The sequence below is a fragment of the Oncorhynchus keta genome, chromosome 2, assembly GCF_023373465.1.
Source record: "Oncorhynchus keta strain PuntledgeMale-10-30-2019 chromosome 2, Oket_V2, whole genome shotgun sequence".
Taxonomy (NCBI): domain Eukaryota; kingdom Metazoa; phylum Chordata; class Actinopteri; order Salmoniformes; family Salmonidae; genus Oncorhynchus; species Oncorhynchus keta.
Genome location: NC_068422.1, coordinates 38,084,768 through 38,343,219, shown reverse-complemented (window position 1 = coordinate 38,343,219; position 258,452 = coordinate 38,084,768). Strand labels below are relative to the sequence as shown.

Genomic DNA, 258,452 nt, shown 5'->3' with positions numbered 1-258,452 from the left:
GAGAGGGAGTGTTTGTTAGAGAGAGGGAGTGTTTGTTAGAGAGAGGGAGTGTTTGTTAGAGAGAGGGAGTGTTTGTTAGAGAGAGGGAGAGTGTTAGAGGGAGGGGGTGTTGGAGAGAGGGGGGGGGTGTTAGAGAGCGGGAGGGAGTGTGAGAGAGCGGGAGAGAGTGTGATAGAGAGGGAGGGAGTGTGAGAGAGAGGGAAGGAGTGTGAGAGAGAGGGAGGGAGTGTGAGAGAGAGGGAGGGAGTGTGAGAGAGAGGGAGGGCGTTGGAGAGCGAGGGCGTTATAGAGAGAGCGACAGAAAGATGGGGGGAGACAACGCCTTCAGACAGACGCAACAACTCCTTTTGGCTCTACACAACATTGTATCACAATATATAATAACACAGCACCCCACAACACCCTCAGACATCATGCTCTTTGTGAATACATATGCATTATATTCGGACACTGAGGTGTGAAGTGACTGTGTGTGAGTGTACTGAGGTTTTCAATGCTACAGTACAGTTTTTTTCTCTGACTGCGTCCATATTCATGACAGATTGTCTTCAACACATCTGTCTCTACTCACACTAACATCATCCTCACAGCAGAGCTAGGGCCCCTTCAGGCAGCCCTTCTGCAGGGGATTTTGAATGAATCAATCAACAGGCAACTGTTTGAAAAGCCTGACAGAAGCCAGGAAGCTTGTCCTAAAGCGCTCAGGCTCATACGAGGAAGGTTAAGAGAGAAAATGGAAAACACATAGCTGATTTCTCGTTTGCTTTTTGAGTGAGAGCAAATTACTTTCATTTTCATCCTCATACCTTCCGTTATTATCACTAAATGTAGGCTACTAATATCAGAGAGAGGCACTCACCAAGGAGACAGAGACGGTTGAGGAGTCCGTTGATGTTTCATGCTTGGTTGTCAAGGAAACACAGCAGAATGGGGCCTGGTGGCCTTGGATAGAGTGTTTACTATGCACCTCGGACCATATACCATCTGTTGCATTCAATACTCCGAGTGAGGGAAACTGAAAAAGCTTTAATTCAAATGATTTTGTGTCGAGTATTTTGCTTTTGCCTGCAGATCGAAATGTCACTCATGTCAATGGTGCATGGAGAGTGTATAGTATATTTGTAGCTGCAGCAAAACATTTAGAGTTTCTAAAATAAAGTATTTAGTTTCAAATGTGTGGATATTGGTTTCTATTGGTCGGCCTCTTGAATGGGGTGTTTGATGAGCTCGGTGTGTGACCTCCGCACCAGGAGCTGTCCTTAAGCACCACAACCACCAGCCACAACAGAACCCAATAGTGGCTCATAGCTGATTCTTGTTGGATCATAGCTAAAAACTGAACCCTGGTTAGAAATGTTAGTTTTGTTTAATATTTCGATGCATATATATATATATATATATATATATATATATATATATATATATATATATATATATATATATATATATATAATGGTTTGTGTAACTTTTTGCTTAGGTCTCAAAGCTGTCACAAACTTCTAAATATTTCCTAGTGGCTGGATTTGTCGATCAATTGGATTTTAATTCTAATCAATTCAGGACATGAATAGCATTTCAAGCCAAGAGTTGTCCAATTATCTTTAAATGAAGGATTTTTTTCTTCAGTTTTTCATAAAAAATGCCATTCTAGAAATGTAATCCTACCTTTTCAAGGAAACTAAACAGTGGATGCTAATGCTCCTCCTGCACCTGGCAATATTTTCATTGTGTCCCCTAACAACACAGAGTCATCTAATGGCAATTAGTTTGTCTTTAAAAAAAATCGTAGAAATGAAAGTGGCAGCAGATGAACTTGCTGCCAAGCGAACCCTCATTCCACCCTATTGAATTATGGATCTCATCCCTCTGTTCTCTTTTTTTTTGTTTTGTTTCCCCATCCATCACGTCTGTCAGCTTTGCAGTGTAAGACCACGGAGAGGGCTTACTCTGACATGATGAAGTAACATCCAACCATGTCTGAGCTGTTGTCACATTCAAATTCCAGGAATTTACAAAGGGCAGGTCTGCTTCTGCCAAATGTTTACGACATAATAACCTACAGAAACATAGGCATCGGTTGGGTCATTTACTATTACAGCAATAAAACAAACCAATTTGCTATTGAGTTATTAATCTATAACATGTCTTACCAATATCATACCCAATGTCATACCAATAACTTCATGTGAAACCCCCAGATATTCATAACACATTTACATGCAGGATATTAGTGTTATAAACGGCTCAGGTTATGTTGCTCATTGCTGCTTGTGATAGTGGGGAAATAAAATGCCAATCTCTCGACAAGGCACAGCTTGTTGCCAATGATATATCTCCACCTAGTGTTTCGTAAACGCACCACAGCCTTCTATTCTTTACCCCCCCACCACTTGTTGGAGTTGCAGTTCACGTATTCTACCATGCATCTGGGAAGCTAATATTCAGTAAGTGAACACTTCATGCAACATCCATTTGCCCATCAGGGCTGCTGATACACATATATATATATTTTGAAACCATAGGGAGTCATGTTGGAACATTGAATAAACCATTGCACAAAATGAGTTACAGGTGTCTGTTTAGGAATATATATGGCAGTTCCTGAATTTCTAAGAAAAATGGCTGACAACATCCCCTAGTATTTTTTTCCCAACAGTTCATCAATAAAGAATTCACAGTAATACCACCAGGGGACACTGTCAAGCCACACTGTTGCAGGCATTAGGTATTGTTGCTCAATGTCATTTTAACAGCTGTCATTTTCACAACAGTCTTTGTATCTCATATACATCTTGTTATTTTTCAGAAACAAAAAGAATCCAAACAAAGTGAATGATAAACAGGTCTGGTAGATATGTTGGTATCTTGTTATTTTCAGAAATCAAAAGGTTATCTTGTCTAGAATATGCAAATATGTCATGCACTGGCAAGTCCCTGGGTGTGGAACACAATAATAGTTGGGAAGGGTAATGCAAATGAAGCCAAATCAAAGCAAGCATTCCCTTGGCTGGTTCCATTGCACAAGACAGGAATTTGTGACTGATATGGTACCTGTTCTTAATGTGTGGTAAAGCTACTACACTACTACTGTAAATAATCAGAGATCACCTGTGCTAGTATTAAATGGGGAATTCATGTTCTTCTGCTTCCTGTTTTTGCCAGGGTGTTCCAGACAAACAGTTACTGTAGCTTGTCGGCAAAATGAGAAGTTTCATTTCCCATTGGGTGGATTGACAGATTTGTTGGAGGGAAAGATGGATAATATCCGTTGTGGCCGAAGGCTGCTGGGAAGTAGTCTGACACAGACACTGATTAAGCCTCTTGAGATCTAAAGGGATTGTGGGTCTTAGGGTAGAGGAAAAAGAACAAAGGATTGAACAGGCAGCACGAATGGGGCTGGGCTACACATTGGATTGCATGAGATGCCTGTGTGCCATGGGTGTACGATACTGTTATCGAGGTTCCAAACCACTGATCTAGAGTCAGTTTTGCTTTCCTAACATGTCTGTAGAATGGTCATTTATTCTAAATGTGGAGTTTCCATGAGTTACAGTATAGCTTCGTTTAAAGTGTGAAATGGAGGTCTAAATTCGGCCTCTTGAACTTGGGTTTGTGTTTGTCACATGCCCTGATGACATAAAATCACCCCTGCCATCCATCACCTATTCCATGCCAATTTGGAGCGCAAAGGTGAGGCCTCGGGTTCAATATTAATAGTATGACAGCAAATGAAGTGACAGGAGCAGAGATCAATGTTTTTTTCACACACAAATATGCTAAATGTGCAGTTTTATAGGTTAAATGTCACCAGCTAATCAAGGCCCCCGCCATACATTCCCTCATCTTGGATACAACGATGAAAATAGCATCAACATTTTGCTAATATCAGTTGTTCTTGATTCAATATTGTTGGTATGTAAATTTAAAAGTAGGGTCCAGAGAGTGTGACAGATGTGAGCAGAGGGCAGCTTTGCTGTTGATCAATTTGTTTCACATTAAGTGCAATTACTGGAAATTAGGATGGACTATATTTCCATCGTTGCCACTAAAAGCATTTTCAATCAAGAGCTATTCATGTAGACATTGTTTCTACAATATCCATGTCTCTGTCTGTATTATGTCAACAAGGTTCAAGCTTTAATAATTAAGAAAATCACTCAAACTAATTTCAGCATTTAACCCAAGCAGAAACCACATTAGAACAATAGAGACACACAAAGTAGAGTCTGTAATCCGAATGGATATAAGGACAGATTGACTTCCTACTGCAATACTGCCTAATGTGAAAGCAGGGGCGCTAATACTGCCTAATGTGAAACTAAGGGGCTTCCAAAGTAGAAAGTCTGATTGAATTGGTAATGAATTAAAAGTGTATTTTTATGCATGCATAGAATAACATGTCTAGGGGCTGCATGTGTCCTGATTCAATAGTATGCAAATACTGTAGCAAGCTTATTGTTCGGCTATTAATAACATAATACTTATTGCCTGACTTCCCTAGTTACTCTGCCAAGGTCACATTATGGGTTCATGTATATTGAGGTAGCATACTGTATAAATCTACGAAACTGTTGATGTAATGCTATGACGTAAGCATACTGTCATTTTTAGAAGATATACAATTAGGAGAAAAAAATATTTCCTGGTGCAATCAAATGGGTAAAAACTGTAAGGCCATGGAGATGTGGTATAAGGTGCAATTTTTCTGAAAGAGTGTCCTAATAGGAAAAGTAAGCCCCACGGTTCATTTTTGAACATTTTTCGGTTAGTAAGTAGTGGTGGCCATTATCCCCTTTTGTTTTTCTGTCAGGTTATTACACGTATTATTAGAAATCATGTTTTGATGTCACTACATTTCTCAGACCAGAGATCATTGATCTCAGATCATCAATGACTTAAAGTCATACAAGATCGGGAAATACTGAGTACAGCTCAATAATAATGCCCTGGCCTGGTTGAATGCACGCCCTTATAAAACCGTCAGAGGGCAATCAATGTGCTTTCATCCCAAGGTTGGAAAGTGCATTCACACTGCTGAAAGTCCCTCCTAGTAGGTCCCCTTTTCCTAGAAAGCCAAATCATGAACATCACATTTGCAGAAAGAAATCTAAATGTCAGTCTGCCGTGGACAGAGTAGTAATTGGGGCCTTGCACTACTTCATTTTGCATTGCATTTAAACCATGAATCTAAACAGAATCATTGTTTGAAGTATATTTAAATGGAATTTGGATCATTCTTGAAATGAGGTGAGATTTGCATGCCTCTGCGTTGGAACCATTAAACAACACTTTAAAATAACAGTTACACATCACACGTTTTTGTTTATTATTGATAAAATATAACGCAAGTCCGTCATACAGCAAAACTTTTACTTTAATGCATTGTATAAAGTACTAAGGGCAAGAAAATTGGCTTGTCCCAGTAGTGCTGAGTAGAGTTGTAGTGACATGCTTTGGGGATTTAGAGATAGCTATCTATTATTTCAACCTAGTCTCAGAGCATTTTGTGTTATATTGTAAGTAAATCCAAGACACTCCATTTAGTATAATATGTTACATTACGTTTCATATGGTATGGTATCTATTAATTTGTGGATGTCCATCACACATTTAGTATGATATGTTACGAATTACAATTCGTATTATATGTTACAATTTATTTTGCCTTCAGTAACCATCTGTCTTATGTAACCATACCAAACAGAACAGAATTTGAATGTCCAGGATTTACTATGTTTTCTAGTCTGAGACCAAGCTGACTATTTTGAATGCTACATTTTTTTTTAACCAAAAGTATTACATACAGTGCCTTCAGAAAGTATTGATACCCCTTGACTTATTCCACATTTTGTTACAAAATGAATGAATTGAAAATGGATTAAATAGATTTTCCCCCATTCCATCTACACACAATAGCCCATAATGACAGTGAAAACATGTTTTTAGACATTTTTACAAACGTATTGATAATGACAGAAATATCTATTTTGCGTTTGTATTCACACCCCTGAGTCAATACTTTGCAGAAGCACCTTTGGCAGCGATTACAGCTTTGAGTCATCTTGGGTATGTCTGTCAGCTTTGCACATCTGGATTTGGGGATTTTCTCCCATTCTTCCTTGCAGATACTCTCAAGCTCTGTTAGATGGGGAGTGGTGGTGAACAACAAGTCTTTCCACAGATTTTCAATGGGATTCAAGTCTGGGGTTTGGCTGGGCCAATCAAGGATTTTCACACTGTTGTGTTGTTTGCACTCTGAAGGTTCTCAAGGATTTGCCTGTATTTTGCTTCCTCTATCATTTACCAGTCTCCCAGTTCTCGATGCTGAAGAGCATCCAAATAGCATGCTACCACCATGCTTACGATAGAGAAGGTGTTGGTTTTCTCCAGACATAGTGCTTTGCATTCAGACAAATGGTGAATTTTTGGCCTCATCAGACCACAGAATATTTTGCCTTATGCTCTCTGATTCTTTCATGTGCCTTTTTTGCAAACTCCAGGCGTGCTTTCATGTGCCTTTCACAGGAGTGGCTTCCATCTGGCCACTGTCCCATAAAGCCCAGATTTGTAAAGTGCTGTAGAGACTGTTCTCCCTCTGGCAAGTTATCCTATCTCAGCCAAGGAACTCTGTGTTTCTGTCAGAGTGGTCATTTGGATTCTTGGTCACCTCCCTGACCAAGGTCCTTCTTGCCCGGTTGTTCAGTTTGATCGTACGGTGTACTCTAGGCAAAGTCTGGGGAATTTCATATTTTTTCAATTTCCCAAAGGATGGAGAACACACACTCTAGAAATTGTTTTATACCCTTCCCCAGATATATCCCTCATCACAATTCTATCTCGGAGATCCGTGGACTGTTCCTTGACTTCATGTTATAGTTTCTGCACTGACTGCACAGTCAACTGTGGGACCTTTTTATAGACAGGTGTGTTTCTTTCTAAATCATGTCTGAACAATTTCATTGACCACAGGTAGACTCCAATCAAGTTGTAGTGACATCTCAATGATGATCAAAGAAAATTAAATGCACCTGAGCTTAATTTGAAGTGTCATAGCAAATGGGTGTGAATACTTATGTAAATGAGATATTTCTGTTTTCATTGTCAGTACGTTTGCAAAACATTTTTAAAAACACATTAAAAAAAGATTATACATTTGGAATTCAGGCTGTAACACAACAAAATGTGGAAGAAGTCAAGGGGTATGAATACTTTCTGAAGGCTATTAAAATACCTTACACATATAATATGTTTCTTTTGGTTTTATGTAATTGGTGTTAATTAACACCTTGAAATTCACTCATTACAAAGATATACACAGACCTTGAACACAGATTCCCTCCAGTGGCAAACTGTAATCGGGGAGGTGTCTAATAAATGCAATTATTAGCTAATCGCACCCTTTGGTGTTATTTGGTTTCTAAATTAAAACTGTCAATGTTACTTAATTACACTATGTGCAAAATTATGAACCATATCACCTAAGTAAATTATTTTTAAAGGGTTAATAACCTTAGATTTGAGTATCTGTGGTCTCCATTAACGCTCACACTAGTAGAAATCCAGCTGAAAGATGGTGGCAAAAGCTGCACAACGATTTAAGTCAGCAAGTCATTGTTTTAGTCAAAGTATGATATCTATCTATCAATATTGAACAAAAATATGAATGTAACTTGTAAAGTGTTTGTCCCATGTTTCATGAGCTGAAAAAAAACCCTCAAATGTTCTATACGCACTAAAAGCTTATTTCTCTCAAATGTTGTGCACAAATTTGTTTCCATCCCTGTCAGTGAGCATTTCTCCTTTGTAAAGATAATCCATCCACCTGACAGGAGTGGCATATCAAGAAGCTGATTAAACAGTATGATCATTACATAGGTGCATCTTGTTCTGGGGACAATAAAAGGCCACTTTAAAATGTGCAGTTTTGTCACACAACACCATGCCACAGATTCCTCAAGTGTTGAGGGAGCGTGCAATTGGCATGCTGACTGGTAGAATGTCCACCAGAGCTGTTGCCAGAGAATGTAATGTTCATTTCGCTACCGTAAGCCGCCACCAACTTCATTTTCGAGAATTTTGCCTATGGCTGTGCCAGGGGCCATCATATGAAATCCATAGATTTGGGCCTAATGAATTTATTTCAATTGACTGATTTCCTTCTATGAACTGTAACTCAGTAAAATCGTTAAATGTTGCATTTATATTTTTGTTCAGTATATCTGTCTGAATTAGTTTGTCTAATTAGTGTTTATCTGTTTCACTTCTGGAGCTGTCTGCTTGTAGCTTTATACTTTTGTATGTTAATTTGTGCAAAGCCCCACGGCTACGGTGAGTATAGGGTTGCCGGTTGCAACATCAAAGACCAGGGTTTTCATGAGTTGCCCTCCCAATGTCTCCATCCACATATTTACCTCCAGTGGATTACTTTGATCAGCTTGGAAGTCAGAAGAAACTGTGCATGGCTCAGTCTGCAAGCACATTTCACCCGGGAGTCCTTTTCAAATTACTTGCGGTGGAGAATTACTCAATGAAGACACCATTCCGACCATCAACCCAGACTGCAAGACATTAAGTAAAGAGAGCTTCTCAGCTAACTAGTTAGCTGATCAAATGTAAATTCTGAACTTGCTTCTTCTAGTTAGCTTCATCGTTACATGAAATGTTTATGCAAGTAGCTAACCAAATAGTTTGGTGGCTGACTAGCTAGTTAACTGAGATGACTAGCTAGTTGTGATAAATGTATCAAAACATCCAAATGAAGTGAGTTCAGTTCAAGTTAGCTAGCTACTATTTAGTTGAGGGAAAAACTTATCCAGAACTCTCTAGGTTACAATGCAGGCTTGTCATTTATCTGAGCAAGGGTGAGTTTCTGATGCTCAAGTAAGAACTACAGTCGTGCTTGTTAAAACACATCAACCAGAATAATTAGCTCGTTGGCTTGGCTATTCCCTTTGCCTCTCCCCACCTACTCAGATATAATGGTGTTACAGTTGCTACCCACTGGGCACAGACGACAATTCAACGTACAGTGTGTTCAGAAAGTCTTGAGACCCCTTCACCTTTTCCACATTTTGTTACATTACAGCCTCATTCTAAAATTGATTACATTTTTTTCTCATCAATCGACACACAATACCCAATAATGAAAAGCTTCAACAGGCTTTTAGATTTTTTTTGGAAATGTATAAAAAATTAAAAACACACATTTACATAAGTACAGTTCCTTGCAAAAGTATTTTTTTTCCTATTTTGTTTCATTACAACCTGTCATTTTAAATAGATGTTTATTTTGATTTCATGTGATGGACACTTTTTAAAAAAGTGAAATGGAAAAAAATAGGGGAGGAAAGAAACTGAAAAGGGGTACATGCATATGTATTCACCTCTTTGCTATGAAGCCCCTAAATAAGATCTGGCTCAACCAAATACCTTCAGAAGTCACATGGAGGGCCGCCCACCAAAACTCACGGACAAGGCAAGGATGGCATTAATCAGAGGGGCAACAAAGAGACCAAAGATAACCCTGAAGGCACTGCAAAGCTTCACAGTGGAGATTGGAGTATCTGTCCATAGGACCACTTTAAGCCGTACACTCCACAGGGCTGTGCGTTACGGAAGAGTGCCCAGAAAAAAAGCCATTGCTTAAAGAAAAAAATAAGCAAATACATTTGGTGTTTGCCAAAAGGCATGTGGACTCCCCAAACATATGGAAGAAGGTATTCTGGTCAAATGAGACAAAAATTGAGCTTTTCAGCCATCAAGGAAAACGCTATGTCTGGCGCAAACCCACCATCTCTCATCACCCCGAGAACCTCATCCCTACAGTGAAGCATGGTGTCAGCATCATGCTGTGGGTATGTTTCTCATCGGCAAGGACTGGGAAACTGATCAGAATTGAAGGAATGATGGATGGCACTAAATACACGGAAATTCTTGACGAAAACCTGTTCGTCTTCCAGAGATTTGAGACTGGGATTAGGGTTCACCTTCCATCTGAACAATGACACTAAGCATACTGTTAAAGCAACACTCATTTAAATGTCTTGGTCTAGTCAAAGCCCAGACCTCAATCCAATTGAGACTCTGTGGTATGACTTAAAAGATTGCTGTACACAAGTGGAACCCATCCATCTTGAAGGAGCTGGAGTAGTTTTGCCTTGAAGAATGGGCAAAGATCCCAGTGGATAGATAGATGTGCCAAGCTAATAGAGACATATCTCAAGAGACTTGCAGCTTTAATTGCTGCAAAAGTTGGGTCTACAAGGTATTGACTTTGGGGGGGTGAATAGTTATGCACGCTCAATATTTTCTTTTTTTTCTTTTTTTTTCTTGTTTGTTTCACAAATAAAAATGTTTTCCATCTTCTAAGTAGTAGGCATGTTGTGTAAATCAAATGATACAAACCCACCAAAAATCTATTTTAATTCCAGATTGTAAGGCAACAAAATAGGAAAAATGCCAAGGGGGGTGAATACTTTCCCAAGCCACTGTATTCAGACCCTTTACTCAGTACTTTGTTGAAGTACCTTTTGCAGCAATTACAGCCTTGAGTCTTAATGGGTATTATGCTACAAGCTTGACATACCTGTATTTGGGGAGTTTCTCCCATTCTTCTCTGCAGATCCTCTCAAGCCCTGTCTGGTTGGATGGGCAGTCGGTGCACAGCTATTTTCAGGTCTCTCCAGAGATTCGTGATTGGGTTCAAGTCCTGGCTCGGGCTGAGCCACTCAACGACATTCAGAAACTTGTCCCGAAGCCACTCTTGCTTTGTCTTGGCTGTGTGCTTAGGGTCGTTGTCCTGTTGGAAGGTGAACCTTTGCACCAGTCTGGGTTCCTGAGCGCTCTAGAGCAGGTTTTCATCAAGGATCTCTCTCTACTTTGCTCCGTTCATCTTTCCCTCTATCCTGACTAGAGGTCAACCGATTATGATTTTTCAACGCCATACCGATTTATTCGAGGACCCCAAAAAAAAGCCGATACCGATTAATCGTCCATTTTTTTAAAACATTTATTTATTTGGAATAATGACAATTACAACAATACTGAATGAACACTTATTTTAACTTAATATAATATATCAAAATCAATTTAGCCTCAAATAAATAATGAAACATGTTAAATTTGGTTTAAATAATGCAAAAACGGTGTTGGAGAAGAAAGTAAAAATGCAATATGTGCTTTGTAAGAAAGCTAACGTTTCAGTTCCTTGCTCAGAACATGAGAACATACGAAAGCTGGTGGTTCCTTTTAACATGAGTCTTCAATAATCACAGGTAAGAAGTTTTAGGTTGTAGTTATAGGAATTATAAGACTATTTCCCTCTATCATTTGTATTTCATTAACCTTTGACTATCGGATGTTCTTATAGGCACTTTAGTATTGCCAGTGTAACAGTAAGCTTCCGTCCCTCTCCTCGCTCCTCCCTGGGCTCGAACCAGCAACACAACGACAACAGCCACCATCGAAGCAGCAGTACCCATGCAGAGCAAGGGGAACAAACACTAGAAGTCTCAGAGCGAGTGACGTTTGAAACTCTATTAACGCGCGCTAACTAGCTAGCCATTTCACTTCGGTTACACCAGCCTCATCTCGGGAGTTGATAGGCTTGAAGTCATAAACACCGCAATGCTTGATGCACAACGAAGAGCTGCTGGCAAAACGCAAGAAAGGGCTGTTTCAGTGAATGTTTACGCGCCTGCTTCTGCCTACCACCGCTCAGTCAGATACTTAGATACGTGTATGCTTGTATATTCAGTCAGATTATATACAACGCAGGACACACTAGATAATATCTAGTAATATCATCAACCATGTGTAGTTAACTAGTGATTTATGATTGATTGTTTTTTATAAGATAAGTTTAATGCTAGCTAGCAACTTACCGTGGCTTACTGCATTCGCGTAAGCGTGTGCGTTTTACTGAGGTGGGGCTTCCGTCTGGCCACTCTACCATAAAGACTTGATTGGTGGATTGCTGCAGAGATGGTTGTTCTTCTGGAAGGTTCTCCCATCTCCATAGAGGAACTCCGGAGCTCTGTCAGAGTGACCAACAGGTTTTTGGTCACTTCCCTGACCGAGGCCCTTCTCTCCCGATTGCTCAGTTTGGCCAGGTGGCCAGCACTAGAACGAGTCTTGGTGGTTCCAAACATCTTCCATTTAAGATTGATGGAGGACACTGTGTTTTTGTGGCCCTTCAATGCTGCAGAAAGGTTTTGATACCCTACCCCAGATCTGTGCTTTGACACAATCCTGTCTCTGACCTCTATGGACAATTCCTTCAAACTCATAGCTTGGTTTTTGCTCTGACATGCACTGTCAACTGTGGGACCTTATATAGACAGATATGTGCCTTTCCAAATAATGTCCAATCAATTGAATTTACCACAGGTGGACTCCAATCAAGTTGCAGAAACATCTTCAAGATGATCAATGGAAACAGGATGGGGTCTGAATACTTATGTAAATAAGTTATTTCTGTTTTATATTTTTTATGAATTTGCAAAAATGTCTAAACCTGTTCACTTTGTCGTGATGGGGTATTGTGAGTAGATTGAGGGAACATTATAATTGAATCCATTTTATAAAGAGGCTGTAATGTAACAAAATGTGGAAAAAGTCAAGGAGTCTGAATACTTTCCGAATGCACTGTATATTCCACATTGGTTCAACATAATTTTATTGAAAGGAGGTGGATCCATCGTTGATTCAACTAGTGTGTGTCCAGTCGGTTACGACATACTTGACATTCAGATCACCTCAAATACAGGAATACGGTTTAAATTCACAGCTCAATTGAAAAACATTGCCTAGGCAACAATCTCAACACAAATATCTATCTGAGGTAGGGTTCAGTGGAGCTGCGGCTGATTTAGGAGGGTATGAGAGGGACAGGCTGCACTCGGGTATGGAAGGTATTTAATGGCAGACAGTTTGACTGGGATTGCCAATGGGAATGAGATCATTAACTGTATCACTTCTCTAGCCTGCAGTTCACCAGATTATCAAACCTGTAATTTCGCCTGTTTATCATCCCAAAGAGTTGCATGTGGATCGCAAGCCGTGGATGGAGTTTCACCGAGACAATAAAACATCTGTCTTTCTGCATAATTTACAGCCAGCCTGTTCCAGCCAAAACGCCAGTGTGTTTTGCAATAGAGCAACACTGGTATACATATCTGAAACATCTCCTCCTTTCATTCCAGTAAAAAGCCAAGAGTTGACTATTCCAGCGACGACTCCAGCGAAGAGCCCGGATCTCAATTCCATTGAGCACATCTGGAACCTGTTGGATCGGAGGATGAGGGCTAGGGGCATTACCCCCAGAAATGTCCGGGAACTTGCAGGTGCCTTGGTGGAAGACTGGGGTAACATTTCACAGCAAGAACTGGCAAACCTGGTGGAGTCCATACTTAATGCAGTTGGTGGTCACACCAGATACTGACTGTTACTTTTGATTTTGACCTTTGTTCAGGGACAAATTATTAAATGTGTTAGTCACATGTCTGTGGAAGTTGTTCAGTTTGTCTCAGTTGTTGAATCTTATGTTCATACAAATATTTACACATGTTAAGTTTGCTGAAAATAAACGCAGCTGACAGTGAGAGGACGTTTCTTTTTATGCTGAGTTTATGTATATACACAGTGCATTCGGAAAGTATTCAGACCCATTGACTTTTTCCACATTTTGTTATGATACAGCCAGATTCTAAAATGGATGAAATAGAACATTTTCCTCGTCAATCTACAGACAATACCCCATAATCACTGTCACGACTTCCGCCGAGGTTGGCTCTCTTGCCCGTTCAGGCGGTGCTCGGCGGTCGTCGTCACCGTCCTACTAGCCACTACCGATCCCTTTTCGTGTATCTGTTGGTTTTGTCTGATTGTTTTCACCTGTGTGTTGTTTAGTTAATTAGTGTCTGTATATAATGTAGGTTGTCCCGCCCTTGTTTTGTGCGGGATTGTTTATTTTGTCATTCGTTTCGTCTGTCGGTGTTATTGTGTTTATTATTCTCCGGTTAGTCTGTTATCCTGTTTTGGATAATTTCACCCTGTGTGTTTTTGGGTTGACCGTGTTTATTTTGTTCACCGGAGAATAAACTTTATATCGTTATCTGCTCTCTGTGCCTGATTCCACCCACCTTGATTAGATGTGACAGAATCCCGCACCACCCATGGAATCAGCAGGAGCAGCAGCGTCTCCTCTCCCATCGATGGAAGAGAGGGTCCTCCATCATACCAGTGTGCTTCACCGGATTGATTCTGCTATGGACCAAATGATGGAGAGAATGGATCGATGGGAGAGGAGTGGCCTCCCCACCTCATCTCTAGCAACCCCTTCTCCAGCACCTCCTGTTTCTGCGACCACATCTGGCTCTGGGGCTCTTCGGCTGACACTCCCACGGGAGTTTGATGGATCGGCGGCTGGGTGCCAGCGTTTCCTCCTCGGCTAAGGATAATTACCCAGAGTTCACCCGCCGATTCCGAGCTGTTTTTGACCATCCACCCGAGGGTCGAGCGGCGGGTGAACGGCTGTTTCACCTGCGTCAGGAGACGAGGAGCGTACAGGATTTTGCCCTAGAGTTTAGGACTTTGGCAGCAGGAGCAGGATGGAACGACAGGGCCTTGATTGATCGTTTTAGATGTAGACTCAGGGAGGACGTCCGCAGGGAGCTGGCATGTCGGGACACCACATTCACATTGGATGGACTTATCGATCTGGCTATCCGTCTCGACAACCTGCTGGCTGCTCGCGGGCGTTTGGATCAGGTCCTGTTGTTTCCAATCCCCAGCCCCCCTGTTCCTATCCCTATGGAATTAGGAGGTACGGCTTCGAGGGGGACCGGAGGAGGAGTGTCCTCCTGCACCAGTTGTGGTCGACGAGGGCACACGTCCGACCGGTGCTGGAGGAACTCGTCTAGGACTCGGGAGGACAGGCGGAACACTGCTCGATCACCCCAGGTGAGTAAGCACCAAACTCATTCAGAGCTTCCTGTCGGTCATGTGTTTGTATTGATTTCTTTCCCTGGGTTTTACCCCTCTCTACAGCATAAGGCGCTAGTCGATTCAGGCGCAGCTGGGAATTTTATGGATCGTGGGCTTGCGTTAAGGCTAGGGATTCCCTTGGTGTCGTTAGATCGACCTTTCCCCGTACACTCCTTAGATAGCCGACCATTAGGGTCAGGAGTAAGTAGGGATTAGTCTGTTCCTTATAGATTCACCTGCGTTTCCAGTGGTGTTGGGGGTTCCCTGGTTAGCTCAACACAAACCGGTGATTTTCTGGCGACAGGGGGCTCTTAAGGGGTGGTCAGAGGAGTGTTCAGGTAGGTGTATAGGAGTTGTCGTTGGTGCGACTACGGTGGAGAGTCCAGACCAAGTTTCCACCGTGTGCATTCCCTCTGAATATGCCGATTTGGCTATCGCCTTCAGTAAAGGGAAGGCGACCCAATTACCACCTCATTGTCGAGAGGACTGCGCGATAAACCTTCTGGAAAACGCTGCACTTCCTAGGAGTCACGTGTATCCATTGTCCCAGGAGGAGACAGTTGCGATGGAAACATATGTTTCCGAATCGCTGGGACAGGGGTACATTCAGCCCTCCATATCACCTGTCTCCTCAAGCTTCTTTTTTGTGAAGAAGAAGGATGGAGGTCTGCGTCCGTGTATTGATTATAGAGGTCTAAATTCCATCACAGTGGGGTTTAGTTACCCACTACCTCTCATCGCTACGGCAATGGAATCATTTCACGGGGCGCGATTCTCCACAAAACTGGACCTGAGGAGCTCGTATAATCTGGTACGTATCCGGGGAGGGGATGAGTGGAAAACCGCATTTAGTACTACTTCTGGTCATTATGAGTACTGTGTCATGCCATACGGGTTGAAGAACGCTCCAGCCGTTTTCCAATTCTTCGTAGATGAGATTCTCCGAGACCTGCTCGGACAGGGAGTGGTAGTGTACATTGATGACATCTTGATCTACTCTGCCACACGCGCGGAGCATGTGTCTCTGGTGCGTAAGGTGACTACTGGAGCATGACCTGTATTGCAAGGCGGAGAAATGTGAGTTTTTCAAACAGTCCGTTTCCTTCCTGGGGTATCGTATTTCCACCTCCGGGGTGGTGATGGAGGATGATCGCGTTACAGCCGTGCGTAATTGGCCGACTCCGACCACGGTGAAAGAAGTGCAGCGGTTTTTAGGGTTTGCCAATTACTACCGGAGGTTTATCCGGGGTTTTGGTCAGGTGGCTGCTCCCATCACCTCACTGCTGAAGGGAGGACCGGTGCGCTTGAGCTGGTCAGCAGAGGCGGGCAGAGCTTTCAGTCGTCTGAATGAGCTGTTCACCAATGCGCCCGTGTTGGCGCATCCGGACCCCTCTTTAGCGTTCATAGTGGAGGTGGATGCGTCCGAGGCTGGGGTTGGAGCCGTGCTGTCCCAACGCTCGGGCGTGCCATCCAAACTCCGCCCGTGTGCTTTCTTTTCGAGCAAGCTCAGCCCAGCGGAGCGAAACTATGATGTGGGGGACCGGGAGTTGTTAGCTGTAGTCAAGGCTCTGAAGGTGTGGAGACATTGGCTTGAGGGGCTAAATACCCTTTTCTCATCTGGACTGACCATCGTAATCTCGAGTACATCCGGGCAGCTAAGAGACTAAATCCACGTCAGGCTAGATGGGCCATGTTTTTTACTAGGTTCCAGTTTACCCTCACATATCGGCCAGGCTCCCAAAACACCAAAGCTGACGCACTGTCTCGCCTCTATGATACCGAGGAATGGTCAGTAGAGCCAACTCCCATCATTCCACTGTCATGTCTCGTGGCACCGGTGGTATGGGAGGTAGATGCTGAGATAGAGAGGGCCTCACGGTCAGAGCCGGCTCCTCCTAACTGTCCAGTAGGGACCAAGTACGTGCCGAGGGTGGTCCGGGACAAGCTGATTAGGTGGGCTCATACTCTTCCCTCCTCGGGTCATCCTGGTATCAAGAGGACAGTGCAGAGTCTGAGAGGGAGACACTGGTGGCCCACACTGGCTAAAGATGTGAGATTTTATGTCTCCTCCTGCTCAGTGTGTGCTCAGAGCAAGGCTCCTCGGCACCTACCTAGAGGGAAATTACAACCCCTCCCCGTTCCACAACGGCCGTGGACACATTTATCGGTGGATTTTCTTACCGACCTTCCCCCGTCCCAGGGAAGTACTACGATCCTGGTCGTTGTGGATCGGTTTTCTAAGTCCTGTCGTCTTATTCCATTGCCCGGTCTTCCTACGGCCCTGCAGACTGCTGAGGCTTTGTTTACCCATGTCTTCCGGCACTATGGGGTGCCTGAGGACATCATCTCTGATCGGGGTCCCCAATTCACGTCCAGAGTGTGGAGGGCGTTTATGGAGAGACTGGGGGTCTCGGTTAGCTTAACCTCAGGTTTTCACTCCGAGAGTAATGGGCAGGTGGAGCGTGTTAACCAAGATGTGGGCAGTTTTCTGCGGTCCTATTGTCGGGACCGGCCTGGTGAGTGGGCAAGGTATGTTCCATGGGCCGAACTAGCCCAGAACTCCTTAAGCCACTCCTCTACTAACTTGTCTCCTTTTGAGTGTGTGTTAGGTTACCAGCCGGTCCTGGCTCCATGGCATCAGAGTCAGACCGAGGCTCCTGCGGTGGAGGAATGGGTACAGCGCTCCAAGGACACCTGGAAAGCCGTTCAGGACTCATTACGGTTAGCGGGAGAATGGCAGAAGAGGAGCGCTGACCAGCACCGCAGTGAGACCCCGTGTTTGCACCGGGGACAGGGTCTGGCTCTCGACCCGAAACCTGCCCCTCCACCTGCCTTGTCGGAAGCTTGGGCCGCAGTGTGTGGGGCTGTTCAAAGTCCTGAGGAGAATAAACGAGGTGTGTTATAGGTTACAACTTCCTAGGTATTACTGTATTAACCCCTCGTTTCATGTGTCTCTCCTCAGGCCGGTGGTGGCTGGTCCCCTGCAAGATGGTGAGGTGTCTGAGGTCCCTCCGCCCCCCTGGACATCGATGGGCCCCCGGCGTATACAGTTCGAGGCATTCTGGATTCTAGACGCTGTGTGGGGGGCCTACAGTACCTCGTGGACTGGGAGGGGTACGGCCCGGAGGAGAGATGCTGGGTTCCGGTGAGGGACATTTTGGACCCTTCTCTCCTGATAGAATTCCACCGCCTCCACCCGGATCGCCCAGCACCTCGTCCTCCGGGTCGTCCTCGAGGACGGTGGTGGCGCGCTGCGGGAGCCGTGCGTCGGGGGGGGGGTACTGTCACGACTTCCTCCGAGGTTGGCTCTCCTGCCCGTTCAGGCGGTGCTCGGCGGTCGTCGTTACCGTCCTACTAGCCACTACCGATCCCTTTTCGTGTATCTGTTGGTTTTGTCTGATTGTTTTCAACTGTGTGTTGTTTAGTTAATTAGTGTCTGTATATAATGTAGGTTGTCCCGCCCTTGTTTTGTGCGGGATTGTTTGTTTTGTCATTCGTTTTGTCTGCTCTCTGCGCCTGATTCCACCCACCTTGATTAGACGTGACAATCATGAAGTGAAAACAGGTTTTTAGACATGTTTGCAAATTATTACAAATATAAAACAGATACCTTATTTACATAACTGTTCAGACTCTTTGCTCTGAGATGTTGCAGAAACATCTCAAGGATGATCAATGGAAACCGGATGCACCTGAGCTCAATTTCGCGTCTCATAGCAAAGGGTCTGAATACTTATGTAAATAAGGTATTTGTTTTTATTTGTAATACATATTATTTGAAAAAAAATCTAAACCTGTTTTTGCTTTGTCATTATGGGGTATTGTCTGTAGATTGATGAGATTATTTTTTTTAATACATTTTAGAATGAGGCTTAAACGTAACAAAACGTTTAAAACGTGAAGGGGTGTGTCATGCACATTATCAACTGTTTGTAAAAACTTGTCAATATTTGTGAAGAGCAAGTTGCTCAGTTTGAGATGATCCAAAAAGTGTTCAAATAAGAAGACAGTTTTGGACTCCCTGCACTGCAAATTGAAATCTAATGGCAAAATTCTCTGTTTGAACAGCGGCAAGGCTTGCTTGATGAAGGCTGTATTGAGGGAAGTGCTGTACCCACTACTACTGATAGCCGTCAATGATCTGGATCTATCATCTGATAATGCAGCGTTTCCTTAACTTGGTCCTCGGGGTCTCAAGGGGTACATGTTTTGGTTTTTGCTCTAACACTGCACAGATGATTTATATGATCAAAGCTTGATGATTAGTTTGTTTATTGACTGGTGGCAGAGTACCTATCATTCAACTGGAGAGAAGTGCAGGAGAGCCCTGGCACGAATCAAGCTCAGGTCTATTCACTTACAGCCATTTTGCATTCCATCCACTATGCTGCTATACAGGGTACCCTGTATAGTGGTGTAAAGTACTTAAGTAAAAATACTTTAAAGTACTACTTAAGTAGTTTTTTGGGGGTATCTGTACTTTACAACATTTACTTTTACTTCACTACTTTACCTAAGAAAATAATGTACTTTTTACTCCATACATTTTTCCAGACACCCAAAAGTACTTGTTACATGGCGTGCTTAGCAGGACAGGAAAATGTTCCAATTCACGCACTTATCAAGAGAACACATGGTCTTCTCTACTGCCTCCGATCTGGAAGACTCACTAAACACAAATGCATCGTTTGTAAATGATGTTGGAGTGTACCCCCGGCTATCTGTACATTTTAAAAACAAGAAAATGGTGCCATTTGCTTTCTTTGTATAAGGAATTTGAAATTATTTATACTTTTACTTTTGCTACATAAGTATATTTGACCAATTCCATTTACTTTTGATACTTAATTATACTTAAGTATATTAAGAAGAATACTTTTAGACTTTTACTCAAGTAGTATTTTACTGGGTGACTTTCATTTTTACTTGAGTAACTTTCAATTAAGGTATCTGTACTTTTACTCAAGTATGACAATTGGGTAATTTCTTCACCACTGTACACAAGTGAATTAATGTTTTCATTGTCTTATATCCCATGCATTAGCTTGTACAATCTTAGGAATAGAAACAAATGGAAATTCACTGAACAAAAATATAAACGCAACATGTAAAGCATTGGTCCCATGTTTCATGAGCTGAAATAAAAGATCACACAAAAGCTTATTTTTCTAAAGAAGTTTTCACAAATTAGTTTACATCCCTGTTAGTGAGCATAGTGAGTCCATAGGGTGGCACACAATTGGCCCAGCGTCATCTGGGTCAGGGGAGGGTTTAGCCGGGGTAGGCCGTCATTGTAAAATAAGAATATGTTCTTAACTTACTTGCCTAGTTTAATGGTGGCGCAGTGGTCTAGGGCACTGCATCACAGCGCCAGGCTCTGTCGCAGCCGGCCGTGACCGGGAGGTCCGTGGGGCGATGCACAATTCGCCTAGCGTCGTCCGGGTTAGGGAGGGTTTTGCTAGTAGGGATATCCTTGTCTCATCACGCACTGGCAACTCCTGTGGCGGACCGGGTGCAGTGCACGCTAACCAAGGTCGCCAGGTGCACAGTGTTTCCTCTGACACATTGGTGTGGCTGGCTTCTGGGATGGATGCGCGCTGTGTTAAGAAGCAGTGCGGCTTGGTTGGGTTGTGTTTCGACTTTCGACCTTCGTCTCTCCCGAGCCCGTACGGGAGTTGTAGCAATGAGACAAGATAGTAATTACTAACAATTGGATACCACGAAATTGGGGAGAAAAAGGGGGTAAAAAATAAAGAAAAAAGAATGACCATTACACAACTCAATAGCCCAGATGTTTCAAGTATTGAGGGAGTGTGCAATAGGCATGTTGACTGCAGGGATGTCCACTAGAGCTGTTGCCAGAGAATGTAATGTTAGAGAATATTACAGTACGTCCAACTGGCCTCACAACCGCAGACCATGTGTAACAACGCCAGCCCAGGACCTTCACATCCATTTGAGACGAGCTACCTGGACTACTGATGAAACTGTGGATTTGCACAACCAAATAATTTCTGCTCAAACTGTCAGAAACCGTCTCAGGGAAGCTCATCTGCGTGCTCGTCGTCCTCACCAGGGTCTTTAACTGACTACATTTCGGCATTGTAACCGACATTCGATGGCCACTGCCACACGGGAGAAGTGTGCTCTTCATGGGGATCTCTATTTCCTGAATGTTTTGATCACTTCTACCATGGGCGAACATACATGGAAGATTTCATATGAATCAAAAGGGGTGCAGTCAAAAAATGATTAAAATCATATGGGACGACTCTTGACTCATGTACAGGGATGAGGGCCTCTTCCCCCAGTCAGATAACTCAGAAATCAAATCAATCAAAGAAAGTGTTGTTTGTGCCATGCTTCGTAAACAACAGGTGTGGACTAACAGTAAAATGCTTCCTTACAGGCCCTTTCCAACAATGCGAGAAAAAATAAAACACCAGAAATAAATGAGATAACAACGGAAATAAATATAAAATGAGTAGCGATAACTTTGCTATATACACGGGGGACCAGTTCCGAGTCGATGTGCAGGGGTACGAGGTAATTAAGATACAGTGGCGAAAGTATTCACCCCCTTGGCATTTTTCCTATTTTGTTGCCTTTACAACCTGGAATTAAAATGGATTGTTGGGGGGTTTGTATCATTGCAGCAATTACAGCTGAAAGTCTATTGAGATATATCTCTATAGGCTGGGCACATCTTCCCACTGGGGTTTTTGCCCATTCTTCAAGGCAAAACTGCTTCATCTCCTTCACGTTGGATGGGTTACGCTGGTATACAGCAATCTTTAAATCATACCACAGATTCTCAATTGGATTGAGGTCTGGGCTTTGACTAGGCCATTCCAAGACATTTAAATGTTTCCCCTTTAACCATTCGAGTGTTGCTTTAGCACAATGCTTAGGGTCATTGTCCAGCTGGAACCTCCATTCAAGTCTCAAATCTCTGGAAGACTGAAACAGGTTTCCCCTCAAGGATTTCCCTGTATTCAGCACCATCCATCATTCCTTCAATTCTGACCAGTTTCCCAGGACCTGCCGATGAGAAACATCCCCACAGCATGATGGTGTTCTCAGGGTGATGAGAGGTGTTGGGTTTGCGCAAGATATAGCATTTTCCTTGATGGCCAAAAATATGAATTTTAGTCTCATCTGACCAGAGTACCTGACCAGAGTACCAGATCATGTGACACTTCATTAAAATCCACCTGTGTGCAATCTAACTAATTATGTGACTTCTGAAGGTAATTGTTTGCACCAGATCTTATTTAGGGGCTTCATAGCAAAGGGGTGAAGACATAGGCACACACCACTTTTCCGTTTGTTTTGTTATTTATTTTATTTTTTGAAACAAGGAATATTTTCCATTTCACTTCACCAATTTAAACTCTTTTGTGTATGTCCATTACATTAAATAAAAATAAAAATCCATTTGAATTACAGGCAACAAAATAGGGAGAACGCCAGGGGGGATGAATACTTTTTGCAAGGCATTGTACATGCATAATGTCATCATCCAGCCACGTTTCAGTAAAACATATAATATTGCAGATTTTCAAGTCTCTCTGATTGGAGACTCTCCAACGAAGCTCTTCGATCTTATTCTCAAGTTACTGAGGCATTTACCTATAGAGCAGAGCATTGTTCAATTTTCTCTTTACCTCAATTTCCCCAGGACTCCACCTTATCTCCCATGTCTACGCGGAGTTGAAGTTGTATTTGAAGTCAAAATTGAGGTCAGGAACTGTCAATCTGATGTCCAGAAGTGCTTGGCTGTCATATTTGTTAAAAAATTAAAGATAAGCACGATAAACGTTAGGAAGTCCAGGATCCAGTTGGAGGGAGGTGTTCAGTCCCAGCGTCCTGAGCTTAGTGGTGAGCTTGGAGGGCACTATGGTGTTCAGCTCATCGTGGGCAAGTGATGGACAGATATTGGGCCGATACCATATTCATTAAATCCAGGTACTGTTATGTTCTGCTGGCAGCCTGGTAGAGATTATGTGCACCGTACTGATAACATAGGAGTGGGGACTCAGCTTTGGCCTGTTGCACTCCTATCTTGTGGATGGTGATAGTGATGCTATTATGGAACATCGGATAGCTTTCCATTCTCATTTATCTCCCGGCTAATGATTAAATACCCAAACACTATTTATTTCAGAATGTGCCACTGCTAGATCTACTGTTCACACAGTGGATAATTTGCTTTCCACACAGAAGGATGTAGTTTACATGACATTACTGTAAAAAAAAAAACTCTGTGGGACCTGTCTCGTTAACAATTCTTCTATCCTTTGACGACAGGGTGAGGTTTCAAGCCTGATTAAATTCCCAATGCGACTTCATAATCGGTGATCTTTATTGAAGGGTTGAGCACCAATGATGTGAAATATTTGATCACGTGTAGCCGAAGATTAGAATTAATTTGTTTACATGTGTAGTCCCAAATTGTCAATCACGGGGTTTGAAATGAATAGTGAAGTTAGCCGCAGCCCCGAATCTTAAACACACAACAAAGTGTTTCTAATGCTGTGATAGATGGTGAATAAAGGCCCTTATGTGTTCTGGTACACATCATCTGAATAGAACTCGCCAAAAGGAACATAATCTCTTCTCCCGATGACGGCCAATATATGGCGATGTCTTGGTTTGTTTGTGTTGTGTTTGGGGGGGGACTGCTTTGAAAGGGAAATGATAGTAATATTTTCCTGTCAGGCGTGATGACTTCCCATTAAGCCATCTCCAAAGTATATAATAGAGAGCCACAGTGCATGTAGATTAACATCCAAGCCGGACAGAAACATACCCATTACTTATATACTGGTTCTTGTAATGTTTTAGTAATGACACCTGGCCAGATCTATGTCAATATTTGTGTTTAAACGTGTATGGGTCAGAGATATTGAAATCAATGTATATACTGTCAAAATATTAAGACACACAATGTTGACACTTCTGATTTCAATGAAAAACAAAAAACAGAACCTCAACTCAACCATAGATTTAACTAAACACCTGTTACAGATAGCTTTGGAAGAAGTTAAAGTTGAACTAAAAACACACGTTTTTAAGTCGAGGGATGTCAATCATGAGCCTTTTGAAATTTCCTATATCAAATGTGTAAACTTTTATTCAACTAGGCAAGTCAGTTAAGAACAAATTCTTATTTTCAATGACGGCCTGTTCAGGGGCAGAACGACAGAATTGCACCTTGTCAGCTCGGGGATTTGAACTTGCAAACTTCCAGTTACTAGTCCAACACTCTAACCACTAGGCTACCCTGCCGTAAGATCATAAGATCCAGAACACTGATAACTTTCACTACTTGCTTTCCCTTTCACATTGTATGCTTACAAGCCAACATTTGATCTTGCACAATGTTGAGACAATGAATGAAGTCTTTGATCTCACCATTACTCTTCATTACTGTGAGTCGGACATCAGTGAAAAACCACTAAGAACCTCACCTCTTTGGATTCATGAAAAGGATCAGTTCCCCCTGGTTTGTGTAACCATATTGTACTGTAGATGTCATTGAGATGACAGTGTAGTGACTTTGTGTTAAAGCAAATAATTCATTGGGAAAAGGAATTATAGAAATGGATGTGGTACAAATGACACATTTTAGTGTCAAGTCTTCTCTCTTTTTCTAAATCACCAGTACTGGCAGCCACAGAGGGTTTATGGAATTGTTCAGAAAATGTTTAGCTCTTCAGCTTTAGATGCAAGCACGCACACAAACATTCACACTCACACTATAAAGAGTCATTGAGTAGTCTGACAGAGCTGGCCTTGTGTGGGGGCTCAGTGGCAAATTGATTCAACTTTAAGGCAGAGATAAACTATTATTTCACGAATGTGAGTCTTTGTGCTTCTGTTTCATCATTGCTACTGAATTTGAATACTTTGTGCCGTGACAGTATAGAAGGGATATAGGAAAGGAATGATAATGAAATATGGACACATGAGAACTTTCCAGGTGATATTTGTCATTAGATCGAGAAGTAGTGTGTTGGGTGTAACCAATTTCCCTGTTCTTTGTCTGTGGGGTTAACACTCATCCCAGAGTTGTACTTCGATGACTTTTGCCCTGTGTCTTACAAGAGCCTCTAATGCAGTGGAAAACCAAGGCTTGCGTTGTCTGGTAAGTCTCTCTCTGTGGCATATAGCTACAGTGATTACTCCATATGTAAAAGTCCCATAGATGGTGTGGATGCCATGCTGGTCAGACACAGCAGTATAGTGGGTCACTGATTCCTGTTGTTTTTTTAAAGTAATATTGCATTGTTGTATTCACACCACATTTGGTAAATAAAGTCTGCTGCTTACTTGCATTCAAAGATGTGTCATGTCTCTAAATGATTCAATTATATGACAGAATATTTTAGCAAATCCTTTACCTAACGTTCGACTGGTTATGTGATTGAATTAAGTTAACGTGAATTGAATGTAGGAGAATATAACACAATAGATCTGGTTTAGATAGTACAGTATTTTTTATTGTTATACCATCATCTTTAAAATGAACAAGATAAAACAAACATTCAGATAGGATGATGGGGACAATTTCAGTGAAAAACATGAGGGCAACAGTACCTGTGCAAAGTTTCAGAATGATAACTTCCAAAATGAGTGTGCTACATGACATTTATCATGAAGTCACCCAGGTGTCCCACACAAGAAGCCCAAATGTACCCAAGTGGCCAAATTAGTGAAGTTATACATTTTGAATGGGATAACTACACTGTTCAAAAAAAATAAAGTAAAAAAAATAATAAAAGGAACACTTAAACAACACAATGTAACTCCAAGTCAATCACACTTCTGTGAAATCAAACTGTCCACTTAGGAAGCAACACTGATTGACAATAAATTTCACATGCTGTTGTCCAAATGGAATAGACAACAGGTGGAAATTATAGGCAATTAGCAAGACACCCCCAATAAAGGAGTGGTTCTGCAGGTGGTGACCACAGACCACTTCTCAGTTCCTATGCTTCCTGGCTAATGTTTTGGTCACTTTTGAATGCTGGCAGTGCTTGCACTCTAGTGGTAGCACACAAGTGGCTCAGGTAGTGCAGCTCATCCAGGATGGCACATCAATGCGAGCTGTGGCAAGAAGGTTTGCTGTGTCTGTCAGCGTAGTGTCCAGAGCATGGAGGCGCTACCAGGAGACAGGCCAGTACATCAGGAGATGTGGAGGAGGCCGTAGGAGGGCAACAACCCAGCAGCAGGACTGCTACCTCCGCCTTTGTGCATGGAGGAGCAGGAGGAGCACTGCCAGAGCCCTGCAAAATGACCTCCAACAGGCCACAAATGTGCATGTGTCTGCTCAAACAGTCAGAAACAGACTCCATGAGGGTGGTATGAGGGCCCGACGTCCACATGTGGGGGTTGTGCTTACAGCCCAACACCGTGCAGGACGTTTGGCATTTGCCAGAGAACACCAAGATTGGCAAATTCGTCACTGGTACACTGTGCTCTTCACAGATGAAAGCAGGTTCTCATTGAGCACATGTGACAGACGTGACAGAGTCTGGAGACGCCGTGGAGAACGTTCTGCTGCCTGCAACATCCTCCAGCATGACCGGTTTGGTGGTGGGTCAGTCATGGTGTGGGGTGGCATTTCTTTGGGGGGCCGCACAGCCCTCCATGTGCTCGCCAGAGGTAGCCTGACTGCCATTAGGTACCGAGATGAGATCCTCAGACCCCTTGTGAGAGCATATGCTGCTGCAGTTGGCCCTGGGTTCCTCCTAATGCAAGACAATGCTAGACCTCATGTGGCTGGAGTGTGTCAGCTGTTCCTGCAAGAGGAAGGCATTGATGCTATGGACTGGCCCGCCCGTTCCCCAGACCTGAATCCAATTGAGCACATCTGGGACATCATGTCTCGCTCCATCCACCAACGTCACGTTGCACCACAGACTGTCCAGGAGTTGGCGAATGCTTTAGTCCAGGTCTGGGAGGAGATCCCTCAGGAGACCATCCGCCACCTCATCAGGAGCATGCCAAGGTATTGTAGGGAGGTCATACATGCACGTGGAGGCCACACACACTACTGAGCCTCATTTGGACTTGTTTTAAGGACATTACATCAAAGTTGGATCAGCCTGTAGTGTGGTTTTCCACTTTAATTTTGAGTGTGACTCCAAATTCAGACCCCCATGGGTTGATACATTTGATTTCCATTGATCATTTTTGTGTGATTTTGTTGTCAGCACATTCAACTATGTAAATAAAAAATAATTTAATAAGAATACTTCATTCATTCAGATCTAGAATGTGTTATTTTAGTGTTCCCTTTATTTTTTTGAGCAGTGTATATACAAAATACAAAAATGGTATTCTAACACCCCCAAAAAAAAACGTGAAAAAAAATGAAATAAAAAAATATATACATTTACACAATAACACTTTCAATATTTGGAAGACCCTCAGTCCTCTACACAATATTGTGCTGCTGATGCCAGGTGCCATAGCAGTCTCTTTCTGCTGGAGAGCAGAGGGTCACCAAGCATGTGGTGCAGGTGAAGGGGGTCTTCATTTTGCAAAGAACACAGCGACGCCTCCATGCTGTGCCCTTTTGGCCCTGAGGCACATCCATGCCTGCAGAAATAAATTTGGGCAGATGAACACCACTTGTTGCAGGAGCTGGATGAACCAGTGGGGGATGGACACCTTGGCACTGGGGGCTCCCATTCGGAGTCAGTGTTACTGTGAAAGAAAATGTTCAGTTAGAATAGTTTCACATATGAGCCCTGTATCAACAGGTATAATAAACAGATATATATAGAGTACAGGGAACATAAGGTTGAATATATTATTATAGACCTGATAGATCTACTGTCTCATTTATATTATGACAGACCAGCTAGATCTACTGTATTTTATATTATGACATTTCAGCTAGATCTACTGTCTCTATTATATTATGACAGACCAGATAGATCTACTGTATTTATTATATTACAACAGACCAGCTGTATCTACTGTCTCCATTTCACTTTGGCCATTGTTGCGGGCCTGCCCTCCCCTCAACAGCCTCAAATAGGATATTTCATTTCACAAATAATATTTTATGTTATTAATTTCAAGCAACTGCATTAGCATGAGAAGAACTTACCAGTCCAAAACGATGTCCTCTCCGTTAAAAAAAAATATTCCTTAATTTGGGAATCGCAAAATGAGTCGTCCTCGATCAATTTCTTCTAAAATGGTGTGTACATCTGTATATCTCGACTTAGATTTAGCTTTTCCTGACTTAGTCGCCATACTGATTGATATATAAACAGCTGAATATGCGCTTACCAAAACAATGCTGTGCGCAACATGCGTGGCTCCTTCCAGCATGAATCGTCAATGGCGAATGAACCTCTTTACGCCGGCGTTTACTACATGGGTTGGTCTTCCAACACATAAACATTACATATTGCCATTTACCTCAGCTCATTGTCTATCTACCCAGTTAGATTTCAAGACGATCAGTGGTCATTGGGTTGAAATACCGTCAATCAACGGAACAGTGGTTATATCATTGGTGCAGAATGTCATTACTTGTTGTCTTCAAATCGGTTTCTTTCAGTCAATACGTCCCGTGAAATGACCCATCAGGTTTGGTTGTGTTACAAACAAACCAGTTGATTGCAATGAAACCAAACATGACTGGAAAATCACGTTTTGTGTGTGTATTTACCTGAAATGTGTCGTCGAAAATGGAATGAGACGGAATTCACGGCACAAGCGGTTCCAAAATGTTTCGTGTTAGGCTATAAAAATTGATTTTATCAAACAAAAGACCATTCATTGTGTAACAATGAGCATTGGGATTGCAAACAGAGGATGTTAGTCAAAGTTAAACGATTTATTTTATTGCAGTTTGTGATTTTGTTACGCCTGTGCTGGTTGAAATAGTTGTTTTTTATGGGGCTCTATCCTCAGATAATCGCATCTTATTCTTTCGCAGTAAATCCTTTTTTAAATCTGACAACGCAGTTGGATTAGCAAGATTCTAGGCTTTCGAAACATGTGAGACACTTGTATTTTCATGAATGTTTACTATTTACTATTGTAAAGTGACTATTCTACTGGATGTCATAAGGTGAATGCACCAATTTGTAAGTCGCTCTGGATAAGAGCGTCTGCTAAATGACTTAAATGTAATGTAAATGTAATATGACTATTTATTTAGCGGTCACCGTATGTTGTCGAATTTCATCCCGCTACCGGGTTCGGTGTGCAGAGAGGTTAAACCATGCAACAATTAACTCGTTAATAAACTGGGGCACCACAGAAGAGTGTTTATACAGCTGCTGTCTTACGAATAAACTCTTGAAGATCTGAATATATTTTATATCAATAGCAGTCAATTATTAATCGTCACCTTATTCAGTCTCATCTGAATGTCGTAAAATTCTGGGTTATCTTCATGAACCCTGGCTAACAAGTTGAATCAGTAATACAACATTTGGCGTATTTATTTATTTATTTATTAAATACCTAAATAATCACACAGAATTACATATACATATACTAATCATGTCGTAAAATAAAAAGTCCCTAACGGACTAAACCGATATGGGCGGTTATTAGAATGCATAAGATTCGAAGTTGGAAGACTGATTTGCCCAACAGAGATAGCCATTGTCCATTGCAGAATCTTTCTGGTTGTAGTGTTGTAGAGCAGATACGTTGAAGTACCCTGTCATTCTCAGGAGATTGTCTGTATTTTCCTAGGTCACGTACAGTACGATTACAGCTGCAGCTGATAACTAGACTTCTAGGATGTATCGCTTCTTCTTTAGTGAATAAGAGTTCAAAGATCATACCATTTTGCCATAATCAGCTCGCGCTGAATTCTGGCTGGTCTAGTCGAAATTCATCCTTCCAGCTTGGTGATCGCCACCTCCACGTTGAAATTAGCACTTTAAAATGTATGGACACTAGTCCTCACGTTGTTGGGAACTAAGGTTGACTTCCGTCAGCAGGCTTTTGTTTTGGGGGAGAGAAGGGCGTGTTTCATAGTTCTCAACCAATGTCTGTTCACTTGGGCGTGGCCACTGAGCATTGTTTACTTATGAAAACAATTCTCTCATTTAGAAGCTAAAAATACCTTTAATATTTTCCCAAATTGTTTCATATTTAAACATTTAAATAGCACAACAATTCCATGTGAATCTGATAACTAGAATGTGAAAACCAAGATACAATGTGTCGTCCTATTACCAGATATAATGTCCCAGACACCAACTGATGTGACATCATATTCTGTAAGTACAAATGGACACTTTCAACTGGTTGGATTACAGAAATATTGTACCTTTCCCCAATCTTTTGATGTTACCATAATCTCTCTATGTTAACAAAGGGCTTTCCAAGAGTCCATTATGTAGGGTGGAGAGAAAAGAGGTCATATACCTCATACATCAGGGCAACATCAATGCAGGTATTGATGTCAATAATGCACAGAGACTATATTTGAGATCTACATGAACAATTGTGAAATTGCAATCTAGCATGCTGATATATTCATAGCCTTATTTACACATAGGTTACAGAGATATACTTTTCACCATTACTGTTTAGTTATATGCTATTTTCTCCTCAGTGCTTGAATATCCCTTCTATCATGTCATGTTAAGGCCCTTCAGCATTATGAACCTTGAGCCAAGTCAACTGCATTGTTGGTTAAGGGCTTGTAAGTAAGCATTTCACGGTAAAGTCTACATCTGTTGTATTCGATGCATGTGACAAATACGATTTGATTTGAAGTTGGAAGGATCTAATGTCACTTACACTCATCTTAATTCTACTGAGTTCTGAACAACATACAATCAACCCTCCATTAAGCAGATGACATGTGCTTACCAGGGTTTATCATACTCTTTGAGAGTATTACTTACATTTCCACAAAACGAAGACAGAAATTCAAGCAGCAAATGTCATTTCCACATTTACTATAAATAAAATATTTGGTGGATCATCAATCAGTCAATCAATCAAGATGTGATTACTTTGCTTTACATTAGGCATACTGTAGATACAGCATGTTGTTGCTATTAGATAGAAAGTTAGATGCGTCATACATGAAAGAATGTTGCTTGTCCCACTGGCAATCAGGTTTAAACTTAATATACAGGCCACAAACAATCTGACTGCTAGCGTTCAGGCTACGTCAGGCTTCTTCACTGCTTGCAAGATGTAATCATATGTATACCCCAGGCATGGCTAGACCAGGTTTACTTGGTGTTTATGAAAACACCTAAGTGATTCAATTAACATTAACTAAACAGAGTAGGTTAAGAAACAGAGTAGTTCGGAAATTGGAAAAGCAGAAAATGCATGATTTATTGTCTCATCATTTTACAGTGAATAAATATTTCCTTTTATTCACGTGTACTTATCCTGTTGTAGTATAAGGTGATGATGGTTTGTAGGCTTTGTATGATGATTACCACCCTGAATGCACTGTGGGTTTCTGACATCATTAAATCCATAATTAATTAGTTAGAAAACATTTAATAGAAAAGTAAACAGTTTGCCCCTTTGTAACCTTGGGTGTAATTATTCATACAAGAATAAAACTGCAGTGCATGACAATTCTGCATGCACAGTTGGTTTAATTTAGTGTTGCAAAGGGAGGTCCTCCTGAGCATGCCCCTGTTTGATGAAGGTGCTATCACCCTCAATGAGAGGAATAATTATCACAACAGCACATTCATAAGCTTTCTATTAGATTAAGGCCCATTTTTATAGACTCCCAGCAAGTGGGGGAATGGTAGCTTAATGTAATTGGTTACAGGGTGACATGCAGGGAGGTGTCAAGAAAAAACAAACATTTATTGAGCTTTGTTTTGCTTGCTTTATTTTTCCATGCAGCAAGAAGCTTTATTTCAACATTTTAATCTCTCTGTGATCCTGCAGTGTTTCATATAAATGGTTTGTGCCTTCCGTTTATTTTTCCCATCCATAATACATGGGACTATCTAAATCCTGCTGGTGCGTGCAGGGGAGAGAGGGCCTGGTTTGCTAGTGCTGTGAGGCATGGAGGCACAGAACAAAGTGGTGGAAATATATAAGCGAGAAAATAAAAAAAGAGAGGAAGCCACTCAGGGCCGACTGTTATTTTGATGGTTGACTGTTTCGTTTTTTTTGTTTCTCACTCATCTGCAATCATATATATGCAACAGCGTATGAATATTCTACTGAGTTACCCAGAGCTAGACAGTGTCAGTGCAAGATGAAAGTATTTTGTTTCAAAGAGATAAAAAAGAATGCATTTCATCTTCATTATGTATTTTTTATTTCACCTTTATTTCACCAGGTAGGCCAGTTGAGAACGAGTTCTCATTTACAACTGAGAAGATGAGGGATGGCAATGCGACACAAACAACAACACAGACTTACACAAGGAATAAACAAACGTAGAGTCAATAACACAATAGAAAAGGCTATATATAGTGTGTGCAAATGGTGTAAGGATGCAAGGCAATTAATATTCAATAGTAGCGAAGTAATTACAATTTAGCAAATTAACACTGGAGTGATAGATGTGCAGATGATGATGTACTTGTCGAAATACTGGTGTGCAAAAGAGCAAAAAAAAGTAAATAAAAACAATATGGAGATGAGGTAGGTAGTTGGAGGGGCTATTTACAGATGGGCTGTGTACAGCTGCAGCGATCGGTAAGCTGCTCAGATAGCTGATGCTTAAAGTTAGTGAGGGAGATATGTCTCCAACTTCAGTGATTTTTGCAATTCGTTCCAGTCATTGGCAGCAGAGAACTGGAAGGAAAGGCGGCCAAATAAGTGTTGGCTTTTGGGATGACCAGTGAGATATACCTGCTGGAGCGCATGCTATGGGTGGGTGTTATTATAGTGACCAGTGAGCTGGGAGAAGGCAGAGCTTTACCTAGCAAAGACTTATAGATGACCTGGACTGGCGACGAAAAATGTAGGCCAGCCGACCAGAGCATACAGGTCACAGTGGTGGGTGGTATATGGGGCTTTGGTGACAAAACGGATGTCACTGTGATAGACTGCTTCCAGTTTGCTGAGTAGAGTGTTGGAGGCTATTTGGTAAATGACATCGCCGAAGTCGAGGATCGGTAGGATAGTCAGTTTTACGAGGGTATGTTTGGCAGCGGGAGTGAAGGGTGCTTTGTTTTGAAATAGGAAGCCGATTCTAGATAACATTTTGGATTGGAGATGTTTAGTATGAGTCTGGAAGGAGAGTTTACAGTCTAACCAGACACCTAGGTATTTGTATTTGTCCACGTACTCTAAGTCAGAGCCGTCCAGAGTAGTGATGCTGGGCGGGTGCGGGCAGCGATCGGTTGCGTTTAAGAGCAGTTGGGGGACACGGAAGGAGTGTTGTATAGCATTGAAGCACAGTGTCCAAAGAAGGGCCAGATGTATACAGAAGGAGTCGTCTGCGTAGAGGTGGATCAAGGAATCACCAGCAGCAAGAATGACATCGTTGATATATACAGAGAAAAGAGTCAGCCCGATAATTGAACCCGGTGGTAGCCCCATAGAGACTGCCAGAGGTCCGGACAATAGGCCTTCCGATTTGACATACTGAACTCTGTCTGAGAAGTAGTTGGTGAACCAGGCGAGGCAGTCATTTGAGAAACCAAAGCTGTTGAGTCTGCCAATTAGAATACGATGATTGACACAGTCAAAAGCCTTGGCCAGGTCGATGAAGACGGCTGCACAGTACTGTCTTTATCGATGGCGGTTATGATATCGTTTAGTACCTTGAGCATGGCTGAGGTGCACCCGTGACCAGCTTGGAAACCGTATTGCACAGTGGAGAAGGTACGGTGAGATTCGAAATGGTCAGTTATCTGTTTGTTACCTTGGCTTTCGAAGACTTTAGAAAGGCGGGGCAGGATGGATATAGGTCTGTAACAGTTTGGGTCTAGAGTGTCTCCCCCTTTGAAGAGGGGGATGACCGCGGCAGCTTTCCAATCTTTGGGAATCTCAGACGATACGAAAGAGAGGTTGAACAGACTGGTAATAGGGTTTCAAAAATGGCGGCGGATTATTTTAGAAAGAGAGGGTCCATATTGTCTAGCCCAGCTGATTTGTACGCGTCCAGTTTTTCAGCTCTTTCAGAATATCTCCTATCTGGATTTGGGTAAAGGAGAAGCTGGGGAGGCTTGGGCAAGTTGCTGCAGGGGGGTGCGGAGCTGTTGGCCGGAGTTGGGGTAGCCAGGAGGAAAGCACGGCCAGCCATAGAGAAATGCTTATTGGAATTCTCGATTATTGTGGATTTGTCGGTGGTGACAGTGTTTCCTAGCCTCAGTGCAGTGGGCAGCTGGGAGGAGGTGCTCTTATTCTCCATGGACTTCACAGTGTCCCAAAACTTTTTGGAATTAGAGCAACAGGATGCAAATTTCTGTTTGAAAAAGCTAGGCTTTGCTTTCCTAACTGACCGTGTGTATTGGTTTCTGACTTCCCTGAAAAGTTGCATATCGCAGGGACTATTCGATGCTAGTGCAGTCTGCCACAGGATGTTCTTGTGCTGGTCGAGGGCAGTCAGGTCTGGAGTGAACCAAGGGCTATATCTGTTCTTAATTCTACATTTTTTGAAAGGGGCATGCTTGTTTAAGATGGTGAGGAAATTACTTTTAAAGGACGACCAGTCATCCTCTACTGACAGGATGAGGTCAATATCCTTCCAAGATACCCAGGTCAGGTCAATTAGAAAGGCCTGCTCGCTGAAGTGTTTTTGGGAGCATTTGACAGTGATGGGGGTTGGTCTTTTGACCGGGGACCCGTAGCGGATGCAGGCAATGAGGGGGTGATCGCTGAGATTCTGATTGAAAACAGCAGAGGTGTATTTGGAGGGCAAATTGGTCAGGATAATATATATGAGAGTGTCCATGTTTATGGATTTAGGGTTGTACCTGGTGAGTTCCCTGATAATTTGTTTGAGATTGAGGGCATCTAGCTTAGATTGTAGGACTGCCGGGGGGTTAAGCATATCCCAGTTTAGGTCAACTAACAGTACGAACTCTGAAGATAGATGGGGGGCATCAATTCACATATGGTGTCCATGGTGGTCTATAACAGGCGGCAACAGAGAGTTATTTCTGGAGAGATTCATTTTTAAAATTAGAAGTTCGAACTGTTTGGACATAGACCTGGATGACTGAATTTTGCAGGCTATCTCTGTAGTACATTGCAACTCCTCCCACTTTGGCAGTTCTATCTTTATGGAAAATGTTGTAGTTGGGGATGGAAATCTCAGAATGTTTGGTGGCCTTCCTAAGCCAGGATTCAGATACGGCAAGGACGTCAGGGTTTGTGCTAAAGCAGTGAGTTAAACAAACTTAGGGATGAGGCTTCTGATGATAACATGCATGAAACCAAGGATTTTACGGTTACAGAAGTCAACAAATGAGAGCGCCTGGGGACACACAGGCCCTGGATTAATGGAGGAGTAGTAGGAGGAGTAGGATGAGGGTACGACTAATGGCTATCAAAACTGGTCATCTAGTGCGTTGGCTACAGTGAATTAAAGGAACAGATTTCTGGGCGTGGAAGGATAGATTCAGGGCATAATAGACAGGGGTACAGACAGGGGTATGGTAGGGTGCGGGTACAGTGGAGGTAAACCTAGGCATTGATTGACGATAAGAGAGGTTGCATCTCTGGATGCACTAGTTGTACTGGGTGAGGTCAAAGCATGTGTGGGAGGTGGGACTAAAGAGGTATCTGAGGCATGATGAGTAGGACTAGGGGCTCCGCAGTAAACTAAAACAATGATAACTATCCTAAACAACCATATACAAGACATATTGACATTAGAGAGAGAGACATAAAGCGAGGCATAAAGCAATCACAGGTGTTGATTGGGAGAGCTAGCTAAGACAACAGCGGGTAAGACAACAACAGCTAATCAGCTAAGACAACAACAGGTACAATGGCGATGAATGGGCAAAGAGGGTCAGTTAAGTACACACAGGGCCTGAGTTCGAGGCTGGGGCCGACAGAAAAACAAAATAAACAAAATGGCGTACCGTGATTAATGAACAGTCCAGCAAGCATCAGCTATGTAGCCAAGTGATCATAGGGTCCAGTGAACAGCAATAGATGAAACAGGGAAGCCGCTAGGTAGTTGTTACTACGCTTGCAAGCGGGAGACACAGCGTTCAAAAACGTTAGCAGGCCGGGGCTAGTAGAAGCGTCTTTACCGACGTCCAGCAAAGGTCGGTTGAGGGCACAACGGATGGAATTACGTCGGCAGACCAGTCGTGATGTATTGGCGGGGCTCCGTGTCAACAAAGGGTCCAGGCCAGTTGGCAAGAGAGGTATTGTAGCTGGAGTAATTTTGTTTGCTAGCCAGAAGATGCGCCTGGCTCGAGGCTAACTGGTGCTGGCTTCGGGACAAGGGCGTTGGCCACTATAGCCCCTCGGTAGCAGCTGCAAAGGTCCAGAGCAAGAATCTGGTGATGTAGTGGATTCTAGCTGTGTTAGTGAAGAGTCCGGGAGGCATCAGCTGTATGTCCGAGTGATCATAGGGTCCACTGAGCAGGCCGGGAGATGGGCCTGGCTCAAGGCTAGCTTCGGGGTTGGGCCACTCGGTAGCAGCTAGCTATTTGCGATGATCCGGAATAATGGTTCATGCCTTACGGTAGGAATCCAGTGTTGTAGAAAAACAGTCCGGTATGCTCAGGGTTGATTTCGCGCTGTGCCGACTGGCAGATTGGCAAGTATTATCCAGGTTAAAAGCTGTGTCTGTGCTAAAGGTAAAGGCCGCTAGCAGTGACTAACAATGACTAAATAGCTAGTAGCTAATTAGCTAGCTTTTGATGGAGGTTCTGGCTATTAAAATAGCTAAAAATAGCAAATCCGTATCACATTGGGTGAGGCAGGTTGCCGGAAGGTATATTTCATTTAAAAATGGAAAAAGAAATTGAATTATACACAAAAAAAGACGGGAAAAAAATGTCTAACAGGAAACAGGAGGGGAGTCTTTGCAATTGTTTTCAAGTTTTATAATTTCTAGCAGAATTATGCTGTTGATTGTAGGTTGTCTCTGAATATAGTCCACTGTGAGGTTAGAAAACATGTCCATTTAAAGAATGAGTCAACCATGACATTTGGAGTTGAAGTTACCCTGATTCTTCCAGAGTTCAGGTAGTAATAAAGCTATTCTTCCCCTCTGCTTTTGAAATTAACTAAAGAAAGCAGGAAAACACAAGGCAATAACACTGTCTGCAGCAGTCCTACATAGAGTACATTTTGCTTACATTTCTGCTTTAATATGTCTCTTTCTGATCCCGGCTGTGTCCAAAGGCACTGCCTTGAATGCTGCCAAAGTTACATGAAAAGACAGTTAAAGATTATGAAAGACCAAGAGAATTTCTCACACATCTACATGAAGCTAGTGAGAACATTCAGGGGCAATGTTTTATGACACTAGTTCTTGAAAATTATCACGTTTAGCTATGTTACAAAAAAACATCATTCATCCTTCACAGCATCACCAATGTGATCTAGACAACCACATAAAAAATAGAAGAAGTAGAATAAAACGGAAATAGAAGTAGAAAGTTGTAGAATAATTCCTCTTCCTCTTTGTGGAAAGCTTTCAGGACAGTCCTCAGCATCTACTCTGGGAACAGCTAGTAGTCGCTGTAAAATGTGTCACACCTCCTTCACTCTGTTCAGGGCACAGTCAGGAGTCTGTGCAAGTGTGTCACACTGCTGTGGCATTGTGGTAAGCCACCCTTGCAGGGAGGAAGAGGAGCCGAGTGAAACTGGGTGCAGAGAAGAGCAGCCTTTAATTTAGTCTCCCAGGAAAGGCCTCCATCTTACAAGTGAATAATAACAGCATTAACCAGAAACCATGTCTCTACCAGTCGCTTGAAAACCATCCACTCAAATCACATCTGTCTATCCTATGATGGGACTGACTGTTGGTGGGTGAAAATAAGTCTTCTTTGCTGTTGATATTGTTAGCTATCTACATTGTGCCTCTGGTTTGTTTCTCTCCCTATCTGACATAGGAGTATCTTCACTGCATGAGAGCAACAGTCAGTGGTTTAGGGATTCAGAGAGTATAAATCATTTCATTCTGGATAAGACTCAGCCTTGCATTCTACAGGAGGCAGTCTATGTTTTGGTAACTATAAATTCCAAGACCCTTCCGACCATGTTCATCCCCACATCTTAAAAGCCCTTTGCTATAAATTATTCTATGCTCTGATATCTACTACAGTTATGATTGTACTTTATGGGGACTGATTGTGGTAAACAAGTGTTTCTTACACGTGTATTTATAGAATTTGCAGAACATTTTTTGAGAGAACTATTAATAATAGGCATACTACGTGTTGATGGTATAGACGTGCCTTTTTAATCAAATCAAATTTGATTGGACACATACATATGGTTAGCAGATGTTAATGCGAGTGTAGCAAAATGCTTGTGCTTCTTGTTCCGACAATGCAGTAATAACCAACGAGTAATCTAACTTAACAATTCCACAACTACTACCTTATACACACAAGTGTAAAGGGATAAATAATATGTACATAAAGATATATGAATGAGTGATGGTACAGAAGGGCATAGGCAAGATGCAGTAGATGGTATCGAGTACAGTATATACATATGAGATGGGTTATGTAGGGTATGTAGACAAAGTGGCATAGTTTAAAGTGGTTAGTGATACATGTATTACATAAAGATGCAGTAGATGATATAGAGTACAGTATATACACGTACATATACCAGGTGCCTTTTTAGTCAGTATTGTTACTATCACTAACTTTAGCACACTTGGTGCTAATGAGAAATTACTTATGGGCTGAGCTGTTGAAAACTCCAACACAGTGATCCTTTATTTCTATCTTAATCATTAATTACATTCAGCATTAAGAATATCTACACACAATACAGGTCGAAAGTTTTAGAACACCTGCTCATTCAAGGGTTTTGCATCATTTTTTTACCATTATCTACATTGTAGAATAATAGTGAAGACATCAAACTATGAAATAACACATATGGAATCATGTAGTAACCAAAAAAGTGTTCAACAAATAAAAATATATTTGAGATTTGAGATTCTTCAAAGTAGCCACCCTTTGCCTTGATGACAGCTTTGCACATTCTTGGCATGCTCTCAACCAGCTTCATGAGGTAGACACCTGAAATGCATTTCAATGAAAAGGTGTGCCTTGTTCAAAGTTAATTTGTGGAATTTCTTCCCTTCCGTTGTGTTGTGACAAGGTAGGGGTGGTATACAGAAGATAGCCCAATTTAGTAAAAGACCAAGTCCATATTATGGCATGAACAGCTCAAATAAGCAAAGAGAAACAACAGTCCATCATTACTTTAAGACATGAGTGTCAGTCAATACGGAACATTTCGAGAACTTTGAAAGTGTCTTTAAGTGCAGTCGCAAAAACCATCAACTGTCTCTCATGAGGACCGCCACAGGAAAGTAAGACTCAGAGTTATCTCTGCTGCAGAGGATAAGTTCATTAGATTTACCTGCCTCAGAATTTGCAGCCCAAATAAACGCTTCACAGCGTTCAAGTAACAAACACATCTCAACATCAACTGTTCAGAGGAGACTGCGTGAATCAGGCCTTCATGGTCAAATTTCTGCAAAGAAACCACGACTAAAGGACACCACTAAGAAGAAGAGACTTGCTTGGGCCAAGAAACACGAGCAATGGACATTAGACCAGTGGACATTTGTCCTTTGGTCTGGAGTCTAAATGGGAGATTTTTGGTCCCAACTGCCATGTCTTTTTGAGATGAGGTGTGGATGAACGGATGACCTCTGCATGTGTATTTCCCACAGTATAGCATGGAGGAGGAGGTGTTATGGTGTGGGTGTGCTTTGCTAGTGACACTGTCTGCGATGTATTTTTTAATTCAAGGTATACTTAACCAGCATGGCTACCTCAGCATTCTGTAGTGATACGCCATCACATCTGGTTTGGGCTTAGTGGGACTATCATTTGTTTTTCAACAGGACAATGACCCAACACACCTCCAGGCTGTGCAAGAGATATTTTACCACAAATGAGAGTGAAGGAGTGCTGCATCAGATGACCTGGCCTCCACAATCCCCCGACTTCAACCAAATTTAGATGGTTTGGGATGAGTCAGACCACAGAGTGAAGGAAAGGCAGTGAACATGTGCTCAGCATATGTGGGAACTCCTTCAAGACTGTTGGAAAAGCATTCCAGGTGAAGCTGGTTGAGAGAATGCCAATAGTGTGCAAAGTTCTCATCAAGGCAAAGGGTGGCTACTTGAAGAATCTCAAATATAAAATATATTTTGATTTGTTTAACACTGTTTTGTTTACTACATGATTCCATTTGTGCTATTGAATAGTTTTGATGTCTTCACTATTATTCTACAATGTAGAAAATAGTACAACTAAAGAAAAACCCTTGAATGAGTAGGTGTTATAAAACTTTTGACCGGTAGTGTATATTTCAGGATGTTGTCTATTCCTGGAAATAATCAGAATTCATGTAAACAATAAAAAACAACATAGTGTAACAGCGTTCTTCGTTTGTCGAAAGAGAGTCGGACCGAAATGCAGCGTGGTGGTTAGTCATGTCTTTAATGAATGAATCGCGCGGTACATGAAATAACTGATACAAATACAAAAGCAACAAAACGGAACGTGAAACCTAATACAGCCTATCTGGTGAAACTACACAGAGACAGGAACAATCACCCACGAAATACAAAGCGAAACCCAAGCTACATAAATACGGTTCCCAATCAGAGACAACGAGAATCACCTGACTCTGATTGAGAACCGCCTCAGGCAGCCAACCTATGCTACACCCCTACTCAGCCGCAATCCCAATACCTACAAAACCCCCAATACGAAACACAACATAAACCCATGTCACACCCTGGCCTGACCAAATATATAACGAAAACACGAAACACTATGACCAAGGTGTGACACATAGCTTGTCCAAGTGGCACAATTTACCCCAGGTATGGGGTAAGCTGAGTCACGGGACAGGGCAATTTCAGCCGCCTACACATTTCTGTACTGAATGAAATATTACCACAATTTAACACAATCACAATCACTTTTTTGTCTTTTAATAATTTTAAACATCTTTTAACACAGGCTTAACACCTTACAAATACTTTGTACTGTTTTTTAACACTTTCTTCATAGGAAAGGCCCTGTTGTTTCCTCAGATCCCAGCTAAAATACCTTGCATTTAGACTGGGAAGAAAATACTTACATTTGACATTGGCTCAACCATTGGCTCAACTTACCCCATGGCCATTGGATCAACTTACCCCATGGCCATTGGCTCAACTTTCCCCAAGGCCAACAATTTGACTATATTAGCCCACACAGCGACAAGGATGCATTTTAATGCTTGGTTTATGACCTCATATTGAAGTTTATAGAGTATGCAAATGATGTATAGAACAATCTTACAATTATTTACTTTGGTTTTGTCACGTTCTGACCTTTATTTCCTTTGTTCTGTCATTATTTAGTATGGTCAGGGCGTGAGTTGGGGTGGGCAGTCTATGTTTGTTTTTCTATGATTTGGGTATTTCTATGTTTCGGCCTAGTATGGTTCTCAATCAGAGGCAGGTGTCATTAGTTGTCTCGAATTGAGAATCATACTTAGGTAGCCTGGGTTGCACTGTTTGTTTGTGGGTGATTGTCTATGTTGATGGCTTGTTTCAGCGCAGCGCGCATTAGCTTCACGGTTGTTCTTTCGTTTATTGTTTTTGTATAGTGTTTCAGTGTTCAGTGTTTTCTTTATTAAAATTCATGATGAACACATACGACGCCGCATTTTGGTCCTCCGATCCTTCTCGCCTCTCCTCTTCAGATGAAGAGGAGGACGACCGTGACAGGTTTAGATACAAGCATCATGAAACCTCTTAACACAATACATTCATTTGACTTGCTTACCACTTTTCCAATGTGGTTTCTTCCTAAACAGACTCCATGAAATGAGTACCTCTTCCTAAATATTTGGTCAAATTATACTTTTTGTGTACGGTTTCCTAGAAACAAGTGTAGCTCAACTTTCCCTTTAGCTCAACTTACCCACTCTCCCTTACAGTATTTACATTTCTTATCGAAGTATGGAAACCCAACTGAAAAGGTCATGGTGAAACTCTGGATGTTTTTGCACATCTCTTTCCCACTCACCATCTCTAATTTATTCATTCAGTCTCTCACACCCTCCTTCTCTTTCTCTTGCACTACCCTGTCCTGTGTTGACCTCAGTTACAGAACTAGCTGCCTGGAGCAAGGTCCATTGTTGGGAATTGCTGTGTTCATTTCAGGAGAGCTGCATTCCAGTCTTCAGGGTACCAATAGGCACTATATGAAGTTTTTAAAACCACATAGAAGAAACAGGTTGTGATGAGAGCCATGTCCAGCCCATATTTCTGAGACTGTAACAGTGAATTGCCCTCTCTTACCTTGAATAAAGTGTGAACAAGACTGAAAAATGTTTTTCTCAAAGAAATTGATTTGTTACCATAAATAAATTAGCCAGCCTGAAGATATGGGCCTTCGGGCATTGATAATAGGTTTCTCTGATTCCCTGATCAAATTGTTCTGATTCCATGCCCAACAATTGATTAGTATAAACAGACCATGTTTTTCTAAATGCATTTATCAGTTCTGCACAATGCTACTTTTTTACATAATATCCATTTCTATTGTGGGTTTGGTTTTAGGTCATCTAATGCAAAGCTAATGTGTCCATGAAATGGAGTAACATTATTGTTTTGTTTGTTATGCAATCTGTATGTCCTTTGGTGTTTGTTTCCAATTGCCCCTACTGAATATATTCATAGAGAAATGCGGACAGTATATCTTCATATAGAAGTGTGCATATATAACACAGTAGTGACAGATTAATGCAAAGTCATTTTTTACAACATGTCATGCTACGTTGCTTTAGCACAAGATATTTGATTAACAGCTAGAATTCAATTCTATGCCATTTTACACTCCATGGTTGATAAAAATATTGATTCTGTTTTTAAGTTATGTTTGGCTGCAGAGAGAGAAGGGAGAGAGAAAGAAAAGACACAGCATTTGCCAATTGCTTGCATTCTATTAGACCCGAGAACCAAGAGAGCAGAGAGAACACATCATCTTTTGCCCAGAACTAAAGTACTTGTTTAAAAAATCCCCAAAACGTTGCCAAGGGTTTTAAAGGTATTGATTTTTCCTTTCAGTTTGTGTTGCAAGGAAAGGCACATGGAAATGCACTGTGGAACTGAGCTACTGTACAGTCAAATGGGTTGGTATACTCAAACATTACAGGGAATTTCTTGAATTTATTTATTTGTCAATCCAATATCTAGTGTGTGGTTGCTTTGCTTTCCACAGTATACATACATGTAGTGTCTGTGTGTTTAATCTCATCTTGGAAACTCCCAACCACAACATTTTTGGGTGTTCTGTTTTTTATTTTTTTATTTTATTTTACCCCTTTTTTGTGGTATCCAATTGTTTTTAGTAGCTACTATCTTGTCTCATCGCTACAACTCCCGTATGGGCTCGGGAGAGACGAAGGTTGAAAGTCATGCGTCCTCCGATACACAAAAAAGTACAGCGCCCTTAACCACTGAGCCACCCGGGAGGCGGGTTCTGTTTTTTAATCAATAGGTACAGACATACTGTATCTAATACATTAAAGAAGGATAAAGCTGAAGTTCTGTATTGAAGTGTATTCTTCTAAGTGGGTCAAAGAGATTTCCTTTGATAACAGATGGTGTTTGCTTTCCAGTGGTAATGAACAAATGTGTTCAGTGGAGACACATGCTCCTGACTTACAATAGTGGTATTATGCATGGGTGGTCCCCTGCTAATCATGATAATCCTCCCTGATTAGAAATGATCAAACTAATAGAGAAATGTTTTGACTTTATTTTACGGTAAATATATACTAATCGATTCAAATTAAGGAGGAATCTTCTTAGTTTATCTATATCAAGTACAGGTATGTTGATCAATCGCATTAAGGTTTTTGTTGAATGCTGTAACAAATGGTCCTTGTCTGTCTAACATTTTATGATGAATGATGGAGTGAAAAATAACACACAATTTTCTAAGAACAAGAAGAAATGACTTGAGTACACATGGAGAGAGGAGTTACATTGTAGTGCCTACCCATATAAACTGTGAGTGTGACAATAATGATATAGACCAGCGGTAGGCAAACCTGGTCCTGGAGTGCCATAGGCACTTCATGTTTTTGATTGAACCAACCTGGAAAACCAGGTGTGTTCAATTTAGTCAATCACTGAACTGATCAATTTGCTCAGTGTGTCTGGTGTGGTGCCTAGTTGGAAAAAATCCTGCAGTAGCTGTGGCACTCTGGGAACAGGGTTGCCTACACATTTTATAGACAGTTGGACTTCAATGACCTTACAAAGGAACTTTTTGTCAATACAGCCGGGTAGAAGTTACACAAACAAAGACTGAAACCATGTTTTTGATTGCTTTTTTTGTTTGCCAATCGAAGTAGAAGTGCATGTTTTGTCTTTAATGGGATGGGGAGAGTGTACCTTGCTGTTCATCTCCAGTGCCGGGAGTGTGAGCTGTCTGTGTGATGGCCATTACAGTTCCTTTTACGTCGAGTGCGTCCACTCCATCGGGATCACTGAAGTGTTGGATCTAACAAGCTTGGGATGCAGACAGCGGATGCACAAATGGGTTTTGGTCCTGAGAGCTTCTGGACTGCTCCTCCTCGTCGAGGCTAGGCTGGCTGGAGGCTGGGGACGATCTGCTGTTCTGAGCGCTCGACTGCAAACCTACTTAAAGTTCTGCCCCTCATTCGAATGGGAGGATTAGAACTGATAATGTAATTAATCATCTACTCGGGAGGGGAGTGCAAAGCGTAGATACACACAAACATCGTTGGAGTCTGGGAGATTGTCTTTTTCTCCATCTCTCTATTTGTCACGCACACAAATAGAGAGAGAGACGCATGCACATGTGCACACACACACACACTCACGTGGGTCTGCCTTCTGCTCTCCATTTTTTGTTTATTTTATTTTTTATTTCACCTTTATTTAACTAAGTAGGCCAATTGAGAACAAGTTGTCATTCACAACTGCGACCTGGGCCAAAGATGTTACCACACCCCTCTGCCGTGGAAAACAACACAGAGTTACACATAAACAGACTATTTTGCAATAAACAAAATAAAAGGAAGAGAAAGATCTATGAATGACCTTTCTTTAAATTATTCTTTGGCTCAAGGTTAGAATAACGCAAACATAGGTCATTCATAGATCTTTCTATTTTTTCCTGGTTGTGTTAATTTAAGGTGCTGTTTAGGTAAACAGAGTTCATTTGTTGCACCTATGCTTTATCTTCCATGGCAGCAGTTGTGAATGACAACTTGTTCTCAATAGGCCTACTTAGTTAAATAAAGGTGAAATAAAAAATAAAATAAACAAAAAATGGAGAGCAGAAGGCAGACCCACGTGAGTGTGTGTGTGTGTGTGTGTGTGTGTGTGTGTGTGAGAGTGTGTGTGTGTGTGTGTGTGTGTGTGTGTGAGTGTGAGTGTGTGTGTGTGTGTGTGTGTGTGTGTGTGTGTGTGTGTGTGTGTGTGTGTGTGTGTGTGTGTGTGTGTGTTTGTGTGGAGTCCACGGCGTCTGCATGGGGCTGAGTTTGATAGCCACAACAATACCACCTGCTGCCCCGAGCCTCCAGTTGCATGAATCTCAATTTGTTTGTACAGCCGTGCAGAAAGCAGTGGCTAAATGTGAAATTCTTGAGATATGGTATCACTGGATTATCTTTAGTTTTTTTGTACATTGCACTCTATTGGGATCTACTGCAGCACTGTGGTAGGTTGTATCAACCATGAATTGATTTAATGTCACTCTTATCCATCATGTCAACAACCCATGTGTGTCATGATTTTATCATTGAGTAAGTGTTACATGTGATTTAAAACATGCCTTGGGTTGCTTGAACAGACAACAAGTTGGTCATAAAGAGTAACTACATAACGATTGTGATATACATATGTGGCAAGAATGTGTTCTTACATGAGTTTCATAACTAGTATATTACAGTTTACATGTATATGGCAGGGTTTGCTACACTATTGCCATTCAAAAGCTAGAATAGGAAAGAAACTTATTTGTAGAAAAAAGGAATAAGTGATGACTTGACTACGCAGGAATAGACTTTAAAAGACTATGAAGATATCCACATTTTATACATTTGGGAGTATTTGCATAGCCTAATTATTCTACACTAAGCAAACAAAGAAACGTCCTCTCACTGTCAACTGCGTTAAAATATTTGTATGAACATAACAAGATTCAACAACTGAGACATAAACTGAACAACTTCCACAGACATGTGACTAACAGAAATTGAATAATGTGTCCCTGAACAAAGGGATGGGACAAAATCAAAAGTAACAGTCAGTATCTGGTGTGGCCACCAGCTGCATTAACTTCTTGGTGACAGGGGGCAGTATTGAGTAGCTTGGATGAATCAGGTGCCCAGAGTAAACTGCCTGCTACTCTGTCCCAGATGCTAATATATGCATATTATTAGTAGTATTGGATAGAAAACACTCTGAAGTTTCTAAAACTGTTTGAATGATGCCTGTGAGTATAACAGAATTCATATGGCAGGTGAAAACCTCAGACAAATCCAACCAGGAAGAGGGAAATCTCAGGTTTGTAGTTTCATTTAAGTGATTGCCTATCCAATATGCTGTGTCTATGGGGCCATATTGCACTTCCCAAGGCTTCCAGCAGATGTCAACAGTCTTTAGAAAGTTGTTTGAGGCTTCTATTGTGGAAGGGGGTCGAATAGGTGAGTGATTCATTTTATCTATATTTCTGCTTTGTGTGACACCTCTCTTTGGTTGGAAAATGGCTGAATGCTTTCTGTGACCAGTTGCTGACCTAACATAATGATATGTTCTGCTTTCGCTGAAAAGCCTTTTTGAAATCGGACACTGTGGATGGATTAACGAGAAGTGTATCTTTAAAATGGTGTAAACTACTTGTATGGTTGAGGAATTGTAATTATGAGATTTCTGTTGTTTTGAATTTGGCGCCCTGCAATTTCACTGGCTGTTGGCGAGGTGGGATGCTGGCGTCCCGAACGATCCCAGAGAGGTTAAGTACTGCAGTGCATCTCCTCCTCATGGACTGCACCAGATTTGCCATTTCTTGCTGTGAGATGTCCCACTCTTCCTCCAAGGCACCTACCTGCAAGTTCTCTGACATTTCTGGGGGGAATGGCCCTAGGCCTCACCCTCCGATCCAACAGGCCCCAGACGTGCTCAATGGGATTGAGATCCGGGCTCTTCGCTGGCCATGGCAGAACACTGACATTCCTGTCTTGCAGGAAATCACGCAGTATGGCTGGTGCCATTGTCATGCTGGAGGGTTATGTCAGGATGAGCGTGCAGGAAGGGTACCACATAAGGGAGGAGGATGTCTTCTGTAACGCACAGCGTTGAGATTGCCTGCAATGACAACAGGCTCAGTCCGATGATGCTGTGACACACCGCCCCAGACCATAACAGACCCTCCACCTCCAAATCGATCCCACTCCAGAGTACAGGCCTCGGTGTAACGTTCATTCCTTTGACGATAAACGTGAATCTGACCGTCACCCCTGGTGAGACAAAACCTTGACTCGTCAGTGAAGAGCACTTTTTGCAGTCCTGTCTGGTCCAGCGACGGTGGGTTTGTGCCCATAGGCGACGTTATTGACAGTGATGTCTGGTGAGGACCTGCCTTACAACAGGGCTACAAGCTCCTAGTCCAGCCTCTCTCTCTCACGCCCTGACCTTAGAGAGACTTTTATTCTCTAATTTGGTTAGGTCGGGGTGTGACTAGGGTTTGTACTCTAGTTTTTCTATTTTTATGTTTGTGTTGAGGCCTGTGAGCTGTACAGAACATCACATTTCGTTGCTCTTTATTGTTTTTGTGAGTTTCATTTAATAAACATGTGGAACTCTAAGTACGCTGTGCCTTGGTCCGAGTATGATTACCATGACGTTCGTGACACTCTCAGCCTATTGCGGACAGTCTGAGCACTGATGGAGGGATTGTGCTTTCCTGGTGTAACTCGGGAAGTTGTTGTACCTGTCCCGTAGGTGTGATATTCGGATGTACCGATCCTGTGCAGGTGTTGTTACACGTGGTCTGCCACTGCGAGGACGATCAGCTGTCCGTCCTGTCTCCCTGTGGCTCTGTCTTAGGCGTCTCACAGTACGTACATTGCAATTTATTGCCCTGGCCACATCTGCAGTCCTCATGCCTCCTTGCAGCATGCCTAAGGCACATTCTCGCAGATGAGCAGGGACCCTGGGCATCTTTCTTTTGGTGTTTTTCAAAGTCAGTTGAAAGGCCTCTTTAGTGTCCTACGTTGTCAGAACTGTGACCTTAATTACCTACCGTCTGTAAGCTGTTAGTGTCTTAAAGACCGTTCCACAGGTGCATGTTCATTAATTGTTTATGGTTCATTGAATAAGCATGGGAAACAGTGTTTAACCCCTTTACACTGAAGATATGTGAAGTTATATAGACTTTTACGAATTATCTTTGAATGACAGTGTCCTGAAAAAAGGACGTTTCTTTTTTTGCTGAGTTTATGTTGCGGTTACCCTCTTATGATGCAGCAAAATGCTTTATGTCTCCTTCCTTTGATGCAAAGACAGTTTGGCCTTGAAGGAAATGGAAAATCTGTTTTATTTTTTGACAGGTGATGTAAATATTACATACATTTAGTTTTTTTTTTATCTCCTGCATAATGATATGCTCTTTATAGACCTCCACACTTTGTTCTCCTGTTTCTCGAGTCAACTCTGCCATTTCCTCAAAGATTGAGATAGAATTATAGGGAGCTCTGACTGAGAATCTGACAAATAAAGAAAATAATTGTTGCCTCTATATGGATGGAATTAGAAACTGAACATTTAGAGCATCAGAATAGGATATACAGTTGAAATTGGAAGTTTACATACACTTAGGTTGGAGTCATTAAAACTTGTTTTTCAACCACTCCACAAATCTCTTGTTAACAAACTATAGTTTTGGCAAGTCGGTTAGGACATCTACTTTGTGCATGACACAAGTAATTGTCCCAACAATTGTAAACAGACAGATTATTTCACTTATAACTCACTGCATCACAATTCCAGTGGGTTTTCTCTGGTTCTGACTAGGTGGAATACAGCTGTAACGGTTTTCTAGGTGTGGTGAAGGAGAGTCGGACCAAACTGCAAGCGTGTAGATTGCGATCCATGTTTAATGAACAAAAACGTAACACAAATCTAAAATACAAAACGTAACAAAAACCGAAACAGCCTATACTCGTGAAAACTAACACATACAGGAACAAGGACACTAAGGACAATCACCCACGACAAACTCAAAGAATATGGCTGCCTAAATATGGTTCCCAATCAGAGACAACGATAAACACCTGCCTCTGATTGAGAACCACTCCAGACAGCCATAGACTTTGCTAGATCACCCCACTAGCTACAATCCCAATATATACACACCAAAACCCCAAGACAAAACACACCACAATACAAAAACCCCATGCCACACCCTGGCCATACCCAATACATAAAGATAAACACAAAATACTTCGACCAGGGCGTGACAACAGCTATGATATGGAGGTGATTTTTTCGTAGCAGGTTAGGAGAACTTTCACAGTAGGTTTGGATCATTAACATAGCAGGTTAGGGGAATTATATTAATGTTAGGAAAAGGGTTAGGGTAAGCTAAAATGCTCTCATAACCTGTTATGACTGTATCCCATCTAGTCACAACCATTTTCTGTGACTCCACTCCTCCTCTGCAAAAGAGACTGCCATGTTCTGGGCTGGTTTGAGCTGATTACAACTTTGATATTCTTGAGTCGTTCCTATTGTTTTCATGGGATAGCTTACCCAAAATACAAATTTACAAGATTTTCTACTTGCCTTGGCAGTTGTCAATGTATGTTGCAGAGGTTTGGAATGATACTTTTGAAGGTACTTCCATGCTAGGATATATGCCCTGATGAGTGCAATTCATTAGAGGTCTGAGAAATCTAACACCATGCAGCCAGAGGCTGCTGAAATGAAAGAAAAGAGGTTGGTAGAAAATATGTACATTTTTATTTTGGGTGAACTCTTCCAAATGTAGGGCTTAATACACATACAGTATGTGAGAACATAGTGCATAAACTAGCTGTAAATGTTTCTTCCTCCAAATGTCCAAAACATATCCACATAGCACTCACATGTTCTGCAGAAGAAGGAATTGCAGTTGCGAGTAATTACATATAGGCAACTGAGATTATCTTTTTCTCGGATGAACCAATAACGCACTGGAGGTAACTATTTCATATGGATTTGTCAAATAATGATACTGATACTATTTCAAATAGACAGATGTCGTTGCAAAATACATCAACAAGTTTAGATATTGCATGCGTTTTTAACGTTATTCCTATTCTACACACCCCTCCACAAATTCTACAATCACTTTTTGTCGAGCGCATTTGTCTGGTGCGCAGCGCCTGCCCAACTTGTTGTTCACTTTGACAAATTCCTGGACTTGAGCAGATCAGATAAAGCCACTCTGATCTTTGATTTTCGGACTAACTGTTACACAGTGAGTATTTCAAAAGTTGATAGAATATATTAACGACGTCGAAACGTATTTTATTTTTCAAATATTTGGCAACAGTGAGGTGAAAACCATGGTCATCTCAGGTTCAGTTTGGTGTTGGGCTATTTTGACTTGCGTTTTAAGCTCTTTTTACAATATGTTGACAGCATACGCTGAAATAAATTGGCCAGCGAGTTCCACAACGACGAACGTTTGGCTTAACCGTGTTGATACATTGCCTTTGGAGCTGCGCACAAACCTAAAGTCCGTATGGGTCAAAATCCCAAAGTATATCGTCAAGGAATCTGCCTTTTCCAGAGCTTTTAAAATGGAACCAATTGATGGAAAACCGGCGGTTCCAAAAGGTGGAGGGAGATTACCAAAGGACTTGAAGAGAGTTATTGGAAAAGTGACACCTGATGCTATATCTTCTGGCAGAGATAAAACTGCGCCAAACCGTTCCAAGTATTTTACGGATGACAGAAAAAAGTCTGACCGTTTTTTTGACGTAAATGGCGGCACACTTGCTTTAAGTAACCGTACAAAGCGAAGTACAGCCGACGGCGAATATTCGGACAGGAGTCAAATTGGAGGTCCTGGTGACGCATTTTCAGCCGAGAAGCTTTTGGAGCCTTTTGGTGTTTATAGTCCTAGGACAGAATACCGACGAACTGGGGAAGACGCAAGAACTGGTCCGAGGCAAAGTGAGTCGCTTCTGGTCACCTCTACTTTCCCTCTAACCGGAGACTCTGCGCACAACCAGGCGATGGGGCACTGGGTTGGAGACAACAGCAGCGTGAGTTCAAATTGACGTTTATAATATACAAAAACACGATTTTTCAAATGGTGTGCATTCTAAAGTAAATTTTAAACGCAACCTGCATGCATTTTACTCGATGTTTCACCCGCGGTATATTTCCAAAGTCTATCATTCAGTTGCGCATCATTACGCCAGCTTTCTCACGGCGCGCAAAAAAAATGCATGCGTTTCTTGTCACTTCAACTCCAAGGGAGCGTGTCTCTGAATGATTTACAGACAAGAGATTATTCATGTAAAACATGTCTGTCACAGAATTGAGGTTACTTTGCTTTATGGCTATTTAATTATTAGTGCATAATTATAGGAGAGGGATTAGAATCAACAAATGTTAGCGCTCCTGTTCGAGTGGACTGCATGGTTTGGCTATTTGTAAGCGTTGTTTGTGAAATATTGGTATTTTCATTAAAATGCAATTAGGAAAATGTGTTGCAAGCATACAGAGAAATATTTCTCCATCCATATTGTACTACTTCCACAACTACAGCTCCGAATGTGCACTGTGCCTCATCCATACAATAGACACAAACTCTTTTTTTTGTCACAGACATTACCATTTTATCTGCACTCATTCCATGATGGCCCATGAAAAACATATTTTCAAAATTGATGAAATTATCACGTTCTTATTCACAACAATCTACACAGACAAAAACAAACAAAAAAAAGCTCACCCAGGCTGGAGGCTGCTAAGGGTATACTCTGAAGAGGAGCATTTTCACCTTTTTACAATTAAGTCTTCCTCTGTCAATGGCATTTGTCCCACTGTTTTAGGTCCAACTGCCAACAACAGTAAGGTATGGTAATAGTAGCAGTAGAAGGTGTGTCTAATATGTAATAGGCTACTGCAGTATAATTGTAGTAGTCATTGATACTGTGGTCCAAACTGATCAGGGGTCTGTTGAAAACAATTGGTTGCTGAATGTTTTGCTCTCTGTAAGTTCATGCTCCTTCGAGATCCACTGATGCTGATAGAGAGTATGTGTAGCACAGGTAGTTCAGTGAAATACACCTTGCCTGAGTAACTTTTCCAGAGAGCTTAAGACTAGGCTTTAGCTCAGTGGGCTGACGTGATCTTGAGGCGCAAAGACAATCCGGGTTGGATACCTGATAGATTACATTGTACATCACTGTGGAAGGCTATAATGAAGATCATGTTACTGTGTGAATGTACCCCCAAAATGGAAATAGTCTTATATGTGGTAATTGAATACATATACCTATTACTGTGTAATTATTCCTGTAAGTATAGTGCAACAAATATTGTATTTACTCATTGATAAACGGCACTTGCTCTATACTTAGGGTTAGAGGTTGGGCAAGGGTAAGGGTTAGGACTAGGGTTAGGGTTACTGTTGTAAGTACAATGTAAGTACAGTGTAACAACTAGTAATTGCAATAGTTGTTATGCTGTACTTATAGGAATATGTGTACTCACACAGTATTATGGGAACTGTAAAGTGTTAGCCTACCATTCCTATAACTATATTTTACTCCTCCAAACTACACTCGTATCTGCCTTTATTGTGAATGATTTGTGTGATGGGACCATAATGCAACACATCACCATGGGTTCTCAGCACTTACTCAGCACTCTGAGATTCATTTGGCTTCACAAAGTGCATTTTATGTGACTTTCCAGTGAAAATCTAATTTTTAGAAGTTCATAATGTTCTCTTAACTCATGCCTAAATAATGTTGTTTATTCATCCTATAATCATATTTGTGGCCATAGCATAAATTTGAGAAAACCCCCCACCTCAAACAGGCCGTTCATCCATGTTTCTCAAACGTCACATTTCGAAGTTGTTCCAAAATTCACATTTCAAACTGTTTAAGGTGAAGTTCAGGCATTAACACAAGATTCTTAAGGTTAGGCATTAACTCTGAATTGTAAGGGTGAAGGTTTGGGATAGGCTTTAAATAAAAGTATTTAAAAAAATACTTTCCATTGCTTGATTTCAACTTGTAACATTTTAAATCAGAGGCAAATGCTTATGCCCATCTGCAATCCTGTCCACAACACCTTAGCAAAACCGAAACCTACTTGAAGGTAACAGCACTCACTGTTGCCCCTAGTGGCCAGTTTCCACATCACCCCAAATGTCCTCAGACATGGATGGACGTCGAATACTGACTTGTATCACGGGTGACCTGGCTGATTTCCTCATAGAGATAGCTAGCTAACCACGGTTTGTGGTCATCAGCTATCCTTTAGCTCGAGAAGCTATCGCCAGTTTTGTACAACGCGACTCAGACCAGAACATACCGGACCTATTTTTCTCTCCATATCCCCAGATTTCAACCACAAGCTCTGGACATTTACACCTGGATCTCGCAGCTAGCTAGCTGCTATCCATGTGACTATTGGCTTACGCCGATCCCGGAGCAAACATCAATTATTCCGTAGCTGGCCAGCTGAAGAGTTCCATCAGCCACTCCTGGGCTACAATCACCTATCCGGACCCGTTTTACTGCCGATGCGGAGCCCCACCGGGCCTTCGCGACTGGACTACCGACTTTATCTGCCCGAGGTAGTTATCCAACTGGCCCCTCCAACGCAACGTTACCTGAACGCCCATCTGCGGCCCGCTAATCGTTAGCTGTCTTATCGGCTGCTATCTGAATAGGTCTATCAGACATTTTCTCTTGGGTCACTATAACTATATCTATTTTGCCAATTGTATTGATCCCCTCTACCACACGGAACCCCACTAATCTACCAACGGAAACGCACGAGGTGGCTAAAAACAGACCTCCATCCTCTGCTAGCTTGCTACCGATGGCCCGGCTAGCTGTCTGAATCGCCGTGACCCCAACCAACCTCACTACTCACTGGAGCCTTATGATCACTCGACTAAGCATGTCTTTCCTTAATGTCAATATGCCTTGTCCATTGCTGTTCTGGTTAGTGTTTATTGGCTTATTTCACTGTAGAGCATCTAGCCCTGCTCATTTTACCTTATCCAACCTTTCAGTTCCACCACCCACACATGCGATGACATCATCTGGTCTCAATGATGTTTCTAGAGACAATATCTCTCTCATCATCACTCAATACCTAGGTTTACATCCACTGTATTCACATCCTACCATACCTTTGTCTGTACATTATACCTTGAAGCTATTTTATCGCCCCCAGAAACCTCCCTTTACTCTATGTTCCAGACCTTCTAGACTACCAATTCTCATAGCTTTTAGCCATACCCTTATCCTACTCCCCCGCTGTTCCTCTGGTGATGTAGAGGTGAATCCAGGCCCTGCAGTGCCTAGCTCCACTCCTATTCCCCAGGCGCTCTCTTTTGATGACTTCTGTAACCGTGATAGCCTTGGTTTCATGCATGTTAACATTAGAAGCCTCATCCCTAAGTTTATTTTATTCACTGCTTTAGCACACTCTGCCAACCCGGATGTTCTAGCCGTGTCTGAATCCTGGCTTAGGAAGACCACCTAAAATTCTGAAATCTTCATCCCTAACTACAACATTTTCAGACAAGATAGAACGGCCAAAGGGGGCAGTGTTGCAATCTACTGCAAAGATAGCCTGCAGAGTTCTGTCCTACTATCCAGGTCTGTACCCAAACAATTTGAACTTCTACTTTAAAAAATCCACCTCTCTAAAAACAAGTCTCTCACCGTTGCCGCCTGCTATAGACCACGCTCTGCCCCCAGCTGTGCTCTGGATACCATATGTGAACTGATTGCCCCCATCTATCTTCAGAGCTCGTGCTGCTAGGCGACCTAAACTGGAACATGCTTAACACCCCAGCCATCCTACAATCTAAGCTTGATGCCCTCAATCAAATTATCAATGAACCTATCAGGTACCACCCCAAAGCCGTAAACACGGGAACCCTCATAGATATCATCCTAAACAACTTGCCCTCTAAATACACCTCTGCTGTTTTCAACCAAGATCTCATCGATCACTGCCTCATTGCCTGCATCCGTAATGTGTCAGCGGTCAAACGACCTCCACTCATCACTGTCAAACGCTCCCTGAAACACTTCAGCGAGCAGACCTTTCTAATCGACCTGGCCAGGGTATCCTGGAAGGATATTGATCTCATCCCGTCAGTAGAGGATGCCTGGTTATTTGTTTTAAAATGCTTTCCTCACCATCTTAAATAAGCATGCCCCATTCAAGACATTTAGAACCAGGAACGAATATAGCCCTTGGTTCTCTCCAGACCTGACTGCCCTTAACCAACACAAAAACATCCTATGGCGTTCTGCATTAGCATCGAACAGCCTCCATGATATGCAACTTTTCAGGGAAGCTAGAAACCAATAAAACCAATGCTAGGTTTTTCAAGCAGAAATTTGCTTCCTGTAACACTAACTCAAAAACGTTCTGGGACACTGTAAAGTCCATGGAGAATAAGAACACCTCCTCCGAGCTGCCCACTGCAGATAGGAAACACTGTCACCACCGATAAATCAACTATAATTGAACATTTCAATAAGCATTTTTCTACGGCTGGCCATACTTTCCACCTGGCTACCCCTACCCCGGTCAACAGCACTGCACCCCCCACAGCAGCTTGCCCAAGCCTTCCCCATTTCTCCTTCTCCCAAATCCAGTCAGCTGATGTTCTGAAAGAGCTGCAAAATCTGGACCCATACAAATCAGCCGGGCTAGACAATCTGGACCCTTTATTTCTAAAATTATCTGCCTAAATTGTTGCCTCCCCTATTACTAGACTGTTCAACCTCTCTTTCCTGTCGTCTGAGATTCCCAAAGATTGGAAAGCAGCTGCGGTCATCCCCCTCTTCAAAGGGGGGTCACTCTTGACACAAACTGCTACAGACCTATATCTATCCTACCCTGCCTTTCTAAGGTCTTCGAAAACCAAGTCGACAAACAGACTACCGAACATTTCGAATCCCACCATACCTTCTCCGCTATGCAATCTGGTTTCAGAGCTGGTGATGGGTGCACCTCAGCCATGCTCAAGGTCCTAAACGATATCTAAACCACCATCGATAAGAAACAATACTGTGCGGCCGTATTCATTGACCTGGCCAAGGCTTTCGACTCTGTCAATCACCACATCCTCATCGGCAGAGTCGATAGCCTTGGTTTCTCAAATTATTGCCTCGCCTGGTTCACCAACTACTTCTCTGATAGAGTTCAGTGTGTCAAATCTGAGGGCCTGTTGTCCGGGCCTCTGGCAGTCTCTATGGAGGTGCCACAGGGTTCAATTCTTGGACCGACTCTCTTCTCTGTATACATCAATGATATCGCTCTTGCTGCTGGTGAGTCTCTGATCCACCTCTACGCAGACGACACCATTCTGTATACTTCTGGCACTTCTTTGGACACTGTGTTAACAACCCTCCAGGCAAGCTTCAATGCCATACAACTCTCCTTCCGTGGCCTCCCATTGCTCTTAAATACAAATAAAACTAAATGCATGTTCTTCATCCAATCGCTGCCTGCACCAGCCCGCCTGTCCAACATCACTACTCTGGACGGTTCTGACTTAGAATATTTGGACAACTACAAATACCTAGGTGTCTGGTTAGACTGTAAACTCTCATGCCAGACTCACATCAAACATCTCCAATCCTAAGTTAAATCTAGAATTGGTTTCCTATTTCGCAACAAAGCATCCTTCACTCATGCTGCCAAACATACCCTTGTAAAACTGACCATACTACCGATCCTTGACTTCGGCGATGTCATACTCGTCGCCAAACCCACTGGCTCCAGGTCATCTACAACACCCTGCTAGGTAAAGTCCCAACTTATCTCTGCTCGCTGGTCACCAAAGCAGCACCCACCTGTAGCACGTGCTCCAGAAGGTATATCTCTCTGGTCACCCCCAAAACCAATTCTTCCTTTTGCCGCCTCTCCTTCCAGTTCTCTGCTGCCAATGATTGGAACGAACTACAAACATCTCTGAAACTGGAAACACTTATCTCCCTCACTAGCTTTAAGCACCAGCTGTCAGAACAGCTCACAGATTACTGCATCTGTACATAGCCCATCTATAATTTAGCCCAAACAACTACCTCTTTCCCTACTGTATTTATTTATTTTGCTCCTTTGCACCCCATTATTTATATCTCTACCTTGCATATTCTTCTACTGTAAATCTACCATTCCAGTGCTTTACTTGCTATATTATATTTACTTCGCCACCATGGCCTTTTTTGTTGCCTTTACCTCCCTTATCTCACCCCATTTGCTCACATTGTATATGGACTTATTTTTTCTACTGTATTATTGACTGTATGTTTGTTTTACTCCATGTGTAACTCTGTGTTGATGTATGTGTCAAATTGCTTTGCTTTATCTTGGCCAGGTCACAATTGTAAATTAAAACTTGTTCTCAACTTGCCTACCTGGTTAAATAAATGTGAAATAAAATAAAATAAAAATTGAGTATGATGTCATATTCCTGAGGAGAATGAACTGACTAATCAGCGGTCTAGAGGAGGATGAGCTGGCCAATCAGCGGTCTATTTACGTTAATGTTTTTACTGAGCAGTATATACGCCCACACCATTCTGTTATTGGGGTACATCCACACCCTTCCAACACAGAAAATATGATTTTTAACAAACCTAATTACAAAATGTTGGTTTGGTTTAAAAATGATTTATAGTTTAGTTTAGTTTAGTTTATTTTATTTTTACAGGGACAGTGCACATTAATCAACGTTTCAGTAAAAGTGCCGGTTTTAGCCAGCCGGCTAATTTTCAACCGCAGTCCCTGGGCAGGTTATTAAACACAATTACAATATAGACAATAGCACCATAGACATAGCAACATAGCAACATAGGACAAGCAAGACATAGCATACAGACAGAGCAACATAGAACAAAAAGCAGCAAGACAAAATTCATAAAAGCAACAAAGTGTTTCCACACCTCACAAGCTACAGACAACATGGAAAGCGGCAACACACAGCTAGGGACCATGTTCACAAATCTGATTGACCTTTAGCCATGTCTTCAAGCATTTTGTGAAAGTGTGATATGTGGTGCAGTTATGTGTGTCTGATGGCAGTGTATTCCAGACATGGGAAGCTCTCACAGAGAATGCAGATTTACTAAAGGTGCTTTTCCTTAGGGAACTATACAGTCACCTCTCATGGCAGACCTTGTGGATCTGCTGCCATATGTCTGGGTTTTCTGTTTAACAAAAATATTGAGTGGAGGGGGAGCCAGGCCATTAAGGATCTTGAATACAAGACATGCGTCGGTGTATTGCACAAGATTTTCCCAACTCAAGAGCTCATGTTTTCTAAGGATGTGACAATGATGATGGCTATTGGGCTTCCTATCAAGCACTTTGAGAGCCTGTTTGTAGACAGACTGAATAGGTTTTAATGTTGTACAGCAAGCTTGGGCCCAACTAGTCAAGCAGTATGTTAAGTGGGGGAGTATCATAGATTTGAAGTACAGTTTTGCTACCTCTGTAGTCAAACAATTTCGTATAAATCGGAAATTAGCTAGATTGAATTTAGTTATTTGAATTACCTTTTTCACATGCTTTTTAAAAGAGAGGTTGGAATCAAGTATGATGCCAAGGTACTTAAAATCAGATACCACCTGGAGCTTCTCCCCTGACACATAGACATCTGGCTCAGTAGCATCTGTTGCCCTCTTTGTGAAGAACATGCAAACAGTTTTTTTCACATTGAGATGCAAACACGAGTCACTGAGCCACTTTGTAACCTGGACCATTACAGTAGTGAGTTCTTGTGCAGCTTATTGTTTGCTCTTTGCATGCACATATATCACTGTATCATCTGCATACATTTGAACTTCAGACCCAGTACAGACAGAAGGCAGATCATTAATGTATATCATATTGTATGTAATTATAGGCCATAATTAATATAAATCTGGGGCAAATGCTGCACTTGTTTTGTTGCCTTGATAATGAATTCAATTCTACTTACACATGCACACACATGCATGCATAAACAGACACACACACACAAACACACACTATGCTGTGGAATTAATCAGAGAGCAGAAGCAGGCGGGAATCATATTTGACAAGCTTGCATGTGATGAATTACTCTAATAACTGTCACAGCATAGTAATGTTGAGGAGTATAGCCTGATTGTATTGTTATTATATATCTATTTATTTTAATTTGGTAGGAGAGATTATATTATGTTGCACTTCATATTTTTCACTAAAATCTCTACAGTTACTTTCATGTTTAAGCTGAGCGAGGACGTGAAGCACTACTCAGCACAGGCAGTGGTGTGACATTCATACATCCATTATTTCTCAGGTGCTTGGAATGCAGAGGACTTATCACTGAGTAAGGAATCGCCATACGCTATGGTGTTTTAGACATAGCAAGGCAAGCTGTAAGGATTTGTGATAATGGAGTGCTGGCTTACAGCAAGCATTTAAAGTCTAATGCTGTTGCCAATCTTAATTGATGCCTGTTTAAAGATCATTAGAGTTGATTTTTGTGCCCAAGAAGGTTGGAATCGATTGTTAAAACCTCTCAAACTGGACATTCAAGGTTTATTTGCTCAATGTGGCTTTCACCAGATTTCTGTTAGGAGGAAATGGGGACTTCACAGAATAGCTTTTCCTCACTCACAAAGACATAAACAATCAATTCAATCCATATGTGATTAGGAAAGACCAAGGTCTTTCTATAGCTAAGCCATTTATTTTTGGTTTGTCGTTTGCTACTTGTTGTTTTACAATCAATTAGCTAACAAAATGTATGCAGTCAATATGTCACTGCAGTTGTTTGATTAAAATTATTTATTATGAATAAATTAATACATTCATCCTTAATCACAATAATAAAACATGTGTCATGTGTCCTGTAATACGTTTTTATCTTAGTGATTGCATAACTTGCTTTCACAGTCTGTCATTAATGTGTATCTGATTATTAGGTTATCATAAAATTCAAATCTCTGAAAATTTAGAGGGGTACCTCAAAACAGCAACAGTAATCAGAGTGAGCATCACCAAATGTGTTCCGCTAATGAAAATACTGCATTTTCTGAATTAATTATTTTCTACTTCTTTTATTTTGCTATTCCAATCCAAAAAGGCAATTTACCAGTTTAACATCAAATCAAATTGAGATATTGGCACCGAATTGCCTGTGCTTGCCAATGCAATGATATGGGTTGCAGTCTAGAGAGGACAACAGTGGCACAGTCACAGTCTTTTTTCTCCTGCTACCTGCCAGCTCTGTGTTGTTTGACAATCACTGCATCTCTTCCAGTTGTTGTCCATTATGAGATGTGGCTACAGTACAGGAATGATGGAGAGCACATCTTTTTCAGTGGTACTGCAGATCCAACCAGTGTGTTGTGTGTCAGGGCCCAATTAAATGAATGAGTTTACGTCAATGTCTAGACCCTATGAGCCATATTTTGTTTAATCATTCAATGTATTCAGGCTCCCCACTCTATCTCGCCTTATAGGGAATCAGGTCATGACTGGCTTTTCTCACAATCAATTATTTTTTGGTTAGTGGAGATGTTGATGACTATAGGGTAAAGTGGATGATTGGAGTTTAATACCTCGCCATAAGATAGTTTATGTTAATGCTGTATTTAATTGTTCAGTGTTTTCCCCGATATCAAATCACATTTATTAGTCGCGTACAAATAGTTTACATATATTATTGCATTCCACACTAAGATCCTCATACCAACGGTCAAGCATGGTGGTGGCCGTGTGATAGTGTGGGGATTCTTTTCTGCTTCAGGACCTGGATGACTTGCCTTAGTAGGAGTAGCCATGAATTTTTCTCTGTATCAGATAATTCTACAGGAGAATGTCAGTCCATCTGTCTGTGAGCTGAAGCTGAAGTGCAGCTGGGTCATGCAGCAGACAAAGATCCAAAACACAATCAAGTCTACATGCAAATGGTTAGAAAGCAACACATTTGAAGTTTTGTAATGGCCTAGTCAAAGTCCAGACCTAATCTCAATTTGATATTAAGTTCTGGACTGGAAACAATTAGTTCATGCTTGAAAACCCACAAATGTCACTGAGTTTTAAAGCAGTTCTGCAGGTAAGAGTGGAACCAAAAGTCCTCCACAGCGATGTGAGACTGATCAACAACTACAGGAACTATTTGGTTGCAGTCATTGCAGCTAAAGGTGGCATAATCAGTTATTGAGTGCAAGGGGGCAATTACTTTCTCATACAGGGGAATTTGGTGTTGAATAACTTTGCTAATGAAATATTTGTAAACTCAGGATCCCTTTATCGAATATTAGGTTTTGGTTGAAGATCTGATAACATTCAGTTTCAACAATATGCAAAAATAGAGAAATTAGAAAGGGGGCAAATACTTTTTAATGGCACTGTACATATGAGGGGGGTCAAACAGTATGTAAACATTATTAAAGGGATCAGTGTTCAATGACTTTGTAGACAGGGCAGCAGCATCAAATGTGCTAGGTTTCAGTCTCTCGGTCCAGCTTTGATTCACATACACTTGCTCTGCCTTCTAGATGGTAGCGGGGTGAACAGCTGTCCGTCCTGTCTCCCTGTAGCTCTGTCTTAGGCGTCTCACAGTACAGACATTGCAATGTATTGCCCTGGCCACATCTGCAGTCCTCATGCCTCCTTGCAGCATGCCTAAGGCACGTTCACGCAGGTGAGCAGGGACCCTGGGCATCTTTCTTTTGGTGTTTTTCAAAGTCAGTTGAAAGGTCTCTTAATTAATTGCCTACCGTCTGTAAGCTGTTAGTGTCTTAATGACCGTTCCACAGGTGCGTGTTCATTAATTATTTTTGGTTCATTGAACAAGCATGGGAAAGTGTTTAAACCCTTCACAATGAAGATCTGTGAAGTTATTTGGACTTGTACGAATTATCTTTGAAAGGCAGTGTGCTGAAAAAGGGACGTTTCTTTTTTTGCTGAGTTTATGTTGCGGTTACCCTCTCTTATGATGCAGCAAAATGCTTTATGTCTCCTTCCTTTGATGCAAAGACAGTTTGACCTTGAAGGAAATGGAAAATCTGTTTTATTTTTTGACAGGTGATGTAAATATAACATACATGTATTTATTTTTTTATCTCCTGCATAATGATATGCTCTTTATAGACCTCCACACTTTGTTCTCCTGTTTCTCGAATCAACTCTGCCATTTCCTCAAAGATTGAGATACAATTATAGGGAGCTCTGGCTGAGAATATGACAAATAAAGAAAATAATTGTTGCCTCTATATGGATGGAATTAGAAACTGAACATTTACAGCATCAGAATAGGATATACAGTTGAAATCGGAAGTTTACATACACTTAGGTTGGAGTCATTAATAAAACTCGTTTTTCAACCACTCCACAAATCTCTTGTTAACAAACTATAGTTTTGGCAAGTCGGTTAGGACATCTACTCTGTGTATGACACAAGTAATTTTCCCAACAATTGTTAACAGACAGATGATTTCACTTATAACTCACTGTATCACAATTCCAGTGGGTCAGAAGTTTACATACACTAAGTTGACTGTGCCTTTAAACAGCTTGGAAAATTCCAGAAAATTATGTTGTGGCTTTAGAAGCTTCTGATAGGCTAATTGACACAATTTGAGTCAAATGGACTTATGTATTTATTTCTTATGGATGTATGTCAGTGCCTCTTTGCTTGACATCATTGGAAAATCAAAAGAAATCAGCCAAGACCTCAGAAAATAAATTGTAGACCTCTACAAGTCTGGTTCATCCTTGGGAGCAGTTTTCAAACGCCTGAAACAATAGTACGCAAGTATATACACTATGGGACCACGCAGCCGTCATTCCACCCAGGAAGGAGAAGCGTTCTGTCTCCTAGAGATGAACGTACTTTGTTGCGAAAAGTGTAAATCAATCCAAGAACAACAGCAAAGGAATTTTTGAATATGCTGGAGGAAACAGGTACAAAAGTATCTATAGCCACAGTAAAACGAGTCCTATATCGACATAACCCGAAAGGCCGCTCAGGAAGTTAGAGGCCACTGCTCCAAAACTGCCATAAAAAAGACAGACTACGGAAATAAAAGCTGAAATAAATCATTCTCTCTACTATTATTCTGACATTTCACATTATTTAAATAAGTGGTGATCCTGACTGACCGACGGGGATTTTTACTAGGATTAAATGTCAGGAATTGTGAAAAATAGATTTTAAATGTATTTGGCTAAGGTGTATGGACACTTCCGACTTTAACTGTTAATATACAGTACCAGTCAAAAGTTTGGACACACTTACTGATTCAAGGGTTTTTCTGTGTTTTTACCAGTTTCTACATTGTAGAAAAGTAGTGAAGACATCAAAACTATGAAATAACCCATATGGAATCATGCAGTAACCAAATAAGTGTTAAACAAATCAAAGTATATTTTATATTTGATATTCTTCAAAGTAGCCACCCTTTGCCTTGATGACAGCTTTGCACACTTTTGGCATTCTTTCAACCAGCTTTATGAGGTAGTCATGAGGTACTGTAGTCACCTGCATTTCAATTAACAGGTGTGCCTGGTTAAAAGTTATTTTGTGGAATTTCTTTCCTTCTAAATGCGTTTGACCCAATCCGCTGTGTTGTGACAAGGTAGGGGTAGTATACAGAAGATATCCCTATTTGGTAAAAAACCAAGTCCATATTTTTGGAAGAACAGCTCATATAAGCAAAGAGAAACAACAGTCCATCATTACTTTAAGACATGAAGGTAAGTCAATCCAGAAAATTTGAAGAAATTGTGCAGTCGCAAAGATCATTAAGTGCTATGACAGGGGGTGGCAGCGTAGCCTAGTGGTTAGAGCGTTGGACTAGTAACCGGAAGGTTGCGAGTTCAAACCCCCGAGCTGCCCCTGAACAGGCAGTTAACCCACTGTTCCCAGGCCGTCATTGAAAATAAGAATATGTTCTTAACTGACTTGCCTGGTTAAATAAAGGTAAAAAAAATATTAAAAAATAGAAATATATATGTATATGTCATGGATTCCCCTGGTACTGCTGCTCATTCTGTGCACCAGTTCTGGAGGTTGACGTCACTGAACTGTCTCATTATGCACACCTGATTCCAATTCCCCTGAGTAGTAATTGTATATATTTGACCTCTGTTCACCATTGTGCGTTGTTATTTCGGCTTTTGTGCTGCGTGTATTTTGCTCTTGTTATTATCATCCCTTGTATTGTTGTGTATTTGTGCATTTGCGTTCGACAATATCATGCCACTTCGCAGAGCCATTGAAGAGGACTGAGAAAACATTCCACAGGCCACAATCAACAGCCTGATCAATTCTATGCAAAGGAGATGTGTCGCGCTGCCTTAGGCAAATGGTGGTTGCACCAGATACTGACTGGTTTTCCGATCCACTACCCTACCTTTTTTTTAAAGGTATTTGTGACCAACAGATGCAAATCTGTATTCCCAGTCATGTGAAATCCATCAATTAGGGCCTAATGAATTTACAGTGCATTTAGATCCCTTGACTTTTTTCACATTTTGTTACATTACAACCGTATTATAAAATGGATTAAATTGTTTTTTCCTCCCTCCCCATGATGACAAAGCAAAATCAGTAGTTTTTTTGGTGCAAATTTAAATAAAAAAACAAACTGAAGTATCATGTTTACATAAGTTTTCAGAACCTTTACTTTGTTGAAGCACCTTTGAGAGTGATTACAGCCTTGAGTCTTCTTGGTATGATGCTACAGGCTTGGCACCCCTGAAAAAGGGGAGTTTCTCCCATTCTTCTCCGCAGATCCTCTCAAGCTCTGTTAGGTTGGATGGGGAGTGTTGCTGCAGAGCTATTTTCAGGGCTCTCCAGAGATGTTCGATTGGGTTCAAGTCCGGGCTCTGGCTGGGCCACTCAAGGACATTCAGAGACATGTCCTGAAGCCACTCCTGCGTTGTCTTGGCTGTGTGCTTAGGGTCGTTGTTCTATTGGAAGGTGAACCTTAACCCCGGTCTGATGTCCTAAGCTCTCTGGAGCAGGTTTTTATCAAAGTTCTCTCTGTTCATTGCTCTGTTCACCGTTCCCTCAATCCTGACTAGTCTCCCAGTCCCTGCCACTGATAAACATCTGCACAGCATGATGCTGCCACCACCATGCTTCACCGTTGAGATGTTGCCAGGTTTCCTCCAGACGTGACGCTTGGTATTCAGGCCAAAGAGTTCAATCTTGGTTTCATCAGACCAGAGAATCTTGTTTCTCATGGTCTGAGTCCTTTAAGCGCCTTTTGGCAAACTCCAAGCAGGCCGTCATGTGCCTTTTACTGAGGAGTGGCTTCCATCTGGCCACTATAGCATAAAGACCTGATTGGTAGACTGCTGCAGAGATGGTTGTCCCTTCTGGAATGTTCTCCCATCTCTACAGAGGAACTCTGGAGCTCAGTCAGAGTGACCATCGGGTTCTTGGTCACCTCGCTGACCAAAGCCCTTCTCCACCGATTGCTCAGTTTGGCTGGGTGGCCAACTCTAGGAAGCGTCTTGGTGGTTCTAAATTTCTTTAATTTAAGAATGATGGAGGCCACTGTGTTTTTGGGGACCTTCAATGCTGCAGATATGTTTTGGTACCCTTCCCCAGATCGGTGGTTCGATATTATTTTGTCTCTAAGCTCTACGGACAATTCCTTTGACCTCATGGCTTGGGTTTTGCTCTGACATGCACTGTCAACTTTGGGACTTTATATAGACCTTTTCAATCATTTGAATTTACCACAGTTCGACTCCAATCAATTTGTAGAAACATCTCAAGGATGATCAATAGAAATAGGATATACCTGAGCTCAATTCCGAGTCTCATGGCAAAGGGTCTGAATCCTTATGTAAATAAGGTATTTCTGTTTTTAATTATTAATACATTTGCTAACATTTCTAAAAACCTGTTTTCACTCATTCATTAATTGATGAGGAAAACATTTTATTTAATACATTTTAGAATAAGGCTGAAACATTACCATATGTGGAAAAAGCAAGGTTTCTGAACATTTTCAGAAAGCACTGTATTTCAAATGACTGATATTCTTATATGAACTGTAACTCTTTGAAATTGTTGCATGTTTGCGTTTATAATTTTATTCAGTGTAAATAGGCTACCAGCTAAATGCTTGATATACGTAGCTATAGAGAGGCTAGTAGACCATGTAGGATAGACTGCATTGTCTGCACAATGAAAGAATAACCTAGTCAGCTATTCTTTTGACGGTGGACTGATTGTTTTATTTGGCATTAATCGACTGGTTTGATACAGCACAAATGTTCTATCCTAGCTGCGAGAACGCGATTGCGGCTAATGTAGGCTATGGACATATGCCTACAGGACGGTTGTGTGTATACTGTATATAAAAAACATTTATTGGTTCCTGATTAGTTTGCTGTTGCATCAAAAACATTTTTTTTACAATCTGCAATGTTTGAATTTCCTACTTTAATTACTAAACAAGTGAATACATTGTTGCTGCCAGCCAGCATTCTAAATAGCAGCATTATGACACCATAGGCATAAATCTTCGTGAAACATAAATGTTAGGCTTAACATGAGACAATAACTACCAAATAAAAATAAATATTTTGCCATTTTAGCAAAACTATAGGCTACTACAAGCACTAGCACCACACAATCCGCGTAGATGTCGCTATTTCAGAACCATGGGCAGAGATCAGTAGTCTATACTTCGTGAGTGGCTGTCACGTTAGATTGTTTTTTTTTTTGGGGGAAACTGGGGCCCCACTCACTACGCCAGTGTGGGTGTCCCTTGAAATGGTATTTAAATCCTGTGTTGGGCCCCTTAGGTTACTCTGAAAGGCACCAGTCCAACATAAAAGTGTCTGCAGTCTTCTATCCAGAGAAGGTTTGTATTTCAGTGTTCCACACTTCTCATACAAACTGGAGGTGACTGTCAAGATGACTGATCATATCGAACAACTATCTACACCATTAGAATAAAGTCATATGTGAGGGATGTAGTCTTCTTACAGTATGGTCCAGTGGAAGATTGGAGGAATGTAGTTAGAAAGCATGACAAGTCCTATTCAAACTTAATGTTTCTAGTTTGAATTAAATAGCATTGGCCAAGTTGTCCTTCCTACCTCTGTTAAATTAAATAACCACTGGTGCAATCCATGTTTGACTGCTGCTTAGCCAACTCTGGCTACATGAGTTATTCTTGACTGAACCTCGTCCCCAACCAACGAGAACACTTTGAATTTCAGAGTTTTCCGACCTCGGCTGGAAACCTAGTGAACTGGTAGCATGGCGAAGTGATTTTGTCAGAAGTGCGAGAGAGAGAGAGATGTCCAGCTCATATCACAATGTTTATCAAAAGGAAATTATGTCTTGAACACTTCTGTTGCCTTGGCGTCTGTCCATTCAAGCATCTCCAAAGATTCAAATTGTAATATAACTTTAATGTTTCTATCTGCTCGTTGTGCCGTGGTGTTTCGCAAAAGATACAGGATTGGAATTCAATCAGGAACAAAATCAGGCACTCAGAGTCAATTCTAACAACAACAAAAACAATAATAAAAAGTTAAGATAAGGGATGACTGATCTCCACAGAGAGTGGGAGCCATTCTGAAAATGATTGGTTGACTTTCCTTGGGCAAGGCTCTCCCCACATCAATAAAACAGGAATAAATGCACTGCTTTTGGCCTTCCAGGGTCCTTACTTAATTTCATGTACGCAAGTGAGTGATCATATGTATTAAATTGTACTTACCGAGAAGGCTCAAACTAAGTTTTGCTACCATTCTTGTTTGTTATGGGTATTTACGTAAGTGCAATACTGCATCATACAAATGATTGAATTTGCAATGTGTCTTCTGCAACATCAATAGCCAAGCATTACATATACAGTATGTTAGAGGTTCATTGCTGCTTGGTCCCCGGTCGCTGCAGTATTTGCATGTATAGTAGTTGTTCTCTATTGACATGAGCTGCAGTTGATCTGGCTAACAATAATGAGAGGGATGTACGAACATTTTGTTTCCAATTATGTACCCGTGATGAATCCACTTAGGACAATTTTTCCTCTTAGTCATCTGCCTGGGCAGCCTGCTGGCCCTGCGGTGGATTGCCGTTGACCTAATTCTATGGGTCATTGTTAGTTAACAGTCATACAGCTAATGAGGAGAAACAAAAGATGTGGGCGATGCTCTCACAATTTAGACAACATTGTCTCCGTTGTCTATGCATAGCCTAAACCCAAATCTTAGCCTGACCCTTGTGTTAGGGTCAATTACAGTCAAATCAACAGATCATCTATGGAATTGTATGATTTGTTCCCTACAAGTCTAATGAAGGGTGAAATTAATGAAAACGATGGTACAATGCCTCTGACAACCAATGCCCTTCGGTGTGATATGATATGGCTTCATTATAAAGCATTCCCTACAGGAACGAGGTTTTATTACAGACACATGTTATTTACCATACTAAGTATCAGGCTCCTTTGCCTCTGACCCATCATAACCAGCAACACATGAAGAAACTACTACTAGCCTACACTGTTTGGTGGGACTTTTTTCCTCCTCTCATTTTTTCAGATGCAATTAGTTAGAACATTGGAGCCATTTAACTAAATCTGTATTCCAAATGACTTCTGACTCTGTTGTTGGTCCTTGCAGACATGGCACATTTAGTTATGTAAATGGTTATCTTTCTCTTTGATGGATTGGTTAATTAACCTGGAATGTAGATAATCTAAGCCGAGAAGAGTTGTTTGATGGGTATATTGGGCTTTGGCATTGTTCTCTAATTCTTGTGTGGCTTTTTTGGTTTAATGACTCGTTCTATGGGTCCCACAGGGTTAATGTGTTTAAACTCACTGTAATTTAGCTTTCTTTCAGTCTCCATTTTTAATTTATGATGTAACGGCACATTGTCGCTCCTCTCTTGATATTTATCTTCTGCTCTCTCTCCCTCCCTCTTTCTACCCCCTCTATCTTGTTCTCTTTCACTTTCATGGGCATTCATATGGAGGTGGACCCCCCCCACCCCCCATTGCTGCTACAACAGCTTCCACTCTTCCAGGAAGGCTTTCCACTAGATGTTAAAACATTGCTGCAGGGACTTGCTTCCATTCAGCCACAAGAGCATCAGTGAGGCCTTGCACTGATGTTGGGCAATTAGGCCTGGCTCCCAGTCGGCGTTCCAATTCATCCCAAAGGTGTTCGAAGACTTTGAGGTCAGGGCTCTGTGCAGGCTAATCAAGTTCTTCCACACCAATCACGACAAACCATTTCTGTATGGACCTCGCTTTTGGCACGGGGGCATTGTCATGCTGAAACAGGAAAGGGCCTTCCCCAAACTGTTGCCACAATGTTGGAAGCACAGAATCATTTAGATCGGTTATTCCCAAACTGGAGTGTGCAATGCCGTCAGGGGTATGCTAAATAAAAATGTGATTCACATTTTCCAACAGTCCATTTAGATTTTCCAAAGGGGCTATACATTAGGGTGAGTTTTTTTTCTTTCTTGAGTAGCCTCGTTTCACTGCCAAAAATAAAATTAAACCATCTAGTGTTCAGCTAAATAAAAACACAATGTCAAATAATTAACATCCAATTACATTAACCGTTGCTCTCTTGTAGGAATTCCACTAACGGTCCATATGTAGCCAAACATAGCTGCTGCTCATTCTGTTTGCTCTAAAATAGATGAATGGTTAAAAAACGTAAGGCCCGTGGCCATAGACACATATCAGCTCTACTGGTAGTACTGCTACTACCAGTAGTGCTACACCTGCACCTGTCGACGACACAAGTTGTACTGCTTCCACGAGCACATCCAGGGAATAGGAAAATCTTGTAGCCTCTTAGGTAAAAACCAGTCAAAACTGTTCGCTGCTCTGGCCCCCCAATGGTGGAACAAACTCCCTCACGACGCCAGGACAGCGGAGTCAATCACCACCTTCCGGAGACACCTGAAACCCCACCTCTTTAAGGAATACCTAGGATAGGATAAAGTAATCCTTCTCACCCCCCTCTTAAAAGATTTAGATGCACTATTGTAAAGTGGCTGTTCCACTGGATGTCATAAGGTGAATGCACCAATTTGTAAGTCGCTCTGGATAAGAGCGTCTGCTAAATGACTTAAATGTAAATGTAAATGTAAGGTAAAATCCATAGTATGAGTTGTAAAATGTCCCCAAAACACAGAAGAAAAAAAACTTTGGAGCTGCTTCCTCTAAGCACTACCCAAGTGCTATGATTAACTTGTAGGAAAAAAGAGTGGAGGAAGTGAAGCGCTGGGAAGGTATAGTAGACTTTGGTAGACAGAAGGTGCTCTTTGGTAAAAGGGGTAAATTGGTTATCAAAAAGAAAGGAGGACCAAGGCACTCTTCATATAATTAATTAAAATGCCTTTATTTATATGTTCAAGTGATAGGCATGTTATGTAAATCAAATGGTACAAACCCCCCCAAAAAAAAAATACATTTTATTTCCAGGTTGTAAGGCAACAAAATAGGAAAAACGCCAAGAGGGTGAATAATTTCGCAAGCCACTGTACATATAACTAGGAATAAAGTGACAGATAATAAACAGTAGCAGTACCATATGTGATGAGTACAAAAGGTAGTTCAAGAAGGGTCAATCCAGGTATATATTTGGGTAATTATTTAAATAACTATTTAGCAGCATTATGGCTTGGGGGTAGAAGCTGTTCAGGGTCCTGTTGGAGCCAGACTTGGTGCATCAGGACCGCTTGCCATGTGGTGGCAGAGAGAAAAGTATTTTACTTGGGTGGCTGGAGTGTTTTTAGGGCCTTCCTCTGACATCACCTGGTATCGAGTTCCTGGATGGCAGGGAGCTTGACCCCAGTCATTTACCCTCTGTAGCGCTTTGCTGTCGGGTGCCAACCATTTGCCTTACTAAGCAGTAATGCAGTCAGTCAAGATGCTCTTAATGTTACAGATGTATAACTTTTGGGGGATCTGAGGGCCCATGCCATACCTTTTCAGCCTCCTGGGGGGGAAGAGGCATTGTCGTGCCCTCTTCACGACTGTGTTGATGTGTGTGGACCGTCATAGATCCTGAGTGATGTGACACAGAGAATCTTGAAGCTCTCGACCCAATCCACTACAGGCCTGTCGATATTAATGGGGGCAGGCTCGGCCCTCTGTTTCCTGTTGTCCACTATCAGCTTCTTTGTCTTGCTGACATTGAGGGAAAGGTTGTTGTCCTGGCACCACACTGCCAGCCCTCAGACCTCCCTATAGGCTGTCTCATCATTGTTGGTGATCAGGCCTACCACAGTTGTGTCGTCGGCAAACTTTATAATGGTGTTGGAGCTGTGAGAAGCCATGCAGTCATGGGTGAATAGGGAGTACAAGAGGGGACTAAGCACACACCCCTGAGGGGCCACCGTGTTGAGGATCATGTCAGATATGTTGTTGCCTTATGTGAAGAGAGTAGTACACAGCGTTGAACCAGATCTTCTGTTTCTTGGCAATTTCTAGGTCTTCTGAGATCTCTTTTGTTTGAGGCATGGTTCACATCAGGCAATGCTTCTTGTGAATAGCAAACTCAAATTGTATGTTTTTTAATAGGCAAGGCAGCTCTAACCAACATCTCCAATCTCGTCTCATTGATTCGACTCCAAGTTAGCTGACTCCTGACTCCAATTAGCTTTTGGAGGAGTCATTAGCCTTGGGGTTCACATACTTTTCCCAACCTACTCTGTGAATGTTTAAATTATGTATTCAATATAGACAAGAAAAATACAATAATTTGTGTGTTATTATTTTAAGCACCCTGTGTTTGTCTATTGTTTTGACTTAGATGAAGATTTATGCAGAAATCCAGGAAATTCCAAAGGGTTCACATACTTTTTCTTGCTACTGTATACTGTAGCAGAGTAGGCTGCGGCCCTTCGAGAAGCCAGATTTGGACGTTGCATATAATTGAACAGTTCCATTTAACGTCATGCATTTCATATAAATAATTTGATATAATTTAACTGTTTCTCGCAGTTATTTATCCCAGGAAAATAAATATTGGTATCCCTAGCTGGGATAGCTTCGGGTGAGCTGAACCTCAAAACTTCCTTAATGTTATAGATTGTGCTCCAGCTGTTGTTTATAAAGAGACACACACCTCCCCCGTTGAGCTTACCCGACGCTGCCGTTCAGTCTTGCCGGTGCATAGTAAAACCAGATAGATGTATATTGTCATTGTTCAGCCACGACACCAAGAAACATAGGATATTACAGTTCTTCAGGTCCTGTTGATCAGATAGTCTCGAACGGAGCTCGTCCAGTATGTTCCCCAGTGATTGTACGTTCGCCAATAGAACGGAAGGCAGAGGCGGGTTATGTTTATGGCCACCCTGACGTAGTTTCATCAGGGTGCCCGCACTCTCTTATACCGCCTTTTTCTTTTCCGAGTCTCGGGGATTAGGGCCTGGTCCGGGTGAGGAGTATGTCCTGCGCATCTGACTTGTTGAAGTAGAAATCTTCATCCAAATTGAGGTTAGTGATCACTGTTCTGATGTCCAGAAGCTATTTTCAGTCATAGGAAACGATGGCAGAAACATTATGTATAAAAAAAAGTTCAGATCAGTGCACAAAAACACACAAAATAGCAGAATCCGTCAGGAGCCCATAAAATGGCTGTTATCCATTGCAGAGCCATTCTTGACAAGAGAGAGGAGGGAGTGAGAGATTGAGAAAGAAAGGTAGGAATACTGGCCTTACTTAATTTTGTTGTTCACTGAACGATTTTCGGAGTCCACCGTCATGTAGGTATCATTCCACATGAGATACTGATAAGACACTTGACAGCTTGCACGCCTGTTCAGATCATTGCAACCAACAGACTGGCTGATCTAGAAACCTGAGGAACATTCATCATTGTGCTGTCATACAAATATTATATGTTATGGTAATGTAGAAAAATAATAGTGTATATCCCATGCTGTTAGACACAGCAAATGCATGGTGTTAAGTGCACTTGATTGTAGATATGGATGTACTTGCAATTGCATACAATTAAAATGCTTTTTGTTTTTACTTTTAGGTGATCCTGACCTTGACGAAGCAGTATGACTTTAACTTGGGTGCTTTCACTGAGAGTTCTCTCTGGAGGTAAGACTTCATGAACGCTTGATCTATTCACTAGTGCTGAACTAGTACGGCTCTGTTTCTTTTTTTTTTTTTACCCATTTTTTATTTGTTGTTTTTTTGTTGTTGGAGGCGTTACAGGTACATTTAAATGGTTAATGTATACATTTATAAAACATGTACCCGTAGGCTGCCACTCAAAAGAAAAACGACATCAAGAAATGCATATAGAGTTGAAGTAACAATAAATTCAGTATAAATGGGAAAAGCAAACAAAAAAACAAGTGGGCCTCCAACCTCCCATCCCATTCCCCCAGCCAAAATGTATTTATATATAGCCCTTCGTACATCAGCTGATATCTCAAAATGCTGTATGGAGTCTCCTATTGCCCTGGAAGAGGTGTCCTTCACTGATATATCCCTTAAACAATGTAAACTATGCTTTGGTCCTATTATTACTCACACAATGTATATTTGGCTGAAAATGGAAAAACCATGTAACTAGGAATGAAAAGCCCCCATATTGGAGTATGGTCATTCCATTTTCATTCCTAGTTACATTGTTTTTCCATTTCCAGCCAAATATACATTGTGTGAGTAATAATAGGACCAAAGCATACAGCACTTTGAGATATCAGCTGATGTACGAAGGGCTATATAAATAAATTTGATTTGATTTGATATTTATCTCTACACTCAACCAGGGGGCAGAAGATCATGTCTAAACCAATTTAGGATGGGGCGAAATGCTAGTGCCTGGAAATACAATTAAAGGTTTGGTACACAAAGTCCTTCTACGTCTTTCCCTCTTTGAAGTTTGTACATTGTATCTGGGATTGTTTACCTTGCCATATATATTTTGAAACCCTACTATGAATTGTATCCCAATAGCCAGAAGGTGGTGCCATGGGAGGCATTGAACTACAGAAATTCAGCCGTGGCAATATATTAATTCTGACGACAGATATTCTGCGGTTAAACAACTGGGATGTTATTACATCTACTGAGGTTGGATTTAATTGATTTGAGCATTCTCTGAAAGATTTTGATATTGGTTTTATCTAAGGAAGGAAATATATCTACTCCTAAATATTTTAAATGGGAAATGATTGGGATTCCATAAGTAGAGACGGAGTCCTTCATCGGGGTCTTGAGAGGCAGTAGGGCTGATTTGGTTAGATTAATTGTATAACTTGAGACAAAGCTGAATTCATCAATGATCTTCAATATGTTTTGGAGTGATTCAGATACATTGGTCTTGATATAGTAAAATATCGTCTGCGTATGAAGTGATCACTAGATTTTAGGGAAATGTGTGTTATTTCCTTCGATTAACAATTTGCTAGGGCCAGGAGTTCCATGGATAATAAAATAGCAAGGGATAAATTAGATTGCCCTGTTTGCTGCTTCTAATGGTTGGTTGGCATACAATACAACTTTGTCCATTAGTTACAGCTAAAAACAAAAATGTGGCTTCTGCTCTGTTCTCAACAAACCCCCCTCAAAAGAAAACCCAGCAGAACTCACACATACAGTTGGGATGCTCTGTTCTCAACCCCCCCTCAAAAGAAAACCCAGCAGAACTCACACATACAGTTGGGATGAGCACAGGTTTAAGCTGCAGCGCCCCTGGTTGGAGAGCATGTTGTGGGGTTAAGGGCCTTCCTCTAGGGTCCAACTGTAGGGGGATGTTTAGAGGATGTGAACCCAGCAGCCCTCCAATTATCAGATCAATTCTGCCAATTTCTTCCAGCGCCCGGTCTGGGATTCTAACCTATCTTTTGGCTACAGGTCCAACTCCTTCCACAAGTCCAACTCCTTCACCGCTGGGCTACCTACCACCAGTACTGTAAAGGATGTTGTATGACTGGTTCCAGGGAAGAAGAAAAAATGAGTTAACATGAGTTCATATTTAGAAATTAGCATGACAAAATTAAGACAACATCCTATGCAGACATATAATTATTATGATGTAGAAGAACAACTTACTGTCACCAGCAGCCAAAAGAGATCCTCTGCCTCTGATAGTTCTGGTTTACTACCAGACTGAGCAAAACATAGAGATAGTGTGTTAAAAGTCATGTAATGATTAACTGGGCTATTAAATCACAAAGACTTACTATAAATAATATATTATACAAATTAATACATGCCTTCTCTCAGTCAGCAACAGTCTTCTAACAATTAGCTAATTACCAAGCTAGCATATTGAATTGTTTTAAGATGGTCATACCAGGGATTATTTGGCTGTATGATTTGGAATGTTGGTACCATATGGAATTGTTTTAAGATGGTCATACCAAGGATTATTTGGCTGTATGATTTGGAATGTTAGTACCATATGGAATTGTTTTAAGATGGTCATACCAAGGATTATTTGGCTGTATGATTTGGAATGTTAGTACCATATTGAATTTGGCTTTACTGCTATTAACCCATAGCGACACATTGACTAACAGATTCATACATGGAAAAACATGATATGAACCATTTTAAAGTGTCTGTCCTATATCTAAGAAATATCAGGAAATTCATATTTTTTTTAAAAATGACCCATATTTAACATAAGAAAATTGGCCACTAGACTACTTCCATTCATTTTTTAAACTGGTACCGGGCTACCCTCCGACAAATCTTGTTATGCTTGCGGGCATCCTAGAGCCAACGGAACAACATGTACATGTTCATGAGAGTCTCATCTTCGATGGTGGGGTCATGGTAGTGTGTTTGTAGCCCAAACTGTTCGGATGCTACAGACAGAAGTTGGCAGATTGGCGGTACTGACTCCAGGGGTCGTAGAGCAATACGGAAAACACCACCATGTTTGTCAGTCTCATCTTTCCATAGAGTGGTCATACCGTTGGCCAAACCGTTCAGATGCTACAGACGTTTTCGCGAGAAGACCGATTTTAGGGATGTCTCATGGTCTGACAAAAACCGCTGTAGTTTAGCCTCCTTCCACCGCTGATGTGGAAGGTCGCCATACACACAAAAAAACATATCTCTAGTTTAATCAGATTGATTTTGTTGGGGATTTGTTGTATTGTGCTGATTAGATTTCCGCGGGTGTGGACATTGTGATCAGGGGGTTAAACAAATCTAAATATATTTTATATTTGAGATTCTTCAAATTAGCCACCCTTTGCCTTGATGACAGCTTTGCACACACTTGTCATTTCTCTCAACCAGCTTCTTCTTCTTATCCAGTCAAGGCAAATAACCTTTAGGGTTCTGACCCTACCCTAGAGTGTAAAAACAGCTAACAAAAGCTAACCCAGTCACAACAAACTCTGAAATCACAGCCAGCATTCTCCTTTAACTTGTTTCAGCTGTTTTGCATTGACATTTATATCCATATTAAAGTTGTCCAAAGAACCAAACGTTTCTATATAGAACCCCTTTTTCTACGAGTGAAGCTGCTAGAGTGAAAAAAGACCTGCTTGTTGTTTCTTGTAATACAGTGAATGTCTCACATCTTAAAATAGTGTTATATGTTGACAATTATTTGAAAATAAGTAGCGCTCTGTTCTAACACAATTGACACCCTTGTGATAATGTTTTTTTGGATCAATTCACTGAATGACATATAGTGTTTATCTACCTTGCTATTGGGTCAATGTTGATTTCACTCATCCAGGAAACTCCCTGCTATTGGTTTTGATAGCAGTATACAGCAGAATACCGTACATGCAGAGGCATTTGACACAGTACTTTTATTATTATTATTATTTTTGGACAAGATAAAGCAAAGCAGTGAGACACAAACAACAACACAGAGTTACACATGGAATAAACAAATATAGTCTATATACAGTATGTGCAAATGAGGTAAGATTAGGGAGGTAAGGCAATAAATAGGCCATAGTGAAGTAATTACAATTTAGCAATTAAACACTGGATTTATAGATGTGCAGGAGATGAATGTGCAAGTAGAGATACTGGGGTGAAAAGGGTGGGTGCTGCTATGGTGACCAGTGAGCTGAGATTAGGCGGGGCTTTACCTAGCAAAGACTTATAGATGACCTTGAGCAGGTGGGTTTGGCGACGAATATGAAGCGAGGGCCAGCCAAGGAGAGCATACAGGTCGCAATGGTGGGTAGTATATGGGGCTTTGGTGACAAAATAGATGGTAGTGTGATAGACTGCATCCAATTTTCTGAGTAGAGTGTTGGAGGCTATTTTGTAAATGACATCGCGGAAGTCAAGGATCGGTAGTATAGTCAATTTTATGAGGGTATGTTCGGCAGCTTGAGTGAAGGATGCTTTGTTGTGAAATAGGAAGCCAATTATAGACTTCATTTTGGATTGGAGATGCTTAATTTGAGTCTGGAAGGAGAGTTTGCAGTCTAACCAGACACCTAGGTATTTGTAGTTGTCCACATATTCTAAATCACAACCATCCAGAGTAGTGAAGCTAGACAGGCGGGCAGGTGCGGGCAGCAATCGGTTGAAGATCATGCATTTAGTTTTACTAGCATTGAAGAGCTGTTGGAGGCTACGGAAGGAGAGTTGTATGGTATTGAAGATCTTCTGGAGGTTAGTTAACACAGTGTCCAAAGAAGTGCCAGAAGTATATAGAATGGTGTCATCTGTGTAGAGGTGGATCAGAGAATCACCAGCAGCAAGAGCGACATCATTGATGTATACAGAGAAATTGAAGCCTGTGGCACCCCCATAGAGAATACCAGAGGTCCGGACCACAGGCCCTCCGATTTAACACACTTATCTCTGTCTGAGAAGTAGTTGGAGAACCTGGCGAGGCAGTTATTTGAGAAACCAAGGCTGTTGAGTCTGTCGATAAGAATGCAGTGATTGACAGAATCGAATGCCTTGGCCAGGTCGATGAATACGGCTGTGCAGTTTTTTCTTTTATTGATGGCGGTTATGATATCGTTTAGGACCCTGAGCGTGGCTGAGGTGCACCCATGACCAGCTTGGAAACCTTCTTTGGGGATCTCAGACGATTTGAAAGAGGGTGAACAGGCTAGTTTTATTGGTAGCAACAATTGCGGCGGATAATTTTAGAAAGAGAGGGTCCAGATTGTCTAGCCCAGCTGATTTTTTAGGGGTCCAGATTTTGCAGCTCTTTCATAACATCAGCTATTTGGGTGAAGGAGAAATGGGGAGGCTTGGGCAAGTTGCTATGGGGGGTGCAGAGCTGTTGACCGGGGTAGGCATAGCCAGGTGGAAAGCATGGCCAGAAAAATGCTCAATAATCGTGGATTTATCGGTGGTAACAGTGTTTCCTAGCCTCGGTGCAGTATGCAGCAGGGAGGAGGTGCCTTATTCTCAATGGACTTTTTGGTGTTTGTGCTGGAGTTTGGAGTTTGTGCTACAGGATGCATATTTCTGTTTGAAAAAGCTAGCTTTTGCTTTCCTAACTGCCTGTGTATATTGGTTCCTAACTTCCCTGAAAAGTTTCATATCGCGGGGGCTATTCAGTGCTAATGCAGAATGCCACAGGATGTTTTTGTGCTGGTCAAGGGCAGTCAGGTCTGGAGTGAACCAAGGGCTAAATCTGTTCCTGGTATTTAGAGGGCAGGTTTGTCAGGATGGTATCTATGAGGGTGTCGTGTTTATGGATTTGGGGTAGTACCTGATAGGTTCATTGATAATTTGTGTGAGATTGAGGGCGTCTAGCTTAGATTGTAGGACGGCCGGGGTGTTAAGCATGTCCCAGTTTAGGTCACCTAACAGTATGAGTTCTGAATATAGATGGGGGCAATCAATTCACATATGGTGTCCAGGGCACAGCTGGGTGCTGGGGGTGATCTATAACAAGTGGCAACGTGAGAGACTTGTTTCTGGAAAGGTGGATTTTTAAAAGTAGAAGCTCGAATTGTTTGGGCACAGACCTGGATAGCATGACAGAACTCTGCAGGCTATCTCTGCAGTAGATTGCAACTCCACCCCATTTGGCAGTTCTATCGGAAAATGTTATAGTTAGGGATGGAAATTTCAGGATATTTGGTGGCCTCCCTAAGCCAGGATTCAGACACGGCTAGGACATCCAAGTCGATGGAGTGTGCTAAAGCAGTAAATATAACTAACTTAGGGAGGAGGCTTCTAATGTTATCATGCATGAAACCAAGGTTTTTATGGTTAGGGAGGAGGCTTCTAATGTTATCATGCATGAAACCAAGGTTTTTATGGTTACAGAAGTCAACAAATGAGAGCGCCTGGGAAATGAGAGTCGAGCTAGGCGCTGCAGGGCCTGGATTAACCTCTACATCACCAGAGGAGGAGTAGGATAAGATTCAGCTAAAGGCTATAAGAACTGGTCGTCTAGTGCATACGAAACAGAGAGTAAAAGGAGCAGGTTTCTGGGCGCGGAGAATAGATTCAAGGCATAATGTACAAACAAGGGTATGGTAGGATGTGAATACAGTGGAGGTAAACCTAGCCATTGAGTGACGATGAGAGAGGTTTTGTCTCTAGAGACACCATTGAAACCAGGTGATGTCACCGCATGTGTTGGAGTTGGTACAAAAGGGCTACCTGAGGCATATTAAGCAGGGCTCAATGAAATAAGACAATAATCACTAATCAAAACAGCAATGAACAAGGCATTTTGACATTACGGAGAGGCATGCGTAGCCGAGTGATCATATGGTCCAGTGAGTAGCGAGGCGAGCTGGAGACACGGTGATTCAGACAGCTAGCGGGCCAGGCTCGCAGAAGGGCCTTAGGGGATGTTGTGACTGATGAGTCTGTTGAAGCCCTCCGGACGGTTCGTCAGCAGACTAGTCGTGATGGATCGGCAGGGCTCCGTGTGGGCTGTAAAAGGGTCCAGGCCAATTGGCAAAATAGGTTTTATAGCCCAAGAAATTTGCTGATGGATCTCTTCAGCTAACCAGGAGGTGGCCCTAGCTCAGGACTAGCTACAGGCTAACTGGTGCTTGCTTCGGGACAGGTATGTTAGCCAGGAGTAGCCACTCGGATAGCAGCTAGCTAGCTGTGATGATCCAGTGTAAAGGTTCAGAGCTTGTGGTAGGGATGTGGAGAAGTGGTAGAGAGAAAACAAACAGTCCGATATGCTCTAGACAGCTAACGGGCCACTGCTAGCAGATGGGCCTTCAGGGGACGTTGCGATGGACGATCCTGTTGAAACCCCCTCGGGCAGATTACGTAGGTAGATCAGTCATTATGGAATGTCAGGGCTCTGTGTCGGCAGTAAAAGGGGTCCAGGCCAATTTGCAAAATAGGTATTGCAGCCCAAGAAGTGGCTGATGGACCTCTTCAGCTAGCCGGAAGATGATCCTTGCACGAGGCTAGCTCCAGGCTATCTGGTGCTTGCTTCGGGACAGAGACGCCAGGAGTAGCCACTCGGATAGCGGCTAGCTAGCTGCGATGATCCCGTTGAAAAGATTCAGAGCTTGCTGTAGGAATCCGAAAAAGCAGTCCAATATGCTCTGGGTTGAATCGCGCTGTGTGCGGACTTTCAGGAGTTGTCCGGGCTGAGGTTAGCTGATGACCGCTAGCAGTGGCTAACTGAGCTAGTAGCTAGTTAGCTGGCTAGCTTCTGTTGGGGGTTCCAGTTCTAAAGTATAGAAAATAGCAGATCCATACCACATTGGGTGAGGTGGGTTGAAGGAGAGTATGTTGAAATTGAGGTTAAATATATAAAAAATATATATGAAAATATATACGTAGGGAAAAAGATATACACGGGACACGACAAGATGAAGATTAAAACGTCTGACTGCTACGCCATCTTGGTTTATATTTTTTACATGCCACAACTGTAGGACTAACAATCTCATACATTTTATATCGTATGGTGAGTTACTGTACAGTATGCTGTCACATAATAAATAAGAATATAATTCATTTAGGATTATACAGACTGATAATGTCTCTTGTGTTTTTTCGCTCACCTTTTTCCAAGCCCACAAGAAACTCATTTCATTTTGAATTACACCTGACATAAAGACCATCAGTTCACCAAGCAGAGAGACTCAAATTAATTTCTGTTTCACTAAAGGCGCCGGTAAGATTTACACCTGACTTGACACATTTTGAAATCCCATATTGTGTACAGAAGGTCTTCCATCACCAAGGTGTCTGGTTAACAATAGCAACAGCAGTAAATTAGAGTGTACCTCAGGTGGTGCGGCAAAGCACTTAGTATGATATTAAAAAAGGAAAGCAGTTGAATTTTATGAAAAGAAACGGAGTAAAGGATCTCTGAAATAATAAGATACATTATTTATTTATATAACCCCGGGGCACTCTTGATGGCAAAATGCAATAAGAAGATCAATTGGTGCATCACGAAAAACATCTCCTGTGTGTTTCAAGGTAATGACTGCTTCCCTTAGGGAAGGAAATTGTCACTGTAATAACTTCATTTGTGATGTCTTCCCAGCTACATTTGAGGGGATTTGTCAACCAAAATGAGAAGCTAAAAAATGTTGAGGAGGAAACCTTTGCAAACAACGTCAACAGCAAATGAAATGATGCAGCTTAATGCACAAGTAGTGATAGCCAACTCTGGGTATCTATCCAATTATGCAATGGAGTTTTATTTGGAGGCACCCAGGTAGAACTGAGAGACGAGTGGGTTGTGTGTTTGAGTAGTAATAGACCCATGAAGAATAGTAGTGGTGTAAAAAGTACCCAACTGTCATACATGAGTAAAAGTAAAGATACTTTAATAGAAAATGACTCAAATGAAAGTCACCCAGTAAAATACAAAGTCTAAAAGTATTTGATTTTAAATATACTTAAGTATCAAACGTAAGTGTAATTGCAAAAGTATCAAAAGTAAAGCAGATGGCCACATTTTCTAGTTTTTTTAAATTTACGGATATCCAGGGGCATGTCCAACTGAGACATAATTTATAAACAAAGCATGTGTTTAGTGAGTCCCCTAAATCAGAAGCAGTAGGAATGGCCAGGGATATTCTCTTGATAAGTGTATGTATTACACAATTGTCCTGTCCCGCTAAGCATTCGAAATGTAACGAGTAGTTTTGTGTCAGGGAAAAGATACGGAGTAAAAAGTACATATTCTTTAGGAATGTAGTGAAGTATAAAATATACATAGTAAAGTACAGATACCCAAAAAAGCTAGTTAAGTACTACTTTTTACGTAAGTACTTTACACCACTGGAGAATAGAAAGGGAGGAAGATATTGTATACAATGCTTTGCAAAAGTAGCCATCCCCCTTGGCGTTTTTCCTGCTTCTTTGTATTACAACCTGTATTTTAAATGGATTTTTATTTGGATTTAATGTAATGGACATACACAAATTAGTTTAAATTGATGTAGTGAAATGAAGAAATGTACTTGTTTAAAAATTTAAAAAAGAAAATTAAAACAGAAAAGTGGTGTGTGCATAGGAATTCACCCCCTTTGCTATGAAGCCCCTAAATAAGTTATTGTGCAACCAATTACCTTCAGAAGTCACATAATTATTCCACCTGTGTGCAATATGTGTCACATGATCTGTCCCATGATCTCAGTATACATACACCTGTTCTGAAAGGCCCCAGAGTCTGAAACACCACTACGCAAGGGGCACCACCAAGCAAGCGGCACCATGAAGACCAAGGAACTCTCCAAACAGGTCAGGGACAAAGTTATGGAGAAGTACAGAACAGGGTTTGATTATTTAAAAAAATATCTGAAACTTTGAACATCCCACAGAGCACTATTAAATCCATTATTTAAAAATGGAAAGAATATGGCACCACAACAAACCTGCCAAGAGAGGGCCGCCCACCAAAACTCAGGCCAGGCAAGGAGGGCATTAATCGGAGAAGCAAGAAAGACCAAAGATAACCCTGAAGGAGCTGCAAAGCTCCACAGCGGAGATTGGAATATCTGTCAATAGGACCACTTTAAACTGTACACTCCACAGGGCTGGGCTTTACAGAAAAGTGACCAGAAAAAAAGCAATTGCTTAAAGGAAAAATACGCAACATGTTTGGTGTTCGCCAAAAGGCACATGGGAGGTTCCCTAAACATATGGAATAAGGTACTCTGGTCAGATGAGACTACAATTGAGCTTTTTGGCCAACAAGCAAAATGCTAATTCTATCGCAAACCCAACACCTCTCATTACCCCGAGAACCTCATCCCCACAGTGAAGCATGGTGGTGGCAGCATCATGCGGTGGGGATGTTTTTCATCGGCAGGGACTGGGAAACTGGTCAGAATTGAAGGAATGATGGATGGCGCTAAATACAGGGAAATTCTTGAGGGGAAACCTGTTTCAGTCTTCCAGAGATTTGAGACTGGGACGGGGGTTCACCTTCCAGCTGGACAATGAGCCTAAGCATACTGCTAAAGCAACACTTGAATGGTTTAAGGGGAAACATTTAAATGTCTTGGAATGGCCTAGTCAAAGCCCAGACCTCAATCCAATTAAGAATCTGTGGAGTGATTTAAAGATTGCTGTACACCAGCGGAACCCATCCAACTTGAAGGAGCTGGAGCAGTTTGGCCTTGAAGAATGGGCAAAAATCCCAGTGGCTATATGTGCCAAGCTTATAGAGACATACCCCAATAGACTTGCAGCTGTAATTGCTACAAAAGGTGGCTCTACAAAGTATTGACTTCGGAGGGGTGAATAGTCATGCACGCTCAAGTGTTCAGTTTTTTGTCTTATTTCTTGTTTATTTCACAATAAAAAATATTTTGTATCTTCAAAGTGGTAGGCATGTTGTGTAAATCAAATGATACTATCCCCCGAGAAAAATCCATTTTAATTCCAGGTTGTAAGGCAACAAAATAGGAAAAATGCCAAGGGGGTGAATGCTTTTGCAAGCCACTGTATTTACCCTTGTCATCGAACAACACAGGAAGTCTTAGCTAAGGGACAGAGAACATTCAGAGAAACAAATGTCTTTTGTCTCTCATTTGTTTGTTTCTGGAGGGCAATTCAGCACAGCCTACTGTGTGGACATAGAAGCTTAAATAAAGTTCTCCAGGGATTTAGGTCAAATTTACACTCATCCAGTTTAATAACGGACCAAACATAACACAATTATTTCACCAAGTTGAGGTAAAACAGACTTGAACTAAATTCTGAAAGGTATGTCATTACATGAATGTAATGTAATGAGACTCTCGTTCCATAATTGTTTTGAACTTTATCGAGACAGTAATGAATCAGGTAAGTTAGAGAGACAGTCAGAAGGAAGAATGAAGGGATTTAACCCTGGTCTCTGATGGGTGGAGAATGTGGTTAGAGCAGCCGGGTGCGTTACCACTAAACCACAGGCTATGCACGTAGATATCTGAGTATTAGACCTACTCCGGCCACATCAATACAGAAAAACATATAAAGTTGTCCTTACATGGTCTTCTCTACTGTTCACAGATCAGTGGACTATGGGAGCACTTATATTAAACTGAATAATAAGGTTGGGTCAACCTTGGCTTGCCTCTACGTCTGCCCAACCAACAAGAGAAAGGTTTGTTTAACACCTCCATGATAAAGGACTCCAGTGACAAGCAGAGTATTACGTGTTTATCCAGGATGTGTATTGTTTAGTGTGTGTAGTGTATTGTTGAGTTAAAACTCGTTTCTGGAATGATGTTAACTCCAGTTAGAGGGAGCAGGACTCCAAAGAATGTTGTAATGTTTATTATCAGCACCATCTTGGTTCTGAACATTGTCAATCTTGGTATATTCGCATTGATGAATTCAGAATACCCAAGGTATTTCCTACAAAAAGGTGCTATCTAGAACCTTAAAGAGTTCTTCGGCTGTCCCCATAGGAGAACACTTTGAAGAACCATTTTTGTTTCCAGGTAGAACCCTTTTGGGTTCCATGTACTGTAGAACCCTTTCCACAGAGGGTGCTACATGGAACCAAAAAATTGTCATTCGATAATCCTACCCAGACACCAGTTCATAAAGATTTCTGCAACATTTCTGCTAACTAACTACCCTCCCCCTACTAACTACTCCACTATACCCCACACTCACTTACTACAGTACCCCACTCACTTACTACAGTACCCCACTCACTTCAAACCCACAATAACTAACTACCTCACTACCGTACTAAAAACCACTAAGATATTTTACCAAAACCTGTTCTGTTGGTCAGTTTATTATTGACTAATGATTTTGGTACATCATGTCGCTTTTGCTTTCATCAACAATGCATTTATACTGCTGTTTATTCATAATGTTGTACAATGACATGCAATCATATCCTCCATTGAGCACAATGAACTATACTCTCTCTCTCTCTCCCTCTCCCCCCTCATATCTCTCCCCTTCTGTACTTTAGATAATGATGCTTAGCGACCCAGAGCTGGAACACAGTGTACTCATCAGCTCAGATGAAGGTGCCAGCTTCGAGAAGCACCCCATTAACTTCTACATGGACGGTCTGCTGTTTCATCCAACACAGGAAAACTGGCTGCTGGCTAGCAGTCCCGACAACAAAGTAAGCAGCAGGACTTTTATTTCATATTGAATGGAAAAATAAGTATTTAAAGTTTAAATAAGTCCAAAGTTGAAAGATTCTGCTAAAGTATTGAACAATTCTGTTTTTGTATTTTGTTCTTTCATAAACTGTTTTGCATTACAATCATAAAGGTTGAATGTACAAACTTGATGTGAAATGTTGCATATTCCATTCATGTTTGATCCCATTCATGTATTACCAGGTGTACAGCACAATGGACTTTGGAAGGAAATGGCAGTTGGTTAGTGAGAATGTGACTCCTGGACGATTCTTCTGGTACAGTATGATTTCATTCCAGCCCGTGTTTGTCATTATTCATTTAGAAACACTCCGTTCTATAATCTCTTTATCCTAAATCTAGGGAATATGAGAGACAATATTAGCATTTGTGTCTTATATAGAATCTCATATGCAAATTGGAAATGCTATCTTGCAGCTATCTTGACACTTATGATGTATGTAAAGCCCATTGTCTTATAGCCCCGGAATGGTGAAGAAACAACCACATACCAAATGACCAAGTCCAGTGTGCGGTCAAATGTATTTATTTTGTTATTAAGATGGAGGTTATGTATGGATCCCTACTCAACTCTGTCAGATGGATTTACTAGAGTATGTCAAAACAGGTCTTGAAAGATTTTGACAACCAACCATAAAGTGTTGGCCTAATGTACTTCAACCCATATCACGTAGCCAGGAATATTGGGCTACTCTTTTTAAAGCCCAAGTCTGACATGTTGTTTTTGCTCGTTGTTATTCTGTAGTCTCAAGTGCACGGACACAAGGCAGTGAATATTGATGTGATGCAGTTTATCCCGGTCTGTCATGTTGTGTGTCAAACCTAAGTGCCTCTCAAGCTGAGAAAGAAAGGACATTGTTTGGAGCACACCCTACAGGAACAGCAAAACAATTGATGAATAAGGACATCATGTGGGGAGTAATGGCAACCCACGCAAGACTATAATATGCTTGGACAATTTATGATTTTACATATGAAATGTTTAACTGCTTGTATTTACTGCCTGCATTAAATGCTTTTGCATCTCTATAATGTTTATAGAGTTGTACCATATAACAGATTTTACCTTGCCTTAATGTCATATTACAAATGATTGATGAGAGAAAGAAAGAAGACCACAAACCTAAATAATTGTGTAGTGTGGAGACTTACCCGTCTCTGTCTCCCTTTCTTTACGTTATCACAAATTACGATTAATTGCTGAGGCTGGCACAAATTGGATGTTGCCGTAGGACTACAGGAAATGGAAATGTGTTGTCTGTGCTGTAAAGGGAAGCACACAGTAAGGCTGTGCATCACGGGCTGCCACTGTTCTCTTATGGCGATCCCCCTGCGTCTAAATTGCTCCTCTTCCTTTCTAATCTTCCCCACTATGCACATCCTCCTCCTCTTCCTCCTCTTCACCATATTCTTCTTTACCCTCTTCTTCCTCTGAATTGTTGTTCTCCTCTTCCCCTTTCTCATTCTCATTCTCCTCTTTCTCTTTTTCCTCCACTTCTCTCTCCTATGTTGCAGGGCACAAACGGGACTGGACAGAGAGGCAGATATGGTCCACATGGAGACCCACATCGCCAAAGGACGTGAGTGCTGCTCTGTAGCTTGCCACGCTCCCCCGCAGTAGCAGGACCCCATGAATCTCTTGCCTCTTATTTAGAGCGAGGTCACTGAAAAGATAAGGCTCATTCCTGTCTGCAGGATAGGTACCAGAGGCACTGTAAAGCAGAATATGAGTATCTTGACAAATATAGAGCTTTATATAATAGATTGATAGATGCATGTCCCCTTTAATCAGTCCCTTGTGCCCCATATCAGAACCTCAATTCTATAAAAAATATAAACAATATAGACTTTATTCAATGAAACCAATTACCAGGATTCCTTGTTGGGACAAAATACTATTACTTGTGTGATATGAGAGAGAATGATTGAATTGTCATCATGTTTTTTCTTTTTGTTTCATTGATTCTCTCAGTGCAAGAGGAATGCTATTTTTATCTTGTCCCTTATCTTGAGAATAGGTGTAGAAAGTTTTAGTGCCCACTAAAGACAGTCAGACGTCCATTAACTTGTGATTTTTCTTTATTGGTTGGTTTTTCTAAGATTGTTACTGACAACTAATCTAGATCTCTTCTGTGTTAGGTGCTCAGTATGTTACGTGCCGAGCTCAACGATGCACAGAATCAAACAGACAGTACCTGTTCCCGGGACACATAGACCAAAATTCTCTGGTTGTTCAGGACAACTATGTGTTCGTTCAGGTGTGTAGCGTATCTAAATATTTACTCCAGTGCATTTTAAGTGTTCACAAAAGGCTTCCGTGTTTCTGTGAACTGTTCTTCTACCGCATCCAATCTGTGATGTAACACTGAAGTCTACAAAATGGCATTCCTTCCAAACACCTGCTGCACTTACGTCTCGATTTTCTGTTGTCCAAGCTGCCTATGATGTTGAAGGATTTTCTGTCGACTGAAAAATGTTATCACGTCTGCCCAAGGCTTTTCTTGTAATCGGGCAGGGAATCTGTATGGAGTTTGCTGTCATTATTGCCAACAAGGATGACATGAAGTTGGCTGGCGTTAGGCATTGTGTATCATTATTACTGATTTAATTATCACTCTCTCCTGTTGCCATCGATTTCCATTTAAAGCTGCCTGTCTTTCATGTCAGCGTTGCTGTTCATCAATTTAAACAGTTTTGCAGTGCTAATTAGGGTTCAGGTTCAATTATGGTGTAACATTATTTAATAATATGATGTTGAAATTGTTTGCTGAGACTTAAAAGACATACAATAAGTTTTCAGCAAATGTTCTCTTTTAGTTTGTAATGAGACAGATATGTGATGGGGTGTTAATGATGAACGCTGCATCTTGCCTGTAAAAATCATCTTTGTGCGTATGAAGATAAATGGTAGGGTTGTACGGTGGTGAGTCAATTTGTTTCAACTCTTTCAATTCATGGATTTAATTGAAAATATGATTTAATGAACAAAGTATTCTAAATAATTAGTAACTGTCTGGGTCATAAATAATTATCCAATACAATGCCTGAATCGAATTGGAGCTGAGATGGAACGAACCCCAGCCTCATAGATTTTGTTGAAAATAGCCCAGTTGGACACAGCTGACTCGTTTCAGGTAACTGTGGCAGTACAGATTACTTTCTAGTGACTTTCATTGCTTGGGGCAGTTGGATTTAACTTGACAAAGAATAATGAGGTTATCGATTGGGCTACAACAAAATAAGCAGTCTTCAACACACCCCGAATGTCTCTTGGGAGAGATGGAACAGCCAAGTACAACATCCTCAGAAATCTGCCCTGGGAGAATGCGGTTCATTGATAGATTAGATTATTCCATTAGAGCCATTTTGTCCGGCTAGCCATTTGGTTACCTGTTCAGGAGTCTTATGGCTTGGGTGTAGCAGCTGTTCATCTCTACAGGATGGGTGTCCCTATGACGGTTGAGCTAATATGTGCTAATGGGATTAGCATGACAGCTGTAAGTAACAGAAAACTTTCCAGGACATAGACATGTCTTATATGGGCAGTAAGCTTACATTCTTGTTAATCTAACTGCACTGTCCAATTTACAGTAGCTTCTACAGTGAAACAATACCATGCTATTGTTTGAGGAGAGTGCATAACAACAACAAACTTATCACGGCAACTGGTTTGATACATTCACCTCTGAAGGTAAATTATGTATTTACATTCAGTAATCTTGCTCTGATTTGTCATCATGAGGGTCCTAGAGATAAAATGGTGCATAGTTCTGTTTTGATAAAATTAATTTCTATATTAAAATGTAGGAACTGGGTTCTACAGTTTGAATCCCTGCTGTCTATGGCTCGACACCCACCCCTCCCGGCCATCTAGATGTGTGAAAGTTAGTGTATAAACTAATGATCCATCATGTATGGCATTCCTGGGAGTGTATAAACTTACATTTTGTATTACCATATAATTTTTGTTAGTTCTCTATAGTTATGTACAAGATAGTAACTACTAACAATTGGATACCATGAAATTGGGGGGGAAAAGGGGGTACAATATATATATATATATATAATTAAACGTTTTTCTGTTTGTATTATCTTTTACCAGATCTAATGTGTTATATTCTCCTATATTAATTTCACATTTCCACAAACTTCAATGTGTTTTCTTTCAAATGGTATCAAGAAAATGCATATCCTTGCTTCAGGTCCTGAGCTACAGGCAGTTAGATTTGGGTATGTCATTTTAGGCGAACATTTAAGAAAGGGTACGATCCTTAAGAGGTTTTTAAGAAGCCTTTTGGACCTAGATTTGGCTCTTCGGTACCGCTTGTCGTGCGGTAGCAGAGAGAACATTCTATGACTATGACTATTCTTCAAGCCTTCCTCTGACACCGTCTGGTATAGAGGTCCTGGATGGCAGGAAGCTTGGACCCAGTGATGTACTGGGCCTTATGCACAACCCTCTGTAGTCCGAGGTGGTACAGCTGTAGAATTTTTTTGAGGATCTGAGGACCCATGCCAAATCATTTCAGTCTCCTGAGGGGGAATAGCCAATGTCATGCCCTCTTCACAACTGTCTTGGTGTGTTTGGACCATGTGGGCACTAAGGAACTTGATGTTCTTAACCTGCTCCACTACAGCCCCGTTGATGAAAATGGGTGGCGTGCTCGGCCCTTCTTTTCCTGTAGTCCATGATCCTCTTCTTTGTCTTGATCACGTTGAGGGAGAGGTCTCTTCGTTGTCAGTGATCAGGCCTACCACTGTTGTATAATTGACAAACTTAATAATTGTGTTGGAGTCGTGCTTGGCCATGCAGTTATGAATGAACAGGGAGTACAGGAGGGGACTGAGCACGCACCCCCGAGAGGCCCCCATTAGGATCAGCATGGCAGATGTGCTGTTACCTACCCTTACCACCTGGGGGACGGCCCATCAGGAAGTCCAGGATCCAGTTGCAGAGGGAGGTGTTTAGTCCCAGGGCCCTTAGCTTAGTGATGAGCTTTGAGGGCACTATGGTGTTGAAAACTGAAATGCAGTCAATGAACAGCATTCTCACATAGGTGTTCCTTTTTTCCATGTGTGAAAGAGCAGTGTGGAGTGAAATAGAATTGCCTCATCTGTTGATCTGTTGGGGCGGTATGCAAATTGGAGTGTGTCTGGGGTTTCTGGGATAATGGTGTTGATGTGAGACATGACCAGCCTTTCAAAGCACTTCATGGCTACAGATGTGAGTGCTACGGGTCGGTAGTCATTTAGGCAGGTTTACCTTGGTGTTCTTGGTCACAGTGACTATGGTGGTCTTCTTGAAACAACATGTTGGTATTACAGACTTGGTCAGGGAGAGGTTGAAAATGTTATTGAAGACACTTGCCTAGCACTTCTACGGAGCACACGCCCTGGTAATCCGTCTGGCCCTGCACCCTAATGAATGTTGACCTATTTAAAGGTCTTACTCACATTGGCTACGGAGAGCGTGATCACACAGTCATCCAGACGTTTGGGGCGGCAGCGTAGCCTAGTGGTTAGAGCGTAACTGGAAGGTTGCAAGTTCAAACCCCCGAGCTGACAAGGTACAAATCTGTCATTCTGCCCCTGAACAGGCAGTTAACCCACTGTTCCTAGGCCGTCATTGAAAATAATAATTTGTTCTTAACTGACTTGCTTAGTTAAATAAAGGTCAAATAAAATAAATAAATAAAAGTTCTAATGTAGTGTGTTTGTTGCTAGCAGGACATCAGGACATTTTTTTTATTTTTTTTATTGATTTCCACATTATAATTGTTTTAATTATTGTAATGAAGTGTCTAAACTCGACCTACCTGAACTGGATTTAAGTTTGACCTAGTTTTCGACTTCCAGAAGGTAGTTTCATTCCAATGATGTAGGTCTGAAAAAGACTAGAGTTCTTCTGTGGGGTGAGTCAGTGTTTCCACGATCTTAAGTCGAGGTGGAGTAAAATGAAATGGGTGTGTTAAATCAGTGACATTTCAAATGGATTCATTCTAATGAACGCCAGCATGCCTGAAACATCGATGATTTTAATATACTCAATCAAATATTAACTTTACAAGCGAGAATTGTGCTTACTCGCCCACAAGAGCTACTGAAGCAAGACCTTTTTTCTTCTCCAGGTTACCAAGTCAGGGCAGGCGAGTTACTTTGTGTCCTATATGAGGGAATCATTCAAACAAATTCAACTCCCCAAATACTGTCTTCCCAAGGTAAGCATCGCACTACCCAAATACACCTTGCAATAAATACAGCAGCAGGATGAGGACATTTTCATTTCTGAAGCCTCCCTTTACTCACTCTGAGGTACACTGCTGTCTGTGGAGACAGAAAGCAGCTCATCTTGAAGCACACAGATGACGGATACTCTCTCACTTGTTATTTATCTCTATTGACTGTCTATTGACTGTCTAGTTGAAGAGTTTATTTTCAATACACTATATCCGCTAATTTTTCATATCTGTGGGTTATTTTTTATTGGAAATTATAGCTTATAGGTATGTTCGTGTGTGTGTATAAAATACTCATCTAAGATTTTATATATATTTTTTGCAAAATGCTATATATCCATTGTTTAGCTGGAATTGAATTTTCGTATTCTGTCAATTTCCCTGTGATATGTGGTTGTCTCACCTAGCTATTTTAAGATGAATGGAGTTACTGTAAGTCACTCTGGATAAGAGCATCTGCTAAATGACTCAAATGTAAATGTTTTACATACAGACCTCATATTACTATACTATATTATTAGTGAGGCGGATATATAGAATTTAGCAAAGAAACATGATTATTTGTCTCTCTGAAATGAAACCAATCAAGTGTTAGATTTTTTTTACAAATGCATGTTTGTCATTGAACAACCCCATGCCACGATGAGATAGTGAAAAGACCCACCCATATCACACCAATTCATATTTCCTTTCAACAATAAAAGCTCATTTAACAACATTCCTGAAAATGTATGTATAGTGTTTTGGAATGAAACTCTTAGAGGCAAATTATCTACCCGCCTGTCTATTCACCCTTCCACGCTCTCTCCCTCTCATCTAAACAGGACATGCACATCATCAGTACAGATAAGAAGCAGGTGTTTGCGGCTGTACAGGAGTGGAACCAGAATGACACCTACAGCCTGTATATCTCAGACTCTCCAGGGGTCTACTTCACTCTGTCTCTAGAGAACCTCCGGACCAGAAGAGAGCCAGGCGGAAATGTACTGGTTGACATGTATAAGGTACATCTACTGTATGTGTATGTAAGACACTCTCCCTGTGGAAGGACCTCCGTGAGGCGCTCTTAGTTCAACCATATTACTATGTTAAGTACTGTTTGTTTGGTACCTCTGAAGGCACACTTCCTTTGTATGATTTCATCTCGGCTGTAGTTTTGCATAGTGCAATGACTTTTCATAACCAAGTTCTTTAAAATAATTACATACACTCTCTCTCAATGTGATATCGCTTTTGTTTCATCTGTTTGGCTTATTGTCATTCTAGGTAGAAGGAATAAACGGCATATTTTTTGCCAACAAATTGGTGGACCATGAAGTGAAGACTTTCATGACCTATAACAAGGGTCAGACCTGGGCCCTGCTGCAAGCCCCTAACACTGATGTGGCTGGAAACAGTCTGCACTGCATCCTGGTGAGCTGAAGTCATTGGGGTGGATGATACTGCTTCTTAAACTATTCATTCATCAAATGTTTTAACCCACCGAAAGCTTGCTGATTTAATAGTAAGAGTTGTTCATTGCAGATGCCTGGTCTCTAATCAGTTTTACCTTTTACTTTTCTACATTGTCAGGCAAAGGGTTGGTAGGGGAATCTCATCCTAGACGTGTTGTTCAATACATTCCAGTCCATCAAGTGGTTCAAAATCTACATTAACCTCAAATATTTCAATTTGACAACTTAATCACTGTAAATAGATCACCCTAATGAAAGTTACATTACAATAAATGGCAGTTAGACAGATCACCCCATGGTGATCTGTGTTAGAAATGTTTGATATTCATTCAAATAATCTATTCTTTTTTTTATATGAAAAGTGAGTTGACATAATATGCACATATTATGCATTTCTAAAATAATGTATAATATGGCTCAGACACGAGACGTATGTGGCAGGGTCTACAGGCAATTACAGACTACAAAAATAAAACCAGACATGTCACAGACACCGACGTCTTGCTTCCAGACAAACTAAACACCTTATTTGCCCGCTTTGAGGATAATACAGTGTCACCGATGCGGCCCGCTACCAAGGACTGCGGAACCCCCCTCTCCTTCTCCGTGACCGACGTGAGTAAGACATTTAAACGCGTTAACCCTCACAAGGCTGTTGGCCCATACCGCATCCCTAGCCGCGTCCTCAGAGCATGCGCAGACCAGCTGGCTGGTGTGTTTACGGACATATTCAATCGCTCCCTATGCCAGTCTGCTGTCCCCACATGCTTCAAGATGGCCACCATTGTTCCTGTACTCAAGAAGGCAAATATTACTGAAGTAAATGACTATCGCCCCGTAGCACTCCAGTCATTATGAAGTGCTTTGAGAGACAAGTCAAGGATCATATCACCTCCACCTTACCTGCTACCTGCACAGGCATTTTGCTACACTCGCATTAACATTGCTAACCATGTGTATGTGACCAATAATATTGGATTGGATTTGAGAGGAAAAATGAATATAATTGTCACACCCTGATCAGTGTCATCTGTCCTCGTTATTGTCTCCACCCCCTCCAGGTGTCGCCTGTCCCTCTGTGCCAGTTCGTCTTGTATGTTTACAAGTCAACCAGCATTTTCCCCATTCTCCTGCTTTTTGCATTCTCCTATTTCTAGTCCTCCCGCTTTTGACCCTCGCCTGTTTCTGGACTTTGTACCCGCCTGCCTAACCACGAGCCTGTCTGCCACTGTACCTCCTGGACTCTGATCTGGTTTTGACCTTTTTGCTTGTCTACGTCCATTCTCTTGCCTACCCGTTTGGATTAATAAACATTGTAAGACTCCAACCATCTGCCTCCTGTGTCTGCAATTGGGTCTCGCATTGTGCCTTGATAATAATCATCTGTCATACAAATTGCCTCCCCTCTGGGTGAATTACATCAGAGACATTAGCAATTTAGGTGTATCAGCAATTTTGTCAGATTAGTCTTTGCACCTTGGATAATGTTTTTATTACATGGCTTGTTTGCTTCAGAATGGAACAGCCAGCTCCAATGTCCTTTGTAGCCAGTTTAAATCTGTTGGTGAAAGATATTCAAATGTTTCATAAATGGTCTTTGTAAACTTCCATTTCAAAGAGATTAGCATGAACACAGAGTCATATATAAATGAGTCAGATATACACTGAGTATACAAAACATTTTGAGGATACCTGCTCTTTCTATGAAATAGACTGACCAGGTGAATCCAGGTAATAGCTATGATCCTTTATTGATGTCACTTGTTAAATCCACTTCAATAAGTGTAGATGAAGGGGAGGAGACAAGTTAAAGACAGATTTTTAAGTATTCAGACAATTGTGTATTTGTGCCATTCAGAGGGTGAATGGGAAAGACAAAATATTGAAGTGCCTTTGAACTAGGCATGTTAGTAGGTGCCAGGCGCACCGGTTTGTGTCAAGAACTGCAACACAGCTTGGGTTTTCACGCTCGACAGTCTCCCCGTGTGTATCAAGAATGGTCCACCACTCAAAGGACATCAATCTAACTTGACACTACTGTGGGAAGTATTGGAGTCAACATGGGCCAGCATCCGTGTGAAATGCTCTGGGTTCCTAATATTTGGTATACCTAGTATAGATCCTTATAAGATGCATTTTATTGTATGTATTGGTTTAGGCCCAGTGGTGATTTTAGCATGTAAATCTTGGCGGGACAAAGAAAGATTTACATTATATGTTTTGATGCATGCCAGCAAAGCCACTAAACAACTCAACACTAAACAATACATTAATTGCGCTATAATGGTGACAAACGGTACCCACAAACTGTTAGGGCCTACATAAAGCTTTCACAACAGCAGTCCCAACACCTTACCACTGCCACACCTGGCTATCAGCAGAGCGAAACAGTTCATTAAGCCTCATTTACTACCTTTTTAAAAAAACTGATAAGGCTGACTTGCTTAAACATATTTGGTTTCTACTGACAATTGAGATGTAAAATCTATAGCATAAGGGGACGACAAGCAGAAATCCGTAATTTCTAATAAAACGTTCATGAGCGAGCTAGGACTTTTGAAATGTACAGTGACAGAATTCAGAACAAGGGCCATTTTTTACAGTATTCTCCCTGTACACCAAGTCAGAATGGTAGGATAAATAAATGGGGCATGTAAGCAGACAATGAAAGCTCTTACAATATATACAATACTGACCTACCAAGCAAAAAGGCAGTAACTGCTCATAGAGTGGAACTGAGAAAAATTGCTTTTATTTACCTTAGTTTCACAGTGACCTAGTACAGGTACTGCTAATATGACCCCCATTTTCACCAAAACACAATACAATGGAGGTAGGATACGTGTACACATGATTAAGCATGTATTTCATGTTGCAAAAATAACAACTAATTTTCGACCAAATGAGCAGTTACTGCCTTTTTGCTTGGTAGGGCAGAAAACATTTCTGGACTCACTTGAGCAGGAACAGGCGCGGCAGTACTTTGTGTGCATATTTTGTCATCAAAGTCTGGAATTCTCTGAATTGATGGTGCTTTCAAGACAACTGCCAACTTTGGAAAAAAACAAGGTTGAATCATGATGACGTCAGTGATCTTCACGTCGAGGCTCGAGAAAGAGCCCTGAGTTCCCGACTTTCAATTCTGAGTTGGATGACTGTTCCAAACTTATTTTCCCAGTCGGAGCGAGTTTTTTCAGAGTTCCCAGTTGTCTTGAACTCATTGAATTCTGAGATTTCCAGTTGTTTTGAGTGTGGCAGAAGTCATGCTGGATTGACAGCATGGCCAATATTGAATGTTTATCCTTTTAAGCTTTGAAAAGAGACTCTTAAACCCAAACTTGGACCACACACCCACTCCAATAAATAGCAGGCTAGTGATTGCTTGCAGTTAGCCACTGATTCCATCTAAACCCCTCATGGTTGAATTTGCGATTTCCAACTTGTTGTGTAATGTTTATGTCCAATGGCCAACGAACACCGATTAGTTTTATCTGTGATTTTCATTATTTATCTTCATATGACAAGGGATGAAAAGGATTTTCCAGTAGTTTGTCTGCTAGCTTGCTAGCTAATATTTTGGAAGTATTATCAAAGCTACTATAGAACGTGATTTGACGTCCTTTTATCTGTGGCCAATTATCTTGAGAATTCTTCGATGGGCACTTCTAATGTAACTCAATGGCAGCACCCATGGGGCTTGAATTTTTTTTTAAGCTCTACCCGTAGATTTTGTGGTGATGTAGTGTCCCCATGAGTGACAGAACACTAAGCCAATCATGGCGCAACTAGAGAATATTACCAACCCCTGCGCTCCGTATTTTCCGCCGGCCGCCCTACCACTGCAGAAAGCACTGAGAAAGGCTGAAACACCTGCATTTTGGAGCTGCCTTACTCAAGAAAGGCCATGAAAAACGGGTTGTCAATGTTTAGGCTTATGTCTCAATGGAATCCATTGTGTTTGTTTTGGCAGCCATTTTGTTCTCTGCATCTGCACCTGGATATGCCTGTGAACCCTTACCTGCCTGGACGCATCTTCAGTAAGGACTCAGCACCAGGGATCATCGTAGCCACAGGTAGGACAGAAGCTGAAAAGGTTTATACTGCATGATATTTGTGTTCTAGCAACAAAATTGTCAAGACAGGCACAGCTGTTAACGTTGTGCAAGCTCTTATGTGTGGTACTGTAGAAATCTTCAAATAGAATACAGATTAATAAAAGTGTTCATAATGGGATCAAGTCCTCTAAAATAGAAGGTGCTGCATAGCTATGATAACGTTATGATCGTTTATTTTTGCAAATATGTATCTTTACTATGGAAATATACCGGTATATGAATTCATATTTTCTTTTTTTCCCAGGCAACATTGGTACAGAGTTGTCCTCCACTAGCCTTGGAATGTTTATAACATCTGATGCTGGCAATAGCTGGAGACAGGTGAGACCCATCTTTGCCTCAAAATGGGCTCCGACTTCAGTCCGTTTTTCCTAAATATGCATTATGAATATGAAAAACTGTTGATGTAAATCATATGTTTATTGTCTTCTACTTTTTATTAGATATTTGAAGAAGAACTTGGTGTTTGGTTTCTTGACAATGGAGGTGCTTTAGTTGCAGTGTCTTTAGTTGCAACAGTACCCATCCGGCACATATGGTAAGTTCATTGTAATTATACTGTAGAGTACAGTGCCTTCAGAAAGTATTCACACCCTTTGACTTTTTCCATGTTTTGTTGTGTTACAAAGTGGGATAAAAAATGAATTTAATACTCCCAAATGTAGAATAATAATTCTAACATTTAGTAAACATTTATGAAAAATAAAACCGTAATACACTGCTCAAAACACATCCTAGATCTGAATGAATGAAATATTCTTATTAAATAATTTTTTCTTTACATAGTTGAATGTGCTGACAACAAAATCACACAAAAATTATCAATGGAAATCAAATGTATCAACCCATGGAGGTCTGGATTTGGAGTTAAAGTGGAAAACCACACAACATGCTGATCCAACTTTGATGTAATGTCCTTAAAACAAGTCAAAATTAGGCTCAGTAGTGTGTGTGGCCTCCACGTGTCTGTATGACCTCCCTACAACGCCTGTGCATGCTCCTGATGAGGTGGCGAATGGTCTCCTGAGGGATCTCCTCCCAGACCTGGACTAAAGCATCCGCCAACTCCTGGACAGTCTGTGGTGCAATGTGGCGTTGGTGGATGGAGCGAGATGTCCCAGATGTCCCAGATGTGCTCAAATGGATTCAGGTCTGGGGAACGGGCGGGCCAGTCCATAGCATCAATGCCTTCCTCTTGGAGGAACTGCTGACACACTCCAGCCATATGAGGTCTAGCATTGTCTTGCATTAGGAGGAACCAACCGCACCAGCATATGGTCTCACAAGGGGTCGAGGATCTCATCTCGGTACCTAATGGCAGTCAGGCTTCCTCTGGCGAGCACATGGAGGGCTGTGCGGCCCCCCAAAGAAATGCCACCCCACACCATGACTGACCCACCGCCAAACCGGTCATGCTGGAGGATGTTGCAGTCAGCAGAACGTTCTCCACCGCATCTCCAGACTCTGTCACCTCTGTCACATGTGCTCAGTGTGAACTTGCTTTCATCTGTGAAGAGCACAGGGCGCCAGTGGCGAATTTGCCAATCTTGGTGTTCTCTGGCAAATGCCAAACGTCCTGCACGGTGTTGGGCTGTAAGCACAACCCCCACCTGTGGACGTCGGGCCATCGTATCTCCTGGTAGCTGTCTCCTGGTAGCGCCTCCATGCTCTGGACACTACGCTGACAGACACAGCAAACCTTCTTGCCACAGCTCGCATTGTTGTTCCATCCTGGATGAGCTGCACTACCTGAGCCACTTGTGTGGGTTGTAGACTCCGTCTCATGCTACCACAAGAATGAAACACCGCCAGCATTCAAAAGTGACCAAAACATCAGCCAGGAAGCATAGGAACTGAGAAGTGGTCTGTGGTCACCACCTGCAGAACCACTCCTTTATTGGGGGTGTCTTGCTAATTGCCCATAATTTCCACCTGTTGTCTATTCCATTTGCACAACAGCATGTGAAATGTATTGTCAATCAGTGTTGCTTCTTAAGTGGACAGTTTGATTTCACAGAAGTGTGATTGACTTGGAGTTACATTGTGTTGTTTAAGTGTTCCCTTTATTTTTTTGAGCAGTGTATATCTTGATCAGATAACTGTTAACCCCCTTTACAATGAATGTTAGAAACACCTTTGGCAGGAAATTACAGCTTTGAGCCTTTTTGGGTAAGTCTGGGAGCTTTGCACACTTGGATTGTACAATATTTGCTCATTACACTTCAAAATAATTCAAGCTCCATCAAGTTGGTTGTTGATCATTGCTACAAACCATTTGCATGTCTTGCCATAGATTTTCAAGCCACTTTATGTCAAAACTGTTACTAGGCCTCTCAGGAACATTCAATGGTGTCTTGGTAAGCAACTCCAGTATAGATTTGGCTTTGTGATTTAGGTTATTGTCCTGTTTAAAGGTGAATTAATCTCCCATGTTGAAAAGAAGACTGAACCAGGTTTTTCATGGTTTGCTTTATTCTTCTGTTTAATTTTGTCTCAGAAAACTCCCTAATCCTTGCCGATGACAAGCAGACCCAGTCCTTACCGATGACAAGCAGACCCACCAACATCCTTGAAAATATGAAGAGTGGTACTCAGTGATGTGTTGTGTTGGATTTGTCACAAACATAATGTTTTGTATTCTGGACAAAAATAACATTTCTTTGCCACATCTTTTGCAATTATTACTTGAGTTCCTTGTTGCAAGTATCATACTTCCAGCGCCAACAGAGATGGGGCGGCAGGGTAGCCTAGTGGTTAGAGCGTTGGACTAGTAATTGGAAGGTTGCAAGTTCAAATCCCCAAGCTGACAAGGTACAAATCTGCCGTTCTGCCCCTGAACTTGAAGTTAACCCACTGTTCCTAGGCCGTCATTGAAAATAAGAATTTCTTCTTAACTGACTAGTAAAATAAAGGTAAAAAAAAGAAGGTAAAAAGATGGCCACTTCGCGTTCCTAGGTTTTGTTTATGTGTTATTTCTTACATTGTTACCCCAGGAAATCGTACGTTTTATTACATACAGCCAGAGAGAACTATTGGATATAAGAGCAACGTCAACTCAACAACATTACGACCAGGAATACGACTTTCCTGAAGTGGATCCTCTGTTTGGTCCACCACCCTGGACAATGAATCCCAGCCCGCGACCCAAAATAATGGTGCCGCAGAAGGGGCAGACGGAGCGGTCTTCTGGTTAGGCTCCGTAGACAGGCACATCGTGCACCGCTCCCGAGCATACTATTCGCAAATGTCCAGTCTCTTGACAACAAGGTAAACGAAATCCGAGCAAGGGCTGCCTTCCAGAGATTGAAACGTTCTTTATTTCATGGGAAAATGTCTCAATCGGGGAACGTCATCAGAGTCGGTAGAGCAACCTGGTTTCTTCACGCATTGTGCCGACAGGGCGGAGGCCTGACCTAGAATTCCTTACAATCAAATGCCGACCAGATTATCTACAAAGACAATTCTCTTCGATCATAATCACAGTCCTGTATATCCTCCCCAAGCAGACATATCGACGGCCTTGAAATAACTGCATTGGGCTCTATGTAAACTGGAAACCACATATCCTGAGGCTGCATTTATTGTAACTGGAGATTTTAACAAGGCAAATCTGAAAACAAGACTCCCTAAATTTTATCAGCATATTGAATGCGTGACCTGGGCTGGCAATACCCTGGATCATTGTTATTCTAACTTCCACGACACATAAAAAGCCCTCTCCCGCCCTCCGTTCGGAAAATCTAACCACGACTCCATTTTGTTGCTCTCAGCCTATAGACAGAAGCTGAAACAGGAAACACCCGTGCTCAGGCCTGTTCAACGCTGGTCTGACCAATCGGATTCCACGCTTAAAGATTGCTTCGATCACTTGGACTGGGATATGTTCCGCATAGCGTCGGACAATGACATTGATGAATACACTGATTCGCTGAGCGAGTTAATTAGCAAGTGCATCGGTGATGTCGTATTCACAGCGTCTATTAAAACCTTCCCCATCCAGAAACCGTGGATTGATGTCAGCATTCTCTCAAAACTGAAGCGCGAACCACTGCTTTTAATCAGGGCAAGGCGACCAGAAACTTGACCGAATTCAAACAGTGTAGCTATTCCCTCCGCAAGGCAATCAAACAAGCTAAGCGTCAGTATAGAGAAAAAGTAGAGTCGCAATTCAACAGCTCAGACATGAGAGGTAAGTGGCAGGGTCTACAGTCAATCACGGACTACAAAAGGAAAACCAGCCCCGTCGCGGTCCACGATGTCTTGCTTCCAGACAAACTAAACTTCTTTGCTCGCTTTGAGGACAATACAGTGCCACCAACACCACCCGCTACCAAAACCTGCGGGCTCTCCTTCACTGCTGCCAACATTAGTAAAACATTGAAACGTTTTAACCCTCGCAAAGCTGCCGGCCCAGACAGCATCCCTAACCGCGTCCTCAGAGCATACGCAGACCAGCTGGCTAGTGTGTTTACAGACATATTCAATCAATCCAATCCCAGTCTGCTGTTCCCACATGCTTCAAGAGGGACACCATTGTTCCTGTTCCCAAGAAAGCTAAGGTATCTGGGCTAAATAACCATCGCCCCATAGCACTCACTTCCATCATGAAGTGCTTTGAGAGACAAGTCAAGGACCATATTATCTCCACCCTACCTCACACCCTAGATCCACTCCAATTTGCTTACTGCCCCAATAGGTCCACAGACGACGCAATCATACTGCACACTGCCCTAACCCATCTGGACAAGAGGAATACCTATGTAAGAATGCTGTTCATTGGCTACAGCTCAGCATTTAACATCATAGTACCCTGCAAACTCGTCATTAAGCTCGAGACCCTAGGTCTCGACCCCACCCTGTGCAACTGGGTCCTGGACTTCCTGACGGGCCGCCCCCAGGTGGTTAGGGTAGGAAACCACATCTCCACCCCGCTGATCCTCAACACTGGGGCCCCACAAGGGTGCGTTCTCAGCCCTCTCCTGTACTCCCTGTTCACCCATGACTGCATGGCCATGCACACCTCCAACTCAATCATCAAGTTTGCAGACGACAATACAGTGGTAGGCTTGATTACCAACAATGACGAGACAGCCTACAGGGAGGAGGTGAGGGCCCTCGGTGTGTGGTGTCAGGAATGTAACCTCACACTCAACGTTAACAAAACAACGGAGATGATTGTGGACTTCAGGAAACAGCAGAGGGAGCAGCACCCTATCCACATCAATGGGACAGTAGTGGAGAATGTGAAAAGTTTTAAGTTCCTCGGCGTACACATCACGGACAAACTGAAATGGTACGCCCACACAGACAGTGTGGTGAAGAAGGTGCAGCAGCGCCTCTTCAACCTCAGGAGGCTGAAGAAATTCGGCTTGTTACCAAAAACACTCACAAACTTTTACAAATGCACCATCGAGAGCATCCTTTCGGGCTGTATCATCGCCTGCTACGGCAACTGCTCTGCCCAAAACCGTAAGGCTCTCCAGAGGGTAGTGAGGTCTGCACAATGCATCACTGGGGGCAAACTACCTACCCTCCATGACATCTACAGCGTCCGATGACACAGGAAGGCCAAAAAACTCATCAAGGACAACAACCATCCGAGCCACTGCCTGTTCACCCCGCTATCATTCAGAAGGTGAGGTCAGTACAGGTGCATCAAAGCGGGGACCGAGAGACTGAAAAACAGCTTCTATATCAAGGCCATCAGACTGTTAAACAGACATCACTAACATTGAGTGGCTGCTGCCAACAGACTCATCTGTAGTTACTTTAATAATAAAAATTTGATGTATTATATGTATCACTAGCCACTTTAACTTCTTGCGTCGAGCCATCCCGGATCCAGGATAATGACTACAGCCTCAAGCCCATTACCATAACGCAACGTTAACTATTCATGAAAATCGCAAATGAAATGAAATAAATCTGCTAGCTCTCAAGCTTAGCCTTTTGTTAACAACACTGTCATCTCAGATTTTCAAAATATGCTTCTCAACCATAGCAAAACAAGCATTTCTGTAACAGTATTGATAGCTAGCGTAGCATTTAGCGTTAGCATTCAGCAGGCAACATTGTCACAAAAAACAGAAAAGCATTCAAATAAAATAAATTACCTTTGAAGATCTTCGGATGTTTTCAATGAGGAGACTCTCAGTTAGATAGCAAATGTTCAGTTTGTCCAAAAATATTCTTTGTATAGGAGAAATCGCTCCGTTTGGTACATCACGTTTGGCTACCAAAAAAAAATGAAAATTCAGTCATCAAAACGCTGAACGTTTTTCCAAATTAACTCCATAATATCGACTGAAACATGGCAAACGTTGTTTAGAATCAATCCTCAAGGTGTTTTTCACATATCTCTTCGATGATATATCGTTCGTGGAAGTGTGCTTTCTCCTCTGAATCCCATGGGAAAATGCCTGCAGCTGAAGATTACGCACCAATTTAGACAAAGGACACCGGGCGGACACCTGGTAAATGTAGTCTCTTATGGCCAATCTTCCAATGATATGCCTACAAATACGTCACAATGCTGCAGACACCTTGGGGAAACGACAGAAAGGGCAGGCTCATTCCTGGCGCATTCACAGCCATATAAGGAGACAATGGAAAACAGAGCCTCAAACATTCTGCTCATTTCCTGTTTGAAGTTTCATCTTGGTTTCGCCTGTAGCATCAGTTCTGTGGCACTCACAGATAATATCTTTGCAGTTTTGGAAACGTCAGAGTGTTTTCTTTCCAAAGCTGTCAATTAGGTGCATAGTCGAGCATCTTTTTGTGACAAAATATTGCGCTTAAAATGGGCACGTTTTTTTATCCAATAATGAAATAGCGCCCCCATAGGTTGAAGAGGTAAAAAAATGCCTCTTGATATAATGTTTACATACCCTCCATTACTCATCTCATATGTATATACTGTACTTTATACCATCTACTGCATCTTGCCTATGCCTTTCGGCGATCATATTCAATTTAATTCCTTTACACTTGTGTGTATAAGGAAGTTGTTGTGAAATTGTTAGATTACTTGTTAGGTATTACTGCATGGTCAGAACTAGAAGTACATTTAATTGTATCCCTGACCAAGGCCATGCAGCCTAAATGCGTCGGATTTTTAAAACTTTATTTCTATTGAACATGCCATACAAATAAAGGCATTTTAATTAATTATATGAAGAGTGCCTTGGTCCTCCTTTCTTTTTGATAACTACAATTTTGTTGATCAATCCTCAGTTTTCTTATATTACAACCATTCAACTCTGTAACTGTTTTAAAATCACCATTGTCCTCTTGTTGAAATCCCTGAGCAGTTTAACACAACAAAATGCAGAAAAGTAAAGGGGTGTGAATACTTTCTGAAGGTACTGTATATGGTAGTATAATAATGATATACATTGTATGTAAAGATGCATTATACTGTGCCTTATCAGTTGATTTCAGAAACAGGTGTGCAATGCTTAAAGACTAATGTCGATGTTCCCATTTAAGGACACAGTTAATTTAATTCTGATTTCAGTTTTGGTTGTGTTGTTGCATACGATTACATTTAGCCTTTGAAATGCTGATTAGCAAGGTATATTTGCATGGGTTGTCTGTCTCCAGCAACTGCAACTGTTTCTCTCACCACATCAAAACTGTCAGAATCCTTTCAACATAGAATGTCTGTCACTGCATTGCACTGTTCATGGGTATTTTCGCAAATTACTTTTATGCAAATATTGCCAAGTCCAGGTTTGAAGTATTGGGGGACTTTGTGGGCCAGGGTCCTTGTGTTGTTGGAACCCTGACACACCAGATACTTTGATATCCCCCGTACTGAAACAGTGTCACAATCAATTAACATCTGTGAAGGGTGATTTAAGTCCCTCAATTGTTAGAGCCTGAGTCATATCTGTTTTGTATGTTTTGTCACCCTAGACATTTACCTAGACCTGTGAAACATTAGTTCTATTATTGAATGCATAGTTAGGATACTTTTCCACATAGAGAACAGGCTGATGTGGGTACCTCATTTTTCATCCATGATGAGAGTGCATCTTAAGAACAGTATCACTAGGAATTTGGACTCTGTAGAAATGGCTAGAAATATTTTCTGTTAAACTCTTTTCATTGTCACACCTTACAAAGATTACAAAGATGACAGAGAGTTTGAAATTGTGGTGTACATGTAATTATGCCATTACTAGCATAGTAAATTAACTACATTATGTATTTAATCAGATGTTAATATTTGTTGTCCTGTGTTGCGAAATAGGATAAGTCTGGACGAGGGTAAGAAATGGGATCGTCACAGTTTCTCTCTGGTTCCTTTGTTTCTGGATGGAGCTCTTATGCAACCAGAGAATCACATCATCACGTAAGTGGAGTTAGGGTTGGGTCAACATTAAGTAAACAAAGAACTCATGTTCTTGGTTACAGGTCATCTGTTTATGAAAGTAAAATAGTGTTGTTATTATGCATGAATCGGTAAATAGCACCTAAACTTAATTTCTCAATTTACAATGTTTTGTTTGCCAGAGGTACTATACACATAGCTGTGTTTGCAAAGTTATTTATTTTTGTTAATGTGTTTAAATTGAATTTCTGGGCCACAGCAGCAATACACGTTTTACAAGAGACAAATACAATAAGGCTAATAACTTATCTAATGTTTTGTTTCGTTGATTTAAGTTTCACTGGACACTTAAGTCGTATTTCAGAATGGCAGCTGATAAAGATTGACTACAAAGCCATCTTCAGCAGGAGATGCATGGACGGAGATTATCAGACTTGGAACCTACATAACAAGGTTATGTACATAATGAAAGTTATTGATTTGATGCCAACATCAAGATAGGCATGTTTGTTTATTGTCACTGTAAACACAGCACATGGATGCATGTACACAAACACACACACACACACGCACGCACACACACACACACACACACACACACACACACACACACACACACACACACACACACACACACACACACACACACACACACACACACACACACACACACACACACACACACACACACACACACAGCTGAATCACATTGTACATTTATATCATTTCAGGCTATTGATCTGTAAAAAACATTGAATCAATGTAATGAAATTCACCGCAGGGAATGAAATGTAATGCGTTTGATAGGGAGAGCCATGTGTGATGGGAGAAAAGCAGACCTTTATGAAACGGAGGCCAGGGAACCGCTGTGTGCTGACCCAGGACTACTCCCGAGTCATATCCTCAGAACCATGCATCTGCCGGGCCTATGATTTTGAATGGTATGTAAAGTTATGGTAGACTTCCTCAGTTGTTACATCAGTGAATAGGCAAGGGGACTGTATATGTAACCCATCCCCCAACACTCTGCTGGACATTAAATGGAATTGTTTCTTAATTACTGGAGCCTCACAGGACTTAACAGCCCCCCTAATCACATATCTAATCACCAAAACGATTAGTTTGCTCAACTTTATACCTCTTCAATTTCCCTAATGTTCTCCAGTTTATTACATGTAGCCACTGTGCATGCATCCACACAATCCAATTATGGTTTGCAAATTGTGAATGTGACTAAGCTTGTCTAATTTACATAATGACACATTATTTATTTTCATCCAATTAATAAGTATAGAATTGCTAAATTAATTCTAAATGTATTGTATCTTTATCTCTGAAAATCTCTTCTGACAACGATCATGTCACTGGTCTTGTAGTCATACAAAAAATAACTGACCTATTGCTCAACTACAAAAGCTTTTTAGTGTCAGCGAGAGGAAAGTAGATAGTGTTTTATGAACAGTCTCTTGTTTTACAGTGATTATGGGTATGAACGTCAAGCTGATGGAAAGTGTTCACCTGCTTTTTGGTTCGACCCAAATACGGTACCAAGAAGCTGTAGCACTAGCCAGAATTACCTAAATAGCACAGGGTAAGTAACTTGTACTATCCCTCATTCCTTCCTCCCTTGTGCAAAATAACACTCTTTCTGTGCAGTGATTTGATATTCAGTGTTTTACCACTCAGTAAATATTGTTTTTGATTGAATAGGGACCTTTGTTCAGCAAATGACTCTCTCTGCATTGAGACTACAATAAATCCAGTCTCACTCTCAATTATAAAATGACATCTATGCTGTGAATGTTGTCACTGGTAGGTACAGGAAGGTTTTGTCTAATAACTGCAAAGAGGGAGGAAAGGATGTGTACTCCCCCAGGAAACAGGATTGTTCCCCCAGGCCTCCCAGAGGCCTCAGACTGACCACCAGCCATGGAGACCTCACCGCCAACCTGGGCAGTAACATCACCTTCGTGGTGCATCTGGACGATGTGAGTCTCCTCTCCCACCACTAACCAACACTGTGTCATTAGTAGGCATATTATTATTATTTCATCATGGAGCGGTGGAAGTTTGTCCTGGATTATCTTGTGCTTTTGAAGTGTTGGATGACATGAAGTCCCCAGAGTCTGAACCGCTTTTGTCTGGTTTTGGAATGAAAGACCACTATGACTCACTACATTGTCTCTGTTTCTTTTTCTTTCTATCTTTATCTCTCACTTGCTCCTCCTGAGTTCTCTCTTGTTCGTTCTCGTCTCCCGGGTGCTTCTCCTATGTCTAATCTCAAATCTCATCCCAAGTATTTCCCTAGACAACTCTTCCCTGTGAAAGATAATGCAGTGTCATAACAATCTGTTCTGACTAATGATGTCTGTCTTACTTCCTGTCTCCAGGGAAACTCGTTGTGGACACATATCCAGCTAGACTTTGGGGATGGCATCACGGTCATGTACAACCTGAGCCGGAGAGGCGATGGGATCAAACACAGCTATAGAGCACCTGGGATCTTCAGAGTGACAGCACATGCTGAGAACAGCCAGGGATATGACAGCAGCTCCATGTTCTTACATATCACCAGTATGTCAACAAGAAACACTGGCTCCCTTATGTCTCATGTGGTTTCATGATTTTTCCTGCCTAAGCATGTTACCGCAGTAAGCCACTGACACCAGCATAGATAACAGATGATCATACCTCATGAAGCTCATGAAGCTATTGGATTATGTTGGATTTGTAAATTAACCAATTTACTGTTACCAAAATGACTGCATTTGGTTTGTATTGGCCAATGTGGTTCTCTTGTGTGTCTCAGGCCCAGTGGAGCGTGTGTATCTCTCAGCTCCTATTGTGGCAATCAGGAAGAAGAGAGCCAACCTAACTGCTGTGGTCTGGCCCGTCCACCAAAGAACACTAACCTTTTTCTGGTGGTTTGAAAACAGCTCTGAGGTGAGAGTCCTTCTCCCAATTACACTGACAATTCCTGCTGTATCTGTGTGGGTGCTACACCTTGCCTAGTTCAGGTACCTTGTTATATTGTAGATTGGAATTGTTTATTCGCAGCAAGTTATTTTGGTCCTTTGTGTATTCCGTGTGTACTGCAAAAGGCAAAAGGTTGTGAGGTTTTCTATGCCATTCGCTTTGTCTTGCAAAACCCAGTCTTTAATAACCTTGGGTGGAAGCATCGCGTACACGTTTCAGAAGGAAGGCATGAACAGGGTCGTTGTCCAGGTGTCTTCTGGGTGCAACATACTGCAGGATACCAAGGTCATCATTGTTAAAGGTGAGTGGAAAGGACTCCTTCAAAGGCTTTAATGGTATGTTGCCACACGGCAAAGCTTTGTGGTAGAGGGTTCATGGAATCATCCTCCATGTTTCGCAGAGTTCTTCAAATCCCTGCTGTTATCATTCTCTCCGACTTTGGACGAGCACAACCCTGACATCCCTGAGTGGAGAGAGGATGTGGGCCGTGTGGTGAGGACAGCTGTGTCACAGGTATAGGACTAAGTTCCCTCTGGGACAACAGTCGTCATGAGGTTGTCACGCAATGGCTTTTATGGTCATGATGAGGATAACCCTCTTTAATTCAATGTGACATTTTAAGGAAGTAAAGTAAACATAGATGTGTAGTATGATGTGTTTCCCCACGATAGCAGTGTGCGTGTTTGACTGGAAGACTGCTGTTACAGGTGTCTGGGTTTCCAGAAGAGCAGCTGTTGGTATCATTGTTTCCAGGTGTTCCAACAACAGCAGAACTATTTATCCTGCCTGAGACTCAGTTGTCTGAACATGGGAAAGAGAATGAAGAGGGCTTAGTGAGTGTAAGCATATTTTTTTGTTTGTACTTTAGGAAATCTTCTAGAACGTCTTATCTTGTCATTAATCTACAAAACAATTCACATTTGTATCACCAATGGGGTTTAACTGATTTCATTGGTTTTCCAAGATAATGTTATCATCAGCTTTTCTTCAAATTTGAAAGAATGATCTTTGCAAATGCACATTTTGGGGTGCCATGTCATTTTTCAATTCTGTCATACAGATATCAGACATTCTTATAAATGCCCTGAACCAAGGATTGATCCAGTTTGAGTTGAAACCTGACACTCAAATAATTGTTTACATCACACAGCTAACTTCGGGTAAGTTGCAGTTTTTCTTTGACTCTTTCACAGTATAAAATGCGAAATAACAATGCATAAACAATTATAAATACTATAATAAGCACTGTACCGACACTCAATTCACCACCTGATGTCAACATCAGACATGGATAGATATTTTTCCTTGAATCTCTTTTGTAACTAGCTTATTACAGTAGATTGTCTTATAGTCATGCAATCAATGAGACTTTCAACAACAGATACATTTAGTATACACCTTGGAAGTCAACAGGGTCATTTGGATATTAGCATATCACTACAACTTGTCAATCATGACTTTACCCTTTTCATTCAGTCACTGATGTGTCTTAAATTGTGTCTGCATGGAAAGGTCTGAGGTGCCTTTAAAATGCTGTAGAAAGGTCAACGACTTCACTGGTCTCCTCTTGGAAGAGAGAAAGATTGGTTGGGGGTGGGTTAATACATACTCTGAATAATATGCCTCAGCACTTAAAGCCATGACTAAGCGCAAACCTTTCAGAGGCGTAGGGAGAAAGAGCGGGACCTCATGGATGGAGGCCCTTCTTAAAATGAAACATGACAGATGCTCACTCAGACCTAATGGACACCTGCTAAGTGAATAAAAATGAATGATTGCTGGTTTCTTCCCTTGTTTTCTCCCATTGAAATTGTTTCTGCTTTTACCAACTCTTTTTTTTGCGCGTTTTGGATGGTTGGTTTACTTTAGTTTATTAGGATCCCCATTAGCTGTAGCTCATGCAGCAGCTACTCTTCTTGGTCAGCACAAAACATAAAGTACATGAGAAAGTACAGAACAGTAATAGACAAGAGTAACAAAGACATAACTACATTCAATTAATGATATCAACAAAAGAATTGGCTAAAGCAGAAATCTGTAGGCTAAAGTCTTGTTCTGTCTCTGTATTTCCCCAGCACCTCTGGTCGATTCCAATCCAATTCACAGTAGCTCAGCCATGCTGATGTTGCTATCTGTGGCGTTTGTTGGTTTAGTTGCATTCTTCATCTTCAAGTTCAAAAGGTATGTTCTCGTAATAATATTGATTGGTTGGTAATAGCCAAAAAAGCTACATTATACTCTTAACTATCAACTATGAAGTGAAGTTGTTACCGAACTGCAGCATAAGTTCACATGACGTCAGTAGAGTGGTGTCTGGCTTGTTAGGAAAATCCCTTGGATCCATGTCCAGGCTGAGGAGAACCAGGAAAAGGAGCCGGAGAGGATCGGCACGGTTAGGCAGAACAACACCATGTCCAAGATGAAGCACAGTGAGTTCCCCTCAGAGAAGGAACTTACAGAGAAAGAGAAAGAACTGGAGGCCAGGACCAGAGGTAAGTTAGACCTTACCGTATAGAAAAGTGGCGGACTTGCCTAATGGACCTAGAGCCAAGCCAAGCTCCCATGAGCCAGAGCCAAGCTCCCATGAAAATCATCACATGCCGTAGCCTATGTAAATCATCTGTCCACACACAGCAGAAGACACATCTCTGTTGTGCACTGTAACATATGAGCAATAGTTATATTGTAAATTGTCGTAATAGACATCAAGTTCATTTGCAATTTCAATAATTAATCACGCTAAATACATTGGTTAAAAGGTATAAAAGGTAGAATTGAAACATTGTAATACGTTTTCATCATTGCTAGGACAGCAAGTTTAAAAGCCACAAACTGCTAGCTAGTCAGTTAACTCACATATTTTCAAAGAGATAGCTAATGCGTCAAGCGAGCTGCAATAAAAACAACACAGCACCTTATCGTCTATCAGAATAGGTTTGTGTCAGATATTGAGTTCTGACAGAATTATGGATTGCAATGGAAAGCATTGTATCAATATTCAGTGTCATGAGGGCATTATGATTAGCCATTTTAAGATACAGAATGTTTCATGGTGTAGGCCTACTGTATTGTACTTGACAAACCCTTAAGTGCCATTGATTTGTCTTATTTTGTACCATAAGCTCCTGTAAGTATTTGTATTTAATATGGATCCCCAGCTAAATTAAGCCAGTTTATACAATTTTTTAAACATTACAATAGATTCACAGATTTCACAACACACTGTGTTCCCCCCCAGGCCCCTACTCCACCATTGCCACATATGTACAGTACAAAATCCATGTGTACGTGTGTGCATAAAGGTCAACATAGGGAAACCATTGGGTTGTTAAATCAGGGGGACTGCTGACTGTTTTTGACAATAGTGCTACTGCAGTGGTCCTGATAGACATGTGGGCGGAAGGCTTTTTGAGAGGTCAGCAATTTGGCCAATCTTCATCTCACAGCAGATCTCTCCTCCAGCAGACCTTAGTGATCGGAGACAGATAGATTTCTCTTCTGTTGCATCCCAACTATTTATTCTCAATGGGCAGAGCAATATAACTTGTACCATTGGATTCAATAATATGGCTGTTGTGTGTCTGTTAAAACCTTTTTGGGCTGAGATCCCCGCTAACGGGATCGATATGACACCAGCCAGTGAAAGTGCAGGGAGCCAAATTCAAGACAACAGAAATCCCATAATTACAAATTCCTCAAACATACAAGTATTTTACACCATTTTAAAGATACACTTCTTGTTAATCCCACCACAGTGTCCGATTTCAAAAAGGCTTTACGACGAAAGCAAACCTAACGATTATGTTAGGTCAGAGCCATTTTTCCAGCCAAAGAGAGGAGTCACAAAAAGCAGAAATATAGATAAAATGAATCATTAACCTTTGATGATCTTCATCAGATGACACTCATAGGACTTCATGTTACACAATACATGTATGTTTTGTTCGATAAAGTTCATATTTATATAAAAAAAATCTCAGTATACATTGGCGCGTTATGTTCAGTAGTTCCAAAACATCCAGGGATTTTGCAGAGGGCCACATCAATTTACAGAAATACTCATAATAAACATTGATAAAAGATACAACTATTATTCATGGAATTATAGATAAACTTCTCCTTAATGCAACCACTGTGTCAGATTTGAAAAAAGCTTTACTGAAAACGCACACCATGCTATAATCTGAGTACCAAAACAGCCAAAGAGATATCCGCCATGTTGTGGAGTCAACATTAGTCAGAAATAGCATTATAAATATTCACTTAACTTTGATGATCTTCATCAGAATGCACTCCCAGGAATCCCAGTTCCACAATAAATGTTTGATTTGTTTGATAAAGTTCATCATTTATGTTCAAATACCTCCTTTTGTTAGGGCATTTGGTAAACAAGTCCAGCCAAAAGGTCGGACGAAAAGTCCAAAAAGTTATATTACAGGTCGTAGAAACATGTCAAACAAAGTATAGAATCAATCTTTAGGATGTTTTTATCATAAATCTTCAATAATATTCCAACCTGAGAAAAGCAATGGAACGCAAGCTAACTTTCACATGACCGCGCGTCACGAGCTCGTGGCAATCTGCCAGACACCTGGCTCAATCCCCTGTCATCCGGCCCCCCTTCACAGTAAAAGCATCAAACAAGGTTCTAAAGACTGTTGACATCTAGTGGAAGCCTTAGGTAGTGCAAAATGACCCCACAGACACTTTATATTGGAATGACAATGAGTTGAAAAACTACAAACCTCAGATTTCCCACTTCCTGGTTGGATTTTTCTCAGGGTTTTGCCTGCCATTTTAGAAACTTCAGAGTGTTTTCTATCCAAATATACTAATGATATGCATATCTTAGCTTTTGGGCCTGAGTAGCAGGCAGTTTACTCTGGGCACCTTATTCATCCAAGCTACTCAATACTGCCCCCAGCCATAAGAAGTTAAGATTCCATGATTACTCTGATGCCTGCAGTGGTTCCTATGCTAGTTTAGTTGGTAGGTCGACACAAAGGTCCTCAAATTGCTGCCAACATCAAAACATTCAAATGATACCAACTGGGGTAATTTGCATTATTGGGGTGTTGGAGACAATAGTGTCTTTGGGGGCACTATTCATAATAATTATACCTGTGTTTATATATTCTATCACCAGGAGAAAATGGAAGAAATGGGGAGAGAGTGATCACAAGAGAGTTTCCTACTTGTACTAATGTCTAAGAAATGAGATTATGAGTACTGTAAGTACAGGTTGTGGTGTTTCAATGTACCAATTTCAAAAGCTTCGTTTTCACCCTATACTTTGGTCGCCGAGAATTGCTACTTAATATGTATTTCACAATACTTTGGAATTCTGTATAGCAGGAGAATACATTTGGTGTATATACCTTACTTGAGTATTGAGGAAGCGTAATATGACATCTGTGAATGTCAGAAATAAGAACATGCCATTGTTGAGAGAGTAATTGTTTTCTTCAGTGCCAGATAGCATTGCTAATCAAAACTTTAACGCAACATGATTATCTTACAGATGTACATTTGATAATGACAACTGTATCGACTCTACTATTACACAAGGGAGGTGGAATGTAAATAATAACACAGAAAGGCATACTACAAATTAGTGTGGCTGCTTGGGAAACAATCTCTAGATATAATTGAGGCTGTTAAAAGGTGTACAGGTGGATAAAAAGCATGTATGCCAACATTTTTTATTAGATTGTCCATTCTAGAATCTTGGCACACTGAACAGAGTTGGTTTTCTATTAGCCTACTGCTAATATAATAATATTTCTCACTTTTTCTAGCATGTCATAATTCACTTTGTAACTGTAACATCTAAGATAATATGATGAGGTAAGCAAGTGTTGATCATGGTGATTTTAATATTAGTAAATGTGTTAAACCATTTATGGGATGGTCTTGTTGAAGATTTAGCAAAAGTTGCTTAACATTGTAGTGCATGAGCTATACTGTATTATTAATTTTGTTAGATAAGCTAATATTTAAGTTTTTACCCCATAGTTCTCACTGTAAACAAAATGAAATGTTGTAATTGTTCAAAATAAATGTATTTTTCTATGAAAGTAGGCATATGTTGTTTTTTACATGTACACATTGTATTGATGGAGATGTAAACAAGTATTTCAAGGTAACTAGCCTTGATCACGGATTCTGGTAATTGATGACCATAATGTAAAAATAGAGTCTTAAAACACCATGATTGTGTAATGAAACCATGAAAGGTAACGCACCTACTGTAAGCTGAGATCTGGTGTCTGGAGAATGTAAATGTTTTAATACACAGAATGTGTTTTAAAACAGAAATGTAGTTATTCAACCTGAATATTGTTGCTAATAGGGATTTCAGTGCATGTAAAAGTCTGCATCAAGACACACAACAACAAAAAACAGTTTTTCATACAATCAATGAATTAGAAATGCAAATGGTTTATAACCTACAAATTGATTGGTGATACTTTAAGGGCCTATGGAGAATATTTTTTGTGGAAGTCCACCTTTATTTTTTATGATGCTTTATTTTGATGTAAAAAATGTCCCCTCTCCGGCACTCGACGTTGCAGGTCCTGGCAACCCATCATCATGCACACTTGGCAACCCTCATTAGGCACACCTGGACTTCATTACTACCCTGATTACCTTTAATTAACTAGGCAAGTCAGTGACGTAAGAACAAATTATTATTTACAATGATGGCCTACACCGGCCAATTGTGCGCCGCCCTATGGGACTCCCAATCACGGCCAGTTGTGATACAGCCTGGATTCAAACCAGGGTGTCTGTAGTGACACCTCTAGCCCTGAAATGCAGTGCCTTAGGCTGCTGTGCTACTCGAGAACCAATGGCAGAGGCATGTGCAGAATCCTCAGTTCTTGCAATTCAACCACTGCAGGTGGTTTGAACACTGTGCTTGACAATAATGCCTGCCAAATGATAAAATACATAGAACCATGTTAAGCATTAAACCACTTCAGAAAAGGGGATCTAATTCTGTACTAGACAGGATTCAAAACATTATAATATGGTTTTCAACCTTTTTTGTTAATAATCCCAGTCTCTGGCAAGGTTTTGCAAAATACTTGATTAAGTGGTGTTACAACACACGGTATAATGTTTCAAAACATCTCAAGATAATGGGTTTCAATAATCTACCACAGTTACAGTTTTGTCTCCTTCAGTTGTTGGCAGCTCAGTTGCCAATAGATTTGGTCTTACAAAGCACCTAATTTTAACAGTGTAATGCTTCACATTATTCACCATGGTTTAACGATAGTCTACCTTGTAATAATTGTTTGCAACAGAAGTGAAAGACAAACAAACCTATTTCTATATGTTTGTCCTCTCTGTCAGAGGAGTTGCCTGTACTGTCATGGGGACAGCCTCTAACACAAACACCCCCCAGCTTCCTGAATCTCTGTTTTACTATTATGCCCAAAGGTTTTGCACAGTGAGTCCTGGCTGGAACACATATTCCTTATATCTGCCAGCTAAGGCTTGACATGCACACTGACACACACACTTCCTGATTATCCAGCATAGGCCCCGAAGTAATCTCTTTTTGCCAGAAGTCTAAGTTTGTGTGAGATTTTGTACCCCTGACATTAAATTACAATTTGAACAGGTGCGTTTTTTCATTCTCTCCTCACCCCCTAATCTCTCTCTCTCTCTTTCTATTTTGTGTGTAACTATTTCAACACCACAATGTCAGACACCAATCTACATCATTGTTAAGCAGTTTCCATGTCCCTGGTAGTCTCACTCTACCTACATTTCTCATTCCAAATTTACACCAACTACATTTCTATAAGCAGGGACATAATGTTGTACTCAATTAAAGGAAACTATTTTACAGTGCTGCTAACACAATATTGCTGCAAGCTATTGTTGTGGGGTATTTTTCCTTCAAGGTGCTAGTCCACTTATAGAAACCCGCTGGAGTGTGTTTGAGTAATGACAATGTGCTGTCATTACTCCAAACTTTTGAGGAAACCCTTTGCACTCAATGCTGTATTTGCTTTGTCATTATGGGATATTGTGTGTAGATTGATGAGGGGGAAAACCAATCAATTTTAGATTAAGGTTGTAACCTAACAATATATGGAAAACGTCAAGGGGTCTGAATCATTTCCGAAGGCACTGTACATGCAAAAAAACAGGTATTAAAAACAATTCGTTTTTTAAAAATATTTTTACATGCGGTAGAGTATGCTGGGTAAAAAGTCAATTTGTTATCATACCTTCAAAAAAACTGAGTTGATGTGACTTCTCATTCAGTTTTGAGTCAGTACCATATAAACATTTTAAGCAATAATGACTTTTCATTGACTTTGAGTTCAACTTTCTAGAAGTATTTTGAGTTTTAAAAAAGCCTTTGGTTTACAGTGTGGAGAGGGGACAATTAATTTGTTGCATAGGGGGGAAAATGTGGGTCTAGCCCATTAGATTCCATTAGACTCCAGGCTTTTTGCTTCTTTTCATTGTCCTCCTAGTCAGCCCCCAAGTATATGCAAATGACCACCTTAGAACATAGAGGATGCTAAATAAATATTGTTACAGGTAAAAACAGAACAACTGTGGATGGTTATCTTAAAGATCCTCATCATGAGCCAATCCCAGTCCGTTTCCTCCCGAGATCGCTTCTCCTCCTACTCATCGTCATAGTCTCAGATCTACTGTAACTAACTCAAGGTAATCAGCATCTAAATCTAATTATGTCATACAACTAACTGTTAGGGGCAGTTGGAATAATTCATTTCATAAGAACTATGCAAATAGAATAAACATATAGTTCAAATCAAATCAAATCAAATTTATTTATATAGCCCTTCGTACATCAGCTGATATCTCAAAGTGCTGTACAGAAACCCAGCCTAAAACCCCAAACAGCAAACAATGCAGGTGTAAAAGCACGGTGGCTAGGAAAAACTCCCTAGAAAGGCCAAAACCTAGGAAGAAACCTAGAGAGGAACCGGGCTATGTGGGGTGGCCAGTCCTCTTCTGGCTGTGCCGGGTAGAGATTATAACAGAACATGACCAAGATGTTCAAATGTTCATAAATGACCAGCATGGTCGAATAATAATAAGGCAGAACAGTTGAAACTGGAGCAGCAGCACAGTCAGGTGGACTGGGGACAGCAAGGAGCCTTCATGTCAGGTAGTCCTGGGGCACGGTCCTAGGGCTCAGGTCAGTTGAAACTGGAGCAGGAGCATGGCCAGGTGGACTGGGGACAGCAAGGAGTCCTCATGTCAGGTAGTCCTGGGACATGGTCCTAGGGCTCAGGTCCTCCGAGAGAGAGAAAGAAAGAGAGAAGGAGAGAATTAGAGAACGCACACTTAGATTCACACAGGACACCGAATAGGACAGGAGAAGTACTCCAGATATAACAAACTGACCCTAGCCCCCCGACACATAAACTACTGCAGCATAAATACTGGAGGCTGAGACAGATAGTTGCAGATCATCTTGAGCAAAACATATTATGTTCATTGCGTTTCACCCTCTGTCTTCACCACATTGTCAGTATTTCTATATTTATTCTTTGAACTCACATTGGCTGGTACAGTGTGATACCACCCAAAAAGACATTCATGCACAGTAAAGGAGTCACAATACTTGCCCTACTCTACTCTACCTGCGCAGTTTGCAAATGGAAAATTAGTTTACATTTCCCCAAATAAAGTCTAGGAGTGGGATATTAGAACTTCTGTGCCTCTCCCAAAGAGACAGCCAACCTACTGAAAACAGTCAGTGATCTCTGGCTAGGAAACTCCTGTCGACAAGAGAGAAACTCCTGTCGACAAGAGAGAAACTCCTGTCGACAAGGAGGGATATTCTTTAGTCTTTCAGTCCCATGTGGAACACAATGAGATTGGAGGTGAATCTTTTACCCAGTAGTCCTTTGCCCAAGGAAAGAAGTTTCGATGGCAATGTCTGCAACAATACCGTAAGTTGAGTGGTAGCGTCCAAGTGTTGACATCATGGCATATATCCAGTGTGCGAAAAAAACAAATAGAGCATGCAGAAATTCTCTGTCCCTGTCTCATCCGCAAAAAAAACTCTTCAGAAACTCGACGATTTGACAGAGATAAAGCCTGCATGGTACATCTTGAACTATGCCCTTCTCATGGAGGTCCTGGGGTCTACCAGTCTCCAATTTGAGTGTGCCCTCATCTTCTGATTCAAAGCTTAAAGGGCAAAATCCAGCAGAGCCAAAAAAAGGTATTGTCTGGTATTGGTATGTGCTATGTGGAAACTTCCATCCTCCTACAACCACCACATCTAACATAGATACTGTCATAATAATTACATAACACAGTCATAGACCTTACGTATGCATTATGGTCTGCATCCAAACATGAGAAAAAAGTGGAGAGTTTTTTGCATGAATCTCAAGTTAGCATCTGAATACCACGAGCTTTAAATATTGTATTAATGCCCAACAACAACATTGACTGATTGTATAAACCACACGTTAAGACATTTCTCTTATTGTTTTGTTTAAATATATTTCCCATGTAGTTAGTCACTAAGGGCCCGAATCCGACGTAGGGAATTGCATCTTTCTTATACATGCCTTTCCTATGCACTTCTCAGTAGTTGGTGTTCAGACTTACCTTATGAAAATGCATAACAGGCTTTGCAAGCTTGGTTCCCTTGTCCGTACTGAATAAATGTAATTCAGCTGCTGAAAACCCTCCCACTTCCTAGCCAACAGATGATCTCGTGGAGTTTTCATTCAATAGGGTTTTCAGTACATGTAACCGAAGCCAACACTTTAAATACAGTGTACCTTTAATTACAATTTTGTTTGACAGACTACAATACATCGTTAGAATGGGTTCAGAAAATAGGGATCAATGAATGAATGCCATCTATGCATCTTCGTCTCTGTTTCAGCTCCAACTGGTAGATTTAAAACATACTCTTGATCTTTTAGATTATTTAGGCAAATATAAGTATGTATCAATCATTAAAAAAAAATGTTTTGGAGAGCCTTTACGAACAAAATATATTGATTAGCAGGTTTAACCTGCTACTTGTGGTCTGAGTTCCATAATGATTAATGTCCCAAATTATTGCACAACGTTAGCCTAATATGATTCACTAATGCTAGCGACCTTCAGGAACAACTTCACGTAACAGAGGAAAGAAAGGTCAACGGAATGAAAGGATGCAAAATGTAAGTTACAACTTGAAGAAAACTAACACTAAAGTGATAGTTGTAAATGTATGTGGGTATTACTGATGGTGGCTCCCCATAGTGTCTAATATGATACAAATTATAAAATAAATAGAGAAAAGCACTGGCATAGGCATACATCAAATTGATTTATAAAGCCCTTCTTACATCAGCTGATATCTCAAAGTGCTGTACAGACACACAACCTAAAACCCCAAACAGCAAGCAATGCAGGTGTTGAAGCACGGTGGCTAGGAAAAACTCCCTAGAAAGGCCAGAACCTAAGAAGAAACCTAGAGAGGAACAAGGCTCTGAGGGGTGGCCAGTCCTCTTCTGGCTGTGCCGGGTGGAGATTATAACAGAACATGGCCAAGATGTTCATATGTTCATAGATGACCAGCAGGGTCAAAATAATAATCACAGTGGTTGTCGAGGGTGCAACAGGTCAGCACCTCAGGAGTAAATGTCAGTTGGCTTTTCATAGACGATCATTCAGAGTATCTCTACCGCTCCTGCTGTCTCTAGAGAGTTGAAAACAACAGTTCTGGGACATCAACTCAGTAGGTTCAGCCCTACAGAAGCCTATACCTTTGGTTTCCAAATTTCATCCACGCAAATTATGGGGGTACACACTTAAAATTCTGAATAACGGGACAGCTATTTATAGCCTATTTCACTGTGGATAACGGGCCGCAATACATGTCATATTGATATTATTTTCTGCTTGCTTCAATATGGCTGGTTTCACATTCGTATCCAGGGATCATAAGGAAAATTATCTAAATTAAGCAATTGCTATGTGTATTTACAATTCCCATCTCCAAATGGATTACTCATTTACCTAGCATTTATCAATAGCTCTTATCCATTTTATAAATTGCAGTGCATGGAGAATGCTGTTATTTATATGGGAAAAAACGAAAAGTGGTGGAATTATAAAGTCAAGATCATAAAAAGGCTTATCTGTAGACCAAACTCCACCACACCTTCATTTCTTAGATCCTCCCAACGAAAAGCAGGTGAATATCATGCTATTCTCATGATTAACCCTTGTGTTGTCTTAAGGGTAAAAAATGTCCCGCCACTATGTTTAACAGTAGAGACTAAATTATATTTTTTCAACTTGAAATGTTATCACTTTTCCTAGAGTGACACCAACATTAGAAAAAGTGAAACATCGCCTTCGTTCATAGTTCCATGAAAGCTGTACACCACCAAGGTACAAAGATTGTTGTGGGTTCATTGTTGACACGACAATTATAAAATAATTTACACACCAGAAAAACCACCAAGACACATACACACACACAATGAGAAATTGAGATTATATGTGCTACTGATTGAACTCAGACAAAACTTAAACCTGCTTGTGCTTCTCCCCTCCACGACCCCACACATGACTCACAGTTCACAGACAAAATAAATTAAAAAATCAGACAAAATAAACAATATTTCAGACAAAATAAACAGTTCTTGAACGCATTGTTTACTAATGGGGAATGCAGTCAGTGGCTATAAATGCGCTGCAGATGACAGTCCCCTCAAGTTCTCTCTTTGCTGAAGCCACGACTGCACGTTTCAGTGCCCAACAGGTCGTAGATCTGACATTTTTCAGATGTCCAGGAGGAACAAGGGAACAATGATTTAGTGGAGGAGGAGGTATCTGAAGAAGAAGATGGGGAAGAATTACAACCCAGAGCACGATGTATCATCGAAGAAATCCATCAAGCTGAAAGAGAGACATTTTTGTCAAAGAACAGCAAATTAGCAGGGTCCTTGTCACCATATGACAACCAGGGCAGCACAAATGTCATAAGGATTACCCCGGGCCCACAAGACATGCAGTTGCCCATGCTCAGGACATCGCCTCAATATTCTACGCGTTCATCACACCAGCCATAAAAAATATCATCCTGGAGATGACAAATTTGAAGGGTTTCCTAAATATGGAAACAACTGGAAAAGGATGGATGAGATTGACCTGTGTGCCTACATAGGGCTGCTAATCTTAGCGGGTGTGTATAGGTCTCGAGGTGAGGCTACATGTAGACTCTGGGATGCAGAGAGTAGAAATGCAGTTTTCCATGCCACGATGCCACTGAAAGTCACGATGCCACTTTCTCAAGAATGCTACGGTTTAATAACCGTGAGACAAGACCTGCAAGACGTGTGAGAGACAAACTGGATGCCATAAGGGAGGTCTGGGAGAAGTGGGTGGAGCATCTGCCATACCTCTACAACCCAGGGCCTGAAGTAACAATACACTCAATTAGTATTTGGTAGCATTGCCTTTAAATTGTTTAACTTGGGTCAAACTTTTCGGGTAGCCTTCCACAAGCTTCCCACAATAGTTGGGTGAATTTTGGCCCATTCCTCCTGACAGAGCTGGTGTAACTGAGTCAGGTTTGTTGCTCCTTGCTCACAAACGCTTTTTCAGTTCTGCCCACAAACTTTCTGCAGGATTGAGATCAGGGATTTGTGATGGCCACTCCAATACCTTGACTTTGTTGTCCTTAAGCCATTTTGCCACCACTTTGGAAGATTACTTGGGGTCATTGTCCATTTGGAAGACCCATTTGCGACCAAGCCTTAACTTCCTGACTGATTTCTTGAGATGTTGCTTCAATATATCTACATAATTATCCTCCCTCGTGATGCCATCTATTTTGTGAAGTGCACCAGTCTCTCTTGCAGAAAAGCACCCCCACATCATGATGCTACCACTCCCGTGCTTCACGGTTGGGATGGTGTTCTTCAGCTTGCAAGCCTTCCCTTTCTCCTCCAAACGAAACAATGGTCATTATGGCCAAATAGTTCTATTTTTGTTTCATAAGACCAGAGGACATTTCTCCAAAAAGTATGATGTCTCCATGTGAAGTTGCAAACCATAGTTTGGCTTTTTTATGGTGGTTTTGGAGCAGTGGCTGCTTCCTTGCTCAGCGGCCTTTCAGGTTATCTCAAAAAAGGACTCGTTTTACTGTGGATATAGATACTTTTGTACCTGCTTCCTCCAGCATCTTCACAAGGTCCTTTGCTGTTGTTCAGGGATTGATTTGCACTTTTTGCACCAAAGTACATTCATCTCTAGGAGATAGAACGCATCTCCTTCCTGAGCGGTATGATGGCTGTGTGGTCCCGTCGTGTTTATACTTGTGTACTACTGTTTGTAAAGATGAACGTGGTACCCTCAGGCATTTGTAAATTGCTCCCAAGGATGAACCAGACTTGCGGAGGACTACAATTATTTTTCTGAGGTCTTTTATTTTGAGGCTGATTTCTTTTGATTTTCCCATGATATCAAGCAAAGATGCACTGAGTTTGAAGCTAGGCCTTGAAATACATCCACAAGTCCACCTCCAACTGACTCAAATGATGTCACTTAGCCTATCAGAAGCTTCTAAAGCCATGATATCATTTTCTGGAATTTTCCAAATTGTTTAACCTCTTAGGTCGACCCGACACGCAGGCGTCCCATCTAGACATCTGGAAATGCAAATGCGCTACGCTAAATGCTAATAGCACTCGTTAAAACTCAAACGTTCATTAAAACACACATGCAGGGTACTGAATTAAAGCTACACTCGTTGTGAATCCAGCCAACAAGTCAGATTTTTTAAATGCTTTTCAGCGAAAGTATGATAAGCTATTATCTGATAGCATGCAACACCCCTATAGACCCGCAAGGGGACGTAAACAAAATAATTAGCATAGTCGGCGCTACACAAAATGCAGAAATAAAATATAAAACATTCATTACCTTTGATGATCTTCTTTGTTGGCACTCCTAGATGTCCCATAAACATCACTATTGGGTCATTTTTCTTCGATTAAATCGGTCCATATATAGCCTAGATATCGATCTATGAAGACTGTGTGATCAAGGAAAAAAACAGCGTTTTATAACGCAACGTCATTTTTTTAAATTAAAAAAGTTGACGATAAACTTTCACAAAACACTTCGAAATACTTTTGTAATGCAACTTTAGGTATTAGTAAATGTTAATAATCGATCAAATTGATCACGAGGCGATGTATATTCTATAGCTCTCCGTCTTGAAATAATGTCCGGATAAATCTCAACCAAAATATCCAGTCGGAGACCGGAAGAAATGGGCTGTCTCTTCTTCGTTTGACCAAGAAACAAAGCCTAGGCAATTGACAAGACTGGTGACATCGTGTGGAAGCTGTAGGAATTGCAATCTCGGCTCCAGGTAATGTGGTTCCCATTCAACATATACATTCAAGTGGCGCATTGATATATTTTCCAATTTTCAGTGATCAGATTTTCCTGCGCTTTTCGATGAAACACACGTTCTGTTATAGTCACAGCCCTGATTTAACCAGTTTTAGAAAAGTCTGAGTGTTTTCTATCCACACATACTAATCATGTGCATATACTATATTCCTGGCATGAGTAGCAGGACGCTGAAATGTTGCACTATTTTTAACAGAATGTTCGAAAAAGTTTTGGGTAGGATCAACAGGTTAAAGGCACAGTCAACTTACTGTATTTAAACTTCTGACCCACTGGAATTGTGATACAGTGAATGATCAGTGAAATAATCTGTCTGTAAACAATTGTTAGAAAAATTACTTGCACAAAGTAGATGTCCTAACCGACTTGCCAAAACTATAGTTTTCTAACAAGAAATTTGTCGAGTAGTTGAAAAACAAGTTTTAATGACTAAGTGTATGTAAACTTCCGACTTCAACTGTAAGTGATTTTCAATGTTAATCGTATTATGTATTGCTGTAATATCATTGATTTCTGTGATAATTTTCTGTGACACTGATACTAGTTACTGATAGTAATCTCTTTTGTCAAAAGGTTGCTGTCCTTTCCAGCAGGTTATGCCCAGAAAGCCAGCAAAGTATGGCACCAAGACATGGGTGGCTTCTAATGCACAATCCAGTAACGCTTGGAAGATGCAAGTATACACAGGGAAGCTAACAGGTGGAGGCCCGGGGAAGAAGCAGGGGATGCGGGTTGTGCTTGATGTGACAGATGGACTGAGGGGGCACAATGTCACGTGTGAAAATGTCTTCACCTCTTATGAACTCAGGCAGCAGCTCCTGAAGAGGAAGATCACCATGGTTGGCACAGTTAGAAAGAACAAGCCTGAGCTCCCCCTGCACTCCTTGCAACAAGGGGGAGAGAGGCCTTCTCATCAAAGTTGCCTTCACCCCACCCTAGTTTCTTACCTCCCAGAGAGGAACAAGAATGTGGTTCTCCTGAGCACACTGCACAAAACAGCTGAGATCTACAAGGGCACAAGGCAAGACCCAGCTGCAGACACGGGAGGCAGATGGTTTGAGTCTCTGATATGTATTATAATCCATGTGGTAGGCAAGAGAATGGTCGTGGACAGGCAAAACCAGGTCGGAGTCCAGAAGGTACAGAGGGGCAGGCAGGCTCGAGGTCAGGGCAGGCAGAATGGTCAACAGCCAGTGAAAGTGCAGGGCGCCAAATTCAAAACAACAAAAATGTCATAATTAAAATTCCTTAAGCAAACAAGTATTTTACACCATTTTAAAGATCAACTCTCGTTTATCCAGCCACAGTGGCTGATTTCAAAAAGGATTTATAGAGAAAGCACCACAAGTGATTGTGTTAGGTCACCACCAAGCCACAGAAAAACACAGCCATTTGTCCAGCCAAAGAGAGGAGTCACAAAAAGCAGAAATAGAGATAAGATTAATCACTAACCTTTGATGATCTTCATCAGATGACACTCATAGGACTTCATGTTACACAATACATGTATGTTTTGTTTGATAAAGTTCATATTTATATAAAAGAATCTGGGTTTACATTGGCGCGTTACGTTCAGTAGTTCTAAAACATGCGGTGATTGTGCAGAGAACAACATCAAATGACAGAAATACTCATAATAAACATTGATAAAGATACAACTATTATACATGGAACTTTAGATACACTTCTCCTTAATTCAACCGCTGTGTCAGATTTCAAAAAAACTTTACGGAGAAAGCTCACCATGCAATAATCTGAGTACAGCCTTTAGACAACAAAGCAGCCAAAAAGATACCCGCCAACCGCCATATTGGGTAGTCAACATTACTCAGAAATAGCATTTTAAATATTCACTTACCTTTGATGATCTTCATCAGAATGCACTCCCATGAATCCCAGTTCCACCATAAATGTTTGATTTGCTCGATAATGTCCATCAGTTATGTCCAAATATCTTCTTTTGTTAGGGCGTTTGGTAAACAGGTCGCTCCGAACGTCGGACGAAAAGTTCAAAAATTTCCGTTACAGCCCGTAGAAACATGCCAAACTAAGTATGGAATCAATCTTTAAGATGTTCTTAACATAAAACTTAATTAATGTTCCTACCGGACAATTCCTTTGTCTGTACAAATGAAGTGGAACGTAGCTACCTTTCACGTGAGCGCGCCAGACAGAGGCTGTGGCACTCTGCCAGACCACTCACTCAATGAGCTCTTATGAGTCCCTCCTTTAGAGTAGAATCCTAAAAATAGTTAGTAAATACTATTGACATCTAGTGGAAGCCTTGGGAAGTGAAACATAACTAATATCCCACTGTATCTTCAATGGGGGCTGAGTTGAAAACTACAAACCTCCGATTTCCCACTTTCTGGTTTGATATTTTTCTCAGATATTTGCTTGCCATATGAGTTGTCTTATACTCACAGACATCATTCAAACAGTTTTAGAAACTTCAGAGTGATTTCTATCCAAATTTACTATATGCATTTATTTATTATTTATTTATTTATTATATGCATATTCTAGTTTTACGGCTGAGTAGCAGGCAGCTTAATTTGGGCACGTTTTTCATCCAAGCTACTCAATACTGTCCCCTACCCCAAAGATGTTAAACAGATCAGTGATCAAGATCAGTGATTGTAAGGAAAGGAATCCAGCCATCATCTTGGACTACAACCACAAGAAAGGAGGCGTGGACAATCTGGACAAGGTGTTTGGAACTTACATCTGCAGGAGGATGACTGCCTGCTTGCCCCTGGCCATCTTCCATAACATCATTGATGTGTCCTCATACAATGCCTTTGTGATATGGAACAAGATCAACCCAACCTGGATGCCTGATAAGCAGAGGTTGTTCCTGGAGCAGCTGGGAAAGGCACTTTAACCCCACACATTCAAAGAAGGGAGCGCCTCCCCCGCACAGCAGGCTCTGCAGCACTTGTGAAAGCAGTTTCAGGGTGCTGAATCTTGTCCTGATCCACCTGAGGCTGCAGCTGGGGCAGGCAAGAGGAGGAGATTCCAATTCTGCCTCCCAAAGAAGGACTGTAAAACAAACACTATGTGCTGCACATGTGAGAAATACATCCATGCACACATACTTGCACACTGTCCTACATGTGCTAATTAGAGTTGATTGATTTATGTTCTTCACATTTTTGTTTTGTATCTATTATCTTATTTTATTATTATTTATTGTTGTTGTTTATACACCTTGTGGGTGGGTGCAATGGTTAAGCGTCTGCTAAATGGCATATATTATTATTATTATTATTAAAAAAATGTGAAAAGACTTGTATTTTGTAGTTGAAATCCTCATTGTACAGTATATAATAATACATCACCACGTTGCCAAAAGTTAGTTTCCTTTCAATAAAATGCATTCAAAACTACTTTCTGCACATTTCTGCTACTTTCTTAGGCTATACAAGTGCTATCTCTTTACACCTATGCAGTACCTTTAGCAATAACAATAATAATAATAAACCTCTACTTTAGTAAAGAAAACAATTACGACAGGTGTGTTGTAATATAAAAATGAGTAGTGTCCACTGATTGAATGCAGTCTTTCTGCATTGTGAAGAGGGAAAACCCAGATATTTACAAAGTTTGTGATGAATGACTGATTGTTTCTTCATGCAAAATAGATTTGGGGTTTAAAATGAAGCTGCTTTATTTTGGGGTTTTAGTGAAAAGGGGAGTATACAGAATGTTAAGACTACACAATGGTTATGTTCAAGGTCATAATAGAGAGAAAGAGAGAAAAGTGCAAAAAAAAGGGAATAACGTTCCATTTACATGTGCTTAACTCAGGTCAGAATCGGGACCTAAGTACACTTAACTTACACATCCTCCACACACCTACCACCAGAGACGTACTAGAAATGGAACACTCAAGAGAAATAGATTACTGTACATTACTGTTGCTTTACTGTTGCTTGTCTTGAAGTCATACACACGACTGTTACCAGCTGAATCAAATTATCTTTAGTTCAGCAGTTCTGTAATTACCCTATTTTCATAAACGTGCAATGTTCTTGCAAAAATACAAGTATTTCGATTAAAAATGACCCTTTTCAAGATGCCAGTAAAATCTGTAGTCTCCTCCTATAGTCCAGGCAGCACAGTTTACGATGGTCTGTCCATGCATGGGTAGAAAACACTGGAGACCTTCCATTTGTTCTGTGGTTTCAGAGAATGCTGGAAGCAACTGCCAAAAAGATGTATTGCTTACAAGTTGGCTGTGGACTCAGCATTAAAACATATGGGGAGTTTCATCTGAGAGTTTGACATCTGTGTGAGATGGTAGGTATCCTAGCCAGAGACAGGTGACACAAGAGACAGATAATAAATTATGTATCAGCATTAGCACACTAGCATATCTATTTTTCCATGCAAACATATCCATCTTCCATGCTAACAAATCTTGCTTGACATTTGGAAGGATTACATCAACTACAGCTCTACAGAGTCATTTATCACAATTATAATATAGCATTCTCACTACACTGCTACATTCTTAGGACACTAATTAATTAATGAATTCAAAAATAACTTTAGCATGCAATTGAATTCATTTAGGTTTATTGGCATGATAGGACACTATCTCACATTACCAAAGCAAACATATAGGAACGTATCAACTTAACGAGGAGAGTAAGGACATTGCAATTTCAATGTATTGTTTTGATCTATCTGTGAACACGTTTCAAAATAATAAGTAATTCAGTAAAACAATTGTGCAAAAGGTTGGCAATTATGGCCATGTTTCTACTTAACCAGAGTCAGATGAACTCATGGATACCATTTTTATGTCTCTGCGTGCAGTTTAAAGGAAGTTGAAGGTAGTTTCTGGGAAGAAAAGTCATTTCTGGTAGCATGCTAGCTGTTCCTGTAGACTTCCAGTCATTGTGCTAACGTTAGTTAGCAAAGGGTCCAGAAACGACCTTCAACTGACTTCAAACTGCAAGTAAAGATACAAATTGTATCCATGAGTTCATCTGACTCTGGGTAAGTATTGTCAAAATGTACAACTATCCCTTTAATAGAGCAGTACACCACTATATAAAGGTAAAATATGTGCATTTATAGCTGTCTCATCAATAGGCCCATGAGTTATTCTTGACTACTTATCAGTAACTGTCCTCTTTATGAAGGATACCTTACCTATGCCACGTGCATCTGGCCCTGTGTCCAAGTGCTCCAACGTGCTCACCATGTCCCCCTCAGGGTTTGGGACAGCTATAGACACCACCGAAGGGATCACTTCCTGTTGTTTCTCTCGCTCATTTGTGTGGATGTTGATGCCAGGGATCTTCCTATAGAAAATATACATTGTACAAACAGCAAGTCAAATGAATAGTAAATACATTGTTAGCTCCCAGCTAGCACATTTGGTTCTTTGGAAGTTGTTGGAACGTATGTTTTTGGTTTCACATTGGTTGTGGGAACGAAGCCAATGTGAAAAACGTTAACTGTTGTGAGAACATTAGTGACCAAGCTCTAAGAAACATATGGTTCTCAGAATTATATGTGCTAGCTTGGTTCTCTGCTTAATCACTTGTGAAATATATCTCATAAAATATATTTACCACCGATGAGGGAAAAATGGAGTAAAATTCCCTATTTAATTTTCTGATAATTCTGGGTTTCATGGGGTATTCACAGTACTTTTTCACTGTTGTGATAAATGTTGAACTATGAACAACCCTCATTATCTTTAAAAGTGACAGATTCACACACTCTAATACTTTGAGTATAGTAATAATTTAAACTTGTGAAAGAGTGTGGTCTTTTGCAATGCAATGGAAGCAGGGGTGGCAAGTACCCTAGAGGTTAGAGCATTAGGCTAGTAACTGAAAGGTTGCTAGATCAAATCCCCAACCTGACAAGGAAAAAAAATCGTTCTGCCCCTGAACAAGGCGGTTAACCCACTCTTCCTAGGCCGTCACTGGAAATAAGAATTTGTTCTTAACTGACTTGCCTAGTTAAATACATAGAGGATACTATACGTTTTATATGGCATTGTATGTTGTCTCAGGTCTCATCTTTTCAACCATTGCTGCCATTCTGTTGAATGCCTCTCCCTGAATGACTCTATTCAGCATTTCAGAAATGTTAACATTCACATTCACATTTTTAGATAGATGAATACTGCAGAATACTGACTGCAGAATACTTACACTCATTCAGCACTTAAAACATTGATTCGACTGTCATTCCTGGGAATATTCAAGAGTATAGGAAAGAGAAGAGTGTCTTTGATGATGTCCAATTGTTAGGATGTCTCTAAAGATAGTTCATGATATTTGGACTAGTTTAAGCTATTGGATTCAAGAAACAAGATGTCCATATTAATTTGCTTAATTAAGGATTGGCGTGTGAGAATGGCCCAAATTGACACTATCACTCTCATTAGAATCGGCTTAGTTCAAATGAAGTCGGGGATACTTTACCTTTTGAACTTGTAGATAACGAAAACTGCCAAACCCACAAATACGACTGACACTAGCATAATGACTGTAGCACCATTGTGACCACTCTCACTGGTGTCCATGATAGGAGCTTGAGAAAAAAAATAGAGGGGGGAAAAAGTATTTAGACATAAGACAAAGAGAGAAATAGAGGGCTGTCTTTACTTCTGGAATCAAACTCCCAAGTGCTGTGAGGATTTTCAACACCAAAGTGTAACTGAATTTGACCTCAATGATCAAAACAACATGCGTTATGTCTTTCTTATACCGTTCTCATCAAGCTGTTGTGGTACTAGACTTCTCAACAGCAGTTAGCCTAGAGGGTAGAGTAGCACAATGCTATGCAACCTGGAAGGTTGCTGGTTCAAATCTCTGGAGCAATCTCCTGCTGTTTTGGCCATAAGCAAGTCACCTAATAAAACATGTTGCTCCCGGTGCATTGCTCTGTGGCTGACCCTGTGCTAACAACCTCTCAAGAGGGTGTAGAGACTGTTATTGTTCCATTTCATAATAACATCATTCCAAAATGGCCAACATGCAAAACCCTATGAATTGATTGTAATTTCATAGTAATAGGCAGGACCTTAGACTATACTGTGAACACAGCAGACTGGCTGACCTGGAGACAGTTGTGTGGCATAGACGTTAATCTGAACCCCAGGCTGCAGAGTAAACTGGATGAGGTCTTGATTCAGGGCACTGAGCAGGACTAGAGAGAGCTGTGGAGGAATAAACACAGCTCTGGTTTCACACTCATCAATATTTCAAGCTCAATCATGATCAGTAAATATAGCTTTTTTTAAAGAGGGGCAAGTGTTGATATGACATGTAAAGGCCTACTGTAATAACATTTCTGTCTAAAGGCTAACATACCAATCATAGCAATATAAATCCTATCAGGAAAAATTGCCTTGGTTATGAAAGACAAGAGTTACTGACATTTGAAAAATGTATATGTCGCTTTTCCAATACTTTTTCCTTCACTGGTGATTTTTTGTTTTGGATGTTTTTTGCTTATTAAATAATAATGAAGTAGTTCAAAAAATTATAAAAACAAAACATTTAAATTCTACCAATCTGCCTTTTCCCCACATTTTTCTCCCAATGCTCTATGATTTCCCCTGTTTTACCCTTACTAATTTTTTTGTTGCAGTAAACCGCCTGCAAGTTTATGATAAATTTGATGCAAAATAAATAGTGTGCCACATAATGAAGCCAGACGTTTGCAGATTTTTGCCACTAGTGGTGAACCCGCAGCAAACAGTTCCCTCAAGTTTCTATTTGAATCTGTAGCAAACCTTCATTGCCTTTATGCCTAAAACAAATGCAATATAGACAAAAACAAATAATGAAATACCCGTATAAATAGCTATTAATGTTTATTTTCCCCTTTAAAAACAGTCTTACATATCCGTCTAGGTGAGACTGCAGCTGTTAAAATACAATAAATAATTTTCATTCTGAATTTAAATAAACTGACTGATTACATCACACAGACGTATAACAGAACCACGGGAGGCTGCTGAGGGGAGGGAGATCCATAATAATGGCTGGAACAGAGTGACTGTAATGGCACCAAACACCTGGAAACCATGTGTTTGATGTATTTGATACCATTCCGCTAATTCTGCTCCAGCCATTACCATGAGCCTGTCCCCCCCATTTAAGGTGCCACCAACCTCCTGTGAACAAAGCACACATACACACACACACACACACACACACACACACACACACACACACACACACACACACACACACACACACACACACACACACACACACACACACACACACACACACACACACACACACACACACACACACACACACAGGCTCAGTTTTTGATAATGCAACCCTAAGTAACAGTACAGATAAAAAATAAACATGGCTTGCTTCTGAAGCTAAGCAGGGTTGGTCCTGGTCAGTCCCTGGGTGGGAGACCATATGCTGCTGGAAGCGGTGTTGGAGGGCCAGTAGGAGGCTCTATTTCCTTTGATCTAAAAAATATTGCAATGCCCCAGGGCACTGCCCTGTGTAGGGTGCTGTATTTCAGATGGGATGTTAAGCAGGTGTCCTGACTCTCTGAGGTCATTAAATATCCCATGGCACTTATTGTAAGAGTAGGGGTGTTAACCCTGGTGTCCTGGCTAAATTCCCAAGCTGTCCCTCATAGCATCATGGTCACCTAATCATCTCCAGCTTACAATTGGCTCATTCATCCCACTCCTATAACTATTCCCCAGGTTGTTGCTGTAAATGATAGTGTGTTCTCAGTCAACTTACCTGGTAAAAAAATAAAATCTTACTGTAGAAAGTATAGGTTGGAACTGTTGCTGATAAAATACAATATATAATGTGTATTCTGAACTGGAATAAACTGATTGATCACATCACACAGATGTAGACGAGCACACACATACAGTCCTAATGAGAAGTGTGTGGCTGGTTGAAGTTTTCAACAACCAGGTCTATTCTGGGCTTAGGTTTTGACAGTGCAACCCTGAGGTCATGCATGGAGTCTGTTTCTGTACTTGTTTTTTAAGTATGCCAGAATTGATCATCTGACTCGCATAGCTATGTGGTGCCAAACTAGATCAGAACATCTACTGCTTCCACAGCCAGGCAGGAGACCGCTTCCTGCTGTAGATGAGCAACCCATAACTGTGTGAGTGTGTTTGCCTCAAAAAGCATATTGCTTCCATTGCTTGCTTGTAGCGTCACTAAGGCCTCCATCTCTGGCAGACTAGTCCTAGGTCTGATGAGGACACTGCTTGAAAAGGATACCTCACCCATTTAAGTTTTTTGAGATTTCTGTGGGTTAGGAAAGTACCGGTCAAAGTTCTGCTGCAGGCTGGCCATGTGCTCAGCCATGTCCTTCTTCACAGCTTTACATAGGGGGGAATCTATCAGCTGCATGTGAGCTGACAGAACAGGAAACATGCCATATGCTCCAGCCTTCAGCTGTGACTGCCACGATTCCAGGCGTGCAGTGAATCCACTGATGCCATCTTCAAGCTCCAAAATGGTTGATTCCTTGCCCTGGAGGCTTGTGTTCAGCTCATTGAGTTTGAAAATGTCAACCAGGTAAGCCAGCCTAGCCAACCACAGTTTGTCACGGAATAGGACTGCAAGGTCGCTGTCCTCTTTCTTCAGATAGGCCAGAACCTCTTCTTTCAGTTCCCACAGCCTCTCCAGGACCCTCCCCTAACCTCACAAAGAAAGAGCAGGTGCTCATGGTCTGCTCCCATCTCCTTGCAAAGCTCTCTGAACAATCTTGTTTGAAGAGGTCTCTTCTTGGTCAGATTCACCATCTTTACGACTGAGTCAAAAACAGCCCATAGGTTAGATTGTAATGCTTTGCTGGCCAACGACTGTCTGTGCAGAATACAATGTGTCACGTTGGCCACCACTCTGCGGACATGAGCTATGAATCCGGAGTTGCACCCAGTCATGCATCTTGCACAATCAGTGCAAATCCCAATACAATTTGGCCAGTCAATTTGTAAGTCTTTCAAATGAGTGTCTACCACCCTAAAAATGTCCTCTCCCCTTGTTGTTGTTTGTAGATGGTCACAGAAAATAAATACCTCCTGGATATCGTCACCAAATACGTATCATGCATATACCATCTATTGCGGAATTCCAGCCACATCTGCTGACTCATCTAATTGAAGAGAGTCATCTTTACTATCACGGATGCTTCTATGTCATCTGACATATCTTATTCTTTTGCCTACTGAGTCCACTTATTTTACTGCCTCCTCACCCAAAAGAGATACACAGACATCCCTCAGGCAGGGTTTGATGAGCTCCTCTCCTATAGTGTGTGGCTTCTTTGATTTGGCTATATTTAGGCTCACCTAGTATGAAACTTTGAGGATAGCTCTGTTGCCTTTGAAGGTCTGTTAGAGAAGCAGAGAAAGCCTTTTGTCAAAAACCAATAACAATGAACTTGATAAATATTTTTATCTAAATATGACCTTCTTTTGATTTACAGTTGAATTCGGAAGTTTACATACACTTAGGTTGGAGTCATTAAAACTAGTGTTTCAACCACTCCACAAAAATCTTGTTAACAAACTATAGTTTTGGCAAGTCAGTCAGGACGCCTACTTTGTGCATGACACAAGACATTTTTCCAACAATTGTTTGCAGACAGATTATTTCACTCATAACTCACTGTATCATAAATCCAGTGGATCAGAAGTTTACATTCACTAAGTTGACTGTGCCTTTAAACAGCTTGGAAAATTCCCGAAAATGATGTCATGGCTTTAGAAGCTTCGGATAGGCTAACTGACATCAGTTAAATCAGATAAATCTCAGCAGCTTCCGTTTTTTCTTCATACTCAAAAGCACTCTTCAGTGCCACAGGGCAAGTCTCCCCAAGGGACCTGAAGTAGGAAGTAAGAGCTGGCCAGCTTTGCAGGAGACGATGGACAGCTGGATGAAGAGACGAGCCATCGTATGCAAACATGTCGCAGAATTTCTCTCCATTAATTGTCAACAAAGGCAAAAAAAATGCAAGTGGTTCCTCTCTTCGGGAAGCAGATACTGAGACGTGGCTGTAGATCTTTAAAACAACTGTCTCAAATATCCACTGACAGCTGATCGCAGGCCTTCTTGCAGGCATTAGGAGCTATGTGTGCTGGGCAATTAGCTTTCAGAAAGCGATTGTTGGCACTGCTCAATAACTGGTAAACAGAGAGGTGTTTTCCAAAGATGACATTGGCATTATCTGCTGCATAGGGCTGTGATGTGTCTAATATCCAGTTCATGCTTTTCCAGACAGTTCATCAGAGCTTGATGGATGCCATTTGCAGTTTCATCATTGTCTTCGTAAAAGTCAAGTAACTTGCACTGCACTCCATCAGATACAGAAATATCTCACGCACACTGGAAACATGTTTCTATTTCCCTTGTTTGAGGCATCACTGGCAACTGAGAAATACACGGGCTCACCTTAGGTCGGGGACAGATCATCTAAAATATCCGGCACAGTATTTGGTCCTAAAACATTCATTGTAATAATCTAACCTTTGTTCTTCCCAAGTGCATCTTCTTCACATCATTTGAGTCATGAAACAAAGCACCTTTGAGCTTAACAAGACAGTCGGTGCTGTTGTAGCCGGAGGTCGTGTTTAACCGTATGGTACACATACGAGGCTTCGCTTTCCGTGATATTGTTATTTTCCGCAGTAGACGTCATGAGGAATGCACCGATATTGCTAGCACCTTTAAGCTAGCTTGGTCTTCTTGTGCATTTCTGTGGATGCATGCTGAGTTAGGTCATTCTCCCCTCCATGGCCTATTGAGAATTCCCGACGGCATAAAGTACAGAAAGCTTTCGTCGAGTCACCACTGATGGGCTTAACCCATGTCTTTTTTTCCGCTTCTTATTGTTTGTTGTAGCTGCAAAGTATTTTCTTTTTTTTGCAGGTTTATCCATATTTCCTTGATATGCCAAACCGACCAAACAACAACAGAAATTACTTTGCAGGAATTGGTGCGTTTACACTATACTGTGATTGGATGAATATACGTGACAAGGGAGTGTCCCGTACGGGACAAACCAATTTAGCCCTATATAAGGGACATCCCAGGTAATACGGGACAGTTGGCAACCCTAGTATTTGGCTAGCTTGCTTTGGATAACGTCAGCTATTAGCTGAGTACGAGGGGATTGTTTGAAAGAGAAACTCACGACGACTACTACGAGAGATGGTGCTCCCTTATTTCCACTTATCATCACCTGTTATAAAATTACAACAATGCCTTGCTAGCTGACTTACTCTTCCACTGTCAAAGCAGTGTTTCCTGAAGCATCCTGCCCTGTTCTGAAAGAACTCCCTAGGTTTACTGTCATGCTGTGGATGTTTGGTCAGGACATGTCATTTTAATTTGTTAGTTTTGAGAGACTCATTACTAAGCACTTCCCCGCACAAAACACATTGCGTTCGATCCTCGTTATTTCTCAAAGTTTGTACAAATCAAAGAGAGAGAAACTCCTCGTTGTATATGCATTTCATGATGATTGAGCTCAGTCAGAACTTGTGGCTAGATTGAGTCCATTTGATGACAGTGGTAAGTGATGGCGAGTGGGAATGACAAGTCAGTGGCTGACAGCACATCATCTGCTGCTGAACGACAGTGCTTCAGCGTGTGGGTCGCGGCGTAATCTAGAAAACTGCAGAAAAAAGGATCTGGAACACGATGAAGCACACAGGCATATTCCTCCCAATCATGCAGCTGCCAAACTGAGCTGAGATACCGATAAACAGTGAACGCAGTTGCACTTGGCCAAATCAATTCCAGTAATTACCTAAATAACTATACATTTACTCAGACATGTCACGACCCACTTTGGGTCTCACTATCTTCTATCTTGTTAATTAAGTGTGTTCGACTAATTGACCACACCTGATCTTAAGGAGTGCTTGTTTTGTTTGAGGTGGAGTCTGTTTGAATAGACAAAAATTAACAGCTTTGTATAAGTACAAAAGAATCAACATGCCATGCTAATGTGGCTCCATTCTGGTTCCACAGTAGACTATTTCCATGGAAATAGAACAGAATATCATAGGTACGAATCTCACTGACCCGTGCCCTGTCGTTCTGCCCCTGAAGAAGACAGTTAACCCACTGTTCCCCGGCACAGAAGACGTGGATGTCGATTAAGGCAGCCCTCCGCTCCTCTCTGATTCCGAGGGGTTGGGTTAAATGTGGAAGACACATTTCAGTTGAAGGCATTCAGTTGTACAATGTTTCCCCCTTTCCCTTCCCCTTCCCTTCCACAATACAAAATAATGTGTTTGCATGATTAATGCCTAAGAAAATTAATTTCCATGCATCCTATCCCCTTAACACCTAAGCTAGCAGTGTTATTAAAACCCTTATTAAAACATGTTCTCAGAATGTTATTTAATTACCTTCAAATGACCTAAAATGTCTATTCTCAATAAAACCTCACAGGAAAGCTTTCAGGGAACCATAGTTAAATGTAATGCATAACTAAGTTGAGATAATAGCTTCCTTCCACGATGGGGGAGTAAGGCCTTCCTCTTTCAAGGTCTAATTGAAGGATGATACAGTATAAGCAAAGGGGTAAATTCCTCTTCATTGGAGGGACATAAACATGAATGTTAGTTACAGTGCCTTGCGAAAGTATTCGGCCCCTTTGATCTTTGCGACATTTACATTTACATTTAAGTCATTTAGCAGACGCTCTTATCCAGAGCGACTTACAAATTGGTGCATTCACCTTATGACATCCAGTGGAACACACTTTACAATAGTGCATCTAAATCTTTTAAGGGGGGTGAGAAGGGTCGTGAGGGAGTTTGTTCCACCATTGGGGAGCCAGAGCAGCGAACAGTTTTGACTGGGCTGAGCGGGAACTGTACTTCCTCAGTGGTAGGGAAACATAAAGGCAGTGCCCTTGTTTGGGTGTAGGGCCTCAGAAACTGAGGTGTCACATAGGCAAGCACCATGGTCTTTAGCGGATGTGAAGAATCAACTGGAAGCCAGTGGAGAGAGCGGAGGAGCGGGGTGCGACCTTTTGCCACATTTCAGGCTTCAAACATAAAGATCTAAAACTGTATTTTTTTTGTGAAGAATCAACAAGTGGGACACAATCGTGAAGTGGAACGACATTGATTGGATATTTCAAACTTTTTTAACAAATCAAAAACTGAAAAATTGGGCGTGCAAAATTATTCAGCCCCTTTACTTTCAGTGCAGCAAACTCTCTCCAGAAGTTCAGTGAGGATCTCTGAATGATCCAATGTTGACCTAAATGACTAATGATGATAAATACAATCCACCTGTGTGTAATCAAGTCTCCGTATAAATGCAGCTGCACTGTGATAGTCTCAGAGGTCCATTAAAAGCGCAGAGAGCATCATGAAGAACAAGGAACACACCAGTCAGGTCCGAGATACTGTTGTGAAGAAGTTTAAAGCCGGATTTGGATACAAAAAGATTTCCCAAGCTTTAAACATCCCAAGGAGCACTGTGCAAGCGATAATATTGAAATGGAAGGAGTATCAGACCACTGCAAATCTACCAAGACCTCGCCGTCCCTCTAAACTTTCAGCTCATACAAGGAGAAGACTGATCAGAGATGCAGCCAAGAGGCCCATGATCACTCTGGATGAACTGCAGAGATCTACAGCTGAGGTGGGAGACTCTGTCCATAGGACAACAATCAGTTGTATATTGCACAAATCTGGCCTTTATGGAAGAGTGGCAAGAAGAAAGCCATTTCTTAAAGATATCCATAAAAAGTGTCGTTTAAAGTTTGCCACAAGCCATCTGGGAGACACACCAAACATGTGGAAGTAGGTGCTCTGGTCAGATGAAACCAAAATTGAACTTTTTGGCAACAATGCAAAACGTTACGTTTGGCGTAAAAGCAACACAGCTCATACCCCTGAACACACCATCCCCACTGTCAAACATGGTGGTGGCAGCATCATGGTTTGGGCCTGCTTTTCTTCAGCAGGGACAGGGAAGATGGTTAAAATTGATGGGAAGATGGATGGAGCCAAATACAGGACCATTCTGGAAGAAAACCTGATGGAGTCTGCAAAAGACCTGAGACTGGGACGGAGATTTGTCTTCCAACAAGACAATGATCCAAAACATAAAGCAAAATCTACAATGGAATGGTTCAAAAATAAACATATCCAGGTGTTAGAATGGCCAAGTCAAAGTCCAGACCTGAATCCAATCGAGAATCTGTGGAAAGAACTGAAAACTGCTGTTCACAAATGCTCTCCATCCAACCTCACTGAGCTCGAGCTGTTTTGCAAGGAGGAATGGGAAAAAAATTCTGTCTCGATGTGCAAAACTGATAGAGACATACCCCAAGCGACTTACAGCTGTAATCGCAGCAAAAGGTGGCGCTACAAAGTATTAACTTAAGGGGGCTGAATAATTTTGCACGCCCAATTTTTCAGTTTTTGATTTGTTAAAAAAGTTTGAAATATCCAATAAATGTCGTTCCACTTCATGATTGTGTCCCACTTGTTGTTGATTCTACACAAAAAAATACAGTATTATATCTTCATGTTTGAAGCCTGAAATGTGGCAAAAGGTCGCAAAGTTCAAGGGGGCCGAAAACTTTCGCAAGGCACTGTACCTCATTATGTTATATTTTCCCCATTACCACCGTTAATCTCTCCTTTTTGTCATTAATTGACTTAATACTTTCAAAATGAACAGAGTTAATAATAATGATCGCCAGACCCCTACTGTGTTTCTATTTAAAAGTATTGTAGAATGTGTTTTTCAGTTTTTCATGTTCCAATTGTGATAAATGGCTTGTGCGTTCTCCTTTTTTATTTTGGCAAAAACCTTACTTCTCTTAATAGGATTGTCCAAACCATTCACGGGCCGAACTCCCAGTGGATGAATTAGTCATATGTTGCATTATTTTTATACATCAAGATGATATTGGAACCCCGGTAAACAAAAAATATTCAAACCCTGAACATCTGGATACAAAATCTCAATAAGATAACAAAAAGTAGACCTTCAAAAAAATGGGTTGCCCAATGCAGTCCTCCCCACACACCCCCTGTGTGGTCCGAGGAGAAAAATCCATGCTATGTGGAGGCCCCTCTCTAGCAGTGCAGAGATAGTATAAAATTCTCCCTCGCATTCTAGCTATGACCAGTTTATGACACACACCAGCCGGTATTGGTTCCTATTCAAAAGAGTCACACTGACTTTTGTGAGTTTCCAAATAAAACGTTGTTGCAGCTAAAGTAAACAGTCGGAAATAATGTTACGTCAGTATGTTAACCGATTGGCCTTAATCCTCAAGTGACCCTATCCAAGGCTGGGTTATAGCCTATAAACAATGACAGTTTTAGCCCCAAAACAAATTAGCAGAGCTGAGGTTGCAGGCTATTTGGCTAGCTATAAATTGCTTGGTCATCCCAGCCCAGCAATATGCTACCGAACCAGACAGCCATAGTTTCTATCCATCTACCCTAACTAGCTAAACCGCCATCTATAGGTATTATCCACCTACATCCTATTTCAGCCCTAGCAAATTCCCCATACCTGTTATTACAAATCACATATATATCCATAGAATTGGGTCTCCGTTTGAATTCCTGCAATCTGTCCCTTGCTCATTGTACCGTCTCTTATCCTTCGGCTCTGGTTGAATTCCGCTCCCCTCCCACATGCCTCCACGTCAACACTTGTTGTAGTTGTCTCTCACTGGTGATGCTGTTGAGCCCGTCCTCTCCTCTACCTCGATACTGAATCCCATCTTCCTCATGTCCGGTACTGCCTCAGCCACACTGCTGTAGACCGTTGTCCATGGGGGATTTGCATCTCTGAATCCCCTCATGGGCGTAATCGTGGTCGAATGACAGTATGCGTGTTCCATGTTTAATCTTCTTCTGCCAGGCTTTCCTCAAAATCATTTCCTTGGTATTGTATTGATTTTTGAGCAAGTGCCCTGTGTGCTTTCTGGATCTGAAGATCTGTGTCTGTCGGCAGAGAACGTTCATTTTTGAGTAGACCTTCTATGATTTGGGGCATATGTCTTCCCTCTGCATCCACAGCATTATCTTAAATATGGATATGGTTGTGCCTGGATCTTCCCTCTCAAGGTCCCTCAGTTTCTCCTGTATTCACTGTTGTTGTTTCAATGGAAAAAGTAGAGCTTTGCCAATTTCCATGTTTTGTCCTTCCAGCCATTCGATCCATGTCTCTGCCCCTTTAAAAACTTTACCTTGGGCGTGAAGTTCCCATTACATTTACTTTATTTCCTTCTTAACTTCGTCCTTGAATGTAGTCAGGTTCCCTCTCACTTCGGTTCTAAGTTTGCAGATTTCTCTGCTAATACTTATCAGCATTTCCTTCGCTGGGTTCCTCTCCATCTCACTTTCGACATTGCCGTCATGCCTGGCTTGTTGAGGGCTGTGTATATCTTCATCCATTTCTGCTTTATCTGACTCTATAACTTGTGTTTTACACTTATTCTAACATCTCGTTCAACTTCCCCCACTAATTTATCCTGAAGCTTAATATATAAACATTTTAAAAAGATGAATTTGGGGGTGAATTATTTACAACCGACCCGGGAGCTTGTCTTCTACATTGCCAATCCATCGCTCACCAACTACATAGTCGGCATAACTAAATGTTATGTCGCTTTTCTTCCACCCAAGGATTATACACCTGAATCAGTAAGAAGAAACAACTTGAAGACAACTGGCCCTTAATAACCCCTAGAGTGGATTTTCTGCTGCCACGCAAAAATCTAATTAGCATAATAGAAAAATCCCCATAAAACCTGTCAGTGTAAGATATCTGTCCACCGCATCCGCTGATGTCGCACTTCCGCATCTGCCCCCACAAGCGTCTTGGGACTCATCTGAAGTCGGCACAGACAATCTGCCAACGTCCGTCTGTAGCGTCCGAACAGTTTAGGGCAGCCTTTCCTATGGGTCGCGACCCACCGACCTGTTAATGGTGGGTTGCAACGTGTCAGAGTAAATGTTTTATTATTTAATGAATTACTGGAATTGATTTGGCTAAGTGCATCTGTGCTATCTGTTCAGTGCACTGGCTGCTTAGCAGCGGTCTCTGCTCAGTTTGAGAAGTGCTTAACGTTAGTAAACAAACAAATTAATAAAATGACACATCCTGACCAAAACTCCAAAGCATTATGGTAAACCCAGGGAGTTCTTTCAGAACAGGGAAGACTGCTTCAGGAAACAGTGCTTTGACATTGGAAAAGTAAGTCAGCTAGCAAGGCTGTGTTGTAATTTTAGAATAGGCGATGATAAGCAGAAATAAGGCAGTAGTAACTCTCATAGTCGTCGATGTGAGTTTCTCTTTCAAACAATCCTCCTACATCTGTAATGATTGTTGATTGTTGGAAATGATTATTGGAAACTAGTCTAGGTTGGAACTGTTTCTGTTAAAATACAAGTAATAATTAGTATTCTGAATTGGAATAAATTGACTGAAGCAAGATGCTTTTGAGGCAAACACTCACACAGTTCTGGGTTCTACAGCAGGAAACAGTCTACTGCCTGACTGAGAAACAGTAGATGTTATATATATATAGATATAGTTAGTTATAGTTATATATATATATAGATAATATATATTTACTGTATATGAATATTTAATTTAATTGTCATTTGTTTTTGTCTATATTGCATTTGTTTTAGGCATAAGGGCAATGAAATGTACCAATATGTAGGTATAGTTGCGTATTTTCCTAAGCTTGGGTCCCAGGAAAACACAACATTTCAAATGTGGGTCCCAGGCTGAAAAAGAAACCCTGTTTTAGGGCTATACACTAATATGACCCTCTGTGGAAATGTGAGACTCTCACAGACACATACATGTCTGTAGGTTTGCTCTAGGAAGCCCACAGACCTCACAAGACTTGTCTGAAGCTCCCCTGGTACCAGTTGAAAAAATGTATTGAAGTAAACTGTATATAGAGACTGTTTAGTGCCAAAAATCAGGGGGATAATACGTGTCCATTTTTTTACAAATAATTTCTGATCTTTCTCATACAGTTGAAGTCGGAAGTTTACATACACTTAGGTTGGAGTAATTAAAACAAACTTATCAACCAATCCACAAATGTCTTGCTAACAAACTATAGTTTTGGCAAGTCAGTTAGGACATCTACTTTGTGCATGACACAAATAGTTTTTCCAACAATTGTTTACAGACAGATTATTTCACTTATTATTCACTGTATCACAATTCCAGTGGGTCAGAAGTTTACATACACTAAGTTAACTGTGCCTTTAAACAGCTTGGAAAATTCCAGAAAAATATGTCATAGATTTAGAAGCTTCTGATAGGCTAATTGACATTGTGGGGAGGAATTTCCAAATGCCTGAAGGTACCACTTTCATCTGTACAAATAATAGTACGCAAGTATAAACACCATGGGACCATGCAGCCGTCATACCGCTCAGGAAGGAGACGTGTTCTGTTTCCTAGAGATGAACATACTTTGGTGCGAAAAGTGCAAATCAATCCCAGAACAACAGCAAAGAACCGTGAAGCACGGGGGTTGCAGCATCATGTTGTGGGGGTGCTTTGCTGCAGGAGGGACTGGTGCATTTCACAAAATAGATGGCATCATGAGGGAGGAAAATGATGTAGATATATTGAAGCAACATCTCAAGACATAAGTAAGGAAGATAAAGCTTGGTCGCAAATGCGTCTTCCAAATGGACAATGACCCCAAGCATACTTCCAAAGTTGTGACAAAATGGCATAAGAACAACAAAGTCAAGGTATTGGAGTGGCCATCACAAAGCCCTGACCTCAATCCTATAGAGAATTTGTGGGCAGAACTGAAAAAGCATGTGCGAGCAAGTAGGCCTACAAACCTGACTTAGTTACATCAGCTCTGTCAGGGGGAATGGGCCAAAATTCACCCAACATATTGTGGGAAGCTTGTGGAAGGCTACCCAAAACATTTGACCCAAGTTAAACAATTTAAAGGCAATGCAACCAAATACTAATTGAGTGTATGTAAACTTCTGACCCACTGGGAATGTGACAAAAGAAATAAAAGATTAAATAAATCATTATCTCTACTATTATTCTGACATGTCACATTCTTAAAATATTGTGGTGATCCTAACTGACCTAAGACAGTGATTTTTTTACTAGGATTAATTGTCAGGAATTGTGAAAAACTGAGTTTAAATGTAGTTGGCTAAGGTGTACGTAAACTTCCGACTGCAACTGTATCTCTTAGATATAGAACAGACACTTCAGAACAAACTTCCTTAAGATGTTGTGGTTGGACTATCTGTTGTTCCATGTAGTGAATCTGTTTTCAATGCATTTTTATGGGCTAATAGCCGTAAAGCTAAATACAAATTTTAATCTAATAATATTGCTTTTTTTCACTCAAAAAGGCAACAGTTCTGAACTGGGTTTAATATATATATATGTATTTAATAATTTTAATTAGGTTCTTCTTTTAAACATCCATTGATTGAAAGCTCATTGCTCAGTTATTAAGGTCAACATCCCTGTCGTGTTCACATTTCTCTCAAGTAAATGCTGTAGGTAGAGTGCCTTTTTGTCTCACCCATCTACACATAATATCCAAAGTGAAATCATGTTTTTCAGAATTGTTGCTTATTTATTGAAAATGAAATAAAGAAATATCTCATTCACCTAAGCATTCACACCCCTGAGTCAATACATCTTAGAATCATCTTCGGCAGCGATTACAGCATTGTACACCTGGATTGTACAATATTTGCCCATTGTTATTATTTAAACATTTATCCAAGTCAAATTGGTTGTTGATCATTGCTAGACAACCATTTTCAAATGTTGCCATAGATTGTCAAGTAGATTTAAGTCAAAACTGTATTTCGTCCACTAAGTAACATTCACTGTCTTCTTGGGAAGCAACTCCAGGGTAGATTTGGCCTTGTGTTTTAAGTTATTGTCCTGCTGTAAGGTGAATTCATATCCCAATGTCTGGTGTATAAGCAGACTTATCCAGGTTATCCTGTAGGATTTTGCCTATGCTTAGCTCCATTCCGTTTCTTTTTTATCCTGACAAACTCATCACTCCTGAAAGATTACAAGCATACCCATAACATGATGCAGCCACCACTATGTTTGAAAATAAACTCATACTGCAAAAAATGTGGCAAAGCAATTATGCTTGGGGAAAATCCAATACAACATATTACTGAGTACCAATCTCCATAATGCCTTGTTGCAAACAGGATGCATGTTTTGGAAATGTTTATTCTGTACAGGCTTCCTTCTTTTCACTCTGTATTGTGGAGTAACTCCAATGTTGTTGACCCATCATCAATTTCCCCCTATCACAGCCATTATACTCTGTAACTGTTTTAAAGTCACCATTGGTGAAATTCCTGAGCATTTTATTTCCTCTCCAGCAACTGAGTTAGGAAGGACGCCTGTATCTTTCTAGTGACTGGGTGTTTGAGACACCATCCAAAGTGTACTTAATAACCATATTCAACGGGATATTCAATGTCTGCTTCCCCTATCTACCAATAGGTGCCCTTCTTTGCAAGTCATTGGAAAACCTCCCTGGTCTCTGTGGTTGAATCTGTGTTTGAAATTCACTCCTCGACTGAGGGACCTTGCAGATAATTCTATGTGTGGAGTACAGAGATGAGGCAGTGAATAAAAAATAATGTTGAACACTATTATTGCACACAGAGTGAGACCATGCAACATTTTATATTTGACTTGTTAAGCAAATCTGTACTCTTGAACATACTTAGGCTTGCAATAACAAAGGGGTTGAATGCTTATTGACTCAAGACATTTCGGCTTTTATTTTTTTTTGTAAAAATGTCTAAAAACATTATTCCACTTTGACGTTATGGGGTATTGTGTATAGACCAGTGACACATTGTTTTATTTGCATATGAAAATATGAGCAATTTTAGGAAATTTGGCCAAAGATTTGCCACAACTGTTTGCCAGAAGCCTGTTTTTTTCATTAAGGGTTCACAGCTAGAAAAAGCAGTAATTTAACAATTTACCAGAAACCATTTAACAAGAGACCAGAAAGCCTTCCCAAAACCCATTCGACTCCTTAGCCATGGCTCACTAATTCCATCTCGCTCTTTCTAAAATCTTTCCACTGGTTAAAATTAGACTGCTCTACACTGTATGAATAATTACTTTTTTATTCTAGTTGCATATCAGGGTCAGTAAATCTATAACACATTTTAATAAGCTGTGCCAGACATTACCACCCCCCCCCACCACACAGATACACACAAACCCAACGTGCACACACATGCCATACCACACACACGACACAATAAGATGTGCAATAGTGAACTAAGATATATCAACCTATTGTCTGTGATGTCTTGCCAGGTATTCAGACAGGCTATAGATAAACACATCCGCATAATTCCCAACTCAGGCTGCCCCGCCACTAGTCTCCGCTGATGTGTCCAATTACATGATGCATCATTGTAATTAAATACCTATTAACTCAGTTCAAGACTAACTGCGAGCGACTGGAATTACGTTTACATGTTGCAACATATGCAAATAAGTGTATCATATATTTCATATGTATATATATGCAATAAGTGTAACAGATCATGCAGAATAAAAATGTCTGATGGTGGACTGAAATGATATCAATTTTACTATACGATTGAGCTGCTGAAAGGCAGATGAAAACGTGGTGTGTTTTATCAACTCTATAGAATGTCAAGAATTATAGAGCTGTAAAAACCATTAGCGCCCAGGTCCAGCATCTTAGATATTATATTCGAAGCAAACCCTTTATGATGGAGTGAATAATACGTATAGTATGAGCTATTAACTTATAATGGTTAGACATGAGTTATGTGAAATAAATTGTGATGCTACAGTTTAGGTTGCAATGAGATGTACTGAGATGAATGCAGCTTTTCAAGAGCGAAGTTCTGTTAGTTTGATGGGAAGACATTGCCCTCTAGTGGTGGCAATGTGTGAATAAATGCCATTTTGTTGCGCTTGAATATCTAATAAAGGATCAGTAGATTCCATATGCATGTCTGATTAAAGCAGCGAAAAGAGAAGAACTAATTATGAGCAAGTGATGAACCCACCATGATATGAAGAATATAATCAAGGGGAAATGTGTTTTCACATTGTGCTGCTATTTAGTGATTCTGCTATTACTTGCTTAATTTAACATTGAGGTACTGTAGGCCTAACTACAGCATGATTCATGTAATGGATCTATATAAATGGAAGTAAATGGGTAGGACTATAATAATAATACAAAATCGTTTAAGACTTTATAGTCTGGTGATACTTTACCTGCTCTAAATGTGTCACTTTTCCATCCATTCTCCCCTCGGTTGACCTTTTTTCAGGGACGATGCAAAACTCTGCTGCCGTTGGCAACCCTGGGAGCACTGACACTAGAAGCTGCTCTCCACTGATCCCTGTGACCTTCAATTAAAAAGTAATGAAAAATAAAAAAATACATCTGACATCTCAGGTTCTCCTATATTTTCATTACGTTATGTCATATAGCAGCACTACACCGGACTTAACTATGGAAAAGGCTAAATGCACCAGCTTTTTTTGTTTTTTTTAAAGATGTCATTTGACTAAGTACCAGTCACTGGCAAGAGATAATGCACAAATCAGCCCAAACATGCAAGTTCATTTTGACAGTCTTTAGTAAAAAGCAGGCCTTTTTAAGTGCATTTGTGCTGTAACAACCCTGTCAGTTTCCTGGTATAAAACATGGTCATAGCTGACAAGACAGAAAGCCAGTGTGTGGTGTATATATAGCTCAGCAGCCAGGCCTTTTATGTAACCCAATGTGCTTCTTAACATCCTGAAAGAGACAATGGATGAGACTGGAAACACTTTACCTTATATGGTACACTCTACCTGCTATTTACATTAAGCCAAATACTTATAGGGACATAACCTGATTTGTGGCACTTAGAAATCGTATATTGCTAGTAATGTTTACCAGCTAACTTCAGTGAATTCAGTGAGGGAAGCATCATGACATACAATTTGCTACCAAGTTGTTTGCAATGCTGTTAGAATGACTTGAAATAATCATCAGAGTGCACCAATTAGTTACTGTAATCACAGTAATTTACTGGTAAGAAGTTCTGTAGTAGTACTGTACAGGCAACACAGACTCACATTCAATTCCTGCATTTATGTACAAAATGCATTTCAGCAAATTTCGTGCATTTTTGTGCGTTTTTCTGGCTTTATTCGTGAGAAAAGACACAAATTTAACCAGTAGGCTACACACAAGCCTTTTCAACAACCATATAGACGTGATAGTTTATATTTAATTTTCGTTCTTAAACTCGATGTAGGATCAGGCAAAACCCCTTGAGTTGCGCAACCTATGCAGGTTTGGTCTTCGGTTGGTTGCCATGTGTCCATATCGAGTGGTGTGGTCATGATGTCTAGGTTCGCTTGTCAACGGATGTGGAAAGCATAGTGCAACCTAGGAGTCGGTTGATCCACTTCCATCTCTGACACGTGGAGACCGGAGGGGGGAAGGGCAGGGTTGCACTCCACACATATGCGAGTAGGCCGGAGGGGTCCGGGCGCAGCCGGCCAAAGTTGTGGGCCCCATGGTTGCCCACTTGTAGATTGACCCATTGGTTGGGTTAAAGAGTCGTTTGTCCATAGGTTGGGAGTTAGGGTTAGGTCCAGTTGGAGTTAGGGTTAGGTATAGTTAGTAGAATGGTTAAGGTTAGGGTTAAGGTTAGGGTAAGGTATAGTTGCGTATATGGTTGTTGCAAAGGCTTGTGTGCCTACTGGTTAAATTTGTGTCTTTTCGCACAAATTAACTAGCACATAAATTTGTGCATTTTCAAATGAATTGAACCACACAAAAATGCACAAAAACGCACGAAATCTGCTGAAATACATTTTGTACATATATGTACGAATTGGATCTGAGGCTGGGCTGGTACAGGAGAACTCACTTGGACCATGGAGTCCTTGACCACTCTACTGATGTCCTGCCTCCATTCAGGCACACCAGGATTGAAGGCCTCCAGATTAGAGGAGAAGGCTAAAACGTGTGACTTGAAATGTTCTACAGGAAAATACAAGACACACATTTAATGGCGATAGATGCTAGATAATAAGAGAGAAACTGTTAATAGATCAGAAGAGGTTATAAATGATTAAATGTTAAACATCTAAATGATCAAATCACCTTCTATTGGTCGCATCACAGTCAGTATTTTATATCACAGAACATTTACCAACTGAATGTTAGAAACATATGACAACAATGACAAACAATTTAGAGATGAGTCATTTCAAATACTTTACCATAGACAGCAACTGTTATTTTGTCTTGAAGGACGGTGTTACCAACTGACACTTGCACGGTGACAGTATGGGTTCCCTCCTTTGAGAAGGTGAAGGACATTCCTCCCACTAAAGTCATAACAGGCTAACACACATACAAAAGACAGAGTGATAGAGTTTGACAGAGAGAGAGAGAGAGAGAGAGAATGTCACAAACTAAAGGTGGGTTTGTCCGTACAATTCACAATATTGCAATTAATATAGTAAATGAGGTAAGTAAAGTTCTGTAAATCTGTAAAGTTTTAAGATATAGTGGAATACTTCACTGACCTCAGTGTGGTTGTTCAACCACCAGTAGTAGGTGACTGATCCAACGTAACGTGGCTTCAGGACTGTTGATAGATTCACTGCTTCATTCCTAACAACCACCGAGGGAGCTGAAAGCTGCACTTGCTCAAGTAGACCTACAATAAAATAAAATGGATGTGTTTCCTTTCACGGAAGTGTATTCCTTTCCTACTGCAGATACATCATTAACAGAGTTTTTTTTACAGGTAGAAATGTTCAAAAGAGTACCTGTAATTCTAAAGTAAATGAATTATATCAGTCATTCATGTGCTGTTTCACTTACAGGTAACATGTAGGTATAGTAAGACTCTCTCAGAGCCCAGGCTGTTGAGTGCCGTGGCAGCCACTCGGTAAATGCCCACTTTACTGTATATATGTTTGATTCCATCCTCTATGGAGCTGATGTTAGCGTAGGATATGGCCGTCCCGTCTCCAAAGTCCAATGTTATACTTGTTGTGGAGCCATCACTCTACCAATGGAAACATGTTTATGATTAGATTTTTTTAAAATGCCCATAGTGTGCATGTTTAACACAATTTAAATACATATATTCATATATTTATTTGTATATCCTACACATATCCTGCATGTAGAAATACATTGTTATATGTGACAACTGTTATATGACAATGGCTACAAGTGTTTGACAACAACAATCTAGGCTCTACGAATCAACAATATGTACAACATGATGCACTGCAGCTCATCTCAATCCATTGGTTAACGATTGAGAGTAAACCAATGTATATGTAAATGTATACTATAGGGCGACAAATACATAACATGCCCATTCATACCACGAAATGAGTGCCTTTTGGATCCCTTTGATATTTAGAATTTTAACAGCCTGTTATATTAAATGAAGTGCCTTTTAATATAGACCACATGGAAAATGTAATCAATCTGATTTATTTCGCATTTTGACATGTGCACCCTCTGTGACTGTCACCCCCTGACCTTAGAGACCCGTTTTATTTTCTATTTTGGTTAGGTCAGGGTGTGACCAGGGTGGGCAATCTATGTGTTCTATTTCTTTTTTGGCCAGGTATGGTTCCCAATCAGAGGCAGCTGTCTATCATTGTCTCTGATTGGGGATCATACTTAGGCAGCCTGTTGTCCACCTTAGTTTGTGGGATCTTGATTTTTGTTAGTTGCTGTATAGCCTGCATAACTTTAAGTTCATGGTGTATTTTTGTATTTTTTTAGTGTTCATTTTAAATAAAAGTAAGATGTTCGCCAACCACGCTGCACCTTGGTCTAATTCATTTTCAACGAGCGTAACAGTGACTTCTTGTAAGATTTAACCCACTTAACCCAACATTTCTCAAAGTTGTCTCCATAATTGTAAACCCCTAGTTCATTTAATGTGATTGGTGATTACTTTTAACGTAAAAAAAAACTACCTGTTCATAATTTTAAGGTCGACCCTGTTACGTGAACTGAACTCTCGTTTTAATATGGAATTATTTAAATGATTCATTTTTTTAAATATAAAACATTTTAAAGTCCAAGCAGGTGAGCTGGTCCTACTCTTTTTTTGCCATTTTCTCATGTTTTGTGGTGGAAAACTGAGTGGGTCGAGCATAACACATCAATCCTGTTACCCATTTGTATTTATTAAGGATGTCCAGCAACACTAATGCGGTTATATAAAATAAAAAATATTACATGGCATTACATTTCTTATCACTTTTCACAACACATTAAGTGTGCTTCCTCAGGCGACCACTCTACTATCACATACTGTATCTACAATACAAAATCCATGTGTACATGCATGTCTTGTCATGTGTATGTCTGTCTGTGCACATAGATTGACAGACTACAAATGTTTAGCCATTTTTTGGGGGTGAAGCTTGCATTCAATTTCTCTCCCTGTTGCACACAACAAGCTTCCGTACCCCTGTCAAAAGAGGATTTATGGCTGATAAGACCAAATCGTCAACCCTGTTACTTTACTTGGCACTTAATAGGCACTTGCTATTGTCTTTTTTTATTAACCTCTTGAAATGGCAAAACATGTTTGTTATCTAAGTTGAATATGTGCTCTTTATGACAGATTATTATTTTAAAAATGTATCACCAAGTTACGCTACTCAAAAGGCACCCAATTGGTGGAACGACCCAGCACATGCTTTCAATAAGATGTCTAAAGAAATATTCCAGACATTACCTCTTCCAGAAACACCAGGAAGGTGACGTTGTCCCCCATGGTGGCTGTAAGTGTCCCCTCACTGGTGACCAGCTGCAGACCTCTCGGGGCCTGGCGAGGACACCTCTGGCTCATAGGGCTATACTTCCCCAGGGTTTCCGCAGTGCAGTTATTGGATAGAGCCTTACGGTATCTGCAACATACACACATACAGACATAAATATCTAGACAGCCCATACTCTATCTTAAATACATATGAAGAAATAAAACAAGAAAATATACTGTCAACTTTGCTGAAGGGATCTCTAATACTGTACGTTATTCTGAGTGCATTTCTGACTAGTTAAGCAGTACATAATGTTTAAATGAAGATTTGCCATACCCAGTAGTGTTGAGGAAGCTGTCCCCAGTGGTGCAGTCTGTGGACACGGAGGATGGAACAAACCAAAAGACTGGGGTGCATCCTCCACCACTCTGCCTCTCAAAGCCATAATCACTATTTGGGGTGGGAGAGAGAAATCAATAGGCTACAAGTCTTGAGATCAGTAATAAGCTTTAAGTATAGAAAGTGGATGTCTGTTTTTAAGGTTTATTGGTAACATTTTAAGACTGTAAAATAATACTTGATTTTTAATACCAATCATTACATAGTTTGATAGTATTATGTTTGGTGTGTTTCGACATCAAAATAAGCATAAGAAGACAAAAAACATCTAAATATGTTTAATATTGTTTACTGGCTTTGGAGCTCTGTAAGAAAATGTTATGTAAACAGATATCATATAAACTTGATTAATTGATTGATTGATGGATGTCAGTGAACCTTTCAAAGTATTTTTAAAAAACGTTTTATTGTTTTTGTATTATTATTTATTACAAAAAACACAAGTAAGGAATAACATTAAAGTATTAGAGCATGAAGGACAAACAATACAGCATCAAGACACTATCAAACATGTATCAGTCTTTCCGCAACAGAGCCATACTTATGTGTGAGGGTGTGTGTGCATGATAGTGATATAAAATATATGTCATAGTTCCCTTTTTCATGATCACAATCTTGTGACACCCGAACCCTCCACAGTTCCCCAATAGCTGTCCCTCAACCATTCGAGACCCCTCCCACAGTCCCCCGGAATAAAAAATAAAAATACAATTAATTCCATTCCCCACCACCAAAGAACCCCCCAATGCACCAACATCCAAGAGAATGAACTAAAGAGAAAAAATGAAAAGACAGAAGAAAACAGCAAACAACAATGCAACATAAAAAAAATAATAACAATACATTTAAAACAAAGGACATCAAGGACGACTGAAATCGTAACAGCAATGCCTACTTTATATGTTTGTGTGCATGTCTGGCACAATTACATGTATGTGTGTGTTCTTGCATGTGTTTATTTGAATGACAGTGTGTGTATATGTATGTATACAAACACCTGCACGGCATCAGCCTCAGGAAAACCTGCATTAGTTGTAAAAACACTGCCACTTAGTGTCATTCAAATGTACTTTTATTGTTTCATGTTGACCTTTTTTTACCATCCATTCTCTCTCTCACACAGCAACTCCACTCCCACTTGTCTCCAATTCCACATACCAACCCTCAGCCTCCCCAGCCCATCCCATCTATCTCTGCTGGCCACCCATTTCGTGTTTCGACGCAACACACATCTTTCAACTATGCTATGATGTATAACGTACAATTTCAATCTATCTAATCGAATAGAATCTACAGATTGCGAGTTGAAGATAAATACTTTTACTAAGACTGTTCGATCTTCTAACAGTACTATTTCTAGGGTCAATTTTAGATCAATGCTATGCATTTTCAGCCATTCCTGAACCTGAGACCAGAAACAGGCTACCCGAGGGCAATACCAAAATAAATGGTCTATTGATTCTGTATCCTCACAACAAAATCTGCAGAGCTTCGATGATTTTATGCTCCAAATATTCAACATGTTGTTGGTGGCAAGAATTCTATATCATAATTTTAGCTGAAAAGCACGAATTCTTGAATCTTGCGTTGTTTTATATATCAACTCATACACCCTGTACCATGGAATCAGTACATCAAAATTCTCTTCCCAGCTATTTTGCAATCAGTATGGCACAGTTGTCAACATCCTGGTCCTCAAATGAAACTGGTATACTTTCCTATTTATGCTATTTTTATTCCTCCGCCAGTTTTGATCCTTTATATTGGGCAGACAGACCAGTTCCCTACCTCCTCCCACTGCCACCCACCTCCTCCATTTTTGGGTTAATGCTGTCAATTGGTTGTACTCTTGGATTGAGCAGACCTTCCCGTACAATTCTGATAACACCATGAAGGACATAACTCTATCATTACAATTTACAATGTAATTTAAGAACAAAGTACCCTTTTCAAACATCTTTCCCATAAATACAGGTATTTTATCAACCAGCACATTTGAGTTCAGCCATAATATTTGTTGTAATATTTATTCTATCTTTTCAGGGGGATGAAATTGAAATTGTAGCCAGCTCTGCAAGGCTTGTTTGAAAAATATAGATACTTTGAAAAATGTATAATTTTCAATAAATCGAAAATGAGACATGGCAATCTGCACAAAGGCAAAAAGGCCATTTTTATGTTAGCTGGATGTATTTTAGCTGGAATCAAAAGTTTGGTTCCAGTAAACAAATTACAGCATCGGTGACACACACACACTCACAAAAACCAAATACATATTCAAATACTCACATTCAAGCAAACGTAGGTTTGCAAAACGTATTCCGCCTATGTTCCGTCGATGGCAATCTATGGTAAATTTGGTAATTTATACTTGAATAACTTAAAAATATATACATTAGTCATATATAGTATCAATGTTTTATGTGTTTTAGTGGATAGACCATATGGTTCAAGAGAAAATAGGCTTAATTATGAAGGCATCTAATCAACAATGGCATTAACAATGACAATGACATTATTTTCCATTTACTTTTTTCACAACTGCCACCAGTTTGGCCCCAACACTTTTACAACAAATACATAGTAAAATAAACAAGTGTGTAAAATATAAATATATATATTTCATGCTGAAACCCTAATATTAAACACCAATTGAATTCACTAAGTTGATGGATTAAGGATAGGTATAAAAAAATCTTATTTAATTAGTTTTTAATTTTAATTTTACATGTGATAAAGCCACAAAGAGATAATCTGAAGTACCCAAAAAGGCCATTAGATGTCATGTGATCAAATTGAACAACAAAATAATAAAGTCACCAAAATTCTGGTAGTTTACTAGTAAATATATCAGTAATATAAAATGTATCCAATCAAATCAAATGTTATTTGTCACATGCTTCATAAACAACAGGTGTAGACTACCAGTGGAATGTTTACTTACAATGCAGAGATAGTAGAAAAATAGTAACACGAGTAATAAATACACAATGCATAACGATAACTTCGCTATTTAAACAGAGTAACAGTCGATATGCAGGGGCACAAGGTAATTGAGGTAAATATGTACATACAGTGGGGCAAAAAAGTATTGAGTCAGCCACCAATTGTGCAAGTTCTCCCACTTAAAAAGATGAGAGAGGCCTGTAATTCCCATCATTGGTACACTTCAACTATCACAGACAAAATTAGAAAAAAATCCAGAAAATCACATTGTAGGATTTTTAATGAATTTATGTGCAAATTATGGTGGAAAATAAATATTTGGTCACCTACAAACAAGCAAGATTTCTGGCTCTCACAGACCTGTAATTTCTTCTTTAAGAGGCTCCTCTGTCCTCCACTCGTTACCTGTATTAATGGCACCTGTTTGAACTTGTTATCAGTATAAAGGACACGTGTCCACAAACTCAAACAGTCACACTCCAAACTCCACTATGTCCAAGACCAAAGAGTTGTCAAAGGACACCAGAAACAAAATTGTAGACCTGCACCAGGCTGGGAAGACTGAATATGCAATAGGTAAGCAGCTTGGTTTGAAGAAATCAACTGTGGGAGCAATTATTAGGAAATGGAAGACATACAAGACCACTGATAATCTCCCTCGATCTGGGGCTCCACGCAAGATCTCACCCCGTGGGGTCAAAATGATCACAAGAACGGTGAGCAAAAATCCCAGAACCACAGAGAGCTGGGACCAAAGTAACAAAGCCTACCATCAGTAACACACTACGCTGCCAGGGACTCAAATCCTGCAGTGCCAGATGTGTCCCCCTGCTTAAGCCAGTACATGTCCAGGCCCGTCTGAAGTTTGCTAGAGAGCATTTGGATGATCCAGAAGAAGATTGGGAGAATGTCATATGGTCAGGATGAAACATCATGCTTTGGGGATGTTTTTCTGCAAAGGGACCAGGATGACTGATCCGTGTAAAGGAAAGAATGAATGGGGCCATGTATCGTGAGATTTTGAGTGAAAACCTCCTTCCATCAGCAAGAGCATTGAAGATGAAATGTGGCTGGGTCTTTCAGCATGACAATGATCCCAAACAAGCATTTCAAGGTCCTGGAGTGGCCTAGCCAGTCTCCAGATCTCAACCCCATAGAAAATCTTTGGAGGGAGTTGAAAGTCCGTCTTGCCCAGCAACAGCCCCAAAACATCACTGCTCTAGAGGAGATCTGCATGGAGGAATGGGCCAAAATACCAGCAACAGTGTGTGAAAACCTTGTGAAGACTTACAGAAAACGTTTGACCTCTGTCATTGCCAACAAAGGGTATATAACAAAGTATTGAGATAAACTTTTGTTATTGACCAAAGACTTATTTCCCACCATAATTTGCAAATCCTACAATGTGATTTTCTGGATTTTTCTTTCTAATTTTGTCGGTCATAGTTGAAGTGTACCTATGATGAAAATTACAGGCCTCTCTCATCTTTTTAGGTGGGAGAACGTGCACAATTGGTGGCTGACTAAATACTTTTTGCCGCACTGTATGTACATACAGACCACTTCGCTTTGTTCACATTTTGTTACATTACATCTTCATCAATCTACACACAACATCCAATAATGACAAAGCAACATTTAAAACAAATGTTTTAACATGTACAAAAAAAGTTATACTCAATACCTTATTTACATAAGTATTCAGACCCTTTGCTATGAGACTCGAAATTTAACTCAGGTGCATCCTGGTTGCATTGATCATCCTTTTTACAACTTGATTGGACTCCACCTGTGGTAAATTCAATTGATTGAACATGACTTGGAAAGACACACCTGTCTATGTAAGATCCCAAAGTTGACAGTGCATGTCAGAGCAAAAACCAAGCCATGAGGTCAAAGGAATTGTCTGTTGAGCTCTGAGACAGGATTGTGTTGAGGCACAGATCTGGGGAAGGGTACCAAAACATTTCTGCAGCGTTGAAGGTCCCCAAGAACACAGTGGCCTCCAAATCACACAGCCAAGACATTGCAGGAGTGTCTCCGGGACAAGTCTCTGAATGTCTTTGAGTTGCCCAGCCAGAGCCTGGACTTGAACCTGATCGAACATCTCTGGAGAGACCTGAAAATAGCTGTGCAGCTACGCTACCCATCCAACCTGACAGAGCATGAGAGGCTCTGCAGAGAAGAATGGGAGAAACTCCCCAAATACAGGTCTACCAAGCTTGTAGTGTCATATCCAAGAAGACTCAAGGCAGTAATCGCTGCCAAAGGTGCTTCAACAAAGTACTGAGTAAAGGGACTGAATACTTTACTTACAGTGTATGTAAATGTGATATTTCAGTTTTAAAAATGTTATACATTTGCAAAATTTTCTAAAAATCAGTTTTTGCTTTGTCATCATGGGGTTTTATGTGTAGAGTGATGGAGGAAAGAAAACAATTGAATCAATTTTAGAATAAGGCTGTAACATAAAAAAAATGTGGATGAAGTCAAGCTTATGAAACTGTGGGTTTGCACAACTGAAGAAATTCTGCACAAACTGTCCGAAACCCCCCCAGGAAGCTCAACTGCATGCTCGTCGTCCTCAACAGGGTCTTGGCATGACTGCAGTTCATCATCGTAACCGAGTAAAGTGGGTAAATGCTCAACTTCGATGGTCACTGGCACGCTGGAGAAGTGTGCTCTTAACAGATGTATCCCGGTTTCAACTGTACCGGTTAGATGGCAGACAGCAGTGTATGGCTTTTTGTGGGTGTGCGGTTTGCTGATTTCAACATTGTGGACAGAGTACCCCATGGTGGCGATTGGGTTATGGTATGGGCAGGCGTTAAGCTACAGACAAAGAGTACAATTGCATTTTATCGATGGCAATTTGAATGCACAGAGATACCGTGATGAGATCCTGAGGCCCACTGTCATTCCATTCATCCGCCGCCATCAAATCATGTTAATGCACGGCCCTATGTCGCAAGGATCTGTACACAGTTCCTGGAAGCTGATAATGTCCCAGTTCTTCCATGGTCTGCATACATGTTTGGGATGATCTGGATCGAGTGTTCCAGTTCCCGCCAATATCCAGCAACTTCACACAGCCATTGAAGAGGAGTGGGACAACGTTCCACAGGCCACAATCAACAGCCAGATCAACTCTATGCGAAGGAGATGTGTCGCGCTGCGTGAGGCAAGTGGTGGTCACACCAGATACTGACTGGTTTTCTGATCCACGCCCCTACACATTTAAAGGTATCTGTAACCGATGCTTGCCTGTATTCCCAGTAATGTGAATTCCATAGACTTGGGCCAAATGAATTCATAGAAATTAACCGATATCCTTAACTGTAACTCAGTCAAATCTTTGACACTTCTGTATGTTGCGTTTATATTTTTCTTCAGTGCATATGTTTGAACTAGTTTCCATTTGGAAGGCAGATAAAGCGTTGTTATCAAAAGCAATCACGTTTGCATGTGAAAACACAATCCCACTCATTACAACACGTGCTAATTACATTACTCCGTCATCGGCTTTGAACGGGGCATCTGGCTCACGCTTGGAAGGCAGCCCAGTTCCAAACCAAATGCAAGCAAAACATGCCTAACAGGGTGCCAGGGACAGATGAATCAAACCCCCTCAATGAAGGGAAGCGAAGTGGGAGGAGGGGCGATTTGCATGTGGAATTGGCAAAAGGGGGCATGATTTGTTTACATAATTGTAATCCATTCCCAACCTTACTTTACTCGTTGTGATGCACTGAGGTTCCAATCTCTGTTGTAGAACAGACTGAGTTTATGACCAAAATGATCCTATTTAAAACTTTGTAGTACATTTTGACACTCAAATAAGTGTTTTTGACTTATATCATAGGCCATTTTCAAAAGGATTAGCTGCTTTTTAAGGGCAGTCACTCTTTAAGGCACATGAACGTTCACGTTCAAGAAAGCCTTTCTAATAAAAAATAATTCCCTACTGTGAAGTAGGAATTAGTGTCAAACGCCTAATCCTGTAACCACTCACATGTATGTAAACCAACTCGTCCAATGTGAGATTCTGAACGTGGCACCATTCTGAACCCACTGTCGAGTTTGGAGACACAGAAGCCTCCGATGCCTTCGCACTGTCTATCTACACACTGGTAAACATGCTTAGAACTCTTGAGGGGCAGAACGGCTACAGGTACAGATGTACTGTGGTTCCTCCTTTAAAAGTTGAGCGTACACCGTGGGAGTTAGAGATACCTAGCGTCACGGCGTCATTACTCCAGATCACCACAAGGGGGAGTTAGAGCTCTCATTATGCATTTGGGTCCGAAGGTTTTTATATAACCAATCATATCGAGTGGTTCCAATGATGACTTTTACGCGTGCCACCCGTCCCTGGAGCTTTCTTCAACAAAGATGGCTGACAAAACATTACGGCGAAGCAGATGTAAGTAGTTATAACGTCATAACGAGTCAAGCTAAAAATGTACAATTGAGAAGAATATGTTAATGTGGATTGTGCCAACTTTTTTGTCATAACGTTCATTTACGAAAATCGCAATTTAGCAAGTTAACTGACTAGCTAACATTAGCCAGCTAGCTCGCTGGTGTTATGATATGAGTACAGTACGACATTGTAATTCGTGTTGTTTAATGTTTTAGGGACTCCTGAAAAAACCAGGCTGTCGTCTTGGGAAACCGTGGATGTAAAGAACCTAGCTAGATTAAGCATTTACTGCAAATTGAATGTACAATTGTGTATGCTTGCCTTGCCGTGCAATTTACTTGCTTATTGTGTAGTGGAGGATAAAAATAACTGTATGCCTATGGATGTGTAGCTAGCTATATTATGTAGCCGATCTGTGTATGGACCCTAAAATGTTAGGTTCTGAACTAATATTCATACCAATCTATGAACCTCAGCTATCATAGCTGTTGTATCAACTTCAAGTCTGAATGGCATTAATGAAGCCTATGTATTGAGTAGACTATAATAACTTTATTGTGCCAAGGATGCAAGTCCTATAAACATGTACTGTAGTTATTACCATGTATGAGATCCCCCCCACATTGTAGCCTGTACATTGAATATATTCACTGATCATGAACTCTTCCTTGGAAAATAAAGGTGTGGTTCAGATATGACTCTATGAGACATTCTTTTTCAGTCATATCCAATACCAGGTGTATCAATCTCCATTCTTTGAATGATGCTGTGTCTGCATGTACAGTATGTATTACAATTATACACTTCAACAGTGTTTACCACTCCTGCTCCTGCTCCTGGGAAATCAATGATTACACATTGTAACTACGCAACAGACTAGAAACATGATTTAAGTAAAGGCTGATTTGTAATTCATATATACAGAAAATAAACAATGCATATCTAACTCCCTTCATCTGCATTAATCTGAAGACGCAGGATAGCATTTCAATGAGATACTTAATTTCAACCAGTGAAGAATGTGAAACACTTTATTGAAAAAAGTTCATTATACAGGTGTTATAATTATGATCATTGTAATGTTATATTATAAATACAAGTTCAATCTGTACTTCAATGCACATATGGTGTGCATTATAAAACAAGGAAGAAAGATGAGGTGGGGAGAGGTGTAGGAGACAGAATGGAAAAGAGGTAAGAACAGAGGCAGACAGCATATGATTAATGAATTACAGTGCTACCCTAATATTCTCTCAGTTCATCACAATTACAGTGTCTCTAGCGGTGTCTCCTAACCAGCATTGGGCCCCCAGTTGACCTGAAGGTTATCTTAAGAGCAGGTGAGGTGGCGATGACAGGACTGGCTTCCTCTCTCACATCAAAACATACCTGCAGACGAGAGACAGATTGATAGAGAGAGAACTTGATTAAGCCTTGTTTTTTTTATTCTACCACAGTCCGTCATCATAATCATCAGGAGGTGAAATGCAAAACTGACCTTGGATCAATAACTCTGGGACTACTACATCTCTATCTCTGTATTTCAATGTAATAATAATACTTCCTGTTGACCTGACCTCTCACCTATGATCATTCTGTGCCCTCTGTGTCAGCCAGTTCAGATGCGGGAGGGGTTAACCAACACAGCTAATATAACCTAGAGGATTTAGGGAGAAGGGGGAGAGGGAGGAAGTGAAGGAGAGAGACTGTTATCGTGTGTGTGTGTGGTCTCATCTGGTGTCCACACTAAGTGGCCAAAGAGTACTTTATGCTGAAAAATAGAAGATAATGTCATTATTAGACATACATACTACTTGAAGCTTGATGATGACTTGATCATTTGAATCAGCTGTGTAGTGATAAGGCAAAAACAAAAATGTGCATTCTGATATGCAGCTGGTGAGGTGTCAGGTTCAGTTCTGCACTTAAAGGGTGATTATTCTAGATCTCTGTAAAATGCTGCAGATCTGCCCACAGATGAGGTAGGGACACATATCCCACACAGAAGAGGTGGATAGAATTCAACAGTGTATCCTTCTTCCTCCAAACTGTGCATGTGAAACAGGTTCCATGTACAACAAGACAGGCAGCGAGGAAGAGAGAAAAAGAACACAGAACAGTTTAATTACCTCTGGTTATGGACACTTTTGCCAGCAATAAAGGTTCCACAGCCTGTTCCACGGACAGTGAACATCTGGCAATATCTACATTTTTGACCTGTTGATCAGCTCAACATTCTAAAAGTAAAGAAAATAGCTTATTCTATGTAGATATGAAAACAATACAGCACAGAAAGCTTAACACCAGACTGGTATTGTGGTTGTTCATTAGGTGATGGGAAATATGCAATATGTATGAAAAATAATATACTTACCTGTTATATCTTGAAAAAAAGCATTGGAATTAAAAGTGAAATGTTTACCCTATTAACCTGCTTCATTATTTATGAATTACCAGTTGATGAAGAACAACTCCAATTTCATACATCATTGAACATTTGTCAAGGAATAAGTAAGAATAAAAAAGGTAAAATAACTTAGATTTGATGGAGACATTATACATCTTAGTACCTTAGTACCCAATTTTTGATTTGTATCAATGTGGACGAGAGACAGGTGTACAGAAACAGAGTATTTTTGCCGAGCAATGCAACAAAGCTGGATCATTCTGGCAATGATACCTGCACCACCTACAACTCTTCACCATTGTACATGATGGCCCATTGCTCTGAGACTTCCTTTGACCATTCTAAAGACCGCATGGGGTATCCTTGCCTTAATGGCGCTGACTTTCTGGTCTAACTCTTCATCTGACATATCAGAAAAGCATTCCCTGACAGACATATTATGTTCTTTCATCCTTCTGTAAAAAAAGCTATCCGTTACACTGTCATGAAATATGATTATTATCGACTATAAAACAAATAGGACATGGCCTGCTTATGAGTTGTCATGAAAGAAAGTTAGATTAATTCAATTGAAAATGGCTAGAACAGGCGTTCATAGCTAAATGCTTTTTGTTAGGTTGACAAAAATAATAGCATGATTTATCATTCTACGGTATGTTTCTATGTAATATAGTAGAATGTTATGAACCGACACTGAATCATAGGAGCTAACTACTAGCTATGTAAAAGCTGGACAGAAGAACACCCAGTGCTGCTTACCTGAGATACCATTTTTACACAGTCCTTCTTCGTAGGTGTCTGCTATATAACGCTGAACAGTATTGGTTGTAGCCAAACTGATTCTCAAAAAATTGCCAAAATGTAGGGTGGTTGATAACTAAATTAAATTTTGTTTTACAATACATGTTTTGTTCTCTAAATATTTTTGGGGAATAAATGCATCAAGTTCTGAGCTCTATTACAAAATATTTGATTGCAAAACATTTTTTTTCCTTTCAAGCCTTGTTTTTGCTTTCATAACAATTATTTTTGATTGAAAATAAAAAAGTTGCTTTCAGAAAAAAAACAATTTGATTTGACAATAACCAAGCGGGAGTTTGAGCACTGATAATGCTTTTGGGTCCCAATGCACTACTGTCTCTAACTGACAATGAATGGGCAATATAAACCAAATAATAAACTGATAATTGTGCACGAGTTCAAATGAAACAAGCAGGGAGTGTTTTTGTCTGAGTATGGTTCCCAATCAGAGGCAGCTGTCGTTTTTTGTTTGAGTGTATCTTGAAAATAAATATCATGAACAATTTCCACGCTGCGCTTTGGTCCACTCTTCCTTCCAACGAGCGTTACAACGCTACTGACAGTGCACCAAAAGCATGTTGTCTCTGATTGGGGATCATATATAAGTTGTGATTTTCCTTTTGGGTTGTGTGAGGTGTTTATTTCTGTTTAGTGTCTGTGCCTGACGGAACTGTTCGCTTTCGGATTTTTTTATTTGTTATTTTTGTTTGAGTGTATCTTGAAAATAAATATCATGAACACTTTCCACGCTGCGCTTTGGTCCACTCTTCTTTCCACCGTCAACGAGCGTTACAACGCTACTGACAGAGCACCAAAAGCATGCTCAAGCCGCGGAGTTGATTGAGTAGCAAGCTTCCGCGAGGACGCACTCTATGTAATAAAGTAATGACATTACAAATGAGTTACCTTACACGTTATGTTGTCTGACAATTTGGTAGCTATGCTGTCCTTACGAACCACATAGCATATCATTACTGCAGTATGTGCCGGTATGTTAGCTATCTACCTAACGTTAGTAGTTATACATCAAACTTAATAGTATATTAACTATAGGCTATCTAACTACCCAATGTTTATTGACTTGATTATTCCTGTCATTCTCCCGTCCGCACGACACAGGGATTCTTTAGCTAAATAGCTCAGTACTGTACTGTCAACCAATAGATTATACAGCCCCATATTTTCCATTCCATCCTAACAGAAACCCAGAGGGTTTTGCATTTTTCATGGAATAGAATCACTATAATATTAATCAAATTAATTAAGCAAGTACCATTCAAAAGTTTGGACACCTACTCATTCCAGGATTTTTCTATATTTGTACTATTTTCTTTGTAGAATAATAGTAAAGACATCACAACTATGAAATAACACATATGGAATCAGTTAAGAACAAACACAGCCTCTCCTTCCTCCCCATCGAGGGATTGAACCCCGGTCTTTTGTCCACACGACACAGGGATTCTTTGGTTAAATAGCCCAGTATTGTACTGCCAACCGTCACGTTGTAGAGCGCCATATTTTCCGTTCCATTCTAACAGAAACCCAGAGGGTTTTTCGTTTTTCATGGAATAGAAACACCATAATATTAATTTAATTAATTAAGCAAGTACCAGTCAAAAGTTTGGACACACCTACTCATTCCAGGATGTAATTAAAAATAACTATTTTATACATTGTAGAATCATAGTGAAGACATCACAACTATGACATAATACCATCTCCCGCGTGCCCTGCATTCTGTAGTACAGACATGGCCTGCTCTCCCTTATGTAAGGAATTAGGCACTTTTCCATGTTTACTACAGTATGTATTGTAGACTGCACAGTAGCCTAATAAACAAAAACATTTTGTTTATAAAATAATGATAAAAACATACTCTTTCAAAATGCAGATGTTGATTTAGTTATGGGGATCCATAATGAATTACTATGGGAATAAATATCACTGATTTACAGAAATATTGGAACAAAGTTGTCTAATGTGGTGGATGAATCAGAATTAGTTGGGTAACATAGATAAATAATATATTTTATTTATATAATATGCTTATGTGAGATACTTGTCATTAGAATGTATCCTTTTGGACTATAGTGTTGGCAGTTGCACTTTTTTCGAAGCTGGGGCTCAGTCATTTGGGGCCCAGAGAGGGGAGAGGACAGGCTTGTTTTTTTACATGTCTCTGGTGCTATGCAGAATATCAGAAAGGGAAGAGGACAGGATGGAACATTGTCTTGATATGTGAATGTATCTGTTAAACCATGTGAAGGATGGATTGATTAAGGGTGAACCAATTACTTGTCTGTGCGCAATTACAATGTCTGTGCGCAAGTCACGCCCCTCAGTGAGCTTATCCATGAGTGGGGTCAAGAGGGGGTTTACTAGACTTGGGAGTATATAGAGTTGACAATTGAGTTATGCCTTGGATGAGGTAATATTTTGGTACTATGAAGTACCAGGAACGAGATTAGAACCTCGTTTTAGAGACCAAACTGAGCTATAATTTATAGCGAATGCAATCTGGCTAAGGGATACTCCTTTCTCAAGTAAAAGGCCCTTTGTGAAGAGTTCCTAAGATATGTGGTTCGTCATGTAAGTTGAGAGGGGTGTATCTTTGCTACAAAGGATTTGGTTTTTCATTTTTCTCTGAATAGAAGCACCATAATATTAATCAAATGAATTAAACAAAATTTCTTAAAATCAATCCCATATACTATGTTATTACAAAAAAGGTTTTAAACGCTCTGGTAATGCCAATATGAAATACTATCAAATGCTTTTCAAAGATGCCCTCTGGTGATCAAACTAGCAGTAACTTTCAGTAACAGAAAAAATGGCTGAGAATGAAATGACGTGCCACAGAATGCTGCGGCAGCATGCAAGGTGTGCTGCAGTATGACGCAACTTTTAATTAAAGGAGGAACCACTGTTTATTCCGATGCCGACTGACTCTTGAGCAAGATGGCACAGGACTACTGCGATAAATTTGTGGAGTACTGTTTTGACCTTACCTGACTTGACAGCCTAGCTTGTCACATACACATGGTTAGCAGATGTTAATGCGAGGGTAGCGAAATGCTTGTAGTGTAGCGAAATGCTTATCAAGCAGATATGTGGCCTTCTAGCAATGTCACATACATATGTGCCTCCACTAGACTAAAGGAGAGGTCCACTTCAATCCTCAACACCAGTGAATATGTAAGCTCCTAGGAGCCTGCTCAATCTAAGGCCCCTTCCAAACCCTAGCCATACTTTCATCACTGTGATGACAAATAACACTATCTTAACTTGTCCAGAGTTAAAGAAGTTGAACACAAGACAGATCATTGAGCGGATAAAGGATGAACAACGGTGTTGGAATCAAAATGTGGACAAAATCAGGGTGCATGTTAGAACCAGGTATAAACATGGTTAAAGATGGACCTGGACAGACCCAACCGATCACGGAACTGTATGCTGAAGGTTGTGAAACTTCTACTTCACAATGGAGATAGAGATGTCTAACTGCCTTCTTGATCTTATCCCCAAAACTACTTTTAACTGTGTCTAGGGTAGTTAGTGTCAATGATTATATGAATACAATGATAAACAGCATGTCATCGTGTTATTGTGCTCCAATGATGCCTTCTTAAATTGCCACTGAAAGGATTAATATAGACTGTATGGAATTTAATTGAATGTTATGTATTATCGACAGTTTCAGCCAGTAGTCTCCTCACCACTCAAAGTCAGCCTCGGTGCATGGACAGGAGTCTGACATCTGGGAGATGTACTGATCTCTGGTTTTGACACATCTGGTGTCGGGCTTCAGATTATGAAAGATTCTCTTCACTCCCATAATGCAGACTTTACCCTGTGAGAAATAATGTATTATTTGAAATAATTAACTAGAACATTTCAGAATTTACTTTATTTTTGGACTTTGGTCTTTGTGCATGTCTCCATCCCCTACAGGTGTTCCCATTATCCCCTGTGTATTTATACCTTTGTTCTCTGTTTGTCTGATGCCAGTTTGTCTTGTCTGTCAGGTCTTACCAGCGTGCTTTCCCGTCTTCCTTTTTCTCAAGTTTAGTTTCCTAGGTTTTCCGGTTCTGACTATTCTGCCTGCCCTGACCCCGAGCCTGCCTGCCGTCCTGCACCTGCCTGACTCTGACCTAATTACGAACCGTTGCCTGCCCTGACCCCGAGCCTGCCTGCCGTCCTGTACCTGCCTGACTCTGACCTAATTACGAACCGTTGCCTGCCCTGACCCCGAGCCAGCCTGCCGTCCTGCACCTGCCTGACTCTGACCTAATTACGAACCGTTGCCTGCCCTGACCCCGAGCCTGCCTGCCGTCCTGCACCTGCCTGACTCTGGCCTGATTATGAACCCCTGCCTGTCCTTGACCTGCTCTTTACCTGCCCCGTGTTTACAATAAATATCTGAGAACTGTACTATCCGTCTCCTGTGTCTGCATCTGGGTCCTATCCCGAGGCGTGATACGATGTAACAGTTTCAAAGAAAAGCCTCTGAGTGATGAAGTTCTTTTAATATATAGTTTTTTAAAGTACATGAAAATGTGTATAATTGCTAATTTGTTCTGAAAGTGAATACATAGAAAGTATCCATAATTTTGAGACAAATTTGAGACAGAAAATGGGTGTGGTAGGACATCTCTCATCATACTGTATTCCATTGAAATAAAGTGCCCAAATCCATCACAAATGTATCAAAGTGGCTGCTCTTACATCATTGTGTAACTGCCAGGTCTGATAGTCGTCTGTGTTACACCTTCTGTTAAAGATGGCCTTGAAGTCTAGTTTGACAAGCTGCCACTCAGAACGATGGCTGAAATGGCCAAATATTCTGCAAACACAAAAAGTAAAGGATGGTGAAAAATGTCTGAAAAAAAGGGTCGCTAGCTAAAATGTATTAAGTAAAATACCTTTTAATCATACAAGTGGGAGATGAAAGGCTGCCTAAACTAACCACAAGGGATTTTGTACAATGACTCAGAAGAGTAAAAAGGGAAAATAAATAAAAAAAAGTGTCTAACTTCTGACAGCGAGTACATGTTTTTCACTACGTTCGAAACAAACTCTTTCTTTTCAAAACGTCCATTAAACTTTCAACACATTGCAAAATGCATACTATTAACCATAGAGTATCTGTTTAGATTCTTACGTCATGATGAGGGTGTCTTCCCCTGGCTCTCCTAAGACTCCGTCTACATAGAGAGGAGAGGGGGTGAAGCTGTATTTGTTCCAGCGTTTTCCCTCATCAAAACTCAGCCTGGATGGAGAAACAACATGTTGGCTCTCATGCATGGCTCACGTGGAACCCTCACCATGCATAGAATAGATTGTACTGTAACGCTAACATTAGGTGGACGTTCAATGCTTACATAATACAGTCCATAAAACATTTATAGACAAATGTAATTCAATGTTGATACTGTAACAGTATGCACGGAAGTTGAATGTTAAAGGAAAAAATACCAGATATGTCTGATGGGGAGAGGTGTGTGTCGAATGGCCACTAGGGCACCACCCTGGTTAAGAAAGAGGACGCTATACTCCTCCTCAAATACCTACAAACAGGACAGGATTTCATCACATTTTCAAAGGTCCGTGATGTGCATACTTGTGATGAGTGATGGATTTGTATCACTGTAGGCTACTGCTATTCTTCTGTATCATGTAACACAGCCACATATTACATTTGATTTTTTAAGGAGAAAACATCCAATATTATCAGCTCCTGAGAAGTTCTATGGAAAAAATAATAACATCTTCCTTAAACCAGTATACATGGCATGTGATCAAGGGTAATGCAAACAATATCATGCATTATGCATCCAGAGTTTCCAAATTATAAAGCAGATTGATATTTTCTTCTACGTGTTGTTTCGGATTTGTGTCACATTTCAGTGGCACCTGTCTCTTTCAGTCACAGTACCTCTCTCCAAGTGTTGCCAGCATCTGAGGTGATGAAAATGCTGACATTATAGGCGGTAAGCTCGGGCCCAATGGTACCTAGATGTAAAAAGCAGAGCATAGTTATAGTGTCAACACTTTCATTATATGCCTTCTTAACACACATTAAAATATATGTCATGCACAATGAAATAAAAATACAGATGAAATTATTCTTCCACAGGCTACAGCTCTCCTATAAAGGGAGTATTTACTCAGCCAAAAACAGAGATTCAGAAATTCAAACTCTTTCTTCTGTATCTGCTTTTGCCAAACATCTGGCAGATTGACAGATCAAATTTACAGATCAAACGGAGCTGACTAAAATGTTTTAAGCCAGAATCTCACCATTTACTTGGGGAACAGAGTTAAAGATGAAAGAGGTCTTTAAGGGTAGAAAAGGAGCAGTGTAAGAGTTGAGCAACCACTGCAAATTGTGAACCTTAAAACCTTTTATGGCTGCAATCCCGCTACCGGGATCGATATGACAACTACCAGTGAAAATAGAGGGCGCCAAATTCAAACCACAGAAATATCATAATTACAATTCCTCAAACATACATGTGTCTTATATCATTTTAAAGCGAATCATGTTGCTAATCCCACCAAAGTCTCCGATTTCAAATAGGCTTTTCAGTGAAAGCATTACAAACGATTATGTTAGGTCTCCACCAAACCACAATAAGCACAGCCATTTTCCAGTGAAATATAGCTGTCACAAAAAGCAGAAATAGAGATAAAATGAATCACTCACCTTTAATTATCTTCATCAGATGACACTCATATGACTTCATGTTACACAATGCATGCATGCTTTGTTTGATAAAGTTCATATTTAACCCTAACCCTATAAAAAAATCTGAGTTTACATTGGCGCATTATATTCACTAGTTCCAAAAACAACAAGTGGTTTTGCATAACCACATCGTTTCAACAGAAATACTCATCATAAATGTAGATGATAATACAAGTCATACACATGGAATTATAGATATACCTCTCCTTAATGCAACCGCTGTGTCAGATTTTAAAAAAAACATTACAGAAAAAGCAACCCATGCAATAGTCTGAGACGGAGCTGAGAACAATAGCCAAATTAGCCGCCATGTTGGAGTCAACAGAAACCAGAAAATACATGATAAATGTTTCCTTACCTTTGATGAACTTCATCAAAATGCAGTCCTAGGAATCCCAGGTCAACAATAAATGCTTGAATTGTTCGAAAATGTCCGTTATTCATGTCCAATTAGCTACTTTGGTTAGCGCAGTTGGTAAACAATTCCAAAGTCACAAAGTGCGTCCACTATAACGTGACGAAATGTCCAAAAGTTCCGTAACAGTCAGTAGAAACATGTCAAACGATGTACTGAATCAATCTTTAGAGTGTTGTTTACATATATCTTGAATAACGTTCCCCAACCGGAGAATTAGAATGACTTCAGATGAGCGGTGGAACGCAGGTTATTCCCGTGTGAACGCGCATGCTGAAAGCATGGTCAACTCGTGGCAGTGGTGACTATTTCCTGTCTCATTCGACCCCCCTTCACATTAGAGTCATCAGACCGAGTTCTATTGACTGTTGACATCTAGTGGAAGGCGTAGCAAGTGAAAACTCATCCATATCTTGCTGTAATTTCAATGAGAAGAGCTTAGTTGAAAATCTGCCACCCCCAGAAAAAAATCCAAACAGAAAGTGGAATTTCTCAGGTTTTTGCCTGCTATATGAGTTCTGTTATACTCACAGAAATAATTCAAACAGTTTTAGAAACTCCAGAGTGTTTTCTATCCAATAATAATAATAATAGGCAAATATTAGCAACCATGACTGAGGAGCAGGCTGTTTACTATGGGCACCTTTCATCCAAGCTACTCAATACTTCCCCTGCAGCCATAATTAAGGAGAGCAGAGGTCCCTGTGGTAATTGCTAATGAGGATAAAAATAAACAAAAGACACAGCTAAACATTTCAAATAGTGCCTACCTGATGCTACGATAATTCCTGGAGCTGATTCCTTACTGACTATGTTTCCAGACGTGTACGGGTTGTCAGACACATGGAGATGCAGGTGTAATGAACAGTAGGGCTGAAAATCAAAAAAAAAAAAACATAATGTGGTTTATAGACAAAAACAGTTATAGGTTTTCAGATATTGGCCACTTTCAATAGCAGACTCACCTGTACACAGTAGAGTCTGGTTCCCTTCAGATCAGTGGTTGGAGCCTGTAGAAGATGCCAGTCTCGCCCCTTATTGTAAGTGATAAACGTTTTCACTTGGCCCTCAACAACTTTATTTGACAAGAACACCCCTTTTATCCCTGCTACCTAGGAACATTGAGAAACGACATGAAAAAAAAATTCAACTGTAAATTATTCAAACATAAGTACAGCTGAAGCCCTAGTTTTGAGGTGAAAGTGAAGTATTCTGTACATAATAGCATTTATGACAGGGAACACTATTTTGGGGAACGTTTCAGACTAGTGGTGGTCTGGGGGTAGAAGCATTTGGCCAGTTTTTGACATGATGCCCCTATACTGTCTGCATTTGAGTGATGGAAATGGGGAGAACAAGCCATGGCTTGGGGGCTGGTGTCCCTGATGATCTTTTTGGACTTCCTGTGACACCTGGTTCTGTAAGTGTCCTGGAGGGTAAGCAATGTGCACCTAATCGTGGGTTCGGCTGAGAGTACCACCCTCTGTAGCGTCTTGCGGTCTGCGACGGTGGAGTTGCCGTATCAGGCTGGGATGCAGCCCAAACGTACACTACCGGTCAAAAGTTTTATAATACCAACTCATTCAAGGGTTTTTCTTTATTTTTACTATTTTCGACAATGTAGAATTATTGTGAAGACATCAAAACTATGAAATAACACATATGGAATCATGTAGTAACTAAAAAAGCGTTTAACAAATCAAAATACATTTTATATTTGAGATTCTTCAAATAGCCACCATTTGCCTTGATGACAGCTTTGTACACTCTTGGCATTCTCTCAACCAGCTTCACCTGGAATGTTCCCACATATGCTGAGAACTTGTTGGCTACTTTCCTTCACCCTACAGTCCGACTCATCCCAAGGCATCTCTATTTGATTTAGGTCAGGGTATTGTGGAGGCCAGATGATCTGATGCAGCACTCTATCACTCTCCTTCTTGGTAAAATAGCCCTTACACAGCCTGGAGGTGCCCAAAGGACAAATGTCCACCGGTCTAATGTCCATTGCTGGTGTTTCTTGGCAAGCAAGTCTCTTCTTATTATTTGTGTCCTTTAGTAGTGGTTTCTTTGCTGCAATTCGACCATGAAGGCCTGATTCACATGTGTTTGAACTATGTGAAGCATTTATTTGAGATGTAACTTCTGAGGCTGGTAACTCTAATGAACATATCTTCTGCAGCTGAGGTAACTCTGGGTCTTCCATTAATGTGGCTGTCCTCATGAGAGCTAGTTTCATCATAGCGCTTGATGGTTTTTGCGAGAGCACTAGAAGAAACTTTCAAAGTTCTTGAAATGTTCCATATTGATTGACCTTCATATCTTAAAGTAATGACGGACTGTTGTTTCTCTTTCCTTATTCGAGCTGTTCTTGCCCTAATATGGACTTGGTCCCCCCCTCTGTCACAGCACAACTGATTGGCTCATATGCATTAAGAAGGAAAGACATTTCACACATGATATTTTAAGAAGGCACACCTGTTAATTGAGATGCATTCCCGGTGACCACCTGAGTGTGCAAAGCTGTCTTCAAGGCAACGGGTGGCTATTTGAAGAATCTTGATTTGTTTAACTCTTTTTTTGGTTACTACATGATTCCATATGTTCTATTTCATAGTTTTGATGTCTTCACTACTATTTTACAACGTAGAAAATAGTAAAAAACTATTAATAACCCTTGAATGAGTAGGTGTTCTAAAACTTTTGACCAGTAGTGTATAATCTCAATGATGCACCTGTGGAACACTGTGAGGGCCCTCAGGGACAGGCCGGATTTCTTCAGCATCCTAAAGTTAAAGAGTTGCTGTCGTGCCTTCTTCACCACGGTGTCTGTGTGGTTTGACCATTTCAGCTCCTCGGAAACGTGAATGAAGAGGAACTTGAAGCTTTTGACCATTGATGCCTGTTTCCTCAAGTCCACAATCAGCTTCTTTGTTTTGCTGGCAATTGAGGCAGAGGTTGGTTACCTCTCACCACGTCATCAGAATTCATATATTCTCCCTGTAGGGCATATCCTTGTTGTTGGTAATCAGCCCGGTGATTGCGGTGGTAAATAGACAGCAATGAAATATATAGATGAAAACTCTCTTGGTAAATAGTATTATTTATTAACCTAAAGTTTATCATGAGGCATTTTCACACAGGCGAGCAGAACCGCGAGACTTAATATTAGAGATCTCACACCAGATGATGTTAACAAAAAAACACCCAGTTCCCCAATTGAACTTACCCGGGGCTGCCGTTCGATCCTGCCAATGTATGGAGAAACCAGCTAGATGTATATTATCCATGCTCTTGTTCAGCCACGACTCAGAGGAACATAGGATATTACAGTTCTTCAGGTCCCGTTAGGCTAGTCTTGAACAGAGCTCGTCCAATTTTTTCTCCAGTGATTGTACGTTCGCCAATAGAACAGAGGGTAGAGGCAAGTTATTTATTCGCCGTAGTAGTTTCATCAGTGTGCCCGCACGTCAGCCACTCTTACATCGTCTCTTCCTTTTCTGAGTCTCCTGGATTAGGACCTGGTCTGGGGTGAGAAGTAGGTCCCGCAACGGCGACTCGTTGAAGTAGAAATCTTCCTCCAAATTGAGGTTAGTGATTGCTGTTCTGATGTCCAGAACCTCTTTTCGGTCATGGTGGAAACATCATGTAAAATGTGTTTCAGTGCAAAAAATAGCAGAAATGTTCAGAGGCCCGTAAAACAGCAGATATTCATCGCAACACTAGTCTGTATCTAAATAGTACTTTAAATAGCAAAGAAATACCATTTGTTTGTGAAAAAAATGGGAATGGGAAAAAAATGTGTTGATATTCGAACTTGTGCTGAGTAGTTTAGTCCTAGTAGTCCTAATACAGTTACATAGGGCAGGACTACACAATGCAAACCTCAGCACTACGAGTTTTATCCAATTGTTCCGTTCTCTGTCTCTGTGTATAGGAAACCCCCTAGTCCTTTTTTAAATATAATTAATTTGAACAAGTACAAGGTTTCTGCAGTTTGACAGGCTTTCATCCTCCCCAAGGCCAGGAGTTTTTCCAGTTTACATTTTTTTTTAAAACATGTGACTTGATTAGAAAAACTCTGGTCCCATCATAGCTCATATTAAAACTTTTAACAACAGATTAATCACGTCATAAAGTATAAAGTCTGGAATTTCAATTGGTTTGGTTATCAGATAAGGACAAACTATGGGCCCTATAATATTTTTCCCTCACACCATTATGGGACCTGTGGAGCCAACTCTGGTGCATGTTCTACAGTCATTAAGATTAATATAATAGAAGTGAATAATGAATTAATGTGTGTAGACCTGCCAACTTTGCTAATTTATGAATGCTACATACAGTAACTTATAAAGTTATATCATCATTGTTACACATGGACATGCTAGTTAATGGCTAACAAACCTCTATACTTCATAAATACAGATCATACGGATCTGATACTGTATGAGTGAATAGATGCTAATCCAGGTTTCTGACTAATGTACTGTATGTGTTTGCTTAAGTTCATAACGTAGGAACGTAGGAAATGAGGGGGAACAGCCAGGATCAGGGCTTCAACAATACCTCCAGCTCTTACAGGGTAAGTACACTCAAATACCATCTGTGCCATAAAGGTTGAGACCTCTTGGCAGAAGTGGTAGTGTGCATACAAACAGGGATGGCAGTCTAACTAAGCCATTGCTTCATACCTCATAGAGGTCTATCATGATGTTGCCCTCTGGTCCCCCACTGCTCACTATGTTCTCCAGGGCCAGAGTGAAGAAGAGTCCTCGGGCCTCTGATATGTACAGGTTGTAGGAGTCATTCTGGTGCCAGTCCTGCACTGCTGCTACCACCTGGTTATCATCTGTGCTGATTATCTGCAAGTCCTGGTTAAGGAATTATGAGTTAGGACACTATGTCATACAATATAATATAATCCAATACAAAACTTTATTTAGTTTCAGGGCTGCAGTGGTTCCACTGGGCACAAACTGGTTGAATCAACGTTTCCATGTCCTAAAAAATAAATCAATGTGACGCTGTTGAATCAATGTGGAAAACTGACTGGATTTTCAAAAAGTAATTTAAGTAAATACATTTAGGGAATGTTCGTTTTTTTACCTAACTTTTAACCTCAATCTAATGACATGGTTCACATTTCTTTTGATTACAAATTGAATTAATGTTAACTGACAAGTCAATAAAATGTTAGTCACAACTAGACGTTGAACTGATGTCTGTATCCAGTGGGGTAATTCTGTACGAAGCTGTACAACTATTCTACTGTTAGTATGGTGTTTGTACATCTGTTCTGTGTTGGGATCCCTCTGTGAAAGCTTTAAAACATTATTGAAATATTTATTTAAATATACTGTCTATATATACTTTCTATTCAATATTTGTATGTTCATTTGATTAAAGTTGGCCTTGGAAAAGCAGAAAAAGCAAGAACATATATATATTTTTTGTTATAATATCAAAACAGTTTTTTACTGGATTCATAACAGGATAGTAGTAATACTCAACGTAATATTTCCAACCCACCTTTGGTAATATGTACTTAGGTAGCTTCATTGGGAAGAAAGCATTTCTTTTGTAAGACACATAATGGACAGGCCGGCCACCCATTGGTACCTAGAGAAACCAAGCAATTTCTATTTCATTTAGAGCAAAATTATTTCAACGAATCACTGTAAATTGGGCTAACAGAGAAATTATGCAATAGTGTTAGTTGTATGTTTTTATACCATTCTCTCTTGGTTTATGGTCATTAATACCTACAAGTTTACTGTACATTAAGATGAACCGTTTTAGAGAATTTTTATTATAACAGAAACATTCAAAATTCCCACCTGAATGAAAACATACTGGTCCTGAACGACCAGGGAATCAGGGCTGATAAATCCAGGGAAAGGCCTGCCTTTGTTGGCCTCTGAGCAGTTCTGCAGCTTACACGTTATATACTGGGACCCTATAACAGACGGTAAATAATTGACACAACGTAACAGGAGAAAATAAGTGCTTCGGGATTATTTCATTGAGTCTAGCATTAATTGCATTGATAGTAGAAAGCAGAAAAGCAGGGAAGCCAATTTCTATTTCCACTATTAACAGAGATGGAATGAGTGTCCCTGCGTGTTAGCTACAGCCAAATTAGCCATTCTCCTCAGGGACAAGAGAGTAACACTGGAGCCCTTAAGGAACAGACGCTCTCAACACTCCGTCCAACTTAAGAGTCCAGTCCGAACCCTTACATCAGGAGTTCACAAACCTTTTCACTCGCCCCCCTTCCAGCATTTTATTTTAATTGTATTTATTTCACCTTTATTTAACCAGGTAGGCTAGTTGAGAACAAGTTCTAATTTGCAACTGCGACCTGGCCAAGATAAAGCGTAGCAATTCGACACATACAACAACACAGAGTTACACATGGAATAAACAAAACATACAGTGAGTGCAAATGAGGTAAGTTACGGAAATGAATAGGCCATGGTGGCGAAGACATTGCAATATAGCAATTAAACACTGGAATGGTAGATCGGCAGAAGATGAATGTGCAGGTAGAGATACTAGGGTGCAGAGGAGCAAAGTAAATAAATAAATAAATACCAGTATGGGGATGAGGTAGGTAGATAGATGGGCTGTTTATATATGGGCTATGTACAGGTGCAGTGATCTGTAAGCTGCTCTGACAGCTGGTGCTTAAAGCTAGTGAGGGAGATGTGAGTCTCCAGCTTCAGAGATTTTTGCAATTCGTTCCAGTCATGGGCAGCAGAGAACTGGAAGGAAAGACGACCAAAGGAGGAATTGGCTTTGGGGGTGACCAGTGAGATATACCTGCTGGAGCGTGTGCTACGAGTGGGTGCTGCTATGGTGACCAGTGAGCTGAGATAAGGCGGGGCTTTACCTAGCAGAGAATTGTAGATAACCTGTAGCCAGTGGGTTTGGCGACGAGTATGAAGTGAGGACCAACCAACGAGAGCGTACAGGTCGCAATGGTGGGTAGTGTATGGGGCTTTGGTGACAAAACGGATGGCACTGTGATAGACTTCATCCAGTTTGTTGAGTAGAGTGTTGGAGGCTATTTTATAGATGTCATTACCGAAGTCGAGGATCGGTAGGATGGTCAGTTTTAGGAGGGTATGTTTGGCAGCATGAGTGGGGGACATCCCGCAACCCCCTTCCCATGCGTGCGCACGGGCCATGTCTATCTCTATGGGCACAACCCCTGTTCATGACACAAACTGTTCACACCCCTCTTTTTGCAGTTTAAAGCTTATTTCCTGCAATTCTACACATTTTGTTACGGGGTGCAAAGAACATTGTCATTGAAAAGCAAGTCTTCTTGCAATTCTATACATTTTGCTATGTTTAATGTTAATTCATGTGATATTTGAGTAAGAAAAAAGTTAGTTACAACAATATCTATGGGCAAAAAAAACGAAATAAAAAAGCATGAGCTGACATGGGATAGCTCTCTATGGTATGCAATGACTAACATAACGAGAGGAACTGATGATGCACTACCCAATTTTGAAATGGCACCTTCTGCGTTCTAATGTACCGTACTAGAATAACACCTGCTCTTACTATGACATGAACTGACCAGGTGAATCCAAGCGAAAGCTATTATCCCTTATTGACGTCAATTGTTCAATCCACTTCAATCAGTGTAGATGAAGGGGAGGAGACAGGTTAAGTCTTGAGACAGTTGAGACATGGATTGTTTATGTGTGCCATTCAGAGGGTGAATAGGCAAGACAAAAGTGCCTTTGAACGGGTATGGCAGTATGTGCCAGGCGTACCGGTTTGAGTGTGTCAAGAACTGCAACACTGCTGAGTTTTCCATGCACAACAGTTTCCCGGTGTTAATCAAGAATGGTACACCACCCAAAGGACATCCAGCCAACTTGTCACAACTGTGGGAAGCATTGGAGTAAACATAGGCCAGCACCCTGTAAAGCAGGGATCATCAACTAGATTAAGCCTCAGGCAGTTTTTTTTTCTTGAGCGGATAGTCGGGGGCTGGAATAAAATAACAAATAATTTGTAGACCGCAAGTCTGCCCCGTTGGCTGGCAGTTCGGGAACCCTGCTGTAAAGGCTGTTTAGCAGATAGAAAATGTCACTTGTGTGTGAAAATGAGCCCAAAAATCCCTATAATAAAGTCCTCAAATAAGATGTCCTAGATGTGATGATGACTCACGTCTATCAGAAACACTGGTTTCCAAGTGAATCATTCCTGGCTCTTGGTCCAAACCCAGTTTTGACCTGTGGGGACAGGAGAGGCAACTGAGGAACATAGCAAAACATCTATCCAATTATGATATGTGCATCATATGGTAAGTATTTGTGGATTTGTAGTAGTATCAGTTAATTCATAATTTGAACATTTTCGTCAATGATGTGTGAATTTATCTCATGATCCAGATATGATGTCTTAATTGAAGAGTATGCTGTAGGTGTGCCTTGTGATTAAATAAATCATCTGGTTAACAAGATGAAGAAAGGCACGCTGAGGTCAAACTGTATGGGAAACATGAATAATCATTCTGTTTGTTCTCATCTATTCCAAAAGGATCCTGTGACAGTGCTTCGCAAAGTCATAAAACAAGTGAGTGACCAGAGATACTCATTTACAAATGTCAACCCTTTTGTTCAATTGCGCTATTAAAACATCAGCTTTCTAGAGAAGACAAAGTCATGTTGGAAAAAATTTGAAGGAAAACAATGTTTGTGATTTCCATTTTGATTCAATTCAATTATAATAGGGAACCTAGCTGCATGAAACGTTGATCCCTTTCTCTTTGAAAATATAACAATGACAACAAACATTTCCCACAAACATGACCCCATCAATCACTGGGCCTGTGTGGTAATTCAAGGGGAAGGTACTTCGGAGCCATTTCATGCTCTTTCAAAAGAGCCACAGCTGGGAAGCAGCGGTTAAGTGTGGAGGGACAAGTGTGACCACTTGTTGCATTAATAGCAGCTAAGTGTGGAAGAAGATGGGTTTCTCCTCACATTCCATAGTGTGTCAGTGTCTGAGACATAATAAAAAAAGGGCCCATCTTGCTTCCCTCAGCACTCCGTAATTGTCTTTCTGCTCCATCTTTTTCTAATGGTCTTTCTGTCAAATACTTCATCATCTTCTATTGGAGAACAGCAGCCACATGTTCTTAGATAGGCTGCTTCTATGTTCTTCTATCACTCCGGAATGTATGGACTACATGCCTGCATTGTGTGAGCTATGCTGCTCGTTATCAGGTTGATGGTGTAACTCTGCCAAGTTGAGGCTATTGTAACATAAACTGCAGTATGTGAAGCAGCAAAATATTTGAAGTGTATATTAACTGAAAATATTACCTGTATTTTGTCCTTGACGAAATATGCATGCCGTACCTGAATGTAATATTCCCGTCTATAGAAACCATGCTTTGGTATGATTCTGAACGGTCAGATAGCTAGCAACAATATTAAACGATGCCTTGTGGGGAATCAATCGTATGTAGCTCGTTTCAGCTAGTTTTATCATGTTCTTGATACAATGTCTTGTTTTGAGTGAATTGCTTTCAATGCTAACATGGATCAAATTTGCTAGCTAGCTAACCAACAACTGTAACAATGTACTTGAGAGACAACAAGTGCTCATTGTGCAAATGTATTTACGTTTTCAACAAACATTTGGAGACTAAATATAGTTAAAACATGTCAACAATCTAAGCCAACACTGTTTTGCCCCCTCGTTGAGCAAGTGTACAGAAGGTATTGTACGCACAACCTGTAAATATACTGTACCGCCATACACATACTGTAAATATGTTACCAATGTTACCACAGGTTGATAAGTAATTGTAAACTAGAATGAATTCATCATATGACTAATTAAGAAACTAATGTATTACTCAATATTGTATCCAGCTCTACTGTTGTATCATCTCCACCAGGAAATCTTAGGGCAAATATATCAACTGTTTAGAACAAGAGGCCAATAATGGCTTTAACTTGATGGTACATTGCTTCCACTGTATCTTTCTTTTGCTCCAGTTTTGGGCTAAAAAGAAATTCATCATCATTTGTTCGCAAGTGAAGAGTTTGTGAAATACGTTTGTCTAATTTTAGTCCCAATATTAGTAAATGTGAAATATGAACGAATTAAGGTATTCTAATTGAGTTATCCACTTTAAGAGATGATGATGTCCAAATGGTGTTATTTATCAAAACATTAAAAGCTACCTGATCACCCGAAAAGTATTAATCTCCCTTGCTTCCTTGTAAAATAAAAAATATTATGTTTAGCAAAAACACATTAATATTATAATTACCTGGCAACAGGCACTACTGCATTAAGTTACTATTTGTCTTGCAAATAATGTAGATTAGAGACCATTACTAAATACATTATTTCTTAAGAACAACAGTTGGAACTTGAAATAAATAGTGTACGAATATCTATTTAAACTATTAATGTGTTCATCAGGACCATACTTGTATCTACTACAGTGCCTTGCAAAAGTATTCATACCCGACGGTGCATGGCACAAGTCATTTGTCCAACAATTGTTTACAGACAGATTATTTCACTTAGAATTCACTGTATCACAATTCCAGTGGGTCAGAAGTTCACATGACTGTGCCTTTAAAAAGCTTGGAAAATTCCAGAAAATTAAGTCATGGCTTTAGAAGCTTCTGATAGGTTAATTGACATAATTGGAGATAATTGGAGGTGTTCCTGTGGATGTATTTCAAGGCCTACCTTCAAACTCAGTGCCTCTTTGCTTGACATCATGGGAAAATCAAAAGAAATCAGCCAAGACCCCAGAAAAAAAAATGTAGACCTCCACAAGTCTGGTTCATCCAGTAATTTTCAAACACCCGAAGGTATCAAAGGTATCACGAAGGTATCACGTTCATCTGTACAAACAACAGTACGCAAGTATGAACACCCTTGGATCACGCAGCCGTCATACCGCTCAGGAAGGAGACACGTTCTGTTTCCTAGAGAAGAATGTACTTTGATGCGAAAAGTGAAAATCAATCCCAGAACAACAGCAAATGACCTTGTGAAGATGCTGGAGGAAACAGGTACAAAAGTATCTATATCCACAGTAAAACGAGTCCTTTAACGACATAACCTGAAAGGCCGCTCAGCAAGGAAGAAGCCACTGCTCCAAAACCGCCACAAAAAAAGCCAGACTATGGTTTGCAACTGCACATGGGGACAAAGATAATACTTTTTGGAGAAATGTCCACCGGTCTGATGAAACAAAAATAGAACTGTTTGGCCATAATGACTATCCTCATTTTGAGGAAAAAGGGGGAGGCTTGCAAGCTGAAGAACACCATCCCAACCGTGAAGCACGGGGGTGGCAGCATCATGTTATGGGGGTGCTTTGCTGCAAGAGGGACTGGTGCACTTCACAAAATAGATGGCACCATGAGGAAGGGAAATTATGTGGATTTATTGAAGCAAAATCTCAAGACATCAGTCAGGAAGTTAAAGCTTGGTCGCAAATGGGTCTTCCAAATGGACAATGACCCCAAGCATACTTCCAAAGTTGTGGCAAAATGGCGTAAGGACATCAAAGTCAAGTTATTGGAGTGGCCATCCCAAGGCCTGACCTCAATCCTTTAGAACATTTGTGGGCAAAACTGAAAAAGTGTGTCCGAGCAAGGAGGCCTACAAACCTGACTCAGTTACACCAGCTCTGTAAGGAGGAATGGGTCGAAATTCACCCAACTTATTGTGGGAAGCTTGTAGAAGGCTACCCGAAACGTTTGACCCAAGTTAAACAATTTAAAGGCAATGCTACCAAATACTAATTGAGTGTATGTAAACTTCTGACCCACTGGGAAATAAATAAAAAATAAATAATTCTCTCAACTATTATTCTGACATTTCACATTCTTAAAATAAAGTGTTGATCCTAACTGACCTAAAACAGGGGATTTTTACTTGGATTAAATATCAGGTATTGTGAAAAACAGAGTTAAAATGTATTTTGTACACCTGTTCTGAAAGGCGCCAGAATCCGCAACACCACTAAGCAAGGGGCACCACCAAGCAAGCGGCACCATGAAGACCAAGGACCTCTCCAAACAGATCAGGGACAAAGTTGTGGAGAAGTACAGATCAGGGTTGGATTATAAAAAAAATATTTGAAACTTTGAACATCCCACGGAGCACCATTAAGTCCATTATTAAAAAATGGAAAGAATATGGCACCACAACAAACCTGCCAAGAGAGGGCCGCCCAACAGAACTCACAGACCAGGCAAGGAGGGCATTAACCAGAGAGGCAACAAAGAGACCAAAGATAACCCTGAAGGAGCTGCAAAGCTCCACAGCGGAGATTGGAGTATCTGTCCATAAGACCATTTTAAGCCGTACACTCCACAGAGCTGGACTTTATGGAAGAGTGGCCAGATATTTTTGGCCAACAAGGAGAACGCTGTGGTGGTGGCAGCATCATGCTGTGGGGATGTTTTCCATCGGCAGGGACTGGGAAACTGGTCAGAATTGAAGGAATGATGGATTGCACTAAATACAGGAAAATTCTTGAGGGAAACCTGTTTCAGTCTTCCAGAGGTTTGAGACTGGCACGGATGTTCACCTTCCAGCACGACAATGACCCGAAGCATACTGCTAAAGCAACACTCGAATGGTTTAAGGGGAAACATTTAAATGTACTTCTTAATCCAATTGAGAATCTGTGGTATGACTTAAATATCGCTGTACACCAGCGGAACCCATCCAACGTGAAGGAGCTGGTGCAGTTTTGCCTTGAAAAATCCCTGTGGCTAGATTTGCCAAGCTTATAAAGCCATGCCCCAAGAGACTTGCAGCTGTAATTGCTGCAAAAGGTGACTCTACAAAGTATTGACTTTGGGGGTGAATGAATAGTTATGCAGGATCATGTTAAAAAAAAATCTTATTTCTTGTTTGTTTCATAATTAAACATATTTTGCATCTTCAAAGTGGTAGGCATGTTGTGTAAATCAAATGATACAACCCCCCCCCCCAAAAAAAAATCATTTTTAATGCCAGGTTGTAAGGCAACAAAATAGGAAAAATGCCAAGGGGGGTGAATATTTTCACAAGCCACTGTATATGCCATCTATTGAGTTCAACTCCGGTACTAGCAGGTACTTCTTGAGATTAAATTAATTGTGTCAATTCTGATGGGCTATCAGTTCAAAATGCTGTCAGTAGAGGAAAGAGTGGTACTTTGTTTTCTATGAATATTGTATTACAGAGGCTTGAATTATGTGTCTAATGATGATAGAAAGAGATTTTTACTCTCACCAGTAAAATCTGTTGGGGACTACCCTGTCATGCACGAGCTGCCATCTTCTTCCAAATTCAACAGAGACGTACAGCTGCAAGAAAAGAACATCCTATAGTTTAAAAAATCAGAAGAGAAAGAATAACATTTTATTCTTAAAACTAAGAGTTAAAATGAAGGAAACACTAGACCTGGAGAATTCTCTCCCTCCATTTTAGGGACTGTCATCTATGTCTCATGGAGGGTCATTCAACATTTCAATTATATTGCTTTGTTTTTTCACTTTTTGCACTGCACTTCAGAGCACTTTGATTGTTTTTGTTATGAGTGCTGTACAGCTGAATCTTTAAAGCAGGCTTGAAAATAGTAGTTCATGATTTAATGCCTTGTGACTATTGAGAGAGAGAGAGAGAGAGAGAGAGAGAGAGAGAGAGAGAGAGATAGCGAGAGACAGATTTTTAAATGCCATGCTCGTTTTGGCTCCCAGTGGTACCTGTCTATGGCCATAGGATTTGTCCCTAATTGACATTATAAAACGACACACTTAACCATCAGTATAGGGGGCAGCATTTTCACTTTGGATGAATTGCGTGCCCATAGTGAACTGCCTCCTACTCTGTCCCAGATGCTAATATATGCATACTATTATTATTATTGGATAGAAAACATTCAGAAGTTTCTAAAACTGTTTGAATTCTGTCTGTGAGTATAACAGAACTCATAAGGCAGGCAAATTTCCAAACAGGAAGTGGAAATTCTGGGGCAGGTTGATTTTCAACTCATCGCCTTTTCACATGCAAATAGGATATGGATCTGTTCGCACTTCCTACGCCTTCCACTAGATGTCAACAGTCAGTAGAATGTGGAATGAAGCCTCTATTGTGATGTGGGACCGGATGGCAGCTATTTGAGTCACTGGTCTGGCAGATTGCCAGTTCCTTGTTACGCGCAGTACTTATTATATCGCCTTGCGTTCCATTACTCTGTAGACAAAAACGAATGCTCCGGTTGGAACGTTATTGGATATATATGATAATAACATCCTGAAGATTGATTCTCTTCTCTAACCAGTTTATTCGACCTGGAATATAACTTTTTGAAGTTTTCGTCCGAGTTCGCCGGGACCGGTGCCAGCTTTTTTGACATGTGAGCTAAACGTGCTAGCAAAAGTAGCTAATTGGACACGAGTAATGGACATTATCGAACAAAACAACGATTTATTGCGGAACTAGGATTCCTTGCACTGCATTCGGATGAAAGATCATCAAAGGTAAGGGAATATTTATGATGTAATTGCGTATTTCTGTTGACTCCAACATGGCGGAGAAATGTTGTGTACCTCTGAGCGCCATCTCAGATTATTGCATGGTATGCTTTTTTTCGTAGAGTTTTTAAAAAATCTGACACAGCGGTTGCATTAAGAACCAGTGTAACCTTAATTATATGTAAAACATGTATCTTTCGTCAAAGTTTATGATGAGTATTTCTGTTATATGAGTTATATGAGTATTCTCTGTAATTACTCCAGATATTTTGGAGACATTTCTGAACATGGCTCCAATGTAAACCGAGATTTGTGGATATAAATATGCATATGATCGAACAAAACATAAATGCATTGTGTAACATGATGTCCTATGAGTGTCATCTGATGAAGATTATCAAAGGTTAGTGATTAATTTTATCTCTAATTCTGCTAATTCTGCTAACATAAATATATGTTGTGTTTTCGCTGTAAAACATTTTTTAAATCGGACACGATGGGTAGATTAACAAGATGTTTATCTTTCATTTGCTGTATTGGACTTGTTAATGTGTGAAAGTCAAAAATTTCAAAAAAATATTTTTGAATTTCCCGCGCTGCCTTTTCAGCTGAATGTTGGGGGGGGATTCCGTTAGCGGAACGTTTGTCCTAGACAGGATAAATTCCCTTTGCATTATGCTATTGACCTCCCTCTTTCAGCAGATTAGGGCTGTTATCTCTCCAAAACTCTTGAACGTGCCGTCCTTGGCCAGCTCTCCCGCTATCTCTCTCAGAATGACCTTCTTGATCCAAATCAGTCAGGTTTCAAGACTAGTCATTCAACTGAGACTGCTCTTCTCTGTATCACAGAGGTGCTCCGCACCGCTAAAGCTAACTCTCTCTCCTCTGCTCTCATCCTTTTAGACCTATCGGCTGCCTTCGATACTGTGAACCATCAAATCCTCCTCTCCACCCTCTCCGAGTTGGGCATCTCCGGCGCGGCCCACGCTTGGATTGCGTCCTACCTGACAGGTCGCTCCTACCAGGTGGCGTGGCGAGAATCTGTCTCCTCACCACGCGCTCTCACCACTGGTGTCCCCCAGGGCTCTGTTCTAGGCCCTCTCCTATTCTCGCTATACACCAAGTCACTTGGCTCTGTCATAACCTCACATGGTCTCTCCTATCATTGCTATGCAGACGACACACAATTGATCTTCTCCTTTCCCCCTTCTGATGACCAGGTGGCGAATCGCATCTCTGCATGTCTGGCAGACATATCAGTGTGGATGACGGATCACCACCTCAAGCTGAACCTCGGCAAGACGGAGCTGCTCTTCCTCCCGGGGAAGGACTGCCCGTTCCATGAACTCGCCATCACGGTTGACAACTCCACTGTGTCCTCCTCCCAGAGCGCTAAGAACCTTGGCGTGATCCTGGACAACACCCTGTCGTTCTCAACTAACATCAAGACGGTGGCCCGTTCCTGTAGGTTCATGCTCTACAACATCCGCAGAGTACGACCCTGCCTCACACAGGAAGCGGCGCAGGTCCTAATCCAGGCACTTGTCATCTCCCGTCTGGACTACTGCAACTCGCTGTTGGCTGGGCTCCCTGCCTGTGCCATTAAACCCCTACAACTCATCCAGAACGCCGCAGCCCGTCTGGTGTTCAACCTTCCCAAGTTCTCTCACGTCACCCCGCTCCTCCGCTCTCTCCACTGGCTTCCAGTTGAAGCTCGCATCCGCTACAAGACCATGGTGCTTGCCTACGGAGCTGTGAGGGGAACGGCACCTCAGTACCTCCAGGCTCTGATCAGGCCCTACACCCAAACAAGGGCACTGCGTTCATCCACCTCTGGCCTGCTCGCCTCCCTACCACTGAGGAAGTACAGTTCCCGCTCAGCCCAGTCAAAACTGTTCGCTGCTCTGGCCCCCCAATGGTGGAACAAACTCCCTCACGACGCCAGGACAGCGGAGTCAATCACCACCTTCCGGAGACACCTGAAACCCCACCTCTTTAAGGAATACCTAGGATAGGATAAGTAATCCTTCTCACCCCCCTTTTAAGATTTAGATGCACTATTGTAAAGTGACTTTTCCACTGGATGTCATAAGGTGAATGCACCAATTTGTAAGTCGCTCTGGATAAGAGCGTCTGCTAAATTACTTAAATGTAAATGTAATGTAAAATGTTATCCAAGCTCTCAAAAGTCTTTTCAGCTCTCAGCCCAACTCATATGATAACACTTTTACTTAATCTTAGAGCACATCACACATAGGGAACTGTTGTACAATACATGTGTTGTGTACAATACTATTGCACAGTAAAAGACAGCAAATCAATTAATTAATATAAAAGCAGAAACAGAATAAGGAAACCATACAGAGAGGAAAACAATCACACATTTATATCAACATAAAGATATGGAGTAAACTCAGGGATAACTTCTCCCCAGCTTCTTCACGTCGACCATATTGATGGCTCTCAATAAAGCATCTCATCTCTCCCTCTCACCATTTATCTTACTTCTCAGCCTTTGACTGCACTCTCTCTCATAATCAAGTCTTTCAGTAGCAGGATGGGAGGGGAGAGTTTGATCTCTGTTATGTTGAGTTAAACAAACAGTTGGGTTCTCCTTGAGAATAATAAGCGTGGTCTCAGTCTCCTGTTTGGGACATTGACATTAACTAAGTCCACTACTCTGAAGAGAGCACATTGATGTGTCGGCTACTAAGAGGTGGGAGGTGTTTCCCCACTGGAAGACAATGATGCTAATAAAAGAACAGGCAGAATTGTGGAGCACACAGCTATGGTTGAAGTAAACATCTTGTTAAAGCCAATAAGGTCAATAGACTCACTGGAATTAACAAGACCCTTACCTCAATCAAGTTGTGTGTGTTTTCAACCCCCTCCTCACTCCTCAGTTATAATTGACCGGATTCTCTTTACCTTCTGGTCATGGCCGTAAGCCAGGATCCAGTCCTCCTGCTCGGGGTGGAAGAGGAGGCTGAGGATGTCGAAGGCTAAGTGGTACCTCTGATAGGATGCGCCCTCATCAAGACTAATGAGCAGGCTGCTCTCCACCTCTGGGTCGGTCAGTAACATGATCTGAGATGAGAGAGGACGGGACAGGAGACGAAAGGAGAGATTTATAAATCACAACATTTAGCAATAATTATCATTATCCATTCAAGTCCGTAATGATTAAACTTGCTAATTACACTATAGTTATGAGTTTTCCCTTTAAAAATAAACACATGAAAAAAATCACGTGAATAGAATACATGCAAAAGAACACGTATGGTTTTCAGACATGTGTGAACAAATCACTTGAAAAAATGTAATGCTACGTGAAATTTTGACTGGTAAGACACTTATGGTTTTTGGACGTGTGTGACAATCCACATACATTTTACACGTGAAGAAATCACGTGAAAAATGTAATGTGGGAAAAACAGACACGTGGTTTTCAGACACTTGAAGTTTTACATGACTCAGATACATGTGGTTAACCAATATTTCACGTGATATTTATTATACATTTGGATTTTTCAATTTCACATGTGAAAGTTAGATTTTCACGTGTGTAGTTTTCCTACATGTGAAACTGCAAATTTGGTATTCACATGTGATCGATTTTCACATGTACTTGCAATTCTACTTGTGAAACCACAAATTTAAAATGTGCAACTGCAATTCACGTGAGGTGAAAACATGTTTTTTTTTTCTCACGTGAAAAAGTTGTGTTAACATGTGAACTCTAAATTTAATACAGGTAGTGTCACATGTGAAATGTATACCTGGACTCAGAGGTAGATGTAACATAGTAAATGTAAATCCGGGACACTCAAAATAGCATGATATGTTACGTTTCGTGTGCTATGTATTCATTTGTGGATGTCCATCATCCATTTTGTATCATATGTTACGAATTCCAATTCATATGATATGTTACAAAATTGCAAAACATATGATATGTTATGAATTCCAATGCTGTTAGCTAGGTGGCTAACGTTAGCTAGGCTAGGGTTTAGGGTTAGGGATTAAGGTTAGGGTTAGGTTAAAGGGTTAAGGTTAGGGGAAAGGTTAGCTACAAATTAGTAAGTTATTTCAAAGTTGCTAATTAGCTAAAATGCTAAAGCTGTCCGTGATGAGATTGGAACAGATTGTGTTGTTAGACATTCACGTTATACGCCTACCCATCCACCCTGACCAACCACCATACTTTAGTTTTTTGCCTGAAGTAACCTTCTATCTTATGTAACCTTACCATACAGTATGTAACATATGAATCTGATTTGAGTGTCCCGGATTTACATTTAGTATGCTATTTAAAAACATGCTTTCATATACGAAACAGCAAATTTGACATGTGTTTTTTTGTAAGGGTTAAGAACAGCAAACAGATATGGTAATGGTATGGTACATGGTAAGAGCAGATACATGTACGAGGACATACCTTTCGTTTGTTATTCGGACTCACGTACAAGTAGCTTAGTAAGGTTTTTGGTCCCACCTTTTCATTAAGTTTCTCATATGTGGTTCCATAGTCTATTGACCTAGAATTCAATTATGGGATTAACAAAAATGTGTTATTCTGCTGTTAATGGTGAGAATGAGAGCATGGAGCAATATCAATGATAATACCTATGGCTATGCGGGCAAGCAGAAAATTAAAACAGGAAATAATACAACACAATTTGCCAGTTGAATAGAGAACTGTTTCATTATCAGAATAAACCTGGATATATGCAAGAGAATTATATGATTTGTCGTCAAAGTAAAACATTCAGTATTCAAGTCTCCTAAAATGTTGACACCATAATGACCATTATAAATACCAACCCTGTATCTCAGTACTATCATAAAAAACTAGTTTGATAACAACTGTGGTGGAGTTGGATACAGTTACATAATCGTATTAGAAAAATGAGATGTATGGAGTAATAAACCATTTACAGAAGCATCTACAGTGAGGGAAAAGGGTATTTGATCCCCTGCTGATTTTGTACGTTTGCCCACTGATAAAGAAATGATCAGTCTATAATTTTAATGGTAGATTTATTTGAACAGTGATAGACAGAATAACAACAACAAAAAATCCAGAAAACGCATGTCAAAAATGTTATAAATTGATTTGCATTTTAATGAGGGAAATAACTATTTGACCTCCACTCAATCAGAAAGATGTCTGGCTCCCATGTGTCTTTTATACAGGTAACGAGCTGAGATTAGGAGCACACTCTTAACCTAATCTCAGTTTGTTAACTGTATAAAAGACACCTGTCCCCCGAAGCAATCAATCAATCAGATTCCAAACTCTCCACCATGGACAAGACCAAAGAGCTCTCCAAGGATGTCAGGGACAAGATTGTAGACCTACACAAGGCTGGAATGGGCTACAAGACCATCGCCAAGCAGCTTGGTGAGAAGGTGACAACAGTTGGTGCGATTATTCGCAAATGGAAGAAACACAAACAAACTGTCAATCTCCCTCGGCCTGGGGCTCCATGCAAGATCTCACCTCGTGGAGTTGCAATGATCATGAGAACGGTGAGGAATCAGCCCAGAACTACACGGGAGGATCTTGTCAATGATCTCAAGGCAGCTGGGACCATAGTCACCAAGAAAACAATTGCTAACACACTACGCCGTGAAGGACTGAAATCCTGCAGCGCCCGCAAGGTCCCCCTGCTCAAGAAAGCACATACAGGTGCTTTTACACCTGCATTGTTTGCTGTTTGGGGTTTTAGGCTGGGTTTCTGTACAGCACTTTGAGATATCAGCTGATGTACGAAGGGCTATATAAATAAATTTGATTTGATTTGATTTGATATACATGCCCGTCTGAATTTTGCCAATGAACATCTGAATGATTCAGAGGACAACTGGGTGAAAGTGTTGTGGTCAGATGAGACCAAAATGGAGCTCTTTGGCATCAACTCAACTCGCAGAGTTTGGAGGAGGAGGAATGCTGCCTATGACCTCAAGAACACCATCCTCACCATCACACATGGAGGTGGAAACATTATTCTTTGGGAGTGTTTTTCTGCTAAGAGGAAAGGACAACTTCACCGCATTAAAGGGACGATGGAAGGGGGCATTTACTGTCAAATCTTGGGTTTTAACCTCCTTCCCTCAGCCAGGGCATTGAAAATGGGTCGTGGCCAGGGCAACAAAGGAGTGGCTCAAGAAGAAGCACATGAAGGTCCTGGAGTGGCCTAGCCAGTCTCCATACCTTAATCCCATAGAAAATCTGTGGAGGGAGCTGAAGGTTCGAGTTGCCAAACGGCAGCCTCGAAACCTTAATGACTTGGAGAAGATCTGCAAAGAGGAGTGGGACAAAATCCCTCCTGAGATGTGTGCAAACCTGGTGGCCAATGACAAGAAACGTGACCTCTGTGATTGACCAAACAAGGGTTTTGCCACCAAGTCATGTTATGCAGAGGGGTCAAATACTTATTTCCCTCATTAAAATGCAAATCACTTTATAACATTTTTGCATTTTTCTGGATTTTGTTGTTGTTATTCTGTCTCTCACTGTTCAAATAAACATACCATTAAAATTAGAGAATGATCATTTCTTTATCAGTGGGCAAATGTACAAAATCAGCAGGGGATCAAATACTTTTTTCCCTCACTGTATATTTCACATTTCTAACGTGCATTTTCTGGTTGTCAGAAATACTTCAAGTGTAATATGCTACATTCAGTAACATACAATACTGTACTAGTTTGCAATACTTGAACAAAACATTCCAGCTGTACAGTCTCTGTTTCTTAGCTCTCTGCTTCCTAGTCTCTTATAAAAATTGAGTTTATTGGATGCGTACATCCATTTGCAGATGTTATCGCAGTGAAATGCTTTTGTTTTCTATCAGGGCAGTAATATCTAGCAATACAAAACAATACACAAATAATCCAAAAAGTAAAACAATATACAGTTCTTTTGTATAAATAGTGTACATAGAACGTGGGTAAAACTGTATGTACACATTTCTGACGTGACCAGTGTTAAATTACTCTATAGAGCAGCAGTATCTAACACGGTAGAGTAGCGGATGGTAGCCAGCTAGTGACAGTGTCTAAGGTTCAGGGCAGAGTACCGGTGACTGTTTAGCAGCCTGACGGTCTGGAGATAGAAGCTGTTTCACAATCTCTCGGTCCCAGCTTTGGTGCACCTGTACTGTCTTCATCTTTTAGATGTTAGCGGGGTGAATAGGCCGTGGCTCAGGTGGCTGAGGTCCTTTATGATCTTCTTGGCCTTCCTGTGACACCAGGTGCTGTAAATGTACTGAAGGGCAGGCAGTGTGCCCCCGGTTATGCGTTTGGCTGACTGCATCACCCTATGTAGAGCCCTTTGGTTGCAAACGTTGCATTTGCCAGCCCAACAGAATGCTCTCTATGGTGCAAGTTAGTGAGGGTCTTAAGGGCCAAGTCAAATTTCGTCAGCCCAATGAGGTTGAAGAGGTGCTGTTGCGCTTTCACCTCACTGTCAGCATGGAGGGACTATTTCAGGTCTTTAGTGATGTGCACAATGAGGAACTTGAAGCTTTTGACCCACTCCATTGCGGCCCCATATCTGTGGATGGGGGCGTGCTTTGTCTGCTGTCTCCTGTGTTCAGTGATCAGCTCCATCATTTTGTTGACGTTGAGGGAGAGGTTATTTTCCAGGTACTACTCTGCCAGGGCTCTCACCTCCTCCCTGTAGGCTCTCTCGTTGTTGTTGATAATCAGGCCTACCACTGTTGTGTCGCCAGCAAACTTGATGATTGAGTTGGAGACAAACGCGGCCATGCAGTCATGGGTGAACAAGGAGCACAGGAGGGGGCTGAGACGCACACCTGTGGGTCCCAGTGTTGATGATCAGATTTGTGGAGCTGTTGTTGCCTACCTTCCCCACCTGGGATCGACCTCAGGAAGTGTAGGGCCAGTTTCACAGGGTGGAGTTCAGACCCAGGGCCCTGAGCTTAGTGATGCGTTTGGAGGGCACTATAGCATTGAAGGCTGAGCTGTAGTCAATGAACAGCATTCATAGGTATTTCTCTTGTCCAGGTGGGATAAGGCATTGTGTAGTGCAATGGCGATTGTGTTGTCAGTGGATCTGTTGGGCCGGTAGGCAAATTGTAGTGGGTCTAGGGTGTTGGCTAAGGTGGTGATATGATCCTTAACTAGCCTCTCAAAGCACTTCATGATGATAGAAATTGGCTATTGGGCAAAACTCATTTAGTTCAGTTACCTTTGCTTTCTTGGGTACAGAAACAATGGTGGCAATCTTGAAGCAAGTGGGGACAATATACTGGGATAGGGGGAGATTGAATATGTCTGTAAACACTCCAGCCAGCTGGTCTGCAAATGCTCTGTGGATGCAGCTTGGGATACCTCCTGGACTGGCAGCCTTGCGAGGGTTAACTCGTCAGAGAAGGAGAATGAGTCTGCGACTTTACTGGCTTTCCCTTTATAATCATTGATTGCCTGGAGTCCCTGCCACATACGTCTTGTGTCTAAGCCATTGAATTGCGATTCCACTTTGTCCTTGTACTGTCGTTTTGCCTCTTTGATTGCCTCATGGAGGTCATAGCTGGTCTGCTTATGTACGTCCGTGTTCCCAGTCACCTTGATGTGGTTAGATGCAGTGGTTTGCACTTTCAGTTTCGAGCAAATGCTGCCATCTATCCTTGGTTTTTGGTTTGGATAAGTTATCACAGTGGGAACAACATCCTCTATGTATTTCCTGATGAAAACAGTCTCTGAGTCAGTGTATACGTAGATACTATTCTCAGAGCCGAACCAGAACATTTCCCAGTCCGCATTGTCAAAACAATCTTGAAGCGTAGATTATGATGGTTCAGACCAACAATTGACAGTCCTTACCATGGGTGATTCCTGCTTAGGTTTCTGCCTATAGATGTGGAGGATCAGAATGGAGGTGTGATCTTATTTGCCGGAGAGAGGGCAGGGGAGGTCCTTGTAGCCAACCCAGAAGGGAGAGTGGCAACGATCCAGAGTGTTGGATGCACGAGTATCACAGAAGATGTGTTGTGGTCCTTCTGTAGCTCAGTTGGTAGAGCATGGCGCTTGTAACGCCAGGGTAGTGGGTTCGATCCCCGGGACCACCCATACGTAGAATGTATGCACACATGACTGTAAGTCGCTTTGGATAAAAGCGTCTGCTAAATGGCATATATTATTATTATGTGTTGATAGAATTTTCCTCAGATTTCCTTTATTAAAGTCCCTAACTACAATAAATGTAGCCTCAGAATATGTGGTTTCCAGTTTGCACAAAGTCCAGTGTAGTTCCCTGAAAGCCATTGCCGTGTCGGCTTGGGGGAGAACATACACGGCAGTGATGATGAAGAAAGTTATCTCGGGAGTTCATGCAGTAATTTGATGGTGAGGTATTCCAGATCGGGAGACCAAAAGGACTTTAGTTCCTTTATGTTTACACAAGTTGTAAATCATAAAACATACTCCTCCACCATTATTTTTCCCTGAAAGTTTTTTCTTCCTGTCTGCATGATGGACGGAGAACCCAACTGACTGAATGGATGGGGACAATATATCCGGAGAGAGCTATGATTCCGTAAAACAGAGTATGTTACAGATCCTCGCCCTGAGATCGTCTACTTTAATGTCCAGGGACTGAACGTTAGCGAGTAATATACTTGGAACCGGTGGATGGTAATGCATGAGTCTTAGTCTGACGAGGGCCCCACTTCTTCTTCCTCTTACTCGTCAGCGTTTTGGTGCAGACCCCGGGATGAATGGAGCTGCCTTGGGCAGTTCAAACAAACAGCATCCATTTCAGGGAAGTCACATTTCTGGTCGAAATACTGGTGGGTGACCGCCGATTTAATATCCAAAAGTTATTTTCAGCTGTAGGTAATAATACAAGAGACGTTCTGAGCAAATAATGTAAGAAATAACAGAAAGAAGTTGGCTAGGATCTAGAAACAGAGAGACCATGTCTGTCTTTATTTTGGCAGTTACCTATATAACCAACATTCAATATGAGAAGTGCCATTAGTTTTCCTAACAATGTGATAGGCAATCACTCAGGCCCATGGTCACATGCTCAAGAAAGACTTGTGGCCCTAAACATGAACACCAAAGCCAGAGAGAAATCAACTGAGATTAATTTAACCCCTCCTTACCTCCATAGAGAGCTCTCTGTGACACTGCCAAGGCTGAAGTCAAAGTACTTAGTCAGCATTAGAATCACCTACAAAAGAGAACACAGTTCCCATCTCAGCACGCATCTTTAGAAAATACGAGTGATATACAACCCTTTGATAATGTAACACTTCCATGCATCATATCATCTGACATTTTGTTGGGACTTGAAGTAATGAGTTGCATATTATGCAGTATTTCACAATTGTGGTAAATAAGCCTAAAGTTCAAAATAAAGGATTTTTTAAATTTTTACTTTTGACTACCTCATTTTCAAACTTGCACCTGTTGCTATTTTATCATTGGAAGTGGTTTGAGCAGGATGGCCTTAGGAGGAGTGCATCATCAATTTTACAACAGCAGCCTTAATATGGATACTCAGCTTAATATGGATGCTTGTCAAACCTCCACACACATAAACTAATCCCAAACCAATTTATGAGGCCTTGTCAAGGCTTCATTCTGCATGAGAATGTTGCATCTTCTGTGATTATTAAAGGTTAACCCTCACTCTTTTGTTTGGGTTACATCCCTGTGTACCTTATATACATGTTTGTTTTGGGCTTCGTCCCTGTTCCTTTTTCATGACATGTTGTATTTTTGGGTGGAGTAATAAAACCCCCTATTACTTATTCCTGCGCCTGTCTCCGATCATTATACCTTGTGACAGGTTGTGGGGTTTTTTTAGGGCTCAACGGGTTTCTTCCATTACAAGCATTCCAGGTACAGCAAGGCTCTCCTCGTAAATATCATGGACATCTTTTTTGAGGAGATTGTAAAGAACACCATTGTTATATGGCGGTTATACAAGCTCATACTTAATAGGTATGTAGACAAATAAATTACGAGGTGTCATGTAAATTATTCTACATGTTAATGAATGGCTCTATGGACAGCTCTATTTTCTGTTTTAATTTGAAAGGAGAAACTTCTTTCCTACTCAGCGTTTGTTGGAACCTAAATTGAAGTCTTTGTATCACTACATTAATATTACATACAGTCAATGTTTACAGATAGATTTTTCCCATTCCCTCAGCTCTAAATGCTTGAAGACAATGTGGAAAAATTACCATTTAAGTACACAACTCTCTCAATGGTTTACTGAATAATAAACCAGTGTGGAGGTCTTCTACACCTTGGAGACAACACCTATCTCCTGGGACCATTGGTCTTTCCAGTTGTACCCATTTATGTTGATTAAAATTTGGCCATATTGTGGTTGGCCAAAGTGTGGTGAGGAATAATCTGAGTATTTTGACACAGCAGTAATCTAGAAACCCACACATTGGGAAATACAGTGCCTTGCAAATGTATTCATCCCCCTTGGCGTATGTCCTGTTCTGTTGCATTACAACCTGTAACTTAAATATATTTTTATTTGGACTCCATGTAATGGACATACAAAGAAAAGTATTCTGTATTCACTCCATTTGCAATGAAGCCCCTAAATAAGATCTGCTGCAACCAATAACCTTCAGTCACATAGTTAGTTAAATCAAGTCCACCTACACTTGAAGTTGGAAGTTTACATACACCTTAGACAAATACATTTAAGCTCAGTTTTTCACAATTCCTGAAATGTAATCCTAGCAAAAATTACCTGTCTTAGGCCAGTTAGAATCACCACTTTATTTTAAGAATGTGTTATGTCAGAATAATAGAGAATTATTTCAGATGTAATTTATTTCATCACATTCCCAGTGTCAGAAGTTCACATACACTCAATTAGTATTTGCTAGCATTGCCTTTAAATTGTTTAACTTGAGTCAAACGTTTCAGGTAGCCTTCCACAAACTTCCCACAATAAGTTGGGTGAATTCTGGCCAGTTCCTCTTGACAGAGCTCGTGTAACTGAGTCATGTTTGTAGGCCTCTATGCTCGCACACACTTTTTCAGTTCTGCCCCAAATTGTCTATAGGATTGAGGTCAGGGCTTGTCATGGCCTCTCCAATACCTTGATTTTGTTGTCCTTTAGCCATTTGCCACAACTTTGAAAGTATGCTTGGGGTCATTGTCCATTTGGAAGACCCAGTTGTGACAGCTTTAACTTTTGTCTTGAGATGTTGCTTCAACATATCCACATAATTTCCCTCCTCATGATGCCATCTGTTGGTGAAATGCACCAGTCCCTCCTGCAGCAAAGCACCACCACAACATTATGCTGCCACCCCAAGCTTCACAGTTGGTATGGTGTTCTTTGGCTTGCAAGCCTCCCCCTTTTTCCTCCAAATGAGGATAGTCATTATGGCCAAACAGTTCTATTTTTGTTTCATTAGACCAGAGGACATTTCTCCAAAAAGTACAATCTTTTTCCCCATGTGCAGTTGCAAACCATAGTCTGGCTTTCTTATGGCGGATTTGGAGCAGTGGCTTCTTCCTTGCTGAGCGGCCTTTCGGGCTATGTCGATATAGGACTCTTTTAACTGTGGATATAGATACTTTTGTACCCGTTTCCTCCAGCATCTTCACAAGGTCATTTGCTGTTGTTCTGGGATTGATTTTCACTTTTTGCACTGAAGTACATTCATCTCTAGGAGACCGAACGAGTCTCCTTCCGCAGTGGTATGATGGTTGCATGGTCCCATGGTGTTTATGCTTGTGTACTGTTGTTTGTACAGATGAACGTGGTACCTTCAGGCGTTTGGAAATTGCTCCCAAGGATGAACCAGACTTGTGGAGGTCTACAATTATTTTTCTGAGGTCTTGGCTGATTTATTTAGATTTTCCCATGATGTCAAGCAAAGAGGCACTGAGTTTGAAGGTAGGCCTTGCAATATATCCACAAGTACACCTCAAATTGACTAAAATTATGTCAATTAGCCTATCAGAAGCTTCTAAAGCCAAGACATCACTTTAGGGAATTTTCCAAGCTGTTTAAAGGCACAGTGAACTTAGTGTATGTAAACTTCTGACCCACTGGAATTGTGATACAGTGAAATAATCTGTCAGTAAACAATTGTTGGAAATATTACTTGTGTCATGCACAAAGTAGATGTCCTAAACAACTTGCCAAAACTATAATTTGTTAACAAGACATTTGTGGAGTGGTTGAAAAATGAGTTTTAATGACTCCAAACTCAGTGTATTTTCTATCTTCCGACTTCAACTGTATGTGCAATCTAAGGGTAACAACATCTGCCTTGTGATCTAAGTGTATATTTACACCTGTTCTGAAAGGCCCCAGAGTCCGCAACACCACTAAGCAATGGGCACTACCAAGCAAGCGGCACCATGAAGGCGAAGGAGCTCTCCAAACAGGTCAGGGACAAAGTTGTGGAGAAGCACAGATCAGGGTTGGTTTATAAAAAAATATCTGAAACTTTAAACATCCCCCAGAGCGCCATTAAATCCATTATTAAAAAATGGGAAGAATATGGCACCACAACAAACCTGCCAATAGAGGGCCGCCCACCAAAACTTACAGACCAGGCAAGGAGGGCATTAATCAGAGAGGCAACAAAGAGACCAAAGATAACACTGAAGGAGCTGCAAAGCTCCAGAGTGGAGATGGGAGTATATGTCCATTGGACCATTTTAAACCGTACACTCCACAGAGCCTGGCTTTACGGAGGAGTGGCCAGAAAAAAGCCATTGCTTAACTTCTCTAGGATAGGGGGCAGTATTTGGAATTTTGGATAAAAAGCATGCCCAAATTCAACTGCCTGCTCCTCATCCCCAGAAGATAAGATTTGCAGATTATTAGTAGATTTGGATAGAAAACACTCTGAGGTTTCTAAAACGGTTTGAATCATGTCTGTGACTAAAACAGTACTTATGTAACAGGCGAAACCCCAAGGACAAACCATTCAGATTTCTTTTTTTTTAGGTCACTCTCTTTTCAATTGATTTTCATTGAGAATCCAGATTTCTATGGGACTTGCTTGCGGTTCCTACCACTTCCACTGGATGTCACCAGTCTTTAGAAATTGGTTGAGGTTATTCCTTTGTGTAATGAAGAAGTACAGCCATCTTGATCGAGGGTCACTTCATGTGTACTGTTTGATAGAGGCGCATGACCAGAAAGCTAGCGTCAGATTGTTGTCTTCCTGTATTGAATACAGATCATCCCGTCTTCAATTTTATCGATTATTTAACTTTAAAAAATTACTAAGGTTGTATTCCAAAAGTAGTTTGAAATGTTTTGGCAAAGTTTACAGGTAACTTCTGAGATATTTTGTAGTCAAGTTGGAACCGGTGTTTTCTGGATCAAACGCGCCAAATAAATGGACATTTTGGATATATATGGACAGAATTAATCGAACAAAAGGACCATTTGTGATGTTTATGGGACATATTGGAGTGCCAACAGAAGAAGCTCGTCAAAGGTAAGGCATGATTTATATATTTTTATTTCTGTGTTTTGTGTCACGCCTGCAGGGTTGAATGTTGTTTCTTTTGTTTACTATGGTGCTATCCTCAGATAATAGCATTGTTTGCTTTCGCCGAAAAGCCTTTTTGTAATCTTACATGTTGGCTGGATTCACAACACGTGTAGCTTTAATTTGGTATCTTATATGTGTGATTTCATGAAAGTTTGATTTCTATAGCAATTTACTTGAATTCGGCGCTCTGCATTTTCTCTGGCTTTTGGATGCTAGCGTCCCACATATACCAGAGAGGTTAAAGAAAAAAATAAGCATGTTTGGTGTTCGCCAAAAGGCATGTGGGAGACTCCCCAAACATATGGAAGAAGGTACTCTGGTCAGATGAGACTAAAATTGATATTTTTGGCCATCAAGGAAAACACTATGTCTGGCGCAAACCCAACACCTCTCATCACCCCGAGAACACCATCCCCACAGTGAAGCATGGTGGTGGCGCTAAATACAGGGAAATTCTTGAGGGAAACCTGTTTCAGTCTTCCAGAGATTAGAGACTGGGATGGAGGTTCACCTTCCAGCAGGACAATGACCCTAAGCATACTGCTAAAGCAACACTCGAGTGATTTAAGGGGAAACATTTCAATCTATTGGAATGGCCTAATCAAAGCCCAGACCTCAATCCAATTGAGAATATGTGGTATGACTTAAAGGTTGCTGTACACCAGCGGAACGCATCCACCTTGAAGGAGCTGGAGCAGTTTTGCCTTGAAGAATGGGCAAATATCCCAGTGGCTAGATGTGCCAAGCTTTTGAGACCCCAAGATACTTGCAGCTGTAATTTCTGCAAAAGGTGGCTCTACAAAGTATTGACTTTGTGGGGGATAGTTATGCACGCTCAAGTTTTCATTTTTTTTGTCTTTGTCTAATTTGTTTCAAAATAAAAATGATTTTGCTTCTGCAAAGTGGTAGGTATGTTGTGTAAATCAAATGATACAAACCTCCCAAAAATATATTTTAATTCCAGGTTGAAAGGCAACAAACTAGGAAAAATGCCCAGGGGGGTGAATACTTTCGCAAGCCATTGTAGAGATGAATGGTCTACCAATTACATGACCTTTATAGCTTCCAAAAGTCCCAATCTGCTGGACATTGTCATACACAATAAAATGAACCAGAGCAGTTTGGAAAGTAGAGCCAATTACTTCCTGTCTTCTGGATGGCCATTACCTTATCTATTTACTTGGAGAAGGTCCAGTGGAAGACTCAAATCATTTGCATCATCAAGTGCCAGCTGGAAAAGTGTTAGGCGAGTGTTGAAAGTGCAAGGTGAAGCTCTCTTAATGTTGTAAATATTTCATGTGCCAGGCATCAATATACAGTGATACTTAAATGTGTAGATTTGTCTGTGTTAAACAGGGGGTAGGGGCTGGGTACTTACTTGCTATCTAACTGTAGCTATAAAGATCCTGTGTGAATCTCAACCCTGTGTGAATACATTGGTATGAATCCTATCATTCTTGAGGCATGAAAGAGGTGTTATAGTGATTTTAAAGGGCTTAGTTTGAGAAGATTACTGTATTAAGAGGGATGGAGGAATGTGGGATAGAGGGTGGAGGGGGGCACCCTATTAGTGAAGGATGAGGAGCCTCTGAAAGAGACATTTAAAGGCTAGACAGACTACAAATTAAGATTCATTCCCAGACTCAGCGACTCCCTGATCCGGCCTTATCAGCTTCAGGGATTAAGTTACCTCATCAATAAAACTGTCAACATATTTACCCGCTGCAATTAAATAGATAGATGATTCCATCAAATCAATTGTTACCAAGTTACTGCTCTGAATATCAATAATATATGGTGGTTTTCTATCTTTACCCTATAAATGGAAAAGCACTAACACATTACCATTTTTGTTTTGTAAGAGTTTCTCAATCTATTTCCACTAATACAACACTAATGACGCTGATGAAAAATAACAAGCCAGCTCCCTAACGGTAACCCTTATTGTACAGATGTGAATTGTTAAACATTTTAAGTTCTTATTAGCAATGGAATAGAGACACCCCATTCTTAGAAACTTTAAGTACAATAAGGCAAATTAATATGAGATTCAAATTAGAATTTGCAGTCTAACACAATGAGTCTAAGAATTGTGACATATTCACTGCGAGCGGAGCCAGTGTTTACTTTCAAAGATATGTTTCTGTTGATTCATAATGATATTATCATCAAAAGTTATGCATTTCGAAAGTAGAGGCTTTCATATTATCTTCTTATCATCCATCTATCTATATGTTACATTCAGACTAATTACCGCTCTTTTACTGGATGGATGTCCTTTTAAAAGAATACACACTGAATAAAATGCATAAACTATCATCCTTTACACAACCTTTACCTTTCTGTTTCAGGCTTTATCTGTTGGTACAAACACAAGCTCAGAGCTCTCAACCATACAACCTCAACCTGTATTATTGGCTTTCTTTTGTCTACCACATCAATTTGTATCTCTTTATTCACACAGACAGTGTTTTTTGAAGTCAGAGCTATTTGGTCTCATATGAATAACATGTCAACTGGATCATGAATTATTAAGTGACTTCACGGGAGATTATTGCAAAGATAAATGAGTAATGTCCTCACACAACTCTCCTCACCGTCAAGATTCCGAAGCATCCCACACCATAAGAGCTTAAGGTAGGATTGCTTGACAACAACAGAATACTCCAGATCACTGAAATGTATGCCTCCTCCAGCCATGTTAGTATCTTCTGACTTTCACTACTAACAACTGAGAGTTTTATCTTGAACAAAAGGATGTCTGAATATCTGTAAATATAGTGGGTGCAATTGAAGTGATATGTGGTAGTGGTAGTAGTTCCGCAACAATCAAATGTATATAGGGAACATATCAGAGTGATAGCAGTTCTTAAAATCTTTTAATGGGTGAATATTTAACCATGCCTATTTGTAATCACATACAGTTTGGAAGCCTTTGTTTAGGCCTCTAGAAATGCAAGTGATATAAAACACCTATTATTCATCAATAAACAAATTCCTACAGCAAGCCTGCTTGCTGTAATCACTTGTAATTACAGTACAATACTGTAGAGTTGTTTTTCTTACAGTTCAATAGTACATTTTACTGTATTGTACTGTGTTTCATTGCTCTGACATCAAGATACCGTGAATATCTCAGTATTGTATTGACACTATACAGAGATAGTCAGAGATACAGTGCATTTGGAAAGTATTCAGAGTCTTTGAAATTTTCCACATTTTGTTACATTATAGCCTTATTCTAAAATTGATTCAAATGTTTTTTTTTCTCTTCAATCTACACACAATACCCCATGATGACAAAGAAAAAACTGTTTTCTAGATTTTATTTTGCAAATATATTAAAAATAAAAAACTTCAATGACATTTACATAAGTATTCAGACCATTTACTCAGTACTTCGTTGGAACATGACACTACAAGCTTGGCACATGTATTTGGGGAGTTTCTCAAGCTCTGTCAGGTTGAATGGGTAGCGTTGCTGCACAGCTATTTGCAGGACCCTCCAGAGTTATTCGATCAGGTTAAAATCCAGGTACTGGCTGGGTCACTCAAGGACATTAACTTCTTCCATTTAAGAATGATGGCCACTGTGTTCTTGGGGAACTTCAATGCTGCAGACATTTTTTGGTACCCTTCCCCAGATCTGTGCCTCGACACAAATCCTGTCTCTGAACTCTACGGATAATTCCTTTGACTTCATGGCTTGGTTTTTGCTCTGACATGCAATGTCAACTGTGGGACCTTATATAAACAGTTGTGTGACTTTCCAAATCATGTCGAATCAATTGAATTTACCACAAGTGGTCTCCAATCAAGTTATAGAAACATCTCAAGGATGATCAATGGAAACAGGAAACACCTGAACTCAATTTTGAGTCGCATAGCAAACGGTCTGAATACTTATGTAAATAAGGTATTTATTTTAATTTATTTCTAAATTGGCAAAACTGTCTAAAAACCTGTTTTCGCTTTGTCATTATGGGGTATTTTGTGTAGATTGATGAAGAAAACATTTAATTTAAATATTTTACAATAAGGCTGTAATGTAACAAAATTTGGAACAAGTCAAGAGGTCTGAATACTTTCCGAAGGCACTGTATATCATAAGATCTTGTTGTAATTGCTATTATTTTGAAGACCAATGTCTCCTTACCTACAACATTTTCAGTAACACTTAAATAAACCTTTTACTTGCTTTGACTGTGATGTTTTTTTATCAACCTTTTTTGAACCTTGTTTGAATGTAAACTGCTAAGGATAAGAGTGCCCGCTAAATGGCCAAAATGTAAATATAAAAATCGCAAAGAACACTGGGTAATATTTCGCTGCGTGGGTAATTCCAGTAATATACTGGAAATTTGATTACAGTAAAAAAAAATTGGTACTGTAAATTTGATTACCGTAAAATAAATCACTGTACTGTAATTCTACAGGAAATGTTTTACAGTGCATTATGACTCTCTAGATCTCTGTCATTAACATATTTATTCAGCACAAAATAGCCTTAAGTTCAAAAATAAAACATCCATCCTAAACCATCCTAAAGCATTTATTACATGTAACAAAATGTTGCACAACCAAAATCCACAAAAGCCTATATCTTGGCATGTCATCACATTTGCAACCCCTAATTGAATATCCATTTTGATCTATGTTTCCCTGAACCTCTGTGAACCATATAATTTTAACTGGTTAACCAGAGAATGTACAGTAGCTATCCAACATGCAGAAAGGACTCTGGCTAGGGATATCCTGATGCTATCATACTATTAGGAAAATATGAAATGTAAGATGCATTACAGACACCCTGTGGCAGACATTTCTCTGTTTTCAATTGTTGAACTGAGAAATCATCAGAAGCCCCTTCTTCTTTGCATGTATGCTTTTTCTCTAACGACTGTCTCCAGCCAGACAATGGCAGCTTGCTGAGCCTCGAAGCTTCATCGTGCATGAGGGGGGTCTGATCAATGCTGGCAAGATAAGTAAATCGAGTGGGTTTGTTTCCTACCCACCCAAAAGTAGCACCTGCTGAGCTGAGGATGCTTTCAAAAAACACTTTCAACTCATTGATTTGCCTTCTGAAATGTGGGTGCTCAGAGATAAAGGTGCAGGGTTGTGTGTTCTGTTGACAAACTCAAAGCTAATGTACCTTACCTGCAATGAGATTTGTCTAACTCTGATACAATGGATGATAAATGAATGCACATATTGTAAGAACTGGAACCAAAGCAAGTGTTAAAAAGGCAGTGGTCCCGTGGTGGGAACATATATCAGTGGAAATTTCAAGTACGCCACCTATAGTTTTTGATAAAACTCAAACTTTCATTAAAATGCACATACAATATACTGAATTAAAGCTACACTCGTTGTGAATCTAGTTACCGAGTCAGATTTGTAAAATGCTTTTTGGCGAAAACATGAGAAGCTATTATCTGATAGCATGTATCCCCCAAATACTGCACCGTCACCTAACGACAGATTTTGCGATAGCCGGGGGCTACTCAGAACGCAGAAATAAAATATAAAACATTCATTACCTTTGACGAGCTTCTTTCTTGGCACTCCTAGATGTCCCTTAAACATCATTTTGGGTCTTTTTTTGATTAAATCGGTCCATATATAGCCAAGATATCGATCTATGAAGACTGTGTGATAAACGGAAAAAAATAGCGTTTCATAACGTAACGTCATTTTTTAAAATTAAAAAAGTCGACGATAAACTTTTACAAAACACTTCGAAATACTTTTGTAATGCAACTTTAGGTATTAGTACACGTTAATAAGAGTGTAAATTCTAAGGAGGCGATGTAAATTCTATAGGTGTCCGTCGGAACATAATGTCTGAAGAAATCTCAACCAAAACATCCGGTCGGTGACCGGAGGGAATCGGTTCCCTTGTGTCGGTTTGACCAAGAATCAAAGCCGAATCAAATGACAAGACTCTAGACATCGTGTGGAAGCTGTAGGCACTGCAACCTCGGCCTCATTTAATCCGGTTCACTTTGAACAATTCCTGGAAGTAGCGCATGGATATTTATTTCCATTTTCAGTGATCACATTTTCCTGCACTTTTCGATGAAACGCACGTTCTGTTATAGTCACAGCCGTGATTTAACCAGTTTTAGAAACGTCTGAGTGTTTTCTATCCACACATACTAATCATATGCATATACTATATTCCTGGCATGAATAGCAGGGAGCTGAAATGTTGCGCAATTTTTAACAAAAAGCTGCGAAAAGCTGCTTAAATTCTCGACTTCCCTAACAGGTTAAAACCTGTTGTGACTAGGGGGCAATATTTTCATTTTTGGAAAAATAACGTACCCAAAGTAAACAGGATATTTTGTCAGGACAATTATGACTAATTATGTATACATTTCAATCAGGACTGACTAATCAGAATACTATTATGTTACTGTATATGTATTACTTTTCTTTTTAATCTTAGTACTGAATATAATGTGTGCAAATATAATCAAGAAATACAACAATGACTGTCTGTACCATGGTAGAAATGAATGAACTCATAGCCAGACTGGCTAGAAAGCTTATCTACACCAGCTGTCCTAGCTCAAGTTATATATCATCTTAATAGGGAAAGACGATGTGAGAACCATACAGCCTTTGTATTAGAGCGGAGATGGCACGGGTGGGTACTGAAACTAATGACGTCATTTTAAGTTTATAAATCAAATCAAATCAAATTGTATTTGTCACATACACATGGTTAGCAGATGTTAATGCGAGTGTAGCGAAATGCTTGTGCTTCTAGTTCCGACAATGCAGTAATAACCAACAAGTAATCGAACTAACAATTCCAAAACTATTGTCTTATACATAGTGTAAGGGGATAAAGAATATGCACATAAGGATATATGAATGAGTGATGGTACAGAGCAGCATAGGCAAGATACAGTAGATGGTGTCGAGTATAGTATATACATATGAGATGGGTTTGTAAACAAAGTGGCATAGTTAAAGTGGCTAGTGATACATGTATTACATAAGGATGCAGTCGATTATATAGAGTACAGTATATACGTATGCATATGAGATGAATAATGTAGGGTAAGTAACATTATATGAGGTAGCATTGTTTGAAGTGGCTAGTGATATATTTACATCATTTCCCATCAATTCCCATTATTAAAGTGGCTGGAGTTGAGTCAGTGTCAGTGTTTTGGCAGCAGCCACTCAATGTTAGTGGTGGCTGTTTAACAGTCTGATGGCCTTGAGATAGAAGCTGTTTTTCAGTCTCTCGGTCCCAGCTTTGATGCACCTGTACTGACCTCGCCTTCTGGATGATAGCGGGGTGAACAGGCAGTGGCTCAGGTGGTTGTTGTCCTTGATGATCTTTATGGCCTTCCTGTAACATCGGGTGGTGTAGGCGTCCTGGAGGGCAGGTAGTTTGCCCCCGGTGATGCGTTGTGCAGACCTCACTACCCTCTGGAGAGCCTTACGGTTGAGGGCGGAGCAGTTGCCGTACCAGGCGGTGATACAGCCCGCCAGGATGCTCTCGATTGTGCATCTGTAGAAGTTTGTGAGTGCTTTTGGTGACAAGCCAAATTTCTTCAGCCTCCTGAGGTTGAAGAGGCGCTGCTGCGCCTTCTTCACGACGCTGTCAGTGTGAGTGGACCAATTCAGTTTGTCTGTGATGTGTATGCCGAGGAACTTAAAACTTGCTACCCTCTCCACTACTGTTCCATCGATGTGGATAGGGGGTGTTCCCTCTGCTGTTTCCTGAAGTCCACAATCATCTCCTTAGTTTTGTTGACGTTGAGTGTGAGGTTATTTTCCTGACACCACACTCCGAGGGCCCTCACCTCCTCCCTGTAGGCCGTCTCGTCGTTGTTGGTAATCAAGCCTACCACTGTTGTGTCGTCCGCAAACTTGATGATTGAGTTGGAGCGTGCGTGGCCATGCAGTCGTGGGTGAACAGGGAGTACAGGAGAGGGCTCAGAACGCACCCTTGTGGGGCCCCGTGTTGAGGATCAGCGAGGAGGAGATGTTGTTGCCTACCCTCACCACCTGGGGCGGCCCGTCAGGAAGTCCAGTACCCAGTTGCACAGGGCGGGGTCGAGACCCAGGGTCTCGAGCTTGATGACGAGTTTGGAGGGTACTATGGTGTTGAATGCCGAGCTGTAGTCGATGAACAGCATTCTCACATAGGTATTCCTCTTGTCCAGGTGGGTTAGGGCAGTGTGCAGTGTGGTTGAGATTGCATCGTCTGTGGACCTATTTGGGCGGTAAGCAAATTGGAGTGGGTCTAGGGTGTCAGGTAGGGTGGAGGTGATATGGTCCTTGACTAGTCTCTCAAAGCACTTCATGATGACGGAAGTGAGTGCTACGGGGCGGTAGTCGTTTAGCTCAGTTACCTTAGCTTTCTTGGGAACAGGAACAATGGTGGCCCTCTTGAAGCATGTGGGAACAGCAGACTGGTATAGGGATTGATTGAATATGTCCGTAAACACACCGGCCAGCTGGTCTGCGCATGCTCTGAGGGCGCGGCTGGGGATGCCGTCTGGGCCTGCAGCCTTGCGAGGGTTAACACGTTTAAATGTCTTACTCACCTCGGCTGCAGTGAAGGAGAGACCGCACGTTTCCGTTGCAGGCCGTGTCAGTGGCACTGTATTGTCCTCGAGCGAGCAAAAAGTTATTTAGTCTGCCTGGGAGCAAGACATCCTGGTCGGTGACGGGCTGGATTCTTCCTGTAGTCCGTGATTGACTGTAGACCCTGCCACATGCCTCTTGTGTCTGAGCCGTTGAATTGAGATTCTACTTTGTCTCTGTACTGACGCTTAGCTTGTTTGATAGCCTTGCGGAGGGAATAGCTGCAGTGTTTGTATTCGGTCATGTTACCAGACACCTTGCCCTGATTAAAAGCAGTGGTTCGCGCTTTCAGTTTCACGCGAATGCTGCCATCAATCCACGGTTTCTGGTTAGGGAATGTTTTAATCGTTGCTATGGGAACGACCTCTTCAACGCACGTTCTAATGAACTCGCACACCGAATCAGCGTATTCGTCAATATTGTTAACTGACGCAATACGAAACATATCCCAGTCCACGTGATGGAAGCAGTCTTGGAGTGTGGAGTCAGCTTGGTCGGACCAGCGTTGGACAGACCTCAGCGTGGGAGCCTCTTGTTTTAGTTTCTGTCTGTAGGCAGGGATCAACAAAATGGAGTCGTGGTCAGCTTTTCCAAAAGGGGGGCGGGGCAAGGCCTTATATGCATCGCGGAAGTTAGAGTTACAATGATCCAAGGTTTTTCCACCCCTGGTTGCGCAATCGATATGCTGATAAAATTTAGGGAGTCTTGTTTTCAGATTAGTCTTGTTAAAATCCCCAGCAACAATGAATGCAGCCTCCGGATAAATGGTTTCCAGTTTGCAAAGAGTTAAATAAAGTTCGTTCAGAGCTATCGATGTGTCTGCTTGGGGGGGGATATATACGGCTGTGATTATAATCGAAGATAATTCTCTTGGTAGGTAATGCGGTCTACATTTGATTGTGAGGAATTCTAAATCAGGTGAACAGAAGGATTTGAGTTCCTGTATGTTTCTTACATCACACCATGTCTCGTTAGCCATAAGGCATACGCCCCCGCCCCTCTTCTTACCAGAAAGATGTCTGTTTCTGTCCGCGCGATGCGTGGAGAATCCCGTTGGCTGCACCGCATCGGATAGCGTCTCTCCAGTGAGCCATGTTTCCGTGAAGCAAAGAAAGTTACAGTCTCTGATGTCCCTCTGGAATGCTACCCTTGCTCGGATTTCATCAACCTTGTTGTCAAGAGACTGGACATTGGCAAGAAGAATGCTAGGGAGTGGTGCACGGTGTGCCCGTCTCCGGAGTCTGACCAGGAGACCGCCTCGTTTCCCTCTTTTTCTGAGTAGTTTTTTGGGGTCGCAGCATGGGATCCATTCCGCTGTCCTGTTTGAAAGACAGAACACAGGATCCGCATCGCGAAAAACATATTCTTGGTCGTACTGATGGTGAGTTGACGCTGATCTTATATTCAGTAGTTCTTCTCGACTGTATGTAATGAAACCTAAGATGACCTGGAGTACTAATGTAAGAAATAACACATAAAAAAAAAAAAAACTGCATAGTTTCCTAGGAACGCGAAGTGAGGCGGCCATCTCTGTCGGCGCCGGAAGTAAGTCCTGTGGAAAAATGTGTCAAGCTGCTGTTTGACTTTAAGACTGGGCTCTGTCCATTTCTATAAAATAAGGGTCATACAAATCCTTATGAATTGACAGAGTGTTTAATTTTAATTGGGTGATAAAACATAGAGGAATTTAATTCCGACAGCAACAAGATGCTAGAATATGCGTATAATTCACAGTTTAGGATAGAAAACACTCTAAAGTTTCCACAACTGTAAAAATATTGTCTGTGAGTATAACAGAACTGATATTGCAGGCGAAAGCCTGAGAAAAGTCCAATCCGGAAGTGCCTCATGTTTTGAAAGCTCTGCGTTCCAATGCGTCCCTATTGAGCAGTGAATGGGCTATCAACCAGATTACTTTTTCTACGTATTCCACAAGGTGTCTACAGCATTGTGACATAGTTTTAAGCATTTATGTTGAAGAATACCCGAAGCAGCTACATTGTGTAAGTGGTCACCTGATGGCTCTCAGAGTGATTCTCGCGTAAAATACAGAGGTAGCCATTTTTCCAATTGGTCCTACCGAAAAACCAATTGTCCCGGTGGATATATTATCGAATAGATATTTGAAAAACACTTTGAGGATTGATTATAAACAACGTTTGCCATGTTTCTGTCGAGATTATGGAGCTAATTTGGAATATTTTTCGCAATTGATCGCAATTGATCGCAATTTCCGGTCAATTTCTCAGCCAAACGTGAAGAACAAACGCAGTTATTTCGCCTATAAAAATAATTTTGGGGGAAAAAAGGAACATTGGCTATCTAACTGGAGTGAAAACATCCAAAGCTCATCAAAGGTAAACAATTTAATTTGATTGCTTTGCTGCTAGCTGGACATAATGCTATGCTAGGCTATCGATAAACTTACACAAATGCTTGTCTTGCTTTGGCTGTAAAGCATACTTTGAAAATCTGAGATGACAGGGTGATTAACAAAAGGCTAAGCTGTGTCTCAATATATTTCACTTGTGATTTTCATGAATAGGAATATTTTCTAGTAATATTTATGTCCGTTGCGTTATGCTAATTAGTGTCAGTCGATGATTACGCTCCCGGATCCGGGATGGGGTTTCACTAGTTAATCTACTTCTGTAATTTGCTTTGGGGTTGGGGCATACGTCATGACCCTTGTACAATGTCCTTGGTCTAAAATCATGCTTGCCCTTGCAGCACACTCAGTGGGGGGCTGAGGTCCAACAGAAGTATCCAAACTTTGAGTCACAGTTAAGGCTGTGGTGGTCATGACATTTTGTCAGCCAGTTATAAACATGCAAAAGACTGCCGGTCTCATGGTAATTCACCCTAGATTAAAATAAACACGTTTAGATTCTCCAGACCTCCACTCATACAAGCTGCTGATGCACGCTTTTGGAACATCTACATTTTAAAAAGTAGAATGCATCAATTTAATATACACCATCACAATCAATCCATGATTTATTTTAGGTTGGTCTAAAGAAACATTATGATATGAAGAAAATGTATTTCAGAAGAACAGAATATAATGTCTTAGAAATCAAAACGTACTGTATATGGGCTGTATGATGCCACTATAGGCTATTGATTATTTGAAAAAGATATCAAAAAAGATTTTGCTCTGTTCCTTGCATAGGCTGTTCTCTCAACATCATATGATCATATTTTCACTCATCATACTATTCTCAATTTAATCATGTGTTTAATAATAACTTTTCTTAAATTTAGAATGGCCCATTGTCAAATGGGCAGGAGGGGGGGTAGGGAGAAATACATGTCATCTGTATGCACTGGATAGCGAAAGGATGCTACTTCCCTGCTGTTTCGTTTTTCACTCATGCAGGGTAGGCTACTCCGGTTATTTCACTCCACACATCAACCACTGTTTGAGGAGCATGCAGCCTCTAGCTGCTTGACAGGTAATATTCTACCCAAACTCTGTATGCCATGGGCTCTACATCCAATTTGGGAAACCAAGTGAAATCTTTTCGGGAACATCGAGAGCAACAAAACATATTTCACTAAACTCTGCACACTCAAGAAAGGAATGAGGGAGAGAGGGGAGGAGATGGAAACGCATGGTGGGGAGATATTCTGTAGCTAAAGGAAATATGTTTGCCTAATAATTATGAAAATAGAAAAAATTCCCTATTACTAGGTTATTAAAAATCAAATACAAATTCACTGTAAACCTCCCTGCACAATCAATAAACAATCAATGAACCAACAAGCATCGCCTAGGCCTATACGTTCTCTCCCAGACTCGTGGATAGAAAGTTTGGAGCAGTTGCATAAAGTAGGTAAACAGTCCATCCAGTATGCATAACAATACAGTCCACACTCAAAGGCGATTACTTAAAGACATCTTAAATCAGTTTTTCTTTATGTTTCCTGCTGCACATAATATGCAGTAGGCTATATATTGTACAATGGCGCAAACTTTATTTTAATTCAGTTATTTTTTTGGGGGGGTCATATATAAGCCTATGCATATGCTCTAAGATGCATATGGGGTTTTTAATGAATCATCACCTTAGAAAGTGCAGTCCATTTTGTTGTGTTAGTCTTTGAAACAACATCCACAATGCCCATGTTTTTCACTCAGTTTCAATCACTGATTGATCAATCACAGCGAGGTGAGTTTTAAAAGCACCTATTTTTTTGATGTAATTTCTGATTGAATTTGCATTGATGTTGGAGTGGTTAGAGGGACAATAGAGCCATGAGTACCAGGCCACTATGTCATGGTTGTAAAGGTAAATTACCAACTCTGGTGCTGCTGCTGTAAAGATGTGAATGGTAGATTGATGCTGCAAGAGTTAAGGCAAGAATGAGTGCTGATGCAAGTTGAAGGAGCTAACCATAAAAGAGTAATAATGGTTATGATTTATTATAGCTAATGTTAAGTATGAGGGTCTGATTTATGTAATGCAAAGGCAAAATCAAAATCATTGTGCTGATGTTGCTCTCGCTGCTGTCAATATAATGAACAGTTATGAAAATACAGTGCCTTTGGAAAGTATTCAGATCCCTTGACTTTTTCCACATTTTGTTAACTGACAGCATTATTCTAAAATTGATTAAATAAACAAACATCTCATTCTGTTTCCACCTTCCGGAGACACCTGAAACCCCACCTCTTTAAGGAATACCTAGGATAGGATAAGTAATCCTTCTCACCCCCCCCACCTAAAAGATTTAGATGCACTATTGTAAAGTGGCTGTTCCACTGGATGTCATAAGGTGAATGCACCAATTTGTAAGTCGCTCTGGATAAGAGCGTCTGCTAAATGACTTAAATGTAATGTTAAATGTTTCCATTGATCATCCTTGAGATGTTTCTACAACTTGATCCGAGTCCACCTGTGGTAAATTCAATTGACTGGACATGATTTGGAAAGGTACACACCTGTCTATACAAGGTCCCACAGTTGACAGCCCATGTCAGAGCAAAAACCAAGCCATGAGGTCGAAGGAATTGTCTAGGCACAGATCTGGGGAAGGGTACCAAAACATTTCTGCAGCATTGAAGGTCCCCAAGAACACAGTGGGCTCCATCATTCGTAAATGGAAAGAAGTTTGGAACCTCCATGACTCTTCCTAGAGATGGCCGCTCGACCAAACTGAGCAATCGGGGGAGTTGGGCCTTGGTCAGGTAGGTGACCAAGAACATGATAGTCACTCTGACAGAGCTCCAGAGTTCCTCTGTGGAGATTGGAGAACCTTCTAGAAGGACAACCATCTCTGCAGCACTCCATCAACCAGGCCTTTATGGTAGAGTGGCCAGATGGAAGCCACTCCTCAGTAAAAGACAGCCTGCTTGGAGTTTGCCAAAAGGCACCTAAAGACTCTCAGACCATGAGAAACAAGTTTGAAACAACTCATTGGCCTGAATACCAAGCGTCACGTCTGGAGGATACCTGGCTCCATCCCTACGGTGAAGCATGGTGGTGGCAGCATCATGATGTGGGGATGTTTTTCAGCCACAGGGACTGTGATTGGTGTGACGACAAATTAAGTAGTCAGAATGGATCAATTATAAGGGCACAAGTTGAGACCCAGATGCAGACACTGAAGGCAGATGGTTTGAGTCTTTGATATCTGCTATTGAATCTGACAATTAATCTTAATGGTTGTATCATCTCAAATAAAACTGTGAAGGACCTCGGCGTTACTCTGGACCCTGATCTCTCTTTTGAAGAACATATCAAGACCATTTCAAGGACAGCTTTTTTCCATCTACGTAACATTGCAAAAATCAGAAACTTTCTGTCCAAAAATGATGCAGAAAAATTAATCCATGCTTTTGTCCCTTCTAGGTTAGACTACTGCAATGCTCTACTTTCCGGCTACCCGGATAAAGCACTAAATGAACTTCAGTTAGTGCTAAATACGGCTGCTACAATCATGACTAGAACCAAAATATTTGATCATATTACTCCAGTGCTAGCCTCCCTACACTGGCTTCCTGTCAAAGCAAGGGCTGATTTCAAGGTTTTACTGCTAACCTACAAAGCATTACATGGGCTTGCTCCTACCTATCTCTCTGATTTGGTCCTGCCGTACATACCTACATGTACGCTACGGTCACAAGACGCAGGCCTCCTAATTGTCCCGAGAATTTCTAAACAAACAGCTGGAGGCAGGGCTTTCTCCTATAGAGCTCCATTTTTATGGAACGGTCTGCCTACCCATGTCAGAGACGCAAACTCGGTCTCAACCTTTAAGTCTTTACTGAAGACTCACCTCTTCAGTGGGTCATATGATTGAGTGTAGTCTGGCCCAGGAGTGGGAAGGTGAACGGAAAGGCTCTGGAGCAATGAACCGCCCTTGCTGTCTCTGCCTGGCCGGTTCCCCTTTTTCCACTGGGATTCTCTGCCTCTAACCCTATTACAGCGGCTGAGTCACTGGCTTACTGGGGCTCTCTCATACCGTCCCTGGGAGGGGTGCGTCACCTGAGTGGGTTGAGTCACTGATGTGTTCATCCTGTCTGGGTTGGCGTCCCCCCTTGTGGGCTATACTCAGCCTTGTCTCAGGATGGTAAGTTGGTGGTTGAAGATATCCCTCTAGTGGTGTGGGGGCTGTGCTTTAGCAAAGTGGGTGGGGTTATATCCTTCCTGTTTGGCCCTGTCCAGGGGTGTCCTCAGATGGGGCCACCCCTCCTGTCTCAGCCTCCAGTATTTATGCTGCAGTAGTTTATGTGTCGGGGGGCTAGGGTCAGTTTGTTATATCTGGAGTACTTCTCCTGTCCTATTCGGTGTCCTGTGTGAATTTAAGTGTGCTCTCTCTAATTCTCTCTTTCTCTCTTTCTTTCTCTCTCTCGGAGGACCTGAGCCCTAGGACCATGCCTTAGGACTACCTGACATGATGACTCCTTGCTGTCCCCAGTCCACCTGGCCATGCTGCTGCTCCAGTTTCAACTGTTCTGCCTTATTATTATTGGACCATGCTGGTCATTTATGAACATTTGAACATCTTGGCCATGTTCTGTTATAATCTCCACCCGGCACAGCCAGAAGAGGACTGGCCACCCCACATTGCCTGGTTCCTCTCTAGGTTTCTTCCTAGGTTTTGGCCTTTCTAGGGAGTTTTTCCTAGCCACCGTGCTTCTACACCTGCATTGCTTGCTGTTTGGGGTTTTTGACTTGGAACATACAAGACAAACTGGCACAGACAGACAGAAAACTCAGGGTTAAATACCCAGGGGATAATGGGGAAGATGGGTGACACCTGGAGGGGGTGGAGGCAAGCACAGGTGAAACCAATCAGGGTGTGACATCACTATTTCATTAAATATCTCGATTTGTAGCGAACTTCAAAATAATTCACCACGGGGACTTGATTATAATAAACTAATTTAAATAATGTGTTTGGCCATTCTGACAATCGTTATTTACACTCACGTGAGCCTAGAACAACAGATTCCAACAGGCGGATGATCTCTGGGAACTAATACACCAAAGAATCCGTTCCCAGCGGAGTGCCCAGATCCCTCATTGAGAAGAACAAAAATCTACGTTAGCCCTGCCGAACCGATCCCATATCTGGGTTAACACCGAAGGGTGCAGTCTCCACTCTGTAGAGATAGGTTCTCCCCTGGAAATATCTGCCAAGATACTTTAACCTGAGTGACAGGAATTGCACACAGCTCCATATGAGCAGATAACGGGCCAGGTTTAAGGGAGGGATTGGCCGGGGGGGGCTTTACTTAACTCATCACGCTCCAGTGACTCCCTGTGTTGGGCCGGGCCCCTGCAAGCTGACCTTGGTCATTAGTGTTTCCTCTGACACATTGGCGCGGCTGGCTTCCGGGTTAAGGCGGGACCACACAAATAGCCAGCTTCGAGTTCTTAGGAAACTATGCCGTTTTTAGTTTTTTATGTATTATTTCCCACATCGTTACCTCTGGAAATCTTAAGTCTTATTACATACGCCGGGAAGAACTATTGGATATAAGAGCAACGTCAACTTACCAACATTACGATCAGGAATATGACTTTCCCGAAGCGGATCCTCTGTTTGGACCACCACCCAGGATAATGGAGCTAATTCCAGTAGGCAATCAAAAACAATGATGCCGCAGAAGGGGCAGACAAAGCTGCCACCTGGCCAGGCTCCGTAGACTTACACATTGCACACCACTCCTGAGTATACTACTAGCCAATGTTCAGTCGCTTGACATCAAGGTAGATTACATTTGAGCAAGGGTTGACTTCCAGAGAGACATCAGAGATTGTAACATTCTCTGTTTCTCAGAAAGATGGCTCTCTCGGAATATGTTTTCGGAAACGGTTCAGCCACCGTGCTTCTCCATGCATCACGCCGACAGAGATAAACACTTCTCTGGGAAAAGGAAGGGCGTGGGTTTATGCGTTATGATTAACAGCTCATGGTGTAATCATAACAACATACAGGAACTCAAGTCCTTCTGCTCACCGGATCTAGAATTCATTACAATCAAGTGCCAGCCATTTTAACTACCTGGAGAATTCTCGTCAGTTACAGTCACAGCTGTGAACATTCCCCCTCAAGCAGACACCAAGACGGCCATCAAGGAACTTCACTCGAAACCATATGCAAACTGGAAACCATACATCCTGAGGTTGAATTGATTGAAGCTGGGGATTTTAACAAAGCAAATTTGAGAACAAGTCTACCTAAATTCCTACAGCATATTGATTGCGCTACACCCACGTGCAACACACTCGACCACTGCTAGTCTAACTTCCATGGCACATACAAAGCCCTCACCCGCTATCGCATCGGCAAATCCGGCCATGACGCCATCCTGCTCCTTCCGACTTACAGGCAAAAACTCAAACAGGATGTACTAGTGACGAGAAACAGTCAACGCTGGTCCGACCAATCAGAAGCCACGCTTCAAGATTGTTTGATCACGTGGACAGCCTCAGAGAACAACATCGACCTATACGCTGACTCGTGAGTGCGTTTATAAAGAGGTGCATTGTAGACGTTGTACCCACTGTGACTATTAAAACCTACTCTAACCAGAAACCGTGGCTGGACGGTGGCATTCGCGCAAAACTGAAAGCGCGATCCACCGCGTTTAACCATGGAAAGAGGCCTGGGAAAATGTCTGAATATTTTTTTTAAACTTTTTTGTACTAGGCAAGACAGTTAAGAAACAAATTCTTATTTTCAATGACGGCCTAGGAACAGTTGGTTAACTGCCTGTTCAGGGGAAGAATGACAGATTTGTACCTTGTCAGCTTGGGGATTTGAACTTGCAACCTTTTGGTTACTAGTCCAATGCTCTAACCACTAGGCTACCCTATAAACAGAGTAGCTTTTCCATCCGCAAGGTAATCAAACAAGCAAAATGGTGTTCATTGACTATAGCTCAGCATTCAACACCATAGTACCCACCAAGCTCATCATAAAGCTGGAGGCCCTGGGTATCAACCCTGCCCTGTGCAATTGGGTCCTGGGCTTTCTGACGGGCCGCCCCCAGGTTTTGAAAGTAGGAAACATCTCCACTTCGCTGATCCTCAACACTGGGGCCCCACAAGGGTGCATGCTCAGCCCCCTCCCGTACTCCCTATTCACCCACGACTGTGTGGCCATGCACGCCTCCGACTCAATTATCAAGTTTGCAGACGACACAACAGTAGTGGGCTTGATTACCAACAGCGACGAGACAGCCTACAGGGAGGAGGTGACGGCACTCGGAGTGTGCTGTCAGGAAAACAACCTCTCACTCAACGTCAACAAAACAAAAGAGATGATTGTGGACTTCAGGAAAATGCAGACGGAGAACCCCCTATCCACATTGAAGGGACAGCACTGGAGAAGGTGGAAAGTTTTAAGTTCCTCGGCGTACACATCACAGACAAACTGAAACGGTCCACTCACACAGACAGTGTGGTGAAGAAGTCGCAATAGTGCCTCTTCAACCTCAGGAGGCTGAAGAAATTTGGCTTGTCACCCAAAACCCGGACAAACTTTTAAGGATGCACAATCGAGAGCATCCTGTCGGGCTGTATCACCGCCTGGTACAGCAAATGCACTGCCCTCAACCGCAAGGCTCTCCAGAGGGTGGTGCGGTCTGCACAATGCATCACCGGGGGCAAACTACCTGCCCTACATGACACCTACAGCACCCGATGTCACAGGAAGGCCAAAAAGATCATCAAGGACATCAACCACCCAAGCCACTGCCTGTTCACACCGTTACCATCCAGAAGGCGAAGTCAGTACAGGTGCCAAGAGACAGCTTCTAGAGAAACAGCTTCTAGAGACTGAAAAACAGCTTCTATCTCATGTTTCTCACTACTAAACAGCAATCCCTAACTCAGAGAGGCTGCTACCTACATTTAGACCCAATCACTGGCCACTTTCAAACTTCTTTGGGACTGGGGGGCAGTATTGAGTAGCTTGGATGAATAAGGTGCCGAGAGTAAACTGCCTGCTACTCAGGCCCAGAAGTTTCTAAAACTGTTTGAATGATGTCTGTGAGTATAACAGAACTCATATGGCAGGCAAATACCTGAGAAAAAATACAACCAATATGCCTATCCAATATACAGTGTCTATGAGTTTATATTACACTTCATTAGGCTTCCACTAGATGTCAACAGTCTTTAGAACCTTGTTTCAGGCGTCTACTGTGAAGGGGGAGCAGATATGAGCTGTTTGAGTCAGGGGTCTGGCAGAATGCCATGAGCTCAGTCAGGCGCTAAATTGTTCCTGTTCCTTTTCATGCAAATTAATTACTTAAAAATCATACAATGTGATTTTCTGGATTTTTGTACCTACCTTTGTGTACCTATGATAAAAATTACAGACCTCTACATGCTTTGTAAGTAGGAAAACCTGCAAAATCTGCAGTGTATCAAAAACGTGTTCTCCCCACTGTATGTTTTTCTGTGAATTGGTGCTGACCTAACATAATCGCAAGGTATGCAGTCGTTGTAAATCAGACACTGTGGCTTGATTAACGAGAAGTTTATCTTTAAAATAGTTTATAATACTTGTATCTTTGAGAAATTTTAATTATGAGATTTCTGTTGTTTTGAATTTGGCGCCCTGCAATTTCACTGGCTGTTGTTGAGGTGGGACGCTAGCATACCCCAGAGAAGTTAATAAATGGATCACTAATCACTTTATACAATGCACTCTAAATAATGCCACTTTAATATTGTTTACATATCTTACATTACTCATATCACATGTATATACTGTATTTTATACCATCTATTGCACCTTGCCTATGCCGCTCGGCCATCGCTCATCCATATACTTACATGTACATATTCTCATGCACCCCTTTAGATTTGTGTGTATTAGGTAGTTGTTGGGGAATTGTTAGACTACTTGTGAGATGTTACTGATATTTGATTTGACAAGGAGGAGGATGCAGAGCGAACTGCAGACTGTACCCCCTTGTCACCATCATCATCACCCATGGTGAATGACCATACATTATCTCCTGAATGGACAGTGCACCACCTTGAGGACTGTGCAAAAGAACATTGGTGGGCATGCTTGTTTTCATATCCACCACTCTTGACAACTGTGTGTCTGAATGTGAGGAAGGAATTATGTTTATTATGCTCAAACCTGGACAATACCACACTTTCAATACCCCTGAACACAGAGGAACCTTGGTACCTCCATTCTGATACCCGGCCCACACCGGGTTTGGGGACTTCAGCAACAGTAACTTACCCCCATTGATCAAGCCATTTAGGAGCACTGTTGCCACAGTACATTAATAGGGAGCAGGGCCTTCTGCTAGGGTTGCAAGGTCTGCTCCTTCTGCCACGACCCAGCATGGCATCTGTGCCAAGATATCTGCCACTGCCCAGAAGCACCAAGATGGTCAAAAACTGACCTTGAATAGCTACTAGCTATTTAGTCATTGTTAGCCACTGCTAGCGGCCTTTACCCTCTGCACAGACACCAGCTGTTTTTTAGCCTGGATAATACCTACCAGCCTCGGACTGTTTTTCTCCAATACAACGCCGGATTCCTGCCGTAAACCCTGGACCATTACTTCTGATTATCACAGCTAGCTAACTACCACCTAGTGATCCAGCCCCAAAGATAGCCCTGAACCAGGCTGATCTCCCGGCTATCAAACAAAATTACTACAACTACAATACCTCTTTCACCATCTGGCCCGGTCCCTTTGTCGACACGACGACCTGCCAGACCACCACGACTGGTCCGCAGACGTAATTCCATCCGACGTCGGAGCAGACGCTTCTACTAGCCCCGGCCTGTTAACTTTAAACGGCGTGTCTCCCGCTTGCTAGAGTAGCAACGACTACCCCACGGCTTCCCTGTTCCAGCTATTGCTGTTCACTAGACCTTACGATCACTTGACTACATAGCTGATGCCTGCTGGACTGTTCATTTATCACGGTACTCCACTTTGTTTACTTTTGTTTATCTGTCAGCCCTAGCCCCGAACTCAGGCCCCGAACTCAGGCCCTGTGGGTAGTTAAACGACCCTCTCTGCCCATTCATCGCCATTTTACCTGTTGTTGTTGTCTTAGCTGATTAGCTGTTGTCAGCTAGCTCTCCCAATCAACACCTGTGATTGCTTTATGCCTCGCGTTATGTTTCTCTCAAATGTCAATATGCCTTGTATACTGTTGTTTAAGATAGTTATCATTGTTTTAGTTTACTGCGGAGCCCCTAGTCCCACTCTATATGCCTCAGATACCTCTTTAGTCCCACCTTCCACATATGTGGTGACCTCAACCAGTATAACCAGCATGTCCAGAGATGCGACCCCTCTTATCATCACTCAGTGCCTGGGCTTACCTCCACTGTACCCGCACCCCACCATACCCCTGTCTGCACATTATTCCCTGAATCTTTTCTACCACGCCCAGATATCTGTTCCTTTTATTCTCTGTACCCAACGCACCAGACGACCAGTTTTGCTAGCCTTTAGCCTTACCCTCATCCTACTCCACCTCTGTTCCCCGGGTGATGTGGAGGTTAACCCAGGCCCTGCGTGTCCCCAGACACTCTCATTTGTTGACTTCTCTAAAACATGGTTTCACGCATGTTAACATCAGAAGCATCCTCGCTAAGTTTGTTTTCTTCACTGCTTTAGCACACTCCGCCAACCCTGATGTCCTTGCCATGTCTAAATCCTAAATTAGGAAGGCCACCAAAAATTCTGAGATTTCTGAGATACCCAACTACAACATTTTCCGTCAAGATGGAACTGCCAAACGGGGAGGAGTTGCAATCTACTGCAGAGATAGCTTGCAAAGTTATGTCATACTTTCCAGGTCTATGCCCAAACAGTTCGTGCTTCTAATAAAAAAAATGAATCTCTCCAGAAATAAGTCTCTCACTGTTGCCGCCTGTTATAGACCCCCCTCAGCTCCCAGCTGTGCCCTGGACACCATATGTGAATTGATTGCCCCCCCCATCTATCTTCAGAGTTTGTTCTGTTAGGTGACCTAAACTGGGATATGCTTAACTCCCCAGCAGTCCTACAATTTAAGATAGATTCCCTCAATCGCACACAAATGATCAAGGAAACCACCAGGTACAACCCTAAATCCGTAAACATGGGCACCCTCATAGATATTATCCTGACCAACTTGCCCTCTAAATACACCTCTGCTGTTTTCAATCAGGATCTCAGCGATCACTGCCTCATTGCTTGCATCCGCTATGAGTCCGGGGTCAAACGGCCACCCATCATCACTGTCAAACGCTCACTAAAACACTTCTGTGAGCAGGCCTTTCTAATCGACCTGGCCCTGGTATCCTGGATGGATATTGACCTCATCCCGTCAGTCGAGGATGCCTGGTCATTCTTTAAAAGTAATTTCCTCACCATCTTAAATAAGCCTTCCCCTTTCAAAGAAATGTAGAACTAAGAACAGATATAGCCCTTGGTTCACTTCAGACCTGACTGCCCTTGACCAGCACAAAAACATCCTGTGGCGGACTGCAATAGCATCGAATAGTCCCCGCGATATGCAACTGTTCAAGGAATTCAGGAACCAATACACGCAGTCAGCCAGGAAAGCAAAGGCTAGATTTTTCAAACAGGAATTTGCATCCTGTAGCTCTAACTCCCAAAAGTTTTGGGACACTGTAAAGTCCATGGAGAACAAGAGCACCTCCTCCCAGCTGCCCACTGCACTGAGACTTAGTAACACAGTCACCACCGATAAATCCATGATAATCGAAAATTTCAATAAGCATTTCTCTACGGCTAGCCATGCTTTCCACCTGGCTACCTCAACCCCGGCCAACAGCTCCGCACCCCCCGCAGCTACTCGCCCGAGCCTCACCAGCTTCTCCTTCACCCAAATCCAGATAGCAGATGTTCTGAAAGAGCTGCAAAACCTGGACCCGTACAAATCAGCTGGGCTAGACAATCTGGACTCTCTCTTTCTAAAACTATCCGCCACCATTGTTGCAACCCCTATTACCAGTCTGTTCAACCTCTCTTTCGTATGGTCCGAGATCCCTAAAGATTGGGAAGCTGCAGCGGTCATCCCCCTCTTCAAAGGGGGAAAAACTCTAGATCCAAACTGTTATAGACCTATATCCATCCTGCCCTGCCTTTCTAAAGTCTTCAAAAGCCAATTTAATAAACAGATCACTGACCATTTCGAATCCCACAGTACCTTCTCCCTAATGCAATCCGGTTTCCGATCTGGATTGCCACGCTCAAGGTACTAAACGATATCATAACCACCATCGATAAAAGACAATACTGTATTGCCGTCTTCATCGACCTGGCCAAGGCTGTCGACTCTGTCAATCAACATATTCTTATGGGCAGACTCAATAGCATTGGTTTCTCAAATGACTGCCTCGCCTGGTTCACAAACTACTTCCCAGACAGAGTTCAGTGTGTCAAATCGGAGGGCCTGTTGTCCAGACCTCTGGCAGTCTCTATGGGGGTACCACAGGGTTCAATTCTCGGGCTGACTCTTTTCTCTGTATATATCAACGATGTCGCTCTTGCTGCTGGTGATTCCCTGATCCACCTCTACGCAGAAGACACCATTCTGTATACATTTGGCCCTTCTTTGGACACTGTGTTAACTAACCTCCAGACAAGCTTCCATACAACACTCCTTCTTTGGCCTCCAACTGCTCTTAAATGCTAGTAAAACCAAATGCATGCTTTTCAACCGTCCGCTGCCCCCACCCGCCCACCCGACCAGGATCACTACTCTGGACGGTTCTGATCTAGTATTATTACAAATGACTACAAAATACCTAGGTGTCTGGTGAAACTGTAAACTCTCCTTCCGGACTCACATCAAACATCTCCAATCCTATAGCAAATCTAGAATCGGCTTACTATTTCACAACAAAGCCTCCTTCACTCGCCGCTGCAGTTACTGCACTTTTATTGCAGTTACAAAATTGCAATCTCTTTTTGTAAACAAAGAAAATATTGGCCACAAAATCAACATGTTTTTAGGCAATTTGAGTCTGTGGACTTGAAACCCATTGAAAGCATGTGGTTTTAATTGAACAGGGCAGTCCTGTGTTTTTGTGTGTTTCCAATTTCCACAATCCAGCTCTTCAGCATCCTCTCATTAAACAGCCTGCTGCACTGGTCTGCACTGCCAGGGCATTATCAGTGCCCATGGTCTTCCAATGCCTCAATTTAAACCAAGCTCCAGGATTTTAACTAGATGCGTACACAATACAACTTAACTACATATTATAGACCTTTCAGAAGACCAAGTCCACCACTTAAATTGTAATTATAAATACAGAACATATAGGCTATTTGTTATACATTCAAAACGATTATGCAATGTGCTATAGGCTAATGCAAGGGTGCAATCATCATTGCCAAGTTTGACTTACACTGTTATTTTGTCCGGACGAATGCACCATGGCTTGGTTATGAGCTGAATCCCCTGTGAGTGCGAACGTAGAACTAATGAGTTTCAACTCATCATGTTGCCCCGGGGTTGAGGCATCTTCACTGTTCCATCGGAATCCGGACCAAGTTGCTCTGCTCTCCGCTGTCTGGAAGCTACGCTTTCGTCTCCTTCCACGGCTCCTAAAACTTGCTCTAACCTTGTTTTTTGATAATTCACGTCGTTTAAGTATATTTTCTCTTCCAAAACAATTAATCTTATTATGTCTAGTGTTATTGACGGATACTTTATTGGGGGTGGCAGATGGAATATAAATGCCCGAGCCACTTTGATGCTGATAAAGCTCCTCAGAACTGGAAAGTTTCTCCCTGCTCTGACGTTTTTTAAATCCACGGTTGTTTGATTTATTTGCAAAGTGCTGCTCGGATTTACGCACCGAAATGACCTCCCCATCACCGGACACGCGCTCTAAATATTCCGCAACTTTGACTTCTTTACATCTGCCATTAAAGGGGTGACAACGTGGTGACTTCTCTGCTAACCCCACAATTTCATCCTCTGGTACTTTTCCAAATGGGTCAAATACCACTTCAGAGAGTTCACGTGGAGCCGGCTTGATAACCGGGAGTTGGCATGATGGAATGCACCTTATCTCCGTTTTGATCAAGTCCAGGGTGGAAGTTAGGGTAAAGAGCCACATCCACATAGCAATGTAACAATAAGAGCAACAGCCGGGTACGGTTGCCTCCATCCTTGGTTAAAGTTAGTCCGCTTTGAATTGTGTATTGTAGATAATAGAATACTTTTTAGGGTTTGATTATTATCTGTTGAATCGTTCGTTTCGGGAACGTAGGTTGATACGGTGCGCGAGGAAGTGCTCAAACAAGTAGTGATGCAAACGATGCACTGAGGAGGAGCTGGCGGTTAGATTCAGTCATGATAGGAGAGAAAAGAGAGGGGCTATATTTCCCATGTGCTTTCTTCCACATGATCTCAACCACGATAGAAAAATAATGATTGGAACATATTTACCATGATTACATTTCCATTTGAGGTGACTTACTGTTTAGGGGAATTTAGTCTCTGGATAACATAGAAAATTAGAAATGATTTTAGTCATATTTTAATAAGGAACAGCCCTTAAAACATACTGATGCATTGTTAATGATGCACTCCATTGGACCAATTGATGCATATAGGCTGCTTAATTTTTGTCAAGAAATTTTGGCTACACTTTCAAATCAACTTAGCCTATGTGTTTATTTTTGCTCAGAGCAGTCTTTGGGGACCTTAACTATGTCCACACTTTGTATTGTCATTAATATGTCATTAATAGACCAATTATAAGACATGTGTTCATAATTTGCAATTCCGTATTAGTATATTACATTTTCAAACGCAAGTAACATGGGTAAGAGTTATGATAGATCACTTATGAGGCATTTCTTAATGAATAGTAAATCAATAAATCATAATTATAAAAAAAAGAGTGTTATCTAGAACCTAAAGGGGTTCTTCAGCTGTCCCATTTAAATAACCGTTTTTGGTTCCAGGTAAAACAATATTGTGTTCAATGTAGAACCCTTTCCACATGGATCCCAAAAGGGTTCTTTCTACCTGGAACCAAAAACGTTTCTACCTGCAACCAAAAATGGTTTTCCTAAGGAGACAGCCCAATAAAACCTGTTTGGGATAGGGGGCAGCATTTTCATGTTTGGATGAAAAGCGTGCCACGAGTACACTTCCTGCTACTCTGGCCCAGAAGCTAATATATGCATATTATTAGTAGTATTGGATAGAAAACACTCTGAAGTTTCTAAAACTGTTTGAATGATGTCTGTGAGTATAACATAACTCATATGGCAGGCAAAAACCTGAGGTTTGTAGTTTTTCAACTCATCGCCTATCGAATATACAGTGCCTATGAGGTCATATTGCACTTCCTAAGGCTTCCACTGGATGTAAACAGTCTTTAGAACATTGTTTGAGGCTTCTACTGTGAAGGAGGGGGGAATGAGAGCTGATTGAGTCAGGGGTTTGCCAGAGTGGCATGAGCTGATCACGCGTGCACATGTGAGAGTGACCTGCATTCCATTGCAATTCTAAAGACAATGGAATTCTCCGGTTGGAACATTATTGAAGATTTATGTTAAAAACATCCTATAGATTGATTCTATACATCGTTTGACATGTTTCTACGAACTGTAATATGACTTTTTTAACTTTTCATCTGAACTTTCGCCTGGACTTGCCTGCGACTCGTGAGTTTGGATTTGTTTACCAAACACGCTAACAAAGGGAGGTATTTGGACATAAATTATGGACTTTATCGAACAAAACAAACATTTATTGTGGATCTGGGATTCCTGGGAGTGCATTCTGATGAAGATCATCGAAGGTAAGTAAATATTTATAACGTTATTTCTGACTTTTACTGACTCCACAACATGGCGGGTATATGCATGGCTTGTTTTTGTGTCTGAGAGCTGTACTCAGATTATTACATGGTTTGCTTTTTCCGAAAAGCATTTTTGAAATATGACAGTGGCTGCATGAATGAGAAGTATATCTATAATTCTGTGCATAATAGTTGTATCTTTTATCAATGTTTATTATGAGTATTTCTGTAAATTGATGTGGCTCTCTGAAAATTCGCCAGATTTTTTCGAGGCACAACATTACTGACCATAAAGCGTCAATGTAAACTGAGATTTCTGGATATAAATATTAACTTTATCGAACGAAACATACATGTATTGTGTAACATGAAGTCCTATGAGTGACATCTGATGAAGATCATCAAAGGTTAGTGATTCATTTTATCTCTATTTCTGCTTTTTGTGACTCCTCTCTTTGGCTGGAAAATGGCTGTGTGTTTTTGTGACTTGGCTCTGACCTTACATAATCATATTGTGTGCTTTTGCTGTAAAGTATTTTCGAAATCGGACACGATGGGTAGATTAACAAGAAGTTAAGCTTTAATTTGGTGTTTTGCACTTGTGAATGTATGAAAGTTACATATTTCAAAAAAATATTTTTGAATTTCGCGCTCTGCCTTTTCAGCTGAATGTTTTCGAGGGGTTCCCCTAGCCATAAAGAAGTTTTAACACCCGCCCAGTCGCACACATGTGCCGGAGGAAACATTGTTCAACTGACGACCGAGGTCAGATTGCAGGCGCCCGGACCGCCACAAGAAGTCACTAGAGCACGATGAGCCAAGTAAAGCCCCCCTGGCCAAACCATCCCCTAACCCGGGAATTGCCTTAGACCGCTGCGCCACTTGGGATGCCAATACAATACTTCTTTATGCAACAGGGATCTTATGTTTGTTTTCGTTAACACTTGACACCCAGCGTCATAACACATTATGACACCTACATAAGAGTGTCAAAACCCATATTTATTCAATTGTGTTTTTGCCCTAGCACTACACATCTGATTCAAATGATCAACTAATCACAAAGCTTTGCTAATTTGAATTAGCTGTGTAGTGTTAGGGAAGAAAGCAAAATGTGAGGACCGAGTTTGGGAAATGCTGGTCTACACACATAGGCCTATAATCACGATTGAAATTCCCAATCACCCATCCATCTGCATAAGGCTGATGTCTGATGCAGCATAACCAAAACAGATTGAGACATCTAGTGCACACTGCATTGCTAATGGCTGCAAATGAAAGACTTCTCTGTGCTGCTGACCCCTCCATGTAACAGGAACATGTCCCAGCTCAAGCAAAGAGATGGGGAGGACAGTTCAATATAGAGACGCTCTAAAGCATCAGTCAAGTCCAACCTCATCCTATTGATTAACTGTTACTCAAGACTAGAATGAAAGAGTTGGCATGGTGAGGATGGCTTCCACATCTAATAGAGCCCCAATGTTGGATTCAATCCAAGTAGTCATTGCACAGTATGAAGGATTTCATATATTATATTCTCTGGCCAATGTATTGCCATAATTCTGCATATTTTCAGCAACTTCATGCACAACTATTATGCTAATAAAGTGAATGATTGTTGTATTACTTTTACAGAATAGTATTTTAGAGTTTGACCTACTCATTATCTTAGCTGTGCTGGACACTCAGTCAGATTGGCAAATGGTAATTTCCAAAGATGACAACAGGTCATGAGCCAATTTTGAAAATGAACACAATAAGCATGCTTTTGTGTTAGCTCCTCAAACTTTTAGATAATAGGGTTTCAAAGGGGTTAAACCTTCTTAAGGATCTCTACAGATCGGTTTCCCACCCACGGGATGGTTGAGCTAATGTGTGCTAATGTGATTAGCATGAGGTTGTAAGTAAGAAGAACATTTCCCAGGACATAGACATATCTTACATTGGCAGAAACCTTACAATCTTGTTCATTTAACTGCACTGTCCAATTTACAGTAGCTATTACAGTGCAATGATACCATTCTATTGTTTGAGGAGAGTGCACAGTTATGAACTTGAAAAGTTATTTATTGTCCAATTAGGCACATTTGGGCAGTCTTGAAACAAAAATTTTAACAGAAATGATATGCTTCACTGGATCAATGCCATACAACACTCCTTTGTTCCTGTTCCCAAGAAAGCTAAGGTAACTGAGCTAAATGACTACCGCCCCGTAGCACTCACTTCCGTCATCATGAAGTGCTTTGAGAGACTAGTCAAGGACCATATCACCTCCACCCTACCTGACACCCTAGACCCACTCCAATTTGCTTACCGCCCAAATAGGTCCACAGACGATGCAATCTCAACCACACTGCACACTGCCCTAACCCACCTGGACAAGAGGAATACCTATGTGAGAATGCTGTTCATCGACTACAGCTCGGCATTCAACACCATAATACCCTCCAAGCTTGTCATCAAGCTCGAGACCCTGGGTCTCGACCCCGCCCTGTGCAACTGGGTACTGGACTTCCTGACGGGCCGCCCCCAGGAGGGTAGGCAACAACATCTCCTCCCCGCTGATCCTCAACACGGGGGCCCCACAAGGGTGCGTTCTGAGCCCTCTCCTGTACTCCCTGTCCACCCACGACTGCGTGGCCACGCACGCCTCCAACTCAATCATCAAGTTTGCGGACGACACAACAGTGGTAGGCTTGATTACCAACAACGACGAGACGGCCTACAGGGAGGAGGTGAGGGCCCTCGTAGTGTGGTGTCAGGAAAATAACCTCACACTCAACGTCAACAAAACTAAGGAGATGATTGTGGACTTCAGGAAACAGCAGAGGGAACACCCCCCTATCCACATCGATGGAACAGTAGTGGAGAGGGTAGCAAGTTTTAAGTTCCTCGGCATACACATCACAGACAAACTGAATTGGTCCACTCACACTGACAGCGTCGTGAAGAAGGCGCAGCAGCACCTCTTAATATATGCCATTTAGCAGACGCTTTTATCCAAAGCGACTTACAGTCATGTGTGCATACATTCTACGTATGGGTGGTCCGGGGAATCGAACCCACTACCCTGGCGTTACAAGCGCCATGCTCTACCAACTGAGCTACAGAAGGACCTCAGGAGGCTGAAGAAATTCGGCTTGTCACCAAAAGCACTCACAAACTTCTACAGATGCACAATCGAGAGCATCCTGGCGGGCTGTATCACCGCCTGGTACGGCAACTGCTCCGCCCTCAACCGTAAGGCTCTCCAGAGGGTAGTGAGGTCTGCACAACGCATCACCGGGGGCAAACTACCTGCCCTCCAGGACACCTACACCACCCGATGTTACAGGAAGGCCATAAAGATCATCAAGGACATCAACCACCCGAACCACTGCCTGTTCACCCCGCTATCATCCAGAAGGCGAGGTCAGTACAGGTGCATCAAAGCTGGGACCGAGAGACTGAAAAACAGCTTCTATCTCAAGGCCATCAGACTGTTAAACAGCCACCACTAACATTGAGTGGCTGCTGCCAACACACTGTCATTGACACTGACCCAACTCCAGCCACTTTAATAATGGGAATTGATGGGAAATTATGTAAATATATCACTAGCCACTTTAAACAATGCTACCTTATATAATGTTACTTACCCTACATTATTCATCTCATATGCATACGTATATACTGTACTCCACATCATCGACTGCATCCTTATGTAATACATGTATCACTAGCCACTTTAACTATGCCACTTTGTTTACTTTGTCTACATACTCATCTCATATGTAGAGCGTCTGCTAAATGACTTAAATGTAAATGTATATACTGTACTCGATACCATCTACTGTATGCTGCCCTGTACCATCACTCATTCATATATCCTTATGTACATATTCTTTATCCCCTTACACTGTGTATAAGACAGTAGTTTTGGAATTGTTAGTTAGATTACTTGTTGGTTATCACTGCATTGTCGGAACTAGAAGCACAAGCATTTCGCTACACTCGCATTAACATCTGCTAACCATGTGTATGTGACAAATAACATTTGATTTGATTTGATCAGTTTACAACATTGCACAAACACTGTTGCCATCTAGTGGCCAAAATCCAAATTACGCCTGGGCTGAAATAATACAGTATGGCTTTTCTCTTGCATTTCAAAGATGATAGTGCAAAAAAATAAAGTTGTTTTTTCTTTGTATTATCTTTTACCAGATCTAATGTGTTATATTCTCCTACATAAATTGCACATTCCCACAAACTTCAAAGTGTTTCCTTTCTACCCTTTCTAAAGTCTTCGAAAGCCAAGTTAACAAACTGAACACCGACCATTTCGAATCCCACCGTACCTTCTCCGCTATGCAATCTGGTTTCTGAGCTGGCCATGGGTGCACCTCAGCCCCGCTTAAGGTCCTAAATGATTTCATAACCACCATCGATAAAAGACAATACTATGCAGCCGTCTTCATCGACCTGGCCAAAGCTTTCGACTCTGTCAATCACCACATTCTTATCGGCAGACTCAGCAGCCTTGGTTTCTAAAATGACTGCCTCGCCTGGTTCACCAACTACTTCTCAGATAGAGTTTAGTGTGTCAAATCGGAGGGCCTGTTGTCCCGACATCTGGTAGTCTCTATGGGGTTGCCACAGGGTTCAATTCTAGGGTAGACTCTTTTCTCTGTATACATCAATGATGTTGCTCTTACTGCTGGTGATTCTCTGATCCACCTCTACGCAGACAACACCATTCTGTATACTTCTGGCCCATCTTTGGACACGGTGTTAACAAACCTCCAGACGAGCTTCAATGCCATACAACACTCCTTCCGTGGCCTCCAACTGCTCTTAAACGCAAGCAAAACCAAATGCATGCTCTTCAACCCATCGCTGCCCCCACCCGCCCTCCCGTCTAGCATCATTACTCTGTACGGTTCTGACTTAGAATTCGTGGACAACTACAAATACCTAGGTGTCTGGTTAGACTGTAAACTCTCCTTCCAGACTCACATTAAGCATCTCCAATCCAAAATTAAATCTAGAATTGGCTTCCTATTTCACAACAAAGCATCCTTCCCTCATGCTGCCAAACATACCCTCATAAAACTGACTATCCTGCCGATCCTTGACTTCGGCGATGTCATTTACAAAATAGCCTCCAACACTCTACTCAGCAAATTGGATGTAGTCTATCACAGTGCCATCTGTTTTGTCACCAAAGCCCCATATACTACCCACCACTGCGACCTGAATGCTCTCGTTGGCTGGCCCTCGCCTCAAATACGTCACCAAACCCACTGGCTCCAGGTCATCTATAAGTCTTGCTAGGTAAAGCCCTTTTTCTCCTTTGCAACCCAGTATCTCTACTTGTACATTCATCTTCTGCACATCTATCACTCCAGTGTTTAATTGCTGAATTGTAATTATTTCGCCACTATCGCCTATTTATTGCCTTACCTCCCTAATCTTATTACATTTGCACACACTGTATATAGACCTTTCTATTGTGTTACTGACTGTACGTTTGTTTATCCCATGTGTAACTTTGTGTTGTTTGTGTCGCACTGCTTTGCTCTATCTTGGCCAGGTCGCAGTTGTATATGTGAACTTGTTCTCAACTGGCTTACCTGGTTAAATAAAAGGTTAAATAAAAAAATAATAAAATGGTATCAAGAATATGAATATCCTTTCTTCGCATCCTGAGCTACAGGCAGTTAAATTTGGGTATGTCATTTTAGGCGAAAGTTGAAAAAAGGAGCGGATCCTTAAGAGGTTTTAATAAAGGTGTATGTCAATGTATGCTCAATACAAAAGTATAATCAACTCATCGAGGCTCTGTCACAAAAATGGAAGATGTAATTACTTAGAAGAGAAAGGAATTAATTCGTCTGCCGTCAATCGAAAACATGCACGGCTTAAAATGAGTAGTATTAATCGTAAAATGTATCAGTTCCACTTATGTTTGAGAGGTTTGACAACTATTGACAACATAATATTCAAGTTAGTTGGGAACAGATTTTTGATTTCCCAACACCGTCGGGTTTATGAACTGATATTAAAAAAAAACATTTGATGCATCAATCCATTATTTTCAGTAGCAATGGTGAGACATCACAGTCAAATAGAAAGATCCTTTGTAAATGGAAATAGTAAAATGGTAATATACTGGGAAAGACGGGCTAGTTTGTGGACATCTGAGCGATGGAATTAAGATTAGAGGTATTGGTTGATTTGATGATGCACTTGGATTTTAGTATATGTAGGAGGAGGCTATACAGGGGTATGTCATCAAGGCAAAGGGTGGCTACTTTGAAGAATCTCAAAGAATATATATATTTTGACCTGTTTCAAACTTTTTTGGTTACTACATGATTCCATATGTTTTATTACATTGTTTATATGTCTTCACTATTATTCTACAATGTAGAAAATAGTCAAATAAAGAAAAACCCTTGAATGAGTACGTGTCCAAACTTTATACTGGTACTGTACGCATACTGAATTGTAATGTTTTTCATTTGGTCCTCCAACCAGGGGAGGGGGTGTTAGGAAAAAAAAGAAGGGGATTAGAAATTATTTTATTTTATAGAATAATCTGTCTGGTAATATCATATCTGATCTATAATATATATAATTACAAAAAAATATTGGTCTATTTTTTTTCTTATTAGTAATCTACATTATTCATTTCACTCCAACATTTGAGTCTAAACAAAAACCATGCTTACTGGGACCATAAATATAAGAGACTGCATCACTACCTGTGGACTGCAGTCAACACAGGGAGTTACATTGGATGTTCATTTAATCATCCAGTTAGATGGGAAGTGCAGTTACAAACATGATTTTCTTATTTTTTTGTACAATATTTCCACACTATGAGGTTGAAATAACACTCTGAAAATGTGAAAATTATGATGCCCTTTTTGTGTCAGAGCTGTCCCTGGAATTTCAGCCTGTTCAGGTGGGATAGAGTTTTTGGCCCAGATCATGACGTCACAGTCTGATCTGATTATTCTGACCAATGACCAGTCACCTTTTATTTGTGTATCCTCCAATTTTGAAGGGGTAAACACTCTAGGCTTTAGATCGTATCCACCAGTCAGGGCTGTTTATATAAATATATTTACATTTGTATCAACACCCACACGCTCAGACTGAGCATTTCAATGGCAAAAGGAGGCTCATGGTAATAAATTACGAATATATTTGTTATATAAACACACACACAGTTATTTACTTACATTGATGATTTTAAAATATGTACTGTATTAAAAAGAATGCACGGGGGCTTTAAGCATGAATTTACTAATAATGAGAGTTAGTGATTTTGTGAAATTAAAACACAGTTCATCCACGGACAATTGCAGTGTCATCATGCCTTCTGACAAAAGCTCTGACATCAATTATTATCATTATTGCATATTTTTTTTATTGAATTCATGATATGTCTATTTTACTTAATCAAAACTGTCAAAAGCAACATAGTCGTGTGACTTTTTAAAACACAGAGGGAACAAAGTTCTCACAACCAGTATTGACCATTTTAATGCATGTTTTGTCATGTCTTGTTGCCTTGTTTCTAGAAATGGCTGTAATGAGTCAAGCGATGGTTAACTTTTAATTGAGGGTAAATATTTTTTACGTGCCTTGTTGTTTTCAACCCGGTGGAGCAGCGTAGACGTTAATGGTGGCTGTTAAACCTAAAGGTTGATAATGATGTAATTTATGCTCAAGAGGCAGTTTGGAATGCTAATCCGCTCATGCTTTCAATCATAGCCCGCTCGCAATATCATAAAATATTTACTTTCTCAGGAACCCTATTCTGTGTGCTGGTGCAAAATCCTCAGCCTATTGGAGAGGTAAAAATATAGACTCATATACCCTACAGTGCTCCTCTGCCATATTGGGATCCTGTCAGGGACATTTAAAATGCTCTGTGATTTTGTCAGATTTCAAATGTCTAACCTTTCCATCTTAGATACTTCACAGTATTAAATATAAGAGGCGCCCCCCCCTCTCCCCCCCCTCCCGGTTTCTTACAAGCATGCTGTTTTGATCTCTAAGGTTGTGATATATGCTTTGGTTAATAATTGATGTCAAGTATGATGTTTCTCTCAATCCTCCTTCATAAGGCTCAAAAAGGACATTCCTGAAAACGAGAGGGATCTCCTGAAATATGAAATATTTTACTTAGTGAATGACTGATGCACTGTGTGGGAGTTGTCTCTAATGGTAATTCAGCAAACCTCAGTGGTTTATTGGGCTGTCATGGCCTTTAGATTGCTCAGGATAGACTAGGATGACCTCATTAAAGGTCTAACATATGGAGCTAGCAACCTGTGCACTGGACTTTCTGCAAGAGTTTTTGCAGGAGAAAAAACAAAAGTGTCACTCTCCTTGTTTATATTATGTCTCGCATGACTAATTAGGCAGGCGAAAAAGTCTGAAAACCTCAATTTAGCCACAAGGAACCTTCTTTCACTGGAGCTACACAAAACTCTGAGACTACAGTAAGCATACTCAGGGCCAGGCTGGAATTACTTCTGCTCCACAAGAAGCCCCCACTATAGTGGAGAGGAGAGGGAAAAAACAAAGCAACATAAGACCTGAGGCTGTTGACTTAAAGAATGGAACACAGAGAGAGCAGTAGGGCTGGTGTATATCATACTCAGTTACAAAACGGCAACTGTAATCTGTTACGTTTCCAGCAAAAAATATTGTAATCAAATTACAGATACTTTTGAGTGTCACAGCATCATTGGACTGAGCTTGTTGTCATTGCAGGCAATCTCAACGCTGTGTGTTACAGGGAAGACATCCTCCTCCCGCATGTGGTACCCTTCCTGCAGGCTCATCCTGATATGACCCTCCAGCATGACAATACCACCAGCCATACTGCTCCTTCTGTGCGTGACTTCCGGCAAGACAGGAATGTCAGTGTTCTGCCATGGCCAGCGAAGAGCCCGGATCTCAATCCCATTGAGCGCGACTGGGACCTGTTGGATCGGAGGGTGAGGGCTAGGGCCATTCCCCTCAGAAATGTCCGGGAACTTGCAGGTGCCTTGGTGGAAGAGTGGGGTAACATCTCACAGAAAGAACTGGCACATCTGGTGCAGTCCATGAAGATAAGATGCACTGCAGTCTCAGTTGTTGAATCTTGTTATGTTCATACAAATATTCACACATGCTAAGTGTACTGAAAATAAATGCAGTTGACAGTGAGATTTTTTGCTGGGTTTATATACAGTATATACACTACCTTTCAAAAATATTGATGTCACTTAGAATTGTCCTTGTTTTTGAATGAAAAGCACATTTTCTGTCCGTTAAAATAACATCAAATTGATCAGAAATACAGTGTAGACATTGTTAATGTTGTAAATTAATATTGTTGCTGGAAACGGCAGATTTTTAATGGAATATCTACATAGGCGTACAGAGGACCATTATCAGAAATAATCACTCCTGTGTTCCAATGGCACGTTGTGTTAGCTAATCCAAGTTTATGATCTTAAAAGGCTAATTGATCATTAGAAAACTATTTAGCAATTATGTTAGCACAGCTGAAAACGGTGTTCTGTTTAAAAAAGCAATAAAACTGGCCTTCTTTAGACTAGTTGAGTATCTGGACATCAGCATTTGTGGATTCGATTACAGGCTCAAAATGGCCAGGAACAAAGAACTTTCTTTTGAAACTTGTCAGTCTATTCTTGTTCTGAAAAATGAAGGCTATTCCATGTGAGAAATTTAAAAGAAACTGAAGATCTCGTACAACGCTGTGTACTACTCCCTTCAGAGAACAGCGCAAACTGTCTGTAACAAGAATAGAAAGAGGAGTGGGAGGCCCTGGTGCAAAACTGAGCATGAGGACAAGTAAATTAGAGTGTCTAGTTTGAGAAACAGATGCCTCACAAGTCCTCAACTGGCAGCTTCATTAAATAGTAACCTCAAAACACCCGTCTCAATGTCACAAGTGAAGAGGCGACTCAGGGATGCTGGCCTTCTAGGCAGAGTTTCTCGGCCCAGTGTCTGTTCTTTTGCCCATCTTAATATTTTATTTTTATTGGCCAATCTGAGATGTGTCTTTTTCTTTGCAAACCTGCCTAGAAGGCCAGCATAATTTTAATATCAAGGATGGTCACCCCTTGCATCCATAGCTCTGTTTAATAATCTGACAGTGGTTACATTTCTCCAGGCCCATTCTTCAGTTTTTTTACCAAAACAGAGGCGGGGAAACAATTTTGTTATTGTTTTATCTGTGGGTTCGCTCTTTACACAGCTGCATATTATCAAGATATCAAAATGTCACCAACAATATTGTAAACAATAGGCCAAAATCAAACGCAGCAAATGGCATTCATTTTTCACATGTAAATGGTACTTTTCAGTAGTGCTCAAAGCATGCCATTCCATGAGCGCAGCATTTAATTTTCAACTCAAATCAATGAGCCCAATCAGTCCTCCATGACAACAAAATCCTAAACACCACAGTAGGGCTGGCTGATAAATCCTTAGTTTTGGGGTTATGCTCAGATAAATCAACTTGGCTAATCTATGCTTCCATTTTTACAGGTCCTATTCTTGAAGATCAAGGGTTATAATATTTATCGGAATGATTGGAATTCTGCTAGACTTTGGTTTTTAATGTTAAGATATAATTTAATCGTGTTATTATATGTAGTCGGAAGCAATGGGTTAGAAGAAGCCTACATAACCCATAAAGTAAAATGTAACATCCATATATAATAATATGGCCAGCTAGGTAAACTTTAACATTGATTTATCCTGCAATAGATGTCATTCAATTGGGAACATTCATTTTTGTCTTCTTCTCATGCCTCTTAAGCGGAAAGTAATCTAAACGTAACTGAATGTTAATCAAGTTACTGAGTTTGGGTAATCCAAAAGTTAAGTTAATGATTACAATTTTGGACAGGTAACTAGTTACTGTAATGGATCATGTTCAGAAAGTAACCTACCCAACCCTGATCACACTACATCATAGTGAACTCCCAAAGCTGTTTCTAATGGGACACTTAAGAGGGAGGGGAGTGACTGACTGTGTTCAACCCAGCGAGAAGTGGATAGAGGGAGGACAAAGAGATGAGAGGACACTGTCTAACCTGGTTGAAGGCAACAGATCAAACAAGATGGCACTGTACTCGTGTCCACCACTTTAAGGCCTCAGAGAATGTTGGTGTGATGCAAGAAAAAAACTATCTATCTCTAAATAAGCTTCTCAGAAGTTCATATCATATCAAACATGAAAATGGCGCCGGAAGAAATGGCAGCGGTTTTACGGGCGCCCAACCAATTGTGCTATTATGTGGGTTTTTTTCGCGTTATTTGTAACTTATGTTGTACATAATGTTTCTGCAACCATATCTTACGGCAAAAAAAAAAGCTTCTGGATATCAGGACAGCGATCGCTCACCGCGGATTAGACGAAGATTGTCTTGCGCGTCTTGTTTTTGAAGAAACATTCTCTAATCACCCTGCAGGGCCGACATCTATGTTATTTGCAAGAGGAAGCGACGCAGGTACAGAGGACAAAGAGCCGGATGCCTGGTCAGGATCCGAAAAAGGCGAGTGGGAAAGCTGCCGTTACCGCCAACACTACTCGCCAACACTACTCGCCGACACTACTTGCCAACAAGCAATCATTGGACAATAAACTAGACGAGGTACGATCACGAATAATCCTACCAACGGGACATCAACAACTGTAATATCCTATGTTTCACAGAATCATGGCTGAATGACGACATGGATATTCAGCTAGCAGGATACAAGCTGCACCGGCAAGATAGAACAGCACACTCCGGTAAGACAAGAGGGGGGGGGGAGGGTCTGTGCATATTTGTAAACAACAGCTGGTGCACGAAATCGAAGGAAGTCTCCAGATTTTGCTCACCTTAAGTAGAGTATAATGTGATAAATTGCAGGCCACACTACTTGCCTAGAAAGTGTTCCGCTATACTTTTCGTGGCTGTTTATTCACCACCACAGAAAGATGCTGGCACTAAGACCGCACTCAGTCAGCTGTATAAGGAAATAAGTAAACAGGAAACCACTCATCCAGAGGCGGCGCTCCTAGTGGCCGGAGACTTTAATGTAGGGAAACTTAAATCAGTTCTACCAAATTTCCATCAACATGTTAAATGTGCAACCAGAGGGGAAAAAATTCTAAATCACCTGTACTCCACAGACAGAGACGTGTACAAAGCTCCACAACCACAACTCTATCCTTCTGATTCCTGCTTACAAGCAAAAATTTAAGCAGGAAGCACCAGTGACTCGGTCAGTAAAAAAGTGGTCAGATGAAGCAGATGCTATACTACAGATCAAATCAAATCAAATGTATTTATTTCGCCCTTCGTACATCAGCTGATATCTCAAAGTGCTGTACAGAAACCCAGCCTAAAACCCCAAACAGCAAGCAATGCAGGTGTAGAGGACTGTTTTGCTATCACAGACTGGAACATGTTCCGGGATTCTTCCGATGGCATTGAGGAAAACACCACATCTGTCACTGGCTTTAATAATAAGTGCATTGAGGACATTGTCCACTCAGTGACTGTACATACATACCCCATCCAGAAGCCATGGATTACAGGCAACATTCGCACTGAGCTAAAGGGTAGAGCTGCCGCTTTCAAGGTGCGGGACTCTAACCCAGAAACTTACAAGAAATCCTGCTATGCCCTGCGACGAACCATCAAACAGGCAAAGCATCAATACAGGGCTAAGATTGAATCATACTACACCGGCTCCGACACCGGCTCTGACGCTCGTCTTATGTGGCAAGGCTTGCAAACTATTAAAGACTACAAAGGGAAGCATAGCCGCGAGCTGCCCAGTGACACGAGCCTACCAGATGAACTAAATCACTTCTATGCTCGCTTCGAGGCAAGCAACACTGAGGCATGCATGCGCGCATCAGCTGTTCCAGGTGATCACGCTCTCCGTAGCTGACGTGCGTAAGACCTTTAAACAGGTCAACATACACAAGGCTGCGGGGCCAGACGGATTACCAGGACGTGTGCTCCGGGCATGTGCTGACCAACAGGCAGGTGTCTTCACTGACATTTCCACATGCCCCTGATTAAGTCTGTAATACCAACATGTTTCAAGCAGACCACCATAGTCCCTGTGCTCAATAACACAAAGGCAACCTGCTTAAATGACTGCAGACCCGTAGCACTCACGTCTGTAGCCATGAAGTGTTTTGAAAGGTTGGTAATGGCTCACATCAACACCATTATACCAGAAACCCTAGACCCACTCCAATTTGCTTACCACCCAAACAGATCCACAGATGATGGAATCTCTATTGCACTCCACACTGCCCTTTCCCACCTGGACAAAAGGAACAAAAGGAGAATGCTGTTCATTGACTACAGCTCAGCGTTCAACACCATAGTACCCTCAAAGCTCATCACTAAGCTAAGGATCCTGGGACTAAACACCTCCCTCTGTAACTGGATCCTGAACTTCCTGATGGGCCGCCCCCAGGTAGTGAGGGTAGGTAGCAACACATCTGCCACGCTGATCCTCAACACTGGAGCTCCCCAGTGGTGCATTCTCTTCTCTCTGTACTCCTTTTCCACGACTGCATGGTCAGGCACAATCCAACACCATCATTAAGTTTTGACGACACAACAGTGGTAAGCCTGATCACAGACTCCACAAGAGTCAAAACACTTAACCCGCTGCCTGTATTGCCTTGCACCTTATCTCTCAGTAATGTATTTGAAGTCATTATTTGAAAAGGCGATCATCTCTTCAGCTGCCCCAGATGTGTTGCGGGTACTAATTGAAGTGGAAGTCTCAAGCGTCATTCACTAAAATGAGCTAGCTCAAAAACTCATTCAACGCAACATTGATACTAGGACAGTGCCATGACTGGTTGAATGTCTTTCGTATTCAGTCTTCTGACAGAAAAGACAGGATTAAATATGTAATAATCTGTGGTTAAATCACAGGATTATCTTCGTATGGGAGGCATAGCTGTGAGTTTGGAGGTGATGCTGAGTCTGATCCATAGCCAGAGATCCTGCTGCAGTAAAGGTAGATGTTTGTTGGAGCAGAGGGGAGGAGGGGTGGACACTGTGCATGACTAATGCCCTGGCATTTCTTCCTTCATTGCCTTTTTGTTTTGTCCTCTTCTGTTTAGACAAAACAACATTTTCAACAATACTTTTTCAATCTTGTCTCATTACTGCTACTCCCCAACGGGCTCGGGAGGCGAAGGTCGAGCCATTCCTCCGAAACATGATCTGCCAAACTATGCTTTAACATTGCTGGTGTGAAAAAATTGTACCATCCTTATTTACAGTCACTCATAAACAAGATAAGTTCCTAATACATTGTTTTTCAAGAAAATTGGTCTTTCCTCTGTCAGTACATTGGAGTTTAACTCTATTATTTGCTATAATATTTGGAATTGTAACCAACTCTGTATGAATACCGTTGTCAATCCACCAGAAATGGTTAGTTTCAATGTGCATAACAGCAAAAAGCCCCCATTTGAACATTGGATGTGTGTCTTAGCAGCCTGCTGGTAAAACCATTTGGATTTAAATATAATAGATTCGGTCAAATGGATGCTTTAATTGAGAGATTTAATGTCTTCATTTTTTATTTGTTTAACCCTACAAACCAATTATATAAACTTTCCTGTTTAACTGTGTGTCTGGTTTGCCATTCCACATGAAATGTTCAAAATAATTGCCACACAACTTGAAAAACAGATTCTCCTGGAGTTGGTAGAGCCATGAATACATACTTAAACTGCGATATCACTAGAGAATGAATCACTGTAATTTTCCCGTAGATGGGCAGGTTTTTCCCTCACCATGGTTTCAAGATCTTTTCTATTTACTACGCTTTCTATCAAAGTTAATAGATCGTTAGACTTTTCCGGAATATGTACACCAAGCACATCGACTTCACCATCCGCCGATTTAATTGGGAGACCACATAGCAATTTAAAGTTTGTACATTTTAGAGACCCAATCCTTAACATAATAAACTTATCATAGTTGGGTTTTAGTCCAGAGAAACTGGAGAAAATATCCAGGTCCTCAATAAGACTCTTCAGCATCGATGATTGAGGTCTCTTGAATCATCGGCATACATTGATAATTTTGTCACTAAACAAAGGGCGAAATTGTGGTGTAGATATTAAGGGAGATGAACCGTAGACGGAGGTCTACGGGGTCTTCCACCGGATTTTAAAAAAAATCACATTTCCTGCGATTCTACACAGTTTGACATGACTGATTATGCCTCTCTTGAGGGGTATTTTGAGGGCTATATGGAGGGATATTTTGAAAGTATAAGTATAAGTGGGAGGTAGAATCACACCCAATTTCTGTTTGAAAATTGAGAAAGTGGAGGAGAGTAACTTTTTTTCATGCCAAAAGTCAACCGCTAAAGGTAATTTCCAGAGGGCATATTTAATTTAAATAAACGATTGGGGGAGTGGGGCTTTCTCAAAATCTGCTATAAACATTATACCTGGTTTCCTTGTATTCTCATAGTTTCCAATTATTTCTAGTAGTTGTCTAATGTTGTCTCCAGTATATCTTCCCTTTAAGCATCCTGTCTGATCGTGATGAATAATATCCGGTAGGAGCTTTTTAATTCTATGAGCAATACAATTTGCCAATATTTTTTGTGTCGTAACATTGAAGGGTGAGGGGCTTCAAATTATTTTAAGACACTGGGTCTTTGTACTGCCCTCCTGGCTCCTGCTTCAGTAGAAGAGAGATCATTCCCTCTTTTTTTGTCTCACAGATAGTTTAACATCATTTGTGGGTGAAACAGATATCACCAAACTCATCGTCAGGTGATGTTGGAAGAAAAAAGGATTTCTCCATCGTTTGTAACTATTTTATGCAGTTGTAATTTTTGGGGAGGATATTCTCCATCCAATTTGCTCAAGCTTTTTTTTATAAATAAAACCCAATCTTTCATGAATAAGTTCCTCAAACTCTTTTGTTTTGCATCTAGAGTTTTCAGTGCTTCAGTAGTACATTTGTGACGCATTTCAGGAAACCTGGCCTGTGTCGCGCGTCACTACTTCACAGGAGCGCCATTTGAATTTAAACGTTTTTTTAAAGTCAAAATGCCTTCCGGAACATGTGAACAAACTTGTATGCCATCTGTAAGTATGAATAAAATTGTTACATGAAGAGCCTATTTGGTTTAGCCATGGAAAAAGCCCGCAACCTTTCTGCTAGCCATTTTTGGCTGAGATAATGAGTGGGCTGGACATGTAGAGAGATGAGTTTGGATTGATCTGCGATGTAACAAGTTTCTGTCCATAACATGAGCTGGTCAGTATGTGTAGGTAATACTTTCTAACTGAGCTTTTTTGAAAGATATCACGTAGAGGAACTGCATAAGGGTTGCTATCCACTTTCTGGAGGACCGGGTTTTGAAATCAGTGGAATTGGAGTATGATAGCAAAGGAGATGCTGCCCTTTTATTGCAAATATGCAGACAGAGTCGAAAAGAGCACACACAGAAAGCTGTTGGATAAAAAACCTGTCTCTGGATTTACAAATGCTCAACACCCATTTTTATTTATTTTATTTAAACTTTATTTAACCAGGAAGGCTAGTTGAGAACAGGTTCTCATTTGCAACTGCGACCTGGCCAAGATAAAGCAAAGTGTGACATAGACAACAGCACAGAGTTACACATGGAATAAACAATAAACAAGCCAATAACACAATAAACAAGTCAATGACACAGCAGAAAAAAGTCTATATACAGTGTGTGCAAATGGCATGAGGAGGTAGGCAATAAATAGGCCATAGGAGTGAATAATTACAATTTAGCAGATTAACACTGGAGTGATAAATGAGCAGATGATGATGTGCAAGTAGAGATACTGGGATGCAAAAGAGCAGAAAAGTAAATAAAATAAAAACAGTATGGGGATGAGGTAGGTGGAATATGGCCGGTGTCAGTAAACGTTGGCAAAACAGTATAGTCAATCACCAACGCTATGGATAACATAAAAACAGCCTAACCAGCTCTTCTTGGGTGAATAAAATGATCCGAGTGAGCTGTTCTCTCCTTTGTTTGTGGAAGTAGCTAACAAGCTAGACAAAATTAGTCAGTTAGCTTGGGTGCTTGACTGCTGTTGCTAGGTTAGAACACTTGGATCAACCATACTCCTTGGCCAGAGCGTCCAATGTGAGCTCTGAACGCTCTGAGACCGAAACGCTCTGAATTTACGAATGGACAATCTGACAACGCTCTGAGTTTACGAACGCGCGGAACACACTCTGGCACTCCAGATTAAATTTGCGAGCTCACCCATAGTATAAACCAGCCTTTCATCTTGAAATCTTTAGTTGTTTAGTACATAGCCTCACATGTGAATCATTAAGATGGGTGGGGCTAAAGCTTAAGAGGGTGTAAACGATGCAGAATGGGAGTGAACAAAGAAGAGCTCACCAGTAGGTACTAAAACATTCAAGGACCATTTTCAACTTGATCAACTTTCAAAGCATAATTACTTTCCCGTTGTTCCTCAACTGTAGTGTAAGATACACCATTTTCTAACTATGAGTCTCTACTTTTATCCAATGTAAAAAACACCATTTCTAATGTTGATACATAAGACCGAATCGAGCCGGTATGTCACATTTATCAACATCATTGATATGTAATGTTAGATTTTCTATTTCTGTTGCCGTTTTTTGTTTTTAGGATGAAAACTGAATAGGAGTGGCCTCTAATGGCAGATTTAAAAGATTCCAATATGACTGAAACTGTATTGTGCAGAAAAAATATTGTTATGTTGTGAAATACTTCGTATTTGTTAAGAAAATACTGTCTGTCAATAAACCCTAGTCCAATATCCCTGTCCTCCTGTCAAGTCTGTCATAATTATCTGGAGGGATACAAGTTGATGGTCTGTTGATGGTCAATTTTTTTCCCACTTTTGGCCAAAGGGTGATAGTTGGTCGTATGATTGGCTTTACTGTCTATTTATGTATTCGGCACATTCGTAAATTATTCAGACCCCTGTTTATTTCCACATTTCTAAAATTGATTAAAAAATAAATAAATTACCATCATCAATCTACACACAATACTCCATAATGAAAAGCAAAAACAAGTTGGTAGAAAGTTTTGCAAATTTGTTCCCAAAAAATATTCAGACCCTTTACTCAGTGTTTTGTTGAAGCACCTTTGGCAGCGATTACAGCCTTCGGTCTTCTTGGGTATGATGCTACAAGCTTAGCACACCTGGATTTGGGGAGTTTTTCACCATTCTTCTTTGCAGATCCTCTCAAGCTCTGTCAGGTTGGATGGGGAGCGACGCTGCACAGGAATGGTCAGGTCTCTCCGGAGATGTTCGATCGGGTTCAAGTCTGGGCTCTGGCTGGGCCACTCAAAGACATTCAGAGACTTGTACCGAAGCCACTACTGCGTTGTCTTACCTGTGTGCTTAGGGTTGTTGTCCAGTTAGAAAGTGAACATTCACCCCAGTCTGAGGTCCAGAGCACTCTGGAGCAGGTTTTTATCAAAGATCTCTCTGTACTTTTCTCCATTCATCTTTCCCTCGATCCTGACTGGTCTCTCAGTCCCTGCCACTGAAAAACATCCCCACAGCATAATGTTGCCACCACCATGCTTCACCGTCGGGATGGTGCAAGAGTTTCTCCAGATGTTATGCTTGGCATTCAGCCCAAAGAGTTTCATTGGACCTGAGTATTTGTTTCTCATGGCCTGAGTCCTTTAGGTGCCTTTTGGCAAATTCCAAGCGGGCTGTCATGTGCCTTTTACTGAGGAGTGGCTTCCGTCTGGCCACTCTTCCATAAAGGCCTTATTGGTGGAGTTCTGCAGAGATGGTTGTCCTTCTGGAAGGTTCTCCCATCTCCACAGAGGAACTCTGGAGTTCTGTCAGAGTGACCCTCGGGTTCTTGGTCATCTTCCTGAACAAGGCCCTTCTCCCCCAATTGCTCAGTTTGGCCCAGGCGGCCAGCTCTAGGAAACATTTTGGTTGTTCCAAACTTCTTCCATTTAAGAATACTCGGGGCCAATGTTTTCTTGGGGCCTTCAATGCTGCAGAAGGTACCCTTGCCCGGTTCTGTGCCTCGACACAATCCTGTCTCTGAGCTCCACGGACAATTCCTTCGACTTCATGGCTTGGTTTTTGCTCTGACGTGCATTGTCAATTGTGGGACCTTATATACTGTAGACAGGTATGTGCCTTCCAAATCATATCCAATTAAATGCATTTACCACAGGTGGACTCCAATCAAGTTGTAGAAACATCTCAACGATGATTCATGGAAACAGGATGCACCTGAGATCAATTTCGAGTATCATAGCAAAGGGTCTGAATACTAATGTAAATAAGGTATTCTGTTTTTTATTTGCTAAAACTGTTTTGCTTTGCCCATTATGGGGGATTGTGATTGATGAGGAAAAAAAATATTTTATCAATTTTAGAATTAGGCTGTAACGTAACAAAATGTGAAAAAAGTCAAGGGGTCTGAATACTTTTAGAGCGCATTGTAAACGGTGTTGTAGTCCCCTACCATTATAATTGATAGTAATTATTATTCCATACAGATATGTTTATGAGCCACATGTGTTTAAAATAAAGTAATATATTCAATGCAATCCATCTTCCTTGATGATCTATTTTAACAGATTGCAATACAAGATCTATGTTGTTTTTCAGCAGGATCGATATACACATATGTAAGAGTCAGCATGGGTTTGAATCCTACTGCTCTTTGAGGCAACGAGTAACCTAAAGTTTGCTTTTTCGATTACCTTAGTCGACAAGGTGAACAATATGTGGATTTGCTCTTGAGCAAGGCACTTAATCCTAATTTGCTCCAGGGGCGCTGTACTATTATGGCTGACCATGCAAAAAAACACACAGCATCTATCCGGTGTATGTGACAATAAAACATCTTTATTTATTTAATGGATCCTAGAGCACACAAGTTGAGATGTGTCCCTTAGAAAGAGTACATAGTGCCACATACAGCACGAAACCAGGTTAGTAGCAGTAAGTTAGTAGCAGTAAATTAGTAGCAGTAAGCATTTCTAACCCTTTTGCCTCAGTTGTACTATAAACATGAAGTATTTTTGTTTATTATTCCTGAATATCTTAATTCCTTTCACATGACATGGATAGTGTGCGTAATGCTGTAAGCATTTCCTCTAAAAGGATAGCTACCATTGACAAAGGTATCGGGCAGTGGAACATTTTGTCAAGCAGAAATTATTTTAAGTTATAGCTTGAAATTCCTCCCATAAATCAATCAAATCAAATCAAATTTTATTTGTCACGTACACATGGTTAGCAGATGTTAATGCGAGTGTAGTGAAATGCTTGTGCTTCTAGTTCCGACAATGCAGTAATAACCAAGGAGTAATCTAACCTAACAATTCCAAGTGTAAAGGGATAAAGAATATGTACATAAAGATACAGTGGGGCAAAAAAGTCTGGCATTCTCTGACACAGCCACTCCATTGAATAGCAGGCTAACGTTAGTGGTTTATAGCAGGCTAACGTTACTGCAACTTTTGCAGTGAGCCACTGATTCCTTACAAATGACTCATTGTTGAATTTGTGATTTCCAACTTGTTGTGCAATCTTTATGTACAATGGCCGAAAGCACTGATACGTTTTATCTATAATTTCTCTTCATTATTTCTCTTCATATGACAAGGATTAAAAAGGATTTGCCAGTAGATTGTTGACTTGATGAGAACTGATGATGACTGCGAGCTAAGACTTTGAAAGTAAGAAGTTGACATGATCACTCCAAACAAAGCGGGCGGCAGGAAGCCTAGTGGTTAGAGGGTTGGGCCAGTAACCGAAAGGTGGCTACATCGAATCCCCAAGCTGACAAGGTAAAAGTCTGTCATACTGCCCCTGAAGAAGGCAGGTAACCCACTGTTCCTAGGCCATCATTGTAATTAAGAAAAACATTTTAATTGACTTGCCTAGTTAAATAAAAAATGTTTTAAAAAATATTTTAAAAAGCTACTGTAGATATAACATGATTTGATGTCATTCTATCTGTGGCCAATGACCATGCCTTCTTGAATTGGCACTTCTAATATAACTCTATGGCAGAACCCAAGGGGCTAACCCAAGGGGCTAACATTTTCAAGTTCTAACCTTAGAATTTGGGAGGATGTACTCTCCCATGAGTGATAGAAAACTGAGACAATCAGGCGCAATGCTCTGTATTTTCTGCTGGCTAGTCTCACCACCACAGAAAGCACTGAGCTAGGCTGAAACACCTGCATTGTGGAGCTGCCTTACTCAAGAAAGCAAAAACGAAACCATGTTTGTATGTGGCTTTATTAACTCAATTACATTTTTTTTCACATTGTTTGCAAACTGATATGTGACACTTATTAATGCCAAAATAACACACAAAACAGGCAAGCCCCATATATATATTTTTCTTTTACTTAAAAGTGTGATACTCAAAACAGGTTGGGGCTCTGCCCCACCTGCCCTGAATGACGAGTCGCCACTGAACGCAGCCATGCAAAAAACAGGAAGTCTCTAGTGTAAACATACACAGTTTTATTGAATAAAACGTGATGACTTCAACATCTGCGCCGGCACAGACATCGATCACTGAGGGTTTTAAAAGGGGCTATTATAACCCCTTTGTTTCAGTATCCTATGTTTATGCGTTTAGTGGATTTTAACTGGTGGTGGGGTAACGGGGTTGACCAAAACAATTAACCAATGGAAACAATTACATCATTATGTTGGTCCTTGAAATGGCTCATCATAATATGAAAATGAGTAGCCTATTGTTCAAAAGAAGGCATAGATCAAACGGGCTCCTTTTGTCTGGCTTCTGCTCCACATACATCCAAGGAGCCTGACATTTCCACCCTGTCACACAAACACTTTTGAAGTGTATTCTGTTTAGCATTTTATGTCATTTTCTTTGGTCTGATTCAAGTAGGATGATAAAAAGCCTTGGACCCAGGATATGATGGTCCTGATTGTAAATATAGTCAGAGTGGCTACTCTCCATGTGTGCATTACATAGGAGCTCATTAGTCAGAGAGACCTGCGTGCATTATTCCATGTCTGCAGAGTCAGTGAAGGAGTCACTCATCACTCCACTTCATCCAGACACCTGCACATCTGGTCTGGCAGCTTCAGCGTGACCTGTGCATACACACACACAGGCACACACACAGGCACTCACACACTGGCACGCACAGACACACACACATACTAAAGCAGGTGCGCATACACACATACAGTGCATCGCCCCTAATACATGCAAAGAAATGCATACAAGCCCAGACCTACTCACACATGCACATAATGTAGCCTACACAAAGCTATGTTCACACAAAGTCAGCACCTCCCCACATACACAGAGAAAACAATGCACACACATACATATATGTGATTTACAGCCAACACACATACACACATACACACTCACACAAGCACACAAAACAAGCACACACAAGCGAACACACACTTCAGTTATGAAGGTTTTAAACAGTTTAGGGATTGAAGGTTTGTTATATACACACACAACAGAGATACATTTAGACTGTGGTCACCCCCAGTTAGTATGAATGTTATACTGAATGTGCACTGCAGTATGATATCTAATATGTTGCCTATGTGCTTGTATCTATCAGAATACTATGTTGCCTTTATCACAGTACGTTAGTTAGAAGGTTTTTTCTCATTCTTGAACCTGAAGTAAAACAGAGTAAAGAAGATGGGACAGTTCAATCCCATACTGAGAGAGAGATGACGTGATTGTATTGAGAACATGTCACTATATATTAATCTGACGGACATTCAGGCATTGTTCCAATGGCATCACACTGACAAAATAAGAAATGAAACAGAGCAGTGGCAGAGGCTATCAAATTGACTGAGAGTTTCAGCTTAGATTAATAGCTTGAGCAGCCATTTCCAAAGCCGTAATGAATCAATGGAGTCCATTGGAGCAGCCTCAACATAATTGCGCTCACAGAGGGCAGTCGTTTCAGATTAAAGCCACAATTAGAAATCAATACTTCTGAGTCTCTTTTTCTTCCAATGCCACCGGAAAGATATGGTTCTCGCCTTAGCATAATACTGTGAGGTACAATGAATTACTTTTCAAATTGGGTTCCTGAGGTTTGCGGATAAGCTAAAAGTAAATTATTCCTTCACAGTGAGACTATTCATTTACGGTAATCAATAAACTGATGTTGAATGTCTGAAACTAAAGGGGATTCGTACTGTACATAAAGGTTTTTTGATGTACTTGGTAGGCTGATTCATTCTCTCAGCTGAGTGCACATGTTTGTACCCCAAAATCCTGAAGACAGCTGCAGCTTTGGAGAGTACCACTTTCCCTTCACCTCTCCATCCTTCAAGCTCTCTGCCAAGCTGGAGAGGTATTTTGGCCCAGCCTGTGATGGCCATGTGTTCCATGACTGCAACACATCTCTGGTACCATGGCAACCATTTCAGCTGAGTTTCCATTGTCCCGTGGACAGATAGCCTCAACTAGTGAGAGTATCTTTGACCTGCCAACATCACCATCACTTCTGGTTACTTTTGGATCACTAATAATTTAGGCAAGCAGTGAGTTCAGACTTTCTTTCTTTTTTTTACTGTAAATTGTTTTCTGTCACAACAGCCCTCCTGAAAGCTACTAATTGGAAGGTATTTGCTCATTTTGAGAAAAGGAGAGAGAGTGAAAGAGAGAGAGAGAGAGGGGGGGAGTGAGAGACTAAGATGTCTAAGCTTTGACTGCCACAGAGTTGCATGTCGCTGCTTCTCCTTAGAGCATTGCTGCTGTAAAAAGTGTACAAAGGAGCTCTATGGCAGATTCCTCTGTTAGCTTTTTTGGGCTCTGGAAAAAATACAGCTGTCAACGCAATCAGAATATAGTAGTCTAAAATCTTGCATAGGATTCAAATTCGCTCTGATATGTGTCATCCACAGACGTGAATATAATAATAACTAGATGGTTACTATACATGAAGTAAAGTTGTGTGGCTTGCTTTAGTTCTTTAAAGGTATTTTTGTGGTAGTGGAAGAAGTTTAAAAAGTTTAAAGTTAAATGTAGGAAAATAATTAGTCTGATTACTTTTTATATACTACTATATCAACCTTATTACTTTGGATTATGGGGCAGTTAGATCACACTTTTCATTAGAAATAACTACACTTGGACTACTACACTTTTATATAGTCTCCTACTAGAATACCACAGTATAGAATGCCAAAGTATAGAATACTACAGTGTAAGCAAACTGCAATAATTTTTTTTTTTTTAATTCAAATTGTATTTGGATGACAGCGGGATGCAGTGGTGTAAAGTACTTAAGTAAAAATTCATAACGATCGGTAATCTAACTTTTTGGATGCCGATTACATTGCAATCCATGAAAAAACTGCATGGCAGGCTGATCACATGTTAATGAGTGCAGCATCAAAAGGGCCTTGTGGCTGCAAGGAGCAAACTGGCGTTAAACTTATCTTATAAAAAACAATCAATCTTCACATAATCACTAGTTAACTACACATGGTTGATGATATTACTAGGTTAACTAGCTTGTCCTCGGTTGCATATAATCAAAGCGGTGGCTGTTAATTGATCATCGAATCACAGCCTACTTCAACATGATTTAACAAAAGCGCATTTGCAAAAAAAATCACAATCGTTGCACAAATGTACCCAAGCATAACAATCAATGCTTCAAAAATCAAACATCAGTGCAAGCAGAGTCAGGGTATTGTCACGTTCGTTGAATGGAGGAGACCAAGGCGCAGTGTGATATGAATACATGTTACTTTAATGACGAGGGAAGAAACACATAAACAAACAACAAAACGAACATGAAGCTAAATATAGTGCTGACACAGGCAACTAACACATAGACAATAACCCACAAAATAGTAGGCTCGTAAGCATTAATTTAAACAGCACATTACTGCATTTGCCAGCAGCTCTTAGCAATGCTTGAAGCACAGCACTGTTTATGACTTCGAGCCTATCAACTCCCGAGATTAGACTGGCAATACTAAAGTGCCTATAAGAACATCCAATAGTCATATGTACGTATATGAAATAAAAATGGTATAGAGAGAAATAGTTGACAAATCATAATTCCTATAATAATTACAACCTAAAACTTCTTAACAGGGAATATTGAAGAACTGGGAATATTGAGCCACCAGCTTTCATATGTTCTCATGTTCTGAGCAAGGAGCTTAAATGTTAGCTTTTTTACATGGCACATATTGCACTTTTACTTTCTTCTCCAACACTGTGTTTTTGCGTTATTTAAATAAAGTTGAACATGTTTAATTATTTATTTGAGACTAAATATATGTTATTTATGTATTATATTAAGTTAAAGTAAATGTTCATTGTTTATTCAGTGTTGTTGTAATTGTCATTATTACAAATATACAGTTGAAGTCGGAAGTTTACATACACTTAGGTGGCGTCATTAAAACTAGTTTTTCAACCAATCCACAAATTTCTTGCTAACCAACTATAGTTTTGGCAAGTCGGTTAGGACATCTACTTTGTGCATGACACAAGTAATTTTTCCAACAGTTGTTTACAGACAGATTATTTCAAATACTAATTGAGTGTATGTAAACTTCTGACCCACTGGGAATGTGATGAAAGAAATCAAATCTGAAAGAATCTCTACTATTATTCTGACATTTCACATTCTTAAAATAAAGTGGTGATCCTAACTGACCCAAGACAGGGAATTTTTACTAGGGTTACTAGACTTTTTAAAATGTAGATGTTCCAAAGGAGCGAATCAGCGGCTTACACATGGGGGCCTGGAAATGCTAAACATGTTTATAACATGTTTATAACAACCTTGAACAAGTCCACAGCCTATTACTGACATTTATGGGAGCAACGTAGGCAGATGTGAAGGGAGACGTACTGCATTGCAACTGACATCAACAGCGGGCACTGGAATTTCAAGATTTGTTGTGGTAAGTGGGTGGAAGTCTATGGTCGTTTCTGAGGATTTACTAAACAGTTTCCGGACATACAGTTGAAGTCGGAAGTTTACATACACCTAAGCCAAATACATTTGAACTCAGTTTTTTTCACAATTCCTGACATTTAATCCAACTAGAAATTCCCTGTTTTAGGTCACTTAGGATCACCACTTTTTTGCAAGAATGTGAAATGTGTCACGCCCTGACCGTAGATTGCTTTGTATGTTTCTATTTACTGTTTGGTCAGGTTGTGATGTGGGTGGGCATTCACTCCTTGTATGTCTAGGTTTTGTATTTCTATGTTTAGGCCGGGTATGGTTCTCAATCAGGGACAGCTGTCTTTCGTTGTCTCTGATTGAGAACGTTACTTAGGTAGCCTGTTTTCCCACTGTTAGTTGTGGATGGTTATTTTCTGTTTAGTGTTTTCACCTTGCAGGACTGTTTTCGGTTATTCCTATTGTTATTTTGTATTTAGTGTTCAGTTCAGTATATTAAAGATGAACTCGTACCCCGCTGCATTTTGGTCTGACCATTCCTCTTCTTCTTCCGATGAATGCCGTGACAAAATGTCAGAACAGTAGTAGAGAGAATGATTTATTTCATCACATTCCCAGTTGGCCAGAAGTTTACATACACTCAATTAGTATTTGGTAGCATTGCCTTTAAATGATTTAACGTTCGTCAAACGTTTCGGGTAGCCTTCCACAAGCTTCCCACAATAAATTTGGTGCACACGCTTTTTCAGTTCTGCCTACAAGTGTTCTATAGGATTGAGGTCAGGGCTTTGTGATGGCCACTCCAATACCTTGACTTTGTTGTCCTTAAGCCATTTTGCCACAACTTAGGAAGTATGCTTGGGGTCATTGTCCATTTGGAAGACACATTTGCGACCAGGTTTTAACTTCCTGACTGATGTCTTGAGATGTTGCTACAATATATCCACATAGGTTTCATTCTTCATGATGTCATCTATTTTATGAAGTGCAACAGTCCCCCCTGCAGCAAAGCACCCCCACAACATGATGCTGCCACCCCGGTGCTTCCCGGTTGGGATGGTGTTCTTCGGCTTGCAAGCCTCCCCTTTTTTCCTCCAAATATAACAATGGTCATTATGGCCAAACAGTTATATTTTTGTTTCATCAGACTAGAGGACATCAGACCAGATTATGATATTTGTCCCCATGTGCAGTTGCAAACCGTAGTCTGGATTGTTTATGGCGGTTTTGGAGTAATGGCTTCTTCCTTGCTTAGCGACCTTTCAGGTTATGTCAATATAGAACTTGTTTTACTGTGGATATAGGAGACAGAACCCGTCTCCTTCCTGAGTGACGGCTGCATGGTCCCATGGTGTTTTTACTTGCGTACTATTGTTTGTACAGATGAACGTGGTACCTTCAGGCATTTGGAAATTGCTCCCAAGGATGAACCAGACTTGTGGAGGTCTACAATTTATTTCTGAGGTCTGTCAGACTGGCTGATTTAATTTGATTTTCCCTTGATGTCAAGCAAAGAGGCATTGAGTTTGACAGTAGGCCTTGAAATACAGTACATCCACAAGTACACCTCCAATTGACTCAACTGATGTCAAGCAGCCTATCAGAAGCTTCTAAAGCCATTACATTTTCTGGAATTTTCCAAGCTGTTTAAAGGCACAGTCAATTTAGTGTATATAAACTTCTCACCCACTGGAATTGTGATACAGTGAATTATACGTGAAATAATCTGTCTGTAAACAATTGTTCGAAAAATGACTTGTGTCATGCACAACGTAGATGTCCTAACTGACTTGCCAAAACTATAGTTTGTAAACAAGAAATTTGTGGAGTGGTTGAAAAACGAGAGTTAATGACTCCAATCTAAGTGTATGTCAAATTTTGTGTATATACGTCCGTGCATGTCCGTGCACAAAAGTGGTCTGTTGTCGGAGATTTAGAGGGTGTGTGCAGGGCCGAGCACAGCTGGACACTTGCCCGCAAATTTCCAAAAAAGTGTATGTTTTCGGACTTGTGCACTGGATTGTTCGACCTGTAAATTTGCCTTTTCATGCTGTGTGAAGTGTTCCAAAACCACATAGCTTCACATGTGAAAGGCTATGTGATCACATGTGAAAATCCACATGTGAAATCATGTTGTTTTTCTGTAAGTAATCAACGTGGTGTAGTCATTTGAGAGACAAGGGATGCAACCTCGGTATCTTTGCTACTTATCCCATCCCACTGGGCACAGACTATCACATTTCAAGGTAAGACCCAGATGCAGACAATGTTGAATTAACAACGGTTTAATAATCCAACAGGGGCAGGCAAAAGACAGATCAAGGACAAGCAAGGGAGAGTTTGCGGGATTCCACACGGAGGGGCAGATCCTGTGTGGATAGCCATACCTTCTGCTCGAGATGATACTGGAGAGCCGGGGTCCGATGGTGATCCGCTTGTCTTCGATACCTGGAGGTGGTCTTGAGGAGGGCCGACGGACTCTCCTCTAGGTACGACAACAGCGGCGGACAAACATCTGGGCAGAAAGTATTGCCGACCTCTTCTTCCTGCTCGGAAATGAGTGGGGGCTGATACACCAGGGAACACTCAAATGGTGATAGGCCAGTGGCAGAGTAGGGAAGGGTGTTGCAGACTTATTCCACCCACACAAGCTGCTGGCTCCAGGTGGTGGGGTTGGTGGAGACCAGGCAGCGCAGAGTAGTCTTGAGGTCCTGGTTGGCTCTCTCCGACTGGCCAATTGACTGGGGGTGGAACCCAGAGGAAAGGCTGGCTGACGATCCAATGAGGGTGCAGAACGCCTTCCAGAACTGGGACAAGAACTGAGGCCCCCGGTCGGAGACCATGTCCACGGTCAGTCCATGGATCCGGAAGACGTGTTGCACCATGAGCTGGGCCGTCTCCTTGGCCGAGGGTAGTTTGGGGAGAGGAATGAAGTGGGTGGCTTTGAAAAACCGGTCAATCACAGTCAGGATGTCAGTGTTGTCCTCAGATGGGGGGAGACCCGTGACAAAATCCAGGGATATGTGGGACCAGGGACGGTGAGGGACAGGCAGTGGTTGAAGAAGACCAGCCAAAGCTGGTCTCGTGAAGGCCAGGGTTCGCGGGAGCCTGGGTGGCAGGTAAACCTGGAGGAATGGGCCCCCTCCAGGACCACGGAGTGGACAGAGTCAGCCACAAACATATGGTTATCTGGGCCTCCCCCCAGGGTTTGGTTGAGACAGCTGCACCTCCCGGACCTGTTTCCCTTTACCCCAGCTGAGAGAAGCTCTCAATTCCCCACATAATAATTCCTCTCCGTGGCGTTGAGGCGGTGGGAGAAGAAGGCACAGGGATGCTTAAGGTCAAGGGCAGAACGTTGGGCCAGGACAGCCCCCCACTGCGACATCCAAAGCATCGGCCTCCACCACGAACTGGCGGGAAGGTTCAGGATGAACCAAGATAGGAGCAATGGTGAAGCAATGTTTGAGGTCCCGGAATGCCCGGTCAGTGGCAAGGGGCCACATGAATGGAACCTTGGTAGAGGTGAGTGCAGACAGGTGGGAAGCCAGTGTGCTGTAACACCGCATAAAGCGACCATAAAAGTTGGCAAACCCCAGGAAACGTTGCAGCTGCACCCTGGACGTAGGCTGGGGCCAATCCACTACCGCTCTCCCCTTCCAAAATCCTTCGGGACACTCCCAGCAGAGAAGATGTAACCCAGAAAGGGGATGGTGGAGCGATGGAATTCGCACTACTCTGCCTTCACAAACAGCTGATTCTTCAGAAGACAACCTCTCTGCGCACAGAACCCATTAGCGGGATAAAATCCGACAACATATGGTGATCGCTACATAAATAGTCATATTAAACATTCATGAAAATATAAGTGTCTCACATGTTTCAAAAGCCTAGAATCTTGCTAATCTAACTGCGTTGTCCGATTTAAATAAGGATTTACTGCGAAAGAATACGATGCGATTATCTGAGGACAGAGCCCCATAAAAAAACTACTATTTTTCAACCAGCACAGGCTTAACAAAATCACAAACTGCAATACAATTATTTGTTTACCTTTGACGATCTTCCTCTGTTTGCAATCCCAATGCTCATTGTTACACAATGAATTTGTCTTTTGTTTGATAAAATCAATTTTTATAGCCTAACAGGAAACATTTTCTGAACCGCTTGTGTCGTGAATTCCGTCTCATTCCATTTTCGACGACACATTTCAGGTAAATACACACACAAAACGTGATTTTTCCAGTCATGTTTGGTTTCATTGCAATCAACTGGTTTGTTTGTAACACAACCAAACCTGACGTCATTTCGCAGGACGTATTGACTGAAAGAAACCGATTTGAAGACAACAAGTAATGACATCATTGTGCACCAATGATTTGTCCGCTGTTTCGATGATTGACTGTATTTTAACCCAATGACCACTGATCGTCTTGAAATCTAGCAGGGTAGATAGCCAATGAGCTGAGGTAAACGGCAATATGTAACGTTTATGTGTTGGAAGACCAACCCATGAAGTAAACTTCAGCGTAAAGAGGGTCTTTCGCCATTGACGTTTCATACCGGAAGGAACAACGCATGTTGCGCACATCATTGTTTTGGTAAAACCCATATTCAGCTGTTTATATATCAATCAGTATGGCGACTAAGTCAGGGAAAGCTAAATCTAAATCTAGATATACAGATGTACACACAATTTTAGAAGAAATTGATTGAGGACGATTCATTTAGCGATTCCCAAATGGAATAATATTTTTTGAATGGAGAGGACATCGTTTTGGACTGGTAAATTCTTCTCATGCTAATGCCGTTGTTTGAAATTAATAATATAAAATATTATTTGTGAAATGAAATAAACTATTTGAGGCTGTTGAGGGGAGGGCAGGCCCACAACAATGGCGAAAGTGAAATGGTGACAGTATATATAGCTGGTCTGTTGTAATATAATAAAGACAGTAGATATAGCTGGTCTGTCATAATATAATAGAGACAGTAGATCTAGCTGAAATGTCATAATATACATGAGACAGTAGATCTAGCAGGTCTATAATAATATATTCAACCTTATGTTCCCTGTACTCTATAAATATCTGTTTATTATAGCTGTTGATATAGGGCTCATATGTGAAACTATTCTAACTGAACATTTTCTTTCACAGTAACACTGACTCCGAATGGGAGCCCCCAGTGCCAAGGTGTCCATCCCCCACTGAAGCTGGTTCATCCAGCTCCTGCCACATGTGGTGTTCATCTGCCCAAATGTATTTCTGCAGGCATGGATGTGCTATGGCACCTGGCATGAGCAGCACAATATTGTGTAGAGCACTGAGGGTCTTCCAAATATTGAAAGTGTTATTTTGTAAATGTATATATATTTTTTCATGTTTTTTCTCCATTTTTGGGGGTGGATGTGTTAGAATACCATTTTGGTATTTTCTACATAGTTATTCCATTCAAAATGTATAACTTCACCAATTTGGCCACTTGGGTACATTTGGGCTTCTTGTGTGGGACACCTGGGTGACTTCATGATAAATGTCATGTAGCACACTCATTTTGGAAGTTATCATTCTGAAACTGTACTGTTGCCCTTTTCACTTAAATTGTCCCCATCATCCTGTCTGCATGTTTGTTTTATCTGGTTAATTTTAAAGATGATGATACAACAATTAAAATAAAAAAACATGTTGTTTTTCATTGTATTATCTAAACCAGATCTATTGTCTTATATTCTCCTACATTCAATTCACATTTACACAAACTTCAGAGTGTTTTCTTTCAAATGGTACCAAGAATATGCATATCCTTGGTTCTGTGCCTGAGCTACAGGCAGTTAGATTTGGGTATGTCTTCAGGCGTAAATGGAAAAAAGTAGGAGGGTAACTCTAAGAGGTTTTAAAGAACCTGCCGGGCGTGGAGCAGGTGTTCTTGGGGGGAGTGGGAGAAGACGAGGACATCATCAATGTATATGAAGACGAACCCGTTCAAC

General features: G+C 41.1%; 2 protein-coding genes across 4 annotated transcripts; one reads left to right on the top strand and one right to left on the bottom strand.

Annotated features, from left to right (window-relative positions):
* The first annotated feature begins 50,592 nt into the window (after positions 1–50,592).
* On the top strand, positions 50,593–115,046 carry LOC118400147 (VPS10 domain-containing receptor SorCS3-like). 3 transcript variants are annotated; one of them, XM_035796702.2, is made up of 28 exons: positions 72,624–72,885; positions 73,043–73,091; positions 73,433–73,500; positions 84,808–84,901; positions 85,730–85,888; positions 86,112–86,185; positions 87,444–87,508; positions 88,068–88,186; positions 92,057–92,146; positions 92,989–93,168; positions 93,431–93,577; positions 97,589–97,691; positions 97,978–98,054; positions 98,177–98,271; positions 105,988–106,089; positions 106,404–106,521; positions 106,876–107,009; positions 107,546–107,659; positions 107,885–108,056; positions 108,459–108,642; positions 108,878–109,011; positions 109,222–109,345; positions 109,445–109,557; positions 109,752–109,883; positions 110,105–110,204; positions 111,120–111,225; positions 111,370–111,536; positions 114,191–115,046. In XM_035796702.2, the coding sequence occupies exons 5-28, from the start codon at positions 85,733–85,735 to the stop codon at positions 114,253–114,255; spliced, it is 2,871 nt and encodes a 956-aa protein (XP_035652595.1). In that variant the 5' UTR covers positions 72,624–72,885; positions 73,043–73,091; positions 73,433–73,500; positions 84,808–84,901; positions 85,730–85,732; the 3' UTR covers positions 114,256–115,046. The 3 variants fall into 3 exon arrangements, with proteins under 3 accessions (XP_035652586.1, XP_035652576.1, XP_035652595.1); XM_035796693.2 differs by lacking the exons at positions 72,624–72,885; positions 73,043–73,091 and adding an exon at positions 50,593–51,444 and having other exon boundaries at positions 109,752–109,877; XM_035796683.2 differs by lacking the exons at positions 72,624–72,885; positions 73,043–73,091 and adding an exon at positions 50,593–51,444.
* A 13,133-nt stretch (positions 115,047–128,179) lies between these two features.
* LOC118400139 (VPS10 domain-containing receptor SorCS1-like) lies at positions 128,180–224,921 on the bottom strand. Its single transcript, XM_035796671.1, has 27 exons — positions 224,039–224,921; positions 195,155–195,222; positions 189,457–189,556; positions 187,947–188,105; positions 183,775–183,848; positions 178,675–178,739; positions 176,322–176,440; positions 176,014–176,103; positions 175,176–175,355; positions 171,447–171,593; positions 171,252–171,354; positions 169,254–169,330; positions 168,794–168,885; positions 168,480–168,587; positions 168,044–168,161; positions 167,035–167,168; positions 152,676–152,789; positions 152,315–152,486; positions 150,424–150,610; positions 150,123–150,256; positions 149,814–149,937; positions 149,459–149,571; positions 147,804–147,938; positions 131,581–131,680; positions 130,944–131,052; positions 129,655–129,806; positions 128,180–128,802 (listed from the first exon to the last, which is right to left on the bottom strand). The coding sequence occupies exons 1-27, from the start codon at positions 224,804–224,806 to the stop codon at positions 128,744–128,746; spliced, it is 3,801 nt and encodes a 1,266-aa protein (XP_035652564.1). The 5' UTR covers positions 224,807–224,921; the 3' UTR covers positions 128,180–128,743.
* Between the last annotated feature and the right edge of the window lie 33,531 nt (positions 224,922–258,452).

Excerpts from the sequence above, each read along its gene's own strand:
- LOC118400147 (XM_035796683.2), top strand. The coding sequence starts at position 50,740 with ATGGTCATCTCAGGTTCAGTTTGGTGTTGGGCTATTTTGACTTGCGTT. Across the intron at positions 87,509-88,067 it reads GACCCACATCGCCAAAGGAC|GTGCTCAGTATGTTACGTGC; the intron begins GTGAGTGCTGCT and ends CTTCTGTGTTAG. Across the intron at positions 107,010-107,545 it reads CGGGCCTATGATTTTGAATG|TGATTATGGGTATGAACGTC; the intron begins GTATGTAAAGTT and ends CTTGTTTTACAG.
- LOC118400139 (XM_035796671.1), bottom strand. The coding sequence starts at position 224,806 with ATGGAGGCAACCGTACCCGGCTGTTGCTCTTATTGTTACATTGCTATG. Across the intron at positions 176,104-176,321 it reads ACCAGTATGTTTTCATTCAG|GTACCAATGGGTGGCCGGCC; the intron begins GTGGGAATTTTG and ends TGGTTTCTCTAG. Across the intron at positions 152,790-167,034 it reads ACCGAGGCTGACTTTGAGTG|TGATTATGGCTTTGAGAGGC; the intron begins GTGAGGAGACTA and ends CACCCCAAATAG.